The 284,940-nt window shown below is 45.2% G+C and overlaps 3 protein-coding genes, 2 long non-coding RNA genes, 2 other non-coding genes and 1 pseudogene across 14 annotated transcripts; 3 read left to right on the top strand and 5 right to left on the bottom strand.

Moving 5' to 3' along the window:
* The first annotated feature begins 97,080 nt into the window (after positions 1-97,080).
* Positions 97,081-191,040, top strand: Glra1 (glycine receptor, alpha 1 subunit). Of its 2 annotated transcripts, none has more exons than NM_020492.4 (9): positions 97,081-97,601; positions 130,870-130,997; positions 139,003-139,070; positions 168,775-168,998; positions 171,373-171,455; positions 172,858-172,995; positions 177,810-178,024; positions 184,211-184,357; positions 190,176-191,040. In NM_020492.4, exons 1-9 carry the CDS (start codon positions 97,546-97,548, stop codon positions 190,464-190,466), a joined length of 1,350 nt encoding a protein of 449 aa, NP_065238.2. In that variant the 5' UTR covers positions 97,081-97,545; the 3' UTR covers positions 190,467-191,040. The 2 variants fall into 2 exon arrangements, with proteins under 2 accessions (NP_065238.2, NP_001277750.1); NM_001290821.1 differs by having other exon boundaries at positions 190,152-191,040.
* Gm51862 lies at positions 99,039-102,329 on the bottom strand. Its single transcript, XR_003949554.1, has 3 exons — positions 102,255-102,329; positions 100,737-100,809; positions 99,039-99,943 (listed from the first exon to the last, which is right to left on the bottom strand). It is a non-coding gene; the product is annotated as a predicted gene, 51862 (long non-coding RNA).
* On the bottom strand, positions 168,986-190,356 carry Gm12236. 5 transcript variants are annotated; one of them, XR_001780212.2, is made up of 5 exons: positions 190,293-190,356; positions 177,514-177,672; positions 175,385-175,429; positions 169,923-170,065; positions 168,986-169,044 (listed from the first exon to the last, which is right to left on the bottom strand). It is a non-coding gene; the product is annotated as a predicted gene 12236 (long non-coding RNA). The 5 variants fall into 5 exon arrangements; XR_001780215.2 differs by lacking the exon at positions 190,293-190,356 and adding an exon at positions 185,941-186,289; XR_001780213.2 differs by having other exon boundaries at positions 168,992-169,044; positions 169,817-170,065.
* A 12,957-nt stretch (positions 191,041-203,997) lies between the features above and the next one.
* Positions 203,998-204,053, bottom strand: Mir7652 (microRNA 7652). Its single transcript, NR_106112.1, has one exon. It is a non-coding gene; the product is annotated as a microRNA 7652 (primary transcript).
* Positions 204,054-204,390: 337 nt separating this feature from the next.
* Positions 204,391-235,622, bottom strand: G3bp1 (GTPase activating protein (SH3 domain) binding protein 1). 3 transcript variants are annotated; one of them, XM_030246043.1, is made up of 12 exons: positions 235,478-235,621; positions 219,541-219,653; positions 217,719-218,161; positions 216,087-216,260; positions 213,225-213,315; positions 211,738-211,831; positions 209,828-210,026; positions 209,034-209,135; positions 207,517-207,628; positions 207,238-207,366; positions 206,612-206,721; positions 204,391-205,820 (listed from the first exon to the last, which is right to left on the bottom strand). In XM_030246043.1, the coding sequence occupies exons 4-12, from the start codon at positions 216,240-216,242 to the stop codon at positions 205,611-205,613; spliced, it is 1,203 nt and encodes a 400-aa protein (XP_030101903.1). In that variant the 5' UTR covers positions 216,243-216,260; positions 217,719-218,161; positions 219,541-219,653; positions 235,478-235,621; the 3' UTR covers positions 204,391-205,610. The 3 variants fall into 3 exon arrangements, with proteins under 3 accessions (XP_030101903.1, XP_030101902.1, NP_038744.1); NM_013716.2 differs by having other exon boundaries at positions 204,392-205,820; positions 217,719-217,800; positions 235,478-235,527; XM_030246042.1 differs by lacking the exon at positions 217,719-218,161 and having other exon boundaries at positions 235,478-235,622.
* On the bottom strand, positions 222,450-222,573 carry Gm12238 (predicted gene 12238). The gene has a single exon (NR_028480.1). It is a non-coding gene; the product is annotated as a predicted gene 12238 (small nucleolar RNA).
* Positions 235,623-241,269: 5,647 nt separating the features above from the next.
* Positions 241,270-241,531, top strand: Gm12235 (annotated as a pseudogene).
* A 2,539-nt stretch (positions 241,532-244,070) lies between these two features.
* On the top strand, positions 244,071-258,642 carry Atox1 (antioxidant 1 copper chaperone). The gene is made up of 4 exons (NM_009720.3): positions 244,071-244,191; positions 250,323-250,398; positions 254,654-254,822; positions 258,495-258,642. Exons 1-3 carry the CDS (start codon positions 244,186-244,188, stop codon positions 254,776-254,778), a joined length of 207 nt encoding a protein of 68 aa, NP_033850.1. The 5' UTR covers positions 244,071-244,185; the 3' UTR covers positions 254,779-254,822; positions 258,495-258,642.
* The last annotated feature ends 26,298 nt before the right edge of the window (positions 258,643-284,940 follow it).

Genomic DNA, 284,940 nt, shown 5'->3' with positions numbered 1-284,940 from the left:
CATAAGGCCGGAAGACCTTGACAGTATGGATTAAAAGAGTGATTAGAAGAGATTAAAAGAACTCCAGAGTGTGACATTTTTAAAGAATGTCTTGTATTGGGGACAGAATGAAGGACTGAAAGCAGAAGATAAGTAACAAAGTGTGTGACAGCCCAGAGTCCATGGGGCTTGGGCTGTGCAGACGTCACAGAGAGCCCTTCAAGGCTTTGAACTTGTCAGAAAGGATCAGTCCAGATATCTAACTTCTTTTTTAAGACAGTGTTTTTCTGTGGATTCCTGGCTATCCTGGAACTCACTAGGCTGGCCATGAACTCAGAAATCTACCTGCCTCTGCCTCTCAAGTGCTGGGATTAGAAGCATACATCACCACTACCTGGATGAATGGTGACTTCTTGTCACTGGAGCCTCAGCGATCTTAGGCGGGCTCCATGAAGAGAAATTCTGCATTGCAGTCTCTCCTAGGTCTACACCTTGGGATGTCTTCCTGTCTGTCTGATGTTATTTGCCCACCATCTACTGTCTATATTATTTATATATCTCCCTATCTTTCTCTCAATCATCTACCAACTATCTATCATCTCCTTATCCATGCATCTATCAAACATCTAGATATTTATAACCTACCAATTCAGCTGTCCTTCTAACAATAATCTATCATCAATATATCTACCATCTCTATTAGATTTATTGCTTTGTCATTTACCTTTCTATCAATTATCTAGCTATTCATCTATCATCTGTCTAACTATTATCTCACTATACATTATATCTGCCTTCCATTTATCTACCATCTTTCTATCTTTTGTGTTTAACAATAGGCAGAAATAATAGCACTCTGTTTCCTGAATACCCTGGACCTCAGTAACAGAATTCTCAGCACAAGAAATTCCTGAATCTTCCTAGAAAGGACTTTCAGAGACAGAGCACAGTGTCCTGAAGTTTAGATCAAGAAGAGGCTTAATCATGCCTTCCTTTCCACTTACAATTTTGTCATCTAGAACGGTGTTCAAAGAGAAGTCACATATATAAGCAGAACTCCTGGTATCCACAGCAACACTAATCTGTATCCACCAGTGCCCAGTCTCCCCATGCCCCCAAAGCAGCTCTCACCTCCATCTATACCAGTTACCTGATACCTTTCCCATATCCCCAGACTAAAAATCAATTTTCATTTGACAAATATATATTAAACCAACTCTCTAGTAGCTGATGGTCCACAAACAAAGCATACCAGCCTGCTCCTGACTGCTAATACATGAGTCAAAGACAGACCAAAAAAGGTGAACAAATAAATAAATGAACAAAATCATGTCCAGTGGGGTCAGGGGGCATAAAATTGATGAACTAAGGAAACATGATACAGAGTCAATGCTATCTGAAAGAGCTGCTGTCATTCAAATGAGCTGTGGACCCCTAGCCCCCGATTTTGATGGCATCCAATGAACACAGATTTCATGGTTCTCACACTAAAGCAATGTTCAATGCCTTGTTAGAAATCCCTGGTATCCTGATGATGCCTAGTCCTATTCCATTTCAGAGACCAAAACCCAACTTGTAAGTCCAGCTTTACTTGAGACATAGTTTGTCTCCAACTCTTATAAATCCCACTGTTCAGAGCATGGCATACATGAGACTGGGTCCACTCTGTAGGCCAGGCTGGCCTTGAACTCAGAAATCCGCCTGCCTCTGCCTCCCAAGTGCTGGGATTAAAGGCGTGTGCCACCACTGCCTGGCTGAATATCAAGATCTTAAACACAGTTGGAGCCTGTATTAGTTGCTTTCATGTGAATGTGGCACAATGCTGATGACAGCGATGTTGGTGATGATGGTGTTATTGATGGCAGTAGAGTGATGATGTCAGTGATAACCAGGAGATGGAGGAGGAGACTTACAGAGATGATAATGGTAACAGTGTTAGTTGTTTTGTTGCTGCTGCTTCTGTTGCTTTGATAAGAAAAAGTGGTTGAGGCTACCTATAGAAGAAAGAGCTTGTTTGGGCTTACAGTTTCAGAGGTATAGGAGTGGCAAGGAAGCATGTTAACAAGTGGCAGGCAAGGTTCTAGAACAGCAAAGTGAGCATTCACATCCTCAACCACAAACACAAAGCAGAGAAAGACAACTGGAAGTCAGGAGAGACTATAAACACTTAAGTCCTGCTCCCAGGGACATGCTTTTTCTAACAAGGTTCCACAACCTCTCTAGACGGCTCCACCAAATGAGAACCACGTCTTCAAGCACATGAGCCTATGCGGGACAATTTTCATTCAATCCAACTCCCATGGTGGGGATTATGCGGCAGCAATAGCAGATGGTGGTGGTGGTGATGATGATGATGGTGGTGATGATGATGATGACGACAACGACCATGAGGAGGATAATGATGAGGACAAGGAAGACAATGGTGATGGTAATTATAGTGATGATAACCATAATGAACTAGAAGGAGGAGATAGTGGTGATGCTGCTACTGATGATATTGGTGATGGTGGTGGTGGTGGTGGTGGTGATGATGATGACCACCATGTCCTCAGCTACTCCTCACCTGCTCACATCTTGACAAAACAAGAAACAGAAGGTAGACAGGAAGAGGTACCTGGCTATAAGACCTCAAAGCCCGCCCCAAGTCACCCACTTTCTCCAATGAGGCTCCACCATAAAGGCTCCACGACCTTTCAAAACAGTGTCACCAGCTAGGGGACAAGTGTTCAAAAACACATGGAACATCTTGCATTCAAACCACAACGCCTGCTTTCTTATGTTAACGTCATCTTCCTGCCATAGTGGCTTTTATCCCTGCCTTCTTCCTCTTTGAGGTAAATGAGTATGATCATAGGGGACAAGTATTTCCAACTCTAAATGTCAGTTATTGAGCAAGAAGTGATATGGACAAAAAGGTACAAAATTTGTCCATGAAGAAGGGATGACCTTCCCAACATCCTGACTATACCAAAGGCAGCTTCCTTTCCTGAACTCAGGTGGTGGAGCACCTAGGTCAGATAACATTTACCAAGAGTGGGTTGGCTTGTTGTCTCAAACTAAATATGACTTGCATTCCCTTAAATACTGATCTGCAGAGTTCGTTCCACTTCACTGCAGTGCTCTGTGGCTTACACCTTGGAAAACTGTCTGGAATGCAAGTCTAAGAACAGAGCATCCCTTCCTTATGCTGACTCCTTCCAATGGACTTTTGGGCCATCTCCAGGGTTTGCCTTTGTTAACAGTTCTGCTGTGAGCATCGTGTGACATCTCTGTCTGCTCATTTCCTATGGAAACATCCTAGCTATTGTTGGTGCTTTACTCTTTTGAAGAACCTTCAGAGTCATCTTAATCAAGATCTGTAGGGAAAATGAACCCTGCTTGGCTTTACTCTGGCAATTGTCTAAATTTACAGAACAAGTTTGCAGAATGGATTCTATAATATTAAGAATTCTTTTTTTATTATTAGGTATTTTCCTCATTTACATTTTCAATGCTATCCCAAAGGTCCCCCATACCCAACCCCCCAATCCCCTACCTACCCACTCCCCCTTTTTGGCCCTGGTGTTCCCCTGTACTGGGGCATATAAAGTTTGCAAGTCCAATGGGCCTCTCTTTGCAGTGATGGCCGACTAGGCCATCTTTTGATACATATGCAGCTAAAGACAAGAGCTCCCGGGTACTGGTTAGTTCATATTGTTGTTCCACCTATAGAGTTGCAGTTCCCTATAGCTCCTTGGGTAATTTCTCTAGCTCCTCCATTGAAGGCCGTGTGACCCATCCAATAGCTGACTGTGATCATCCACTTCTGTGTTTGCTAGGCCCCGGCATAGTCTCACAAGAGAGAGCTATAACTGGGTCCTTTCAGCGAAATCTTGCTAGTGTATGCAATGGTGTCAGCATTTGGAAGCTGATTATGGAATGGATCCCTGCATATGGCAGTCACTAGATGGTCCATCCTTTCGTCACAGCTCCAAATTTTGTCTCTGTAACTCCTTCTATGGGTGTTTTGTTCCCATTTCTAAGAAAGGGTAAAGTGTCCACACTTTGGTCTTCGTTCTTCTTGAATTTCATGCGTTTGGCAAGTTGTATCTTATATCTTGGGTATCCTAAGTTTCTGGGCTATTATCCACTTATCAGTGAGTACATATTGTGCGAGTTCCTTTGTGATTGGGTTACTTCACTCAGGATGATACCCTCCAGGTCCATCCATTTGCCTAGGAATTTCATAAATTCATTTTTTTAATAGCTGAGTAGTATTCCATTGTGTAAATGTACCACATTATCTGTATCCATTCCTCTGTTGAGGGGCATCTGGGTTCTTTCCAGCTTCTGGTTATTATAAACAAGGCTGCTATGAACATAGTGGAGCATGTGTTCTTCTTACCGGTTGGGACATCTTCTGGATATATGCCCAGGAGAGGTATTGCAGGATCCTCCGGTAGTACTATGTCCAATTTTCTGAGGAACCGCCAGACTAATTTCCAGAGTGGTTGTACAAGCTTGGATATTAAGAATTCTTATCCATGAATATAGTCTCTCTCTCTCTCTCTCTCTCTCTCTCTCTCTCTCTCTCTCTCTCTCTCTCTCTTTCTCTCTCTCTCTCTAATACCACTTTCAAAGGCTTTCTATTTCTCTCTAGATGTGTTTTAGATTTATTTCTAAGTTTCTGGCATTCTCTGATATACAAATATAATCATTTTATTTCTTCTTTTGTATCTAAGCACATGCCATGCATGATGTATTTTTCATACTGAAGCTTCCTCATCTATGCTCAGTATAGTAGAGTATTGACTTCAGTGTTAGGTGAGCAGCCCTAGGAATGAGACTTTCGTAGAAGGCAGACTACATTTGATTCTGGCCCAACCACTGTTAGCTGTGCAGCTTTGAGTCAATTCCTTGCCTTCCCTGGACTTAATGTTTCCTGTTGTGGTGTGTGTGTGTGTGTGTGTGTGTGTGTGTGTGTGTGTGTGTGTGTGTGTGTGTGTGTGTGTTTAAAGCTACTATCAGGATTCCTTCCTATATAGTAATTTCCCACTGAGAAGTGGAAGCTATCTTCTGTCCCTTTGTTCTATGATGTCTGTGACCAGCATAAGCAGTGGATGCTGGATGAATTGCATGAGCATAGAGTTTCTGTGCAGTCCCTTGAAGTGCTCACTCTGAGAGGAGCTAGCATCCATGTAAGAGAAGACTATCATGCTATAAGGAAGCTCAAGCTGGTTGTATGGTGATAGCTGGGCAGAGGGGTGATAACTGAATCAACCCTCAGTTCCTCTAACCACTTCACTCAGAAGATCTAAGGGTGAAAATATGCCCCATGACATCACAATAGAATGTCACAATAGACTGGAACAATCAGGCAGTGCACAAAATGACATGGAACAGTATCGTCTGAAGTCACCAGATGATGTGGGGGTTATTCAGAAACAGTCAGCAGCAGATAAAACCAGTGACTTTCAGGCTCAGAAGCCAGAGCCCTGGCCTGGGGATTCCTTGTCAGATACAAGACTGGTCCCCACTTCTTCTAACATTACGTTACTATGATGTCTTTAAATATCATCCAAAGAAAATTCAATCGAACGCCTGAAATGGTGACTTGTGCATAGAGTCTAAGCACTTGGGAGACTGAGAAATGAGGACCACCATGAGTGTGAGTTTGTCATCCTGGGCTCTCTGTAAATTCTGGGACAGCCTAACCTAACATACAAAGTGAGACCATCTTGACGAAAGAAACAAAGGAGTGGAAAGGAGATGACAAAGGGAGAGGCAAGAGGGATGAGGTAGTTTGAATGAGACGTGTCCACCATGGTCTCCAGTTGGTGGGGCTGTTTGGGGAGTTTAGGTGGTGTAGTCTTGCTGGAAAAAGTATGTCACTGGAGGTGGGCTTTGAGATTAAAAGTCTCATGTCACTTCCAGTTTTCTCTTTCTGCTTTCTGCTGTGGCTTAAGAGGCAAGCTCTCAGCATCTTGCTCCTGCTGCAGTGCTAGTCAAATGCTACCATGACTCCCCACAGCCACGATGGATTTTAACCCCAAATAAACCCTTCCTTCTGCAAGTTTCCTTGGTCCAGATGCCTTGTCACAGCAATAGAAAAGTAACTGACACAGGAGGGGGACCAGGAAAGCAATTGAAACAATGTTGAATAAGACTTGGATAGAACTGCGAATGACTGACAGGGAGAGAGAGGAGAGAGAACTCTGCTATGCAAACAAAGTCAACCCTAGAGGACCGTGAGGAAGTGACACCCATCCACCCACATGTCCTCCCTCTTGCATAGTATCCTTCTCTGTAGAACATGATTTTAGTCTAGGTCAGCTTTCTTACACATAATTTAAAATTACTTTCAAGTTTTTGCCAATAGTATTGTTTATTCAATATACCCCCTTACATTAGCCTAATTCGTTATGTAAATGAGTTTTAAGGTTAATTGTTTTTCTTCCAGTATACTCCCAAATACAAGTACAATTATTTAAATATCCAAACACGAAAAATGACCCCATTTGTTAAAATACCCCACTAGATGATCATCTGTGTGTGGGCACAGGGATTCACTCAGGTGTGTGTGTGCACATGCAAGAAAGGTGCATGTGTATGGAGACAGAGATCAACCTCCGGCCTCAGACTACATCCACCTTCTTTATTCGGAAGGGGTTCTCTCTGGCCAGGAATTCACACATAAGCTAGGCTGTCTGGTCATCAAGACCCACAGATTTGCATCTTTCTACTTCCCCCTGCTAGGAATAAAAGCATAAGCCACCACACCTGGCTGTTTTTAGTGGGTTCTGGGAGTGTCACACTCTGATCCTCACCAACTGAACTGACTCCCCAGGCATGACTCTTAAACCCTCAAGATCTACAATCCAATCTACTTCAAGATATACTGATTTGTTCAAAATTGTGTTCATTCTAGATGTCTATGTTGCTTTCTCCCTCCACACTGAGATCTTCTCTTCATCTTGAAAGCTTTCCCTTGTTCTCTATATTGATAAATCCCCATAGTTTAAATACTCAGATCCCTCTATGATTAAAAAAATAGAAAGAAACCAACTGGACATTATTACTAGACTCTAAATAGGGCACTAAAATCAGAATGTTTTGAAATCCAGGATGTGTTATGAACAAAACCCAAGGAACCCCTTCTTTTTTAAAAGATTTGTTTTATTCTTAATTATATGTATGTGTACCTGTCCCTGAATGTGTAAGCATGGTGCCCATGGAGACCAGAAAATGTCATCAGACCCCCTGGGGCTTGTAGTTACAGACACTTGTGAGCTGCCTGACATGAGCCCTGAGTCTTCTGCAAGAACAGCAAGTGCTCTTAGTCACTGAGCCACCTTCCTACCCCGCAGAAGTCCCTACTTTATACCCTAACTGCCCAGTTGCTTTCAGCTGTCAGTCATAGATTTATGAAGAATACTGTTTCATTACTTAATGAGACATCTGAAAGAGATGCCAGCAAAGAGCCCAATTTTGTAAGAGAACATCAACTCCATCCCACCACGTGCTAGCCACATAACTAGCTAACCATAAGAAAAGGAAAATGTGTCCTGATTTGCCTTTCCAGAATGAAATTAATTATGAGAATTTCAACTCTTTCTAAGTCTCTGAATGCTCCTGCCTTTTCCCCAGAGAGTTAGTTATAAATGAATTTGCACTTTCTGTGCTGGGTAATGCAGGCAGAAACTGATGGCCTGAAGAGGAGCTAGAACTCTGCAGTATGAGTCTCTCCATTCCTCCTCCAGCTCTGGGGCTCTCTGTGAAGACTCCCTGCCCTAATTCCTTCTCTTTCTCCTCTTTCTCCTCCTCTTCCTCTTCCTCCTTTTCCTCCTCCTCTTCCTCTTCCTCTTCCTCCTCCTCCTCCTCCTCTTCTTCCTCCTCCTCCTCATCCTGGAGGCCATAATATTTTTCTGTGCTTATCTGTTGCCAATCTTGGCCAATGGATCTCAACCTTCTTAATGTTATGACTCTTTGATACAGTCCCTTGTGTTATGGTGATGTCCAACCATAAAAAAATTTTTTCATTATTACTTCATAGCTGTAATTTTCTCCTATTATGGATTGTAGTGTAAATATCTGAGTTTTCTGAAGGTCTTAGGTGAAAGGGTCATTTGAATCCCAAAGGAAGTCACAACCCACAGGTTGAAAACCACTGAGCTTCACCACACACCTAAGCTCATCTTTGTTATCTTCGTCCTTCCATTATTGTGTAGTGTGTGTGTGCAGGTGCATGTGAAGAAGTCAGTGTCCTTGTCTACCAAGTGTCCTTCTCTATCACTCTCTACCATTTCCTCTCAGATAATGTCTCTCATTGAGCCTGGAAGCCCCAGCCATCCTTCTGCCTCTACCTCCAACAACAGTGGGCTTAAAGGAGCATGGATAGCTCAGCCTTGTGTAGGAGTTGTGGGTGGGAACTCAGGCCCTCATGCTTGCACAGCAAGCTCTCAGATCCACAGTCATCCCCCTAGCCCCAGCTTCATTATGCTTATGTATCTGTCCGCAGGGGCTCATAAAAATCATAAACGCAGCCTCTTCCCAGCCAGGCAGGCCTATGCTGCTTCTGCCTGGAGGCCAGGGCTGTCCCTCTCTGCTCCTCTCTGAGACACTGAATTCCTATTCTTAGATAATATAATATATGTGTTTTTATTCATTCACTCAGGAAACAAGTTTTGTGTGGGATGTTAAGAGTGAATGATACACCCCAATTTCAATAAGATACATGAACAACAACAGTTAAACTAGATGTTAATCTGATACACCCCCACCCTGCACCTATAGTCACTGCCACAGTGAAATCAGATAGACAGAAACCAGTCATACTCTGTGTGTTTCGTACCCAGCACCCACAGCCTACCATGGGTGTAAATACTATAAAGTTTATGCAACTGGGAAAACTGTGAAAATTCAGTGGATTTGGCCAGAGATAAGAGAGAAAGCAGCACTGAAGTAAACTTAAAAGCGTTTTGTTTATTCTGAAACTTCTGGACAGAGAAGTGTTATTTAACATGTAAATTATTCATAACAACCAAGAAGACAAGATGTGGAGGAAAAGAATTAATAGGCTGTCCCAAATACCTAATACTCCCTAATTATAAAAAATCAACAAAGACAGGAAAGGCTTCAATGGCATCCAGCCCTGTGACGTGGAAGGAAGGAAACAACGTAATCTGGAAGCAGAATGAGTATTACAGTAACAGGAAGCTGTATGTGTGTGCACACATGTATGTGTGTGCATGGGTGTGTATATGTGTGTACATGTATATGGGTGTGTATTGTGTTCATGGGTGTTAGTATTTGTACATGTGAATGTATGCATTTGCATGTGCATGCGTGTGCATGTTCATGAATGTGCTGGTCCACATGTAACTGCAAGAGTGTATCATGGTGCATGTGGAGGCCAGGGAACAACTTCTATAAGGAAGACACAGGAGGGCCACTGGGTCTCCAATTTAACCAGTGATTTATTTACAAAATAAAAGCAATGACAACATATCAGCATGGAGAACAAGGTGCCCTAAGATAACTGGTGATCTGCCCAGGTATTCCATGACACAAAGGCAGCATAAAGTAGAAATCACCCCCTACTGAAACATGAGCCTACTGTCTGCTGAAGAGTGCAGGCTTCCTTCCTGTCACTAAAACACTCTGGCCAAAAGCAACCTGGGGAGGAAGGGGGGTGTTTGTCTTATATCCATAATCCATCAAGAGGGAAGTCATGCCAGGAGGTCAGGAACCCAGTACTAAGGAAAATGTTGCTTACTGACTCATTCCTGACTCATGCTCAGCACTTGCCTGCCCCACAGACATGTCCAAAGGCCAACGTGTCCTGGGAAACTCCTCAATCAAGGCTCTCCTCTCAGAGGACTCTACTGTGTCAAGTTGACAAAGCCAACTAGAACACAATGAAGATGTATAAAAGGAAATATACACATAAGAATAAAAAACAAAGATGATATTTATCTTGGTCAGGGTTTCTATTCCTGCACAAACATCATGACCAAGAAGCAAGTTGGGAAGGAAAGGGTTTATTCGGCTTACACTTCCACGCTGCTGTTCATCACCAAGGAAGTTCAGGACTGGAACTCAAGCAGGTCAGAAAGCAGGAGTTGATGCAGAGACCATGGAGGGATGTTCTTTACTGGCTTGCTTCAGTGCCTGATCTGCACACTGGATGTGAACAAGCTGATCTCTAAGTTATGTCTGGTGTGTTTCTGTACAAATACAACAGCTGTAGGGAATTCTAGAGCCCAGTCTAAGCAGTGTCTTCCTTCTCTAGTCTTCAGAATCTTTTTGAGCTGCTTCTGGCTGACATCACTACTCACCAGTTAATATGGAAGATGGTAGCTAGCGATGGCATCTGTGTTTACGCACATTTGTCTTCTTACTTTCTTTAGCAGGATGCAGAATCATGCCCTAGGTACCTTGCTGCACCTACTGTATATGAATCTATATAAACTATTGCATAGCATGTATAATATGACATATACTTCTTCTTCAATGGGAAAATAATAAATCTAGAGCAAATGAGATGGCTCAGTAGACAATGGTGTTTGCTGCCAAGCTTAACCTGAGTTTAATATTAATGACCACATAGTTAGAAGGAGAAGGAGGAAGAGGAGGAGGAGGACTGATTCCTGAAAGCTGTCCTCTGACCTCTACATATGGACACACATCATGGTACATGGCTATATACATATTCACTCATGTACACACAATAAATAAATAAATAGATAGATAGATGTATAAAATCATTTTTCAATAAATCTAGTCTTCCAGTTCTCAGTGAGACCACTGCCAGTTCTCAGTGACAACACTGCCAGTCCTCAATGACATCACTTGCATCACCAAGGGATGCAAAAGGCCTTCAAGAAACAAAGTGTAAATCGAGAGGACTATATTCAACACAATGTCTTCAGATACAAAGGCAATTAATTCTCACATGAAAATCTAGAATATAAGTTCCAGGCCCTTCCTGGAAAAGAAGAACACTGAAGGTCCCATCTCTCATCCAACCAGCCAGCTCATGTGCGCATCCTAATCTGCCCACTTTGCCTTTTGTTTCTCTTGGTTTGGGGGTTCTATTTGCTGACCTAGAATTTGAAGGTGGTGACAGCATGCAGGAGAGTGCTGGGAGATTCTGTGAGAGAATCCATGATGTGCTCTGGGCTTTGCAAGCTGTGGATGTAAAATGCCAGTGTCACTTCTGTGCTGATGTGCCATTTGACTGTGGACAAATATCTACTCAAGGAGACTCTGTTGAGCACAGGAGAAGGGTGGCTGAAAGAACAGTGTACTTAGGTGTGAATGGGAAAAGAGAATACCTCAAGTTTACCAGATTTTTCTTTTAATGCATGTGAAGGTGATTAAACAATCACCTATACAGAAATTGGTCCATTAGAATGGGTCATGAAGAGGGGTTGAGGGTGTGACTCAACTGGTAGAGGGCATGTCTAATATAAGTGATTCCCTGGGTTTAGTTCCCAGCACTACACTAACCAGGACTTGGAAGGTAAAGGCAGGAGGATTAGAAATTCAAGGTTATTCTCAACTACATAATGAGTTGGAAGCCAACTTGGGATACAGCAGACTTTGTCCAAAAACTAAAATAAGATGAAAATAAAATAAAACAAAAAAACAAGGAAAGGAGCGAGGGAGGAGCTAACCCTCAATCAGCAGCAGCCAGTGACAAGTAGAAGAGAGAATCTGGGCTCAACACTTGGCCAGGTTCTGCAGCGAGATCCACAAAGTCTTGAGGGAACTGAATCTAAGACAACACCTACTGATTAAACTCATTCAGGTTAAAGCAAATGTATTAGTCAGCATCACAGAGCTGTGACAAAATACCAAAGAAACCTCACTTTAGAAGCAGCTAAGAGCTCTTTGGCCTTTGAAGAGCTCTTTGGCCTTTGGTTTCAAGGGCTTCATTCTACAGTGAGTTGACCCATTAATTGAAGACTGCATCGAGGCAGAACACTAGAGCAGAGTGCATTATGGGTCAAAGCTGCTCACCACACTGTGGCCAGGAAACAGCAAGAGAGAGGAAGGGATCAAAACCCCCAATGCCATTCACCGGTCAAAGACCTAACTAACTCCTACCACTAAGCCCAACTTCTGCAAGGTTTTATCATTTCCCAACTAAGTCATAGTGAAAAGTAAGCTTTCAACACATGAGCTTTGAGGAGATCTTTAAGATCCAAACTATCATAAGAAGCATGTAACCACAGACATCAAGGTACCATGTGAGGACTGTGGATGTAGCTCAGTGGTATGACATTTGCCTAGCAATCCCCTTCATTCAATCCCCAGTAATACACAGAGCTTGGAGAACATCATAGAACCTGCCTTTATAAATATGTGGCTTTATTCTGCTGGGAAGATTTTACACATCCCCCCACCAAAACGTAATTATGTGTGAGACTTAACCTCCAAGTAAACCCATTCTTTTCTACTCAAATGATATTGTTTGCTCAATTCATTTCTGCTCAGAAGGCTCCTAGAATATACAAAACCGGTATCTGTTAACTTATTAACAGACTGGTAACATATCTCTAAGACTTCAAACAGCTCCACATATTTTGGCCCAATAAATTGTCTCCCAAGAACTTGTCTTCAAGATAATTTGAAGTACTAGCAGTTACATATAATTATTACAGTAATTACAATACTAAAACTTCCGTGCAATATAAATCCCTCAAATAGACATGATTAAACTGGTATATAAAAGGAATATTAATGTCTATAGCCATACTCCCTCCAGCATGCCTAATCTTATCTTATAAAGCAATATTACAAGCCAGAAAGGTGGCTCAGGGCTAAAAGCAATTGCTGTTCTTGCAGAGGTCTCAGGTTTGGTTCCCAGAACCCACAGGCAGCTGATAATCACCTATAACTCCAGTTCCAGAAAATCCAAGATGCTCTTCTTGTCACCACATGTACCAGGCTCTTATATACATGCAGAAGGAACAAGTGCACAAATAAAATTTAAAATAAACAAAGGAATATTGATATTTCGCATTTATTATAGTAGAATCATTATGCTGAATGCAATAGAATAATACATGAAGCAGAAACAAGGGTGTACAAAGACAAAGTAAGATAAAATGTGTAAAAATAGGTTTATAAAGATAAAAATGTGGGGCTGAAGTTCAGTGGGTCTAGTATAGTCCAGGAACTCAGTTCCCAGCACCCATATGGAAGGCTCCATGCAGTATGTAACTCCAGTTCCAGGGGATCTGACACCCTCTTTTGACCTCCACAGCCAACTGCATATACATGCACATTCCCAGACACAGAAGCAAACACACACACAGAACTGAAAATAAAGTAAATCTTTTTAAATGTTTTTAAAGCAAAGTAATACATGCTCTGATTTATTCTAGGTTTTATCCATAAAAAATAATTGCATACTTTTAAAATTATGATGAAAATCCAGGATACAAAGAAAACAAACCAGTTGAGAAGCAACCACCTAAAATCTAGTGTTTTGGTATATTATTATATGGGCGAAATTCCAAAAATTTCTGTGATTAAAATGTTATACTTATGTATATATGTGCCTATAACCAAGTACAGATGATTATAACTCCTTTAAAACTAAATGTGGTACATATAATTATACTTTAATAAAAAAGTAAGTAAATAGAAGTAATATTTGAACTGTATAAAACAGGTTATTTTAATTCCAAAAAGTGTTCTCTCTCAAGAGGAAAAGTGTGATGTTATTAAGAAGCTAAGGTTGAATCCCCAATACAATTAATGAGACTCTGTTATACTTGCAGACAGGAACCTAGCATGACTGTCCTCTGAGAGGTTCCACTCAACAGTCAATGAAAGAGATGAAAAGACTTATACTCAGACATGTAGATGAATCTTGGGAAGTCTTATGGAAGAGTCGGGAGAAAGAGTGAGGAACCCAATGTGGATAGGGAGGCCACAGGAAGACCAACAGAGTCAACTAATCTGAACTGTTGGCAGCTCCCAGAAACTGACTGAATTGCCAACCAAAGAGTGACCGTGACCTGTATCTAGGCCCCCTGTACATCATATGTAGCTGATGTGCAGCTTGGTCTTCATGGGAGGGTCCCCCAAACAACTGGAGCAGGGCCTGTCTCTGAGCCTACTGCCTACCTGCCAGCCTGTGGATCCTGCACCCCTAAATGGGCAGCTTTATCTAACCTCAGCAGGAGAGGATGTGCCTAGTCCTGCAACAACTTGATGTGCAGAATGGGAGGGTAGAAGGGGGTTGGGAGGATAATACCGAGAGCGGGGCTTTCCCTTCTAAGGGGAATGGAGGAAGACTTATTTGAGGAGGTGCTGGAAGGAGAGGAACAGCAGATATTGAGATATAAAGTGAATAAATATTTTTTTAAAGCTAAGGCTGGACTGGAGAGATAGATCAATGTTAGGAGCCAGCACTGCTCTTGCAGAAGCTCAGGGTTCTGTTCTCACCACCCATGTTAGGTGACTCACAACCACCTGTAATCCCAGCTCCAGAGCATGTCTGATGACCTCTTCTGGCCTTTGCATACACATGTACAATCACACACAGAGAGAGAGACATGCACAGGCACGTAATTAAATATAAAACAAATCTTGTCTTTAAAAAGATGCTGTGTTTGTTGTTTTTGTACTACCAAGATTTCATTTTGGATGGCATCATTTGACTCTTGTAAAATTATCGGAATTCATATTCTTCTACTCTTTACCTTCCCCCATTCAGCATTCCTGTTTGTTCCATAACTTCCCCACTGTCAATGTATCTAACATCTCTATTCTAATTTATAGTCACAGTTACCAGTTACTTAGTCTTCATTCCATGTTTGCTCTCAACAGCTGTCTCTCGGCTCTGCAACAGCTGTTTTCTGGTTTTCACTTTATGAATAAATGTTTGGAAATTTTACCAATGGTGCTCACAAATGGGATTCTTTTCAGTCTTACATATGGGCATTAATGAGATTGTTTGGCCAACCTGGCTGGATTCGCAATTTGCTCAGAGTTGCACTGCATAACCACAAGCCTAAATTTTGCTTCCTAATTTCACAGATTGCCCATCTGGCCTCTACCCCACTGAACACATTGTCCAGCTCTTCAAACAGAGCTATCACTGAGATGATACCTGGGTAGAGCTGTGAACCAGCAAGGGTATGGTATGAGTATTAGACCTTGGAAAGAAAGAATGGCTTCTAGTCCTATGCCTATCTCAGTTACAACTCTGTGATTCAGTTCCTTCCAATCAGGGAGTCCTACTGCTTTTGGATTTTTATACAGAAGATCTCATTAATGGACAGAGTACTATACACCTTCAACCTCAACACTCAAGGGGTAGGATGGTCAGGAGCTCAAGGTTGTTCACTGCCTTATAGAGAGTTTGAGGACAGCCTGGGGTATGTGTAAATAAATAAATAGCTTCTAGAAGAGAGTCACTTTGGGCAGAATGGACAGTGATAGGTTCACCATGCTCCAGAAGATGACTCACATTCATGGGTGTATGGACAGTATCAACTGGATTCTGGGAGTTATTTTTTTAAGGACATGGAGTTGGGAAGGGAATGTGATCGGGTATCTAGGAGGATATGGAGGGGAAGGGAGAGATATAATAGTATGGTGTTTGTGTGTGAGAGAAGGGGGGAGAGGGAGAAAGAGGGAGAAGGAGGGAAGAGGAAGAAGGGGAAGGGGAGGAGAGAGAGAAAAAAAATTCTCAAAGAATAAATTTAATATATTTTTTAAAAACACTAGAACTAGCCAGGCGTGGTGGTGCATGCCTTTAATCCCAGCACTTGGGAGGCAGAGGCAGGCGAATTTCTGAGTTCGAGGCCAGCCTGGTCTACAGAGTGAGTTCCAGGACAGCCAGGGCTACACAGAGAAACCCTGTCTCAAAAAATCAAAAAAAAAAAAGAAAAAGAAAGAAAGAAAGAGAGAGAGAGAGAGAGAGAGAGAGAGAGAGAGAGAGAGAGAGAGAGAGAAGAGGGGAGGGGAGGGGAGGGGAGGGGAGGGGAGGAGAGGAGAGGAGAGGAGAGGAGAGGAGAGGAGAGGAGAGGAGAGGAGAGGAGAGGAGAGGAGAGGAGAGGAGAAAGAGAAGAGGAGAAGAGAAGAGAAGAGAAGAGAAGAGAAGAGAAGAGAAGAGAAGAGAAGAGAAGAGAAGAGAAGAGAAGAGAAGAGAAGAGAAGAGACGAGAAAAGAAAAAAAGAAAAGAAAAGAAAAGAAAAGAAAAGAAAAGAAAAGAAAAGAAAAGAAAAGAAAAGAAAAGAAGAGAGAAAAACCACTAGAACTACAAGACATCTAAATAGCTGGGAAGTGGTTAATCTACCTCTTCGTGACCCATGGAAATTCCCCATGCATTTAAGTTATGGCAAGTACTTTAAGACTGAAGACACAACATGTCCAAATGACAGGTTGTCACGAAGGCAATACTTAGAGGAAAATACGCAACACCAAATATCCATATCAGAAATAGAGACAAGTCTCATCTTGGCCTCCATCATTGGAACTAGAAAATAGAGACAAGAGCAGAAAACAATGGATAAAAATGAAGAAGTCTAGAGTTGGTGCCATAATAAGACCAATACAAATGATAACCCAACAGTCAGACCAATCAAAATAAAGAGCAGACACAAAATGCACTTGAGGTCACACACCTTTAGGTCTTAGACCATGGGAGATATAAATTCCACAGCCAGGACACTGTTCTACTTTCACTTCTGTGTCTGTGATAAAATATCCCAATGAAAAAGCCACTCAGAAGGGTCAGTCTTACCTCACAGGGACAGGTCACATTCCACCATAGCAGGGAAGTCAAGTCGAAAACTTAAAACAGCTGTGCTCATCACAGGCACAATCAAGAGCAGAGAAAAATGAGCACATGCACACTTAGTGCTCAGCTGTCCTCCACTCTTCAACATCTTGGGGCCCACACTCAGGAAATGGTAGAGCTGCTTTCAGGCCGGGCCATCCCACATCAACTAAGGCAACAAAGACAATCTCCATAGACAAGCCCAATGGCCAACCTGGCTAGACAGTCCCGCATGGAGACTCTTCTTGAAGTATTCTAGATTGTGTCAAGGTGACTGATGAAAGTCACCATCACAGCTACATAGAGAGTCTTTTCCCTCTCAGAATAAGTAAGCAGATAAATAAGAAGAGGGGAAAGAAATGGAAACTCTACTTCAAAGGAAGTTTCAAGTTTAGATGGCTTCAATAAAATACTCTGTGGGAGGCTTGATATATCAATTACATACAAAGTCTTGGAAGAGTGAAGAAGAGGGATATTCCTCTGTTATCTGTGAGGTCACCCTTACAGTCATGTCAATATCAAGACACACAGGATGGAAAGCCAATGGTATGCCTCATGAACAGGAACACAAAAGTTCTACAAACTCTGGCAAGTCTAAGTCAATGACATGTATATGATATAATATATCAACATGACTAAGCAGATGAACCCAACTTAATACTCTTCATGGCCTCTCATATGTGGTTCCTTAGTCTGTAGTGACCCACGCTACCGTCTCGCCAGCAAGAACGCACGCAGGACACTCGGATCCTTCTGCAGTAAAGCTTTAATACATCTCGAGAGATAGATGATCAGCTTCAGGAGAGGAGACCCAGAGAGCAGAAAACCCTTCCCTTATATAGGCTGCGAAGTACGGTTGGAGACGTGCACCACCCGGATTGGCTGCCCACCATTAGCCCAGATGACACTACGGGAGAGGCAGGGCTCAGGTAATGGAAAGCTACCCTGACGCCTGTGCACACTTCACCACGAGCAATGGATGTCAGCGCCATCTTGTAACGGCGACTGTGAGGGCGGCTCCTCACAGTGTGTGTATGTGCATGCATGTGCATGCATGTGTGTGAGATGGTGGTGGTGGTGGTGGTAATATAAGCCCTAGTAATAAAATACACCCCATATATGTAACATGAAAGCAAAAGGATAAAGTTGAGGGTATAGAGAGATAGCAGAGAGAGGGAGCAGAGGCACGGAACAGGTTAGGGTGGGGGAGGTGAATATGAGGAAAGAGTAAAAACAAGTAATGAGGAAGGATGGTGTGGGGGCTAAAGGGTACATGGTACATGACAGAGGAAAAGAAATTCCAGGGAGGACACAAGGGAAGATCAGGAGATGGAGGAGGAGAACCCACTAATGCACATCATTCAAATACCAGAATAATACCAACACCTTGGATGCTGATTTATAAACTACAATCGCAAGCACAGGACACACAAAGCTTGTGAGAATCACATCGAGCTGCACAGAGGCTGGGCTGAAAGTCAACTCCTCTGCACTGTGCTTGCAGGGTCTATTTGGCCTGGAGTTTGGTATTTGTCAAAGTCCCCTGGATGGCAGAAAGTTTTCTCAAAGGAAGTCCTGAGCAAACACTGATGTCTGCAGGGTTTAGTGAGCATGAAACACAGAAACACAGAAACAGACGTGTCCTGTGCTCAGGGGAGGACAGGACTCCAAACCAAACTGCTTTTCACTACAGAACTTTCTAGAACCTTTCACATGCAGTATATATTGTAACTCCATCAGACTAAGATGCAGATGGTGTCTCCCACAAGTGAGATTCTCCCAGATTCTGATTCTCAAGTCTTTTCCTGAGGAGTGGCCAGTATTCAAAACACTCTTGGGAAATGTCTAGACTATTCTAGCTATGTTCTAGTCAATGATAAAGGACAGAGGCTTAAGCTAGATACAAAATAAGAAGGCAGAGCTGAGGAGATGGCTCAGCAGTTAAAATGCTTGTCTTGCAAGGGCAAGGAGCTGAGTTTGAGCCTCAGAACATATGCCTTAAAAAGCCAGGCTTTGTGCTGTCTGCCTATCACTCTAGAACTGGGAACCAGTATGCATTTTTCTGTTGATGGTAAACTGGCTGATAACCCAAGATGGTGTACACAGGACATTTCCAACTCTCATCTCTGGAGGAGCCCTTGGAGAAGGACTTGGTGATTGGGGAGAGAAGGCTGAGCAACCGGGTTGGTGAGGCATTTCATCCTCTTCTTGAGTCTGAATCAACTCTGAGCTCAGATCTGGAAGTTGGTGACAAGAGGGTCCTAGGACTCACTGGACAGCCAGCCTAGCCTACGTGAAGGTTCCAGGCCAGTGACAGACCATGTCTCATAATCCAAGTTGGACAGTTCCTGAGGAACAATACCTGAGGCTGTCCTTTGGCACACATACACAGAAGGGGAGTGTATGTTCCATTCACCACACACATGACTACACACAGGCAACACACACACACACACACACACACACACACACACACACGCACATGTACACGCTACAGACTAGGGAACCCCATATGAGAGACCATGCAGAATATGATGTGGAGTTCATCTAATGAGTCATATTGCTATATTATCTCCTTTATATGTCATTGGCTTAGACCTGCCTGAGTTTGTAGGATTTTTTTGTATTCATGTTCATGAGGCATGCTGTTGGTTTCCAGGCTGGCTAAACAGCTTAGCAGGTGAAAACATCTGTAGCCGAGTGAGGACCTGAATGGGAGCCTAGAAGAAAACCAACTTTCACAAGTTGTGCTCAGACTTACACATACACACACATACATACATACACACACACACACACACACACACACACACACACACCAATGTAATAATTTTTAAGCCCCAAGCCCCAAATAAACTGCTTTTGCTTCTTCTATCGTTTATTTATCCAGAGCGTAAAGATGAACAAACTCCCCCAGCAGGTGACCCGCCCTGAATACAGATAATCAATCAATGGCTAACTGTGCTGGAAACAGAATGACAGACTGCTGAGGGACAAAGGGTATCCATCAAGGAGACAGAGAGTCATAGAAGGGAGCTTGGGAACCACCTCGGTTAGAAGAGGTGACTCCACCCCCAACAGCTCCATCTCCAGGGTCACTGTTCATTACCATAACCCCGACTTTGAATACAGAGTTCACAGTCTGGGCCTCTCCATCCATCTTTCTGTTGACATTTGGCATCACAAATCTTCCTTTCACCTCCCAAAAGGGTCTTGGTGGAAATGGAGTACCCATCCCCAGCCTCTCCCTGCCTCCGGCCTCTCCCACATTATTCTTCTCTAAGAGTCAACAATAGAAAGCTGTACCACATGACAGTAATGGGATCTGACCTCCTCCTGCAGAGGCTGGGGGCTCAGACCCTGGAGACAGGCCAGCTGGGAAGATGGGACAAAGCAGGGTAAAAGAAAGGGCATGAATATTCAAGCATGGTCAGGGGTTCTGGGAGTCTCTGGCCCTGAAGGGAAGTATAACCACTCCCTCCCACTCCATGGAGCAAAGAGAGGACCAGACAGATGGCACAGAGCCCTTGAAATTCCCACTATCAGCTAGAGAGAAGTTCAGAGTTCAGAGTTGACTCAGACTCAAGAAGAGGGTGAGATGCCCCACCAACCTGGCTGCTCAGCCTCCAAGTCTCCAAGTCCCTCTCTATTGGCTCCTCCGGAAATGAGAGTTGGAAATGTCCTGTGTAAACCATCTTGGGTTATCAGCCAGTTTGCCATCAACAAAAAAATGCATACCAAAAGAAGATATTTCTACCCAAATACCTCTAGTATGTTATTAGTAAAAAGTCAGAATTCATATCTAGCCCTCTGAGACTGTATTTACTACTTGTCCCAGTAAGTGGACAGGAGCTTCAGATAGGACATTGAGGAAATGCCGAGAAGATGACTCAAACTTGCAAAACAGGTTACCAGATTTTCATGACAAACTTAACAGAGAAAATGGGAGTATATATTTAAAAACAAAGCAAATCAAAACAACCCCTGCCTATGATGAGATAGATGCCAGTTCTCAAAGCAAAGGCAGGACAGACTTGGACACAAATGGTAGCCTTTACTTTCTTTTAGAGACAGAGACTGACAGATAAGATTTCTTAGGGACTGGGTGTTAGTACAGCTGCCCTGAGGAAGCTGTGAGCTGGGGCTTAGAGGGTGGGCCGCCATCCCATCTCCCAGGTTAGCTCCCTCAACCCTCACCCCTGCTTTAATCTTTCTTTGCCATTTCACACCCTCTCTTCACTTTAACACAACAATCAAAATCTCTCTGCACCATAGCCCATCCCTTGGGCTCGTCATTCCCTTTGATATGTAGTTCTCTCTCAAGTATGACTGACTTCCCAAGGCTCTCTTTACCATGAGTCTTCATGGCCTTTATTAAGTTCACAGTGATGGCTTTTCAGACGTGGCAGAAACCTATCTCAGATACAGAGCTGAGACTCAAAGTTGCAGAAGAGGGTGATCACAGTGCCTAATCAAAGCTGACTTTGAAAACTCAATCTCCCCTAAGTGCAGTATAGTTAAAGATGATCCTTCCTGTCAGCCCTGGCTGGCAGCCTGTGCAGAGAGCAGACTGTGTGTAGAAATTCAAGTTTTCACACACTGATGTTCACACACAGTGAGAGGATTGTTTCTGTTTATTCTGTGTTTCTTCATACTTACTCCTTTCACCTTGTTTGTGTCCCTCATGTTCCTGAGTCCCTAACACCCCTCCTCTCTGTCAGCTTTGACTGTGGCGTTATGCTTCTGTGATCATTACTATCCCAGAGATATGCCTGTCTTTAACAAGTAAGTTCAGGGCTAGGAAGATAACTCAGCCAGTAAAGTCTTTGCCTTCCAAGCCTGAGGAGCTGAATTCAATGCCCAGAACCCATCTAATAAAGCCAGGTGCAGTAGAATGCACTTGTAAATGCCAGTGCCAAGAGATGGAGATAGAAATGGAAAGATGGCTGGAGCTTACTGGACAGATACCCTATCAGTATTGGGAAGTCGCAGGCCAATGAAAAACCTTGTTCCAAAAAAAAAAAAACAAAAAAACAAAAAAAGCAAAAAAACAAAAAAATAGGTAGGTATGGGATGGCAGCCAAGTTGTCCTCTGGTTTCTCTCTCTCTCTCTCTCTCTCTCTCTCTCTCTCTCTCTCTCTCTCTCTCTCTCTCTCCCTCCCTCCCTCTCTCTCCTCCCCCCCAACCCCATCCCATTTGTTGTCTTGCTTAACTCTTCAGAGAACAATTCCACAATCTCTATCAATCAAGAGGTTCTTCAAGAAATAGGCTTAGAACTCCGGGCTTCCCTGGGCCCAGGAAACCTGAATTTTAAAAAGAGGGGGGATGGGCTCTGTGTGTACTAGGATGTGTGAGCCTGCACCCTACTTCTGCACTTGGCTCACAGGAAGCACAAGATGCACCTCCCCTCTCCCTGTGCAGGAGAGGAGCTTCACGAAACCCTCTGTTGCTCTCCATCCCTGCAGTACTGTGATCCTCCACACAACTTCCTTAGTAGCTTCACTGTCACAGCAGCAGCTTCCCCCACCTGGGCTCAGATCTGCCTTTAATATATGTGACACAGGCCTCGTTTGACCTCCCCAGGAAAGGCTCACAAAAGGTCCTCATCTCACAGAGGACATGAGGCAGTGATGAGCCAACGCCATGCTAACACAAGGGAGCTGAGTCATCAGACCCCCAGGCCCTCAGGCCTCCAGGTCCCCTGAACAACTCCCCCGAGTCTATTGTCAGCTTTATGGTCAATCCCATTTGTCATGTGAATGAGCATCAGGCGTCACTGAGAATCAGTCACTTGCTCAGACAGTGAATGTCACCATGTTCAGGCCTTTCATAACACTAGAGTCAGGCACACTGCTGTCCCAGGGCAGAAAACCATTCTATTGTCTGAGAGTGGGCAGCGTTAACAGTGGGCCGGCCCAACCCTACTACCAATAGCTGAGGATCCAGTGGCCTCTTGCCACTAATCACAGTCAGAACCTCGGACAGCTCACTATGGCCTCCGTGCCATTATCCACCAAAGAAGACCTTGCGCCTTACCTCATGACTGGCACAGATGAATGAGGGGACAAGTTTTGGGGAGAAGGGACATGTGTCTGACCTCAGCCTTCAAAATCAGACACTTTACGGAGCTCCACAAGGGTATACCATGCTGGTGACACCATGAACAGTCTCTACCCATGGACATTGCTGGATTTTTGTCAATTTCAAAAGGGGAACTGGCTAGAGGCCCATCAGGTGACAAAGAGACATGATGTGATTCATACAGGGCACAAATTGTTCAGGGATAAGAGGGGAAACCCCACAGTCTGAAGTCTACTTTGGTCCTAGGCTTTTCTTTCCCCAGCCCCTAAACATAAAGGATCCAGATGTCATCCCGAGCCTTCTGCCCAGAATACCTCAGAGTCTCTATGGTGACTGAAAAATACCATAATAATTGAGGATCCTGGAGGTCACCCATTGCGGACATCTACAGTCCTTGCCTAGCTCCCGACTATGCTCCCCTTCTAAATGTTCCCAACTCTATGGGCATAAAGGCTCCATCTATCTCGCTACCACCTGCCCCCTCCCAAATAGAAGAAACCGGGTTGAAAGGCTGCAGATGCGGTGGACCAGCTGTCCATCTCCCAACAGGTCACCCGCCCACTCTGTTCTTCTTTTCTCCGCCCCTGGCAGGAGCTGGAGCAGAGCCTCAGCCTCAGACGCATCTGCACTGCGCCTTGCTTTCTTCCCTCCCCCTCCCAACCCACGCATTAGCAATCCCACAGTTTTCCACCAGGGCGTCTTTACGAAGCACACTTCTTATGCTTGGTGCAGGGGACACAGAGACACCGGGTGAGGTTGAGAAAGCATCAGAGTGGGGGGTTCGACAAGCCGTTGGGTGTCTACCCACAGGGCAGCAACCTCTATTAGCTACGACCCTGCAGCCCCGCAGTCCACAGGATGTGTGCCCACCCTACAGCCCTGAGCAAAATGAGTTGAGACCCAGCACTCTACCCACCGCTACTAAATTCTCCCCAACAACACTGGGTTGGACAAGAATTAGTGTTGCAGGAAGCCCAGGGTTACAGAGAGAACATGATCTGATGCAGGGAAGATGTGCATAGCCCAGGACCAGTCGCCAGAGCAAATTGGCTCAGCTGGAGGTCTGACGTCAACTTCAGCCTCTCTGCTCTGCGCAAACTCTCAACAATCAATCATGCCTTCTCCTCCTGCTCTGGGACTTGATGTTCACATACTGCCGTCATCTTCCTGCAGCAAAGGGAGCTTTTGGAAAAGGCACTTTCACGGCTGTCCCTTAGCCCTGTCCAGCCACTCTTTTCTCTTCTGCAAAGAGGTACAGACTCATCTCGGTGTGGGCACTAAGCCAGTCATTCAGCGAAGTGATGGAATGAAGGATGGATAGTCTGGAGACGGGGGTTGGGAGATGGGGGTTGAGGGGAAAAATTACCCCAAAGGCCCATGGGAGACTGGAGAAGACATTCACTTCTCAGCCTCCTCCCCCAGTGGGTGTGGTAAGAGTTGACAGATTTCTCAGTGGGCTACTCTCTTAAAAGAGTTTGCACAAGACACATGACAAGAGAGCTGAACTTTAAATTACCCATAGCTGAGTTTAAATTCCATCTCTATGGCCTCAAGAAAGCTTTTGCTCCTCTCTAAGGCTCAGTCTGTTTATCAGTATTATGAGAGTAATTAAATTTTAAATACTTCACAGACTTGAAAGAATGAAAAAGGCTGAATTATGCTGTGATGGGCTTATGTGGGCTAAAGACAAGCTCTAATGGTTATAAGCTGTTGATCCGGGGAAAGTCACTTAACCTCTCTGAGCTTCCGTTTTTACCCTCTGTAGAATGCGGGCAGTAACAGGGCTTCCTGCGATTGACAGTAGTGAGGAGTCAGTCAGTTGCCACACATGGGAAGGATTTGCTACAGGAATGGATGTTAGCATACAGCCAACATTAGTCAGTATTGGCTCTGATTCACAGCACTCAGAATATCCTGACTCTCAAGGAAGTGCTCAATATACAATGGTCATTTTGATAACATCTATCTTCTAGTGTTGTTGACCTTCTAGATTGGTCTGCTTTTATTGCTGTTTGATACAGTGTCTCATGCATCCCAGTCTGGCTTCAAACTTGCTATGTAGCCAGTGATGACCTTGAACTTACTATTCTTCTGACTCCATCTCCCAAGTGCTGGAATTAAAGGTATGTGTCACCACATCTGACTTATGAAGTGTTGAGTTGGATCCGGAGCTCTGTGCGCGCTAAGCAAGTCCTCTTTCATTTACCCCTCCCCTTTCTGACAGTGCCTATGACCTTGTTGTGTGATAGAATAGGGAGCAACACATAGTTAGGATTGGCAGTGGACTATCATTGACTCGATGCTTAGGAAGAGGTAGGTGGGCTCAGTCACGTGCCCAATGTGCTTAGAGTCAAGAGGAGGAAACAGACTGAGAGAAAAGGATGGCTGTACTTGTGTGATGACTCTACACTTCCTCTCATCATGGTGGCACCTCCTTACCAACGTGACTAGCTCCCTAAGCTCTGCCCAAGCTGTTGGCTGAAAAACCCACTTCTCAACAATTATGAGAAGTCCCTCATGGCTTACGTCGAGAATTCTGTCCATTCCCTACCTCATCCTTTCTTCTCTATGTGTGAAACAAATGTGATCCAGAGAGAGAGGACATACAGCTGTTGATCCAGCCTGACAACCTGGATCAAATCCGCTAGAGAGTGACTTAGTTTCCAAACCAATCCCTGTCCTAAAGAAAAGCTCATGGCAGGAGTGCTTGGGATGGGCAGGTGCACACCATCGCTTCACCTGTGTGAGAGGCGTATGTGCACCACACCCTCTGTGCTGTAATTCCTAGCCTTCAACCCAGGCAGTTTAAAGCTATGCCCAGAAAAACTGGCCGGGGCATTGTTTGGTGTTCTGTTTACACTTGGGGTTCCTCGGGTGTCTTTGAAGGGATGGCTTACCCAAAACCACTGGAGTCCCAACTATTTAGGAGGCAGAGAGAAAGGCTACTCTGCATCTATCAAAAGATGACCGCAGCCATGGTTACAGAGACTGACTTGCTTGGCCCCTTCTTATTGGCCAGATGGTCTTAGCCTTAACCTGGGGGAAGCTGCTGGACTGGCCAGCCCTCACACAGGCCTGTCTGCAGCTGACACTGAGCAAGCAGTCAGAAATGTTCTGCAAATACAGCTTTTCCAATATCCATGACAGATCTACAGGCAACACAGCCGTACTCCCTGCAGCCCTCACACACGGAGCCAGACTACCACCCTCCTTCCAGACATGTATGTTACTCCCAGAGAGATGTATGCTAACTTTCTCAGGTCCTTTTAGGATGAATACAGACAAAAATCTCACTTGTTAACAAAGTGTTCCCAGATGTCCCCGTGTGCTGGTTCCAGGAGGATAACAGAAACAGAATATAATGGCACTTATCAAGGAACTTGGTGAAAGACACCCGTGGTGTATGTGTCAAAAATCAAGAGAAGAAGCCAAGCTGGCAGGCCAGGGGCAAGCATCTCTTTTGAGCTTCTCAACATCTCAGAAGTCAACCTGCCAGAAAATAGCATCACAGCAACGTGAGGGATGCAGGGATGCTCTATGCTCAGCCCTGGTGGCTGCACAGAGCAGTGGAGGGGAGAAGGAACAGGCAGAGAGAGATGTGCTATGAGCAAAACTGGCACAGAAACAAATGAGAACAGGAGGCAGGCTGGATTCAGCTGATGTGAAACTTCATGTTGGGTTGGGACTTGAGAACAGTTCTCTTTTGGTATAAATGTCTGGTACAATAACCATTAGGAGAAGGTTGCACCAGAGTTGGCTGTCTTCAAGACAAAAGTCCTTACATTTTCCTTTCCCTGGAACCTATGAATATTGCCAGGCTGCCCTGGACCAGGCCTTTCTCAAGATCCAGTGTAGTCCCAGTCAAAAGCTGCTCTAGAAAGCTCACTGAAAGTACATGCAGGAAACCTTAGGTTAGATGTGAGGAAGGCAGGGTGGGTGGCTTTGGGGTCAGCTGAAGGACGTCTACAGAGAGAGCCAGCAGGTGATCTTATACAAAGATACATCAGCAAACCTTAGTCATGGATGATGAGAATCACAAGGCCTGCTGTGGAAGCTCCACCCTCACCTGGGCTCCAGGGGGCCTGAGAAGCAAACACAGCATTAAGGCTGGCCAGTCATTCAAGGGTATCAAGATAAAGGAGGAGCTGGGGAGCAGAGAAGAAAGGAGGAGAGGGTAGAGGCTTTCCCTAAGACTTCATGCTCTTCAAGAGCACAGAGCAAAGATAACACAAAAAGAAGAGCCAGCCAGCTTTTTGGTGAACATGCACTATTGCCCACACAAACACAACAAAGGCAAGACTTGAATTTTTTTTTTGATCTGCTGATTGGTTGACTGAGCCATTTATGCACATGTGGGCATGTTCTGCTTTTCTTTTACTTGGATATTCCTTTTCAATGCTTCCTTTATTTATTTATTTATTTATTTATTTATTCTTTCTCTTTTCTAATGTTAAAGTTATCTTATTCTCTATATATATGTGTGAGCATGTGTGTGTATGCATGTGTGTGTGTGTGTGTATACATATACATGAAAGGGGATTGTTGTGTGTTTCCTTTTTGCTCTCTTTTCTTATTCTCCATTTCCCAATTTATTCTCTACCCTTCCCCCATTCTTTTCTCATCAATGTAACAGAGCAAAACTAGAAACCAGCAGGACAAACTACAAGTAGTACGCAAATATACAAAGATTGGATTGAAACTTCTATAAACAACTAGGAGTGTACTGAAATAATCAATGGGAAAATTTTAAGTTTCTTAGCATTAGATGAACATGGAAAATATATCAGAATTATATATGGAAATATATCGTGGGGTTGAGGCAGGAGGAGTATGAGCTCAGAGCAAATCTGGCTACATAATGACATTGGGGCCAGCCTGAACTACACAGTCAGATAATGACTCAAAAATAAAAGGAAAGAAAAACACTAATGTTTCAAAGGAGAATGCTGAAATTCAGAAGCTCATTAAGGATTATACTCAAGAGGAAATGAATAAATTTCTAATTACATATGACTGACCAAAATTATACCAAGAAACTATAAAAACCCAAATAAATGGATAATACATAATGAGATTGGCAGTAATAAAGTTCTCCTAACACAAAAAGCCCAACTAGGTGGATTCATGAACAAACTTTCCCGTGTGTGTGTGTGTGTGTGTGTGTGTGTGTGTGTGTGTGTGTGTGCGTGTGTATTGATGTACCTTACATTACTACATAACATAGGAAGGAGGTGCTTCCAGATTCACTCTGTGAAGCCAGAATTACCCTGCTATTAAAATCAGATTAAGGCATAATTGATAAAGAAATCTGCAGAGCAGTATCTTTGATGAATGTCGACACAAAAATCCTCAATAAAATACTTGCAACTTTAATTCAACGATGCATGAAGATATCATGTCATCATCAAAATAATATAAGAATGATTCAACACATGCAAATAAATGCAATGATCACTTAAGTACAGCAAAGGGGATGCTAGGTATGGTGGTGCAGACCTTTAATCCCAGCAATGGGAGGCAGGGACAGGTGGATCTCTGTGAATAGAGGTCATTCTGGTATACAAATCAAATCCTAGGCCAGCCAAAGATCCAAAATAATACCATGTCAGAGAAGAGAAGAGAAGAGAAGAGAAGAGAAGAGAAGAGAAGAGAAGAGAAGAGAAGAGAAGAGAAGAGAAGAGAAGAGAAGAGAAGAGAAGAGATGAAAGAAAAGGAGGAAGAAGAGGAGAAGCAAGAGGAGGAAGGAGAGAAGGAGGGGAGAAAGGGAAGGAGAAGGGGAAGGAGGAGGAGGAGGAGGAGAAAAGGAAAAAACAAGAGGGGAAATTTTGCATGATCATCTCAATAAATGTGGAAAGATTCTGTGACAAACTCCAACATCTCTTCATGATAAAAGCCCTGGATAAAGCATTAGGAAGCATTCTTCATAATAATAAAGACCACATACAACAAACCCACCATTATCACAGAATGGGGGAAAAGTTAAATTCCTTCTCTAAAATCAGATGAAAAAAGGTCCTCTAATCTCACCACTATGGACCTGAGTTACTCAATCAACAGGACAAGGAATGGCCATTAATTAGATGGCTCAGTTGTTGGTAGAAGAAGGAAAGTGACTCTCCTACTCTCCCAAGTTGCCCATTAACTTTTACTGGTGCTCTGTGGCAGAGAGAGAGAGAGAGAGAGAGAGAGAGAGAGAGAGAGAGAGAATAGATATGATACTTATATGATAGACAAGAAATGGAATACAAGGAGGAAAGGAAAAAATCAAATTTTCTCTATTGGGGGGCCTACAGCTTCAGAGGGTTAGAGTCTATCATCTGCTGTCTAATGGCAGCAGACAGACAGGCATGGTGCTGAAGCAGTACCTAAGAGCTCACATTCCAGCTCACAAACAGGAAAAAAAAAAAGAATTCACTGGGACTGGCAGGAAGCTTCTGAACTCTCAAAGTTCTCCCCCATGACCCAGCTCCTCCAACAAGATCACACCTCATAATCCTTCCCAAACAGTTCCATCAACTGACATACAGGCCTATGTCCATTTCTCATTCAAATCACCATAGATACGTAATTGAATAAGTAGATAGATGATAGATAATGGAGTCAAAAACAAGAATAAAACACCAGAGGTTTTTCAGGAAAGCAGATGGGACTGAACTCATTGGATGAAACCAAACAAGGAAGACTTACAAAGAAAAGTGTCACCTGTGTAATGTTTAATCCTGTATGTAGAATCTGAAGAAAAAGCAACATGAATGTAGACGGAAGACTACCAAGGAAGAGAGAAGGTCACTGTGATGGGTAAGGGAAGGGAGACACCTTACATGGGTAAGGTGGGGTGAAGTTAATCAGAATAGGTTACAATATTCTGAGTGCATATAAGAATAAGAATAAAACATGTTAACAACTGATACACTAATAAAAAATTTTATTCAAGTGTAGCTGCATGTCATCACACACACACACACACACACACACACACACATGCAAGTCCAGCACTTGGGAGGCAGAAACAAAACTATAAGCTTTAATATAGGAGGTTCAGTCAGGACAATGTGGTGAATTCCTACCTAAAAATACCAAAACAAAACAAAAACAAACAAACAAAAAACGTTGTTTAAAACATGAAGTGGAGCAGGGCATAGTGGCACAGGTCTTTAATCTTAACACTTGGGAGGTAGAGGCAGGTGATCTCTGAGAGTTCAAGGCCAGCCTGCTCTACAAGAGTTTCAGGAGAGCCAGGGCTTTTTCACAGAATACAATGTTTCAAAAAACAAAAACAAGACAAAGCTTTGGAGATGTATGTGTGTACCTGCCCCTTATGTCAACTTGCCACTAAACTAGTCAAAGTCAAAAGGAAACACACACATTTTTAAAACATTCATAATGAAGGAAAAGAAATGGATGCTCCCAGGAATATTTGCTCATCATGAAGCAGGTGGTGTGGTAGAGGAAATCTGCAGACCCTGTCCTAAGACACCTCAGGGCTTCTCAGAAATCCCTGCCGACTACCAGCTGTGCTCAGTCATGTCAGCAGGTCATGCAGCAGCCAGCTCTGCCAATCATGTCTCCTCCAGAGGGAACACAGAGCTGGGCACATGCTGTATGACACTTGATAAGTGGCTAAGCCAGTGGACAAACACTCGTCCACACACTCTCATACCCTAATTTCTGATGCCCTGTCACTGCATCCCTTGAGAGACAGTAACTCTGCACATGAAATAGAGGGCTGAAAATGTAGATGTGTTTCATGCAACATGTCCTCATGTATCAAAGTGTTCAACTGTATATACCAGTCATTTATCATTGACTTATCATGATAAGATAGATATCTATCATTTACTTATCATCTATCTACCTACCTATCATTATCTATTACTAGCTACCTATCACTTATTCATAATCTATCATTATCTGTCTACCTATCATCTATTTAAAATCTATCTATCCATCACCTCTCTCACAATACATTGTTATCTATATATGTAGGTATACATGTATGTATGTATCATCCATCTATCATGTATCCATCTACCTATCATCTATTTTCCATCGTCCACCTATCTCTCATCTCTCCATCACATATCTACCATGTATATGCATATTCATCTCTCTATTCACAATTTATCTATTCATCTATATTTCTCTCATCTATCTATCTATAATGCATCCATCCATTGTTGATCAGTCCATCCATTATATATCTATCCATCCATCTGACTACCATCTACCTACTTACCCACTTATGTATCCTCTATCTTCCCATCATCTATTTATCTCTACATGGTAATTTCCAACAAATATGTTTGAAATTGGGTCTCACATGTGTTCTATGAAATCAGAGTATGACACAGAAAAGCAACTGAGATAGAATGTGAGCTCAGCATCCTGTAACACACAAGCCAGAGTATCTCCACTTCAGCACTATTAGCCACCTTGCTAGAGAACATCCCATCCTCTGTGACCTGCTTTAACAATATCCCTGCCCACTAGATACCAGAGCCTTAATCCCACATATAAATAATAACAGAAATGTCTCCAGACATTCACAAAAGTTGCCTCAAGTGGGAAGCCATCTTCATCTGTGAACCATTGTCACACCCAAATACTTACAAACATAAAGATGATAGGGAGAACTATCTACACCACCCTGCCTTCCGGTTGTAAGTCTGACCCAGCACACACAACTTCAAGGGAAGCAGGCACATTCAAACATGGGGATTGACAGTTTGCAAGAACTGAAGTTTCTGCAGTATGTCTAGCTTAGGCTCTGGATGGGAGGTTCTGAGAAAGGGAAAAGGGGGGGGGGGAGGGCATCCTGTGAATATCCCAGATCTACCACGGCATGGAAAAGACATTTCAGAAAACCATTTGTCTCATCAACAAAGAGCTGTAACACATAACACCATGAAGAGAACAGGAGGCAGTAAGACTGGTGGCCAGTAAAAGACAAGCTAAGCAATACAACATGAGACAGACCGAAGAGAACCTACTTACAAAAGGAAACTAAACCAAGTAAGCTGCCCAATGTTGAAACAAACCTAAAAATGTAACAACAGAACCAAGACACACGAAAGTCAGAGAGTCAATGCAGAGATCACCATAACGTGAGGCTCTACCACACTCAGAAAGAAAGAAGGAAATTCGTGAAAGAAACGGGAAGAAGATGGGAAACTGAGTGAGAGATATTTAGCATTTCTGAAAACACGATTACTGAAAAAAAAGAGAGAGAGAGAGTCTGAAGAAATGCTCAGTCATCGAGAGATTACCACACACATAAGCTTGAGGACCTGAAACCAGATGCCATGCACCTACAATCCCTGTGCAGAGAGGTTGAACAAGATGCATAATAAGCACAGATGAGTCCCAAGAGCTCCATGTACAGCCAGTCAGGCCAAAACAGCAAGCCCAGGGTTCAAAGAAACATTGTCTCAAAAACTAACAGGCAATGGGGACAAACACCTGACATCAAATCCGGACCTCTACACATGCACAACCCCTTGTACCCACACAATCACACACACACACACACACACACACACACACACACATACACAATGACAATATGACAAAAGGAAAAAAAAAACACAAAAATCAGAGACAAAAGGAAAACCACAGAGGCAGGAGATTGATGGGATGAAAAGGTTGACAGCCAGCATGGAAACTGAGCAGAGAGATGAATCTCAAGAGTCAGAACTGTATAAAACACAAAAAGTATTGACGTAGATTACTAAAGTTATTTCCTTAATGTCAACTTAGATCCAACGCATGATCAGATTAACAACACCTGAGATGCCTGCTGATCATGAGAAGGCTACCACAACTGAATATTTAATGCTGAATGTAATTTTGCTCTTGACTGAAAATGGCACAGACATAGATAAGACATGTCTCTTTAAAACACTTAAAGTGTTCGCAGACAGAACATAACTTTTCAAAACACCAGGGCAAAATAGCATGTGCTTCATAAAACACAGAAAATAATAAAAGGAGGAAGCATGAAGTCATATAAAGTTTAAAAATACTAAATTGTAGACATTAAAAATAAGTACAAATGGGTTTAGCAATTGTTTTACATGAGCAGAAGGGATTTCAAAGTGAGTAACTGCTCCCCACACACATAAATTCCACTCCATTGAAAGGAAGTCTCTCTGAAATAAAGTAATATGCACCACAAGAAAGGCTTAAAAATTAATGGAAAATTACACAGCAACAGACAATTTTAACAGTGAGAAATCAGATTCACAATAGCAATTTGAAAAGACTATAACCCAAAGTTCATGACAAAGGGAAGAACAGTTGTGTTACAAAGTATTTGATACATCTTGTTACTGTGTCAACCAAGACATTTCTTTGAAATAAGTGACATTATCTAGATATTGAGAAAATCATGTAATAAAATAATGATACCTACAAACTTGATTAGAAATATTGAAAATCATATGAGGGGCCAGAGAGATGGCTCAGTAGTCAAGAGCACTTGTTGCTCCTGCAGAAGAGTGTGGTTCAAATGGCAGTGCTCACATCTGGAGACTCACTGCTGTTAACTCCAGCCCCAAGGGATCCCATGCCTTTGCTGGCAAGGCATCTATCTGTACATGCATGCACACACTCCAAGGCATCTATCTGTACACACACACATTCACACAGCACATGCACATAAATAAAAATAAACATGTTTTTAAACTAAGGTAAGAAGAAACTGGTTCTTTATAACACAAATATGGCTGTCTTCTAAGTCGCCATAGGAATCTTCAAAGCCAATCATCTATGAGGCCAAAGTGAATCTCTTGATAAGGTCTTAAGATAAGTATGGCAGTGCCATTTCAGGGCTGGAAGAAGTAACATTCAAAATTAGACTTGCAGGTTTTAAATTCCAGACTCTTAGAAATTAGTAACATTCTTTCAAGTCATTGTTGAGTAAAACTAGCAATCAAGCTTATTATCACAAATTCCTTAAAAGATAATATAATTTGAGGGCACTAGATATCAAAATCATAAAAGGTAATCGTAACTGTGAAATACTAAAAATTGTAACTTCCCACGTGTTCTTATCCAAGAATGCTGGGGAACATGGATCAAGCACTAAAGACAAGAGTTGGGGGGGGGGGGGAAGAAGAAAACCGAAGTAAGTCAGCCAGACTAACCAATCCAGAGGCAAAGCTTAGTGAGCATAATTAATAAAGAATCTAAGGTGGTCACTATTTTTATTTTAAGCTTATTTATTTTATGTGTATGGGTATTTTGCCTGCATGTATGTTTGTCTGTGAACCACATGTGTGCCTGGTGCCTATAGAGGTCATTCCCTGTAATTGGAGTTAGGGACCCACCATGTGGGTGCTGGGAACTGATCCTGGATCCTTTAAAAGAGCAACAAGTGCTATTAGCCATCTTTTAAACCCATAGGGATGCTGATTTTTTAATGTTTTAGGGGTTAGCAAGATGGCTCAGCTTATAAAGATGCTTGCTGCTGAGTATGAAGCCCTGAGCTTCATGGTAGAAGAAGAGAACTGACCTCTCCAAGTTGACCTGTGCCCTTTGAACATTCACTGTGGCACGTGCATGGGTGCACACACAGAGAAAATAGATAAATGTGAAAAAAAACTTGTTTTAACTTCTAAGACAGCTGAGAGAAAGCCATATCTAATAAAAGCTATTAGAAATGAAAGTCGAGACTCGAGCCCCGGGCTACCTTGCCAGCAGAGTCTTGCCCAACACCTGCAAGGGTCCACACGGGACTCCCCACGGGACCCTAAGACCTCTGGTGAGTGGATCACAGTGCCTGCCCCAATCCAATCGCGCGGAACTTGAGACTGCGGTACATAGGGAAGCAGGCTACCCGGGCCTGATCTGGGGCACAAGTCCCTTCCGCTCGACTCGAGACTCGAGCCCCGGGCTACCTTGCCAGCAGAGTCTTGCCCAACACCCGCAAGGGTCCACACGGGACTCCCCACGGGACCCTAAGACCTCTGGTGAGTGGATCACAGTGCCTGCCCCAATCCAATCGCGCGGAACTTGAGACTGCGGTACATAGGGAAGCAGGCTACCCGGGCCTGATCTGGGGCACAAGTCCCTTCCGCTCGACTCGTGACTCGAGCCCCGGGCTACCTTGCCAGCAGAGTCTTGCCCAACACCCGCAAGGGTCCACACGGGACTCCCCACGGGACCCTAAGACCTCTGGTGAGTGGATCACAGTGCCTGCCCCAATCCAATCGCGCGGAACTTGAGACTGCGGTACATAGGGAAGCAGGCTACCCGGGCCTGATCTGGGGCACAAGTCCCTTCCGCTCGACTCGAGACTCGAGCCCCTGGCTACCTTGACAGCAGAGTCTTGCCCAACACCCGCAAGGACCCACACGGGACTCCCCACGGGACCCTAAGACCTCTGATGAGTGGAACACAGCGCCTACCCCAATCCAATCGCGTGGAACTTGAGACTGCGGTACATAGGGAAGCAGGCTACCCGGGCTTGATCTGGGGCACAAACCCCTTCCACTCCACTCGAGCCCCGGCTACCTTGCCAGCTGAGTCGCCTGACACCCGCAAGGGCCCACACAGGATTCCACACGTGATCCTAAGACCTCTAGTGAGTGGAACACAACTTCTGCCAGGAGTCTGGTTCGAACACCAGATATCTGGGTACCTGCCTTGCAAGAAGAGAGCTTGCCTGCAGAGAATACTCTGCCCACTGAAACTAAGGAGAGTGCTACCCTCCAGGTCTGCTCATAGAGGCTAACAGAGTCACCTGAAGAACAAGCTCTTAACAGTGACAACTAAAACAGCTAGCTTCAGAGATTACCAGATGGCGAAAGGCAAACGTAAGAATCCTACTAACAGAAATCAAGACCACTCACCATCATCAGAACGCAGCACTCCCACCCCACCTAGTCCTGGGCACCCCAACACAACCGAAAATCTAGACCCAGATTTAAAAACATTTCTCATGATGATGATAGAGGACATCAAGAAGGACTTTCATAAGTCACTTAAAGATTTACAGGAGAGCACTGCTAAAGAGTTACAGGCTCTTAAAGAAAAGCAGGAAAACACAGCCAAACAGGTGATGGAAATGAACAAAACCATACTAGAACTAAAAGGGGAAGTAGACACAATAAAGAAAACCCAAAGCGAGGCAACGCTGGAGATAGAAACCCTAGGAAAGAGATCTGGAACCATAGATGCGAGCATCAGCAACAGAATACAAGAAATGGAAGAGAGAATCTCAGGTGCAGAAGATTCCATAGAGAACATCGACACAACAGTCAAAGAAAATACAAAATGCAAAAGGATCCTAACTCAAAACATCCAGGAAATCCAGGACAAAATGAGAAGACCAAACCTACGGATAATAGGAATTGATGAGAATGAAGATTTTCAACTTAAAGGGCCAGCTAATATCTTCAACAAAATAATAGAAGAAAACTTCCCAAACATAAAAAAAGAGATGCCCATGATCATACAAGAAGCATACAGAACTCCAAATAGACTGGACCAGAAAAGAAATTCCTCCCGACACATAATAATCAGAACAACAAATGCACTAAATAAAGATAGAATATTAAAAGCAGTAAGGGAGAAAGGTCAAGTAACATATAAAGGAAGGCCTATCAGAATTACACCAGACTTTTCACCAGAGACTATGAAAGCCAGAAGAGCCTGGACAGATGTTATACAGACACTAAGAGAACACAAATGCCAGCCCAGGCTACTATACCCAGCCAAACTCTCAATTACCATAGATGGAGAAACCAAAGTATTCCACGACAAAACCAAGTTCACACAATATCTTTCCACGAATCCAGCCCTTCAAAGGATAATAACAGAAAAGAAGCAATACAAGGACGGAAATCACGCCCTAGAACAACCAAGAAAGTAATCATTCAACAAACCAAAAAGAAGACAGCCACAAGAACAGAATGCCAACTCTAACAACAAAAATAAAAGGGAGCAACAATTACTTTTCCTTAATATCAATGGACTCAATTCCCCAATAAAAAGACATAGACTAACAGACTGGCTACACAAACAGGACCCAACATTCTGCTGCTTACAGGAAACCCATCTCAGGGAAAAAGACAGACACTACCTCAGAGTGAAAGGCTGGAAAACAATTTTCCAAGCAAATGGACTGAAGAAACAAGCTGGAGTAGCCATTTTAATATCGGATAAAATCGACTTCCAACCCAAAGTTATCAAAAAAGACAAGGAGGGACACTTCATACTCATCAAAGGTAAAATTCTCCAAGAGGAACTCTCAATACTGAATATCTACGCACCAAATGCAAGGGCAGCCACATTCATTAGAGACACTTTAGTAAAGCTCAAAGCATACATTGCACCTCACACAATAATAGTGGGAGACTTCAACACACCACTTTCTTCAAAGGACAGATCGTGGAAACAGAAACTAAACAGGGACACAGTGAAACTAACAGAAGTTATGAAACAAATGGACCTGACAGATATCTACAGAACATTTTATCCTAAAACAAAAGGATATACCTTCTTCTCAGCACCTCACGGGACCTTCTCCAAAATTGACCATATAATTGGTCACAAAACAGGCCTCAATAGATACAAAAATATTGAAATTGTCCCATGTATCCTATCAGACCACCATGGCCTAAGACTGATCTTCAATAACAACATAAATAATGGAAAGCCAACATTCACGTGGAAACTGAATAACACTCTTCTCAATGATACCTTGGTCAAGGAAGGAATAAAGAAAGAAATTAAAGACTTTTTAGAGTTTAATGAAAATGAAGCCACAACGTACCCAAACCTATGGGACACAATGAAAGCATTTCTAAGAGGGAAACTCATAGCGCTGAGTGCCTCCAAGAAGAAACGGGAGACAGCACATACTAGCAGCTTGACAACACATCTAAAAGCCCTAGAAAAAAAGGAAGCAAATTCACCCAAGAGGAGTAGACGGCAGGAAATAATCAAACTCAGGGGTGAAATCAACCAAGTGGAAACAAGAAGAACTATTCAAAGAATTAACCAAACGAGGAGTTGGTTCTTTGAGAAAATCAACAAGATAGATAAACCCTTAGCTAGACTCACTAAAGGGCACAGGGACAAAATCCTAATTAACAAAATCAGAAATGAAAAGGGAGACATAACAACAGATCCTGAAGAAATCCAAAACACCATCAGATCCTTCTACAAAAGGCTATACTCAACAAAACTGGAAAACCTGGACGAAATGGACAAATTTCTGGACAGATACCAGGTACCAAAGTTAAATCAGGATCAAGTTGACCATCTAAACAGTCCCATATCACCTAAAGAAATAGAAGCAGTTATTAATAGTCTCCCAACCAAAAAAAGCCCAGGACCAGATGGGTTTAGTGCAGAGTTCTATCAGACCTTCAAAGAAGATCTAATTCCAATTCTGCACAAACTATTTCACAAAATAGAAGTAGAAGGTACTCTACCCAACTCATTTTATGAAGCCACTATTACTCTGATACCTAAACCACAGAAAGATCCAACAAAGATAGAGAACTTCAGACCAATTTCTCTTATGAATATCGATGCAAAAATCCTCAATAAAATTCTCGCTAACCGAATCCAAGAACACATTAAAGCAATCATCCATCCTGACCAAGTAGGTTTTATTCCAGGGATGCAGGGATGGTTTAATATACGAAAATCCATCAATGTAATCCATTATATAAACAAACTCAAAGACAAAAACCACATGATCATCTCGTTAGATGCAGAAAAAGCATTTGACAAGATCCAACACCCATTCATGATAAAAGTTTTGGAAAGATCAGGAATTCAAGGCCCATACCTAAACATGATAAAAGCAATCTACAGCAAACCAGTAGCCAACATCAAAGTAAATGGAGAGAAGCTGGAAGCAATCCCACTAAAATCAGGGACTAGACAAGGCTGCCCACTTTCTCCCTACCTTTTCAACATAGTACTTGAAGTATTAGCCAGAGCAATTCGACAACAAAAGGAGATCAAGGGGATACAAATTGGAAAAGAGGAAGTCAAAATATCACTTTTTGCAGATGATATGATAGTATATATAAGTGACCCTAAAAATTCTACCAGAGAACTCCTAAACCTGATAAACAGCTTCGGTGAAGTAGCTGGATATAAAATAAACTCAAACAAGTCAATGGCCTTTCTCTATACAAAGAATAAACAGGCTGAGAAAGAAATTAGGGAAACAACACCCTTCTCAATAGTCACAAATAATATAAAATATCTTGGCGTGACTCTAACTAAGGAGGTGAAAGATCTGTATGATAAAAACTTCAAATCTCTGAAGAAAGAAATTAAAGAAGATCTCAGAAGATGGAAAGATCTCCCATGCTCATGGATTGGCAGGATCAACATTGTAAAAATGGCTATCTTGCCAAAAGCAATCTACAGATTCAATGCAATCCCCATCAAAATTCCAACTCAATTCTTCAACGAATTGGAAGGAGCAATTTGCAAATTTGTCTGGAATAACAAAAAACCTAGGATAGCAAAAAGTCTTCTCAAGGATAAAAGAACTTCTGGCGGAATCACCATGCCAGACCTAAAGCTTTACTACAGAGCAATTGTGATAAAAACTGCATGGTACTGGTATAGAGACAGACAAGTAGACCAATGGAATAGAATTGAAGATCCAGAAATGAACCCACACACCTATGGTCACTTGATCTTCGACAAGGGAGCTAAAACCATCCAGTGGAAGAAAGACAGCATTTTCAACAATTGGTGCTGGCACAACTGGTTGTTATCGTGTAGAAGAATGCGAACCGATCCATACTTATCTCCTTGTACTAAGGTCAAATCTAAGTGGATCAAGGAACTTCACATAAAACCAGAGACACTGAAACTTATAGAGGAGAAAGTGGGGAAAAGCCTTGAAGATATGGGCACAGGGGAAAAATTCCTGAACAGAACAGCAATGGCTTGTGCTGTAAGATCGAGAATCGACAAATGGGACCTAATGAAACTCCAAAGTTTCTGCAAGGCAAAAGACACCGTCAATAAGACAAAAAGACCACCAACAGATTGGGAAAGGATCTTTACCTATCCTAAATCAGATAGGGGACTAATATCCAACATATATAAAGAACTCAAGAAGGTGGACTTCAGAAAATCAAATAACCCCATTAAAAAATGGGGCTCAGAACTGAACAAAGAATTCTCACCTGAGGAATACCGAATGGCAGAGAAGCACTTGAAAAAATGTTCAACATCCTTAATCATCAGGGAAATGCAAATCAAAACAACCCTGAGATTCCACCTCACACCAGTCAGAATGGCTAAGATCAAAAATTCAGGTGACAGCAGATGCTGGCGAGGATGTGGAGAAAGAGGAACACTCCTCCATTGTTGGTGGGAGTGCAGGCTTGTACAACCACTCTGGAAATCAGTCTGGCGGTTCCTCAGAAAACTGGACATAGTACTACCGGAGGATCCAGCAATACCTCTCCTGGGCATATATCCAGAAGATGCCCCAACAGGTAAGAAGGACACATGCTCCACTATGTTCATAGCAGCCTTATTTATAATAGCCAGAAGCTGGAAAGAACCTAGATGCCCCTCAACAGAGGAATGGATACAGAAAATGTGGTACATCTACACAATGGAGTACTACTCAGCTATTAAAAAGAATGAATTTATGAAATTCCTAGCCAAATGGATGGACCTGGAGGGCATCATCCTGAGTGAGGTAACACATTCACAAAGAAACTCACACAATATGTATTCACTGATAAGTGGATATTAGCCCCAAACCTAGGATACCCAAGATATAAGATATAATTTGCTAAACACATGAAACTCAAGGAGAATGAAGACTGAAGTGTGGACACGATGCCCCTCCTTAGATTTGGGAACAAAACACCCATGGAAGGAGTTACAGAGACGGAGTTTGGAGCTGAGATGAAAGGATGGACCATGTAGAGACTGCCATAGCCAGGGATCCACCCCATAATCAGCATCCAAACGCTGACACCATTGCATACACTAGCAAGATTTTATTGAAAGGACGCAGATGTAGCTGTCTCTTGTGAGACTATGCCGGGGCCCAGCAAACACAGAAGTGGATGCTCACAGTCAGCTAATGGATGGATCATAGGGCTCCCAATGGAGGAGCTAGAGAAAGTAGCCAAGGAGCTAAAGGGATCTGCAACCCTATAGGTGGAACAACATTATGAGCTAACCAGTACCCCGGAGCTCTTGACTCTAGCTGCATATATATCAAAAGATGGCCTAGTCGGCCATCACTGGAAAGAGAGGCCCATTGGACTTGCAAACTTTATATGCCCCAGTACAGGGGAATACCAGGGCCAAAAAGGGGGAGTGGGTGGGCAGGGGAGTGGGGGTGGGTGGATATGGGGGACTTTTGGTATAGCATTGGAAATGTAAATGAGTTAAATACCTAATAAAAAATGGAAAAAAAAAAAAAGAAATGAAAGTCGAGTCTTTCTATTTTCGTATGAAGAACACTGTGTACAGCTCAAGGCAAATAGCATTTGAGAAATCCCATTGAAATCGATTATTTTCTAAGAAAAGATAAATTAACAAAGTTCCCTCATGCTGACATAGAACACTTGACTGTCTGAAGAACCCGAAGAGGTATTCATAGAAAAATCCCAGCCATCTTGTTCCATGTGCCACAACTTAATTTTCCATGTGTTAAAGAATTACCTTTTTAAATCGCAGTTATTAAAAGAAGTAAAATCAAATGTGTATACATGTTTAATTTGAGGCTTTAAAATCTCTCATACATAGAAACCAGTTGCAGAGTCTGCAAAATAAAAAATCTACAGATCTGAATATACTGAGGCACAAACCACTTCAATGAGATATTTTTAAATTGGAAAAGATGACTGCAAAACCCAAGACAGGAAAAGTTATAACCTCAACATAATGAATAAAAAGTAGTCATTGACACTATTACAGTTTGAATGAGAATTGTCCCCACAGTCTGAAGATTTGGTTCCCAGTTGGTGGTGGTATTTGGGGAGGTTATCAAACCATCGGGAAGTGGAGCCTTGCTGGAGGAAGTATATCGCTGGGGGCAGACACTGTGGGTTTACAGCCTCAGCTCACTTCCTGTTCTATCTTGCTGCCTTCTGTGTATGAATGCAAAGTCATCAACCAGCTTCCGGATGTTGTCATGCCTGCCTGGCCATTGTGGACTCTTCTGGCCCATAAGCCAAAACAGCTTTCCATCTTTTGTCAGGATACGCTATGGTTAACAGAAAATTAACTAATACAAATTCCAATGTACATGATCCATTAGGGAAAATAGCCCAACATGGTGAGATGCACCTGTGTTCATAGCACCTGGGAGGCACAATCATGGAATGCCGTCAGTTCAAGGCCAACCTGGCCTTCAGAGTGAGGCCCTACATAAGTAGATGCAAATGAAAATGGGATGCATCTGTTCCTTATGAAGTAGTCTTTTACATGAGAGTTCTCAGTTTCAACTCGAGAAAGGAAGAACCGATGCTGTCTGCAGAAGAGAAACTCGAAAGTTAGCTTTTGTTATGTGTGCATTTGCCTGTTTCTAATGATACCCAGTACTGAACCTAGGGCCTTACAAGGTCTTGTTCTACCACTAAGCCACATTCTCAGGCAGACAATTTACGTGTTTAGTGCCTTCTGGAAGACAATTTGGCCATTTACGTCAAGAACTTCAGAGTATACACTCTTTTTTTGACATTTATTTATTTATGGGGGGAAGGGCAGGTCAGAGAACAACTTGTTGGAGTCAGCCCTCCTTCCATCACGTAGGTTCCAGGGACAGATGTCATCAACCTTAGTGGCAAGCAGCTTCACACACTTAGCCATCTCACCGACTCCTCAAAGTGCTCATGTTCTTTAACCAGGTGTTTGTACTTGCAGGAATTTATCCTAATGAAATTAGGACATAGAACTCTCTAGATGACTGTTTGTTCCAGTACCTACTTCATAACTGTTTTTTATACATAGAGTCTTCAATGTCAGGGGAAAATATCATTAAATCCCAAGGGCTTAAGGTCCAGTTCTTAAAGAAAGAGTATCTCAAGCTGGCCCTGTCTCCTAGCACATTAACACACCTGTATTCCTGAGCCTTGCCTCACAGCTTCTAAGCCAATCTGAGAGTGGAACAGAAACTCGGGATGTGCTGTGCTGATGTATTCCACCCATGAAGTGGAAATGAAGACTGAAATCCTATGCCAAAAAAATACCAGGTCGCCAAAAGCCTTGTTCAGATTCAAAGCAATCTCCACCACAGTTTCAATTATATTCTTTATAGAAATAGAAAAGCAATCCTAAATATAGAAACACAAAGGAGCCTAGATTGCCAGAGCTATCCTAAGCCAGACATACATGCATTCACGTGCTCATGTATAGACACAATCAATCTATAAATGAGAATAATTTTTAAATTATTGTTAAGTCCCAAAAGTCAGGCTAACCTCCAGACCAATGATCTCAAGACAGTTTAATATTTTGAAACATGGTCTGATGTGTATCTCAGGCTGGTCTCAAAATCTAGATCCCCTGCCTTAGCCTCCAGCTGAGAGTACAGAATCGAGCCATCATGCCCAGTGCACCAGTGCTTGCCCAGATTCCCTGGAGCAGAGAATGAGAGTCCTGCTACTAGGGACAAAGGTCTGCATGTTATGGACAGTGGAATAAAAGACAGATACCTGATGTTATTAACCAAGAGTTTCAGCCAGATCCACAAAGAAGCTCTTTATTGCCTGCTGGCCTTGCACTGCAAGCACACTGATGTCTCTGAACCTCCGCATTGTCATCTGAAAAGGAAATAGATAGACCCCACTTGAGGAGATCTCAGCACAGATTAAATGGCAGGCTGCCTTACAGCTTTAGCACAGCACGGGGTTCACAGAGTCCTCTCTCCACAGAAGCAATTGTCAGTGTTACTAAGTGCCTCCCAAAGTTGATGGCATAAGGAGGAAGAAGGGGAGGACGAGAACTGGGTTCTTCAGATGTCTTTTTGTTTTGAGGGCTTGTTTGCTTGTTGATACAAGGCTTTGCTCTGTAACTCAGGCTAGTCTGGAACTCACTACATACCCCAGGCTGGCCTTGAACTCATGACAATTCTCTTGCCTCAGCCTCTGATATAGCCTTGCCTCTGAACTGTAACACTATCTGAAATGACCTCATGAGACTCGGGAGATAAACAGCTTTACACGTCCTGTAGGTTTGAAGCTTACGAGATTCTCCAGCAGTAACTTCCAGGCTGAGGCCACTCTAGCCAGCTGAGTTGCCCAGAGGAGAATGTCCCAACCTGTCCAGCTGTCTTCAAATCCTGCAGAGAACTTCGGAATTGTCATCTGTGTTGTGGTGGGCTTTTCAGTGACACAGCTGCTTTTGAGTCATCACTGTTCCTGCAAGTGACCCCTCATCCACACACCAATTAGAAACCCCAATAAAGTCATAGGCTCACCAAGTTAGACTTTGGTAGAATCAGACATCCGTTCCCTATTGAGGGTGTCTTATCTCTCCAGGTAAAATCTAGCTCAAAAAATCCCTCCTCATGCTGGGATTATAGCAACGGGCTCAATGACATGATGAGATTGCTGTAATTGTGGAACATGGTGGACCTCCCCGGCACATTTTCTTCTATGGCCTTGCTATGCAGGGGATGGAAATCATGTCTTTCCACACACTAGGCAAGCTTTCCAACACTGAACTACACTCCTTGCTTTAGACCCAGATATCAAGATGGTCTACTTTAAGTTATGTGCCCCTTGAAGAGAAACCATTAATTCACCATCTCAGAGGTGTTCCCTGGCTCCCCTCCCCTAGCCTGATGCTTTCCCTCCTGTGCCCATGCTCACTGTCACACTAAAAACAAGTTAATATGACAAAAGTTAACAGCGAAGACTCTTGAGATACCCATCTTGTGGCATAGCAGGAAGCACATAGCATTTAGGAGAACCCAGAAAGTCCCTATAGGGTTGGAGAGCTGGTTCTGGAGAGGTGGCTATGTGGTTTAGAGCACTTGTTGCTCTTGCAGAGGACCCAGTTATGTTTCCCGACCCTCCCATAGTGACTCACAGCCATCTGTAACTCCAGCACTGAGGAACCCAAAGGCTTCTTTTGGCTTCCATAGACACTGCACTCATTTGAACAAACACACACACACACACACACACACACACACACACACACACGCACACACACACACACATGCAGGCACACTCGCGCACCTCAGGCACAAAGGTCCCACCATTGACAGAAAGCAGTGTCCTCTTTCCTTCTGCTCCAGGCTATTTCTCCTCAGCTCAGACCTGAGCCTGGCAGGAGGGAGCCCCTGTGGTGGAGACCCTGATATTATGCTCATCTCTTTCACTTATTCCAGGATGCCACTGTTCTTCCAGAACTCTCTGTTAGAGAGTCATTCCATGCCTTCCAATTTACCTCCTAAGGACCCTATGAGGACCGTAGCTCAATGGGAGAAAACACAAGCAATCCCATGGCTGATGAGGTAGAGCAAGCAGCCCCTATGCCTTAGGAACAACGACGCTCAGTCTAACAGTGGGTTTTCATGCACACATGTATTTCAGCCAAGCCCTCAATGGTAGGATATTTGATATGCACACAGTGGCAGGGAAAGGAAGCTTGGGGGAGACAGTCTTTCTGAAGTCTGAGATTCCAACCTCATGATAATTTGTCACCTCCTCTAGAGTGACCCAGACTCACAAGAAGTTAATTACTCACTTTCAGGTCACAGCATCCTCCTGAAGACAGCCTGCACATTTCAAACTCCTTCTCAGCAGCATCTAACTTTAGAGATTACCAGTCACCCTACAGAAACATGGGGCAAGGACACCTGTCCCAATAGTGGCCTAAAATGAACTTCTGGGCCACTGAGTGGACACAGGGTTTGGGCTCTATGGGAGTCAGGGCAGCCTTAGGCACTGCCCAGCTCAGCCTATAGGAACACACACCCTGCTCTGAGCTATCAGCGGGATAGCAACACAATGTAAGTTTAACCCAAACCCTGAAAACAGCCTCTTACTCCATCCAGAGACTCATCCCAGGACCACCAGTGATCATGCCATCATTAAGTCTGCTCATGACACTCCATAGCCTTAATAATTTTTATCAGTCATGACCGTCCCTACCCAAGATCAAGTCCAAACTTAAATGAACTAACAGGTCATGCATGGTGATGGAATACCTGCTGTCCCTCACCTCAAATGTCCTCTCTACCAACTCTGTCCCATCCCCACCTGACCTCCACTCAGCAATCCCAGACAGTCACATCCCTTGAGTTCTAGGTCTTTGAAAAGACTGTACCCACCCTGGCTCTCCCTTCCCTTCACCCACTAGCCTCTGGCATTCACACTTTTTCATTTATCCTTAGCTCTCAAGGTCAATGTCCCTGTGCCAAAAAGCTTTTCCCAGTCCTAGATAAGGTCCGGTATCTGTTCTGAGTGTCCATGGTGAGTTCTTCTTGTCAGATCCATGATGTGCTGTCTCATTCATCTGTCTGCTCCATTAGACGGTAAAGTAAGTGTATCATGCAACAGTCTATCCTGAGCCCCTGCATGTGAAGAAGGAGAGAAGAAAGGAGGAGAGAGCAGGACAGGAGGAGGCCAGAAAGGACATCAGGAGGGACAGAAGGAAATGAAGTGCAGCTCCTGCCCCTGCTCCCTTGCACTGCTCCGTCCATCTTCATTCTTGGATGCATCCTCCATCTGACCTTTAGCAAGGGTGATAGATGGGGCACTATCACCACCAAATTGAAACAGAGAAACACTATTTAAAAGTAAAGTCAGAGCATGGAGATTTATTCTTTAGAAATCAATGTCTGTGACTGAGAAATTTACCCATGGAAATTAAGAAAAAGATCCAAATTAAGATTTCCACTGTCCTCTCTTCTGAGCCAAGAATTTCACCTGAGGAAGTATAGGGGTTAACAAACCCACCCCACCACCATGGATTGTTAGCAAACCATCTCAGGAATCAAATAATGGCACCCTTTTCTTTGTTTCAGGGTAACTGGAAAGGACACACACACACAGGTCTCATGCCTATCTCTTCCACTACATTGAATTGTGTATGTTGCCAAGATCCAGCACACTGCCTTGTTCCTCATAGGTTACCAGGAACATTTCCACATTAATAAATGAATGATAACATCCTCTCCTTGAGCAAGATTCGTCACTCATGTGTGATGGTGAATTTTTATTTGGCTACTTGACTGGATTTGAATCACAGTCTGTTGAACATCTGCACTTCTGAGGGCCCCTTCTGCTGCTGTACCAACACCGCCCTGAACAGAAGGCCCCAGGAGCTTCTTAGAAGTTATCTGAGACCCAAGAGAAAGTAAAAGATGAGAAAATGCCCTCTCAACCCAAAAAAGGAGAGTCTCAGGGCCATACTGAAGAGAATGGACCTGTCAGGGTGGCTGTTGTCAAAGAGATTTACCACAGCAAGAGGTGTTGGGGTTCACACCCTAATGTGTGGGCAGGAATGGAAATTGAACAGTTGTTACAGATGATGGCATTAAGGGTCTCTTAAAAATAAAGGTAGGACTATCATGGAATCCAGACACCCCACTTCTGGGTGTGTTTCTTAAGAAAATTAAATCTCAAAGCAATGTTTTCATTACTGTGTTCACAGCAGGGCTGGTCACAGTAGCCTTGGTATGTGCTCTAGCTTCATTCACTGTCACTGTGATAAAACACCCTGGTAAAAAGCAACTCAGGGGAGAAAGGACTTATTTTGGCTCACAGCTTCAGGTTACAGTCCATCATTGTGGGGAAGTCATGGTGGCAGGAGACTGAGATGGCTGTCATATCACATCCACCGTTACAGAGGGAATGAAAGCAGACATTCTTAATGCTCAGCTCGCTTGATCTACTCTTACATAATTCAGGACCCCATGAAATGCCAGCCACATTTATGGTGGATCTTCCCACCCTGATTAACCGAATCATGGAACTCCCTCAGAGACACGCCTGTGGGCCATCTAATGCAGATGATTCCTCATTGAGACTCTTGCCCCAGGGGAATCAAAGTTGAGTTGAGCTAACAACTATTAACATATGAATAGTTGTAATGCAACATTTGATGTAATATTGAAACTCCTCCAATATGGAATCCTAAATGTTTGCCCACAAACAACTGGATCTGTAAACTTCGACCTAGAAGAATCTAATGGCTCATGCCTGTAATCCTGGAACTTGAGAAGCTGAGACGGGGGATTGCCATGAGTTCAAGGCCATAATGAGCCATAAAGTGAGACCCTGTGTTAAAAACAAAACAAAACAAAACAAAACAAAACAAAACAAAACAACCTAATATGTATATAGAGGCAGAATGGAAGGAATAGTATTCAGCCCTAAGTAAAGAAAACTCCACGTATCATGGCATAGATGAGTGTGGATGTCCTGTTGTGAAATAAGCAAGGCGCAGGGTGACAAATATATGAGCAGAGGGTAGAAGTGTGGGTGTGGGGACCTGACAGGGTGCTGTGCAGGGAGAGGGTGGCAGAAGACTGGAAGCTTCAGTCATGAAAACAGGAATGAGTTCTGGATTCTAATGTAGTGTACTTAGCAGCCCTACTCAGTGTCCTTGAGATTTTCTCAGAGTGGAGGTCATGAGTATTCTTACCATGGAAGAGGTCCCCTGGTCAAGAAGATTGTGTACCAACTAGCCTGAGGGCTGCTGTCATCTCATGATGTGTATATAGATGTGTAAATGTACATAAATACCCCAAATCTATACTACTTGTGGGTCAAAATTCAACAAAGCTAGAAAAGCCACATACATGGGTATACAGGTAAACTGTGTCCATTATAACAGTGAGGTACTATTATAGGTGAAGTGTCCTGTGCATGTGGTTGGGGGATTGAGTGTGTGTATTTGAGTGTGTGCATGTGTGTGCACATGCACATTTCTTTGCATGAGTAATGTGGCTGTATATGTATACACACACACACACACACACACATAATCAATGAGAACAAGACTGATGGGCACAAAAATAGTTCCCGGGAGCTACACAGCATAATCCGGATTTAGAAGAAAATAAATTATTTGATCTGTCACTGTAATGTCAGCAGGTCACTCCCAGTCTGCCAACTCTCACCCTGTCATTTCAGTCTGTGCATAAAGAGAGGCAGAGAAGCAAACCATGGGGCAGGAGCCTCTGGAGGAAGAGGGGTCAGCCAACAAAGCTTACTTGGCTCAAGGGTCTTACTGATGCCTGTGTCTTAGATGGCTACAGCAGGAGAGCAGGCAGGTAGGACTGCCTTGGGATGTCTTGACTGTCCCTCCCCCTGCTTGAAGAACGCTCCCTCCCTGAGCAGTCCTGATCTACTCCACCCAACATGTTATTATGCCTGGCATTGTGCAACTGTAGTCTGTGTGCTCTTGTAATCAAACATTTTCCGGCCTAAAAGATTTTCATTCTTCTGTGTGGGATAATACTTTAAGCTTTCATTGGATAATTCCTTAGGGGACTTGGAGATCACTAAGTGGAAGCAGGGCCCTATGGGATGAGAATGTGGACTGTTGCGGTAAATCTCCAACCCAAATAAGCCCAGGCAATGAAAACACAACTCAATTAATATGAATACATGCTGTGCACCTAGATTGGACAGATCTACCGCTATACTACCATCTTCCCTATGTAAGAGACCCTTTATAACTTGTGGTTTCTTCAGACCGTGTGCTTCTACTCTACTTTCCTTCCTCCTCCTCCTCCTCCTCTGTCATTCTCTCTCCCTCTCCTACTCCTCCCCCCCCCCCTTCCCCTCTTTTTCCACCCAATCACTGGCTCTAGCCTTTATTTATGAATTAGGATGGGAAACAGGTTTACAGGAAATCACCTGAGTGCTGACTCATTCCTTGTTCGAAGCCCCTCACAAGAGAACAGAATTAATATAAAATACAATTAGCCCCAGGGATATCTGCAACAGTGGTCAGAAACTGTTGGTTTATTAAAACTACATGAAGAGCCAGGATGATCCTGGATGGTGCTGGTGAGGAAGTGGAAGAATTAAGAGAGGTGCTGGAGCTGAGGGCATAGCTCAGTGGAAAAGTTGCATGCTTTCTATCCACAAGGTCCTAGGTTCAATACCCAGAAATAACACAAGAAAAGATACAGTGATGTCATAGAATCTCACAGACACAGAAGCCATGAGTCAGACACAATGGTCCTACTCCTACCAATACCCTGTAGTGCCTGGACATTGCACTCAGAAGATCCAAGGCTCCTTCACATGACCTGTGAAGCCTTACACCAAACCAGCCCCTGGCTCCATGGCCCATCACTAGCTAAGTGTTAACCACTCTGGCTCCAGGCTAACCCCTGCCCAAAGCCTTCTACCGATGCTTTGCAGTCTGCCTTGACTACTCTCTTCCTTTTCAGCTGTGTCACCTGGCTGTCTCCCATTCACATTGTACACCTACTCCAGTGTTACTTTCTTAACTTTCTTTTTTCCCACATTTTTTAATTAGATATCTTCTTCATTTACATTTCAAATGCTATCCCAAAAGTCCCCTATACCCTTCCCCTGCCCTGCTCCCCTACCCACTCACTCCCACTTCTTGGCCATGGTGTTCCCCTGTACTGGGGCATATACAGTTTGCTAGACCAAGGGGCCTCTCTTCCCAATGATGGCTGACTAGGCCATCTTCTGCTACATATGCGGCTAGAGACATGAGCTCTGGGGGTACTGAGTAGTTCATATTGTTGTTCCACCTATAGGGTTGCAGACCCCTTCAGCTCTTGGGTACTTTTTCTAGCTCCTATATTGGGGGCTCTAGGTTTCATCCTATAGATGACTGTGAGCATCCACTTCTGTATTTGCCAGGCACTGGCAAAGCCTCAAACGAGACAGCTATATCAGGGTCCCTTCAGCAAAATCTTGCTAGCGTATGCAATAGTGTCTGCATTTGGTGGCTGATTATGGGATGGACCCCCGGGTGGGGCAGTCTCTGGATGGTCCATCCTTTCGTCTTAGCTCCAAACGTTGTCTCTGCAACTCCTCCCATGGATATTTTATTCCATATTCTAGGGAGGAATGAAGTATCCACGCATTGGTCTTCCTTCTTGATTTTCTTGTGTTTTGGAAGTTGTACCTAGGGTATTCTAGGTTTCTGGGCTAATATCCACTTAGCAGTGAGAGCATATCAAGTGAGTTCTTTTGTGATTGAGTTACCTCACTCAGGATGATATCCTCCAGATACATCCATTTGCCCACGAATTTCATAAATTCATTGTTTTTAATAGCTGAGTAGTACTCCATTGTGTAAATGTACCACATTTTCTGTATCCATTCCTCTGTTGTGGGGCATCTGGGTTCTTCTGACTATTAAATATAGGGCTGCTATAAACATAGTGGAGCATGTGTCCTTCTTACCAGTTGAAACATCTGGATATATGCCCAGGAGAGGTATTGCTGGATCTAGCGGTAGTACTATGTCCAGTTTTCAGAGGAACCGCCAGACTGATTTCCAGAGTGGTTGTACCAGCTTGAAATCCTACCAGCAATGGAGGAGTGTTCCTCTTTCTCCACATCCTCGCCAGCATCTGCTGTCACCTGAATTTTTGATCCTAGCCATTCAGACTGGTGTGAGGTGGAATCTCAGGGTTGTTTTGATTTGCATTTCCCTGATGATTAAGGATGCTGAACATTTTTTCAAGAGCTTCTCAGCCCTTTGGTATTCCTCAGTTGAGAATTCTTTGTTTTGCTCTGTAGCCCATTTTTAATGGGGTTATTTGAATTTCTGGAGTTCAGCTTTTTGAGCTCTTTGTATATATTGGATATTAGTCCCCTATCTGATTTAGGATTAGTAAAAATTATTTCCCAATCTGTTGGTGGCCTTTTTGTCTTATTAACAGTATCTTTTGCCCTACAGAAGCTTTGCAATTTTATAAGGCCCCATTTGTCGATTCGTGATCTTACAGCACAGGCCATTGCTGTTCTGTTTAGGAATTTTTCCCCTGTACCCATATCTTCAAGGATTTTCCCCACTTTCTCCTCTATAAATTCCAGTGCCTCTGGTTTTATGTGGAGTTCTTTAATCCACTTAGACTTGAGCTTTGTACAAGGAGATAAGAATGGATCAATTTGCATTCTTCTACATGATAACTGCCTGTTGTACCAGCACCATTCGTTGAAAATGCTGTCCTTTTTCCACTGGATGGATTTAGCTCCCTTGTCAAAGATCAAGTGACCATAGGTGTGTGGGTTCATTTCTGGGTCTTCAATTCTATTCCACTGATCTATTTGTCTGTCGAGCTGTATCAGTACCATGCAGTTTTTATCACAATTTCTCCGTACAGCTTGAGGTCAGGCATGGTGATTCCCCTAGAGGTTCTTTTATTGTTGAGAAGAGTGTTTGCTATCCTAGGTTTTTTGTTATTCCAGATGAATTTGCAAATTGCCCTTTCTAACTCAGTGAAGAATTGAGTTGGAATTTTGATGGGGATTGCATTGAGTCTGTAGATTGCTTTTGGAAAGATAGCCATTTTTACTATATTAATCCTGCCAATCCATGAGCATGGGGGATCTTTGGATCTTCTGATATCTTCAATTTCTTTCTTCAGAGACTTGAAGTTCTTGTCAAACAGATCTTTCACTTCCTTAGTTAGAGTCACACCAAGGTATTTTATATTATTTGTGACTATTGTGAAGAGTGTTGTTTCCCTAATTTCTTTCTCAGCCTGTTTATCCTTTGTGTAGAGAAAGGCCACTGATTTATTTGAGTTAATTTTATATCCAGCTACTGCGCTGAAGCTGTTTATCAGGTTTAGGAGTTCTCTGGTGGAATTTTTAGGGTCACTTATATATACTATCATATCATCTACAAATAGTGATATTTTGACTTCTTCCTTTCCAACTTGTATCCCCTTGATCTCCTTTTTGTTGTCAAATTGCTTTGGCTAGGACTTCAAGTACTATATTGAATAGGTAGGGAGAAAGTGGGCAGCCTTGTCTAGTCCCTGATTTTAGTGGGATTGCTTCGAGTTTCTCTCCATTTACTTTGATGTTGGCTACTGGTTTGCTGTGATTGCTTTTATCATGTTTAGGTATGGGCCTTGAATTCCTGATCTTTCCATAACTTTTATCATGAAGGGGTGTTGGATTTTGTCAAATGTTTTTTCAGCATCTAATGAGATAATCATGTGGTTTTTGTCTTTGAGTTTGTTTATATAGTGGATTATGTTGATGGGTTTCCATATATTACTTTCTTAACTTTCATGATTCCAAACATACACAGCCTGAGCACTGGCACACCGTTGCTGCTCACAGTTCCTCAATGCTAACAGTGTACAGATAGGTTAGATCTAAGAACCTGCCATTTGTTTATTAGTTACTAATAAACCTCGGTGATGCAACAAACTCCCCTCACCCCCAACCAATGCAACCAGAATAGGCTAACGGCTTGCTGGATGTTGCCTTCGGTGATAAAGCAGAAGTACAGTTCCCCTCGTCTCCAGGTCTCTCCGCCATTCCATTCCAACACCCACCACAATAACCAACACACAAATGACATTTAATAGCATTTTTAACTGGGGAAATCAGAATAAACCGAGGCTAGAGATCTTAGTTGAGAAGATCTGGAAATTACAGCATGAAGGAAGCATGTGTGAGGGGAGGAGCCACCGATCAGGCAGGGGATCATGGGAAGAAACTGTGCCCAATGGGGAAAAGGGAGACTGTGGCTAAATATGTCCCCCCCTTCTGCACCTCCTGTCCTCTGGTAGGAAAGCCTCTGAGCAGCCAGAGCGACCATTTCATAGGATCCAGAAAGAAATAACCAAGTTCCAAATGAAATCTAGATTAAACCATTTCTGGACGTCACTCCAAAGTCCTGAGAACATTGGTATTTGTTTCTCCCATCCTCACAGTCATGTCTCATCTCTGCTCCAAAGGAAAGACCACAACAGAACTCATAGCTTTGCTGAAAACCGACATACACACACATACACATGCACACACACATATATAATACATGTACCATAAACAATCATGGGAAACAAACTGTTCCATTTAATCTGCTTAAGTGTGAACCTTCAGTGACTCAATATCTTCTCCCAAAAGTTCTTGTCCATATCAGTAAAGACAAAGGTGTCCTTAATCCACTGACAGCAAGAACAAGCTTGGGACAAGCCTGAGTAACACAGAAGTACAATGAAGCCAGGAGCTAGAGGAACTAAGGACTCAGCAGAGTCAGGCAGGGACACTGGCTGAGGAACATGACAAGAACCACGACAGACGCTCCATTAACACTCACCACCAGTCTGTCATGAGCTCATTCCTCTGTCCTCCAAACCATCCTGAAACACAGCTTCCTGCCCTAAGAATGCAGCCAGTTCCACCTGTCTTGCCTACATAACTAGACAGTCTAGAAGTTTAATAAAAGACCAATGGCACATACACAGCAATATTATTCCTCCCCTAACAATGAATATGAATGTGTGGTGGTCACGCCATGCTAGTAGTTCCATTCCTTGTGGCAACCCAGAGAGATTTCTATCATATTCCCTGAATGGGCATGAGAACCGAGGCACAGAAAGATAATGTCGCTTTAGTGTTATGAGTGGAGGTGTCCTTTATCCAGTCTTTTCTTTCAGGTAAGCCTACAGTCTTCCATAGCCCCAACTATTCAAGTTAATGAAACCTGCTTTCCCTACTCAACAGCAACCACAGAAGAGGCCCCATTACACAATTAAATATTAGCTGTCTTCCTCCTCTTTCTCCTTTTGTTCCCTCTCTCCTCTTCCTCTACACTTTATGAAAACCAAAGACAAAACTACCAGGCAGGTGTGAAGCCAAGACAGGAAGCACTCCTGATGCCATGCAGTGTAGCTTAGTTGGGAGTGTCCTGCTTACTGTGTGGTGTGTGGCAGCATGCCTGGTCTCTACCAATGCCAGTAGCAGGCCCACCCGTCCCCTCAGCAATGACACCCTGAAATGTCTTCAGATATCATTACATTTCCCCCTGAGAACACCAAAAACACCAGTGTGAAGATACAGTTTGTCTAAATCTTCCCCTGTGGTCCACAGCAACCCATCTTTTCACCTTGACTCCTCACATCTCCCAAGCCCCACCTCATGCTGCACGTGTATCCAGCACGTGTATCTCTGCTTTCTGAAATAGCCCAGAATGCTCTGCTTCAAGGTTTTCAGTGTTAATTCCTGTAGGAAATTTGTGAAGCTGGGGAGACAAGAAATAAGACAGGAATGGGGAAATAAACATTATAGATGATGCTCTCAACCCCACAGGGCTGCAGGGCTCAGCACGTGCCCAGCATGGGAATGTGCTCAGAGAAATAAAACTCTCCGAAAAATAAAGCACTGGGGTTGCAGCTCAGAGACAGAGCACTTCCACGGAGTATGCAAGGCCCTGGGGTTCGTCTCCAGCACTGGCAAACAAGCACTTTCAACAGTAATATAAGCTATTTCTGTACCTACTAGGTGGGAGCTATTTAGTTATTGCCTTATATATATATATAATACACTGTGACTCCTCTAACCCTTGTGCGGAAAGAAAATTATCATCATGCAGGCAACATGTAGGTCTAGGCTTTGCTGAAGTTGAACATCTGTTCAGCTCAAGCTAGGCAGTGGGAGACAAGGGACCATTCACTGAAGTCATTGAACATGACAAGCAAGGAGCTGAGACAGTGAGAGGAGACATAGTCTATCAGCTTTCAGGTGTTCTTAAACAGCCTGGGACCCAGGACTCCCAGGACTAAATTCTTAGCTCTAAACCCCAGGCCAGTGAGAGTCCCTCTGGCTCTAAAATCCTATCATGATTCTCCCTTGTTGTTTCCCCTAAATCTTTGTCAGACCTAGATGAGAGGGAGTTGGCACTGAATCAAGAAACCAAGAAAGGGTTGCTTGAAAACACAAGGAAGAAGAACTCACAAGCAGGACTCGCCCTATCATCAGACCCCATCTTCTCACCCAGAACCAAATGAATATCATTCAGGTTGGTGACCGAAGTGAGTGGAGGAAGGAACAGTCAGGAACTTCTGCTTTAGCAAGCTAAAAGCGTTCATCAGTTTGAGGAGAGTAGCTAAGTTAATAAGGAAGAAACAATGACAATGTTCCTATTGACCACATGCTTTGAGATTACATCATCAGAGGATGTGCTGAAGCCAACGGGTTCATAGCAGAGAACAAAGTACAGACCATCACTAACATATAAAGTGGCCAGCCATCTCAAAGCCCTTGGCCCTAGTTTTATAAAAAATACTTTCACATCAACAATTTTTAAAATGCAATTTTGACCAGCAACTCTAATATCTACACCAGGCAAGCTCATTTTCTGAAATCTGTAACAATCCTGAAAGTTTTGGTTGTCATTTGTTTCCAGGTTAGGAAACTGAGACCCAGGGGAGTTTAGTGACCTGCCCAAGGTGTCACAAGTACCTTGACACTTCCCTGTAAGAGCCAGGGGTACATACCTCTAAGCTCAGCTATGAGGCTCTAAGTTCACATTTTCTCCCACCACAACACAACACCCGCCAAGCCCAAGGCACTCTTGTGTTGGCCTCATGAGCATTTGAGTTCCCTCCACTTCTCTGCTTCCTTGACTGATTATCACAGGTGGCCTAGAGTCTTGGCACAGGAGAGACAAGGACCACTCAATACCTGCCCATCCATGTTCTTTACAGCACTAATGATAGCCAACAATATAGAGAACCAGCCCAGATGACCATCAACAGATGAGAGGATAAAGAAAAGGTGGCATAGTGTATATACACAGTAGAGTCTTGCTCAGCCAAGGAGAGTTAGATTAGACTATTTGCAGAAAACTGGATAGAAATTGATATCATGGTAAGCAAAATTAACCAGAAAGACAAACACTGCATGCTTTCTCTCATATATAAAGTCTAGATTTCAGTATATATGAGCTATGTAGATACAGATAGACAAACAGACAAATAGGTGATAGATAGGTATGTTATATAGAGATATAGATATAATACAATACAATGGCACATATAAATCTATATAATTGTATGCAAAAAGTATGTGCTGGAAAGATGGCTCAGCAGCTAAGAACACTTACTTCTTTTACATAAGACCCATATTTGGTTCTCAGTACCTATGTCATAAAGCTCATAACTGCCTGTAACTTCTGCTTCGGGGAATCTGATGCCTTTTTCTGGACTCTGTCTGCTGTGTGTGTGTGTGTGTGTGTGTGTGTGTGTGTGTGTGTGTGTGTGGTATGTGTGTGTGTGTGTTTACACACACAATTTTTTCTAATCTTAAAAAGAAAATATAAAATCCAAAGAGCAGAAGAGGCTAGGCTGGAGTCTCAGTATGCATCGCCAGACCTCCTGCCTCCTAGCCTGTGGCTTGTTGCACTCCACTGCTTGGTGTGCATGGCCATTAGGGAGTGCATCTTATAAAAGGTGGCAGTCACAGGCCATAGGCCATGCAAATTCAATGTTCCTGCTAAGCCACCCATCTGAGGGTGAAATAAGTGTTTTAAAGTGAATGAGAAACAAGAGAGAATAATGGAGAGAGGAGAAAAACAGAGTACGGCACATTAACCTCAAACACCAAATCGAGATTTAGCTGTGTGGATGAGTGGGGCTGTGTGGGCATATGGGGGTGTCCTGTGGGTGGGGATGAGGGGTGGGAGATGAGTGGAAGGGCACGACATAAAAGCATAAAGGTAAGGAAGAAGTCTTGGGGAGAAAGCAGCAGGAAACAGGCATGAATACTGTATAATGGCAGACCTGTATGATGTCATAATGAGACCCATAATTTTGCATGCTGACTAGAATCATCATTTGTACACTAACTAAAATCCATGAAAATCAGAGCATGTAAGAGCCACAGATCATCAGGGGAGGCAACAGGACGGTCAGATGAAAACTAGACATCTCTCTGCTCTTCTCTTATGACAAAAGTGTCCAAGATGGGAGCATAGGGAGATGGTGATTTTTAAGATGGGTGGCTTAGCAAGAACATTGAATTCACCTGGCCTATGACTGTCCAGTTTTATAAAGTGCACCATCTAATGACCGTGCAGACCATGCAGTAAAGTACAATGAGCCACAGGCTAGGAGGCAGGGAATTTGATGACCCATAGTGAGACTCCAGCCAGCTGCTACTCTCTGGACTCAGTGCCTGAACCCCAGCTTCTGTCTCTGGACCCACTCCCTGAACCCAGCTGATTGTCTCTGGACTCAGTGCTTAAGAACTTGAGTCTGACTTTGTTCTTCTATTGAGATGGGGTGAACCACCTAGATCATGATTTGGCAATGAGACCAGCACAGCCCCTCACACTTGAAAAGATGGAATTGTGAGAACCTTAGAGAGCATCTAACAAAGCAGGTTACTAGTAGTGTCATCCTGCTCTCCTATAAGCTCCCAGAAAACAACAGTAGCCATCAAAGACTCCATTGCACAGGTAAAGAAACTGAGGCCTAAAGAAATGACACAGTGGTGAATCTCAAAGCAGGGTTAGGGCAGAGGCTAGTCCAGAATGCAAGACTCAGAACACCTTGTTTCTACCACCACCTTCTTATGTTTCCCATATATACTCAAATTCTGGACAAGAAACACTCAAACCACGTTTCACAGAGCCCTGGCATTTGGACAAACTGGCATACAATCATCAGATTGCCAAGTTTCTTCAAAGATCTGCACAATGATCATGTCCCACAGTCCCAACTATCACCTCTTTTCCCCTATTAGAAAGGCACTATGGACTGGAGGATGGAAGAGCAATGCCTTATGCCTGCCCTCCCTCCCTTCAGAGCTCTTTATTGTATGTCCTAATAGAGAACATCAAATAGAAGCTACCAAAGCTCTACACTCTGATAGCCTGGCACAGTGCCTTAGAGACCCCCTGGCTATCAGGTAGAACCACTGCCAAGGTCAGTCCCAGTTCTTCAGAATCCATGGTAGGTTTATAGTCCTCCCTCCCATGCATTCCATCTACAGCCACAGTAGCTCCTCTTCCCAGAAGCTGCTCTGGGGTCATATCAAGTCACAGCCGAGAACAATCCCAGCCTCCACTTTGGGATGACCCAGTCCAACCAACTCATTTCCGCAGCTTTTACCAGTCCATGGTCTTGTCTGCTTTGACGCCCAAAATTCCAACTGTACCTAATGCTACTGAGACAAAGACTATGTAAAAATGCCCTATCCCCCATCAAAGAACTCAGAAACTCCCTCCTGCCTAAAGGTCTCCCTCAGTCCTGAAAGCACGCCTGGGATCTGAGAGCCTATGTTCCTTTGGAAGTAGAGATACCTTGGAGATCCATTCTTGGTGCCTGCCCTACCAGTGCTCAGATCCTGCTACCAAGCCCGGGAATCAATGGAATGATCCCACACCCAGAAAACCCTACATAGACCTGAAAAGGATTTTTTTCCTTTCACTAATAACTCACAGAAAATACTTTGGCACTATCACAGCCACACCTACATTGGGACCCAGGTACATTCAGTACAACTGCCACTGAAGCACCTCCTTAGAGAATTTTTGCTGTGAGATCCAGGTCAGAGACACAGCTCAGCACAGCTTGCTTTCCCTTTCCTGGGAGCTTAGGCTGGCACTGTGGCTTGCCTGGTAGAGCACTTGCCTGGCATGCACAAAGCCTGGGCTCCATCTCTAACACCAAATACACAGTTTGTGCTAATGCAAGCCTGGACTCCCAGCATTCAAGAGGGAGAGGCGGAAAGATGAAGAGGTGACAGTCATTCTCTGCTATGGAATGAGTCTGAGGTCAACCTGAGCTACATACAACCCTGTCTCAAAACAAACAGAAACCTAACATCTTAGGGGTATGACTGGGGAAAAAAAGGGTAGAGTAAGCACAGGTGCAAGTAGAGAACTAGCCTTAGAGAGCCACAGTCCTGGGTAATACAAGGCCTGTAACCCCTCCAGCCAGCACAGCTTGCACCCTCATCTCCAGGTGAGCATCACCAGAGCCCCGGGGATCCTGACATATTGTTGAGCTAATGCCAGAGAAGCTTGAGTACACGGAGATAAATCTGTCTGAAATAAACACCAGTCAAGAGAATTTTGATTCTGTATGAGGAGAGAAATGAAGCTTTTCCAACCAACACCCGTCCCAGCTCCAGCCCCAGAGCACTCTCACTGACACACAGATGAATAACAACCATAAAAGGAAGGGATGGATATCACCTTTGCTTCTATCGCAAAATCAGAAAGGTGGGAGAGTGGGAAGAGATAGAAGGTGCGCACTTGCCCTCAGAACGGCCCCAGCAGATACAATGCATTCTTTTTCTTTCCTTATTTTTTTAGGTTACTTTTTTATTTTTATTTATGCGTTTGTGTCTACATGTTAGTATATGCACATGTGTGCAATGACTGCTGAGGCCAAAAGAGGGCATCAGATCCCATGTGGCTGGAGTTGCAGCTGGTTGTGTGCTGTCTGGCAGGGATGCTGAGAACTGAACTCTGCCCTCTGCAAGAGCAAAAAGTGCTCTGAGCATTGAACCATCTCTCAGTCCACTTCTTTCACATTTGAAGACTTTCCCTTTACATTTTCTAAGTGGCTCCTAATGCTTATATTCGTCTCTTGCTTTCTTCCTATCAGAGTTTTTTTCTTTTCATTATTCATTTTCCCTCTCTGTATGGTCTCCAGTGACCGCCAGTCCTTGTCTCCCCCACCCCCTTTCACTGTTCAGTATTCTAACTTATTTCCCATCATTCTTCACTCTTTAATTTTTATTTTACTCTTAAAAGGTTTTTTCTTTCTGTTATTTTTCTTCTGACCAATCTTGTACTAATGTTATTAGGCCTGTGCCTATCATGGTTTAGTATCTCTTTTTACTTAATTTCTGTGCCCAGCTTGTTATGTGACACGGTTACTGGCATGTGTTGTCTCCTTTCTACACAAAACCTGAGTGTGTGGTGTAGATAGGTTGTCTGCTGTTGAACGACACTCAGCCCAGCTTACACTCAGCCCACCTTTCTCAATATTCAACTCACTCCTGGTCAAACAGCAATGAACACTTTAACTCAAATAACAGAGAAGATAAAAATGCCCATCTGGCAATCAGCGGTTAAGAGCATCAACTGTTCTTCCAAGGGTCCTGAGTTCAATTCCCAGCAACCACATGGTGGCTCACAACCATCTGTAATGGGATCTGATGCCCTCTTCTAGTGTGTCTGAAGAGAGCAGTGGTGTACCCATATACATAAAATAAATAAAGAAATCTTTAAAAAAAGAAACGAAATAAAGAAAGAAAAAGAAAAGAAAATTGAATCCAAACACAGTAGTCATGCTCATGTAACAGACTTCAAGTCAAAATAAATGAGAATAGAGAATGATTATCACTACACTCAAAAAAAATACAAAAAAGTCATTCTGCACATATGTAAAATACAAATGTTATGGACATAAAGGGGCAGTTTGACCCAAGATAACAATGGCCAGAAGTGATTACACTATGCCAGCTCAACACATAGTAAATCATGTCAGGAAACAGAATCAATAAAAAACATCAAATTAAACTGCTTTATAGATCAAATGTGCTTAATGGGGATAAATTGAATATTTTATCCAACTGAGGGCTCTTTTCAACAGTACATAAAGTAGATCACATTCATAACACAAGTCAAATTTTAATATATAGGAAAAATCAGACAATGACAATATTTTGGCATTTCTTCAGACCATAACAGGTTAAAACTAGAAATTCACAGTAATAGAAACTACACAATTACATAGAGATTGAACAATACAATATTAAATAATTCCTAGGCAATTAAATAAATCAAAGTTAAATTTTCTAGGATCAAATGAAAACAGAATGTGTGAGATACATCAAGAATAATTATGGGAGAATTTTTATAGCTAAGTGCCTACATCATATATATATATAAATAACCTAATGATACCTTCTAAGGCTTTCAAAAAATAAGATTAAGCTTAATTCAAACCCACAAAAAGGAAAGAAATTATAGATACCAGTACTGGAAGTACAGAATTAGGGCATAAAAGGATACTACAAAGGATCAGTGAAACAAAGATTTGGACCTTTGGGGAAAAAATGAATGATAGTGACAATCCCTTATTCAAACTGACCAAAAGAGAGAAGAATCAAATAGTTAGACTTGAAAGAAGGATAGTACAGCAGATATCATTGAAAAACTGAAAGGGGATATTACAACAGAATATACCATAGAGTTACAGAAAATCATCAGTCAATGTTTTGAAACTTTATCCGTCAACAAATTTGAAATTTTTTTCCCAGAAGAAATGAGTAAACTTCAAATGTACATGACCCACCAAAACTGAACCAAGAAGGATAGAAAACAGCCTTAAAAGTATCCATAACAAGCAATGAGATCGGCTCATCAATTACACATCTCCCAACAACGATCAGAGGAGGGCATTATGTAAGCGCCAGAATTGAGAGGAGTGTTGTGAAATGCTCTCCTGAAGACATAAGTGACTAAAGCCCCCGTGAGCTCACAGCAGTCCTGCACAAGATCAAGCCAGTCGGCATTCCAGCAAGAATGGAGAGACCTGACTCTCCTGTTACTATAGTGCTATAGAATAACTGGAAATCAGATCTTGCGGTCCTTCCAACACTGCTCCTTTTATTCAAAGTTGTTTTGTCTACTTGAGGACTTTATGTTTTCCTGAGAATTTTAGAGTTATATTTTCTGTTTCTGTCAAGAATGTCATAAGTAATTTTAATGGGGGCTGAACTGAGTCTGGATTATTTTCAGTAATGTGGCCAGTGAGCCATATTAATTCTGCCAATCCACAAACATGGAGGGTTCCTCCATCTTTAGTGTTGTCTTCAGTTTCTCTGCTCAGTGTTCTATAGCTTGCACTGTAAATGCTTTCCCCTTTTTGATGTATGAGTATTTCTGGGTATTTTCTTCTTTGTGCGCTATTGTAAATGGCTTTATTTGTTCCTGCACCTTTCTAAGTGGGCTCATTGCTGAGGCATGTTGATGTACCTTGCTGAATTCTCAGATCTAAGTCCTTTGGTGGCTCTAGAAAAAAGTGACAGAGGAACTAGAGAAAGAATCCAAGGAGCTGAAGGAGTTTGCAGCCCCCTAGGAGGAACAACAATATGAACTACCCAGTACCCCTAGAGCTCCCAGGGACTAAACCACCAACCAAAGAGTACACATGGAGGGACCCATGGCTCCAGCCACATATGTAGCCGAGGATGGGCCTTGTCTGTCATCAATGAGAGGAGAGGCCCTTGGTCCTGTGAAGGCTCTATGCCCCAGTGTAGGGGAATGCCAGGTCCAGGAAGCAGGACTGGGTGGGTTGGGGAGCAGGGGGAGCAGAGAGGGGATAGGGGGTTTTGGAGAGGAAACCAGGAAAGGGGATAACACTTGAAATGTAAATAAAGAAAATATCTAATAACAAAAGGAAGAAAAAGAAAAAAGTGACATGAAAGTAGAAAGGGGATAGTTGAGGTGAGAAAGGAGGTTAGGGGTGGTGAGAAAAATGAGTTAATGTGGACAGATATAATCAAAGAACGTTACAGGAATAAAAGTCACAATGAAATCCAATGTCACATGCTATAAGTATATAATAGCAAAATTATAAAAACTGGGGCTGGAGAGACAGCTCATCAGCTAAGAGCACTGGCTGCTCTTTCAGAGAACCCAAGTTCAATTCTCCAGTACCCACATGGTGGCTCCCAACTGTGTGTGACCCCAGCTCCAGGGGTTCCAGTGAACTCTTTTGACCATCTGAGGCACTATACACAAAGAGCACATACATTTATACAGGCAAAACACTCGATGCCAAAGAAAAGTTTTTAAGTATATGTAATTTTAATCTATGTAGAAAAATAAAAATAGGAAATTAACCAAAACACTTGAAATAAGTTTTTAAGTATTTAAAAGGTAAAATGCCCTAGGATTTGCATAAGCCATTTGTATCCTCCCATATACTTAAATAGGCTCTAGGTGACTTATAATACCTGATGGAATGCAAATGCCTCCTAAATAGCTGATACACTGTTGGAAATAGTTACAAGAAACTACATTTCCAATTCAGACAGTGTTTTTTCTGCAAATTTTCTATGTGGAATTCAGAAAGCCCCAACTCCCATCACTCGACATTGAGATTAGATCTTCTGGAGGTGGGAGATGAGATGCTGCCAGAATTCTCAATCTCTGTCCTTTGAAAGTGACTCCTTGGGGTGTATAGGCCTATGTCTGAATGAGAATCCTCAAATTCAGAATTGCTGAGTGTTAGCGTGTGGAGACCCTCAACCACAACCAAGTCAAGTGGTTTCCAAATGATTCTACAAGAGCCAGCGAGCTGGCTCATCAGGTAAAGGTGTCTGCTGCCAAGCCTGATGACTTGAGTTCAATTCTGAATATCTACATGGTGGAAGGAGAGAACCTGACCCCATGTGCACAACACACCTGTGCCCTCATACACAAAATAATACTGATGCAGTTTTAACAGTCCTTAATGCTTTTACAGAGGTCTAAGGTTGTATGTAAATATAGGAAGCAGGAGTCCCCAAGTTTGGTTAGAGACACAAGCAGGGATGCTAAGTGAGCCAAACTGGCACCCCTGTTTCCACATGATCGCCCACCCCTCGTATAATTAATATAAATATTGAGGTTACAAATAATCTGAACCTACAATCTGAAATTTCAGGTCTCCTTCAAGCCCCACTTTCTGCTCAAGAAAAAAAAATAAGGCTTTGGAGGAATGTTCTCAGGGTCCTGACAGAACCAGTTTAGAATACACATGTGTGTGCAAGAGCACACACACACACAGTCTGCCTTTATACATGTGGAGAGAGGGGGGGAGGGAGGGAGGAAGGGAGAGAGAGAGAGAGAGAGAGAGAGAGAGAGAGAGAGAGAGAGAGAGAGAGAGAGAGAGAGAGACTCTAGCCCTGGCTGTCCTGGGACTCTATGTAGGCAGCTATATCAGGCTCCTGCCAGCAAGCACTTGTTGGCATCCACAATACTGTCTGGGTTTGGTGATTGTATATGGGATAGATCCCCAGGTGGGCAGCTTTCCCTGAGAGTTGTTTAAAATATTCACTCTGGGTTTCCAGCCCACAAGACCTAAATTCTGTCGCTGGGATCTCTTGAGTTTCTGTCTAACAAGCTGGCATAAAAGTTTAGACAGGTGACTCTATAGAGTCTGGGGAAACTGAGGCCCTCACAAACCCTTCCTGTAGAGCTTTCCCATCCCACTGGCTCTGCCAAGCTAACCCAGTGTTCTGGGAAGTGGGAACAGAATGGTATATGCTGAGCAAAATCCTCTTATCGAGCTGGAGCCCCCACAAATCATTGTAATTAGATGGCACTGAGAATTACCGCAAATGGAGCAGAGGCTACAGTATGAAGCTCTGGGTCTGCAGTCTATGTGGGAGAGCAGGACCAGCAAGAAACAGATTGAATCCCAAGTGAGGGCAGTGGGAAGAAAGCTCAGGTCCATGAACAACCCCAGCTCACTTCTGTTTCTCTCCCCGATATTCTTCCCAGTCTGCCATCCCATCCAGCAAGGACAGACAGCAATGCGAACTTCATCTCTTGCCCCATTAAGTGGCAGCGGCTTGAAAGACACTTTCTCCTTGAACTGGCTGTGCTTAGCAACTTGATTTAAAAATGAAAAGCTTCCTGATATTTTTCTGCAGACCTCTTGAATCAGAATTCACAGGAGTGGAACCCTGAAATCTATATTTTTATAAAGATCTCCATTGATTTTCATGCTGTCGGTACCACTCCAAACTGTTATAGCAACTAAATTTGGGAACCTCCACACGTGTCCAGATTGAAGGGTCCCGGTTCTGTTTTAAAACATTGAGGGAGGAGTAATAGGAGGTGAAGAGAAGGGTAGAGAGCCTATTTTTTTTTCCTGAAAAGAGGAGGCCTAAAAGGAGCAGAATTAGACAATTGGGCTGGGGTGAAAAATGGCTCAGTAGACAATGTCATGCAGACCTGAAGACTTAAATTCAGATTCTCCAGAACCAATGTAAAGCCAGGCATGATAGCATAGAGAATCCCTCAAAGCTCAAGGGCCAGCTAGCCTGGTGGGCACAGCAAAAAAAAAAAAAAAAAAAAAAAAAAACAACTGAATCCCTGTCTCCAAACAAGGCAGAAGGTGAGGACCAACACCTGAAGGTTTCCTCTGACCTTCAGATGGGAACTGCAACATGTATCACACACACATACACACACACACACACACTCACATGCATGCACCCATGTGCACTCACACAGAGAAAGGGAGGAGACAGAATAATTTGAAAATCACAGTTTTGCAACCAACAATGAAAATGAGAATCTGATAAGATGATCCACCCGTTCTGTGGAAGGCTGATAGAGAACCCAGTTACTGCACAACCAGGCCAATGACAAAGATGTTGGTACAACTTGCTGGTATATAAGCAAAATATGTTCAAAAAAGAAATCCAAATGATGGGTGAAAACCCATAATTCGAGAACTGGAGTGGTTGAGGCAGGGGGATAGCAAGCTCCAAGCTGCTCTCAGATAGCATGCAAACCTCCCATCAGCCCATCCATGTCATACTGAATGGTTTCTAGAAAGTGTAAGAAACACAATGCAATGCCCACAGTAGTGATTAGATAAAGATAGCAGCATTGAGCTACGGCTGCATGTTTAATTAATAATTAAATCTTACATGGAAGACTCGGAAGAAGGCTCTGTCCGTAAAAAGCTTGTTCTGCATGCGTGAGGGCTTGAATTCAATCCCTAGAACCCACATTTTTAAAACAGAAAGCCAGTCATGGCAGTGTGAACTTATAATTCCAGCAATGGGGAGGTAGGGACAGGAGAATCTATGAGGCTCCTGGGCCAGCCAGCCTGACCTATGTGGTAAACTCCAAGCTTCACAGTAAAGTCCAGAGATACTGTCTTTGAAAAGAAAGTAGATGGTGCCTGAGGAACAACATCTGACACTGACCTCTGGCCAAATCGACCAAGGCAGTGTGCACATGCACCTGCACGCACATGTATCCGTGCATGTACTCAGACAGTAAAAACAAAGCTATTCTTCTAAGACCTTATTCCACTCAAGGGGCAACCTGCATACTACTATCTTACTTAATCCCTATGGCACCCTTAAATGTGGCTGCTATCATCACCCCCATACACAAAGAAACTGAATCTAGAAGTGCCAAACACCTCACCTGAGCCATGCAGATAGTCAGTGGAGGAGCCTGCCTCCTCCGGTAGGTGTAGAGAAAGACCCTGGGAAGCAGAACCAGTTTTTGTTCCTCTTCCAGCAGCTGTTTAATGGTGGCGATGCCAGAATCCTTGCTTTGAACAGGGGGGCAATCTAGAGGGCCAGGGAGATTTGCATTGTGTGAGTTCTCCTTTCCTTTAACTTGAAGATAGGAGGTGGGGCTGGAAACATCTAGGTCCAGACCTTTGACAGTGATGTCCATCCCAAATCAATCTGTCTTTCTTGGCCCCCAGATCCAACTGAAACTCACCAGAACCACCTTGTCATTAAGAATTATGGAGACTGGGAAGGGGGACAACATTTGAAATGTAAATAAATGAAATAACCAATAATAAAAAGAAGACCCTGTGCTCAATGTTAGCCTTACCACTTGGGGATCCCTTAGGCTCTCTATGCCTGAGGCTGATCTGCAAAGTGAGGCCATGCTCAGGTCTCCTCCACAGGGGAAGACTGCTTCCCACTCCAAGCAGGCAATGAACAAATGTTAGATTCTAACCTTTGCACCCTGCCAAGATTTCCCCCATCTTCCAGGTTCAGAGCTCATTGGCCAGTGAACTGCAACCACGATCAGCCAATTCCTAAAGCCTACCAGGCACCTAAAGCACTTGTTGCTTGGATTAATGTGCTGTTTGGTGATGGCTCTCTCCCTGAGGATTACAACTCTGCTAGAATGCAGACGCAGAAGCCAAGAGCTTGCCCTCCTAGTCTGGATACTGAATAGCACACAATATAAATGTCTCATCCTGCAATCGCTCGTGGACATACCTAAACGAAAGCATGGTACCACTCTATGAGTCAGAGTAGCTAGCAGCCTGGGGACATCCACGACACCGAATCCACTGGAGTGTGACCTGTAGGAGACACTGCAAAGCCCAGCAGATCCAGGGGAAGAGATCCAAACCACAGATGAAACCATTTTCCTACCTCTCCTCTCTGCTTTGCCAGGCCAGGGACTGAACATGTCCTCTTTGTGATTTGTGATGTCTCTGTTGGCATAGGGGGAGTGAAGCAGCAGCAGCCAGAGCGGCAGCAACAGAGTCTGCAAATGCAGCAGGCTGGCCAGCCTGCTCGAGAGATGCAGGCTGATCAAGGAGCCAAGGGCCCGCTCCCCTGGGCACAGCCGGCTGCTGTGGCTGACCACAGTAATTCATCATGTTTAAAAACTCACCCATGGGAGGGACTCTGGAAGAGTCAGAGAAGCCAAGCAATGGGTTCTGAAGGGAAGGAAGAGGTGTGTGTGTGTGTGTGTGTGTGTGTGTGTGTGTGTGTGTGTGTGTGTGTGTGTTTATGTGTATCTTCCATCAATTGTAAAAAAGAAATGATAAGAAGCAGTCAATCTGTAGGTTACAACACAAACAAGATCTAGAAGGGAACTCCTCTAGAGTAAACAGTCAAAACAATCTAAAGAAAATTAACCTCCCTGTGAAACAAATTCCCCTTTTCCTCCTATAGGAATACCTACTTGTTCTGACGCTTTACGCCCTACTCCCTGTGTGAGGAGTGAGCTCAGGCTGGCGGGCATCCCAGCCATTGAATGACCTTGGAGAAGCCACTTATATTCTTTTCTCTCTCCTCTTCTTCCTCTCCCTCTTCTCTTCCTTCCCCGTCCCTCCCCCTCCCCTCTGTATAGAAGTGCATATATGTGTGTGCATGCATTTGGATACCAGAGGTTAATTTCAAAGCTCTCTCTCTTTCTCTCTTTCTCTCTTTCTCTCTCTCTCTCTCTCTCTCTCTCTCTCTCTCTCTCTCTCTCTCTCTCTCTCTCTGTGTGTATGTGTGTGCATGTGTGTGTATGTGTGTGTATGTGTGTATATGTGTGTGTGTGTGTGTGTGTGTGTGTAAACAAATAAAGACACCAGAGACCAACCTCAACTCTTGTTCCTCAGACACTCTGCTCCTTTTCTTTTTATTTCAGTTAGTTCATCTTATTTTATGTGTATGGGTGTTTTGCCTGAGTATATGTCTGTGTACCATGTGCATGCCTGGTGCCTCCTAGAGACAAGACTAGGGCATTGGGTCCCCCACAATTGGACTTACAGACAATTGTGAGCTGTCATGTGGGTGCTGGAAATCAAACCCAGGTCTTCTGGCAAAACATTAAGTGCCCTTATCTGCTGAGGCGTCTATCCAGACCCTCTGCACTTTGTTTTTTTGAGACAAGGATCTCTCACTGTTCTCAAACCAAGCTCACTGATTTGGCTAAGATGGCTGACCAGGGAACCCCAGAGAGCTGCCTGTCCCTGCCTCCCCTGCACCAAAAGTATAAATGCATTCTCCTACACCTGGCTTTTTTTATGTGGGTTCTGGGAGGCAGAGGCTCAAACTTGGGTCCTTGCAAAATAAGCACCTTACCAGTTGATCCAGCACCACAGCCCAGTTTCCACTCTCTTGCCATGCTGTCTCTAAGAAGCATGAGCTGGATTCGGTACCCAGGTGTGAATGGTATGGGAGGGAATCATGTCAGCAATCTACTCGGGTGTATATAGCTGGTGAGTGAGAGCGGAGGTGTTAAGCTGTTCACCAGGTCACCAGTGTGAAGCTGGGAGGGTTCAACAACAAGCATAGAGTGAGACTCTCACAAGCTACCTACTATCCCACCACAGAGCCACACAGGGCCCTTCCAGTTCTTTGAAATTCCCATTGCTTCATCAGCCCTATAAATGCTCCCCCATGGGACCAGCTCCTTGACATTGGCCCTAGCAACCAGCTGCATCGATGAGAGGTAGGTCTACAGCTCCAGACAGCCCTTATCCCAGATAACAACAGGAGAGGTAAGGATAAGAAAAGGGTGAAGAGGAAGGGAGAAAAGGAGAAGCAAGGGGATTTCTTCATTGACATAGTGGAAGCATTTCCCCCAAATGAGAAATTGAAACTTGATGTTAAATATTTCAGCCAGTGTAATATAAACCTTCAGTATATAACCAGTACTATCAGTTTCTCCTAGACAAAATGAGATGAAAACCTACACAGAAGAAAATCTTTATCAAGACTTCAAAGTACTATAAGGGGGTGCACAGGCTGCTGGGAGAGAAAAATGAGCAGTGGTCTCCCCTAGCTGAGAACTTGAATTGCAATACCAACATGCCTGGCAAGATGTGCCCATTGGTGCAATAATGACATGGTAGTTATGGGGGTAACCAACCACTTTCTGCTTGGGCTTGAATTCTGCTCCATTTGTATCTGATATTATAAACCTGCACAAAAGCCCATAGGCTGGGGAAGTCATAGGCCCTGGGAAGAGGGGGCTATGGACATGATGCCAAACTGTTCCCTAAATATTTTCATTTATACCCATATATTAGTGCTGCTGTCAACCTTGGTCAGAGAAGCTTCTCTTTATAGAAGATGACAGGTAGTGCAAGACTCATGACTGGCCAAAGTGCCAAGAACAAGGAATAGTTTAGTGCTCAGCCCTAATGAGACATCTCTTCTACTCCTTCAAGGTTCAAGGAACATCACAGAAAAGGGGACAGAAAGGATGTAAGAACAGAGTGATGGGAATCAGTGCCACTCCAAAACACTGTCTTCCAGACATGGCACGGCTGTTGCATCCACGAACTTAGAGTAGCAATGGCTATCTAAGACCTGCACAAGTTTGAGCCCATGGCATCATGGGCAGAGAAGGAGTTCATAAGTCCCTTTCAGATGATCTACAGACAGCTGCAGGGAGGAAGGTCTTCACATTCGTCACTGGTATATGTTAGTTCATGGCTGCCACTGAAGCGAATAACCCCACACCTATGCTCTTGCAGGCAACCCCTAATTAAATGCAATAGGTTACACAAAGGCCTCTCAAATAGGAGGGAGGCTTGGGGAGGAGAAATCAGATGGAATGGAAGAAGGAGGAGGGGAGGAGGGGGGAGGAGGAGAGGAGGGGATGAGAGGGGAGAGGGGAGAAGAGAAGAGAAGAGAAGAGAAGAGAAGAGAAGAGAAGAGAAGAGAAGAGAAGAGAAGAGAAGAGAAGAGAAGAGAAGAGAAGAGAAGAAGAAGAATTCTTTGGTCAAAATATTATAAAAATACACACACACACCCTAGCCTTAGCCTCTCTTTGTTGGAGGCATCTTCAGTAGCACCCAGCAGCTGCTGACAGGGAATCATTACTCACTGGACAGGCAGCCTGGGAAACCCCAGCCATCTGCTTCTGTCCCAGCATGTTTCCAACCCTGCAGACAAATGCATCACAGGCAGGGAAGGCAGGGCCACCATCTGCACACAGCCCTCAGTAAGGATATGCAATTTCTTGGGGTCTTGGTCAAGCTGTTCATCTATCCTGGGGAGGGAGCACTATTGGCCTGACCTACACAGGCCTTTGGCCCTGCCTGACCTGAATAAATCACCTTGGAGTTTTCTATAGACTCTAATGAATGGCTTCCTTGCTTGAGGGGGGAAAAACTCTTTAAATCCAGGAAAGCAGGAAAATGTGGGATATAGCTTCTAGGATAGAGGTTCTCAACCTGTGGGTCACGACCCCTTAGGGGTTCAAACATCCCTTTCACAGGGGTCAGCCAAGACCATCAGAAAACACAAGATATTTTCAATTCATAACAGTGGAAAATTTAGAATTAGGAAGTAACAACAAAGGTAACTTTATGGTTGGGGGGTCACTTTATTAAAGAGAAACTTTATTAAAGTGTCGCAGCATTGGAAAGGGTGAGAAGCATTGACAAGGGGCCAGGGCCTTATGAAGCCTTTGCCTGTTTATAATAGAATGCTTGTGGGCTCAGTCTTGTGCAGGTCTTGAGTGACCACTGCTGTTCTGAGTTCACAGATGTGAGTTCATGTCGCTGTGAGCCATGCCATGTCTAGAAGGTTCCACAGTGTTCTACAGCAGAGCTTACTCCTACCCCCCTGCTCCTGCAGTCTTTCTGCCCCCGCAACCCTTCACCTTCATGAAGTACCCTAAACCCTGACGGCCTGCAATAGATGTGCATTCAGGGCTGACCGTTAGACACTTGTTCATAGATGGAAGAGAAGCTACTTATCTTGTCTAGATTTGTGCAAAGGCAGGGGGATTGCTGCTTTTGTCCTTTCTTTGAACAGAAATGGAGAAAGGACCCTCCACTCCAAAGGTCTTTGATGGAAAATTACAGTTCTGAAGCAGCAACAAAAATAACTTTATGGCCAGGTGTGGTGGCACACACCTTTAATCCCAGCACTCAGGAAGCAGAGGCAGGCGGATTTCTGAGTTCAAGACCAGCCTGGTCTACAAAGTGAGTTCCAGGACAGCCAGTATACACAGAGAAACCCTGTCTCAAAAAAAACAAAAAACAACAACAATAATAATAACAACAACTTTATAAATTAATTTCCAAAGAGGTCATGAGGAAATAGAGACCATTTCTTGTTTGTTTTGTTTTGTTTTGGGGGTACACATGTGTGCCAGAGGTGAGCATCAGGCATCCTCCTCAATCCCCCTCCACCTTGTTTCTGGAGACAAGCTCTCACACTGAGCACGGAGCTCCCCAGTTCCACTCAGAGGACTGGCCAGACAGTTTCAGCACCAGGCATCTTCCTGTTTTCACCTCCATGTGCTCTGAGATGGCACATGCTATCTGCTCAGGCCAGCTCTGACATGAACAGTGGGGATCAGAGCTTGGGTTCTCATGCTTATGTCATCATAAATGTTTTTATTGCTTGAGCCATCTCCCCAGACCTAAGAGAGATCATTTGTGCTGTGGCACTCCACTAATGTCCTTCTATGGAATGGGTTGATTTCCCAAGACGATGAACCCAGAAGGAGACCCAATCTGCTGGGGACCCTATGGCAAGTCCTATAGTACCATGTAGACAGAGCATGAATTAGAGACCTCAGAGTCATTTCCAAACTTCCAGTCCTACAGGGGAGCCATAGATATAGCATAGTGTTAGCATCAGGGTGGTTCTGTCCAATCCTTCCCTCTGCTATTCGGGAGATGCCTGTGACCTTGGAAGTGTTTCTGACCTGTGAAGGAGGCTTATCGTCCTAGTGTCCTGTGTTATTGTGGGGATAACAGTGAGGGACCACAGGCCTACCCTGTCCCACCCTCTCTCCTGTCTGATTCCAAGTGCCTTCCCTTCCAGTTGCCTTTCCTCATGAGGGGAGCAACCAGAACCATAAAGTCTCCTGGTCCTAACAAACTGTCTGTGACTGCAACAGAAAGAGAGTGTAGGAAACTCGATGGGGAGTCTCTGTTCTCTCTCCCTCTCCCTCTCCCTCTCCCTCTCCCTCTCCCTCTCCCTCTCCCTCTCTCTCTCTCTCTCTCTCTCTCTTCTCAGCCTTTGTGGTGATACGCACATTAATTTTTATTTCCAGACTGCAAATTGGCAACGTGATGCAGGCTTTTTTTTCTCTTTTCTTCAAGAGATTTGAGCTTAGCTGTTACTCAAGCCAAAAAAAAAAAAAAAAGCCAACACCAAGCTGATGTCCACATCTAAGATAAATTATGTTAGTTTTTGCAGTGAGTGAATTGGGGCAGGAAAAAGATTTCACCAGAATAAAATGTTCTGAGCTGAAAAGGTGACTTCAAGTAGGTTTGCTTGTTTGCAGAGGTTCCTAGATGGACTCAGTTCACCTGCTCCTCTGGGAACAATGCTCATCTCAGGAGTCTCCAGCTTGGCCCAAGTTGAGCCCCCTAAGTCTCTGGGAGCAGAAGTAGCTTTAGACATCAGGGCCTGACCATGATGAGGCCACAAGGAAAGGCAGGAAGAAACAAAAGCATCCTGGATGTTTAGAAGGAAGATTGCTTTTACTAGTGTAAGATGTCACAGTGAAGGAGAGACAAGGCCCACACTCAAAGATGGAGTGCCTTCTAATCAATATAAGTCCAACTTAACAAGTGTGTGTGTGTGTGTGTGTGTGTGTGTGTGTGTGTGTGTGTGTGTGTGTGTGTGTTGCACATGTGTATAAAGTTACAAAAGAATACTCACACAAGCACACACACAATCTTCCTCCTCTCGCATGCTTATGTGTGTTTAGGAAGGTCTCAGACATGACACTACCAAGTAGAGTCATTTGTCAAGACCACTGGTTCCAAATGCCTCCAACTGTAAAGCAATGTGGAAGCAGTGTGCCTAACACAGGGGCCTTGGAACATGGCTCCCTTGGTAAAGTGTTTGCCTTGTAAGAACAAGAACCTCAGTCTAATCCCCAGAATCCACCTCTAAAAGCTAGACATGGTGGTATGCTCTGGTAATCCCAGCACTTGGGAGGCAGAGACAGGCAGACCCCTAAGGCTTACTGGTCAGCCTAGTATAACTTGGCCAGTAAGAAGTAGAAGAATGAGAACCCATGTGTCGAAATACAAAGTGGACAGGGCCTAAACAATGACTCACACAGTAGTTCTCTGGTCTCCACAGGCATGTGTGCACACAAGCACAGGTACCCCCACATATGTGCACACACCCACACACACAAACATACAAACCCATTGTTCTGCCACATTATAAAGACTTGTTTAGTCTTATCTATACATGTGTCTCCATGTGTGCATATATGTGTATGTGTGTGCAGGTGCCTTTGGAGGCAATAAGAGGTCATCAGAAGCCATAAGAAACTAGTTACTATGAATTGCTTGTTGTGGGTACTGGGAACCAAACTCAGGTACTATATAAACACAGTAAGAGCTTTTAAACACAGAGTCATTTCTCTGGCCCCCAAGTGCACATGAGTGCACATGCTTGCATGCACACATACATACACATACATATACACAAACACACACACACACACATACACAAACACATACATACATACATACATACATACACACATACACACATGCACAAACACATACATACATACATACATACACATACACACAAACACACACACAAACGCATGCATACATACATACATGCACAAACATATACACACATACACATACACACATACAAACAGACACATACACACACTGTTGTGTCACTTACTTCTTGGTTACCTTTCTTAGATAACAAAACTGGCCCTGACTCAAGTACTTTGGTGGCCCAATGGCAATCTTCTAAAGTGTAATTACGTTTATCCATTATTTCTCCACCCATTTTCATATCACCCACATATTTAAGCAAGTGATAACAGCTTCATGTTTATGATCGTGTTGTAAAGGTTCCTTTCACAATAAACACACACGTTTTGAAAGGCGGGCTTGTTTTTAAGGAAATATGAGGTAAATCACATCAGAGCTGGATCTCAAATGTGAGATCATTAAGATGAAGTATGAAAAGCTAAAACCGGAGGAACGCCGGATTAATTGGAAAGAAATACATGGCAGGCAACTTCTTTCCTACGTCTTTCTCAAATTAAATAATAAATCTTGCTGCCTTGGGTTTCCAACTTAGACGAATGCTCTGACTCTCCCACCTCCCCAGCCCTTTCTTTTCCCCAAGCTTTGCTTGTGGGAGAGGAATTTGTGGCTGCTGAGCAGTGCATCATTCTTCTCGCCTCTGGATTCCACGTGAGTGCCCCTAGGTACCTAAGCTCATTAAGCTCCGTCATTCATTACTCATAAAGCCTTACAGCCCGCTCTCAGTACCTGAGCAGGTACAGAATGGCAAAGACCAGAAAGACCGGGTCTCTGCCTTTCCTGAGCTCAGAGTCTACCTGAGGAGACAAAAGGCGAGCGTCACAAACATGGAACCACATGACCCTGGGAAGTTGAGGAAGATATCCCATGCAAGATTGACTCTACAGGATTATAGTTACACCTACCTGCTCCTGAAGAGCCATGGGTGGACACCAGCCTCATCACCATCACTTTCCTGCTGGGAGATTTTGGCCAAGTGGCTTCAACCTCAGCCTGCTCTCCAGCCTCTTGCATGGGGGATAGCTTCATCTCCCTCTTTCCTAATGCTTAAAGAACCAATAAGACCCAGTAATTTTTAGTGTAAACTTGCAAACAAACTTGATGGAACCTAGAGTCAGCTGGAAGATGGGCATCTGGACAGCCTGTTGGGGTTGCCTAGATTGTGGTCATCGACACAGGAAAAGCTTTCTTTTTTTTTTTTTTTTTTTTTTTTTGGTTTTTCGAGACAAGGTTTCTCTGTATAGCCCTGGCTGTCCTGGAACTCACTTTGTAGACCAGGCTGGCCTCGAACTCAGAAATCCGCCTGCCTCTGCCTCCCGAGTGCTAGGATTAAAGTCGTGCGCCACCACACCCGGCTTAGGAAAAACTTTCTTGACTGAGGTCAGGACTATTCCCTAGGCAAGGCGTTCCAGAATGCACAAAATGGAGAAAGCCAGCTGAGCTCTGGGAAGCACGAAAGTGTTTCTTGAGTGTGAGTATGGCGCAAACAGATACCTCGGGCCCCTGCTACCTTGACTTTCATGCATGGCTTGACTTTCATGAGCTCTGAAGAAGATGAACACTTTCGCTGTTAGGCTGCTTTTGTCGGGATATTTTATAGGGCGACAGGAACAAATGCTAAGAGACAAAGTGAACATAAAACACCTCCGCAGTGTTCCTATCTGATAAGTGCTCAATAAAAGGCCCGTGATTTCCCCCGCCCCTTTCATCCAAGGTCTCTGTCCACCATATATGATCTTTGATGCACACATCCCCTTCACAACTGTAGCTAATCCTACCTGGGAAAGGCACAAAAGGCAAAAAAAATATAAAAAATAAAATGGAAAAATAGAAGTGGTTTCCAGAGTCCATCAGAAAACATGAAGATGGGGCTGGAGAGATGGTTCAGGGGTTAGGAACACCCACTGCTCTTACAGAGGACCTGAGTTTAGCACCCACATGAGGTGACTCACAACCACTTATAATTCCAGTACCAGGGGTTCCAACCCCTTTTACTGGTCTAAACAGGCACCTGCACTCACATGTACACATCTGTACACACAAACAGGCACATACACATAATTGAAAATAAAATCATCTGTTTTTTGAGAAAAGAGGTTATGAAGAGTCAAGATCAGCATACATGAATGCACACCTGGTGTCTTTCAAAAACCACAAGTCAGAACTACTGAAAGTTACAAAAATCTCAAGCCAAACAATAATACTACACACCTTTAATCCCAGCACTCAGGAGGCAGAGGCAGGCATATCTCTGAGAGCGACAGACCAGCCTGGTCTACAGTTTGAGTTCAGGACAGTCAGAACTACACAGAGAAACCCTGTCTCAAAAACAACAAAAAATAAATAAGCAAATCAAAAAAGAACAAAAGGAAAAAAATGAAAGTTGCAAAAAATCTTGCTTTCATAATGGTTTCTTGTTTATAAAATGAGTTCATGAGCATTGGACCAGGGCTCTATGAGTAGATGCTAATGTCAGTTTTCAGAAAGAGTGTCCTACACCCAGTGACTTCACACACACACCATCATTTGGAAATCCATCCATACCTGTGTTCCTCAGCAGACTGCAGCAAATGCAGTGGAGAAGCAGCTGCCACTTGCAGGAGCTGCCTGCTTTCTGCAGTGCTTCCTGATGGGTCAATAGCTGATAACTATCAATATGCTTCCTCTATGAGCAGAGGAAGGCATCAGGGCTGCAATGCAGCTCTAGAGAGTGCCTTAAGGAGGCATCTCCCTGGTGCTTCTGGGAAATCTGGTCCTGACAGAACTACCTGAGAAATACAGCCCCTTCTTACACATCCTCAATGACTGGCACCCCCTAGTACACACAGACAGAGGCTCACAAAGGAGTCACCTTACCAATTTCATATTCCCAGCTTCCAGTAAAAGAAGAGAAATGAGACCTCTGAATGCCACTGTGCAACAGGAGACAGCTTTCAAAATCCCTGCCTCTTAATCTACTAACCATTTCTGAATTGTCAGGTTTCTCCCCTGGTCCAGAAGGTTGTTCCATGAGAAGCTAACATCACTGTAGGCTCATACAGTCTTCCCATGTCCCAGAATCACCTCCTGAGCCTCCCTTGTGGCTGACTATTTTACCTGCTTTATCACCACCTCCACAAGACTCTCTCTCACACTTTCCTTAGACTGTTCTACACTTTCTCTGTCTTCTTCATATCCTCTGCTAAGACCTTAAGACAATCCATCTTCCAGAAAGCTACACACACACCCTTTTTAACCTGGTTAAGTTTGCTCTCTAGAGTGTCTGTCTCTCTGTGAGCCACCTGTCTATCTCCAAAGTCAAGCTTCTATCCAATCCCCAGAAATTGTAGTTCTAGGTCATGGTAAGAGTGTCTTTCTCCCTTGCACGCTCCCTCATAGAAACACAGAGAAGGCAGAAATGTGTTTACAGTGCATCTGTCAAAGCCTCTGGAATGTATCTATGCCATCCTGCCCTCCACAGGAACCTTTGTGACACCCATCCTTTATTCCCCCCCACACACACACAAGCACACACAATAGGAATTGTTTCCAGGTCGGGTCCCCTATGAGCATAGCAATTTTGTCACACTATACCCCCAGCACTGACCAATGTCCCAGTTACTGTTATATTGCCGTCAAGAGACATCATGACCATATAAAGTTATAAAACAAAGCATTTAATTTGGAGCTTGCTTACAGTTTCAGAAGGTTAGTCCATGTCCATATTGGCTGGGAGTATAGTGACAGGCATGACTCTGGAGGAGTAGCTAAGAGCTTACATCCTGACTCGCAGGATCAGGCAGAAAGAGAGAATGGGTCTGGCAAGGGCTTTTGAAACTTAAAAGTCTACCTCAGAGTGACACACTTCCTCCAACAAGGCCACACCTCCTAATCCTTTCTAAACAATTCCACCAGCTGAGCACCACACAGCCAAATATATGAGCCTATGGGAGACATTCTCGTTCAAACCACCACACCCAGCCTCCTTCTATGGAGATGCTCAAAGGATGCTAAAGAAATGAGCAAGATTTTACTGGATAAGCAAGTCAATGCAGGTTTAGAGTGGGTTTTCAAGCCCCAGCTCTCTCTAGTCCTCCATAATCTAAGCAAAAGCTGAGTTACTTCAGCTCTCCTAACTTTAGCTTTGCCACATATGATGGCTTCAAGCAGGCTAGAACACCTCTTTTAGGAGATTTTAAGAGGATTCAATTACAAGGGCTTCGGTGAACTCTTAGCACATACCAGGAACAAGAAAAATATTCAGTAGATGACACGGATAGCTACAGATAGAGAACCTCACCTGTACCAGGTGCTAAAATAAACACCGAGAACCCTCGCCTCACCTTGGGGCCAGTGAAAGCACTCACTGGACAAAGGCATCTGCTGTCAAAGCTAGTAGAGCCACATGGTGGGAGGAGAGAAATAGACCTCACAAGTTATCCTCTGACCTAAACAAGCATGATGAGACATGTGTGTGCTTACACATTTGAACATGTGTGCATGTATGCACGCACACACACAATAAATAAAATGTAATTTAAAACTAAGTAAACAAATTAGGGATTAGGAAGGTGGCTCAGAGGTTAAAAGCATAATGCTCTTCTAGAGGATCTACATAGTTGTTTCTAGTGCCTATATTGCATGACTCACAACTACCTGCAACTCCAGCTTCTTGGAGATTTGATGTCCTCTTCCGGCTTCTGTGGGTACCTGCATTCATATACACATATCCATACACACACACACACACACACATGCATACACACATGCATGCACACATGCACACACACACACGTGCACACACATCATTTAAAATAAATCATCTTAAAAAGTGAAACAAAATATTGAACCTACTTGTTATTCCAATTAATACTCAAACGCCGAATGCATTCTGCTGAACACCTGGCTAACTGTCTCCCGGGATTCTCACAGCAACCCTACACGTTATGTAATTTAACTGATTAGGAAGCCAAAACCAAAAAGGAGTTCATGAACTTTCCCAAGATCACTTGGCTAACAAGAGACAAAGCAGACCCTTAAACACATACAGTCTGACCCCAAAGACTTCTGAACTGCCATGCCAGGCTCCTCTTGTCTCTGACAACCTGCCTTTGATCTTGTCCCATAAAAGGTAACACTTAAGGCTACCAGAAACATCTATAAGACAAAATTAGTTTGTGAGCTAGTGTGACTGAAGAGTGGCAGGGGCGCCAGGGGAGGGAGATGGGGGGTGGAATACAACAGGGTTCAGAGGGTGACTTTTTTCAGATGAATTCTTCCACCCCTGGCGATTATGGTGCCTGGCACACAGCAGGATAGCTGAGCTGAGAGCTGGGCTGATTGGCTTTAACTGTCAATTTGACACAGCCTACAGTCACCTAGATGGAGAACAGGTTGGCCTGTGGGCTGTCTTGATTGTTAATTGATGTAGGTGAGATCAACCCCTATATTGGGTGATCAGTCATTTCACAGGCTGCCCCCTGAACTGTGTCAGAGTGAAGAAAACTGATTGAATATGCAACCAAGCAAGTGAACAGGAACCAGTGTGTTTCTTCTGCCTCTGATGACTGTGAACATCGATGCTTCAAGTTCCTGTTCTGATTTCCTAGATTGATGAGAGATAACATGAAGGAAAACCACATCAACCTCTTCTTCCTTTGGTTGCTTTTTGTTGGGATATTTTATCACATCAATAGAAATGAAATTGGAACAATGGCCAAGAAGGGAAGACACGAGGGTGGAAACTGAGTAGCCATGGCAGCTTGAGGTCTCAGGAATTTGGAAAGATGACGTACAGACAGACAGACAGATGATAGATAGATAGATAGATAGATAGATAGATAGATAGATAGATAGATGATAGGTAGGTAGATAGATAGATAGATAGATAGATAGATAGATAGATGGTAGGTAGGTAGGTAGGTAGGTAGGTAGGTAGAGATAGATAGATAGATAGATAGATAGATAGATAGATAGATAGATAGATAGATAGATAGATAGATGATAGGTAGGTAGGTAGGTAGGTAGGTAGGTAGGTAGGTAGGTATAGATAGATAGGACAAAAGCCAAGATTGGGTTTCCCATGACTGAGACAAGCAGGCTCTGACTTGCTGTGTGTCTCACTGTGAGACATTAAGTGAACTTATCAAGCTGAAAGCAAAATTCAGAAGTCCACACTCCCAAGCTTTTATCACTGGAGGACTGCAAAAGGACTGCTGAAAAATGCTTTGAAAATACCTACAGAAGATGTGAGATAACGATGCCTTTTCTAAAGACTTATCTTTATTATTTTTGATGATGTATATGTGTGGGATGGGTTGTGCATATGAGTGCAGTTGCAGAAGCGGGGATTTGGGGGTATGTATCAAGAGACATGAAATCCATCAGTTTGAACACTACCTAAAATCGATGACAATATCTAACAATGTCTCCTTGGTGACTTTATGCAGAAGAGAGTTTCAGAGTAAACTTTATCACACTCTCATTAAATCTCAAAGCCTGTAGGACAGAGCATGGTTCTAGGTGCAACTCGGTTCTCAAGCCCAGGGTGTGCTGGAAGCGCTCTCTCTCTCTCTCTCTCTCTCTCTCTCTCTCTCTCTCTCTCTCTCTCTCTCTCTCTCTCCCTCTCTCTCCTTGATGTTTTCTAAATGACCAAAGGACAAGAATGGATTTTCTATCCCACGGGCACATGTTTTGTTGACACACTAATAACCCAGCTGCTGGAAATTCAGGTCAGAGATTTGGGGAAAAACTTAAGAAACTGCATCCAGCCCTTTGGGAGACCAGTGTTTGACTCCAAGCTTTTAAAACACTGTCTGAAATCTAGAGAAAACTGCCTTTAATGAATGCCAGCAACCAAGACCCCAGAAGAGACTAGAGAGAGAATACTGTGATTTTTATCTAATATTGTTGGCTTTGGGAAGTGTCTGGAGGCCCTCATGGCTCAGATCCCAAGTCTCAGTTAGCTGTCAATTCTGCTATAGGCTTTGAGGCTTCAGGGAGACCTACTCTGACCTCTCTAGCCTGAAGCTAGTGAAGCTACCAGGAAGGACTAACTAAGGCAGTCCCAAAGAAATGCAGGACACAGACTTGTACCATGTAGTTTTTGCTACCCCACTTTAAGCTCCAGGCAAACCATGCTACCAGCTCCACCCAGGTTCCCTCAGATCCATAGCTGAAAGACACATACATATATATTGGTTTATTTTTATATTTCTTTAGCTCAATGATCGGGCTCTTCTAAGCCTTCTTCTGTTACTGTACCCTTCTTTTCACTCCCAGACAGCACCCTAAATCTGCCCTCAGCTTCAGCTGCTCAGTTACCTTTAGACCCAGCTCAACACCCTAAATTTTCCCTCAGCTTAGTTATGTTTCTAACCTCCTGTCTGCCACACCAGGCCCAGTCGGGGAATTGGCAAATGGTCACTCCGCCTGGGATCTCACATGACTAGTGGCTTTTTCTCCCTCTGAAAAACAAATCTTTTCTCTTTCCCTTCCTGTGGAAAAACTGGAAGTCCCACGTATTCCACTCAGCTCACTGGTCACGAGCAACTTTATTGATTGATCAAGAACCAATTGGGGAATAGGACCTTTAGTGTTTATATGAAGATTTTTTATCAAAACATCAGAACCACCCATTACATATGCTGTGGTAAAACACCATGACCAAAGAAACATGGGGAGGGAAGGGTTTATTCAGCTTGCATTTCCATACCACAATTCATCATCAAAGGAAGTCAGGACAGGAGACCCAGAGGCAGGAGCTGATGCAGAAGCCATGGAGGGGTGTTGCTTACTAGCTTGCTCCTCATGACTTGCTCAGCCTGATTTCTTACAGAACCCAGGACCACCAGCCCAGGGATGGCATAAACCCACAATGGACTGGGCCCTCTTCCCATCAATCACTAATTAAGAAAATGTTCTACAGGCTGACCTGCAGCCTGGTTGTACAGAGTTGTTTTCTCAACTGAAGCTCACCCTCTCTGATGACTCTAGCTTGTATCAAATTGACATAAAAGTAGCCACCACACAGACCAAGGACTTCCGAATATGAAAAGGTGAGGTGGAGATACTGACAATATTCACATGCTTTCCTGTGGCTGTGCTAAGTGTTTTAAACTCCATAGCTTTAATGAGGTAGCTGTTCATGTCACCACCATTTTATACATGGGACAATAAAAAGTTCAGAGGTGGTAAGTAACTGCCAAGCAGGAAAGCCCAAATTTGACCTCAAAATCCCACACACAAACTTTGCCTCTACTGCCTTATGCATAGCAAATGAGTGGGGGCTTACCTCCCAAGTACAAAATTTGATTCCAAAAGCAGCAAAACACAGCTACACATGTTGTTTGTGAGTAGGGAGGGAGCCTGGATGCCTGTTTTGTCCTGAGAGACTTGAACCAGCCCTGACATCTTTTCCAAAGTCTCAGGTAACTCGATAATCTGCTTTCATACCATCAGTGACACCTTTCTGAGTTTCCCCAGAAGACACCACCTTCACCTTTCAGCTTGTATTGAAGGATGTCTCCCAGTGAGCCTCGCTTCTGCTAAGTTGACATCCAAACATCAGCAACCCTTCTTCTGGGCTCTTTCTCTCCACTGAGACCCCAGAGACAGAAAAGCACAGTGGAGAAGTTGTAGCAGGGAATGTCTTCCTCAAGGTCATTCAAAACAGTCTAGTCAGGCTTTATACTCCTAGGTCAGGCAAAAATCTACACCCACAGTCAATCAATCCCCAACCAGCCTTTATGAAACATGTATGAATCAGGACTCTTTACAATGTAACAGAAAGAAAAATCCAACTAAAGTTGGCTTGAGCACAAGATAAATTAGTTGGTCCATTTAACCAAAAAGGCCCGGGGAGATGATGCTTTGAGACTGGCTAGAAGCAGGCATTCAAAGAGTACAGTGAGGAATATGACCCTCTCCTGCTCTCAGTTTTCACTTCATTGGTATTGGCTTCTGTTTTATTTTATATATATATATATATATTTTTTTGGAGTTGTAGAGCAGGGTGTGTTGGGTTCTCCTGTGTATATGTTCTAAGAATTAATTACAAAGGAGCTGGGTGAGGTGATTCTTGCCTATAGTCTCAGCACCCATGAGCTGAAGCCAGTCTATTATCAAAAGAAAGAGAGATAGTTAAGAAAAAGAGAAACATTTTAGAATGTGTCTCTTTCCAATTAAAGTAGTGAATAGATTGGCATCATGAGTTTATTCCTGACTAAGCACCTGTTAGAAGCTGAAGTGTATTGATTGACAGCCTTGGGTCCTCCCATCCTGGAATCTCTGACTAACCCTATATGGATAGTTAATTTGTATTATAAATTTGATTTGATTTAAAACAAAAAAAACCTAGGGTATTAGTGAGGTACACCGTGTGTGTGTGTGTGTGTGTGTGTGTGTGTGTGTGTGTGTGTGTGTGTGTGTGCACATTTCCAGAAAGGCTTAACTCAGGACAGAGACACCCATCCAGGATAAAGATGGCATTGTCCCACAGACTAGAGTCCAAGAATTGAAAAGAAGAGGAAAATCTGAACGAGTAACACGATCCCCACTTTCTCTGCTCCCTGATCCCTCCATGTGTGAGCCAGCAGCCTCACAAGCTTGTCACCACATCTGTAGCCTCTGCCTGCAGGCGGTTTCTGTTATGATGGACCACACCCTTAAACTCTGATCCAAACCATTCCTCCCTCCCTTAAGTGGCTCCTTGTCACGTATTCAGTCATAGCCTTGAGCACTGTGACCGTTACACCACACAGACCACGTAGAGTGACAGTGGGTGAGGAAGAGGTGTCACTCAGGAAGAATCCCAGTGGGTGTCCCAGAAGAGTGACATGTATTCTGAGTAAGCAGAAAGGACAATTATCTTTTCCTCAAATCTCTTCCAGCCAGACTATAATTAAGGATATGGAGAAAGTCACATTTTGCTAACCAAGTAACCATTCTTCTGAGCAGGTCTTAGCATGTAGCCTAGGCTAGCATTAAATTCACAGCCTTCCTGATTTAGTACTCCTGAGTCACAATCAATACATTTTATATGAAGCCATCTTTGCATTGAAGGAAAAAAAGCCCCACAAAAATGTCAGAGAAAACCTAATTGATTATAACAAATAATTCACAAACCTGACATTAGAGGATGAAAATAGAGTTGAACCTTCAGAGCCAGCACTTACTTGCTATAACTGTAGGAAACTGGTCTCTCTGCACCTTCAACACTGTTCCTCTGTAAACAGGAGATAGTGAGGCTCTGTGCTATGGGGTCCTTTTGATCAGAGCCATGAAGCACAGCTCAGGCAACATAGAAAGCAAATCTTGTGAGGTTTCATTCATCCATTTAATGCTTGGTGTGTTTATGATCCCCTACAGCCACAATTTAATGCACAGATGTTTTGTTCATTTCACAACCTAGATCCAATGGAGAAAGGATCCCCAATGAGAGATTGTCTACATTAAGGTCAGCCTCTGAGAATGTCTGTGCAGGACCATCGTAAGTTAAAAAATCTAGGGAAAGACCCATCTTAACTGTGAGTAAGACCTCTCCCTGAGCAGAGAATCCTGAGCTGTGTAAAATAAAGGGGCAAGATGAAAACTAGTATGCATGCATGCATGTACTGTGCTCTGCTCTTGACTGTGGACTTAACATGACCATGTCTCTCAAGCTCCTGTTGATGTGGCTTTCCCACCATGATGGACTGTTACCTGGAATTGTGAGTCACATGAACTTGAAAGGAAGGAGAGAAGAAAAGAAGGAAGGAAGGAAGGAAGGAAGGAAGGAAGGAAGGAAGGACCAAGTGACTATGCTAGAGCTGAAAGCTAGAACAACAGAAATTAACTCAACAGATCTGTAAGTCAGATTAAACACAAAACATGGTACTGAAAAGAAGGAGCAATGGTTCTGACTGATACAGAAAGACAGAAAGAGAACACAGAACATGCAACTGAGCAGAGGGTAACAGGGTCTAACACACTTTCCCTAGAGTCCCAGACAGAGAGGCCAAAGTGAAGGAAAGGAGGTGAAAAAGAGCCATTGAGGAAATACACCAAGACCCATGTCCCCAAAGCTGGGCAAGTCTCAAGTAAGGTGCTTGTAATGCACACCCAGCCTGGCTACCTCACATAAAATTGACTATAGGTCAAAAACAGAAGAACCTTTTAAAAACAACCAGGAAAACTAAAGATTAATGACTTCCAAAGAGCAGATAAAACTTACTGAAATTTTTTTTCAAGTTAGGGTGTAAACCAGGAAACAATGGTGTGATGTCTTCAAACAGCATACACTTGAGCTTAGCCCAAAAGGCCAACAAATGATAAAACTGGATACCTAAAGGGGAAATAAAAACTCTGAAGAGGATTGGATTTATGACTGGCTTGGTGAAGTGCTTGTCCACATACAGGAAGATCCATTGAAGCACATAAACCAGGTGGATGGTGCACACCTGTCATCCCAGCAACTTAGGAGCTAGAAGCAAGAGGATCAAAAGTATGAGGCCATACTTGGTTACATTCTGTTCTCAAAAAAGAAAAAATTAACAAAGAAATAAGGTTTTGCAAAGTCAAATGGGTGATGCTGTGATCACCCCCCCAAAAAAAGAAAGGATAGATAGATAGATAGATAGATAGATAGATAGATAGATAGATAGATAGATAGATGATAGATGATAGATAGATAGATGATAGATCGATAGATAGATAGATAGATAGATAGATAGATAGATAGATAGATAGATAGATAGATAGATAGATAGATAAGACAGATAATCTCTGAAGCTCAAAGAATAAGGTACCACATAAACTAGCAGATATCTTGAACCAAATAACTAATAGAAAAGAGAGGACTATAGGACTGAATATGAGCAAACTATAGTCATCAACTAATAACATTAACTAACAAGGTGCTGAGGAAATAATACAATTGGTGAAATGACTGCCTCTGAGCATGAGGACCTGAGTTCAGGTCCCCAGAATCTACATCAAAGCTGAGTGTCAGGTCTATAACCCCAGTGCTGGGTCCTTGAATTTCATTGGCTGGCCAGTCTTGCCAATCAGTAAGCTCTAGAAGACTCAGTGTCTCAACAATTTTTGAAATATAACTTCCCATAACTCTGAGGATACAAAGTCCAGGGGAAATTCAAAGTCTTGAATATTCAATAATTAAATAGAAAATAAAAAAGCCTGAGTGTCAAATATGCAACTATTCATCTTAAGAATCCAGAAGATAAACAAATTGAACCCTCACAAAAATGAACAAGGTGAGAGCCCCCAAAATGTAACAGAAAACAAATTTATGACCCAGGAAGAATTAAAGTTTATTGTTTGAAGTGACTAATAAAATGGCTGCTCTCCTAGAACTATCTAGAAAAAGCAAGAGCACCCAGTGCCAGCATGACAAATAAGAAAGGTTTCACAAATCTACACACTACAAAATCAGAGGATTGTCAAACATTATGTAAATAAATTTAAGCATTTAAATGAAATGAATGGATGCCTAGAAATACACAGCTTTTTAAGACAATTATTAGAAACAACAAAATCAGAGGGATCACTTATCTTGTAACAAAAAAGAAAGAAATTAGCCTGAAAGTGAAAACTTCCACAGAGAAACATCCTAAGAATTTCACCAGTGGACACTTGTGAACACTTGAAGAAGAAATGTTACCAATCTTTATTATATGTGTGTGAGTGTGTGCCACATGCAAGAGGGTGTCTGAAAGGCCAACAAAGGGCATTGTATCCCCTAGAGCTGGAATTATGGTTGATTATGAGCTGCCAGACATGGCTGCTAGGAACTGAACTCGGGTCCTCTGGAAAACATCTCTTAGTGGTTAAGAGAGCAGCAGTTCTCTTAACCACTAAGGCATCTCTCCAATCTGTAATGCTAACCTTACACAGATGCTAATAAAGAACAGAAAGGCCAGAATGTAGTTCAGTGTAGCCTTGCGTGCATCAAACACCAAGTTCTAAACCCCAGTACCATAAAAAAACAAGATATTTGGGAACGGAAAGGCTTCCCAGTAGTAAGAGCATTTGCTGCTCACGTCTGCATCTCATGCCTGCATCTTATACCTGCATCTTACACCTGTGTACCTAGCAATTGAAAGGTACAGGAAAGCGATCTCTATGAGTCCAAGATCAACCTGGTCTGCATAGCAAGTTCCAGGTCATGCAGACCTATGTAATGAGACCCTATCACCCTATCTCAATGCTCAAGCACACACACACACACACACACACACACACACACACACACCAAGAAATGCCAATGACATTAATGAACTGCACTTTGGGTGTGTCTATGGGTGCGTTTCTTTTTTTTTTTTAGGTTTATTTATTATTATATCTAAGTACACTGTAGCTGTCTTCAGATGCACCAGAAGAGGACGTCAGATCTCATTATGGATGGTTGTGAGCCACCATGTGGTTGCTGGGATTTGAACTCAGGACCTTCGGAAGAACAGTCAGTGCTTTTAACCACTGAGCCATCTCTCCAACCCTGTGGGTACATTTCTAAAGAAGATTAGTTAAGGAGAGAAGACCTAGCCTGGATGTAGGCAACATCATCCATGGTTAGGAATGAAAAGACGAAGAGAGTGCCTACCCAGTACCAGCACCCGGCTTTCTCTGCTTCCTGCCCCACTGAGATGTGAGCAAGCAACTTCACAACCCTACTGCCCTGGAGCAGCCTGTGGTCACACCTTCCCTCCGTGAGGGACAATATCCCTTCACAAACTATATATCAGAAGAACCCCTTCCTCTCTTAAGTTGCTTCTTTTCAGGTACTTAGACAGAGTGACAAGACAAAGAACTAATACAATAATAGCCCAGGCTAGTCTTGAACTCACCGTCCTCCTGTGTCAATGTCCGCAGTTGCTGGAATTATGGTCAAGTGTTACCACGCTTGGCCTTCAAGTCATTTTAAAATATGAACTGCAAGTGTTTCTTTTTGACCCCTCCTGTTTTCAAGTGGATGAACACTTGAGAAAAGAAGAGCGTATATTGCTCTTCTGGTACCATTTCACACAGTTCCTGGCACGAACCAAAAAACCCTCAGTAAACACTAGTTGTAGAGGGAACAAACCTCAATACACACACACAGCTGAAGCTCAGTGTATACATGATTTTTTTAAATAAATGAATGAACTCAAGTAAAAGAACAGACTCGGGAAAAAAAATTGTATCCTCTGCCAAGACTCCATAATATGCAAAGTCCTTGTGGAAGCTCTAAGAGATAAGAAGCTAAGCAAGAAGAACTGACTGAATAAAGATGAAATAAGAGTTAAAGCCAGGCTGAGAAGAAAGGGGAGAGGTGGCTGAAAGGAAGCATGGAAATGAGGGCTCAGAAGATAATGCAGGGTCTCATGTGGATGTCAAGCTACTGGGGCAGGAAGCCGAGTCTGATCTGCATTGATAGCACACATTCATTTCCTCCTGCGGAGCCTCCCTTCTCTTCCTTCCCTCTAGGCCTGGGAGTGCAGGGTTCAGATACATCCCTGTAGGCTCAAGTTCTGAGATCTAGACAAGTCAGTCACTCTGCTCTCCTGGGCCTTGAGAAGCTAATCAGTACCCTGGGCAGAAAGGTCTATTAGAGCTGTAAGTGTCTGCTCCTCCCTACAAAGAGGTCTGGTGTCACTGATCCAAGGCATCCTAGGGTCCCTATTTTTTTTTTTATTTTTGGAGTCATAATCTCACTTTGAAGCCCTGGCTAGCATGGAACTCACTGTGTAGACCAGGTTAGCCTCAAACTCATAGAGACCCACCTACATCTACTTTCTAAGTGTTGCGATTAAAGTCATCTGCCACCATGCCTGTTTTATTTTTATGTGTATATAAATGCATATATGTGTGTGCTGGCTTGTCTGTAAGTGCCCTGGTTCATGTAGGTACCCTCAAAGGACAAAGAGGGCATCAGATCTTCTGGAACCAGAGTTATAGGTGGTTATGAGCCATTGAACATGGGTGCTTAGAACTGAACTCAGTTCCTCCGTAAGAGCAGTAAGTACTCTTAACCTCAGGACCAACTTTCAGGGCCTTTTTTGTCTCTTTTTTTTATTATTATTAACAGAACATAACTGATGTCTGTCAGAGTAGTGTGGAAATAGTCAGCCTCCCCCCACCCTCCCGCCCCGTTAATAGCAGGTGTCTCGTGAGGGTAAATCTCACCCTTCCTTATCTTCAAGCCCTTGTCAGCTGGAAACTGATTTTCTTTTATTTATTCACTCACTCCTTAAGAAGGATTTACTGAGCACTTCCTATGGTGTGTGTGTGTGTGTGTGTGTGTGTGTGTGTGTGTGTGTGTGTGTGTGTGTGTAGACAGACTATAATCAAATGAGCATTGTGCTTGATGCTTCAGCCCAACTTTAGTCAAATGTCTGAGCTCTGCACATGCTTAAGGTAAACCAGGCATAACCAAGCTACTTGCTACGGTAACGATATTAAGTGTACTTTCTAAATATGTGGTATTTATCTGTATATAATTAATAATCCAGATAAAAATCCCTTCCCTTCTAGATTGCCTTGATTCTCTATTGTAGCCTCCCACAAGCCTGAAGCAGGCTGAGCCAGAACTTGACCTTGCTGCCACTAAGGATATTGTCTAGGGTGGAGCCTTCCTCCCTAGATCACTCAATTGTTCAGCCACTGTCGCTGTTCCTCTTCAAGATACTGCTAGCTACCTCCTGAGAGCGCCCCTCCCCCCCAGAGTTATTCTGGAGACCACGCCCTATCCTGCACGTCATCACCTGCAGCTGGTTCCAGGCTCCAAGGATGAGTTGGCGGGAATGGACTTTCCCCCCTACTTTATAAAGCGTGTCCACCATTAAATATTTGAACCTTGAGCAGACTAGTTGTCTTGGTTCCATTATTTCTCAACCCGCTTAGGCTCGCTCTTCTCTTCCAGTTCCAAGATGCCTTCCAAGCTCGAACCCGGACATGAGAGCTGCAGGCCGGCCCCAACACTCTATCACCATGTTCTTCCCCTTGGTTGGGACAAAAAGCAGTGGAAAGACTTTTCAGCTATAAATAAGATCCCCGTGTTCTTCTGCCAATTGCTACTGGTCTAAGGGGAAGTTGATAAATCTCTCTGGATTAATTTTTCCCTCTGTACATAAACCCTTGAACAAAAGACTAGTCACCAAGAATATTTTCAGCAGCTCCTGATGAGTTCCTCCCGCTTCAGTTGACGCAAACAGGCACAAATCACACAAATACACAAAAAAACGAACTTGTGCACACACATCACAGTAGTCAGAAATCCCTCCAGTGGCTCCCTAGTGCACTTAAATAAAACCCAAAGTCCTTATGGTACCTTGGAGGTAATACTAAGCCCCAGTGACTGAAAGTAGTCCAGCCCCAAGGCCTTTCTGCCTTTCTACCTCTCTTTCCTTCAAGCATACTATACCAAGGGCTTGTACTCTCCAGTATATCCTTTCCCCCTCGGTCTTCCTGAAGATTTTCGTCCTTGCCTAGGAAACTCTTTGTCTCAATTCCCATTCCTTTCAACAGCTGTTTCTTTCAGAGCATCCCCTGATCTGGCACTCATATAAAGGCATATCTCCATGTCACTATGTACCCCTTAACTTTTTCTTTTAAAATTGTATTACATTGTTATTATTTTACTTTGTGCTGGGAGATGTGCATTTGAGGAAGTACACGTGTGGTATATAGCTCATACTTGGTGGCCAGTGAACAACTTTGGGGTGGTCAAACGACAGCTTTCAGAATTCAGCTCTCTCTCCCTCTCCCCTCTCCCCTCTCCCCTCTCCCCTCTCCCTTTTCCCCTCTCTCTCTTTCTCTCCCCCCGACTGGTCTGGGGATTGAACTTAGATTATCAGGTCTATTGGCAAAAACCTGCTGATCCATCTCACTAGCCCAGCTTTCTTCTGACTGCTCAGCCCACCCACCGTCTATTTCCCTCCACCAGAAGATGCACTATGCTAGAACAGATCTCTGCTCCCTCCCTGCTCTGTCCTTAGAGCCTTGAGTTACTTCCTGTCTAAAACATGTTAATCAATCATTTCTCATGACAAATTAAATATCACTGTGTGTCAAAATTTAGCCATACTTAGTAAGTTTCTAATCTGGCTCCTGGTGTCTGTAAGGGGCAAGTTAAGTCTTACCATTACAACTATGAGTATGTTCTGCAGTATAGCTATGGGCAGAAATGGACCACTCACTGAAGTCAACACACTCCATCCTATGCAGACTTTGGCTTTACAGCAGAGTGAGTTGCAGGAAGGTAAGAGTAATTACCATTACTTCTGTGCAATTCCCTGAGGTGTGGAAACTGGATCTTACAACCCTCCTTTGGCATAAGCCTAAAGAAGTTTAGTTATTTATCCAGAGTTAAAATAAAGACATAAATCCATGACCAAACCCTTGGTTGTTTGTCTTCATGAGTGAACTACAAAAGAACAGAAAGATCTTGACAAATGAGAAATATTTGGGTGTGCAGTTAAAACGTGTGAAGCTGGAGCTGGGGAGCTGGCTCAGCAGTTAAGAGCACTTGCTGTTCTTCCAGAGGGCCTGAGTTCAGTTCCCATCTTCTACAATAGGTGGGTGGCTCACAACGGTCTACAACTCCAGATCTGGGGAATCTGATATCCTCTTCTAATGTCCATAAGCATGTGAAATCAAGTGCACAAACCCACACGCAGACACATAATTGAAAGTAAAAATAAATCTGTTTTAAAGTGTAAAGTTACAACTATCAGGTACTTTTCTCATTAGTCTTTCACTGTGTTTAGTTTTATAAACTGTATTATTTTTAAAAATGAAAATAAATAAAAATATTACAAACCAAAATCTATAAACTTTATAAACTTATGTCTAGTTAGAATTAGCACTTGAAATGGAAACTCAGAAGCTTTATTTTTGATTAGGCACTGATCTACCCCCAAAAACAAAACAAAACTCTCCATAACACAGTTAGCGCTAAATAAACAATTAACTTTATATTCTCTTTCATAACTCATGCCCATTACCTACATTCATCAGGTTATTCTTCATTCCCTTACATTAGACCATTCTTACTCTCTCTCCCACATGTTTTACTGCACCTACACAGATATTTATTTACATATGCACATATATTATTGGCTAAATTCCGCATATGATATGATAAGGAACAGATTTTTTTTTCCTCAAAGTGTGTAACTTTGCTTAGTATTGTACATTCTGAGTCCATGTCCCTCTGTACCCCTTACTTTTCTTCTTTTTTTAAAAGATTTATTTATTTATTTTATGGATGTGAGTACACTGTAACTGTACAGATGGTTGTGAGCCTTCATGTGGTTGTTGGGAATTGAATTTTTAGGACCTCTGCTCGCTCCTGTTGGCCCCACCCGCTCAGTCCCTGCTAGCTCTGGCCCAAAGATTTATTTATTATTATACATAACATAAGTTCACCGTTGCTGACTTCAGAAGCACCAGAAGAGGGTGTCAGATCTCATTATGGGTGGTTGTGAGCCACTATGTGGTTGCTGGGATTTGAACTCAGGACATTTGGAAGAGCAGTCAGTACTCTTACCTGCTGAGCCATTTTGCCGCCCTCTTCTTTTTTTTTTTTTAATTGTATTACAATTTTTTCTTTTATTTTGTATGGGAGAGGTGCATGTGTGTGGGTACATACAAAGTATAGCTCCCACAGGAAAGTCAGTAAACAACTTTCAAAATATACATTATATATATACATTTTATATACACATTTGATATGTTATAAATATATAGTACATAAATATATTTATATATATATAATTTTCATTATCCATTCATTTGTTGTTTGGTAGATAGATTGATTCCAATTCTTTGCTATAGTAAATAAACAATCAATAAACACAGGGTACAAATGTCTTTATGACAGAGTATAAAATTATCTGGGTATATGTCCAAGAGTGAAATAGGTGAGTCATGTGATAGTTCTATTTTTAATTTTTGAGAAATCTGTAAAATAATTTCCACAGTAGCTGTATTAATTCACATCCCCCAGAAGTCACAAGAGTGAATAAGGGTCCTTTTCTCTCCTTTCCAACATTTCTTGTCAGGTTTGTTGATGATAGCCATTCTGACTGGGGTGAGTATACCAACGTGGTTTTAATTTCCCTTCCCCTGACAGTTAGGGCTACTCAATACTTTTAAAACCGTTATTGACTATTTGCGAGGGGGAAGGGGGTTGGTTTTTGTTTTGTTTCGTTTTTGTTTTTTTGAAGACTGCCTAGTCAATTATTCATTTATCTGTTGTTTGGTAGTTTTATTTCCTTGGGATTTATTTTCTGCAATTCTTTGTAAATTCTGGATAGTAGCCTCTTGTCTGGAGTGTAGATGGTAAAGATTTTCTACCGTTCTATAGATTGTCTGACACCTCTGCCGATTGTTTCCTCGGCTACACTGAAATTATTATTTTCATCTCATCACAGCAGTTGATGTTTGGGAAGAAATTAATGAAATTGAGTATAAAAAATAATAATACATAAAATCCACCAAAGAGTTGGTTCTTTGGAAAAAAGGAATGAGCTACGCAGCCCCTTAGTTACCTGGCTCACTTGTCTCAGAAGCAGCTGCACACCCCAGGAGTTCAGACCCACCATTTATCCCATGCCTGGGACTTAGTCAATTCGTGTGTGGACTGAATGAGAGTGTTGCCTCATAGCAAGCAGAACACAACTGTCTCTCTTTTGTGCCATAGTCACTCTCTTCTCTTGTATAGGCCACAAAGTGGAAAATATTCACACTCACCATCAGCAACACACACACATATACACACACACAGACACACACTTCCATCATGGAAAGAGTAACAGAAAATGCTAGACATTGTATTCATATCCAACTATGCAAGTGTTTCCTAGCCAGATGAAGCAAGAATACAGTTGCTGACTTCTTACTTGTTTTAATGTCTCTGGGGCACCACACACATTGACACATATTGATACATATATGTGACATAAACACGCATATATGAATAGCATAAATATATGTGGACAGAAATCAATTGCAAACAGAAATATATAAATACAAATAAACTCTTCCAAGTTCACTTAGAATAAATGTAGGAGACAAATCAAAAACAAATTATACACATGGGAGTATACACACTCATTAGGCTAGGCATGGTAGTGCATGGTTTTGGTCCCAGCATTCAGGGAGCAGAATCAGGTAGACCTCTGTGAGTTTAAGGCCAGGTTGGTCTACATATCTAGCTCCAATACTAAGTTCTACGCCAGACAAGACAACATAATGAGACAGAGAGAGAGGGAGAGAGGGGGTGGGGGGAGATCCCTGGTGTAGGAAAGCCATGAAAGAGTCCTTTCTGGCACCTGCTTCTGCAGTACAAGAGAGTGAAGTTCTGCTAGTCTCATCCTGAGCTGGGAAAGGAAGCTTTGCTTGGGAAAAGACCTGAACTTGCAGAGAACAGAGAACCATTGCCCCAAGTAAGGAATTCCTGAATATGCTGGGTAAATAGAAGGACTGTCTTCCCTAGGCAGCATTGGAACGGAGAGTCCCCAGAATCCCCAGTGAGTTCCAGCAGGCCAGAAAATCCTGCAGAGGCTATTAATCCACTAAAGTCCCCTAGCTGGGAGAAAATCTGATTAACTCTACCTCTCCAGATGGGCTCAACTGTGAAATGTATATCTCATTTCTGAAAGTCAGATAAGGTAGAGAAAAAGGCAGGTGAAGAAGAATTAGGGAAGGAGTGCCGTAGGAAAAAGATGCATGCATGCACTCCTTGGTTTCTCCATTAATTTGGAGCTCAGTTTTTCCAGCCTGTGTGATGTGAATCAAATGTCCTCTGTTCCAATGGAAGAGTGTATCTTCTATCTCTTTCAAAAGAGTCAGGCAGGTCAGCTCTCCCTTAACCCTAGAAACTTTAAAAAAAAAATCCTGAATTTCCCGACCACAGTAATCCTGGAAAGAGACTTACTCTATCTACCAGACCTTTTTTTTTTTTTTTAAGTCTTCTGGGCTCAAATATTATACCTTCAGTGCTTCAACAAAATTGAGGGACCTTGTTCCATTGACCCTTTTAAAATGGAAACAGGTGCAGCAGCTCTCCACGGTCAAACATTAGGCAGAGCTTGGGAAGTCCTGTGGAAGACTATAAGGAAATTTTGAGGGAGCCAGAGGAGTCAAGGACACCACAAGAAAACCTAGAGAGTCAACTCACCTGGGCCTGTGGAGGTTCACAAAGACTGAACCACCAACCAAAGAGCATGCATGGGCTGGTCCTAGGCCCTCAACACATGTAGCAGATGTGAAGCTTGGTTCCATGTGGATCCCTGAACAATTGGAGCAGCAGGAACTGTCTCTGACTCCATTCCCTGCCTTCCCCTAACTGGGCTGCCTTATCTGGCCTCAGTAGGAGAGGATGCTCTTAGTCCTGCTGTGACTTGATAGGTCAGGGCCAGCTGGTACCCACAAGGGGCATTCCTTTCTCTGAGGAGGGGGTGTGAGAGTGGGACTTGGAGGAGAGGAAGAAGAGGGGCTGCAATTGGGATGTAAAATGAATAAACGAATTAATGAAAAAAATGATAAACTGAGTCTGCCTGAGCACATCTGGACTGAGGCTCATGGTGTTTTACTTACATACAGCTATTTTTTAAAAAATCATGGTAAGGATTTTGAAAGACTTAAAAGATAAATTCCATGACCTCTCTGGAGCGACAGAAGACCTGAAAAGACCCTGAGGCCTGGGAAGTGCATGAGGCTGGTCTCTGCCAGCACTCCAAGGGTTAAACTCAAGCCAGAGCCTAACGTGCAATTGGCCGAACCTGGAGAGAAGATATGGTTTTCGCAGCTGCGGGCCAATGAACACTCCGAGTGGGAGGGTTTGAAGCTTCTAAGGAGTTTTTCCCCCCATTTTCCCCTCTCCACCCCCTCCCGTCGGTCCTCGCCCCCACCATCCTCTACGCCGCCAGTTTGTTAAATTAATGCAGTAAGAAAGTCTGAAGATCTGAGGGAGTCTGGCCAGAAGAAGATGGGCGAGCTTAGAAATTGGAGATGCCTGTGAAAGCTTGGGTTCTTGAGCCCTGCTGGGAAGCCATGGACCCCAGCAGCCCCTGAAAGTTGTGGTGGGCTCTCTTGCTCCTGCAGCCCCAAGCAATGGGACACCTTTCTTGCAGCGATCCCAACTTATTCGTCGGGGACCAGAGAACACGGACTGCAAGGCGGCAGCAGACAGGAACGGAGGCAGGGGAACGAGATTCCGGGACTCGGTCGCGATGCGCCAGCCTGGCACACTCTCCGACATCTAACTGAAGCCAGCACCGTCACCTGCTCCACCCCCCCCCCCAACCCCTAAAACCCCTCGGGCCAGCCCAGGGCCAGAAAGAAGATGCCAGCCGGGTCTAAGGGTCTGAGGCCAGGGCTCTGATCCCCACGGATTTCTTCCTTTCATGGAGCTGGCCATCTCGACAGGAAAATAAGGGTAAAAATAAAGAAGAAGAAGAGTAAAGAAAGAAAGAAAAGAAGAAAATATACCCACCCCCAAACGTGCCTCCCAGCGCCGCAGGGAGCCTCCAGCGAGTAGAGCTTCAGCCGCGCTCTTCCCGCCCGCAGCCGGGCTGGACGCTCTCCGTGGTGCTGAACCTGCACGACTGCCGCTGTCCGCGGTACCTTAGCTGCCTGGCTGCAATTCTCCCCCGGCTCTGACACCTCGTCCCTCTACTCCCTGCCCCCTTAAACATCTGGATTATTATCCCCAGTGGCGCTCTCTGGCTTCGTAAGTGCCCATCGAAAACATTTTTGCACCCCCATAACTCGTGGACTTTACAGCACTAGAATCTGGAAGATGTACAGCTTCAATACTCTGCGATTCTACCTTTGGGAGACCATTGTATTCTTCAGGTACGCGATTTTCTATACTGACCACTATCCTTATGGTGCAATAGGGGTTCAGGAGGAGTAGGGAGGCTGACTCTGCCGCGGCTTCATCAATTGGGGAGGGGGTGCTGTGTGCTGAAGGCCCTTCCATCCCTCTCCTTCCCCCACCCCCCACCCGCAGGGTGTCTGGCTGGTGCGTGTAGGTCCCAGACAGTGGCTGCTCCTGGTTGCTCCGGCAGCGGTTTGCCTGTTCTTTGCAGTCTGTCTGCTTACTGCACTCCCCGCAAAATTGGGGCCCCAGCCCCCTAGCCCCTCTGCTCGTTACCCTTCACTCGACTGAGGACTTAAGGGGAAGCTTTGTGAGTTTTTTAGTTTAATTGGGACCGCATTCTCTCAAACCGCAGTGCTGGAAACCCCGGGTCTCCCGTCTGGGAGCGAAGTGACAACTAGCGGTGACGCGGAAGGTTGCAGTTGGACTGGCTGGGCACAAAACAGCATTCTGTCTCTCTTTTTGTTGTTTTGCTTCGGGGTCAGGGGTTTCTGTAGTTTGGAGCTGGGAAAAAACGCAGTTATGACCGCAGCTTACAAAGCCCTAACTTAAATGCAGATCAGGCCTATTTAATAATAGATGCTAGAAAATATTTTCCTTTTATAACTTTGACTCCCTCCTCCCTGATACACGCTTCTTTCCAAACTCTGTTACAACAGACCCTCCGCTACTCCAAAGGGCAGTTCTTCTTTATGAATGGATGCCTATATCTGCTGCCATAACTAGGCTCCCCACGCCCACCCACTGACTCCTAATTCTCTGCTTACAGACTTGGCATTCTTGTCTTAGTCCAAGTGAAAAGTGAAAAATTACATCTTTAGGAAGTATTGAAACAGATAGGCCTTTCGAAAGTGGGCAAATCATGCCGTCTTCAGAGGAGATGATGATAAATTCCATCTATATGAATTGAGAAATATTCTTCCCAGCTCTGCAGAGATCGTTAATCTTCCTCATTCTAGCGCGTCTGCTTCTCATGTTTTACCACTGTGGTGAGTTAATAGGCATTTGGAAAAAAAAAACCCACTCCGCTTGTTCTAAAAGCTAAACGACCACCAAATAAGATCTTCTCTGATTGTAAAACAGAATGTAAACGTGATTTTATTGCACTGCAAAGAGTTGCTGGTTTGACTGATCCATTGGTTGGTGGTAGGAGTGAGGCCTTCTCTCCCAAGTGACAATTTCTGAAACTGAGCCTCTCTTTGCGTTTTTTCCCTCTAGAGATGATGAAGGTTCATCTTCCCAGGGTTACCCACTGCTAAAGCTTTTAATGCCCTCTTAAAATAATTTTTAGCATCTCATTGTCCCAACCACAGCTTAGACTGTAAATAGCCAAATATTTTTTTAAGTCCAACATTCCAAGGCCTTGTGAGATTTACCTACTTCGTAAGATGGATGAGGTGGGAGGACTAGAAGAGTCTTGTCCTCTACGCACCCCCCATTCCTTTTTTTCTTAATGCAATACTTGATTTTCTTCTCCCAGACATGAGCTTTCACCAAAAAAGGAGAATCGGTCTAAAAGGTCTGCATTGTAATCGCTCAGATAAGGGTGAGGCTCCACTGTCTTAATTCTGCAAGTGAACTGGTGGTGGCCCAGCAGAGTCTCCCTTCCCCTATATGGGTGAAGGCACCTATGAGCAGCAATGGGCATGATGGAGAACTCACTGTGCTTATGAAGAAATGAGAGGCATGACTAGAGAGATCCGGATCGTGCTGCTGCTGCTGTGGTGGCGGCGGCAGCACTATCGAAGCCAGAGAACTGGCTACTCCACTTCAGGAGTTAACGTTCAGACCCTTTGCAGTTTCCCAGAGAGATGAAGCCAAGGGGGTCACAAAGGAGTTAACCACGGAATATGTCCTTGTTCAAATGGCACTTGCGTCTCTAATCCTTTCATCTTTTACATTTTAGGTGAGACATACAAAGAGCCTTAGCATTGAGGGTAAACAGAGGCCAGCAGCTTCCTTGCAGGTTACATGAGAATAACTACTCCTTCTCACCAAGGGACAGGCTTAAGAGTTAGAGTGAGCCAGTGTGTATATTCCCAGGGCTCAGGCCCTTCTTAGATCAAGTGAGGCTTGCCACTCACCTGTTTGAGATTTCAGAAAAAAACGTGGGGGCCACCAGGGGGCTACCTAAGGTGCTGCATCGCATCTGTGAGCAACCAGCAAAGCAGCAACATCAACAGCAAAACAAACAAAAACAGCTGAAGTGAGTGGTGGGGGAGCCTCACGTGCTACCAATGCAGGAAGTGAATGGAGGCCTTGGAAAGGCAGCTGGGGTCCGAGGAAACAGCATCAATGCAGTGTTCATTAGCCGTGTCTGCACAAATACATGGAAGCAATTTGGCTGAAGTCCCTGCATTCAGGTTAAACAGCCTAATGTTTTAAATTTAATATGTAACACCCTGTGATCCAATAACATAAATCTCGTGTCACTCAGAGGTCAGGGCCTTATATCTACAGGGGCTAAAACTAATATTCAATTTTTGATTAATTACTTAATACTGCAAACACATTCCCTTTCCAACCCACCTTTAAACTAAAGGGAGTATGGCTTTGATTCCCGGAGTCTTGACAGAGGCTTATAGCAAGGATGAGACTAGTATAACCCCAACAGTCCCTCACCTTCTCAATAACTCAGACAGTCATAATCTGTAACAATGTTTCTCAGCCCCTGCACTTTCGGCATTTTGATCTTTGTAATTCTTTGTCATGACGTCTGCCCTGTGCGTTGTAGCAGTCTGTCTGCTGCCGGTAGCGTTTTTCTCCCTGATCACAACAATCAAAAACGTCTCCGGACACTGCAAACTACCCCAGGGTACAGTGTGAAGGGACAGGATTTTTTCCAAGTTTTGAATGACAATAGAAATAAATAAATTTTTAATCAGCTGCCCTGATGCACTAATCACAATAATGAAAAAGTCGAGATTGCTTGAGGTAACAACCCCTGGCAGGATACCCAGCATGTCCCACTGAAATAGAAAAGGATCTAGTTTAAGCTTCAGCAAGGGATAAATACAGGAAGGCGTGAAGCAAATCATGGGTGATTCTCCCAGGAGATCACCACGTTTTCCTTAAGTACCACTTCCATTTCCCATCCCGATAGACGATACCTTGTACTGAGATCCTGTGTGTCAGTCCCTTGCTAAGAAAGCTGATCAAAACCTCAAAATAAGGATGTCAATTCTAGGATGAGAAAAAACATGGTAAATACATTGTTTAATGTCTCTATCACTCTGGAAAGATAGATGACTATTTTCCTAAGATATGCCCTCTTGGAAAGGTCCCCAAGCTTATCAAGAAGGGCAGACAACCACCTGGATCTTTCTCCCTGGAAACATCTATGTTCTCCCCGAGTCCTTCCCACTGTATTTTGGGGTACTGCAGAACGCATCTAGAAGTTTCTGAAATGGCCCAAGGACTTTTTCCTAAGATAATAAGCCTTTAAGGCAAGTCTGCATCAGGGACAGCCAAACTGTCAATCAGTCCACCTGCCCTCTGGAGCTTAGGGAAGATGGGAAAGAAATGTCATATGTTCATTCCCAACCGGCAGTTTGAACAAGGCCAATACATGGAATTGTACGTCTGCACATAACGTCTGCAAACTTGAGAAATTGGGACGGACCCGCCAGGGGCATGTGGGAAATTTATCTTAGGAATGGTCTTATGAAAGACTGCAGCTAAATGGGGCAAAGGAGAGAGTGGAACAGCTACGGTCCATGGGTTCTGACTTCCAGAGTCAACTCTGCTCTCATCCTGCGACACAGTTGTAAGAAGGCTCTATTTTCGACTCAGATGGCTAAACCTAACGCTTGTAAGTTCCCTTCAGCCTTTGAGTAACCCATTATCAAAGACGGGGCTCCATTTTCACAAAGGTTTTGGATGAACTAACTGGCCCCAGTGGCTACCCTGCCTTCAACCCTTCACCAGGCATTAACTAATCATGCGATTGCGTGTCCCATTCAAAACCAGCTACTCTGCAGGGACACATACCATCCCTGCAGAGAGGGACCTTCTCTCCTAGAGCAGAGGGTCTCCAGTGCTTGCCTCCAAGTGCTCTGTGTACGGAGCCTGTGACAGCACCACACTGATGTGGTGCCATTAACGTTATTTCCTTCATCAGCTGGCAGAAGCCAATGTGATTTCTAAGATGGATGGTGCTGTCTCCTGTAAGCTGGGCTTGAAGGTTCTTCTGTAGGGTTTTCAGTGTGCTTTAGATAGTGCAGCCTCGGCCACAGCAGACTTGGGACCAGGAATTTAACTGTTTCCGCGTGACCTTGAGAAGACTCTGTGACCCTACTGAGTCTCACTCTGCTCACCTGTAAAATGAAAGGATGCCACCAATTACACTCTCAGAAACTTTTAGATGGTCCTGTTTGCAATGACCTTCTTCCAATCTTTCCCCATAATAGTACAGTTAGGGTTAAAGTCATTGCAGCATATCCCAGTTATCACCAAAATAATAATAATAATAATAATAATAATAATAATAATAATAATAAAATGGCTGTTGCCAGCTACTCCCGGTCTCAAAACTCAGAAAGAACTGAGGACCTCAGCCAGCTACTTTCCTCTATGAACCATTCCCCTAAAGTGGACGTGGTGAATGACAAAGACTATAAATGTCTTACCTTCCTAGGCCAAGAAATGTTGAGAGTGATAGGATGTCCCACCACTGCCGTATCTGAAAAATGATTTGAGAAAGTCAGGTTCTCTTCTTTCTTTCAGTGACTGTTTAACATTTATCTGCCCCCCTGACAACGTAAAGCCTAATTTTTTAGTTGTTTACTGAACTCATCCTTGACTTATTTGCCCATTGTCATAGCCAAGGGAATACACAACTGTCAGAAACTGACTATCACAGCACAAGCAATGCCTCTCACTGAGTTGATCTAAGATGACACACTACTAAGGACCCCTGGTGTTTCCTAGTCAGCTCATACGGTTTGGGCAGAGGTAAATTCAAACCTGGCTATAGTCTCTGAAACATTTTATATAGGTTCCAAGTCTTCCTTAAGATTGCATGTATCTCTGATGTACCCATGGCCTCCATATTGGGAAACATTAGATTTGATTTAGCCAATGCAGCTGCAAGAGCATAGATTTCTTTTTAATGCACACAGAAATTCTGGCTCGAGGGAACTAAGAACTTTCTGGAATCTCTGCTGAATGATACAGGAGCTACCACAATAGTTACGGAGGTCAGGAAAGGGAACTGGAGTCTACCTGCCAGGGGGATATAGAAATTCACACTTCTATAGATTATAAATTTGTGAGTGATTTCTTGCAAAAGAATAAATGAAATGCAGGTCAGAGACAACCCTGGCAATGCTTAGACCTCCTCTTGTCCTGACTCCTAAGTTGCCTCCTGAGATTTTGGGGCTCTAAATCAGGCCAAGAGCACATACTTGGTATTTTTCTCATTCTTCAAAATAGATCAGATAATAACTAAATTGGGCAATGAACCTACATGCACAATGTGGCAAAGGATTATTAAAAGGAAGCCACTTTAGTTATATAAAAAAACCTGCATTTAAGGAAGAAAACAGGCTTCAGAATGCACCAGAAGGACATAGCAGAAAATTTACCAATCCACAAATAAAGCCACAGGCACCATTATTGTTCCTGGCACTTACAGCCTCTCTGCCCCGAACTCCAGCTGTCTCCCACAAACCCTTTCCCAGTTAAGCCTAACACACAACCAAAGACACCACAGGGTGCCAGCAACTTCATTGAGAAAACAGTTAGAAGGGAACCATGGCTGGAGGGTAGGAGGGGGGGCTTAGCCACACAGTCCAGGCTCTGGAATGTGAGCCCTTAAGAGGGGTGCCTGCGGCACCAAAGCTTTTGAAATGGTGTCTAAAGATCCCTTTGTGGTTTTCTGAAGTTGATATTGTCTGAAGCTAATTCAGCACAATTAGATTACCACTCTTAGCCTTTGAATCCGGCCTGTTCTGTAGGATCTGTTACTAAATGAGTTTACCGTCTTAACCGGTGCTGTTGACAACTGTGAATCCCAGCCATGAAGCGGCGGTTCTCTCTCCCTCTTGCCTCGGGTGTGAAGGAAACCCACAAAACACAGTGCCCATCCTCGTGAGCTGCATCCTCGGAGCTCCCACCCATTCATTGCAGAGAGTCACACTGTCCCTCCTCGTTAAGGAGTCTGAGGCAGCATGAACTCTGAGCAGATCTCAAAACTGACCTCTCAAAACTAGTTGAGAAAGGTTTGTCAAAAAGACAAATCCCAAGAAATTGAGAGGTTTGAGCTTACATAAAGAATTCTTGTTACTAAAAATAATAATAATAATGCGTGAAGAGACAATAGCTAATGCTGGCAGTGATGGAGAGACTTAGGGTATTGATAATGTCACAAGTGCACTCAGATCTCCAAACACTTCAGGTTGTGTACCTATGTGGATAGCTTTGCATATGTCAATCAAACATAAAGGTAGTTTTAACATTTAAATATTTGGGGGTGGGAAATGGCTCAGTGGATAAAATGTTGAATTGAGTCCCTCGTGTCACTAAGTAGCAACATTTTAAAAGTAAAATACAGATTCCCCACCAGGATCTCGGATGACGGAACCAGAGACTGAATTGTTCACAGAACCCTTTTGTTGAAGCTTTTCAAACTTCTGGTGCACAGCAAGTGCCAAGAGCCTTGCTGGAGATGTCATGGGGGGGGGGGGGGGCGGGCTGAGAGTCAGTCTTTCTGCCAGCCCTCTCATGACCCAGAGGCTAACACAGAGAGAAGGTAAGGTTAGCAAGGCCCTGAGTCATCCTGACTGAGGCCACATGTGAAGAAGCTCTTTCACGTTGCAGATAAAAAAGAAAAGATAAAGAAGTTGTTTGCAGGGGGGCAGGCCTCCCTAACCCATCAGTCACACATCCTTTCCTCAGTTTATTCCCCGTGTGTTGTGTGCAAGACCTTTATGCCCTGATGATGCTATATGGCCTCCCTTCATTTCTTGCTGTTCTGTCTCCTTCTCTTAAACATAAGCACAACTCAAGGCAGAGCTCCTCTCCAGGGCAGCCAGCCCTACCCTGAGATGGCCATGCAGTCCCTGAGTCTTTGTGCACCTGCAGCTCTCAGTCACACACCACAGCCATGCAGTAAGAGAGAGGATGCAGAGAGAGAGAGAGAGAGAGAGAGAGAGAGAGAGAAAGAGAGGCAGCCAATGGATGAGAATGGCATTCTGACCCCAGAGGACTTAGGATACTGCAATGAGCATCTGTGGACTGAGGGAGGAGTGAATCTGATGTCAGAAGGGACTTGGGGGAATCAGGACACTCACCCATCTTCCTAGGCACCTGATCCAGCATTCACTAGAGGCTTGCTTGGGACTCCCAGAGGTGTGGAAGGCTCCGCACCATCCCACCATTGCTCTGACTCCAGAATCATGCCCTTCCTTCTGCATCCCTTTAACTTACCCACCTTTGCAGGGAGTCTGTTGCTACCTCGTACCCATGAGAGCGACTGCTCTGTTCTGTGTGTGTTTGTTGCTATGTGTTCCTTGCAGCAAAACCCTCCCTAGCTCCAGAGGACTGCGGCAAGCCACCTTGCTCTTGCAGTAGCTCCTCAGTTTGAAGCATAAGCTGCCCAATCACCCAATCCCCTTAAAAAGAAAAAGAAAACAGTTCCAGGACAGTGGTACCTACCCCACAGCAGAGCTCAGAGAACTGAGGCTTAGAGGGAAAACATGTTTAGCCTTTGGGTGATGTAAGAAACCCGCCTGATTATCACAGGGTAAAGCCAGGTGCTATGACCTGTGCCTGTAATCTCAGCACTGGGGGTTCCTCCATATTGCTATGCACTTACTGGGGTTTTTTCCACCAAAGCCAATCCTAAATTATGTGTCTTTGCAAACACACATGGCATTTTCCTGGGAGGGTGGGGAAGAAATTGGGAAAAGGGAGAGTCCTCTGGTGCTTGCAAAACACACATTTTATCCACATGGTTGACACTGCCATGTGAAAATCCTTCCTCAGCCTTCTCTCTACCCTTTTTCATGATGTCCCATCTCAGTCTGAATAGCAACAGCAAGTTAACAATAATGACTAGTATGTATGAGTCCTTCCTGAAGGCTGGGTATGGTACTGACATTGTGTTTTCAACCTTCATCCCTTCCACAGAAGGGACACTGATTACCCTCCAGCCCCACTGCACCTTGTCTCACAATTCTCTCAGGAATCCTAAGATGCAGGGACTATTTAACACAACCCCCCATTTTAGAGGTGACAAAACTGAGGCATAAAAATGATTATGTAACTCTCCTAAGTGACAGCTAGTACTCTAGAATGCACTTGGAGGGCTGGTGATGTGGCTCAGTTGGTAGAGTACTTGCCTCACACACAACACCCTGGGTTTTATCCCTTGCACCCAATAAAGCATGGTAATGATATACACCTGTAACTCCAAGACTTGGGAAGTAGAATCAGGAGAACCAGGAGTTCAAGACATCCTTAGCTACAGAGCAAGCTGGAAGCCAGGCGGGTTTACATGATACCTTATTTCAGAGAGAAACAAACAAACAAAAAGAGAAAGAAAGAAAGAAAGAAAGAAAGAAAGAAAGAAAGAAAGAAAGAAAGAAAGAAAGAAAGAAAGAAAGAAAGGAAGGAAGAAAGAGGGAGGGAAAGGAAGGAAGGAAGGAAGGAAGGAAGGAAGGAAGGAAGGAAGAAAGAAAGAAAGAAAGAAAGAAAGAAAGAAAGAAAGAAAGAAAGAAAGAAAGAAAGAAAGAAAGAAAGGAAAAGAAAGGGGAGGTAAGTGAGGGAAGGAGAGAGGATGGAGAGAAGGAGGAAAGGAAGGGAGACAACAGGAGTAGAGAAGAGAGGGGGAAGAGAGGGGAAAGAATAAAGGAAGGGGAGGGGAAGAAAGGAGAGGAGGAGGAGGAGGGAAGGAAAGGGGAGGAGAGACAGGGAAGGAAGGACACTACCTTTGATCCCACACTCACCAGGGTGGAGTCAGGAGACATTGAAGCAGATGAGGAAGATGGATGAGACAGGTTCTGTCTCTCAAAAGAACCAAGAGCCAATCCCTTGTCGGAGTGTATAAATAGTAATAGTGTCCTTGCCCTACACACGAAAGTGAGTTTCCAACCTTCATCCCTTCCACAGCAGGGACACTGGCTACCCTCCAGCCCCACAAGCAAGGCTAAGACTACAGTTCTTTCTGAGAGTATGGGTACTTTCTCCCACTGCACTTTTTCCTCTTTGTCCCCAAATCATCTGCGTGGAAGAGCTATCTAGATGATGGCAGCAGGTTCTTGATCGAGAGCCCAAGCAGGGCAGCAAAGCACTCTAGCCTAGAAAAGAATAGTAAGAACTATTGGTCCCCTGTTTGAAGACCAACAACCTGTGCAGCCACACAGTATAACTCCATCATGGAGGATCAAGTATCCCTAGTGTACCTTTAACTTCTTTATGGGTGAGAGTTTGAAGAGGAAACCCTGCCTCAGGTGCTGTCCACCTCACCCTAGACCTCCACATTTGGCTGCCAGAAAACAGAGCCAACAGTCTCTTCAAAACCTCTCTAGACCAGGAGACTGGGTGACCAGGTGCCATAGGTGGCTGTAACAATACACAGAGGGTGCGCAAGGATGAAGGTAGCCCTCCTGAGCCACCCTGGCTCTACCACCTGTTCTTAACATTTCTCCAAGCGACACAGAGACATCCCCCATGTGCCTCTAGCAGGCCAGATGTGGAAGGAAATAATCAATACACACCAAGTCTCTGCCAATCAACTTTTGAAGCAGACCTGCTGCTGTGTTCCTTCATCTTTTCCTGTTGTAAACATTATAATTTGTTTGCATTAAGCAACCTAAGAAAGAATGTTGAGGACCAAACTACACAGGAATCTTATTCCCTAGGATGAATCATGTAGCAGTTTGATATCCATTCTTTCAGATTGTTTTTATACCACAACAGTCACCACAATGTTAGTACATTTGTGCCTGGCTTTATTCTCAGTGTTGAATATGGGTAAACCTGTGGGTTCCTCAGAACTATGCTGTTAATCCAAACCTGTTACTCATCCAAATGTGCAGATGAGCTTCAAGAGTCTTCCTAGGGCCACCCAATCTGGACCAGATAGTCCTCAACTAGATTGCAAGGGATCTGCCTTCAGAAACCCTTTTTCTGCTATGGTGATACAGTTTGCATCATACAGTAATGGAATTAGTCTTAAACCTTCGGTCTGTAGCATGCAGGACCATCATGGTTCCAATAGCTGTACTGACTTTCCCTTGAGCTCACCAGGTCTTTATCTGACACTTACCTTCCAGCTTGTGCCATGGAGCTCCCACTTCTGTCCCTATGTCCTTTACATCACACAAACCAACAACCCAAGCCAAAGTTGTCCATGAATCCCTGCTATGGACCCAAGGTAACACCTGATCCCTCCATAAAACTGGAAAGGGCACCACCTTCAGAGGCACTCGAAACAGCTCCAAGTTGAGATGCTGCTCAGATCCTGCTTTCCTTGTCGAGGGATCTCGGCTGCTTCTCAGCCTTTCTGTATCTCAAGCTTCCTGTCTTTGAAGGGCTGGGGATGTAGCTCAGTTGGTCTACCTCATGTCAAGCTTGTCATCCCAGCACTAAGGAAGTGGAGGCACAAAGGCCAAGAGTTCAAAGTCATCCTGGGCTACATGATAAGTTCCAGGCTAGACTGAGATACATGAGTCTATCTCAAAAAAAAAACGATCTTATAGCTAGGAATAGTGACTCAAGTCCATTTTAAACACTTATCATTCTTTTACGTAGAAGAATATAAACCCTCGTGCAGTAACTCTCTCTCCACACCTGAAATCCTACCCATACCTCAAGATACAACTCTAGCTTCCCTTCCTTCGTGCGCATTCTCTGAGTAGATACCATCCCTACCACCAACTGAGCCTGAAATCACCTTTCAAACATCCCTGAAAACCTGGCTGGAGAAATGGCTTAGCCATTAAGAAGAACACACTCAAGCCTGGAGCTGGTGTCACATGCCTTTAATCCCTGCACTAGAAGGCAAAGGCGGGTGGGTCTCATTGAGTTCAAGGCCAGCCTGGTATATAGTGAGTTGTCCAGGTTAGCCAGGACTACACAGAGAAACCCTATCTTGAAAAACAAAACAAAACAAACAAAAACACAAAGAAGGTCACACACCACTCTTCCAAAGGACATGATTTCAAGTTCTAACACCCTCATCAAGGGTTCCCTAAGGAAACCCTATATAACTATAACTCCAGTTCCAAGGGGATCTGACACTTTGTCCTCTGTGGGCACCCTAACACAACACACACTGACACATACACTTGATCAAAAATAATGAAAGTCAAAAATAAAAATATGTTTTAAGTCCTTGAAAATGTAAGCATCACCCTCGCCCTTGGTTTTGGCAACGTGGCTTCTGGGCATATCAAGCTTTTCTAGCTTCATCACTGGAATAAAAACCCCTCGAGAACCAAGCTGTCTCCCTTGGTGCCTCCCAGAATTTCAACTGGCCCTTCTTGTCCCTCATGAGCTGTGCCATCCCTATGGCTTCGGGTACATCATACACAATGTTTGCTACTCTCCCCCTATATGTCTATTCACTGCCTCCTGTCATTGGGTGACAGAAGTCCAGGACCTGGAGGATTCCACCCAACCAACCCTAAAGCGCTGCTATATCTCACCATGACCCCTTTCTGCTCCAACAAATGAGTCATGGAGAGAGGATGAGTTAAAAGTGGTGGCTCCATCCTGGCCCTGACACAGCTGTAGGAAGTCCTTCAGGCTTTGTCTCACAGTCTGCCAGGGCTTGTCTGAGCTCTGGGCCTCCCCAAATATCTGAGTCATTGCAGATAAAATAAAGTTGCTTCCCACAGTGAACTCAGACTTGCAGAAAAACCACTTCCAAAGAACAAAACAAGCTTTCTAAGGTAGTATTCTCTATGGCCATACTATCCTGAAGGAATGTGATGTCATCAGAAATGGTTTCATTTGTAAAGAAGGCATGGACTTCATTGGAAGTAGCTTCCTCTCTGCGACCTAAAACAGCTACTAGAAAAGAAAATGTCTCCACATGAAAAGGGGCACAATGTTGTCTGGAAAGAGGGGCTTGAAGAGTTTGTTATTAACTTCAACACCTAAAAAGCTACACCTCCTGGAAGATAGGACCGAAGCTAAGTAAAAGATGAGATATCCCACACCCTCTCATGTTGGATCACCTGGAGGTCAGAGCTAGCCAGGTCTTCCTCCACTAGCAAGCTCTACTGTGCATGTGCATTGGGGGTACAGATAGCAACCATCTTCTTCTTTTGAGATAGGATCTCTCCCTGGCTAGGAACTCAGCAAGTACTTTACCCTGTGACTCACTGGCTGTCCAATGAGTCACAGGGACCCTCCTGTCTCCACCTCCTCAGTGCTAGGATTATATAAGTACAGGCCACCACACCTGGCTTTTTCTTAACGTAGATTCTGGGAATGAAGTGCAGGTCTTGATGCTCATGAGGCAAGCACTCTACCTACTGAGCCATCTCCTGAGCCTTCTGCTGTAACTGAGTCTTGGGTTTTCCACATCTAAGATGAGCTGAGACTACATTAAGATAATAGCCCTTCCAGCTGACCTGGCATAAGGCTTCATTTCAGCTGGTAGCAGGAGATCCTGGTAATGCCATGTGTTGAATGTGGAGCAAGATTGTTTGAAGGATTCCAAAGGCACCATTGTCCTCCTCTGTGGCATGAAACTAATAATCCCTATCTGACAGATCACCATTTATGTTGAACGGCAGTTAGCCAGCAGAGTATGGTTACTGCCTATGGTACCTGGATATTGTGCAAAGCAAGAAGGCCAGCACAATGGCCATTTAAAGAGGGCTGGGTGCCAAGGGTGGGCATAGCATAGAGGAGTCCAACTGGCTGGAGGCGGGGAGACAGTAGAAAGATGGAGACAGTTTCATGAACCTCAGGATGGTTAAACTGAGCCATGGGAAATGACTAATTCACAGGGAGCAATGAACGCCAAGAAAGAGAGGTTAATAGAAGAGAAAGAATTTCTCTGAGCCCAAGGACAAGAGTGGACAGTTCTAGGCTCCGTCACCCAGCTTCAGCCTGCTCACAATCTGCCTGTCCCCTCCCAGTGGCCTTCTATTCAGCTGAAAGTGGGTCACTTCTTCACTCTGGAAAAAAAAAAAAAACTTCCCCACTAGAAGCAGGCTATTGTCCTAAGTTATAAGGAGAGACACATGGACAAACAGTAGAGTTCTGGCCTCAGAACACTTCCTTCTAGAGGCACTTAAATACCAAGCTAAATGAACAACTGAGGAAATGAGTCTGTGGCTCAGTCAGTGATGTGTTTGCTGCACAGACATGAGGACCTGATTTTGACTCCCAGAATGGGCATAGAAAGCTGGGTACAGTGTAGATCCTGAAGAGGCAGACAAGAGGATACCCAGAGCTTTTGGACCAGCCAGTCAGACCAATTTGGTGACCTCTGAATTTAGTGAAAGACCCTGTCTCAAAAACTAATGTGGAAATGCACACACATACACACACACACCTGCACACACAACTACATACGTACACACCTGCACACACACACCTATACACACACACACATACCTGAACACATACACAGATACCTGCACATACACATATACTGGCACACACAAGAACATATATAACACACATATAATAATATCTGAGTCTGTTAGCATTACAAAACCAGTGAAACAGAAGACTGGGCCAGAGCTAACGAAGATTTGCCCCAAGGTACCTACTCTTTCACCCACTCTCCCCTTATCTCTGAACCCATAACACGGGGAGACGTGGAGAATGGAAGATAGGAGAAAGCTATATTTCCCTACAGATGAGGAGACTAAAAGACAGACAGGAGGCCAATGTCACATGACCAAAAAGAAGCTCAAGGTGATCCCAGAAAGTCAAAATGTCTAAGATAGGGGCTAATGAGATGGCTTTATGGGTAAAGATCCTTTTTACCAAGCCTGACCTGAGTTTGATCCCCAAAACCCACACGGTAGAAAGAGAAAACTGATTCCACAAGTTATCCTCTGACCTCCATACATGATCACACATAGACAGACAGACACACACACACACATACAGACATACATACATACATACATGCATACTTACATAAATGTAATAAAAATCTGTCTAATATCCAAGGTAAATGATGAGATTGAATGGGTTGGGGAAACTCAAGCATCAAAGAAGTATAATTGGGAAAAAAACCCACTTTTCATTTTTTGGTGTGGCTAAGTGTGCTCATGTGAGGGGGTAAAGTATGGCGATATGGAACCAAATTTGTTTATCGTCACCATCTCTTGAGAATGAGACTGAGGGAGACTCTTATTCCTGGGGTTAAATAGTTCTACAATGCTTGGGTGTTTCACTGTAATTCAAACTGTTTATTAAATGTGAAATTTTTTTTCAAGTCAGGATTTCTCTGTGTATAGGCCTGGCTGTACTGGAGCTTGCTTTGTAGATCAGGCTGGCCTTGAACTCACAGAGATGTACCTGACTCTGCCTCCTGAGAGCTGAGTGCTGAGTGGGGTTAAAAGCCTGCTCCACCACATCCAACTAAAATAAAATATTTTTGAAGGACGAGAATGTCAGAGAGTACAAGCTTGGGAGGGTGGGGCAGGGGGGGGGGGTGCAGGCAGAAACCCATCCTAAGAGGGAAAAGACAACCTGAGTCAGATATGGAAAAGGCAGATCCAAAACAGTGACAGCTTGCGCTAACTGCATTTCACCCTGGAGTAAATGAGCCTGAAGGCTGAGACCCTTCAGTGTGTTTGCAGAGATTTTCCAAGCAACTAAAAACTGCTTTCCTCGTTAAAGCCATGATGCTGGAAATACAAAGTCATTGGAAGGTGTTAAGCCATAGACTTGGGTTTTTAATTTATTTATTTTGTGTGTTGGTGTGTATGTATGCACATATGAGCTGGGGTTTGGTTGTACACGTGTCTGTGCATACATATGGAGTCCAGAGGACAACACTAGTTGTAGTTCATCATAGTCTACAAGCCTCGGGAATAGGCTTTCTCATCAGCCTTGGACTCACCAATTAGGTTAGGCTGGCCTGCTAGAGAGCCCCAGGGATCCTCCTGTCTCTGTTTCCCCCCAGGTTATAATGGCAATCACATGCTAGAATGTAATGAAAGCACATGATATCGGTAGGTTCTGGACTCCAGCTCAGGTCCTCACGTTTGCATGACAAGCATATTACCAAATGAGTCATCTCCTCAACACCAGGCTTGCTTGATATCTGATAATAAAGTGCTGGCCAAGACACATTCTTAACGAGGTACCTGGAGTCTTACCTAATATGAAAGGCTGTTTCATATAACCTTCAAAGTGAGGGGCAATGGGAGGTGGAACAAGAAGTAAGCTGAAGATGGGAAGACTTCTCCTACCTAGTGCTTCCCATTCCAAGGGAGGACTGAGGCCACAGGAAAAGGCCCTTCTCCAGATTAGTGTCCAAACCAGACTAGAGCCAAGGACTCCATGCCTCATTCCCATGACAACTTTCCCCAGCATCTAACAAGATTTCTGCTGGTGCTGTGCCGATGAATAGCAAAGGCACGGGACAATCTTGTTTACATCATCAAGAATTTTACTTTAGAATGACAGCTTTGCCTTATGGACAAGAATTCCCCTAAGTAAGACTTCTACAATTAGTAGCATTAGCAAGTAACATGTGCGGCATACAGCCTGCCATATGTCAGGAAGTTTTTGAATGTTCCATGTAATGAGACATGGGTGTATCTCCATGGTTGAGCGCCTATTCAGCAAGTGCAAAGCCCTAGGTTCAGTTCCTAGCACCCTAAGAAGATAATTAATCCAGGTATACAACTATTTAATTTAATATCAACCCCATGAGGTAGGACCCACTACCACCCCATTTTTGGATGAAGAGCCTAAAGCTGAGATCTTAACCAAAAAGGACTCCTTTAGTTCAGCTTGCTTATTCAAGTTCAAGGTTTTATATGAGAAAGTCATCCCCCACCTGAATATGCTGTTTTGACTATTCGAAGAGGTAGAATGAAAGAAAGAAAAGACCCCAAGGAGGAAAAGTGAGGGGCTCTGCCCAAATCACAGACTTGTCTAGTGAGAAAGGAAGGAGGTAATTTGGGACAGGCTTTCTCCAAACCCCAAGTCTGCCACAACAAACTCCGGGTTTCCTTTTGCTCTAGCACCACAAGATTGGGAACTCAAGTTTAGGTTCCTTCACCCTCAGAGCAGCTCTCTGTTACTCCAGCTCCAAGGAATCTAGCGCCCTCTTCTGGCCTACCTGGGCATCAGGCATGCACATGGTGCACAGACATCCAGGCAAGCAAACCACTCCTATGCATCAAATAAAATTTTATTTTCTTTAAAAAAAAAAATCACTGTTAAAAAAAAAAACCACACACACACAAAAGAAGGCTGAAGATGTAGCTCAGTTGGTAGAGTACTTATCCAGAATGCAGAGGACCCTGGGTTGGGTCCCCAGCACCACATAGACCAAGTACACAACTGTACTCCCTACACTGGGAAAATAGGGAGGACAAGATCAGGAGTTCAAGGTCATCCCCAGCTACATAGTATATCTGATGGGCTATCTGAGACTCAGCCTCAAAAACTATTTGTTCATTTATATTTTTAAAAGATTTTCTTCATTCTTAATCATGGACATTTAGGGGAGAGAGTATGAGCTCATGAGTGCTAGTTGCTGGGGCGGTCAGAGGTGTGTGATATTCTGGGACTAGAATTACAGGTTGGTAAAACACCATGTGGGGGCTGAGCAGTGGTGGCACATGATTTTAATCCCAGCACTTAGGAGGCAGAGGCAGGCAGATCTCTAAGTTTAAGACCAACCTGGTCTACAGAGTGAGTTCCAGGATAGCCAGGGTTACACAGAGAAACCGTGCCTTGGAAAAGAAAACAAAGAAGACACTGTGTGGGCGCTGAAAATTGAACTTAGGTTCTCTGGCAGAGCAGTAAGCACTCTTAAGCACTAAGCCCCTCAAAGAGTAATATTCAACCAATGCATTAGAAAAATACACAAGTGCGTAGTAGAGGCCTGGTCCCTGCACCCTCCATCTCTGCTGTCCTCTGTAGATCACAGGGCCAAGTAAAATTCCAGCTCCTACTTGAACACTGGCCAGAAACTCACCCAGCCTCAGGCAGCCTCTTCCATTACGGGAAAGCTGTGATGGTGAGACTATCCCATCCTCGGGTGCACGCAGCAGCCACAGTAAGAGAGTCCCACTCGTTTTGCCTGGTTGCTTGGAACAAGCCTACAAAACTACAGAAGCAGAACACTCTTGGGGCTGGGGAGATCGCTCAGTCGGTAATGTGCCTGTTGTATAAGCCCAAGGGCCTAGGGTAGGATCCAGACAACCCACATAAAACTCCTGCTATGATGGCACCCACTTGTAATCCCAGCACTGAAGATGCTGAGAGAAACGGAATTCCGAGGCTCACTGGCCTGCTAGTTTAACCTACTAGGAGAACCCCAAGCCAATGAGACCCTGTCTCGAAGAATCAAGTGCCTGAGGAATGATCACTAAGGTTAATCTCTCCCCGCCACATATACCCTACCCACACACAAACACATACATATAAAGAAATACACACCTGGAAGCACGCGGGCACACACACACACACACACACACACACACCTACCTACCTACCTATCTGGTCCTGCTCTTACCCTGCCACCTACAGGCCATGTAGCTTCCTGACACATCACTTCTGCCTCTTGCAGCTTAGTCACCTCCTCTCTACAACAGGAATACAAACACACACCTCACAGAGCATCTTGCAGAAGAAAAATAGCTAATATTTACAGACGGCTTAACTCAGCGCCTGGAAAAATAGAAAAAGACTTCCAGACCATTGTTTCATTAAGTCAGGTCCCTGCTTCCCCACAACGGTCCAGCACACTGGTCCCTTTTGCCCAAGTCTTCTTTCAGCCAAACATCCAGAGTCCTTAATTATTCCTCATAGGTCAATTTCAAGTTTGTTTACCAGCCCAGTTGTTCCTTTCTGGATCTCTTCCAGATGCTAATATCCCTCTTAAAATGCAGGGCCTACAACCGAACACAATAAATTAGCCAAGATTTGAAGTGCAGCCCACATCCAGCAGTCCCTGCCCTCCCTTCCTCTTACAGGCCTTAGATTCTCCTGGGGTTCTCAGAGTGAAGAGTCTTAATCTAGGCTGGAATCAAATTGCAATGAAGGCCACCTACACCTTCTGCGAGAGTCTGAACTCATGGTGATGGCTATCAGATAGACCAAGCTCTCTGTGACCAGCAGTACAGTTGGCACTGAAGACGTACTTTCTTATTTAACCCTAACAGTTCTGGAGGGCACTCTGCTAGCATCATTATTTTCCTGCTAATGAATGGTCCTGTGAGACTCGAGGGACTTGCCCAAGGTCACTGCGTGATAAAAGGCAGGATCTGTGTTGGGTTCTGTGTATGGTTCTCCTGTGTCTTAAGTGTTCAAGGACACGAGGACTATCAGGATGAAAAATGCTGGAAAACGAGACCAGAGTGATTCAGTAGAGAAAGCGACACAATGTACCACACCACGTGGGCATCCGGACCATCTGCCATAGAGGCCACCCCATTCCCGTGAGCACGCACCAGTGACTTTGGTTACCTGGGCAATAGGAGCAAGAGCCTGAGAAGACAAGATGGAGGGGTCACCTCCCTTCTTATCCAGCTGCACTATGGAAAATTAGAAAAAAATCTAATGTTCTGCTCATGATGGTGCTGAAGGTCAGACGGGGTGGGGGCTCCACCTCACCGTTACAGACGTCTACCTCAGAGACGTGCCCGGCTGTGGACTCACCAGCTTTGTTTCTACAATAAGAGCAGAGATTTGCCTCAGTTGGACTTTCAGCATGACTTGTAATGAACTTGAAAATACTACCAAAAGATTTTTGGTTTGCTGTTCAAGGGAGATCCTGAGGCAGGTGGCTATTTGGGTAACAGATTCATCAAAAGTCACTAATGCTGTAGATAGCCAGACAGTAGAAGCATGGTGGTGGCTCTGAGGTACATCCAGGTCCACATGACAGGGAAGGCCTCTTTCTGTATGGACACTTTAGAGGAATAGGTGGAGAGTCAATTGAACTCTTCCTTATTTAGCCCCAGTCAGCCATTGTGTAGTTACCCAATGAGTAGTCAGTTAAAGGATGTCAGATGACTGACAGACATTCTTCCTGGCTTACCATTACTGGGGTTCCACAGGCCGAAGGAGGGAAGAATCTAGAGAAGCAACTTCCTTTAGTTTGAAACTAAACAATTACTATAGCTACTGGAATTGCCTCGGCTTATTCCAAAATGGAAGTGTTTTCCAAAATGGTGTGGCCCTGGCAGCCATTGTCTGTGCCAATCCACAGAAGGACCAGGGAATAAAGAGAAAGAGAGAAACAGACGCATGCTGTCATTTAAGCACTCTAGAATCATTAGGCATGATTCTAAAGATTTGGTAATCGGGGTGGGAGGATGCTCATTCAGAATCTCCCGTGGGGAGGGGAGGGAAACAGAAACAAAACTATCTATAGAGAGGAGAGAAAAACTAGAAGAAATTTACCATTATGCCACCCAAAAAAATTCCTGATGGCAGGGTCCAAGGAATGGTATCCAGGTGGGTTCCATCTTTATTGCATTCTCATAGGACTTCTCCAACATGTGTCCACTGCCTCCATCATTGGAGGAAAACGCTGTGCTTTTAAAGCACTGCACAGCACTGAGCTGAAGGCCAGCAAGCCAGCTAATGGCTGGGCATTTTTGCCACTGAACTGCATCTGAACAGCATCCCACACTGAATGATGCAGGAGCTATGACTGCCCTCTCACCATCAGATCCCCAACCTTTTTATCAAAATGCTAACGCAAGACTAATAATTTACTACTCAGCAGAGAAACTATTAAGGGCACAGCAGAATAATCACCTGAATGATGCATGGTACTTCTAAATGGGAGGATGGGTTGCCCTGGGAGATTCCAGGGTAGAGCACAGAGAAGATTCCAGAAATTTCTAGAAGGCCCTCCATGTTTCACCATCACAGAACCCAGATCAGCCAACTCTGTTGGGGTCGAAGGCTGTTTAACACTGATGACACAGGAGCACTCTGATACTGATAATATTAATTGGAAAAAAAAAAGAACTTATTCTGTAAAACCCACCTCCACACCAGTTAAAAGAAAGTACTGTATCTCCATTTCACACGTGTAGAAGGAGCAAAACCTTAGCGTGATCAGCCACCCAGCTACCCCACAGCAGAGCAAGAGTCCAGTGCTTAACTTCTGCCCAAAAGTCATTCTTTTTATTTTTATGCAAGTTCTTTATTTTTTTCTGGTTTCTCAGTAAAGCAGATTTCAGTAGAGAGAGAAACCTGGGGAGGTATGCTGGAAGTCTAGGGAGAGGGAAGAAATGATCTTTCTAAAGCATGAGATTATCAGGGTCTTAGACATGCCCAAGCGCCTGATATTGCAGCTGTTTCTATAACCTGAAAAGAGGCCAGTGCTTGTCATGTGATGAACATGTGACCTTCTAAGTGAAAAGTATTTGCTATATGTTACTTCACAAGAACTATATTCCTAGACTCGGGGCACCGCTCCGTAAAGTGCTTGTCATGCATGCAGGAGGACCAGAGTTCACTTCCTGAATGAACAAGGTCACATGAGCTCTGAGTCCAGCACTGGGAAGGCAGAGACGGGGACAGGCCAATACCTGGAGCTCATGAGCCAGCTGGGCTACCCTAACCAATGAGCTCCAGGGCCAGAGAGACATTATTTCAAAAAACAAAAATGTAGGGCTGGAGAGATGGCTCACTGATTAAGAGCACTGACTGCTCTTCCTGAGATCCTGAGTTCAATCCCCAGCAACCACATGGTGGCTCACAGCCATCTGTAATGGGAGGGACCCGATGCCCTGTTTCAGTGTATCTAAAGAGATCAATAGTACACTCACATACATAAAATAAATAAATCTTTTAAAAAATAACAAAATAAAGAATAAAAATGTAGACATCACCTAGGGCCAACATCCAAGATTGTCCTCTGGCTTCCACACATGCATCAGTACACATACACACACACGCACAAATCATGATCTACGCTGTCTTAGTCACCTTGTACTGCTACAACAAAATATCCACCGTTCTGGAGAATGAGAGAGAGAAACGGCAGGAGAGAAAAAGTATGCTGTGCTCCAAAACTAGCTTTTATTTGTATAGTGTCCTACATTGTCTTCAACAAGTGTGTGTCTGTGTGTCTGTGTGTGTATGTGTGTCTGTGTGTGTGTGTCTGTGTATGTGTGTGTGTGTGCACAAGTTCTAGGAATTCGAACTCAGGTTCTCACACCAAGGCAGCCCTGAGTGAGCTTTGGGAGTTTATAGCCAGGTCACACTTCCTGTTTTCTCTCTGCTTCTGGAGAGTGGGTAAGAGTGGGACCAGCCTTGCCTGTTAACCCTCTTCCCCATCTCCATGGACTTTATCTAACCCTCTGGAATATTATATATATTTTCTTGTTTAAATTACTTCTCTTCAGGGTGTTCTATCACAGCACCAGAACAGGGACTAATACAAGTAATGAAGCTGTTCTCTAGCATGAAACTTGTGCAAGAAATCCAAGCTCCTGTGAGCTCACAAGTGCCACAGCCAGGGCAGCCCCAGAATTCGGACTTCTGCACAGCTCAGCCCCTCCTCCCACCCTTCCATTCTTTCCGATCACACTTCCACAGGGTTCCCCGAGGCTTGGAGGGCTTGTGACACGTCTTCCAGGTCTCATTTGTTACAGATAGATTTCTAACTACTAGTTTGAGAGTTCCTGGGATGTATTGACCATCACAAGTTGGTCACCAATACAAGAAGTAAGAGGGAAGACCTGAGGGGAACACTGAAACTCAAGGACCTCCAGCTTTCTCATCCTTAACTGTTAAAGAGAGGGAATACCACATACAATGCTAGTGTGTGCGTGTGTACGTGTGTACGTGTGTGTGTGTGTGTGTGTGTGTGTGTGTGTGTGTGTGTGTGTGTGTGTGATATGTGTGTATGTTCATTTGTGAGCTTGTTCTTGTGTGTGAGAGCAGCAGGCACACACTTGCCAGGTTGCATGTTTGAAGGTCAGAGGACAAATTCAGCTGTTGGTCTTTGCCTTCTGCCTTGTTCAAGACAATCTCCTGATTTGCTATGGCATGGACCAGTCCAACTGTCCCGCAAGCTTCCTGAGCATCTCCTGTCTCCATCTCCCATCTTGCAATAGGGATACTCATATTACAGATGAGCACAGCCATGCTTAGCTTAACGTGGGTTCTGGGAATTCAAACTCAGGTTCTTACACAAGAGCAACAGGTACTTCTACACCCTGAGCCATCTCCTCCAGCCATAATACAGTTAACTTCACATCTGGTACTCTATAGCCATCCAGCAAGGACTGGCAGGTATAGTTGTTTTTAAAACTCTGCTTCAACACGGACTATTCAGACATGTAATAAGCACTCTATAATTATTTTTAGTAAGTAAATAAATGAACTAATGAACTTAACACTATCTCAAATGCGATGGTTATTAACTTGAAGTGCCTAATAAAGAAAACCCTTGACTAATCTCAGAAATTAGCATTTGTTTCACAACATTGATTAAAAAAAAAAAAAGAAAAAGAAAAAGAAAAAGAAAACAACAACAACACTGGGACCTTTTGTCGTTCAAACAGCTGACATTGGTGAAGGCAGACCCTGCTTTAACAATGAGTGCACTGGGAAGAGGTACAAGGAAAGGCATGGGAGAAGCTGGCTTGATTTTTTTTTTATGTGTGCCAGGTAGGCACTCTACTGCTGGACCCCAGGCCCAGTCCTGAGCATTTCCACAGGCTCTCACTCTGTAGCTCCTGCTGCCCTCGAACTCACAGTCCTCTTGTCTCTATATCCCAAGTACTGGGGATTCAAGTCCCGCCTTCCTCCCTCCGACCACTGCTGATGTACTTGAGACAGGCTTTGGTAGAGATTATTTCATAATTTACTACCTTTTGAGAACGATCAAGTTCTCAAACAGACACCCCATGCCAGATCCATGGACCCTTCAGTGGCATTACAGCCCTACTATCTAGGACCCTGGGCAAGCCTCTTTGCCTGGTGATGCTGTTGTGGGGATGCTGTAGGGATCCGAGGCAGTCATGGGTCAAGAATGATGTCTGAGTTGTTCTGAAACCATGCATTTCAATCCTGAGTGCCCCAGGGTCTCACCTACGGTCCCAAAGAGTCACAGAAACAGTAACTGGAACAGAGCAGCTACTGACATCGTGACATCGGAAGCGGGGACAGTAGCAGAAGAGCTGTGGCAGAAGCATGTGGGCAGAAGAGACTGGTGGGCTCCTACGCTTGCTGTTTTACTAGATGCATAATTTTGGCTAAACGTCTGAAAGGGAATGCGTCAGCTTCTGCATCGGGGAAATGGGGTGATGATGTCATCTTTATGGGGTCATTAAGAAAACTGAATATGCTAATATATGCAAAGTGCCTGGTGAACAGGAACCACCATCATCACAAGCTCTCTGACACACATCTCCATTTTGGTCTTATTTGTCCTCTGTGTTTATATTTCTCCACCTGTGACCTCAAATGACCAACCTCTTCTCGTCTGTTCAATCTCTTTCCCCTAAACTTTCCATTCAGAGGCCCTGAGCTCTATTCTCTGCACACACACACATCTCTCCGGTGAGATTTATCTGATTAAACAGAAAGCCGCATTGAAGGTAATAAGAGCCGTCCGCTCTCCCGGCTGAGTCTGACTCGTGGTGTGAATGCTGATGATACCAGGCCTGCTAAGAGCTTGGATTCAGCCACAGCAACAACCCTGGCCTGTCCACTGGCCTCTGAAGAGGTCCCTGTCTCATCCAGGACCACTTAACACCCACCCCAGCCCAAACCATACCCCACCCCACCCTGTCCTGTCAGATACACAAGGGAGGTCAGAGCCAAGAGAAGTAGTTGATGTAGAATTTATTATTGTTATTATCATTATCATTATTATTATTATTATTATTATTATTATTATTGACATAAGGTCTCAAAAATATGGGACCTATCCACAGACATGGAGTTTGACCATGGCAAGCTGTCCTGTCCACAGAATGTTCACGAATATTCCAGAAATAAAAAGGAATGCCTTCTACTCCCTTGCCCTGGATTTTCCCAGAGAAGACTAAGAATTTGGGCTGCAGAGATGACGTGGATGGCAATGTACTTGCCACATAAGCATGAGAATCTAAATTTGACTCCGAGCAACCACAAGAAACACCCAGGTGCTATGGCACAAACTTGCCATCCCAATGACAGGGAGGCAGAGACAGGAGAATCCAGCCAGTCTAGCCAAAGTGATGAAACCATGTCTCAAAACTAAGGTGGAAAACAACTGAAGACACCCAAACATTGACCTCCAACCTCTATATGTGCACACACATACACAAGCACACAAACACACACACAAAGAATCTTCCTAAGGACCTTACTGAAGATATCAGGCCAGAATTTAGGGGGTCAGTGGGTCGTCTGGTTGGTTGGTTGGTTGGATGGTTAGTTGGCTGGTTTGAGACAAGATCTCACTCTGTCTCAGAGAAAGAGAGAGAGAGCAAGAAACTCCTTAAACTTTGCTTGCCCTCTCACTGGACTTATTCTGTGGCTGGCCTTGCTCTATGGGGACATTTAGAGAGAGTTGATGCATACCAGGCTGGGGAAGGCTATCGAGAACATCAGCTTAGAGTTGACAACAAGGAACATAACAATCTCTGGAGAATAAGATATTCCAAGGCACAGAAGTAGAAGAAATCCGAGATTCTTTGCAGCTCCCTGAACACATACTTTTATCTCGCTAGCAGAGGAGAATCACATTGAAATCGTGTGCTTCTTTCCCACATGCAGTCATGGAAAGCAGGGTGAGGCAAAGGCATCTTGTTCCCTAAGACCCTGGGGAGAGTAAACTTAGAGCAGGTGGCTGTGGCAGTCTGCTCCCTGAGACTGCTTAGCAGATCGCAAAGTGAGAGTAATAAAATGTCAGGCTCTCTCCCACTGACTTAAGCCCCTTACTGCAATCAAATAAAATCAGAACCGCACAGCTGGCTGGGGAAAGCCAGATGTTGTCCTGATGATGCAACTCAGGAGAAGCTGGGGATGACCAGCCATACCCTTGCTATGACAAACCTGCTAGAACCAAACCTAGGGACGGAAGTCAGTTCAATCCATCAAGCTAAGAACACCAGCCTGGCTGAGCCACCTCTTCCCAGAAGCTCAGATGATAGCACCTCCCCACCATCTGCCATACCCTTCATTCAAAAGCACGACTTGGGCAGTGGCAGATGTCTGTTGGGTCTTTCTAAAAGTTCACAGAGGCTTAAATGACTAAAAACTCAGACAATGTCTCTAATCAACCAAATATTGCCTTCCTCTTCCAGCCTACCACAGGGTCTGATGGTACCATCTAAGCCAGATGGCAACTTCCTCTCCTAAAAACTGCAGAGTCTTGCCAGTTCTGTCCCCTGAATAATCAATAGCCAGGGGACAAGCTGAAGAGTTGATTCAGTGGGTAAAGTGTTTGTGTTGCAAGCCTGAGGACCTGAGTTCAATCCCCAGAAGCCACATTAAGAAGCTGAGAGTGGCAATATACAAATGTAACCCCAGAACTGGGCAAGTGGGGACGGGAAGGCCCCTGGGTCTTGCTGGCCAGTCACCATGGCCTCATTAGTGAGTTCTAAAGAACAAGAGTTCAAAAGAACAAGTATATGCTAGGCTTCTGTCCATATAAACATGGACACATGTGCACATGTAGTTGCACAAGCACAAAGAATGAGAGGGGGGAGGGAGGGAGGGAGGGAGGGAGGGAGGGAGGGAGGGAGGGAGGGAGGGAGGGAGGGAGGGAGAGAGAGAGAGAGAGAGATTCAGAAGGCAAGAAGACTCTTTCATTTGATGACAATGGGTCATTGCTTTGTGCCAGGCACTAGAGACATTCATGTGGGAAATTATTCTGGTTAGTAATGACATTTTTATTTGCACATCCCACAAGCACACACCTGATGCATACAGTAGATATGTATTAATAAACCAGAAGGTAGACCAGGCTGGCTTGTAACTGAGATCCACCTGCCTGTTTCCCAAGTGCTGGGATCAAAGGTATATACCACAGTGCCTGGTTGTATGTCCTAATTTTCATGGATTCTAGAGATTCGAACTCAGGTCCTCACCCTTACATAGTAAGCACTTTGCCCTTAACTTTAGACCCACCATAAGGGCATAGCCTGTGTGTTCCATCCTTGCAACTTCAACCTGTGTGGTATTCCACCCTCATCTCTTACAAACACACACACACACACACACACACACACACACACACACACACACACACACTCTAAAATTCTCTCTGCTTGCCAAGATCTCACACCTCTAAACTAGATAAACTGTTCCTTCCACCCAACACTCTTCCTCCAGTGTCTTACGGAAACCCACACCAGCCTAGATGACTGAGCTCAAATGTTCTACACACAATCCCTCTTGCCTGCCCCCACTCCCACAACTGAATTGAGTGCCCAGCCTCTACATGCACCAGTCCCCTGACTGCAGCCATTAATCACCCTCAAACACTTCTGCCCTCGGGCTCTCCTTATCCTTGCACGCTTCCTGCTTCTTCCTCCTCCAGTTCCCAGAATCCTTCTCACAGTTACCTGGATCATCTTGATTTCGCTCCTCCACTACCCTAAATCCTGATCACTTTTCCTGCCCTTACCTCTAGACTTCCTCTGCATGGAGCACTGTGAGGATCCCCCCCCCCCCTCTGCTAATCCAGAGTGGTTCTTGGTAGCACCATGCTACATATAGTGAAGTGGAAGTTGCCATGTCCTAGCCAGCCCTAGCTTATTTAAAATTCTGATTCATACTCCTTATTCCCTGGAGAATGAGACTCTAGATGTCAATCTGGCCTTTCTTCTTCACCCCCCAAAAGTGTTGAGGAATGAGTTGGCACTAGGCAGACGTCTTGATATTAGATGGGAAAGAACCAAGACAAGTATGTGTACATCTCCCAAAGGAGGTGGGACCAGCTCCCACCCAGGACCAGTTGCATGACACTAAAAACTTACAAGACAATGCTTCCAGGCTTCAGACTCCTCTCAAGTTATGCCAAGCCTCATTCCACATCATAGGGACCCGAAAATCAGGAGGAAAAGTAACTCGCCCAAGGTCCCATGTCCCCATGTCCTTCCATTGTCCTGCCTTGCAGTTGAACACTGTTCCCAAGCCTTTCCATGGGGTCCTAGTTTTTTCTCTGCTGCTGTGATAAACACCTATCATCAAAATAAAGAGAAAACAAATTACTTATTTGGCTTCCAGATTACAGTATGTGGGCAAAGGAAGCCAGGGTAAGAATTCCAGCAGAAATCTGAAGGTAAGACTTGAAGCAGAGGCCATAGAGGAACACTGCTTACTGTCTTGCTCCCCCTGGCTTTCTCTGTTTGCTTTCTCATACAACCCAGAATCACCTGCCCAAGGGTAGCACTACCCACAGTAGGCTGGACTCTCCCATATCAATCATTAGTAAAGAAAACTCCCCACAGACTCATCTACAGGCCAATATGAGGGTGGAAATTCCTCAATCGAAATTCCTGTTTCTTTAGAACAACAATGGCTTGTGCTATAAGATAAAGAATTGGCAAATGGGACCTCACAAAATTGCAAAGCTTCTGTAAGGCAAAAGACACTGTCAATAAGACAGAAAGGCCACCAACAGATTGGGAAAGGATTTTTACCAATCCTAAGTCTGATAGGGGACTAATATCCAACATATACAAAGAGCTCAAGAAGCTGGACTCCAGAAATTCAAATAACCCCATTAAAAATGGGGTACAGAGCTAAACAAAGAATTATCAACTGAGGAATACTGAATGGCTGAGAAACACCTGAAAAAATGTTCAACATCCTTAATCATCAGGGAAATGCAAATCAAAATAACCCTGAGATTCCACCTCACACCAATCAGAATGGCTAAGATCAAAAATTCAGGTGACAGCAGATGCTGGCAAGGATGTGGAGAAAGAGGAATATTTCTCCATTGCTGGTGGGATTGCAAGTTTGTATAAACACTCTGGAAGTCAGTCTGGTGGTTCCTCAGAAAATTGGACATAGTACTACCAGAAGATCCAACAATACCTCTCCTGGGCATATACCCAGAAGAAGTTCCAACTGGTAATAAGAACACATGCTCCACTATTTCATAGCAGCCTTATTTATAATAGCCAGAAGCTGGAAAGAACCCAGATGTCCCTCAACAGTAGAATGGATACAGAAAATGTTGTACATTTACACAGTGGAGTACTACTCAACTATTAAAAACAATAAATTTATGAAATTCTTGGGCAAATGAATATATCTGAAGGATATCATCCTTAGTGAGGTAACCCAATCACAAAAGAAGTCATTAGATATGCACCCACTGATAAGTGGATATTAGCCCAGAAACTTAGAATAACCAAGATACAATTTGCAAAACACAAGAAAATCAAGAAGGAGGAAGACCGACCTGTGGATACATCATTCCTCCTTAGAATAGGGAACAAAATACCCATGAAAGGAGTTACAGAGACAAAGTTCGGAGCTAAGACGAAAGGATGGACTATCCAGAGACTATCCCACCTGGGGATCCATTCCATAATCAGCCACCAAGCCCAGACACTATTGCATATGCCAGCAAGATTTTGCTGAAGGGACCCTGATATAGCTGTCTCGTATGAGGCTATGCCAGTGCCTGGCAAATACAGAAGTGAATGCTCACAGTCATCTATAGGATGGAACACGGGGCCCCCAATGGAGAAGCTAGAGAAAGCACCCAAGGAGCTGAAGGGGTCTGCAACCCTATAGGTGGAACAACAATATGAACTAACCAGTACCCCCAGAGCTCGTGTCTCTAGCTGCATATGTAGTAGAAGATGGCCTAGTTGGCCATCATTGGGAAGAGAGGCCCCTTGGTATTGCAAACTTTATATGCCCCAGTACAGGGAACACCAGGGCCAAGAAGTGGGAGTGAGTGGGTAGGGGAGCAGGGCAGGGAAAGGGTATAGGGCACTTTCAGGATAGCGTTTGAAATGTAAATAAAGAAAATATCTTTTAAAAAAAGAAAGAAAGAAATTCCTGTTTCTCAGGTGACTCTAGGTTGTATCAAGTCGGGGAAAAAAAAACAACTGAACCAAACAGATAAACATGGTATTTGCCATGTTGGAAGTCACAACTGAGGTTCCTTAAGGCCCTGGTTGTTAGACACATCCCCTGAGCAGAAGATAACAGATTCCCCATGTTTTGTTTTATATATATATATATATATATATATATATATATATATGCATCTACTGCCAAAAATCTTCTGTCAATTAGTATTCCTCAAATTTATCTGGTGCTAGAGAGATGGCTCAGCAGTTAAGAACTCTTCCTGCTCTTGAAGAGGACCCTGGATCAGTTCCAAGCATCCATGTCAGACAGCTCACAAATGCCTATAACCCCAGCTCTCTGGGATGCAATGCCCTCTTCTGGATCCCATGGGCATCTGCACTCACACATGCACAAACACTCTCTCTCTCTCCCTCTCCCCCTCCCCCTCCCCCTCCCCCTCCTAAAATAAATCTTAGTACTTGTATGTGGTCAGTTGCCTCATTTTCAGACTCATTCAGTTCCTGTGTCCAGTAGGTCACGGACTCTAAGTAAGTACTTAAAGTCCCCAGAGGCAATGACTCCAAATGCCACATGTTTGCTGTCCACAGATACCCAGAGCACAGATCCACTGAACGTGGGGGAGAGGCTTAAAATAATCCTGTGCAAATTGCACTGCACAAACAGAGGCAGAAATGGATGAGGATTATCAGGCACAGGGAAATGGCCATGTTGGCATCAAGATGGGGCCTTTGTCTCTGGGAAAAATATTAGGAAACCTTGGAGATTTGGGGGTTGTGGTTGAACACACACAATAATGTTGAACGTAGGGTTTGCTGTGTTGTTTGCTTGTTTGCACCTTGTTTTGAGGGGAGGTTTACTTTTTTAAGATTTATTTTATTTGTAAGTGTGTGCATGTTCTGTTTGTCCACAGAGCCCAGTAGAGGATGTTAGATCTCACTCTGGTTTTTATCCAGGCAGTATCTCACTATGTTAAATTGGACTCATGACAACTGCCCACCCTCCCGTGCCTCACCCTCTCAAGCCCTGAGCTTGTACAGGTGTACCGCCATACCCAACCTGGACCATGATTGAATCAGCTCTCTCAGCTGCACTCACCATCTCAGAGACAGTCATCACTAAGTCTGTGTGAATCTGTAATGTTTCCAATACAGCCACAGCACCTGCCCTGTTGGTGAGGACATCCTCCAGCTGTGGACACTGGCAAGCAGCACAGGTGACACTAAACAAAGCTCACTCCTTTATGTTTAGGTGTCACTGTACCGGCTGGTATGGTCCCTATCCGTGACACAACTTAGAATCACCCAATAAGAGAGAATCTCAAATGAGCCATTGCCTCCCTCGGATTGGTCTGCAGGCAAGCCTATAAGGCATTTTCTTGATTAATGGTTGATGGGGGAGAGTCCAGCCCATGATGGACAGCGCCACCCTAGGCATGTGGCCTGGGAGTGTATAAGAAAGCAAGCCATGGAGAGCAAGCCACTAGGCAGTGTTCCTCCGTGGCTTTCCCTTTTGCTACTTGCTAGCCTCACTACTGGGACGAAGAAAGCAGAACTAACGGGAACCATTACCACGTTATATGTTACAATGCACAGAGAAACAAAACTGTAATATGTGCATCAACCACTGTTGGTATTCATTCATGCCTTGTGCACATTGTTCCCCCTATGACTACAAGTGACTAACCTGTCCCAGATACAGGTAACCCCATGTTTGCACACACCAAGCTCTGTGGCATTACTTGTTCCACACCCACACTCTAATCTCTGCTCACAGCTGTGACAAAGCCTCCACTGGCATACATGACCCTCGCATCAGTACATGCAGAAACAGATCCCATCCTGGGACTTGAGTTGCACCCCTAGCCACACACAAACAATAACAAAAGTATGCCTGTCCCTCACCCCTCACCACAGTCCTTGGAGACCTGAATAGGGCATGTCCAGAGCCTGAGCAAAGATGCTTGGGAAAATCCCAGCATACCTTGCAAATCTCCTAAGAAACGCCAGACTATGTCTGTGTTTTTATACTGTGTATAAGAGTCTAATTATTTTTTTTAAATTGTTAACCCATGTACCAATATTTACAAACATTTCCTATTAGTAGGAATATTTGATTAATTAATGGGTGTTTCGATCATCATTCAGTCATGAAATCACTGAGCGCCAATTAAGTTTGAGACATCATGGTAGACACCTGGGGGATTAGAGAACAAACAATGAATAAATAAAGAAAATCATGCGATCCCTGCTCTTGGATATAACCAGATATAACGAGCTTCAAAAATAAATAGTTGGGACTGGCAGGATTGCTCAGTGGGTAAAGGCAGTTGCCAACAAGTCTGATGGCCAGAGTTCTATACCCAGGGCCCACATGGTGAACAAGAAAAAATATTCCTTCACGTTGTCATCTGATTACCATGAGTGTGCAGGTACACACACATATACACTCTAATATACTCACACACTCACGTGCATGCATGAGCACAAGCTCAAGACTATCACACACCATCACACATATGCACATATATGACTATCACACACATACACTCTTAACACACACACATTTGCAGGCACACATGTACACACACAAACACACACACTCACACTCTACCTCTGTGGTTCCTCCATGTTTGAAGCCCCACAAGCCTCTCCCAGGGGACCACATGGATCCCTCCATCTGCTAACTCAGACCTCTTAGGGACCCAAAGCAACCCAAGTGGTCATCACTCTTCGACCCTGACTTATGCTTCCAACTGTGGCTCTATTGAAATCTGGGCAGCCTGGGGACCTGGCTTAGACATTACTAGCCTACCTCATTAGGGAAGAGAGACCTTGAGACATCACCAGACATTTGGTTTCCAACCTCCCAACTTCCGGTACTAAGGGGTACCGGGTACCTACCTGGCACTGATTAAATCTGGAACCTGGGTTGAAACCTCTTCTTGGACTCAGCTCTGTCAATTCACACACACACACTTTTTTCTTTAGCAGCAAAATGTGATTTATTAAAAACACCTTGGTATATACTTTAAGCACGAGGTTAAGAAAAGTACTCAGAAAGAACAACACACCCACAAATGTGGATGTGGACTTCTTTAAAAAGTCATCTCAGTTTTTTCTTTGTTTGGTTTTCTTTTGGGGGAGGGCAGAGTGTGGGGGTAGGTGTTGCTATGTGCCACAAGATAGCTTCAAATTTATGGCCACCCTTTTGCCTCAGCCTCTGGGGTGCTGAGGTCACAGGTGTGTAGCTCCTCCAGTTTCTGATAGTAGATTATTTTTTAAGGTTTGTTTATCTAATATGTATACCGTATTCTGCCTGCATGTATGCCTACACACCAGAAGAGGGCACCAGATCTCATTATAGAGATGGTGTTGAGCCACCATGTGGTTGTTGGGAATTGAACTCAGGACCTCTGGAAGAACGGCCAGCCCTCTTAACCTCTGAGCCATCTCTCCAGCTCTCTAATGGTGGATTTCTAAAATGTTTGTTTTGTTAATATAGACACCCATGTGTATAAGTGTGTAGGCCTGCTAAAGATGGGGGAGTGGGTGAATTTGTATTTCCAAATGCATTTTACTTTGGAAACTTTTATTTTATCTGTTTACTTATTTTTACAATAGCTGATTCTGAAGAGAACGTTAAAGGAAATGGCTGTGTTATCTCTAAGATCCTTTAATAGCCCACACCCCTGTGAGAAGGCAGGTACCCAAAGCACTACTGAGTGAGTCAGCCAGACCGACCCTCCAGTGTCCTCCTCAGGGAGACCCAGCCTCTCAGCCTCTTCTCCCAAGGAGACTCAGCAGTCACTGTGATGACTCATGATAGCAGACACTGTGAGGAGTTGGAGACTTCTCAGTTTCAGTCAGACACTGGCCATCTGCCAGGCCCCAGGCCTGCTTCCACTGAGGCTAAATAAACAGTGTGGCCCATGCCTTCTTCCTTAAAGACTCAGCTCAAGCTCAGAGTACTCCATGTTTTACATGGCTGAATAAGGCTGCGGTCTGATCAGGTCATGAAGAAGAGCCACCACAAACCTTGTGCTTCTCTCTCTCTTCTTAGCCTTGCTGCTTCCAAAGAGGCTGAAGCCGCCCGCTCCGCACCCAAGCCTATGTCACCCTCGGACTTCCTGGATAAGCTCATGGGGAGGACTTCTGGGTATGACGCCAGGATCAGGCCCAACTTTAAAGGTAGGAAAACATTCCTTTCAGATTCGCAGGAAACACTCTCCCACGACACAGAGTGCTGTGAACCCCACACATCCCGCGCCACCCAAGGCAGACATTACTAGTCGATGCAACATCTTTTCCCAACAAGTCCAGAGCCTCAGAGAATTCAACACAATAGTACTTCTGGTTTCCTGGTGTCCGTGAGTGAATTAAGATCTATGTTGCTATGTCTAGCGATTCTCGGGGTTTTACGATTCCACCAGGAATCCTGAGGAGATGCCTATGAGGAACAGGTCCACCTTGGCCTTGACCCAAGGAGCCACCACTTCTGTTTGTTCTGAAAGGGGCCTCCTACACAAACCCATCTGCACGAGACTCCCATGGACTAACAAATAATTCTGCAAGTTCTTCTTGTAAATGGGACTCACCATTTCACATGACTACTGATGCTAGGAAGAGCACTGAGTTCTCTTCTTGCTCTGACAAAAGCAGCTAGAGGAAGGAAGGGCTGCTTTGGCGCACAGTCGGAGGAGGTACAGTCCATCCGGTGGTGAAGACCTAGCAGTAGGACTGAATGAGGAAGTAGACAGTCTCTAGGGCTCATCTCCCTTTCTCCTCTTTGTACAGTCCGGGATGGCAGCCCACGTTCAGGATGGGTCTTCCCAGTCAGAGGTCAGATATCACCAGGTAGACACAATGGATAAGAAGACCCACTGGCTTCTGTGATTAGAGATCACTCCCCTTACCCCAAGCCTGTGAACCAACAACCAACCCTACAGACACCCTGTGGAATGTGAGCTCCCTGTGGTCATACAAGCCAGCAGCCCAAGAAAACCCAAAACTGAGCCCTGCAAGAAACTCCTGATTCCGGAGTCATGTAAATTCAAACAAAACATGTTCTGGGTCCATCGCTGCCAAATTACACATGCTGGTCCAGGCAGCTGGATCAACTTCTCGGCATTCACGGTCCCATTGGGACCTTAGTACCGGAACAAGAGGAGATAAGGGCTCTGTGTTCTCTGATAACTTTGAAGGCTGTGACTCGCAGCCCATAGGCATGGCTTTAAGGACCTCTTGGGACCCTGTGCACCCAGATCTTCCATATAGCACCCTGTAAAAATCTTATTCCAGGAACCAATAGCCATAGGATCAATTCTTGGCCCCGGGTTTTTCTCCTTATCACCCCTGTAGCTCAAGTCCAACAGCAAAGATGAATATGACAACAGTTATCTGATATCTGCTCATATTCCCTTAACCCACGCCCACCACTCCATCCCCCACACTCTCTTCTCTGACTGCCCTGTCCACAAGTCCCTGCAGACAGAAAGAGATCTGCGGGCTGCCTGAGGGTGGGGGTTGTACTCACGCTCACTTCCCAGCCTTCTTTCCCCACTGGCTCCTTCGTTGGCCTCTGTCCTGGTTGGGTTGGTGTGTCAACTTGACAGAAGCTGGAGTTAACACAGAAAGGAGCCTCCTTTGAGGAAATGCCTCCATGAGATCCAGCTGTAAGGCATTTTCTCAATTAGTGATCAAGGATGGGAGGGCCCACTGTGGGTGGTGCCATCCTGGGCCAGTAGTCATAGGTTCTATAAGAAAGCAAACTGAGCAAGCCAGGGGAAGCGAGCCAGTAAGTAACATCCTCCATGGCCTCTGCATCAATTAGCTCCTGCTTCCTGACCTGCTTGAGTTCCAGTCCCAACTTCCTTTGGCAATGAACAGCAGTGTGGAAGTGTAAGCTGAATAAACCCTTTCCTCCCCAACTTGCTTCTTGGTCATGATGTTTGTGCAGAAATAGAACTCCTGACTAAGACAGCCTCGAAATGCCATTCCATCATCATTAGCACAGCCTTGTTTCTTGGATTTCTGATGCTGTGATAAACACCATAACCAAAATCCACTTGGGGAAAAAGAGATTTGGTTTGGTTTCTGCTTCCAAATCACAGTCCATCACTGAGGGAAACTGGGCAGGAACTCCAGGAAGGAACCTGGAGGCAGACACTAATACAGAGACCTCCGGTCGATACTACTTACTGGCTTGCTCAGACTGCTTTCTTATACACCAAAGACTACTTTCCAAGGGGTGGCATCACCCACAGTGGGCTGAGCCCTCCTACATCAATGACTGATTAGATACACACCACAGGCCCATCTGATGGGGGCATTTTCTCAGTTGAGGTTACCAAATGTCTCTAGCTTGTGTCAAGTTAACATAAGACTAGCCAGCGTGCCTTGGTTCTCCCAAGGACAGGACACTTTGTAATACAGTGGGATGGAGCACTTCCCCAAGTTAGAAGCTCAAACACCTAGAAGAGGGCCAGGCAAATAAGATGCAAGGGTGGGATGGGATGAAGATAAGAAAACATAGAAGATTTGGGGGCTAGGGAGATGGTTCAGTGAGTTAAACCTACCTGCAGATCAGACCTCTGCAAAAGCCAGGCATAGCCACGTACCTATAACACTAACACTGGAAAGGTAGACAAAGGCAGAGAAAGATCTCTGGCCAGCCAATGCCTAGTGGTTGAGGTCTGGGTTCCTTGAGACACCCTGTCTCAAAGGATAAGGTTTAGAGAAATAGTCAGAGAGCCCCCACTTTCTTTCTTCCGTTTCTCCAGATAGATAGATAGATAGATAGATAGATAGATAGATAGATAGATGGATAGATAGATAGATAGATAGATAGATAGATAGACAGACAACCTTGCAAGGTCCACTCCTCCTTTGTACCTGGCCACGGCTGCCAAGAAGGAGTGAAAAAACTCTGTGGTTAGTCAGGTCCTCCAAGACAGGACTTAAGTCTGAGGTTTTATGTGAAATCTCTGAAACAGACACTAAATAATGCCACTTATGACCACCACTAGCTAAGCCAAATCCATTCTGGCATAGGAGGTTTTGGACTTTACCCATAGGCTGCACCAATTGCCCTCAGCTGGAATCTTTTAGGAATTCAGTCCACCACGCCCTCTGGTGGACTCTCTCAGAACTCCACCCTATCACTGTCCGGTTTCTCTGGGATTTGTTTTGTCAAGTGGTAGGGTCACCTAAACAGAGGCTTATTTCCAGCCTTCATTTTTAGCCCAAGATCTGAGTTTTTCTTTTTACTAGCCTCATACTATATAGATGCTCCAAACAGTTACCTTCAAGGTTCAAGGGCTATTCTTTCTATATGCCACCACACTTCACACACAGAAGGCCCTCAGTAGGCTTGAATATATACCCCAGGCTAACCTCAAACTCAAGATCCTCCTGCCTCAGCCTCCTGAGATTACAGCATACACTTCCATGCCCCTCTGAAAATCTTACTCAGAACGCTTGAGTCACAAATCTACAGGACTTGACCATCCTTTAGACTTCCGACTCCACACTGGCTCCCCCTTCCACCTATCCCTGGATAGAAGCAATGAGCATCTCAGGTTTGGCTCCCACACAGGAACTAGGAAAAGGACTCTGCTCCCTCCCTTAAGCTTAAAGCAGAAAGGTAACCCTGCGGTGCCCAGCCTCCGCTCCTTTCCCTCTTCAGACTCAAATAAGACTCCCCAAAGCCCACCATTCTTAAAATGACCATGGGGTTCAGACTCCCTACACACACACACACACATACAGTTTGGAACCTCAACATTTATTCTCTCAACAGCTTGCCTATACAAGAGGAGCAACGTGGTTCTAGCCATCCTGAAGGCTGAGGTGGCCAACAACTACAAGCACGTTGGTCCACAGAACACACAGTTCACACTCTAGTATAGAAGTAAACAGAGCTAAAACTGCTTATCCAGCCTGTAGTCCCCCAAGAGATTTCTTCCTGGGACAGAGCCTCTGTCTCAGCATCCAAAGGCAAACACAAGGGGAAGGACCAGCCCCTCTCAGCTCTGAAGCATTGCCTTGGCCAAGCCTTTGTGTGTTGCAGCGGCTTCCAGGTTCAGGGGCAGAGCCCAATGCAAACATACACAATAGCAAAATTAAACTTTAATATTTAATGAAATATATACATTATCCGGCTGCCAACGGCAACCGGGTTGTAATTTTCTCAAGATAATTTAATTTCAGATTTATATCCATGAACCACACCTCCCTATGGGGTCTTTTTGTCTGGAGCCCCCTCATGCTCGTTCATCAGCATCTTGTTTCTATGGGAATCACAGTGTCGGCTGCACGAAGCCCTCTGCACATTACCTCAAGGCATGAGTGTCTCTTTGGGGCATCTAAACGACAGGAAGTGAAATAAAAAGAAAACCGTGGTTCTGGGGCTGAACGAATGAGGGAGATAAGCCTCTGTTTAGGTGACCCTAACAAAGCAGTCATTCTCACCCAGCATAGACACACAATATGCACAGTTATCCAATGATGAGCACACTAGATTCTGAAAGGGGCTGTGAGCCTTCCCAGCAACTTCCAAATCTAGCTATGAATTTGAATCACCCATGTGGCCTGTTAAACAACAGACTTTGTGCTGAGAGTCATGGCTTAGGGCTGAGCCAAGGGCTCTGAAATTTTTGTTCTGTTTTGGTTTTGTTTTAGTTGGATTTTGTTGTTGCTGTTGTTGTTTTGTTGTTTTGTGAGACAGGAGTCTCACCCTCAAGCCCATGCTGACCGCAGACTTCTAGCCTCCCTGTGTCAGCTTCTTGGGTATCAAGATTACAAGTTTGAGCCACCACACCTCGTGTGCTCTGAGACCGAAATTTTTCAGATGGCTTCAGCCATACACAAGTCAGGAAAGCAAGGACCCAGCTTCGCTAGCCCATAGCTAAGCTATAAGCTAGCTTTCCAGAGAGGATTGCAAACCGTTAGAGCTAAGACAGACTGCCTGGCTTCCCTCACCTGTTTCTGACTCCACTCAGGCTGTCCCCTGACACTCTCTTTACTTTATCACCCTGCCCTTATCCTCCCAGTGCCCTTCCGTCACTCATAATAGTCTCTGGAAGACCACTCCCCTTTCCTCTTCTTATGAATCGGTTCATTTGAGAAGGAAATGCAGATGTCCCAGGAGGCCAGAGGCAGACTCACTTTCAAGAAGGGATGGGGGTGGCAGCTCAGTGGTGGAGTTCTTGCATAGCATAAGCTAGGTTGTGAGTTTGGTCCTCAGCAGTAGGTAGCAATGAAAAGGAGGAGGAGGAAAAGTCGGAGGAGAAGGGATGAGGCCCTTTAATGAGAAATACCTCACCCTTCCCTGGAATTTCCCACCCACTGTCTTATTGTAACACCATGTGTCCATAAAAGCTCTTGGCCCTCCCTGAGCCCTTGAAGGTGGATAGTTGAGATTTTCTTAATATTCCTCTAGACCAGCCTTGAATAAATTTGATTCCAAAAAAAATGAGAAAGAGGAGGAGGAGGGAGAGGAGGAGGAAGATATAATGTCCAGCCTTCCCTCCAAACTGCTGGGGGGAATCAGATTTCAGAAAATCTGAGCCCCATCAGCAGTTGAGGCTGAAGTTGAACATGTACCTCAGAGGCTGACACTCACTGCCTTGAGGGGGAAACCTGAATTCCTCCTATCCATCAAGCCTTCTAAGAGAAAGGAAATCTTAGCTAAGCTTACATGCAAGCTGTGGACTACTTTCTGAGGATGAACAAGATGGATTGGGTACCAGAGCACATAAAGTTATTCACTCTCTTCTTTCCACAGTCAGAAAGCATTGGTTCTGGTCCTGGCTGCTCCGCCTTCTGAGCCCAGATGAATGACTAAAACAAACTGTGCTCCCTTGAGAAGTGGGGACAACCACTCTTCCTGTCTTAGCAATTCCTGGGATCAACAAGAGATGGACCCTGAAGGCAGTTACAGATTTAAACCCTTTAAGTAAAAGTCTATAACTAATGCAAGTCCTAAGCACCTTCAAGGTCAGATCAAGGTCAGCTCCTCACCAAGGTCTTCCTGTCTTCATTTTCAGACCTTTTCTCAGCTGAGTTCTGTTCCTTTGGCCCTTCTTGCTCATGGCCCTGCCCTCCTCTCCATCTGTGTCACACTGGCTTATATGGAAACCCCGTGTTTAATTTTCTAAATTCTGCCAGGCATGATGGTATACTGGAAACCCCAGCCATCAGAAGGTTGAGGCAGAGAACCGCTATAGTGCGTTCCATATCAGCCTGGGCTCCATGGTATTAGAGGTTTCATAAAGGGGGTGGAGAGAGCTGGGCAGATAACTCAGTTTGTAAAGTACTTGCCTTGCAAGCATAAGGACCTGAGTTCAATCCCCAGCACCGAGGTAAAACCTATTCATGTAACTCTAGTGCTAGGAGGTGGAGACAAATGATCTTGGAACTTTCTGGACAGCTAATCTAGCCTACTGTGGTAGTTTGAGTAGAAATGCCCCCCATACATAGGCTTTAGCATACGTGGTGTAGCTGTTTGGGATTTGTAGGAGGTCTAGCCTCCCTGGAGGAAGTATGATGCACTCGGGGTTGTCTTTGAGAGTATATAGCCCGTCCCTACTTCTAGTTCTCCCTGTCTCTGTCTCTGTCTCTGTCTCTCTCTCTCTCTCTCTCTCTCTCTCTCTCTCTCTCTCTCTCTCTCCTTCATGCTTGAGGTTAAAGATGTGATCTCTTGGCTTCCTGCTCCTGTCTCCATGTTTACCATTTGACGTCATATCCTTCTGCCGTGATGAACTCTGACCCATCTGGAATCATAAGCCTAAATAAGCTCTTTCATGAGAGGCCCATTGGACACACAAACTTTATATGCCCCAGTACAGGGGAACGCCAGGGCCAAAATAATGGGAATGGGTGGGTAGGGAAGTGGGGGGAGGGTATGGGGGACTTTTGGGATAGCATTGGAAATGTAATTGAGGAAAATACGTAATAAAAAAAAATATTTAAAAAAATACCTAATTAAGAAAATAAATTTAAAAAAAGAAAATTGTGAAAAATGACTTAAAGACTAAGATGAACAATAAAATATAACAAAACAATTTATGACTAAAAAAAAATAAGCTCTTTCATACAAAAGTTGCTTTTGATCATGGTGTTTTATCAAAGTAACAGAAAAGTAACTGATAGAGTGAGGAACCCTGTCTCAAAAAGGAAGGTGGTTGGTACCTAAGAATAACAACAAAGCATATGTGAGTGCACACACACACACACACACACACACACACACACACATGCACACACATTCGTGAACTCACACGCAAACACACAATAATTTTGGATTCTTCCCCTGACTGCGTAACCCTGCTTCCTCCTCCCTCTCAGCCTGTTTCCTATGGTATAGCCATTAAGAGTCTGACAGGTCAGAACCGGAACCCTGGCCCCACCATTCTCTAGCAGCGGAGCCATCGACAAATAATTTGGTATCTCTGGCCCTCAGTTTCCTACTCTGCACAACTCGAGTGACAACCAGTCTTCTCACAGAGCTGTGGGAGGATATGGTGAGAGCATACCAGTCAAGGTCTCAGTGAAGCAGCTGCCATGGTAACTGCTGCCATTCACAGTGTGAAACGAAGGGTCACAGCTTCAGGCAGGCAGAGTGCCCCTCAGAAAGAAAGTGCCAAGGCAGTATTTCTTCCCTTCTTTCCTGGATGTATCAGGACTGTTAAAAAAAAAAAAACCCACTTGTCCACAAAGTATTTAACAAAGGCTTGCAGACTGTCCGTCGGGCTCCCCCTCCAGGTCCCACACCTGGTAATTCCCATCATCACCCCTTCATTCTCAGTTCATAAGTTCAAGGCAAAGAACTTGCTGTTCCTTGCAATCCCCGAGATGGCCTCCAAATGTTGTAGCCATAAATATATCTCAGACACAAATTAGAAGGCACCGGTGGGGCTTGGGGAAGGGATTTCAGCCAGATGGCAGAATGATGAATCACCCTGTGTTAATGAAGGTACAGCTTGGCTCAGCCTCCTGTGAGGTATACCTGCCCCTTACCTGGGAGCTGGGGAGTCTAGTCTGGCAGAGATGCTAAATGCAAGCTGGGGAACCCAGGCACTTAGGGGTGGGGCAGACAACAAGCAGGGGGCTCCTTCTCCCACTGGGGAGGTCTATCCTTGAGGTTACATTTTTTGCAGCCTGAGACTCAGTGGAAACTCTCTCTTAACGGCAGGTCCTCCTGTGAATGTAAGTTGCAACATCTTCATCAACAGTTTCGGTTCCATCGCTGAGACAACCATGGTGAGTACGTTACAGCAACTGCTGTTTCCACAGCAGGTGTCTCTGCCCTGGGAATGTTTCTCTTCTACACTGGGTATCCCCCAAGAAGGCACAGAATCAGGTATTTCAGTTTCTGTCCAAGTCAATATTTTGGATAAAGGTTTAACATCTAAAGAGGGTTTAGCTGCTAACAAGGTAAGCACAAGAGAAACCTTCAGAATTACGAGATAAAATTATAGACTGTAATAGGGGGAAGTGTGATTAAAGTCCATTATATCTGTGTGTATGAAGATGCCACAATAGGGACTGTATGTGGTGGCACATGACTTTAATCCCAGCCTCAGGAGGAAGAGGCAGGAGGATTTTTGTGAGTTTGAGGCCAGCCTGGTCTACATAGTTCTAAGCCGTCCAGATCTTGTCTCAAAACAAAAGCAACAAAGTCACAAAAAGTTTTGAAAATTAAACAATAAGGCTGAGGAGGTGGGTGGATTGGTCAGTTAGGTGGACACTCAAGCCTGAAGACCTGAGTTTAATCCCAGAATCCAAGTTTGAAAGAAAAAAAAAAAAGATGTTATGGTGGCACAAGCTTCTAATGCCAGGGCTGACAAGGGAGAAATGGAGACATGCAGATCTGCAGATCCCTGGGACTGGCTTTGCCAGCCACACTAGTCTAACAGGAGCCACAGTTTCCTGTGAGAGACTTTGTCTCAAGAACAAGGTAGATGGGGATGGAGAGATGGCTCAGTGCTTAAGAACACTGACGACTCTTCTAGAGGACCCGAGTTCAATTCCCAGCAACCACGTGGCAGTTCACAGCTGTTTGTAACTCCCAAGATCTGACCACACAGACATGCATACAAGCAAAACAACAATGCACATAAAATAAAAATAAATATTTAAAAAAATAAATAAAGTAGATGGCTCCTAAGGAACAACACCAGGGTTGACCCCCGGCCCCTCCACACATATCCATGTGAATACACACCCAAAGCGTGCTCTCTCTCTCACTCTCTCTCTCTCTCTCTCTCTCTCTCTCACACACACACACACACACACACACACACACACACACGTATGTCCACCTGAATACACACATGCACACATCCAGCAACAGGCTAAGCATTTGAAGTAAAAGGAAATGTGCTGCCGGGCATGGTGGCACACGCCTTTAATCCCAGCACTTGGGAGGCAGAGGCAGGCGAATTTCTGAGTTTGAGGCCAGTCTGGTCTACAGAGTGAGTTCCAGGACAGCCAGGGATACACAGAGAAACCCTTTCTCGGGGGAAAAAAAAAGGAAATGTGCCTAGCTGTGGGGATGCACACCTGTAATGATGAGAGCTGGGGGATGCACACCTGTAATGGCAGCTGTGAGGATGCACACCTGTAATGACAGCAGGTTGTAATTCTCAGGAAGCTGAGTCAGGAGGATAATGACTTAAAACCCAGTCTACGTGTCTTACTCTTTCTACGACTGTGAAGAGACATCGTGACCATAGCAACTCTTATAAAGGAAAATATTTCATTGGGGCTGGCTGCAGTTTCAGAGGCTCATCATGGCAGGAAGCATGGCAGCATCCAGGCAGACATGGTGATGGAGAATGAGCTGAGAGTTCTACATCCAGATCACCAGGCAGCAGAAAGAGAATGCTACACTGGGCCCACTTGAGCATCTGAGACTTCAAAGCCCGCCCCCAGTGACACACTTCCTCCAACGATGCCATGCCTCCTGATAGTGCCACTCCCTATGAGCCTATGGAGGCTATTTTCTTTCAAACCACCACACGGGGCTACATAGTAAGATCCTGTCTCAAAAATAAATCAAAAAAAAGTGAAAAGCTGCTGACGACTTTCAAATTGACCCACAAGTGGGGGAAGCACTGGTTGTAGATGCTGAAGTGATGGACTGGACCCGCCATGTTATTTGCTCTCTGTTTAATGTATTCTGGGGTGGGAGACCCAAGACAAAGATTGCTAAGTGTTCATAGTGATAGTCTCTGACCCACAGACTTATGGGTAACTTTGTATCTTATTCTGCCAGCATCGCTGTCTTCCACAGGATTTCCTCCAGGAGTAGATAGGACATTAGAAATTCCAAATGTATAAAATGAAAGTTTAAAAATGTTTCTCAATTACTCAAGACAAACCATAAATCAGTTGTACTCTTTTGGGGAGAGTTATCTAGCTTGTAAGGAAAAACTAAAAAATATAATAAATAATAATAATAATTAAAAATAGAACAGCTTGGAGTTGGCTTGTGAGTATACTGAGATTCACTCAGTCCCTTTCCCAAAACACGCATTGCCAGCTCATGTCCCCAGCTCATGGCCATCTACCTCTCATCTTCCCTGACAAAGCTTCTTACATTTTCTCTACTCAGAGCCTCTGTGCACAATAGACTTCTACATATCCCAAGTCTATAAGTATATAAGTACACATATTAAATATTTACCTATAATCATAAAGATATTTATCTTAAGACAATTCTGTAATATGTATCTAATTTTGCCATTTATTAAAGACAAAACCAAAATGTTTATACTAAAGCAATGGATATGCTTAGCTTGCTTTTAAATAAGTAAATTGTAAGGATGTGTGTGTGTGTGTGTGTGTGTGTATGTGTCTGTGTGCCTGTGTGCCTTGGGGGGGGTGCCTTGTGCCTGTGCGTGTGTGTGGCTGTATGTGTGTGTGTGTGTGTGTGTGTGTGTGTGTGTGTGTGTGTGTGTGGCTGTGTGGCTGTGCGTGTGTGTGCCTGTGTGTGTGTGTGTGCCTGCGTGAGTGGGTACCATCATGAGACCAGAGGAGAATATTGGATATCTTCCTCTAATTCTCTCATTTCTCTGTTTTCTCTGCCTTGAGATAGGGTCTCTATCTTGCCATTTAGGGAGGCTCCTCACATCTTTATGTCTCCGCCCATCAATGCTAGGAATCCAAATGCTCATAGCCTTGCTCAGCTTTAAAAGGGAGTGGGGGAGGGGGGGTCTTACTGTGCATCTCTGTCTGGCCTGGAACTTCTTATGCTAGACCTTCCTATGTAGTCCAGGCCACACTGACCTTGAACTCACAGGGATCTGCCCGCTTCTGCCCTTGAGTGCTGGGATCCAAGGTGTACACAACCACACAACCTTTCACGCTCAGTTTTTTATGTAGATATTGGGGATTCTGATTCATGCTCTCATGCGTGCAAAGGACTCTTCCCCAGCCCCAAGAATTTAATCCTGACCAGATACTCGACACTGTAGGACACAGAGCATTGTCAGCATTTGCCAGCGTTGGTCAATATTTTGATTCAGAATCATCAATGCCAAAAACCATCAATATGCATCACATCAATATAGTCAAAGATTGCAGATGTGTGTTTGAGACCTTTATAGAAACTGTTGGAAATTCTGCCCTAATCCCAAACCAAAACACACTCAATTTTTTTTATAAAACTCAAGTCAGCAGTCTAAACAGCAATTTGCAAAATCAAACATTCCAACAGAATGCAGCTCACAGATACCAATTTGAAATATGCACAACCAGAAATGACAGTAGGAAATCCTGTCTCTGTTTTCTACAATTACACCATGACTGTCTGTGTGAGCAGAAAACTTCGTCTGTGGGGCTGGGGAGATGATAAAATTGGTAGTGTCTACCTAACATGCAGGATGCCCTGAATTTGGTCCCCAATACCACATAAACTGTGTGCTAGTTCATGCCTCTAAACCCAGCACGCAGGAGATGGAGGCAGGAGGATCAGAAGTTCAAGGTCTACATAGCAAGTTCAAGCACAGCTGAGCACCTCCAGGAGCCCCTCATTGGCATCCGAGTTCTCTACTCTGGTACAGTTCCCACTGTCACACTTAGGGATGTACCAGTCTGTTTGCTTGTACCTCCCCAGACCATACCGGACATTTACGGCCAGCTGATGTCCTGTCTTGTTTACTGAAATGGTCCACCGCAACAGCCAACACGGCAACACAGCTGTGGAAAATCATTCTGTTAAATAAATAAGCCAAAGGAGATGCACTGTTTATCCAGTCCAGATGTTGCTTGGTCCTCAACATTTACGAACACTGGATCTGTCCTTCCCATTGTAGATGTGTAATATCACTGAGCTCTTCATAGGGCAAAGAGACAAAAATCTGTTCTTTTGCAAATAAATACGTCTTGACAGGGTCAAGAAGGTGTGGGTGTATGTGCCACAGACTACTGTGCAGAGGAGAATCTGGCTCGGTTGGTAAAAGTGTTTGCCACGCAGCATGAGGGCCAGAAATCAGACCCCAAAGCTCATTCTCAAAGCTGGGCATGTTAGCACACACTTATAATCTCAGTACAGGGAGTGGAGACAGGCAGGTCCCTGAAGCATACTGACAGCTAACAGACCCTAGTCAGTGAGCCCTGGGATATTAAAAAAAAAAAGAAAAGAAAAAAGTAGATAGCACCTGAAGAACAACACCTGAGGTAAACCCACTGCCTCTATATGTGCATGTCAATCAATTATTTATTTTAATTAATTGATTAATTTTAATTAATCAATTAATTAAACATACTAGGCCTGGACCACCTGCTTATGGAAATGAGCCAACTCTGTAAGAAAGAACATAAACACACACACACACAAGTATATATATATATATATATATATATATATATATATATATACATATATATATATATACATACACATATACATACATTACATACATTACATCCATATATACATACACAAATGGATGAATGAAAAGTGAAAACCCAACCATAGCACCCCAAACTCTAAGTAGAAAAACGAGATGATGACTCTGGGGACAACCCACAGGAGGAGCCCACGGAAATGTTAGTGTTGAGAGCAGAACAAAGAACAGGTCTATGCGCTTCCCTTGGGATGACCCACAGGACTCAGGCCCTGCCTATCAAGCAGGGGAGAGGCAGCCCCCTTCCAGTCCACACACTTCAGAATACTATGATATTTTTGTCATGATCTTCCTAATTATCTATATTTGCTTAATTTACTTTGCATATGACTCAGAAAGAAATCTAAAATCTCAGACCTAGAGAAAGACTTGTAGAAGTGCATGCCTTTAAGTCCCAGCACTTGGGAAGCAGAGGCTGGGGGATCTCTGTGAGTTCGAGGACACTTTTATGGAAGGCTGCACAGAACAAAACAGTGCTCCAAAAACCCAGGGGCGTTTCTGTGCACAGGCAGAGTGTCCTCTTCCCTAAGAGCTGTGGTTCTCTCAATACTGCAATCCTTTAATACAGTTTCTAGTGTTGTGATGACCCCCCAATCATAAAATTATTTCTGTTACTACTTTATAACCATAATTTTGCTACTACCCACGAAAGGGTAGTTCAACCCCTCAAAGGGGTCTCAACGCACAGGTTGAGAACTGCTGCCTTAGATTGTAGCAAACAAACTTCCCCATGCATATCTGCTCCCCAGCCTCTCACGTGCATTTGTAAAGCTAGCCTGAGCTCCTGTTAACAGCAAGAGCAGCAGCTTGTTCATGAGAAGCCTTGAGATGCTGCTGTGTGCCAAGCCGTGAGTAGAACATTCTGCTTCTATTATCTCAATTAGACTCCCAGTAACCCTGAGGGCAAGATCACTCCAAGTAAGAAGTGCATAAACTGAGGACTACAAACCTCAGGCTATTTACCTAAAGACACACAGCTAGTAAGTAGCCTAGTTAGAATTTGAACTCAGATCTCCCTCGCCTAAAAGCTCATGTTCTCCTGTACACTTGAGATCATCCAAATTTGCTTGTCCAATTTCATGACTGGCATCCAAGCTGAGAGGGGCTTTCTAAGTGACAGGGAATGGAATATTGCCTACCAGAAAGAGGATTTGTTGCAGGATATTTGATCACACTGTGAGCCCTGAGCTTGTGCTGTTCACTGGAAAAGCCTGTTTCTAGTTGTGGTGAGGCTCAGCTTTAGCACACACCACTAATCCCTCTGGCTGGAATACAGACTCATCCTCAGTACACACCTTTAATTCCAAACAATGAAGTTTGAAGTTGGTGTCTAATTGAGTGGCAGATAAAGTGACAAATCAGAGAAAGATTTAACAGAAGAGGATATGCCAATCTCATGAAAAGAGAGAGGAAAGGAAAGTTATAAGAGGAGGGGGGAGGGGGAGAGGGAGAGGGGGAGAGAGAGAGAGGGAGAGGGAGAGGGAGAGGGAGAGGGAGAGGGAGAGGGAGAGGGAGAGGGAGAGGGAGAGGGAGAGGGAGAGGGAGAGGGAGAGGGAGAGGGAGAGGGAGAGGGAGAGCAGTTTTACTGGGATAGTTGTACAGAGGCAGGTTGCAGAGAGAGAAACACTAGACACAGGCAAGGACAGAATGAGCCAGAGAACAAGAAGGAGCCAGAAGATTAGAACAGATTTCTGAAGTACGAAACCAAGCAGAGCAACTCAGGAGAAGCCAAGATAAGTTAGATTGAATCAGTCAGTGTGGAGAGGGGTTTGAGCCAGAACAGCTTAGATGAATAGCCAGCCAGAGTTCAAAAAGAGCTAGAAAGGGTGAGTTTATTCAGCAGCAAGTCTAATATGCTGAAAAGCATTCTAGGCCCAGATAAGACTTGTACAAAGGCTAGAAGCTTCCAGGACTAGACCTGGGTTAGCAGACTGAAGCAGTAAGCCTCCAAGATGGCAACCCCATCAGGTGAATGAAAGATACAATTTCAAGGATTGCTGTTGGGGACCACAGATCCCCAAGGCTCTACCTCTCCAGCCTCACAGAGAATTGCCTGAGCACCAAGGGGTTATAGTGGTGTAGATAAAGTCACCATGTCGAACCTTCCCAGGTACCATTGGTTCCCAGAACAGCAGGAGAATAGTTCATTCCTAGAAGCAACTGGAGAGTCCAGTCTAACCTTCCCTTCCCTCCCTCGCTCCCTCCTTCCTCCCACCTTTTCCCTCTCCTTCACACAGAGGACGTGACTTTATTCACCAGAATAGCAGACCCAAGAGCATGGAGGGGAAGAAAGACCCCAGTGGTCTCTACTCATCCCACCAAGAGGAGGAGAAGGACCACCTTAGCTCTCATCTAACCTTCCCAGAGCTGTCTCAGAAGGCAGCAGGAAAACCAGGGGAAAATAAAAAGAGCAAATGGGGAAGGACCCCTTCTACAGCAACTCTCTGTTTGCAAGAGAAATAAATATCTAGACCAGTAGTTCTCAACCTGTGGGTCACAACCCCTTTTGGGGGAGGTCACATATCAGATATCCTGTATATCAGGCATTTACATTATGATTCATAACAGTAGCAAAATTCCAGCTGTGAGGTGGCAACTTACCTAGATCTAGAATGCAGTAGAAAGCTTTCCGGTATGCATGTGCATATGAGGTTGCATTGTGTAGTGTAGCAACTATGTTCCTGTGCAGTATTTGTGTACTTATGTGAACTGTGGGATTGTGGGGCCATGTAGATGAACACACATGCATGTGTGTATGCCGATACCATTTTGAAAATAGACATGTAACATCAAAGAGAAGTGTCCATGTGTAGTGTGGCTGTGAACATATGTGCACTGAGCTCATATGTGTACACGGAGAGATGCGTACATGTGTTTTGATCTCAGTTAGCTTCGTCAACTTGTCATAGCTGAGAGTCTTCTGAGAAAAGGGCTTTGATGGAGAAATTGCCTATATCAGGCTGGTCTTTGGCCATGTCTGTGGGGAGGGGACTGTCTAGATTGATGTAAGAGGGCCCAGTCCACTATGGGCAGCATCAACCCTAGGCAATCCTAGTCTGTACAATAAAGTTAGCTAATCATGAGCTTATGAGCAAGTAAGCAAGCAGCATTTCCCATGGCATTCTGTTCAAGTTCCTGCCTAGAGTTCCTGTCATGACTTCCCTCAATGATGGGCTGTGACCTGGAAGTCTAAGCTGAAATAAACCCTTTCTTCCCCTAAGTTGATTATGGTCAGAGTGTTTTAGCACAGTACAGAAAAGAAACTAGGATACTCTGCCACAATGAAACACCTCTGAATGCGGTTCCCTCAGAGCACCTGTCTCTAAAAGTGGGGACACAGAGATATCTTTCTGCTTGTTTCTGTTTGCCATCCTGGCTTTATCCTTGTGTTCTTACCTCACCACTTACAGCCCTGTAGGTGCTAATTGTGATGTTGAGCTCTAGGGCTCTGATTCCATTTGACTTCTCTTAGGCTAGACTTTCCCAGGGTGAGGAATCCAACATGTATGTCTTCATTCAACAAAGGTTCATTTCTTCCTCATCCGGGGTCTACTGTGGACCAGAAGACTCTCTGGGGCTCTGGTCCTCAGATATCATCTCAGTACTCTGTTCCCATATCAACACATATAGTCAGGAAAGATATGATGTATTGCAAGGCTGCACATTGCTGTATTCCTCAGCAAAATGTCATAGAGTGGCCTGCCCAAACATTACTGATTGACATGATTTGTCAATTGTGACAGAATTTATCACAATTCTGGAGACTATAATCCAAGGGCAAGGTTCCATCAGGGTTAGTTTCTAGTGAGACAGAGCTTCTTCCCTCTGAAAAGTGAAGGGGCAGGAAATGAAAGAGAGATACAAAAGAGGAGAGAAAGGAAGAAGAGAAGATAGGACAGAGGGGAGGACAAGGAAAGGGGAAGATAAGAGAGGAGAGGGGGACCTGGTGTCTCTTCCACACTTTAAAAAACCTTATTATATTTGTTTGTTTGTTTGTTTGTTTGTTTGTTTGTTTGTTTGTTCATTCGTTTAATGAATATGTGTGCCTACACATATGTGCCACATTGCACATGGGGAAAGTCAGAGGACATTGTTTAAGAGTATATTCTCTTCTTCCACCTTTATATGGGCTCCAGGAATCAAACACAAGTCATTAGACTTAGGCAGCAAAGGATTTACCCAATGTGCCATCTTTTCAGCCCCTGCCTTATTTTTTTGAGACAGAATCTTTCACTGATCCTGAAGTTCACCAATTCTGCTAAACTGGCTGGCCAGCAAGCCCCAGGAATCGTCGTCTCCAAACCCTAGCACTTAGATTATAGATGCATACCACCACACCTGGCATCCTATGTGAGCGCTAGGGAATTAAACTTCAGTCCTTGTACTAATGCAGTAAGCACCTCCTCCACTGAGCTATTTCTGCAGCTCTGGGTGCACTTACTGAAAATATTCTGAGAGAAAATGTTGTCCAGCCCCCTTCTAATGAAGCCTCCATCACCTGCTTGCCTGCAATGGGGATCATTTCTCTTCATCCTTCACCCAGGATGTTATCAAGCATTTTATCATCACCAAATATGATTTTCAAAATAGTACTTCATTGTCACTTTTAATTTGCACTCTCAGTTATTGGCAAATGTAAGCCTCACTGTGTATATTGATTGAGCATTTTGAATAATATACAGGTTTCTCTCTGTGTGTCTCTCTCTGTATCTGTCTTTCTCTGTCTCTGTCTCTGTCTCTCTCTGTCTCTCTCTTTGTCTCTCTCTCTCTGTCTGTCTGTCTCTGTGTGTGTGTGTGTGTATGTGTGTGTGTGTGTGTGCATGTGTGTGTGCAAGTATGTTCATGCATACATACCCAGAGATCAGAGAATGACATGGGATGCCCTCAATCTATCACTTTTCTTATTCTTTTGAGACAAGTTCTCTCATTGAACCTAGAGTTGGCCATTTTCCAACAAGGCTGGCCAGTAAATTCCAGGGACTCTCCTGATCTCATCTGCAACTGGGCTGGGGTTACAGGCATCCATGGTCACACCTCAGTTCTCATGCATGTGTTGGGGACTGGAAAGTAGACCCTCACGCTCGTGCAGCATTGGATGTTCTTACTTGCAGAGCCTTAGATTTTTTTTTCTTTCTTTCATCTGTAACTTTCTAATCCACTTTGTCTATTTTTCTGTGAAGTATTTATTTCTTGGTTGCTTAACTCTTTCTTTCAAGTAGCAAGTACTTCAGCACCTTTGGTGTTTGATTTGTTCTGTGTTTTTTGAGACAGGGTCTCCTGTATCTTAGGCTGCCCTCTAACTCCTTATATAACTAAGATGGCCTTAAGCTCCTGATGCCCCTGCCTCCCTCTTCAAAGTGCCAGGATTACAAGCATAGGCCACCACAACTTGTTCCAACACCATTTTTTCCCCTAACACCATTCTTAAAGTAGCCACTGTTTGGTTTTGGTTTTGTCTTTGACACAGGGTTTCACTATGCAACCATGACTGGCCTAGAACATGCTATGTCGACCAGCCTGGCTTTGAACTAGCAGAGATCCTCCTGCCTCTGCCTTTCCCAATGGTGGGGTTAAAAGTATGTGTATCACCATGCCCAGCACAGGCTTTTTCCACTAGCTTGAAGTACTGTCTTTCTCATAAATTGAACTCTACCTATATAATTCCTAACCTCAAGTCTGTCCATCTCCTTCTTCTGTCTTGTCTCTACACAAATACCACACCTTACATCACTGTGAAACCCCATAGTCGTGTCTGGCAAACTCCTCTGTTGTTCTCTTGTGAAGTTTTCTTGACCCTACCAGCCATTTTTGTTTCTATATGCACTGTATTTTTTTTAATTAGTTCATTCTTTATGGTAATAGAAATGACCCAGAAACAAATATCTAGGAAAAGGAATTGAGGTGTGAGGAGGGGTTCAAGGTTCACAAGGTGTGATAAAAGAGAGCAAAGCATAAATTCAGGAGGAAACCACAAGTCGGATGTGAGATCTCGAGGGTGTTTCAGAGATTCTACAGACAGGATGGGTCTTCCAGTAACTTTGTGTCTGGGACACTTGGGCAATCAGTGAGAATTACATGGGAGAAAAAGGCTATATGGTTTCTAAGCATTCAGGTTCTTTAATATTGGAGGATGGGAGAGAGCAGTGAGTGGGGAGATGGCTCTGGGGAGTTCTGCCAGCCTTATAGTTCTCTATGTCCTCCTAGCACCTTGCAGATCTGGGCTTTGACATTCATGGAGTCCTTTGTGAGGCTGATCCTAAGCTCTGTGAGGAGAGAACTCTCTCATCCAATGAACTTGAGAGCTTTAGCCAGTGTCAACTCCGGGGAAAAGCCATATCCCAGAGACACATAGATATGTGAAATATCTGGGATCACTACCTCAACAAAAATGTTCCAGCCCAAATCCACCCACACATGTAACTCTGGGTGATTAGTTCCCTAGAGTGGTTCAATGACATTTCTCACCTGATGGTATAGAACAGCTGATCATTTACCTTGTCTCAATGGTCCAGCACCTTCCTCAAATCTTGCTGCAGTATATCACTGATGAAGGCCTCATACCACAGCACTTTCTCTCCTACAGTTCCCAAGGCCCATTGTGCGGGAGTCATCATCATGATGGGCTCCAGTACCCAAGCTCAATGAGATAGATAGATAGATAGATAGATAGATAGATAGATAGATAGATAGATAGATAGATAGATAGATAAATAGATAGATAGATATAACAATTATGTTAGCAACTATATCTATTGTATATATTATATGTTATAATATATACAATATATATTATAACATATAATATATGTAGTTATAGCTATATAACAATATATAATAACTATAGCAACAATATTGCTTCATGTTGGTCATATAAATTATTGGGTCTTGTTATATCATTCAACTCTCATATAGCATGCTTTCATGGAGTCTATCTTTCCTCCCAGTGAACTTCAAATCAACATTTTTAAGCATATAAAAATCCTTTCCAGGCCGGGCAGTGGTGGCACACGTCTTTAATCCCAGCACTTGGGAGGCAGAGACAGGCAGATTTCTGAGTTCGAGGCCAGCCTGATCTACAGAGTGAGTTCCAGGACAGCCAGCACTACACAGAGAAACCCTGTCTCGAAAAAAAAAATCCTTTCCAGATCTAACTAGGATGACATTGAGTTCATGAGAACTCACTTGGAAATAATCGACATCTTTTCAATATTTTCTAAGCATGGTGCATCCTTTGCATTTACAGAGGCATTCAACACTCCACCGATGACGAAGAGAAGACAGAGGCCATTAGATTCTGCAACAGGCAGAAAAAGAATCTATGGGCAGTCTTAGCAGCATTTTCTCATGGCTTGCTCTCAGTCAATGACTGAAGAGAAAGCCATAGCCAGGAGTTTGTGACAGCCCAGAGTATATAGCTCTCCATCAAACCGAATTCAAGGAGACTCCACTCAACCATATAATCTAAAATAGACTGAAGTGGAAAGACCAGACTGGCAAGTGATTCCAGTTTACAAGGGAGCTTGCTCATATGCTCACAAAGGCAATGGGGCTTGCTCACACGCTCACAAAGGAACTTTCTTGCCACTGCCCAAACACTAGGATGTTCAAGCAACCATTACTTTTTGGCAATTACAAAACCAGAATAATAAAAAGAAATGAACTATCTTAGAAATGTCATCCAGGTTAAAAGGGTATCTAAAATACAACTACCCTGACCACCCAGTAGCTCTTTTCCTGTGACAAGAAGAGATGGTTCTGTGGTTAAAAACACTGACCAATCTTCTAGAAGACCCAGGTTAAATTCCCAACACTCACATTGCAGCTCACAACAGCCTACAACTTCAGTTTTAGGAGGTTCTATTCCCTTTTCTGGCCTCTGTGGACACCAGGCACACATGTGACACACATTACATCATACAAAACACACACACATACACATGAAAAAAATTAAATACATTTAAAAACTAAAGACAGTAGGTAAGATACTTGCTGTGTAAGCATGGTGATTTTGAGTTCCAGTCCCCAGGACCTACATAAAAATAAAAAAAAAAAAAAAAAAAAAAAAACAAAAAAAAACGGGCAGGTCTCATCTATAGTCTCAGTGCTATGTAAAGGATGTGAGGATTCCTAGGACTCGACCAGCTTAATTGGGAAGCTCTGGGTCCCAGTAAGAAACTCTGTCTCAAAAATAAAAAATAAGGTGGTAGGATGATTTGCATATGCTTGGCCCAGAGAGTGGCACGATTGGGAGGTGTGGCCTTGTGGGCATGGGCTTTAAGACCCTTGTCATAGATGCCTGGAGGCCAGTAGTCCCATTGCAGCCTTCTGATGAAGATGTAGAACTCTCAGCTCCTCCTGCACCATTCCTTCCTGGATGCTGCCATGTTCTCACCTTGATGATAATGGACTGAATCTCTGAATCTGTAAACCAGCCCCAATTAAATATTGTCCTTTATAAGACTTGCTTTGGTCATGGTGTCTGTTCACAATAGTAAAACCCTAACTAAGACAAGAGGAGAACAACCAAGGAAGACACCAGATGCCAATCTCAGGCCTCCTCATGCATGAGCATACATGCATAAATGTACATGCATGCACACACATGAGCGTGTACACACATATATTCACTGTGAACATAGATCAGTCAATGCCCATCAGGACATGGAGACCCTGCTCCTCAAATGATACTACATTACTGTCAAATCCAGCCCCATGACCTTGTTTTTCTTGTACTACGAAATTATTCCAACTTGTCTACAAAATCATCCTGTAAATGAGATGCACTACAATACATCTGGGTTCTACTTATTAAATTAAAACACATGCCTAAGGGGCTTAGGGTGTAACTTGGTTGATAGAGTGCTTGTCTGGTGTGCATGAAGTCTTGAATTCAATCCCCTGTGCCACATAAAATCAGACACAGCAGCTCACGAATATAAGGCCAGCACTCTGGAGGTAGAGGCAGAACGATCAATAGTTCAAGGTCATCCTCAGCTACATAGTGAGTTTGAGACCAGCCTAGGCTACATGAGACCCTGTCTTATAGTCACAGATGACTATGGCTGAGTCTGGGTCTCACCGAGGCTATTCATGCTCATCTCACTTAGTAGTCTGACTTTCAGAGAGTGGCTTTCCTTTCTACACTGAACGTATGACCCCATTCACTCCCAAGCTGCAAAGAACTGTACATTTAGTCTAATGGGAATTTCCTTCTATGACACTTGATGCTTCTCTTTTACTGTTTATGGAATCCTTTGTCTGACTTTTTTTGAGACAGAGGGTCCCCAGGTAGGCAATAGAACTGTAATATATGCAGACCAGGTTGGCCTCACACTCACAGAGACCCACCTACCTCTGCCTCCCAAGTGCTGGGATTAAATGTGTGTGCAGCCACATCTGGTTCCATCTGACATGTTGACAGTCTTTCTATAGTAACCCAGCAAGGGCCTTTTAGGGTTGTGTCTATTTGGAGACTCTGATTTCATTGTCTTGTTTGTTTGATTGTTTGTGGGAGGGGCAGAGCACTATAGCATTTCTGTGATGGTCAGAGAACAACTTGCAGAAGTCAGTCTTTTCCTTCCACTGTGTGGTCCTGGAACCAGTCTTAGTCATCAGGCATGGGTGCAAGTAGCTTTACTCTTGGAGCCAACTCATATTTGGAGATTTTAAAAACATTTTTTTCACTTTATCTTCTGTGCATGGTGTTTTTGCCTGCATGTACATCTGTGTACCATGTGATTGCCTGACTCTCATAGAGCAGTGGTTCTCAACCTGGAGGTCATGACCCCTTTGGGAATTGAATGACCAAACAATCACAGGGGTTGCCTAAGACCATCGGGAAACACAGATAATAAATGAAAAACATTTTCATTTATAACATTAGCAATATTGTAATTATGAAGGAGCAATGAAAATAATTTTATGGTTGGGAGGTCCCACCAATATAAGGAACTGTGTTAAAGGATCAAAGCATTAAGTAGGTTGAGAACCACCTGTCGTAGAGACTAGAAGAAATTGTCAGATACCCTGTGACTGGAGTTACTAAAGGTTGTGAGCTGCCATTTTGGTGCTGGGAATCAAGCCCAAGTCCTCCAGAAGAGCAGCCAGTGCTCTTAACCTCTTAGCCATCTCTCCACCCCCAACACATACATGTACTTTTATTATTTTAGTTACATGCATGTGTGCCTGTTTGTGTGGGTCTGTGCACATGAGCATAAATATCTTCAGAGACGAGAGGCATTGGATCCCCTGGGTCTTGAGTTACAGTCAGTAGTGAGCTACCCGACATGGGGGCTGGAAACTGAACTCTGGTCCTCTGTGAGAGCAGTATATACTCTTAACTTCAGAGCCATACCTCCAGCCCCTTATTTAGAAACTTTTTTATTCTTTAATCCTTTTTTACAGTCCAGTCATTATCCCCCTCCCAATCCACCCCATTCCCCCTCCCCCATCTCCAAGAGAATATCCCCACCCCTACCCCCACCCCACCAGATCTCCCCCCCTCCCTGGGGCCTCAAGATTTTCCAGGGTTAGGTGCATCTTCTCTCACTGAGGCCAGACCAGGCAGGTCTCTGCTGTATATGAGTTGGGAGCCTCATGTCAGCTGGTGTGTGCTGCCTGGTTAGTGGCTCAGTGTCTGAGATCTCTGGGGTCCAGGTTAGTTGAGACTGACTGCTGGTCTTCCTATGGGGTCGCTCTCCTCCTCAGCTTCTTCCAGTCTTTCCCTAATTCAACTACAGAGGTCCCCAGCTTCTGTCTATTGGCTGGGTGTATATCTGCATCTGGCTCTTTCAGCTGCTTGTTGGGCTTCTTAGAAGGCCACCGTGCCAGACTCCTGTCAGTTAGCACACCATAGCATCAGTAATAGTGTCAGGCCTTGGAGCCTCCCCTTGAGATAGATCCCAAGATGTGCCAGTCACTCTACCTCCTTTCCCTCAGTCTCTTCTCCATTTTTGTCCCTGCAGTCCTTTTAGACAGGGGCAACTCTGGGTCAGAGTTTTGATTGTGGGATGGCAACCCTATTCCTCCACTTGATGCCCTGTTTTTCTACTGGAGGTGGACTCTACAAGTTCCCTCTCCCCATTGTTGGACGTTTCATCTAAGGTCCCTCCCTTCGAGTCCTGAGTATCTCTCACCTCCCAGGTCTCTGGTACATTGATTTACTTATTTTGATGTCTATGAGTACTCTATCTGCATGTATAGCTGCATGCCAGAAGAGGGCATCAGATCCTATTACAGGTGGTTGTGAGCCACCATATGTTTGTTGAGAACTAAACTCAGGACCTCTGGAAGAGCAGCCTGTATTCTTAACTGCTGAGCCACTCCCAGGCTCCTTCAGAGACTTTTGAGCTTCATGGATCTAGAAGTTCACACCTCTCCCAAGATCTGGAAAGCTTCAGCTGGTGTTACACTGAACAGCCTTCTTGTGCCTTTCCTCCATCCGCAATGCCCATGGTGCAAATTTCTGTTTATTTCTCATAAGTCCTGCCGTTCCTTCTTTCTCTTTTCCTCAGTTCTGTGCCGAGTTCTTTTTCCATGATCACACCTTCTCTTTGCTGGCTCTCTCATAACCATCTCCCCGATACTGAATTAGTTTCCTGAGTTGGTCACATGACCTATGTTCCCTCCTACAGCACTGTATTTCCCCAAGGTCATTATTTTGAATTCCTTTTCTTTTGTGGCAGTAACTAGAGCTTCACTGTGTTTGTGACAGCCGCTATTTCCTCGTTGCATAACTTTAGAACTGCCCTGTCCCCTTGCTCAGCATGTTCCTTCAGTCTTTGCATGAGTATCTGAGCATCTTGAGGAACAGCCATACCTGCCATCTCTATAAAGAAGTTTCTGTAGAAACTATCATAGGGGAGGTACTGAGGTGTCGGTTGGTTAGGGTACTCAGGCTTTGGTTGTGGGTCACCTCACTAATGTGATTCCCTCAAGAGTAAGTCAGCTGGAGCTCAGTTGATGGGGTGTCTGAAGCCCTGGCTCCCATCTCCAGCAGCACATAAACCAGCTATGGTGTACACACCTGCAATCCCAGAGCTCAGGAGTAGAGGCAGAAAGGCGGAAGTCCACAGTTATCCTCAGCTACACGGTCAGAGACAAGCCTGGACTACATGATTTTTGTCCCAAAACAACACTAAGAATAACTGAGATCAGCAAGTTCTACAAGGCCCTGGACTCCAAGTGATTAGGGGCATGGTTTTACACCTCTGCTGAGCATAGGATTGGTAGCTGAGCTGGATCTCTGAACCTGGATACACACACTGGCAGGTTCCACAGTCTTGGACTGGTGTTGGAAACCACAGCACCATGTAGGCTTAGGTTCCTAGGTCACAAGTATCCTCTTGGGCCTGGATGGCATCATCTATGTGGTGCCTTGGGAATGGAAAGGTGTTTTGCAATAGAGGACACACTGAAGAGGTGGCTCCATTTTTGAGGTGATGCTGGAACATAGCAGCTCAAGCCAAGGGACTGAGGCAGACACTGTAGAAGTTCCTTCCCTGAGGCCTTGCTACTACATGAACTCTAGCAGCTCCCTAAACCAGCCTCAAAGCTGAGGACTGTGCAAATCCTCTCTGACTAGGAGCCTCTTTTAGAACTCCACTGACCTTTACCCTGCATCCTGACCTCCTTCTGGCTCACAGCTAATCTTGGCTAGGAAACCTGGTGGCCTTGGTTGCCTCTCTGGACTGTCATCCTGAGTTTCTATGGTTCTCAAGACTAATATTTCTCCCCTGCTAAATTCTAGTGTACCCCTTACAAAAGCAAATATATATTTGGTCTTGGTCCTTCTTCGTAGAAGAGAAGAGTACTGAGCACTTCTGCCTTTAGGGAGTAGGCAGCATCATACACGGGCACACATGGAAGTGAGTGTGCTCACCAGTGTGAGGGCCTGTGAAATCCAGATGTGGTCAGCATCAGGTGTCTCCTCTATTCCTCCCACTTTTTTTTTGAGTCAGGGTCTCTCAGTGACGCTGGGGCTCTCCGTTTCAATTACGCTTGCTGGCCAGTGAGTCTCCAGGTTCTTTCTGTCTCCAGCCCTCCAGTCCTGAGGTTGTAGATGGATACCACAGTGCCAGGCTTTTCCATGGATGCCGGGGAATCCAAATTCAAGTCTTCATGCTCGTGAAACAAGCACCCTGCCTACTGAGCAACCTGCCTGGCCTCCCTTCAGCTTTCGTAGTGATTTCTGTTCCAAGTTCATGAGCAGCACCTCTCACTCCTGTGGGTCACAGACTCAAGGTTAACACCCACAAGTCAGTCTGCACCTTACAGACCCACCTATATCTCCTTTCTTCTTTTATCTTTCTTTGGTTTTTTGTTTTGTTTTGTTTTGTTGTTGTTGTTTCCAAGGTGTCTCTGTGTAGCCCTGGTTGTCCTGGAACTCACTCTGTAGACCAACCTGGCCTCAAACTCAGAGACCCACCTGCCTCCTGAGTGTTAGGTTAAAGGCATGCACCACTATGTCTGGCACTCCAAGCCTATTTTCAATCTCTCCCAAACAAGAGTCCTCTTGACCCTGATCATCAGACACTGACACAGCTCAGCAGGGTCCAGGAAGATTCTGCAGGCTCTATTCCTTCCTTCATTTCTGATATAGAGGTTTTTTTCAAAGTACATTCATTTTATATTGAGTAACATTTTAAAATATTGAACAGAATATTTAATAATTAAATAGCAAATAATTAATTTTGAAACACTTTAAAATGTTTTAATATAGTAATCAATATTGAAAATAGACTTAATATAAAGTTGATGGAACTAGGCTTTTAAAATGTTTTGGATAAAATAATTAAAATCTAAAAAAAAAAAAAAAAAAAACCTTTAAAAAAAGAGCGAGGGAGCCTGGAGAGATGGCTCAGTAGTTAAGACCACTGACTGCTCTTCCAGAGGTCATGGAGGTCATGAGCTCAATTCCCAGCAACCATATGGTGGCTCACAACCATCTGTAATGGGATCCAATGCCCTCTTCTGGTGTGTCTGAAGACAGCTACAGTATATTCATATACATAAAATAAAATCTTATTTGTATAGCCCAAGTACATTTAAAAGGACAGCATACCTGTCTCCTTTTTTTTTCTTTTATGAAAAAGAAATCAAAGTACATTACACAATTATCAGAATAGTGTGGAACTGAAAACCAAAAGTCTTGGATCCCATGTACACAGCCTGGTGCCTACCAGTTGTGTGGCTTCAGGTAAGAACCAACCTCAGGATGGTGGGAAGGCTCAGTAGGTCAAGGAGCCCACAGGCACCCACAGGCAAGCCTGGCAACCTGAGTTCAATTCTCCTGGAAAGAAAGAAATGACTCCCGAGTTGTCATCTGGCATACCCACGTGTGCTGTGGCACACATATGTTACACACATGTAGAAACATACACAAAAAGTAAATACTTAAAATATAGATAAGAATTTGATCTCTGCTTTGAGCCAGTGAATTTGTGTCCTCCCTGTGGAATGGGTATCATGGGGCCCCAAGTGCTTGGATGATAGTTAAAAGGTTTAAAGACTTAATTCATATAAAGTTCTAACAAATACTCAACATCCAATCAAAGCAGATGCTGTCAGGATATTTTTTATGATTTTGGAGTCATACTGGGATTTCTCGATCCCATAAAGACAAGAAAGGATCCTTAGCTCCACTTATCCCAACCACGCCCTTGGCTCCTGTCTGCAAAGCTCTTAGCGAGTAATAGCCAGCTGGGAAAGAGCCAGCAGCGTGGTGTCCTTGAGGAGGATAAAGTTCATATAGGGAGTCTGGACAGGGGACAGTACAGGAGTAACAGTAAGGTGTGTCTCTAATGCTCTTGACTGGAAACTATCAAGAAGGTTGAAGGGCTGGAGAGATGGCTCAGTGGTTAAGAGCACTGACTGCTCTTCCGAAGGTCCTAAGTTCAAATCCCAGCAACCACATGGTGGCTCACAACCATCCATAATGAGATCTGATGCCCTCTTCTGGTGCATCTGAAGACAGCTACAGTGTACTTAGATATAACAATAAATAAATAAATCTTAAAAAAAAAAAAAAAAAAGGTTGAAGGGACCCCAAGAAAGAATGGGGTTGACTCCACCAGCTCTGAACAGGGAGAAGGCACACGGTGGGCCATGTTCTTCAGCCAAATCAGAGTGTGCACTGAGAGAGCTGGGACAGGACTTCCTGTCCTTTGCCCTCTGCGACACTTCCATGCTATAACAGATGGCACTGAGGGGTCAGGAACTCAGAGAGAGCCAGGTTAAATGCTTGGACAGCACTAACTTACTGAGTTCAAATCTTAGCTTTGCCACTCACTGGAGCCAAGTTCTCCTGACCATGAGACAACTTCTAAAGTTACACAACACAGAGTAGGAAAAGAAGTGATGTGGAAGTCAAAATGACTATGTGTCTTAGTAAGTTTCATTGCTGTGGTTAAATACTCTGACAGAAATGACTTAAAGGAGCCAGGGTCTATTCTGTCTCATGACTCAAAAGGGCAGTCTACTATAGTGAGGAAATCAAGGCAATAAGAGCTTGATGTAGCTAGTCACAGCATAACCACAGTCAAGAAGCAGAAAGAGGGCTGCAGTTAAGAGAAATTAACTGATCTTACAGAAGACCCAGGATCAGTTCTCAGCACCATACAGCAGCTCACAACCTTAACTCCAGTTCCAAGGGATCTGGTGCCCTCTCCTGGCCTCTGTGGGCACTGCACATATGTGGTGCACATACAGATACACGGGCACATACACATAATTAAAAATAAATCATTTTAAACAGAAGAAGAAGCAGAGGCAGTGAAGGCAGGCTGGAGTTCAGCTCCTTTTCTCCACTTATACAGTCCAGGATTCCCTCCCCAGAGGATGGTACCACCCATGGTGGGCAATACCAACTCAACACAATCAAGATCCCCATAGGCTCATCTCTCAAATGATTCTAGATTCTGTCCAGTAGACAACACTAACATCACATCATATAAACCTCGTCTCAGGCATGGAGTTGTTTTGCATCCTGGGGAATCTGTTTAGCATTCCTGGACCATGTGTATGAAGTACGTAGTTGAGACTGAAGTCACCACAGCTCTTTCTAGCAGAAACACATGTGTGCAAATGATGGCAATTTTATTAATTAATTAATTTACTTTATATCCTGGCTGCAGTTTCCCCTCCTCTTCTCTTCCCAGTCCTCCCCTCTCCCATGTCCGGTCCCTCCCCAATCCACTCTTCCTCTGTTTCTCTTCAGAAAGGGGGAGACCTCCCATGGACATCAAACAGCCTTGGCATGCATATCAAGATGCAGTCACACTAGGTCCATCCTCTCCTACTGAGGCTGGATGAGGCAGCCCAGTAGCAGGAAAGGGTCCCAAAGGCAGGCCACAGTCAGTGACAGCTCCTGCTCCTGCCGTTGTGAGTTCTGACGATGATTTTTAAAGGTCTCCAGGAGCTAGATATGCTCCTTGGTGGTTAAGAGCACTTCCCAGACTGTGTGTTTCTTTATTCCGTGGACAGTTTCCTTTGCTGTGTAGAAGCCTTTTAATTTAGGTTTGTTGGTTCTTCCTTTTGTTTCCTGTGCTTTTGGAGTTGACCAGAAAACCACAGCCTATGCCACCATCTGAATGTATTTCCCCAACCTTTTCCTCTAGTAGTTTAAAGTCTTAGGATTTGCATTAAGGTCTCTTATCTATTTTGAGATAGTTTTCTGAACAGAGTAAAAGATAGGCAGTGAGATTTCCGTCTTCCATATCTGGATGTCCAGGCTTTCCCTTCACTATTTGTCTTTCCTCCGGTATCTGTTGTCGGCACCTTTACTAAGAAGCAGTAGGCTGAAGATACTGGACTTATTTCCCGGGGCTGTATCCCACCTCGTGGCTCTGAGCATCTGCTCTTGTACTGGTGTCCTAGCATCTTTAACTACTGCTCAGCAGGATGTCTTGAAACCAGGTTCCATTACCCTCCAGCTCTGTCCTTTCCACTCAAGATTGTTTGGGCCTCTGTGCTTCCCTGTAAATGTTAGGATTATTTCTTTTTAGTTCTGTGCAGCATGTCTCTGTTGTTCCTGTAAAGGTTACATCGCATGGGTGAATGCTTCCAGTGGTGGGAGTCTTTTAACAATGGGTCTTTCGATCTGTGAACACGGAAGCTCCTTCTGCCTTTCAGTATCATCTTTTCTTTTTAAGATCTGTTATTTTCATTGGAGAGGTCTTTCACATCCTGAGTGAAGTTTATTCCTAGAACTGGAATGGGGGCAGGAGTTGTATATGAGACAGAGTCTCATGTAACCCAGACTATCCTCAAACTCCATATGTAGCCAAAATGACCTTGAAATTCTTTGGGTTTTTTTTTAATATAATTTACTTATTTTATGTGTAGGAATGTGTCTATGTAGAGGTGTGTCTATGTACCACATGCATGCAGTGGTCCTAGGAGGTCAGAAGAGAGCATCAGATCCCCTGCAACTGGAGTTACAGACAGTTGCATCTCACCACGCAGGTTCTGGGAGTCCTCTACACTGGCAGCCAGTGCTCTGAACTGCTGAGACATCTCTCCAACCCCAACCTTGAACTTCTGATCCTCCTGCCCATGTTCCTTAGTGTTGAAGATACTGGTGTGCTCCCACACACCAGGTTTATATGGTGCTGAAAATGGAGTTCAGAGCTTGGTGTCTGCTGGGCAAGCAATCTGCTGAGTTACTTCCCAGCTTCTAGAGCTTTGGTTTTTTAGTTTTTGGTTTATCATTATTATTATTATTATTATTATTATTATTATTATTATTAATTTTGTAGCTGTGCTGGGTTTCTTTGTTTTCTCAGCAAATATCCTAGTACTTGACTGAGTTCATTTATCACTTCCAATAGTCTTTGTTGAAGTCTGGGATTTTCACATATAGAATCATATCAACTGCAAACTGGGACAATTGGACTCCTACTTCATATGCCTTAAATTTTTTTCTTATCTAATCATCAGACAAATCAGGTTAAAACTCCAGCCACTTTCACCCCCCTCAACCCTTCTTTATCAGCCCTCTGATTTGAGCATATTTATCTCCGTAAGCATTCTTTGTCTTTGAAATCTTGTACCAGTACAAGAGCAGATGCTCAGATCCACGAGGTGGAATACAGCACAGGGCTGAGAAGATGGCTCAGTCCACAGAATGCTTGTCTTACACACATGGACCTGAGTATGGTTCCCAGAATACACATTTTAAAAGCAGAGACAGGTGGATCCCTAGGACTCACTGGTAAGCCAGCCTAGTCCACGCGCCCGGTTCCAGATGAATGAGAAACCCCGTCTCAGAGATTGAAAGAGAAGCAGAGAAACAGAGAGTAGAGAGAAAAACAGAGAGAGAAGGGGGCGATGGGGGAGAGGAAGAAGGAGAGAGAGAGAAACAGAGAAAGGGGGAGAGAGAGGAAGAGGGAGAAGGAGAGACAAAGGGGGGGAGAAGGAGAGGGGGAGAGGGGAAGAGAGAGAAGGAGACCCAGAGAGAGCAAACAAACCGTGAAGGACTGGCTTCCACACACAGTCACACTTGCATACACACAATGTACTTGTTTCTTTTCTGTCACTATGATAAAATAACCTGACAAGAAGCAGCTTAGGAGAGAAAACTTTGTCTTGGCTCACAGTTCTAAAGATATGGAGTCCATCACAGCGGGGAAGTCAGGGTGGCAAGGGCAGGAAGCTGAATGGTAACACTACATCACACTCAGCAGAGAGAACAGGAAGTTGAAGCCAGGCTATAAAGCCTCATAGCCCAGCACTGCACTTCCTCCAGCAAGGCCCCGCTCCCTAAAGGTTCCATAATCTCCCCTGAGCGCATCACCAGCTGGGGGGCCTGTGAGGGACATTTGTCACTCAAAAGACCACACAAGTGCACCCATAAACACATACGCCAATACATACACATACTTTTTTTTAAATCATCAGGTTGAAAAATACTTATGCCACATAATTATTTTCAGAATCAAAAAAAAAAAAAAAAAAAAAAAACCTTAGACACAACACAATGCCTGGCTCACAGTAGGTCCTCAATAAGGGGAAGCTGTTGTTATGCTAAGTTGAGTAAACATGATTGTTGCCTACACAGCTCCGTCTATGCTGGGTTTTTTCACTGAGATTCCTTTTACCCCTGCCTCTCCTCATTCTAATCTTAAGCACCCGTTAGCTGTGGCCCCATCCCTCACGGCTGCTCTAAGAGTTCACCTCTGTCCTCACATACTGTTGGCTTCTTTCCCAGCTGAGCAGCTACTGTCCTTATCTCAGCACAAGGGCTGCTTTGAGATGCTAGCTTCAGGAGGAAAGACGAAAGGTCTCAGCTACCACCTTCTCATCTGTGATTTGAGGTCTGCATCTGATAACAGTTTGCTTGCACATCCTACGACCCCTTATATTCTGCACCTCCAATAGTGGATATCTAGATCCACGTTTGCCTTGTGTGCTGGATAACCTGAGTCTCCGAAGGCAGAAACCAAAACCTCTTCCTCTTCAGCTTCTGCTTCTGCCCACTTGCCTGCCTGTATCCCACTCAGCCCAATCAATGTTAACAGTCAGTTTGAGTTTCGCAAAGGAAAACTCCTTGTGAGCTGAAAGCTTAGGACTTCAAAATGTGCACTAGGGGCTTGCAAGATGGCTCTGATGGTAAAGACAAATGCCTCAAAGCCTCACAAACTGAGTTAAAGCCCCAGTACCTGCATCATAGATGAAGAGAATCAACTCCTGGAAGTTGTTATCTAACCTCAACACCCATGCCATAACATGTGCACACACATATAAACACATAAATAGCCAAAAAGTAATAAAGTATTGTGTGCTTTTTAAAGGTGCACGGCTCCAAATACAGTGTCATACACTTATAATCCAATATTCAAGAGGCTGGGGCAGAAGGATAGAGATTTGAGGACAGCCTGGGCTACACATAAAAAAAATAGGAACCTAAGTTTGCTTCTTCCATCCATTCCTTACTCCTGTGTCTCTTGCTTCTGACAACAGCAAGCGGCCCTCCTGCCTTCCACATCTCCTTTCCTATAACACACCCTCACAAGCTCTGGGGTCTTTCCTGTTCAAATATTTTGAGCTTCCTATTTCACCACTATTCTGAATTTAGAGGAGCTTATTAGGTGTTAGAATGTTAAATTAGGCACCATAAGGAAGGAAAGAGGGGAAAATCCAACTGTAAGTGACACATAGATTGATGGATGGATGATGGATACATGGATGGAGGGTAGATGGATGGATGGATGGATGGATGGATGGATGGATGGATGGTGAATGGATAGATTAATGATGGATGGATGGATGGATGGATGGATGGATGGATGGATGGATGGTGAATGGATAGATTAATGATGGATGGATGGATGGATGGATGGATGGATGATGGATAGATGGTAGATGGATGGGTGGATGGATAGATGGATGGATGGGTAAATGGATGGATGGGTGGGTGGATGGATGGATGGATAGATGGTGGATAGACATATGGATGGATGGGTAAATGGATGGATAGATGATGGATGATGAATGGGCAGATGGATGATGGATGGATAAATGGATAGATTAATGATGAATGGATGGATGTATGGATAGATGGATAGATGATGAATGGATGATGAATAGATAGATGGATGATGAATGAATGAATGAATGGATGCATGATGAATGAATTGATGGCAGATGGATGGTGGATATATGGGTGCACTAATGTCTTTCCTTGGTCCTATAAACAAAGCAACTGGATGTCCAAGAATCTCAAGTCTTGCAAGATGGCTGAGTTGATACTAAAGTCAGTTGGACCACACCTCTGAATGTTCCCACTTTGGGGACTTGAGCTGCCTTTGAGAAAGTAGGATCATAAGTCCTGGGTTAGAGAATTCCACTGTTGCCTCTCTAACCCCCTGAATTTGCACAGGCACTCCACATGTGTCAGACACCAAGCTAGCAAACTGTAAGGTTAAGAAACCAAAGTAGCACTTGCCTCTCAGCCCACTGCACCAGTCATCTCCAATCCCTTCTGAGCTGCAGTTCCCACAACTCTTTACCAACCCCAGGAGAAAAGCACCATGGTGGGAACCCTATTGAGAAGCAGAGAACAAGAGGAGTCAATGGTCATGGGGAAAATTCTCCCAACAGCCAGAGAAACTGTCAGGAGCTGGGGGCCACCAACCAGAAAAGATGTCAGGCATCAAGAGCCCTACAACACGCTGTCCCAGTCTCTTGCTCTGAGTCTCATTAGTCCTTTTATAATGAGATCCTCAGGGGCCTGTTTCCTTCTTTCAAACGATGCACCTTTCTCTTTGTTTACATGCACTACTACTGCAGTAAGAAAATAATAAGACATGAAAGTAGGTGAGGAGCACTAGAGGTGGCAGAGATGATGTAGGAAAAGCACAAGCTCACCATTATTCTTTCCAATTGCTGCCAATCATGCTTGGGTGAGGGAGGAGCCACTCTCAGAGAGGAATCACTCAGATCAGTGTTTCTCAGGATTCCATCCTTCTGGAAGTTCAGCAAGGAAGCTAGAGATACCTACTGCATCCAGCTCCTAAAGAGGGCAGGATTTAAGCTGAGTTCACAGATTTTTGCCAAGCAACAAGGACAGAGCATCCAAAGCAAGAACAGACTTTCTCCATCCTAGTCAAGTGTTCACCAGAGGGTTGGTCAATGCCATCCCAGCTCCATATTCCCCAACCCATGAGCCTTGTTTTTGGACACATGCCTCAGCCTTTTCAAGCCTAGTTCTCCCCAAGGGTGTGGGAATCTGGGTGTTTGCTTTCAGAGCATTTGTGAGAAGTAAATGTGTGTGACAGTATGGAAAACTTTTTAAGAAATGTCACTTCCTTTTCTTCCTCGAAGCTACATGAACAATCTTGACATGTCACTAGCAGGAACATCTAAAGTATGGCTGGGATTTAGGGGCTGGTAGCTTTTTCTGCACAACCATTCATAGCCTGTTCACTTCCAGATGACTTTCCCAGACCCCATTTTCTAACACAGTCTCTGAGTAAGCCCCAAAGGGGAAGGAGAGGAGGGGCCAACTTCAGAGACGCCACCACCAATGCAAGACAAACAAAACCCAACATCCAGGATCGGTGAGATGGCTCTTAAAGGAACTTGCCACCAAGCCTGACAACCGAACTTCGAGTCCAGAGTCCTACATAGTGAAACAAAAGAACTTACCTCTGCTCTCTACATCTTCACTCATATGCTTCACAACACACACACACACACACACACACACACACACACACACACACACACGGGGGGGGGACAAATGTTAATTTTAAATTTTTAATTTTTATTTGATACATATAGGTGTTTCACCTCATGTAGGTCCGTGCATGTGGACCTATGGAGGCTATAAGAGAGTGTTAGATGGAAGCTCACAACCATTGTTAACACTAGTTCCAAATTTGTTAACGATGGTTGTGAGCTTCCAGGTAAGTGCTCAGAATCAAACCAGAGTCCTCTGGAAGAATGGCCAGTGCTCTGAGCTGCTGAGCCATATCTTCAGCTCCACAACTAAAAAAAAAAAAAATTGTTGTTAAAAAAAAATTTAAACAACAATATCCAGGCCTAGCCTCCATCATGGGACTCATAAGGCCTGAGATTATGAGACTAAATGTCACCTTCTATGGGGCTTGAGGGACGGGCTGCAATTAAATTATAGGAAAATCCTATAAAATGCTTTGGAACGTTTTACAAAGCTATCGATATTTCCACCAGAATGAAGCACCTGGGAGGCCGCGGGCAGGGGTGGAGTGGCCACGGGAAGATGATTTGGTTTCATGCATCCTTGCCAGGAACTGATGGAGACTAATGAGGGCTCAGAAGTAGCACCCCAAGAGAAAATGCAGTGCGGTCTCCTTTATGGCACCCTCAGGGAAAGAGTGATCTCTAGAGTGTGTGCAGGGATGTTTGCCGGGGAGGGGTGCATGTGGCGTGGGTTCGTGGGTGTGGGTCTCCCTGTCCTCGTGCACCATTGGCTGATACAGCCCATGAGGATCTGTGAGTGCCTACAGTGAATGACCACGCCAGAACCACTTGTCAGCAGGCAGATCAGCTTTACTTAGGGTGAATGAAGATTTATAAAGTTTTGGGGGACTGAGGGTAGGACATCCAGGATGGGCATAGGTCATTGGCTGGGGTTTAGGGTAGCTGGCATACCTCATTAGCATGGGGAAGCATTTCAGGAACAAGTTTTGTCAGGAGAAAGGAAATTGGTTCCACAAAGTAGTTGATGCTGGGTGACATTCCTTAGGTTGGGGGTGGGAGTAGGAGAAAACCTACTAACAAGGGAGTCTCTCATTTTGCCCGGAGCTCAGAGGTTATCTGGGAGTGGGGACTTTGATCATAATTAGCAGTTTTCCCACACATATGTGTGTGAGTATAGCTATATGCATGGGTGTGTGTGTGTGTGTGTGTGTGTGTGTGTGTGTGTGTGTGTGTGTGTGTGTGTTACTTCTTAAAGGTTAGCATCAAAAGTCAGACTTGGGGTCATTAATCTTTGGGACAGTAAGCCCTTTGGGGACCCCAACCCTGATGCTCTGCCCTTGGTCTTGGAAAACAGAAACTACAAATTCTGTCTACAGTGCGGCTGCATTCATGGGCTACAGGTTTACGGTACCTCTCCATCACAACACTTTTCTTAAGTCTTACTTTGTTTTTATATGTGTGTGTTGGCGGAGTACAGCTGGTAGACGCCAGAAAAGGGTGTCATATTGTCCTGAACCTGGAGTTACAGGTGGTTGTGTGCTGCCAAGTGGGTAATAGGAATTGAACCTGGGTCCTCTGGAAGGGCAGGGAGTGCTCTTTCTTACCCACTGTGCCTCTCAAGCCCCTAAAAGACTTCTTCTTATGAAATCTTCCTTAGCCACATCTACCCAGTTTCCTGACAACTTTCCTAGATGTGAATGGAAATAAAACAGCCTCTCAGATTCTATGATCAGCAAGAGCAGTTTGAACAGGGTTTCAGCAGGACCTGCCCTGCCCCTGCAGAAGCTGCCAACATCCCAGCATGACCTCAAACTACATAGCTATAAATGACCTTGAAATTCTCTTTTCACGTTTTTATTTACAATGTGGAGGCAGGTAGATATCTGTGAGTTCAAGGCCTGCCTGGTCTACATAATAAGTCTCAGGCCAGCCAGAGCTACACAAAGAAATACAGTCTTTAAAAATAAAAGTGGGAGTTGAGGGGGGTAAAACGGTGTTCCTTCTTCTGGCCTTCTCAGATACTGAAAAACCTCCGTGTCAATACCAGGCATACATGTGGTACACATATATGTATGTGCATACAGATGTTCAAACAAATAAAATTAAAATCCCCTCACCTGAAAGTAACAAGTAAATTAAATCAAATGATAACAAACAGATAAAAACAGTGGGCCGGAGAGATGGCTCATTATGGAAAGATGCTTGCCATCAAGCCTCGATGACCTGTGCTCAATCCCCAGGGCCCACATGGTGAAAGGAGATGATTAACTTCCACAAGTTGTCCTCTGACTGCCACAAATGTGCTGCACACAGAAAGAAGGAAAGAAAAAAAGAAAGAGAGAGAGAGAGAGAGAGAGAGAGAGAGGGAGGGAGGGAGGGAGGGAGGGAGGGAGGAAGAAAGAAAGTTTTTAAATTTTAAAGAAAAACAAACAAAAAAGAAAAACAGATCTTTCACATTAGTCTTTGAAATGTATTTTTAATTTGTTTTTGGTTTGGTTTTGTTTGTTTCTTTGTTGTTTTAGGACAGGGTCATGCTTTGCAGTCCTCACCCAGTATGTGCCTGTGTAACCCAGGCTGGCCTCAAATTCATGATGGTGCTTCTGCCTCAACGACTGATGCTGGAACTACAGGCTTGAGCCACCATGCCCAGCTAAAATCCCTTCAAAATAAAACATTTCTTCTAAAGTTCAGATTTGCATATACTTAGCTGAGGATGGGGAGGGGTGATACTGGTCCCTGGTACCCAGACATGCAGCCACACTCAGCATCTTCCAGGATGGGCTTCACGACCCATGAGCCATAAGTATAGGGTCCTCTGAGAGTTGGTACCTAGAGCCTAACCCCACCCCCACTGCTGTCTTGGGCTGCAGGACTATAGGGTCAACATCTTCCTGAGGCAGCAGTGGAACGACCCCCGTCTGGCCTACAATGAATACCCTGATGACTCTCTGGACCTTGACCCATCTATGTTGGATTCCATCTGGAAGCCTGACTTGTTCTTTGCCAATGAGAAGGGGGCCCACTTCCACGAAATCACCACGGACAACAAACTGCTAAGAATCTCCCGGAATGGCAATGTCCTCTACAGCATCAGGTGAGTTCCAGAGCCAACGACGAGGCCAGGGAATCCTAGGAACAGGCTTCATCAAAAGCAAGGAGAGAGAGTAGGAAAGGCTTGTGAGAGAGGGTGGCATTTAAGTCTCGCTATATCTCAACAAAGACAACATAGACTTCTCAGCCACCATCAGTAGCAAGTGTTGAGGAATAAAGTTTGACAAGACACTGCAGCTTTGGTGGCAAATTTGAGCACAGTCCACAAGGCTAAGCCAGGGCTGCCACCTCCCTGCTTTGAATCCCACTTACCCGGTACCAAGCCTTGGGACTCAAGACCTCCCCAACTCCTGGTTGTATCTTGGTTAACTGCTAAGCTTTCAGAGTGTCCTGTGACTTCCACTCCCTGACACCCACACACCTAGTCCCCAATCTCCTTGCCCGGGCCACAGGGACAATGGATAATGAAAGTAGAGACATGGGCTCACACTCAACTCTGGCAGCTTGGAAAACAGATGGTGCAGAACACTTTTCATCTAATATATTATTATATAACTCATGAACTGAGTTTAATGATCCCCGTTGTGTACATCAGAGAAGTGGGGATGTGAAAATGTAGGAAACTTGGCCAACTGTCCACGGTTCCTGTCAGAGAGTAGGTACTGATGGGGTACTAGTGTAAGTCCCCTGCCCGCTGGAGCATCAAAAGAGCCACAGCTTTCCAGTTTGGGGTCCCGAGACTTCTGGAAAATCAGAATGGCCAGCGGCCACCACTTTCCATCTGCACATCAATACATGATAATGAATGGCTGTATTCTGATTTTAAAGAACTTCAGAATGCTAAATGGACGTATCTCTCACCTTCAGCTCCTCATTGAGGGAGAAGTCTTATCTCCCATTCAGATAGGAGCCTTAAATATCCAAGATGGGGCAGGGCAGAAAGTGAGAAGGCTGGGCTGATCCTGACCTTCAGAGACAACTGGGCTCAGGCCTCTACAGGCTGTCGGGAAGGGACGAGGAACCGTCACCACTGTACGGAAGGGACGTGGGACCCTCTCCTCTGAGGGGCAGCAGAAGCTCTGCTGATTGCGTCCATCCTACCAGCCACATCTAGAGGAAGAAGGACAAGGAGTCAGCCACCAAGGTCCTGGTGGGCTGCTGGAGGGAGGGTCACCTCTGCCTGGAATTCACTGCTGCCAGGACAGTTTCATGTCTCCCAGAAAACCAAGTCCCAGTGTAAGCTGACAGAAGGACAGGTCAGCAGAAAGTGATGGTCCCAAGGACACTCAGCATCTGGAAATTAACCCATCCTGACAGCTGCCCCACTTCAGAGCTTTTATCTTCAGAAATGGGCCAGCTGGTTTTCCTTTCACTCCCCCGTTCTCGCCCCTCCTCCTCCCATCCCCCTCCTGCTTCTGTCCTCTCCTTAGAGAGGAGTACACACACTGGAGGTATGAACTGGAAAGGGAAACTCCCAAGGGACCAGGTGTGCAGCTGAGGTGGCAGTAGCTATGTTCTATGGAAACATCCCCATCTGAGTACCTCAAGGAAGAGAGAGGGACTGGCCTCGGGACAGCAGGAACCGATAGCACATCACCCAACCCCAGAGCCAAAGGACTCAGCATGCAAAAGCTAGTTCTATGTGACTTTAGCACAATGGACTCAGCATGCAAAAGCTAGTTCCATGTGACTTTAGCACAGACCCAGCCCATCCTTTTCTACATATGTGTCCCTAACCTGTTGGAGAGAGAGCCTGATTGTCTAAGAGCCCTCCACTCCCCTCTGCTGCCAGAGCTCTGGTGTTAGCAAAGACTTTCAAGGTTGTTTTCACAGCCTGGGCTACCAGCCTGGGATGTCACAGAAGGGCTCCCTCTGGCTCTGGGGCTGTGGCCTTTATAAGGCTGAACACCCCCAAAATAAATAACTGGCCCACTACTTTCTTCCTGTCCCTACCTGAACTCATAGTCTTGAGTGAGTTGCATGGAAAAAGCCAGAGGTGGGGTGGGGGGACAGTTCTGGACTCACTTCTGACAGGCCTGGTGTATGAATGGAAGCAGCCAAGAGCCGTGTGCAGGACATACTGCAGAAGCCTGAGAGTTCCTGAGGCTGAGGACTCTGTGGAAAACCTGAGGGAGGGGTGTGGGGGCAGAACCTGGAGCCCTAGCAACCTGCTAAAAACGGGTCTGTAGCATTCAAGATGACTCCCAAAAAAACCCAGAAGTCCCTCTGACTGGTGACTTTGGGCCACCCCTTTTCCATCGACAAGCCTCCTCTTCCCACCCCAGGAGTTTGGAAATAAGCACAGGTCCCTGGTCGCTGGTCCCCACCCTGGAACAATGATTTCAACCAGCACAAGTATGGAGGCACAGACTCCCTGATTATAGTCCCAGCATCAGTCCCATCCCTTCTCTTCCCAGAATCACCCTGACGCTGGCCTGCCCCATGGACCTGAAGAATTTCCCGATGGATGTACAGACGTGTATCATGCAACTCGAAAGCTGTGAGTCCAAATCGTTTTTTTTAAGGAGCCAGGCTTCCTTTATCCATTGCCAGGCAGAAATCCCCTAATCGATAGACCCCAGGAGAGTACTTTTATAACTCAACGTGCCAAGTGAGGGGCTTGCATTGAGAAAATACATTAGAAGCATAACTCCCTCCCACCCCCACCCCCGTCTCTCTGGGGCCAGGCTTTGTCACCAGCTGCATCCTCCCAGGAGGAGGCACTGTGCCAAGTCCCTTGTGAATGTGCCTGCCAGGAATGAAGAGAGATGGCTGAGGGAAATCACTGAGAGTGTTCACTTCAACAGGAGAGGTAGGCAACTGACTGCATAGGTCACTCCAGCAAAGGAGAACTAGTGGAGCGTATTATTGAAAGCAGGAAACAGGGTCAGGGGGAGAAGGCTCTGCCAGTAAAATGCCTGCCATGCTGAGTTTGGGTCCCCCCGCACCATGTCAAAGCCAGGCACGGCTAGGGGTATAGAGATAGAAGGCACTTGCCACCCAAGCTAACAGAATCAACTAGCTCCATATTCAGTGCGATACCTTGTCTCAAAAACATAAAGCGGGCCCTGGAGAGATGGCTCAGCAGCTATAAGCACTAGCTGCTCTTCCAGAGGTCCTGTGTTTCCAGCAACAACCTCCTCCTGAAGATCCAGCTCCAGGAAGATCTAACACCTCTGGTCCCTGAAGCCATCTACGTGGTTGTGGCATGCACAGGCATACACACACACACACACACACACATACACACACACTCACACTCACACTCACAATTTAAAAATACAATAAAATCTTTTCTAAAATAAATAAGGTGGGGAACAACTGAGGAACACACCCGACATCAGCTCTCAGCTTCTGGCCTACACACACATGTTCATTTAACCGCGTGAATACATATTCACATTATATCACACACACAAGCTAGGAAAGAGCTAGGTGGTGTACACTACAGGAGGCTGAGACAGAAGGGTTTCAGTTTCAAGAGAGTCTGAACTACATAGTGAGTTTAGGCTAGCCTGGATTACCTGAGACCATGTCCCCCAAAATAAAAGAGAGTTGGTCCTGGGGTAAAAACTCTTGATTGTCTTGATTGAGCCACCTGCTCTTCTCATCAAGAGCATGCGTGACAGACTCACTCTCTAGAGGAAAATCTGTAGGGAGCAAAAAAGGGAAGCTTTGGTGTCAATCATTCTTTGCCATGGGGTGAGGAGCAGAACCCCAGGACAAACCTAGGTGGGAGGGCTGGGGAATTAATTTAAACAAGTTTCACCTCTTGTGGAGGTAAAGAAAAAAAGACAACGGGTCCCCTAACTTCCACCATGATCTGGGGCTCCACCCAGCCTCCAATCCTAAGTGTAACGCTGAGTTCTCGCTGACCGAGCCCCTCTTCTGGTCTCTCCCAGTTGGATATACCATGAACGACCTCATCTTTGAGTGGCAGGAGCAAGGAGCTGTGCAGGTGGCAGACGGACTGACCCTGCCTCAGTTTATTCTGAAGGAAGAGAAAGACCTGAGATACTGCACCAAGCACTACAACACAGGTGGGTGCAAGCGGCCATAATGCCCCCAGGTCTCCTGGGTCATCCAGCCACAGAATGGCATGGGTCTGTGTGTAATTACCATGATGGTTATGGAACAGGTTTGGAACAACAGAGACGTGCCACTGAGATGTTCTCTCTAAGTCCTGGGGATGTTGACTGAAGCTTAGACCACACCTAATTACAGGGGAAGCTAGTAACTACTATCTTTACTCTGGGTAGGGGTCCTACTGCTGAGGCAAGTAGAGGAACTGGCAGATAGAGGGTAGACTCTGCCACATAGAAGCTTGTGTTTCTGATAGTGAAGACGGAAAGTACTTGCCTCGGAGCCAAGCAAGAGGGGGCTGGGTGGGCGTGGTTCTGATTAGTAATTAATAACCATTAGAAATCAGCCCATTTGGGAGTAAAATACTCACAGGAGGAAACATGGAGACAAAGTGTGAAGCAGAGACTAAAGGAAAGGCCATCCAGAGACTGCCCCACCTGGGGATCCAACCCATATACAGTCTCCAAACCCGGATGCTATTGCAGATGCCGGGAAGTGCTTGCTGATGGGAGCCTGAAATGGCTGTCTCCTGAAAGGCTCTGCCAGAGCCTGACAAATACAGAGGTGGATGCTCACAGTCAACCACTGGACTAAGCACAGGGTCCCCGATGGGGGAGTTGGGGAAGGAACTGAAGAAGCTGAGGGGGTTTGCAGCCCCATGGAGGGAGCAACAGTGTCAACAGGCCAGACCCCCAGAGCTCCCGGAAACTGGACCACCAACCAAATAGTAAACATGGAGGGACCCATGCCTCCAGCCTCATATGTGGCAGGGGATGGCCTTGCTGGACATCAGTAGGAGGAGAGGCCCTTGGGCCTGAGGAGTTCAATGCCCCAGTGTAGGAGAATGCCAGGGCTGGAAGGCGGAAGTGGGTGGGTGGGTGAAGGAGCACTCTCATAGAGGCGGAGGAGGAGGGATGGGATAGGGAGGTTCCTGGAGGGAAGACCTGGAAAGGAGATAACATTTGAAATGTAAATAAAGAAAATATTCAATAAAAGAAAAAAGAAATGGTGGGTAGAGAAATAGGAGCCACAAAGACTTGGTCAGCTCTGTCATCTGTGCCTAGTCTAGCCTTTGCTGGGAGAGGCTGAATTCACGAAAGGAGCCGGAGTTAGACCAGGGAAAACTATACAAACCCCATCTCAGATGGGAAGGCAGCTCATGTGTGCACTGTGGGGAGGGGCCAAGCCGGCTGGCCTGCTGGCTGGCATACTGGTAAGAAGCCGTGTCTGACCCAGGCTGAGCAGAGGTGACACATGTCTGCTCTAGGATGATGGCAGGCCCAGGAAAGAGGAAGTGGAGAAGAGGGGCCAGGAGAAGTATGTTATCATGCTTGCACACACAGAGAGAGGCCAGGAGTAGATGCCAGGTACCTCCCTCTATCACTGCCCCACTTTATTTGTAAAACTGGAACTCACAATTGGGGTGGTCTGGCTGGCCACAAAGCTCCGGGTATCCATCTTCCCCGTCCCCGTCAGCACGGGGGTTACAGCTGCTCACCCGAGCAAGTCCTTTACCCACTAAGCTGTCTCCTCTGCCCAATTTTCTTATTCTGAGGGCTAATCCTCTGTCATTTTCTCCATTCGTCTATTGAAAACTATATTCAGATGCCGCAATCCGCTTCTATATATCCATCTGGAAAATGAAGCAAAGATTTCAGAGACACATCTGTTGCCCTGTGCCTGCAGCAGCGTTACTGACAGCCGCCAAGAGGAGGAAAGGGTCTGATGTGCAGGGAACCTTCCTGCTCACTACCTCCTCCACTCTTCACATTTACAGCCCCGAGTAAGGCCCTGTGGGGACAGAGGACAAAGATGAACAGGGCCCTGACTGTATAAGGCCCCAGGAAATCTCCTAGTCGCTTACTTCAGTAGACAAGACCTTTACCTTCCCTCGAACAAGAGTGTCCTAGTTCTGGTGATACATGGGTGCAAAGAGATAAGCTTCCCAATCCAGCACAAAAGAGAGAAAGAAGGCAGGTGGTGGAGCACACACCTTTAATCCCAGTACTCTGGAGGCAGAGACAGGTGGATCTCTGTGATTTAGAAGACAGCCTGATGTACATAGTGAGTTCCAGGACAGCCAGGGCTACATAGTGAGACCCTGTGTAAAAAGAGAGACAGAGACAGACAGAGACAGAGAAAGACAGAGAGAGACAGAGAGAGATGGAGGAGGTGAGGGGAGAGGCAAGGGGAGAGGTGAGGCGAGGCGAGGCGAGACGAGACGAGACGAGACGAGACGAGACGAGACGAGACGAGACGAGAAGAGAAGAGAAGAGAAGAGAAGAGAAGAGAAGAGAAGAGAAGAGAAGAGAAGAGAAGAGAAGAGAGAGACTGGCTGTCACTCACCTGCTGCTCTGTGGCTTAAAGGCTCAGGCAATCCCATGAGTAGAACTGAGAACACAGGAAGAAAAGGGATCTTTTGTCAGTTTGTGAAGAAACTGCCCAACAAGAAGAAAAGCATTTCCTGAGAAGGAAGAGGGACCTCCCAGTAAAGACAAGCTCAAAGAAAAGCAAGCTGGAAGCTCAGGAGGGTGAGGGCAAGGCAAGCTCCAGACAAAACAGGGGAGCAGGGAATAACCATTAGGGTAAGGAAGGAGAGAAGATGCTAGAAAAACAGGTCAGAGGTAAACTGGGCGGGACAGTGTAGACAGCTTGGACTTTGCTGTAGAGAATAGGAAATGTGTTATATAAGAAAAGAAGGAACAAACAAAAGGGAATCTGTCTTGGTCAGCTTTTCTACTGCTGGGACAAAACACCATGAGCAAAAAGCAGGTTGGTGAGGAAAGAGTTTGTTTGTCTTACACTTCCACATCACTGTTAATCCTCAAAGGAAGTCAGGATGGGAACTCAGACAGGCAGGAACCTGGATGCAGGAGCTGATGCAGGGGCCATGGAGGGGTGCTGCTCACTGACTTGTGCTCCATGGCTTGCTCAGCTGCTTTCTTGTAGAACCCAGGACCAACTCAGGAATGGTTCCGCTGGGCCTTCTCCCATTAATCACTTATTAAGAAAATGCTTTAAGCTGGGCAGTGGTGGTGCACGCCTTTAATCCCAGCACCTCAGGAGGCAGAGGCAGGCAGGTCTCTGTAAATTTGAGGCCAGCCTGATCTATAAAGAGAGTCCACGACAGCCAGGGCTGTTTACACTGAGAAACCCTGTCTTGAAAAACCAAAAGGGGGGCTGGTGAGATGGCTCAGTGGGTCCCAGCACCCAACTGCTCTTCCGAAGGTCCGGAGTTCAAATCCCAGCAACCACATGGTGGCTCACAACCATCCGTAACGAAATCTGACTCCCTCGTCTGGAGTGTCTGAAGACAGCGACAGTGTACTTACATATAATAAATAAATAAAATCTTTTTTAAAAAAAGAAAAGAAAACAAAACAAAAGAAAAGACAAGACAAGACAAAAGGGAGGGAAGGGAGGGAGGGAGGGAGGGAGGGAGGGAGGGAGGGAGGGAGGGAGGGAGGGAGGGAGGGAAATGTCTTACAGCCAGATCTTATAGAATTCCTCCTTTCAGATAACTCTAGTTTGTGCGTCAAGTTGACATCAGACTAGCCAGCACAGATTCTTATGCAGAGTTGGGGTTGATTCAGTTGTTTTTAGACCCAGGAGTTAAGAGAAAGAGAAATACTTAGGAAGAAAGATGCATCTAGAGTGTGGATATGGACATCTCAAAAAAAAAAAAGTCATCAAACAAAAGGTTTCCAAGAAGTAATAGAATCAAGTCACATCTGGGGACACCACAGCAGAAGAGTCTGGAAACTCCACTTAGCCGGTCTCTTAGCAAACAAATAGGATGATGGTGATGATGGTGGTGGTGATTGTGGTGATTATGGTGATGGTGATGGTGGTGGTGGTGATAATGAGCTGAAGATCATTAAAATGATGATGATGTTGATAGTGTTGTTAAATGATAATGGTGATGTAATGTTAACGAGGGTAGTCATGGTGATTATGATGACACTAGTGAATGATGGTGATGATGGTGGTCATAGCTCTTTGTAAACATCATCTCAGTTCACCCAACAAAAACCATTAGACTCACTATATGAGGGCTGTCAAGAGGGTAAAAGTACTTGCCACCAATCCTGACAACCACAGGTTCATCTTCAGAACCCAAATAGTAGAAGGATAAACTCACTCTCACAAGTTGTTCTCTGACCTCCACACAAAGGCCATTGTATACACATGCCCACTTGTGCATACACACACACATACCACAAATGAATAAGTAAATGTAATTTTTAGGAGTAACCATATTAAGAATGTATTTTTTTATTTCTGTCCTCCTTTAGTATTTTTCAAGAGATTTCCTCCAGAACCTCCTCAGATACCTAAATCCAAAGATGTTTAAGTTCCCTTGATAGTGTGGAGCAGTGTTTGTATGTGACCCGTGCACATCCTTCTGAATATGTTATCTCAGGATAACTGACAATGTCTAACTCGATGTAAATGCTGTGGAGACAGATGTTCACCTGTCGTCTGGGATGTGATGGCAGGAAGAGTCTGTCCATGTTCAGGGGAGACAAACTTCTTCTGAACGATTCTACTCGCACTTTGGATGAAACCACAGACATAGAACCAATAGATGTGGACGACCAACTGTGTTGACCTCTTCGCCCTAAAGGAAGAAACTGAAGCACAGAACAATTCGGTCGCTTGCCTGTGAACACAGAGAGTGTGGGGCTGGACGAGGACTCCAGCCAAGCTGACACTAACATTTCTGCTACTCCCTAGCCACGTCCCATGACTCTGCTGTCTTTCCTTGCAGGTAAATTCACCTGCATCGAGGCCCGATTCCACCTGGAGCGGCAGATGGGCTACTACCTGATCCAGATGTACATCCCCAGCCTGCTCATCGTCATCCTGTCCTGGATCTCCTTCTGGATCAACATGGATGCTGCACCAGCTCGTGTGGGGCTGGGCATCACCACAGTGCTCACCATGACCACACAGAGCTCTGGCTCCCGAGCCTCCCTACCCAAGGTGAGTGGCACCACTGGGGAATACTGTATCCCAGAACGGAGAAGACTCCATCACCTCTCATCTCTAGCTGAGACATGGGGAGCATACAGTGTGTCTCACCATACATATACATACTGCCTGTGGTATTGTTTCAGGAAGTTGCTATCTGGACCACAGTTTCTAGGTTCTTGGCATCTTATTCAAAGAATTGGAGGAGGAGAGAAGCTGCAAGTAGTTTGTAAAATAACAAGACAACTTTATTCATGTGCTGCTTCCAGTCAGGGCCACACATTACCTCCATTCTAATACAAGGACATTGGAACAGCATCTAACACATACCCCAAGATCGTCACCTACATTCTCCAATTGTTAATACTTTGCCATGTTTGTTTTGTTTATCTATATGCAAAGATAGATACATAAGTAGACACATAGCATAGTTAGATGATATATGTAGACAAAATAGACTAGATCATACATACATGTACACACACACACACTCCTAGCTAGCACTAACTGTCAACTTGATACAACCTAGAGTCACTTAAGGGATTCTCAATTGAAGGATTGCACAGATCAGATTGGCCTGTGAGGGATTGTCTTAATTGTTCATTGATGTAAGAGGGCCCAGCCCACTGTGGACAGTACCATCCCTCTGTAGTTTGTCCTGGGCTATATAAGAAAGTTAGCTCGGGGGAAAAAAAAAAAAAAGCCAGGCAGTGGTAGCACACGCCTTTAATCCCAGCACTCGGGAGGCAGAGGCAGGCGGATTTCTGAGTTCGAAGTCAGCTTGGTCTACAGAGTGAGTTCCAGGACAGCAAGAGATACACAGAGTAACCCTGTCTTGAAGAAAGAAAGAAAGAAAGAAAGAAAGAAAGAAAGAAAGAAAGAAAGAAAGAAAGAAAGAAAGAAAGAAAGAAAGAAAGAAAGAAAGAAAGAGGGAGGGAGGGAGGGAGGGAGGGAGGGAGGGAGGGAGGGAGGGAGGGGGAGGGGAGGGGAGGGAAGGGAAGGGAAGGGAGGGAGGGAAGGGGAGGGGAGGGAAGGGAAGGGAGGGAGGGAGGGAGGAAGAGAGGAAGAAAGGAAGAAAGGAAGCTCAGCACAAGTGAGCAGAGAACAAGGTAGCAGCACAGCATTCTTCTACGGTCTCTGCTTCAAGAACCTGAGTCCCTCCCTCTGATTTCCTTCAATAATGAAATGTGACCTGGGAGTGTCAGCCAAATAAATCTTTTCCTTCCCTAGTTGTGTTTGGTAGGAACATTTGTGCAAGCAACAAAAAAGAAATTAGAACAGATAGAAAGATGGTGGATGGATAGATAGATAGATAGATAGATAGATAGATAGATAGATAGATAGATAGATAGATAGATAGATAGACAGACAGACAGACGGATAGATAAATAGATGATAGATAGATCAGATAAGTAGATTATTGAGGTAAATAGGTGATAGATTAGATAAGTAGATAGATGATATGTGATAGTAGATCAGATAAGTGGATAGATTATAGATGATAAATAGGTGATAGATAGATAGATAGATAGATAGATAGATAGATAGATAGATAGATAGATAGATAGATAGATTATAAGATAAGTAGACATATGGAAGAAGTTATAGAACAATTATATAGAGTGATCATAGGTTATTGATAGATTAATAGATAATAGGTGATTAATAAATAGATGATAGGCTCAGGATAAGTGTACAGTCATATATTCTGACTGTTTTTGCCTCTTCTGAGGGTGTGGTCATCTTGTGTTAGCTTTGGTGGTTTCTCATGAGTCTCTGCCGCTCCACTTCTCCCTCACTCTGCCCTCAGACTCATGATCTCTAGGCTGCTGGTCCTTCCCCTCACTCACCAGTTCTGTCTTCTACCCCCTCGCATTCACTGTTGTCAATGAAATTCTCATCTCAACTATTTACTTTCAACTTCAGAGTTTGCATTTGGTTCCCTTATAATTTTCATCTTTTTATTAATGTGTTCTTCTTGGTGAGAGAATATTCTCAAATTTACTTTAGTTTCTCCTTGTTGTTTTCTTTTGTTTGAGACAGTGTCGGCTCTGTAGCTCAGGCTGGCCTTGAATGCAGGGTGCTCCTCCACCCACACTGTAGCTCAGGCTGGCCTTGAATGCCTTGTTCTCCTCCACCCACAGCCTCCTTAGTTCTGGGACTACAGGGGGGTGCCACCATATAGAAACTGCCTAGACATAGTTTCTTTCCTTAAGTGGCTTGAATATATTTAAGATAATTAATTTAACATCTTTATTTGCCCAGCTTGGTAGTGGCATGCATGCCCTTGGGAGACAGAGACAGACAGGAGCAGCAGGAGTTCAAGATCAACCTCAGCTACACACCAAGCTCAATGCCAGCTACATGATATCCTATTTTTTTTAAAGATAAAATAAAATAATGGGCTAGAGGGATGACTTAAGGATTAAAAGCACTCACTGCTCTTGCAGAGGACGTAGGTTCAATCCCCAGCTCCCACAACACACCTCCTATGAGGCCAGCCCTCCTATGCCAATGCCTCTGGATTCTTGTGCACAAACTCATACACAGGCATAATGCATATGGGCAACTAAAAATAAAATAATTCATTCTCTAGTAAGTCTGATATCTGGTTTCCTTGGGTGCCAGCTCATTGACTCACCTTTCTTTCTTTCTTTCCTTTCCTTTCTTTCTTTCTTTTTTTTTTTTTTTTTTTTTTTTACTATAACTGGGTCATAGTTTTTGTTTTGGAACTTTTTGGTTTGGGTTTTTTTTGTTTGTTTGTTTACTTGTTTGTTTTGTACTCCTTATAAATTGTGCATTTACATACATAAGACAAGAGGGCAACGTTTGGAACTCAGACTCCACCCCCTGAGGACTTATGATTATGGTTGATGCTTTGTCTGAACTGGTTCTGTGAACCCTGGATTTCTGTTATGTCAGCCGCTAAGGTCTGAGCTCGCTGAGCCTGGCAACCATGTGAAAACCGAACAGAGATGTTTTATGGACTGTGCAGACCCTGTGAGTGTCCCCCATCTCTGAGATGAGAGCGCCTGTTAGGATTTGTGATATGTGTATCTTCAGTATCAGCCAGACAGGTCTTTACGTCCTGCTGGGAGCTGGCTTAGCATGGGTGGATCAGGGAGTCCTGGGTTGCCCCTGGGCACTCACAGATTAGCCTGCCGTGACATTTCATGACACGGCTCACTTTTCTGAACTTTTCACTTAACCTTTGGAAGGCTAGAACCCAGGCCCTTGAGCATGCCAGGCGAGTGTCCCACTCCTGAGCTCTGTGCCCAGTGCCCTCTTGAGTTTTTTGATTAACCTGTTATTTTGCCTCAGTGCCTCTGATAGCGATCCCACTAATTGCTTTCGACAAATGTCCCCCAGATTTAAAAGATACAAATGAAAAGAGTTCCCACTGGACCCTTACCAAATCAGGTCAAATAAAGGCAGCTTGTGGTAGGAAGGAGCACTAATTGAACAGCTAGAGAGGGCAAAGGAAGAGGGCAGGGCCCTGGGAACCAGCTCGAATCGGCTCCAACTCCCCTGCCCTCTCCAGTGGATGCCTGATGGCTGGCTATTATTGTTTTTCTGGCTGTTGATTGTCAAGGCTACTGTGGTCTGGAGGGCTAGGATAGGAGCAGAGAAAATTAAAGTACCAAAACCCCCCCCAGGGGCAAACCCATACACACAGCCACACTACACAGTGGTTCACAGCATCATTCCATTCCACCAAAAGGCAGAAATGATTGATACTCACTATCCAATGGACAGAGAGTCACAGTGCTATGTCTCCATACAATGGAATATTATTAAGCCATAAAAATAGACTGCTGGAGCTAGGGAGACAGCTCACTGCTTAAGAGCACTTCTTCTCTTGCTAAGGATGGACACTGGGTTCCCAGCATCCATTGCAGGGCAGTGCACAGCCACCTGTGACTCCAGCTGTAGGGGGAACTTCTGGTCTCCACAGGCATGCACACATGTACATCTACACACACAAACACACGCACATATATACACATAAATATAAAATAAATCTTTAAATGCAAATAATCTGCTGCTGTTGCACACAGCAGTAAGATGTGCCTCAAAAATACTGCAAGTGGGAGAAGACCGTCAGGATATGTTGTATTCTTATTGCAGATTGAAATTCCAGAATGTTCAGGACACAGATGCCACAGAAACATGAAGTGGATTACTGGGTCTTCAGGGTTAGGAAAGTAGAAAAGTGATAATTAAAACACACCAGCAGCTTTCAATGGGTGTGGCTCCACATGACTTTAACCCCAGCAGCATTGGAGAGATAGATGCAGGATCTCTGAGCTCCAGGCCAACCTAGTCTATATAGCAAGATCCTTTTTAAGAAAGAAAAGAATTCTGTGAGTGCACACATGCACACTCACTATGCGTCTGTGTGTCTGGCACACTCACTATGCATCTGTGTGTCTGTGTCATGTAAGCAATGGGGCACATATTAGGTCAGAGACCCACTTAGGGAAGTTGGTTCTCTCCTTCCATCACATGGGTCCTGGGGTTTGATCTCAGGTCATCAGGCTTGCTGGCAAGTGCCCTTTCCCACTGAGTCACCTGAGTCATCTCTCAGCCATCCACTGCTTGTCTTGAATAAATTCTCACAGGACTGCTACAAGCCTTTGGCAGTTAATCAACAGGGTTCCAGATAATGGCAATTTCTGCCAGTGCACTCACTGGTTTTGTGAAGGGACAGCTTGCAAGGGCCCTGACAGAACTGTTTGCTAAGAGCCTTCTTTCACACTAATACTCTGTCCAACATCTTCTCAGACTTCAATACGATGCTCCGCTTCACACACTGAAGACGATGGGGATGTGGCCTCCCTCTCTCCCCATTTCTCCTGTAACCATCACATCTTCTCCCTGACACTCTGCCAGTGTGCTTCCTCTGTCCTCCTCTGCTCCTTCCATCCAGATATCCCAGGGAGAGCAGTGGGCAGTGGGGAAAGTTACTGAAGAGCGGGACATGCCCCATTCACACTCAGTACAACAATGTCCTCTTATCCTCCGGGATCAAGTTCTAGGGACCCTCCACTCTAACTCTGGCAATTGCATAAAATGACGAATGGTACCAAACCCTATATGTCATATACTTTTCCTATATATACCATAGTTTTGTAGAACATGTGTTCTGCTGTGGGGCTGGACAGATTGCTCATGGCTAAGAGTGCTTGCAGCTCTAGCAAAGGACCCAAGTTCAGTTCCCAGCACCACTCTGGGTAACTCCAGCTCCAGAAGATCTGATGAACTCATCTGGCCTCTGCGGATACTACTCACAAATGAATACACACAAAGATATAATTTAAATGTAAATCATTTTTTAAATTTTATTCTTAGACTAGAGAGATAGCTCAGTGGTTAAGAGCGCTGGTTGCTTTTCTATAGGACCCAGCTTTCATTCCCAACACCCACATGGTAGCGCATAACTATCTCTAACTCCAGTTCCACTGGATCTTGCCCCCTCTCCTTGATGCTTCAGGAATTGCATGCATGTAATACACATACATTTGAGCAAAATACTCATATATGTAATATAAAAAAATCAAATTTTTCTTTAAATAAAAATTTTTTAAATAAAAATTTTTTGTTATTGGGGCTATAGAGATGGCTCAGTGGTTAAGAGCACTGGCTGCTCTTCCAGAGGTCCTGAGTTCAATTCCCAGCAACCACATGGTGGCTCACAAACATCTGTAATGGGATCTGATGCTCTCTTCTGGCATGCAGGTGTACATGCTGAGAGAGCACTCATATACATTAAATAAGTAATAAAAAATAAATAAATAAGTTGTAGATCTTAGCAATGTCAGCAAAGAATTTTTTTTCTTTCTGTATTGAATTGAAAATTTCACAATTTGGCTTAAAAGAAGACTTTTGTAGCTTTTCTTGTCATATCCAAGTTACCAGCATCACTGGTTTTGTACTTTGAGGCCTTTATTAAGTAAACTGAGCTTTGGCCACAGTCCATCTGATAATGAACACGGCTAAGTGACTGGTAGAGGGTAGTGTGCACAGTATCTGCTTCGGGGAAGGATGGTTTATGTTATTAGCAGGATTATTAGAATCCACCACAGTGTTCAGAACAGTGCGCAGCCTAAAACTTACAAACTGCTCATTTCTGGAATCTTCCAGGCAACATTTCAGGAAACCTTCCTCTTCTCTCGCCTCCGTGCTTTCTCCCTGCAGGTGTCCTACGTGAAAGCTATTGACATTTGGATGGCTGTTTGCCTGCTCTTCGTGTTCTCTGCCCTGCTGGAGTACGCCGCCGTCAACTTTGTGTCTCGGCAACACAAGGAACTGCTTCGATTTAGGAGGAAGAGGCGACATCACAAGGTAGGCCTTTGGGGCGTGGCCTGGGGAGGGGCAGATGGTGGGGCAGAAGCAGAAGTGCCCTAAGCAATCGGTGACCTGTGTTTCACTGGACTGTCCCCACGGGTAGCAGAGCTGAGAACAGGATCGAATCCTGAAAAGCTTCGCTTTACCCTGTGTATAAAGACCTAGTTGGGGTACTAGGCTCCTTAAGAATTGTCTTAGGCGGTGCCTTAAGAATTGTCATGTGACACCAAGAAACAAATGCCTATGATGATAATTGGCTTCATCTCCTAGACACAGCAGGCTGGGGCAGGTCTGCTGCTTGTGTTCAGCAAACCTGGCCCAGCTCTGGGCTCAGTCTCTTCATCAGCTACCAAAAAGACTGGCTTGGTGGGATACTGTGCTGAAGACAGAGACAGAGATTCCAAGGAAGCTTTCAATTTTGTCCCTGCCACACCAGTGTCAGGGATCTCTCTCTCTCTCTCTCTCTCTCTCTCTCTCTCTCTCTCTCTCTCTCTCTCACACACACACACACACACACACACACACACACACACACAGGTCCCCATTGCACACACACACAGGTCCCCATTGCACACACACACAGGTCCCCATTGCTAGTATGTTATTTAAACACTGGCAACACGATTCAGTTAAGTCTTGGCAATCTACAGGCCAATCTTCTGAGACAAGGAGATGCCCTTGGGGGCTCCAGACTGCAAGGTCCTTCTATGTCTGCACTGGCACGGGTTTAACAGGCTAGACAGGACCTCTTAGAAGGCTTAGCCCTTCCTACTGTCCTTTAGACATCAAGACCCTCCTTCAAAGGTGTAATGATTATCTGCAGGCATTGTACACGCTTGCAATCCCAGTGATCGAGGGTGGTGAGCAGAAGCAGAAGGCTGGAGAGTTCAAGGTCAGCCTGGGCTACAGCGCAAGACCATGTCTCAAGAAGAAAAAAAAAGCAAAAACAGCGGGGCAGTGGTGGCACACTCCTTTAATCCTAGCTCTTGGGAGGCAGAGGCAGGCAAATTTCTAGTTCGAGACCAGCCTGGTCTACAGAGTGAGTTTCAGGACAGTCAGGGCTATACAGAGAAACCTTGTCTCAAAAAGGAAAAAAAAAAAAAAAACCAGGCCTGGGGAAGTAGCTCTGTTGGTGGAATGCCAACTTAGCATTCATGCTGCATAAATCCAGACATAAGCACACATCTATAATCACACTTGGAGGTAGAGGTTGGAGAATCAGAAGTTCGAGGTCAGCCTCTACTATATCAAGTTCAAGGGAAGTTTAAGCTACATAAGACCTTTCCTTTAAAAAAAAAAAAAAAGCCAAAAACCAATAATCTAGAATAAAATAAGTGCAATGATTTCCATTGTAATCCCACCTTCTGACACCATTCCCATGTGTATCTGTGCAATGGGACTGCCCTTAGGCAGAGCACACACACTCCAGATCACCACAGTCCCAGTTCACTTCATCACTCCCCTGTGCACAGCCTAATTAATGTGACCTCATTCACAAAGGCTCTGCAGAAACCAAGGGTAGTTGACTGGACCCATACTAAGTGTGGAAGACCTCCCCTTGGCATCTAGGTGTGACTTACACTGGAGACCTGCAGATCCGGGTTGCAGAAACCTCCCGAGAGTAAGAAGTCCAAACAGGCTTAGGAGCTCCTGTGTTTAGTTGGTGAGGAGCTAGCTCTGGCCTGGATTTCATTCAGCCAATCATCTGGGTCAGGCTCCTCAACTCCCACTGTTTTGCCATGTTTTCAAATATTGCCTCATTTGCTGGGCAGAAGACATCCAGACCTCCAAGTCCTGGCCCGCCTCATTAGAGGGATCATTAGGAAGCATCTGTGGGGCCCAGACTCAGCAGGAGCTCCAGATCCCTCGGGTGGGTTCCACAGTCTACGTCCCAATTTCCTGCCCCATCCCCAAGCGTCTTCCAGCAGATGAGCGTGCACATCCTGCCACCTTCTGGTTGCAATAGGAATAGCAGGCCTTTTCCAGTCATTGCTTAGGCGTTTCCTTTCTCCAGCATACAAGGAGTCGCTGTTCCAGCTAGATGGCACCAAACCTTCTTCCCTGCCAATGTGTTCCAGATAAGGAAGGAGAGCATAATTCTCCAAAAATGTCTAGGAAAGCTAATGTGGTGTTGTGGTGGTGTTACTGTTTGTCTATAGATGGATAATTATATACACGAGATACTACCCACTTATTGAAGTATTCATTCCTTTTATTTATTTGATTTTTTTTTTGAGACAGGGTTTCTTTGTATAGCCCTGGATGTCCCAAAACTCACTCTGTAAACCAGTCTGGCCTCAAACTCAGAAATCCACCTGCCTCCGCCTCCCGAGTGCTGGGATTAAAGGCATGCACCACCTCTGCCCGGCTTATTTAATTCTTTGAGACAGTCTCATGTATCCCAGGCTGGCCTTGAACATTGTGTGTGTGTGTACATATGTATGTGCATGTGTGTGTGAGTGTACATGCATATGTGCACACGTTCTCTAAGGAGGGCCCTGTCTGCATGTGCACAAATACAGAGGTCAGAGGACAACTTGCAAGAATCTGTCCTTTCCTTCTATTGTGTGGGTCGTGGAGATTGAACTCATGTTTTTAGACTTAGCGGCAGGCACCTTTACCCACTGAGCCATCTCACTAGCCTAAACCTACTTTATTCTTTTTTTTTAATGTTTTTAAAGTTTATTCTTTTTATTTTATGTCTATGAGTATTCTTCCTATGTTTGTGTGTATGCCTGGTGCCCAAGGAGACCAAAAAGGGGCTCCAAATGCTCTAGAACTGAAGTTAGAGACACTTGTGAGCCACTATGTAGGTGCTGGGAACCAAACCCAGGTCCTCTGCAAGGACAGCCAATGCTTTTAACTTCTGAAGAAGCCATCTCTCCAGGCTGGCTTCTCCTTGGAGCATTCAGTGTTGCTCGCAGTTTTCCGTGCTTTTTAGTTCTGAGTTAGAGCTGCAGATGTGTAGAGACCATTGACACTTCTGTGTCACACCATTATCATGCAGCCAGCATGGATGCTGTGTCATGCTGTGTGGTGATAAAGGCCATACAAAACGGAAAACAACTACTTCTATTCTCTAGCTCCTAACAGTAAGGGCACGTGTATGTTTAGCTGTCATAAAGTTTCAACTAGCTCCTAACAGTAAGGGCACGTGTATGTTTAGCTGTCATAAAGTTTCAAGGCCCCTTTTAGGTCCTGGGGCCTGGAAAGTCTTGGCTCCCCCATTCCTCTGCTTGGCCCTGGTCTAAAGCCTCCATCACCTTCCTGGCCACAGGCAGTGCCTACTCTGCCCACCAGCCCTCGTCATATGACCCGCATTCTCTTACTTCCACCATGAATGCTGGACCAGATGCAGTCATCGATCATAAATGTCCTGATCATTGGCCCTGTGCCTAATGCAGGATGCAAACCAACAGAATGAAAAGAAGAAAACTTTAAAAGAGGCTTGGGTGGACTGGAGAGCTGGCTCAGACATTGGGAGCCCTTGTAGAGGGCCCAGGACTTGTAGAGACCTAATCTTGCAGAGAGGGCAGGTTTGATTCTCAGCACCCACAATGGTAGACCACAACTGTCTGTATCCCCAGGCTCAGGATACCTGACACTCTTTTCTGGCCTCTGAAGGCACTGCATGCACTTACAACACAAACATGCATGCAAAGAAAACATCCATGCACAGAGAAATAAATTAATCTAAGAAGAAAAATGAAGGAGGCTGGGACTGGTGAATATTTCACTTATTGGAGAAATAATTTTACAAGGCTTTGTGCTTCTGCACCCAAAACTCTGCTTGTATGTTCAGTATTTGTTGCATTTAGGGGTTTGTGAGTTGGTTTCTTGCTGGGTTTGAGAAATAGGGCTTCCTATGCTTCAAACTGGCCTCCATCTGGAAGCTAAGCCCTCTGGGACTCTTGACCCTCTTGTTTCTACTTCCAAGCACTGGAATGTCAGGCTGAGCCATGGCTGCTCTCACAGAGCTTCCTCTCATCCTTCCTATGCTGCGGCCCCTTAATACACTTCCTCATGTTGTGATGCCCCCCTAAATGTAAACTTTTTTGTTGCCCCTTCATAACTGTACTTTTGCTACAATTATGAATTGTAATATAAATATCTGTGTCTTCTGACAGTCTTAGGCAACCCCCGAGAAAGCGTCATTCAACAACCCTCAGAGGGGGGTCTCGATCCACAGACTGAGAATTGTTGCTCTAATGGGAGAGGTAGCAGTCAGCAAAGGAATTAGACCCCAGTGGGATCAGAGCTCTTCCTCTGGGGCACTCCACACAGCAGCTACCCTGTCTTTGGGAACTCAAGGACGGCAGCTAAGTGGGAGGCTGGGGTTCAGGTTTGGAAGCAGAGGTAAAGCAGAGAGGATAACTTGAATTGAACCAAAGAAGAAAAGCCCAACATACTCAAACATAAGGAAATGTGTCAGAGTGACTGAAGAATAGTGTCACACCGAGAAAGGCAGGAAATAAGAGGGAGCAGGTGGACACACTCCAGGAAGTCTGAGGCCTTCTTTAGCAGCGGAAGAATTTAAGTGTCCTGAAGTCAGTGGCAGCTACTAGGAAGTTCTGATTAGAGCCAGGCACGGTCGCACACAGCCATAATCCCAGCATTTGGGATACTGAGGCAGAAAGACTGAGACGACGTCCAGCTTAGCCAGATGGTGGGAAGATTAAGGTATCCGCTCCTACACTTGGCCACTAAAGTGCTCATGGTTTAAGTGTTAGGATCAGAGTCCTAGCAACCTCATATGTGCCATAACCTGCCTGTGATCTCAACTCAAGGGAGGCAGATACCGGAGATACCTGGAGCAAGCTGGCCAGTCAAACTAGTCAAACAGCTGAGCTCTGGGTTCAACTGAGAGACCTTGTCTCAAGAAATAAAAATGAGGATCCAAAAAGATACTTAGCATCAACCTCTGACCTCTAAATGTATATACATACACCCACATGTGCATACGTGCACAGTATGAACACACACATACACACAAAACAAAACAAACCCACTGGCCCTTCAGTCCCATCATGGAATAACAGGTGAAGGGCAAGCTGGAGCTGACTGGGAGAGGGAAAAACCCCTAGAATTGGGGCTCAAGCGTTTTACAAAGGAGGAGTCCAGTAAAGCTGGCAGAGATGCAGATCACATGGGAAGTGGGCTGGGGCAGGAAAGGTAAGTTGGAGCCAAAGGACAAAGAGCCTTTAACGAGCCTATGGGAACCTGGAAGACTGTCGGAGGTGATGGTGTGGGAACGAGAGGCAGGAAGAAGCCGTGGCTTCCCTGACTTGTAGCATGGGAAAGCCAGAAGCTCTCTGTCCCTTCCCAGGCCATCAAGGGGTGGGGAAGATGGGAAGGATTCAACAGAGGCAAAGCAGGGGATGTCTCTAAATCATCCTCTGAAACTCTAACCAAAACCCAGGCCATCCTCGAGTCACCTACTCAATGAAACTTCCAAGGCTCAAAAAGCCTTGGAGAGAAACCTTAAAATAACTGTCAGGCATGAAGAAGGAACTTACCTATCTGACATCACAAGTCAGTAAATGACAAAGACCCACAACCTGGCACAGAGCTCATGCCTCAGACTCTGTAACCATCCCCATCCCCTGGCTTGCATCTGTTTCAGCATGTGAGTGGCGCCCCTCTATAAGGCCGACTCCCCAGCCAGCCAGACTGCCTCCACCGACTAGGGACACAAAGCCTAAGAGACAAGGGAGGATCAGATGGCTTGTCCTGGCCCCCCAGGGGAGTGCCTTGCAGGGAGGGTGCCCAGCCCTTGTCTTATTTTAAGTAGAGCCCCATGCTAAATCTGTTTCAGGATGATGAGGGTGGAGAAGGCCGCTTCAACTTCTCTGCCTATGGGATGGGCCCAGCCTGTCTGCAGGCCAAGGATGGCATCTCTGTCAAGGGTGCCAACAACAACAACACCACTAACCCGCCTCCTGCGCCATCCAAGTCCCCGGAGGAGATGCGGAAACTCTTCATCCAGAGAGCCAAGAAGATCGACAAGATATCTCGCATCGGTTTCCCCATGGCCTTCCTCATCTTCAACATGTTCTACTGGATCATCTATAAGATCGTCCGGAGAGAGGATGTCCACAACAAGTGAAGGCTCTGGGGCGGGGTGGGGGGCTGGGAGAGGGTGGTGGGAGGAGCACAGAGGCTGGGAGCCGGGGGAGGAGGGAGAAAGGAAGAGCACACACCCATCCCCCTCCACCAAGTGCAATAGAAACCACAGGGGTGGATACTTCCAGGGTATTGCAATATCCATCTAGCCTCCAAGGGCATGAGGTGGGAGGGCCTTTTTGAATACAGCAACTAGGGACCATGAGGGGTGGGGTGGGGATCAGGGAGGGGATTGGGAAATCACAGCTTTCAAAATTCAAGTCCATTGGGTTGAGAGGGGGGTGGGGTCCTGTTTGGAGGTCAGTGCTGCCTGCCCCAGAACAGGAAAGCAGTGTAATATATAACATTTAACCATGCTTAACATTAATGCAAAACCCACAAGAACAAAAGATACGTCTCTTAAATCAGCCTAGTAGCTGCTTAAACTCTTAAAGTCCCCAACGTGATGGACAATATTTCCCAGAGTAGAAATGGACACAACTAAGCTTGCTGTGGTATGTGCCCCCATCACACCCTTACAAATGCCATGTCTATCTTTAAACCGGACACACACATGCCAAAAAAAAAAAAAAAAAAAAAAAGCCATTCCGCCTCTGCTTCAAGAGGGTCACGTGACACAGACACGGGTCGCGGAGATGGATAATGGTGGACCGCCAGGAGGAAGTCACTAACGAAGAAGACCATTGCAGAAGCCCACGGATGGAGAATCCAGAAAACCCCAATGGGCACCAAGCTTGCTCCTCTTGCTTCTGCGCTTCAGCACTGGCCCAGCTCAGTGCCAGCCCTACGGCCATCGTGGTCTTCTCGTTGTATTACCAATATGCAATCTTTTTTATTTAAAAAAAAAAGTAATAATCTCAAGAAATTATATGGGGAGAGACTGAGTGTGAACCCATGAACTTTTTTCCAAATGTCTATTTTTTTGGAGAGCCTCTTTGGGACTGTAAGGAACTGTGTCATGGGAAAGGTGAGCAGCTAAAACCTGTCCCAATTGCCAGGCGGGAGTCAAGCTTGAAGATGTGAAAGGGTGAAAGTGACGGCGCGTGTGGGAAGAGACGGTGATATTTAGAAAGTCCACTCATTATATTTTGACATTTCATATATCATAACATGGGAAGTTTTGGGGAATGACCCCATTATATTTTTATAAGTCTTTTTTTTTTTAAGATGCTTTGCACAGCTTTAACGTGTAGGAAAGTTAGACAAATATTTCTCTTTACTTCTAACTTTGGAGTGCCAGAATGGTCCCAGACTAGCCAGGTGCAGTCCAGGGGGAAGCAACAGGGATGAGCTGAGTTGGGAGACGGGGTCCTGATGACAGGTCTGGATACACACAGAACCTGGAGCAAGGCATTGCTGTTGCCGCCCTGCGTGCCGTGGCTAGTACACTGGAGTACCACTTCTGTCCTAGCACTTTACTTGAGTCTTGGCCCTGAGTCAAGAGTTATAGGTAGGATGGGGATTGGTCAGTGACAATCAGTCTGGAGTTTTCTTTGTATCTTTTGAGCTAGGGAGCACAGGGGCAGGATGGAAGAGTGGAATGAAGAAATGATGCCTACCTGCCCCCTCATCCCTGCCCATATGCACTTTGCCTGGGGAGTTTTCCTCCCTTCCCAATGGCATCAAAGCTAATGCCTAGATGGGTCTAAAAGAGAAAGCCAAGACAAAGTCCAAGGGATTTGTGTAAAGAAAATGCACTCTGAAGCCAATGGGATGAGAGTGAACTGCTGGTGTTCTACCCAGTCCGAGGTCAGCTGACCCGTGCCTTCCCTTCTCTTGAACTGTACAAACCAAAAAGATGATGCATGTTCTGCCTCTGGGTGAGGCGCAGGACCTTTGTTTATGGGAAATTGTGGGCAGGGAGAGTCCTGTGAGAGGGTAACTCTCGTCTGAGGTGGTCTTTTCCTGCTACAGAGATATTCAAAAGCAGGAACAGTGAAGATGGCCTTGGAAAGCCAGGGCTCAGGATGAAGACGCCAATGTGTGCAGCTGCAAGCATCTTCCTCAGCACAAGAGCAGGAAATCTTGTCACTTCAGCTCTGTGTATCTTAGGAGAGGCCACAATCAGTCCTTTCCAGTGGCACTTTATTTAGGTAATAAATATTTGTAATAGAAAGTAATCAATGAAGACCTCTCCTTACTGTCCTTAGACTGAGTCAAGTCTAGGTGAATGGGCAACCACAGGAGGCACCTGGAGCCATCAGAGTCTGTGCTGAGTCATGACTCTCGCTCACACTAAACCATCCAGCACCTTCCAAAGTGGCCTCCGTGGAAAGCGTCTGGAATCACCCTGAGACAGATGAAATCGATGCAACATTTGCCCAATCTCATCCGGGCTCCTAGGCCCCCAGGTCACCATTTTGGAATGGCCCATTGTGAGCTGCCTGGCCAACAGTGACAAAAGCAGCAAGCAATGGATTCAAATCTTTGAGGAATGTCACTGAAGTCCTTCAGACTATACACAGAGAGAGACCCTAAATCAAGCCTGGAGTTAACACACAGAATGGTATTGGGTGAATGTCCAAGCTTTGGTCTCTCTGAAGACACTGTGGAGAGAATGGGACTGTATCTGATCTCTCCCCGGCTCTACCTGCTATGAATCTATGCTTACACTGAGGAACTTTGCACAACTGGAAGCTTACCATCCTTTCCATTTCTCAGGGCTCCGTGCAAGCATGTAGATTTGTGCACAGGTGCGCTGACCCACACAGTTCCTGCTGCTTCTCTTCCTTAGAGAAACTGCAAATTTGCTTTCCCTCTTGTACCACTTTTAATAAAGACCCCAATAGAGAGGGAGAAAGAGAAGAAGGTTGGAGGAGTAAGGAGGGAGAGAGGAAGGGAGGGAGGGAGAGAGAGAGGGAAAGAAGAGGAAGGAAGGAATTTGAACAATATAATTTAGGCCAAAGGTTCCGGGGGACCCCAATGAACAGGGGAAGGCTTTCTTGGTTTCCCCTTTAGGCTGAGCACAAGGGAATCTGTGCCTTGGGATTACAGATGTAAGATGGGGAGTTCAGTGTGTGGAAATATGTCATACGTCTATAACGAGAATGGCTTACTGGTTTTTGAGCCCCTCCCCAGTACAAACTGGTGCTCATGCATACTCTGAGACTTGGAAAGGGGCACAGAGTGGATGACGTCAACCTAAGTCCAAAGCTGAAGCTTGTCCCAGGAGCCAGGTGGGCACACCAACTGCTTCTCACCCTGTGGGCTCACAGGATCCCGCTGGTTTCAGAGAGAAAGGGCTCCATTCTGCCCTCTGCTGGAATTTCCTAGCACCTGCAAATCCCTTCTTGGCAAAGGCTCCAGCGGAGTGTGTGTGTGTGTGTGTGTGTGTGTGTGTGTTTCTGTATGTGTATCTGTGTGTGTATCTGTGTGTGTGTATCTGTGTGTGTATCTGTGTGTGTATCTCTGTGTGTGTATCTGTGTGTGTATCTCTGTGTGCGTATATGTGTGTGTGTGTGTGTGTGTGTGTAGGAGAGAGAGAGAAAAGTTAATCACTTTAGTCCAACTATTTCCTTTTTTAAACTATCAATAAATAGTGAAGTAACCCTTCCGACGTGCACCAATATTTCCCACAGTGTTTTTTCATACCTGGGAGACAAGTAAACAAGAGAGTTGGTTCATTTCCTCCAACATGTGCATCTTGACAAGCATCAGAAAAAGAAGTGGTGTCTTGCGAGGCACCATGATGTTAGATCGCAAGGCCGGATGGCATTCCAGTTAAGGCGATACTGCCACTGAGACTCGTCCCCTGTGCAAATTAGATTACTTACTTAATTGCAGCATGCTGAACCCAAAGTGGGTAATCACAACCCTCATAGCAACTGCATCCTCTGGAGAAGCTGACAAGCAGGATGTATCCTCTTCAGGGCTCTGAGAGTCACAGACATTTCCCAGCCAGGATGTAAACGCAGTCCAGGGCAATGAACATCACACTGGAAGCTATCGATAACTATTTCAGAAACATCTTCAGCTCTTTCTACCCACTCCCCACCATTAACTCCGCCCAGGCAGGTGACGCTTGGCTTTCTCGGGATTGATAAGTGGCCAATAAGTCTGTGAATGGGTGAATCCATTTCTACCCATTGAATCAACCAGACCAAAATGTGTCCACCCAAGCAACCAGGAAGCACAAGCTTTAAATAGGATATGGACTCTGTTTTCCTACTTTAGAAGTTTGAAGCAAGAGCCTTCTTATTTTCCTCTTCTTCTATGAAATCGGATAAGAGTCTATGACAAGAGAGGAATGTGTGTCCCTTGCTTTAATGGCTCAACTATGAGAACTCTTGTCTGCACAAGAAAAACATACATCCGGGCAAGAGTTTGGTTTGCTGAACTCTGGCATCCCAGTGACAGAGAGAACACCCTTATGTAGGTCAAAATCCCCAAGGGGGTGGGGGTGGGGACCTCGATTGGAAGAGTGCTTGCCTGGTGCAGGGTTAGTGAAAAGAAAGACAGACAACAGGATGCATGACTGACAACAGGGTAGGCTTTGAGTAAGGAGAAAAGCCTGTGAAGGGGGAGTCTAGTGTAGGAGGCTGGGTACTTACAGGGCAGAGAAAGAGAAGGGGTCCCACCCTCCACCCTAGGGAAGCTCTCTAAATCCATCCATGCTTTTCCTAAGCAGTGGAACACCAAAGCCAGAGTTCCTTTAACATGCAGTGAACATGAAGAGCCCAGAGCATACAATGAAAAGTCATGGGAGCCAAAAATAGCGCAGAGAGTATCCAGGCCCGGTCCCATGGAAAACGGGAAACTGAGGTTTGAGACTGGCCGGTGTCCATTTACCTCTTCCGTGTATATGGAGGGGTTTTTTTTAATGATTTATTTATTTTTATTTCGTGTGCATTGGTGTTTTGCCCGCATGCATGTCTGTGTGTGGGTGTCTGATCCTTTGGAACTGGAGTTGCAGACAGTTGTGAGCCACCATGTGGCTGCTGGGAATTGAACCTGGGTTCTCTGGAAGAGCAGCCAGTGCTCTTAACCACTGAGCACTCTAGCCTCAGGGGTGTGTGTGTGTGTGTGTGTGTGTGTGTGTGTGTGTGGTGGGTTTTTTTTAACATTCAGCAAATTATTTCACCTTCTGTGACCTTGCAGGAACCCTAATTTCTCAAATTGTTGAAGAACATAAATTTGAGGAAATAAAATAATGTTTTTGCTATTGAAAGCAGAATATAGATGAGATAATGCGCTAAAATGAATCTGTTACCTGCAGTTCAAAAGTGCAGATCTTTTTGTCTAAGTACACCCCAGTATGCAAATGTTCGACATCCAGGCTCTCAAATGCTGGTTAGCTCCATCTTTTTCAAGAGAACAAAGATCTTGATCAAAAGCTGATGTTCACCCTTTCTTGACTCAGAATATACAATGTTTAGTCCTAAACAATATACATCCACTAACCCATCTTCAGGTTAATAATCTACTAATACAGCTTGATGCAAAGGGGACGGGGGCTGAGAAGAGGTCACCGTGGGGCTTCTGAAGTCTGGAGACAAAGAGAAGAGCGTTGGAGGTCTAGTAAGAATCTCGGAATTGCGGCGTTTAGAGCCTACAGATGTGGAGGATTCCTTACTTGTGATCCTGAAGATCGGGGGAATCCTTGTGGCAGAAACCTTTGGCTGGAGTGAAGGGTTAGGATGGAACTACCTTTCCTGAGGCTTTTCAACGGCTAGACTTCCTTTTACATCCACTCAGGAGGAAGAACAACGAAAGGCGCCGGAGTCCGAGATACGCATCGTCTTCTCTAAGGGCTGAATTTGAAACTGAGCAGGGTGAGACGTGGTGCCCCTGTGAATAATTCAGGCGGAGATGCAGTGACAATAGGCAGCAATGGTGCTGAGAGCATCTCAGGGACAACTCAGGGGGGTCTGGGCACAGCACTGAGCTCAAATGCTGAAGACTAGGTCCTTGTCAACCATTTACTACTGATGGTCTCACCCACCGGTTAAGCAGTTAAATGGTTTATTCCCAGCTACTCAGCTACTTGTCCCAAGCAGGTGTTTGAGAGGGGAAGAAAAAGTCTTCCGATAAGAGCTGCCTGGGATTGAAATACTGACCAATGGTCCAGTAAAGAAGGGATGTCCAGTAACTCTTCACTTTCACCCCAGATTTAGAAAAGGAAGAGGGAAAGGGATTACAAAAGAAAGCATCTAGACAGCCTGCTCCCCCTTACCACAAAACAAAAACCCCCAAAACTGCACCCCAAAGCCAGGGTGTTGACAAAACAGGCCCACAAACCATAGATGTAGGAACATGTTAGCTTCTGTCCTGAGAGCCCCCAGACCACCCCTTCTGTGTAGGAAGGGCAGTTTCATTCTAACTGGATTCTAGTGAAGACCAAGCCTGGCTCAGTGGGCCTCCAAAGGAAAAATACATACTTGCCTTTGAACGTTTCGGTCTGGACAAAGCAACTTGGCCTTAGTGGGCCAGAGAATTCTCTAATATTATCGTACGCCACAGCCAAGACTAAATTATAGCTACATATGACATTATAAGCAGAAAGTATTCCCAATTTCCCTATGACTTTCTTTTAACCTCCCCTGCATGTGCTATGCTAAGCCTGGAAGTGGTATACTATGAAAGCTGAGCATCCAAATAAAACAACGTAGGAGACAGTGACTGAAGCTCTGAAGTGGTTCCTAGCATGGGAGATGGAGGATGCCACAGAGAGGGAAAGAAGTAGGCTGTGGTGTGTCGGAAACCCAAGCTGAGCAGTCACATAAGGAACAAGTGACGTTCTGATAGCCTGGACAGGGCAGTATCAGGCAGACTGAGCAAGAGCTGAGATCTGGAGATAAAGTGAAGGGACTCCTGTAAGCATTGCTTGTTCTCGCAGGTGAAGGGTAACATGTGGAAGACAGGTTAGGAGAGGTGGTCTGTGGTTACCGGAACCACTTATAGGACACGCCGCAGATCAGGTCTCACTAGACGTTTGGCAGAGTAAGACGCTTCCATCACCTTTCTGACTTCCGATGTCCCCAGTCTGCTCAGCACCTTCTGTACTTCTCATGGGAGAACCCACTTTTCCTTCATCTTAGACGCCTATAAAGCTTGGCAACTCACATCTTAAAGGGCATCAATTCATCCCATGAAGTGCCGAGAGCTTAAGAGCATGGGATTCGGGCTTCTTTACATGTGTTGTGGTGTGTGAGATGTAAGTGTGTGTGATGTATGTATGTGTGTGCATGTGTGTGCATAGAGGTGAGAGGTAGCTATATCCAGCTTTTACACGGGTCTGGGAATCCAAACTCGGGCCCTCAGGCTCCTGCAGCAAGCACTTTACTGACTGAGCCCTGAAAGTTGTGATTCTGCAAAGGGCAGGGCATGAACCATGACTGGGAAAGTTCTTCCTGGAGCAGTTAGCTGATGGAGTGTATGATGCATACAGTGAAGACCTGGGCTTCTTTCTGTTTTCCCCCTGTGATGCTGGAGATTAAAACTGTGACCCTTGGCATGCAAGGCTACCACCGAACCATATCCCTAGCAGTATAATGAAGGTGTTTCTATAGCCGAATTTGTTTCCAGACATCACCTTTTTGTTGATCTAACTGAAAGGCAGACCTGGAGGAAAAAAAGTCTAGGATGTTTTCTTCATTCTTAGCAAAACCACTCCCCAACCTAGAGACAATTTATTCCAACCACAAAATCAGAAGAAGAAAAAAAATAACATGGAGGAAAAGACACAGACAGGAGCCAGATGCTGCCACACCACACAGGTGCACATGTGCACGCCAAAGGCAGATTCCCTCCCCCTGCCCCGCCCCTCTGGAACTTGCCTTCCTTCCTGTGACAAATTTAGGAGGAGTATTTTGGCAGAGTGGTTCATAGTATCTCCCTTCATAAAAGATTGTTCCCGACCAAGTCTTAGCTTGAAAGTGCATCAGGGAGGAGGGCCTCACAAAAGCTGCTAGACACGTTAATGCTCTCTATGTTGGATGCATCTCTACCTCATGTTAAAAGACACCGTGCCCTCAGCACGCCAGTTTAGCCAGAAGAGCATCAATGAAGGGGGAATGTTGGATGAAATAAATTGCACAGCATTTCAGACCCATCCAATCTCATGAACTCATGATTTCATCATCCAATGCTGGAGCTATGATAATAATATCACCACTAACAAGTTAAAATGAGACAAATGAGCTGGACTCCGAGGTGGCTCATCTCGCTTCCTTCTCCTACTGAACCCACATACAATGCCTACTACATGCTGACACGAATACTCACAACAACAAAGGGGTAAGGGTCATGCCCTCTTCTCTTTTAAGTAAACAGAGTTCTGCTTATAAAAGATTGGCACAGCAGAGACCTCAGTGCCCTCAAAGAAAAATTTGAATAACTGCACAGAATATTTGTCTTCAGTTGCCATAGGCTTGGAATAGACAGAGTGAATCCCAAAGTGACCAGGACAGCCAGTTGTGTGGTGCATGCCTGTAACCCCAGCACATGGAGGCTGAGGCAGAAAGATCTAAGCCCAAGCTACAGAGTAAGTTCCAGACTAGCCTGAGCTGAATAGTGGGATCCTGTCTCAAAAACCAAGTGGTCAAAACAAAATACTTTGAGGCCCTCTTGTGGGTGTCAGGATAAACGTCATTATAGCCCTGTTGGGGTCCATGCAAGTAAGTACTTGACTGTGCTATCCAAAGAGGATAGCATTAATAAAAATGAAGTGACTCTTCAAACAAGACATGGGGCTTCCAAACCAGATCAGACTGGCTTTCAATATGCCCGGGTGGTCAAGAGCAATGCTGGGTTTACCTTGTTCATCTCAGACTTGGTCAGTTCCCGCTCCTCATCTGGACTACAGCTGCATTCACTAGCTTGAGATAGGCTAGTGTGGACCTGGGAGTCACCTCCAAAGGGCATATGCCCTTTGTTGTCTGTCACTAGTTCATCCAGCTAGGTATTTGCACAGAGCTAACCTGTCTTAAAAGTTCTCTGGCTTGGGATTTTAGACAGAATAAACTCCAGATGAATCTTTGGGTAACTTTACATTTCCTTTTTCCCTCCCCCAAAAAGCTAGGTTCCAACTGAAATGTGTCACAATACTCAAGGAAGAAAGGTCAGCCCCTTACAAGAGTCAGCGCTGACTCACCAGACATTGGAACCCTAGAACAGAAAGGCGTCATGCCATCCTTCTGATCACAGTGCCAGTGTGGGTGTGGGGTCCATTCGAGGTAAAATGCCTACCTTCACTGTCTAAGTCCAAAGCATACAAGAGCTGTGCTAGGCTAGGCACTGCAGGCTGAGCTGCAAAGGGCATGATCACCCATGATGGGAGAGGTTTCCACAAGCCACATAGACAAAGCAGATTGAAGAGTAGCGAGGGGGCAGGGGAGCAGCTCCAATTGACCTGGAAATTTGGGTCCAACTAACTCTCACGAAGTTCCTCATCCTTTCCCAGAAGAGAATGTGAGCGTGTGTTTTCTATGGAAACTTCTTTGTATATATGTATAAACTAGGTATGGCCTTAAAGCTGCAGTTAAGGATCTGTCTGGCTCCCACCTTAAGCAGCGTGCTAAGCAACCGCTTCCTTAAAGTAATATTTTTACCTCTCATTGGACATTCAACCTTGAAGAAGCAATTCCCTCTGGCCCCTTCTTCTTTTTTTGCATGAAGTCATTAAAGTTATGACAGGGTTTGTTTTGTTATTTTTGCTTTGTTTTGGTTTGGGCTTGTAAAAAAAATCTATTTCTGCAGTTTGAAGATGGAATGTAAAATTTCTGTGCTGTATATAGAAATATATTTATTGAGCCATCCATAGACATATATCCATGCCAATTCTAATGGAAAAAAATTAAAGTTTTTCTGAAATTTTCTGTGGTTAACTCCTAATTGTTAGACGTCGCCAATTTTGTGAGAACTTCTGAAATCTTTCAGGTACCCCCGAGAAAAATCTATGTGCAACGTGAGAAGCCCTTCACTTGAAGAACTTCACATTGAAAAAAGAGAATTCATTTGTTCAGCCATGAATATTTATTGGTAGGTACCATTGTAGGTTAACACAGGCGACTGACTCATTCATAGAACCTGCCACAGGGGGCTTACAGTCTATGGGACTGGTGAGAGAAAACAGTGTGGGAGATACAAGGCCAGAGTTGTTTCCAAAATATTAATCTAAAGATGAAGCAAAGACCAGCAAGATCCTGGAGGTGGGAGGAGTGAAGGGGGAAGTCTGTTGAGGTAGTATGATGATGGGATTTAACTGAACCCTGGATGCAGGGAGGGAGGAAACAGACCACTCTCTTCTAGCATGGTGAAGCTTGAATATTGAGCTTGTGAGAAATCAGTTGTTCTGTGAGGATAATGCCTAAAATGGACTAGGGACAAGCAGGAAGAAAGTCTTAGACCAGGGTCTTCCTCCTCACACATGCCCCCCCCTCTCAAGCCCCAGCCTCCCAAGAACTTCCTGTACTGAAACGTCACAGGATCTGAAACTGATGGACGGCTATCCCCAGTCACTGACTCAACCATCATGGGGACTTCAAAGTGTCATTTCTCAGTTCCTTAAGAAGTCACAACCTAGCCCGGTGGTAATTCCAACTCCAGGCTGAACCATGAGAGAGGCAGAGTCCTCTAGGAAGACCCTGCTTATGACAGGAATACGACAGAGCTACAAACGGACAAACAAAATGAAAGGGGGTGAATCTGTTCACTTACAGTGCTCAACGGGGACAGGTCTTGACAAAACCCAGCATGAGAGAGAGGTGGGGCACACAGGCACATGTGCAAGGAGGAGAAGGCACGTGAAGCTAAGGTCTCAGAACACCCGGGAGTATCATGGGGACTCGTCATTCCACAAGTGTGAGTCAAATGAAAAGGAACAGTGAGTTCGTAATACATACATGGCACATACATAGCCTGGCAACAGGGCATGTTTCCACCCAAAACACTGCCCCTGGGGCAAAAATACCAACGCACAGAATACAGAGTGCCAAAGGACCTCAGAGAAAGTGGCAGTTTTAGGTATTAAAACATCACATTAGCAGCCAAGAGGTGTTGGTGCATGCCTTTAATCCCACCAGGCAGAGACAGGTGGGCCTCTGAGAGTGAGGCCAGCCTTGTCTACAGAGCAAGTTCCAGGACACACAGAAACCTGGTCTCTGGAGAAACTGCTCTGTAAAGTGAGGACCCGAATTCAGTCTGTAGAACACACATGGTGTCACACGGAGGCAGATGGGTGGGTTTCTGGAGCTCACTGACTTAATCACAGCTTAATCAGAGTAACAGGTGAGAAGCCTTATTAAAAAAAAAAAAAATCAAGGTAGAGCCTGGTGTGGTGGCACACGCCTTAAATACCAGCATTTGGCAGGCAGAGGAAGGCAAACCTCTGTGAGTTAAAAAGAGGTTAAGCTACGCAGCAAGTTCCAGAACAGTTAGGAATACACAGTGAGACGTCTCAAAAAAAAAAAAGCAAAAAACCATGGTGGACAGCTCCTGCACACACACAGAACCACCTGTCCCCTTCCCCATAGCTCATAAAATGCAGCTTGCTAAGACAGTAAACTCATCCCCTGAGGGGGGGGGGGCAGCTCTGTAGAGGGCAACTAAGCTCACTAAGCAGGGGTGCTACTATGTTCTGAATGCCACCTGGGTCTTCGGGGGGGCAATTCCACCCTAGGCACTGGACAGGAAATGGGCTCCTTGGCTCAATACCGTAGGTATTGCCCGAGGCCCTGCCTGCTCCTGGAAGCCCTGATTGCTCAACTGCTTCTCACCATCTCTTCCCCTTATTACTGGGTCATAATTCAAGGCAGACATAAAACCTAACTAAGTGGGTTCACTTGTTTTGCTGTATTGTCCTTGAGCCAGGCTTTGTAATCGAGGCTGGTTTTGGATTCAGTCCTCTCACCTTGGTCTCCTGAGCACCAGGACTAAACATTCGCCACAGGCCCTTGTTTCAACTCTCCAGTCCCCACTGCTCCAAGGCGGCAGCTGAGCTGGCAAAGCACAGGAATGCCACCTCCCAGTGACAGCAAATCAAAGTCTTGGTTAAGATTTACTTACTTCCAACAGGTCTGACAACAGGGACTCCTGCCTAAGAGTATCTTGCTGCTCTTCCAGGACATAAGTTCGATTCCCAGCACCTGTGTAGGAGGGCTCACTCACCTGTAACTCCAGCTCCAAGGGGCCACAGGCATCCTCAGGCACCTACACACATGGCCAACATTCACCCAAACACGTACACATAAAACACGAAGACTCACTTGGCTAAAATACCCATCACAAGTCCTAGGTCTTAAGCTCATTAACAACCATCTACTGAGTCTTCCCTACAAATCAAATCTTAATTTAATATCTACTGAGTCTTCCCTACAAATCGCATCTTAATTTGACATGAGAAGGTTGAGGGTCAGGCACTTCTGGAAAAAGCCTGTGCTTTCTTGTGTGGCCACGAGTGCCTCTTAAGCTCTGAGGTTTAGGTTTCACATGGTGTCACTGACATCCAGATTTCCAGCAGTGCAAAATGTGCTGCCAAGTTCAGGCCTGTGCCCTTCCAAAGCACACTCCCACCCCAGTGCTGCTCGCTGCTGGGAAGCAGGGCTGAAGCAACTCCCTAACCAGTCACAAGCAATACTGCTACATCCCTATACATGCACACCCGAGCATGCACGAGCGCGAGAGCACACACACACACACACACAGAGCTGTACTGCTACACATTTATTTGAGGTAGAAGAGAATGGGCCTTTCATATCCCAACCCACCCACGGGTTGCTCTATTTCTCAGATCATTGTTACCCTTGTTCTCAAGAGAATGTGGGTCATTGCCATGCTCCCATGACACCCCCTCACCTTGCACTGCAAATATTAATCACCTCATCAGGTTAATACTCCTGACTAAGAAGAACTTCTTTTCTAAATGCACAACTTAGTACTCAGTTGTGAAAATCACTTTTAGACCTACCCGAGTTACTGAGACTTTTAGAGAATATTTTATGGGCCAGACTAGCCTAGAACTTGAAAGATCTTCCTGTGACTGAGGCCTCTAGCGTCTGAGACTATACAGGCCTCTGCCATTGGGTACCACTTGGACTTTTCTCAGAAGTAATGTGGGGTTTTGACAATCACACTATGCAACCTTGGTGGGACTGGAACTTGCTTCGCAGACCAGGTTAGCCCACAGAACCACACACAAGCTTTTGCCTCCTGAGTGCTGGGATTATTGTCATGAGCCACCAAGCCTGGCTCAGTTGTCTCTCTTGTCACCATAAGCTTTACTACAGAAGTACATGCTGCACACGTCTGTCTGCATTATCGATGCCTGAAACAAGTGGTTTAAACGGACCCCAAAGCAGTCATGTGACTTGGCTACCTCAGTTCACAAGCAGATGCTGCCAATATTCAGATCTGTGAGGTACCGAGACCAAACCTGACAACCTCACACCGTTTTCATCCCAACTACTCTTTCTAACAACAAAACCAGAACACATCTGTGACAGTTCCAAAGTCAGAGAGCTAGGGAGATGGCTGAGGCTAAAGCACTACGGGCAAGTATGAAGACCTGACTAATCGCCAGAAGCCACAGGAAAGCCAGACATGGTGGCACATGCCTGAAATCCCTGTGCCCTTACAGCGAGAGGCCATAGAAGACTCACTTGGAGACTCACAGGAGCCCATAGAAGTTTGTGGCTTATGGGCCCGTTTCAAACAGTGGAATATAAGGCCTGGCTCCCAAATTGTCCTGACTTTCACAAGCATGCTTGTGGTACGCCCATGTATGAAGACACACACACACACACACACACACACACACACACACACACACACACACACACACTCTCTGGTTGTCTACAGACTAATAGGGACTTGTCCACAGAGGCTCGTGTGAACAAAACCTTCACCCATGTCACACACAGCACTCAACACACAACACTGGGAAGTGAGTTTTAGCAGTCTACATTGCCAGATGAAGTTTTCTTCCAGAAATATTTTAATAAAAATTGGCCTTTTTCCAAGAAACACCCACTGCGTGTCCATCAGTAAAAGAGAACCGTAACAAAATAGAAAATTTACCATATGGCTATGATTTAAAGAAAAAAATGCAGACCCTAGAGCACGTTAGCCAAGTCCGATACTCAACCAAATTTCTCTTCTGGCCCAGCAGGAACCCTGACAGACAGCAGAGCAGAGCGTGGCGCACAGAGCCACTGAGGTCACCGGCCTCACAGAAGCACCTTCCTCAGCAGCATCCCAGTCTGGGGCGTGATTTTAGGATAAGGCAGAACAATGTTAACACGACACATACACGTGATCAAAAAAATTCTACAGTTCCCCCACATACTTTGAATCTGAAAACAAATCTAGAATCTTTATTACTTTTCTTTAAACAATTGCCAGGACCGACCGGAATCAAAGATAAATAGAAGGCACAGTTTTGCTTGGTTTTTGTTATCAGATTTGGGGGTTTGTTTTCTTGTGGGAATTTTTTGTCCTTTTTTCTTTTTTCTTTTTTTTTCTTTTTCTTTTTTTTACAAATACAAATAAAACATGAAAAACTCTACCTCAAAAAAAAAAAAATTTCTAACAGGTCAACAAAAGTCCTTAGCTGTGTTCTAGACATTGACAGGCTACATCACAATTTAAAATCCAATGGTAAAAATGGAGGCTTAGAGTTGTTTGGTAATCACATGTCAAAAGAACAAAGGTCTGCAACCACCTTTTATTCAGTTAGCCACACCAGCAGGGACCCAGCGCCAGGTGCCAAAAGGCAATTTTTCCACACCAGAAAGGAGTCGTGACTTGATTTTTCCTGCTTCCAAAATGTTTATCAAATCCTGTGTCTCCCAATAACGAAACCTCCGCTGTCAGTGAAGCCGAGACGCGCTCCTCTGGGGAATGGCCGTGAAAGTCCAGTCTGTATACGCAGCGTGAGCAGGAAGGTCAGTCTTCCCTCTTTACAATCTATTCCTCCTAAAGTATCATTCCGGAAAACTGGGAATGAAGGACTAAGGGGTCAGGGGAGGAAAGGGGGTTGGGAGCACACACCATGAACACAAGCGAAATGAAAATTGTACAAACTCAAGCAGTTTATAATAGACTATTCCGAGACACCAAACGCTGGTTAAAGGAATTCACCATTCTGCAGGAGCCGGGGCTGTGTGCTGTGTGGAGATCAGAGCCAAGCAATTCACTGCCTTGGAGTTGTAATCCCCCTGCCCACGCCAAAGCCTGGTTTCTGCACCATGCCTCCGCGGGGAGGGCCTCTCATCCCACCACTCGGCCCACCACGGGGGCCTCCAGGTCCCCGAAGGCGGTTATCCCTGCGGTCGCCTTCTCTGGCAGCTCGAGTCTTCTTCTCTTCCACATTCAGGCGGACCGCGCCTCGGAACATGATGGGCTGTGTGAGGACCAAGGAAAGCAGACACTCAGATCAGCGCCTGACCGTGACTATCAAACGTGAGCAAAGTCACCCTACTGAGCAAGCAGCTTTCCACCAACTAGTTCTCACAAAGTGCTGAGCTCAGAAAACATCTGTGTGACTGGTGCATGCAGATATGGTGAACCATGCAAGAAGCAGAAAAGTGCTGATGTAAACAGCCCTGAAGCATGAGTATCACTGGACTAATAACCAAAGCAAACTTCAGGAAACACCATGATACAGATGCCTCCACAGCGTTGAGAATAAAACCTTCTCACATACTTAGGCAAAATACTGGTACCTCTCAAGTAAAAACACCATGAAACTGACTTAAACAAAATTCCTAGAGTCCTGCAATTTAGGGGTGAGAAAGGAAGGCATGGCCTCCGAGCTGGAAAATGACACTCAACTACACTCGTGAGTACACTCACTACACACAGCAACACTCAGCAAGCCAGTGCTGAAACCCCAGCCCCAGCGCCCCCACAAACATAAACACACAGACTGAAGAGTGCAGCACAGTGAGATGGAAAGAGGGCAGAGGCACCTGAGCCATCGTCCCCAGCAAGCACAACTTCACAACTTCTGGGAGGTGGGCCTGAACAGCTTATCACAATAGGTAACTCCATGTCCAGGGCATGTTTCCCACTCTTCTCACCCCTAAGGCACTGCACACACCTGGCACACGCACACACACATACACACAAGCAAAAACCACAGATATAACACACACACACACACACACACACACAAAATGAAAATTTGCTTACCCTATTACTAAGGACCTTCTGAACAGGTTCAGAATCATCAAACACAACAAAACCGAAATTGGGTAACTTCCCACCACTGTTGATGCGCAGCTCCACCACATTGCCAAAATCTGCAAGAGCAAACCACTCATAACTTCTCTGCAGACACCCAGCTTACCCACATGCAGTTTAGATCAGACAGAGGTGAACTAGGAACTTAAATGCAGTTGATTGCTAAAATGTCATATTAAAATGCAAAATAGAGTTCAATGATAAGCTCCTTAGATGAATACTTAAAACTGAGATCATAAATTCTTAAAGCTGTGGGGTTTTTGAATATCAGAGCTTAAAAAAAATGATCCAAGTGGGCAAGGCATTGTGTCTCATGTGTTCCTTGTATAACACTGTAAAGGAATTTTATACAACAATAAATATAGCGTGCGTACAACTCATGACACTGGGGTCAAGTGGAATTTTCCACTTGGTGTCACAATCAAGGGAAGTACAAGTTATGACTGAGTGAACACTCAGCCCAAAACTCACTGTGCCCAGGACTAAACAGACCACTAAGACCTGACACTACACCTGTACCTCCACTAGGTGGCACTGCCTAAGAACTCATGGCCACACTGAGAAGCAGCACCTACTTTGGAAAAAATCCTTCAGTTCCGACTTGTCAACCTCATGTGGCAGGTTCCCAATGAAGAGCTGGTGACTGTCAGGGTGCCTCACCATCCTTCGAGGTTCCACATCTCCTGGTTCACCAGCCTCACGGACTTAAGAGACAAAACAGACTCAGGGACTCTTCACAAACAAGTTTCCCTCTGCCCAAAACCAAGTTGTTCCATTGCCCCAGCCAGGCCTTATCTTATCTCAAAGTTCTTATCTCAAAACCACCCCAAGCTAGAAGTCACCAGAGCTCTTACTTGGTCGGGGTCCTCTCTGAGGAGGGATATTGATTCGCTGCTCTCGAACTCTCTGATCTCTCTGAGGCCTTTGTGGTGGGATCTGAGAGTCAGGTTTAGATTCTGGACGGGGCTAAAAGGGGGTTACAGAACAACCTTTGTGAGAAGCCAAAGCAGTTTATCTGATCTTTTCTTTTTACATTTCGTATGTGTGTGTTGGAAGGGGGGGGGGGACGAGTTCGTGCATAACACACACATACACACACAAATGGGTCCCTCGTGTCCAGTTCAGGTGCCTTTGATGCCCTGAGCCACCTCACCAGCTCTGTCATTGGCTTTTCATTTCCCCTTTTTATCCAACATGTCTAAGTGTTTTGCTTTCATGCATCTGTATGTTTTGACAGAAGAAGCCAGAAGGCGGCATCGGATCTGCTGGAACTGGAGTTATAGATGGTTGTAAGCCACCATGTCGGTGCTGGCAATTAAACCCAGATCCTCTTCAAGAACAGGAAAGATCTTAACCATTGAGACATTAATCCAACCATGCTCCCTGCACACTTTAACTTAAAAATATATATATATATACATACATATATGTTTATGTATATATGTATATATATGTTTATCTGTGTGTATATACATATCTTATATGTTTATAACAATATACATATATAACTTAAAATAAATGTGTGTAGGGTAGGAGCACTGGTAGGTCTTCCTGAGGATCCAAGTTCAAGTCCCAGAACCCACCTGGTTTCTTACAACTATAACTGCAGTGCCATTTTCTGGCCTCCAAGGATAGAAGACAGACACGATGCAAACAAATTTGCAGGCAAATATCCATAACCATACAATCAAAGAGTAAATGTTTAAAAAGTATGTGATCCATGAGTCTCTGTGCACTCAAACTCATGCATCGTCTGAAGGCAGAAGAGGACATGAGATCCCTAGGACTGGAGTTTCAGACAGTCATAAGCCATCATATGACACTGGGAAATTGAACCCAGTCCTCTCTCTGCGAGGGCAGTAAATGCTCCTTCTAACAGCCGAGCTGTCTCTCCCACATCTTGTCAATTTTCTTAAACAAAACTATGAACCTAGAAAAACAGCAATTCTGGCTCCAAGGAGGTGAGACTACTAGGCAGCGCCAAGTTTTACAGGCCAGCCAACCTCCCCTAACCTGAGAGCTCCAGGTCAACAGAGACCTTGTCTCAAAAAAAAAAAAAAAACCACACCAAAGTACACAGCTCCCAAGGAAAACTGTCAGCAGTTGGCCTCTGGCTTATACCTGCATGCACACACTCATAGAAAGAAACCTTCACACACATCAGGAAGCCCCTGCTTTCTGTCAGGTGCTACTCTAACTACTACTGTGCAGTTCACCACAGCGCTGCCGTCCTCAATGAATCAACACACCCCAGGGAAACACCTCCTATCTGCTCCCTGTGTACCAGGCTCCCTCCCATTCTCTTAGCCTGTTAAGTCACGTGTCCAAAGCATAGTTAAATCTGCCCAAAGTCCTAGATTCAGACCCTTACCTGTGACGCTGGCACTTTGACCACATGAGGTGGTGTCCCCGTCACTGGAACAGCCCCACTGGGAGGAAGGTTCTTACTCGTCACAGATGCCCAAGAAAACGTCTAGAGAAGAACAGGACATGTCAGAGCGACAAAGAGCCATTAACTTCTGCTCCGCATCACCTCTACATCACTCACAGACAGGAGTCTACAAGCATCTGCCACCTCACAAACTGCCTTAGAAGCAGCCCTGCCTATCATTACACCCGATAATCCAGATACTTAGGGGACCAAGATAAGCCAGCCTGGGCTAAATAGCTAGATCATCGTAAAAGTCAACTAAGTAATTATAACGAAGAAAAAAATTAAAAATAAACTAGCAGGGGGGGCTGCCTTTAAGCCCAGCACTTGAAAGGCAGAGGTAAGTGGATTTCTGGATTTCTGAGTTCAAGGCCAGCCTGGCCTACAGAGCAAGTTCCAGAACAGCCAAGGCTACACAGAGAAATCATGTCTCAAATAAATAAACTAGCAGAGAGTAAATATATGGCTCAGTTAGCAACAGCTTTTTTGCACAAACTCCTGGGCTTAGTCCTGAGTGCCTTATAAATCAGGCAAGGCAACACAGAAATATAATCCCAACAAATAGGAAATAGGAGCCAGAGAATCAAATCAGCCTCAGCTGTGTCTGGAGTTTGAGGCCAGCCTGGGGCATGCCTGGCACATACTCTCCCACCCACAACCTGGGGCTGACCTTTAGCATAGCAACAACAAACAGGTAATAAGACAGCAATACAGTGCTAAGCCACAACCCATACCCTCAAGTCCTCCTGTGCCGGGGCCACATCAGCCGGGGCCGGGGAAGTGCTCTTCTGCACATCGTCGGGAGCAGCTTCTTCCAATGCAGCCTCAGGCTTGTCCTCTTGAATGTCGGACACAGGTTCCGGCTCCGGCTCCGGCTCTGGCTCCGGTTCTGGTTCCACTACAGGCTCCTCTAAATGCTCCTCCAAGTCATTGCTGTCATGGAATGGAAAATTTGACCTGTCTCTGGGACTCACCCAGATACTCTGAGCCATCTAATGACTCCAGAGAGTCTCAGGACAAGAGGTTGATGGCTAAATTCTGATAAATATAATGATCAAAACAGAATCAAGTGGTTTTCAGTTAATGTTAATTAGCTTATTAATATATGTATCACAAAACCCTTGTATTGAATGGGCTAGAGAAAGATCAAACTCTCTGAGGCCTAGCACAGGCCCAGCAAGCCAAGTAAGGCAAGTCAGTCTCAAAATATAGTAAATGTCATCATCTGTGGCTTTAACCACACACAAGCCCCATAGAAATACACAAGGGGACTGGAGAAGTGGCTTAGTGGCTAAGATCTTTCTTTCTGGGGTCCTGACTGCCTATGTGATCCAATGCCCTTTTCTGATGTGCAGAAGCACATGCACACAGAACACCCACATACATATAACACGTAGATAAATCAATCTTTAACAAACTCCATGCACCAGGAGTTCTGGAAGAGAAGACATCAGTTATGACCAAGAACAGTGGTTATATTCCCATACCAGCTGCCAAGGAACGCTGTCCCTGGCCTTGTTCTCCCTCCTGATACCTGACCTCAGTAAGTAGGTCTTCCGTAAAACACATCTTCACTCTCAGCCTAGCATGAACAGGTTTGACCACACCTTGATAAACACTTGATTGAACACTGAGCACTGACATCTGGAACAATCGTGGCTCAGTGGCCTATCAGGAACATAAAAAACTAAGACAACATCACACTCATTATTTGAGGTCATGAGAAAATTTTAAACAAGGGTTTTTGTCATGTAGGCCAAAACTGTCCTCTTAAAAATAGTATTTTTATATGTCTACATGTTTTTAAGTGTATACATGTTTTTAAGAGTATACAGTGCACCAAAAACATGATTCCTGCAACTCGAGTTAAAGAAGTACTAAGGTACCATGTGAGTGGTGAGAACTAAACTCAAATCTTCTGCAAAAGCAGCCAGTGCCTATCACAGCTGAGCAGTCTCTCCAGCCCTCAGGACAGCCTGAAATTCACGGCACACACGTGGAGGGCAGAAAAGATCCTCAAGGTCAATTCTCTCTTTCTAACACGGGGTTCCAGGAACCTAACTCAGGTCATCCTATGCCACGCCGCTTCCTCTGAGCTGCAGGGCTGGACTATAAATTCATTATTACTCAGCTTATGGCTTCGACATTTTATTACTCTAGTTAAATGAACTCTTCTGATATATGTGTGCGTGCCTACAATCCCAGCATCTCGAACACTCAGACAGATGTTCCAGGCTTAGCCTCAGCTACATGGTGAGCACCTGTCTTCAAAACAATTAGCAACCTAAACCATACACATTCAACACTTTCCATAGTATCTCCTATAAAATAAGTAAAAGTTGCATATTGCTAGTTATTAAGAAATAACACAATTAAAATATTTTCCCAGAAAACTACCATAGTTTTGTTGCTGAGCCCATGCAGGCAACGTTCAAACTCACAGCAATCCCCTTGCCTCAGCCTCTGGAACACTGGAATTACAGGCATGTCTCCACATCTGACTTAGCTGGCACATACTTGCCAATCTCTCTCCACGGATCCAGACTCTGCTCACCTCCTGAAATCAACCCTAGAAGACACGTCTGTCTCCAGCTAATCCACATTCTTATTGCGAGCCTGGGCAAGTGAAGAGAAGTTTCCTTACCTGACAGTCTGATCATAGAAAGTTCCAGAATCATCAGGCACCACCTCTGGTGTCTGCTGTCTTTCTTCAGGTTCTTCTACTTCTTCCTCGGATTCTAAGAAAGGAAGAGATGTAAAATAACTACAATCACTTTATAGTCACAAACTTAAAAGCACGGCAACCTGGTAAAGCCATGGCAGACTTTAAGGGAAAGATTAAGCATTTTAATTAAGAACACTGAATCTTTAAAAAAAAAAAAAGGTTCTTTAAATCTTTCCTGTCATCATGCCTCCCCAAGATACTTTATTCCCCCTTAAACTGTGAGGGGAAAAAAAAAATTCTTTCCAAAGTTTATTTATCACAGCAACAGAGAAAGTGAAATGCCTGCCACAGGCTTCAGAATTGCTCTGAGTCGGGGAGGTCATTCTGCACTGCACTCAGCAGCTTTACTTTTGCCTTGGCTGAATAAACCAAGTATACAGGAGTGAAGAGTGCAGAGGCCCCGTTTATTACAAAGGTCCACCTGGAAGGCACACATGCCCCAAGTAAACTGAGGCTAGAGAACAATGAGAATTCAGTCCTTGCTACCATGCTGTGGTCACATGGTTCTCATCAGGGTGGTAGGATGCTCTCCCCTGGGTCTATACCCCAGAGACAAACAATGGGTGTAGGGAGGGTGAAGTCAGCCTACAGAAGGAAGGACTGAACCTAACGGGTCTATATATTTAGAGCTCAGGACACACAGAGACTATATTCCCCCACAGGTCTGATGCTGCACCCTGGTCTGCCCTCTCTTCTAGGCACCTTCTACACTTTAAACAGCAAAAAGCTTGAGAACAGAATTGAAACTGGAGAGCCAAAGGCAGGTACTCCCACTACCCATTCTACAAGACTGGGGCTCCCTAATAAGATGGCATACTTTCACCACCACTCAGTGCAACACAGGTATATCAGGCCTTCTGCATGGTATTCTGCACTGAGCCATGCTAACTGGCTTGCTTTTGACCCAAGAGTAACTAACCATTCACATTAACTAGGTGTGGTGGTTTGAAGAGGTGTAGCCTCCAGTTTCAATGCTTGGCCATAGGGAGTGGCACTATTAGAAAGTATGGCCTAATTGGAATAGACATGACCTTGCTGAAGGAACAATGTCACTGTATAGACAGGCTCTGAGGTCTCCTATGTTCAAGCTCTCTACCAGTGTAGAATCAGCCTCTTCCAGGATGCCTTCTGATTCTAGATGCTGAACTCTGGGCTCTTCAGCATCATGTCTGTCTACATACTGCACACTTTCTGCCATGATGATAATGGAATGAACTTCTGAAACTAAGCCAGCCCCCCATGAATGTTTGCCTTTGTAAGACTTGCCTTGGTCATGGTGTCTCTTCCCAACAATAAAATCCCTGTAGACCCCTCACACTGCTGATTCATAAAATACAGTGTAACAAGAGACCTCTCAAGGCAGTCTGATGCCACACAAGTAACCATGAAAACAGACTCACACTTACCCTCTTGAGGCTCTGTGACAAAGCCACCGAAGACCTCATCTTGGTACCTGAAGATGTCGTTGTGAACATAGAATTTGTTGGCAACAGAGCCCTGCAATGTCAGCAACAAGTTTTCAGTTATTCAGACTTATAAAAAAACTGAACTGTGAGCATTCATCTGTTTCCAGCTTCAAATGCAATGTGGCCAGCCTCCTCATTTCCCACTATCTGCCATGAAAGACTGTACCCTCAAAAACAAAAACAAAAACAAAAATCACTATACCAGTGGTTCTCAGCTATGGGAGATTTTGCCCCCAGCAGACATCTGGCAAAGTCTAGAAACATTTCTGTTTCACAGCAGGAGTTGGCTTCTACTAACCACTGAGAAGATCAGAGACTGCTAAGTGCCAAAAGCATTCATGACAGCCAATATCATCTGTGATATCACCAACTGTTTGAAATCCTGATTGTACAGTTGTAAAGAACCTCGTAGACATTGTTAAAATATCCATCCTTACCACCAGACGGTCACCCACAGAAAGAAAGAGAGAGAAAAGGGAAGAAGGAAGGAAAAGTCTTTGATGCCAAAGACAGAACACTTCAACCATTTAGAGGCACAGTAGTTTCAACTGCAGTAGTATTTAAAATGTCATAACTCTTATGCAAGAATACTAATCCAAATCCTCATGATGATATAACTCAAAGATTTCTCTTGTGAATTCAGACACACGGGAACCAAAACCCAACCATCCTACTTAGTGGCTGTTCAAAATTTCTAAAGCTGTTCCCTCAACCATAAAAAGGGAAATATTGAGCTGGGCGTGGTGGCACATGCCTTTAATCCCAGCACTCGGGAGGCAGAGGCAGGCAGATTTCTGAGTTCGAGGCCAGCCTGGTCTACAAAGTGAGTTCCAGGACAGCCAGGGATACACAGAGAAACCCTGTCTCAAAAAAAAAAGTGAAATATCAAAACATACCACAGTGCTCTGTGTACTGAGGTGGATTACACAATAATACATTTTCTTAAGGGAGATAAATGTTTCCCTTGAAAGACAGAAGGAAACTGAGTCTGTAATTAACAATATAGGCTATAAAATCCTCTGCATATGAAGATGTCATCAAGTTGTCTTCTTCTCCTGCTCCTCCTCCTCCATCTTGGTTTACTGTGGGCTGCCTAAAGCTTGCAAACTTCCTAACTCAGCTTCTCAAAAGGTGGAATTACCAGGCTGGACAGATGGCCTAGTGGTTTAGAGCACTGGCTGTTTTTGCTGGGGACCGGCTCAATTCCAACACCCACACAGCGACTCACTACCATCTGTACGTCCAGGTCCAGGGAACCCACTGCCCTCTTGTAGACTCGGAGGGCACTACATGCATGCAGACAAAATACCCATACACATAGACAAAATATACACATACACATATTTTTTAAAGCTGGAATCTTACTCTAAATCCTGCCTACACCCTCAATGGTGAGGCTAGAATATTTGCAATTCCAGCACTAATGAGGATGACTGACACAGGACGTCACTGTGATGTCCAGGACAATCTGAGCTACATAATGCAGTTCTATGTCAAAACAGAAACATCCAAATGGGCTTGTTTTTTTTTTAAGACAGGGATAGTATTTTACTATCCTAAGGGCTTGGGGATTTAGCTCAGTGGTAGAGCACTTGCCTAGCAAGTGCAAGGCACTGGGTTCAGTCCTCAGCTCTGGAGGAAAAAAAAGACAAAATACTATCCTAAATAAAATTTTTCAGATGAAGCCCGTATGAGCTGATTCCGTATCTATGCAGCTTTCTTGCCCTTCTCTCTGGAGAAGGCACAGCAGATGCCATCCCTCATCATCCACCTGTGGTACCTTCAGAAACCCAACTACAGACAAGCATCATGAATGGAACCATCAGCTAGTGGGGCTTGATCAGGGCCAGGGTCAACACAAGGACATAAACCATGCATGCCATGCCCACACCAAAACAGGCCAGCATGAAGGGTTCCCACTAACAAGACCCAGGACATGAGGATATGTTAAACAATTATTAATGAATCATAACTCAGTAAATATACTAGAAATGAATGGTAGGGTAAGGGGATCCTTATAAGATAATGCCAATAAATGAACACAAGAGTGGTGGATAGTATCAGACATTCCCATCTGTCACCATTCAGCCAAGAACCTCAAATGAAAAAGAATTATGGTATGCAAAACTGATAAAGAGCAGCACGTTTATACAGGATCCCAAGATTAGTCACAATTTATAAACCAGATACAACAACTATGTGACTTTACAATGGCAAGACCTGAACATATCACCTAGGGGAACCAGAGACACTTCTAGTACCATGGTCACTAAGGATGAGTGAGGAAGGTATATGATGCGTGGACAATGACACAGGACTGCTCTTCAGAACTGTCGATGCCAAGCAAACCAGAGGAGGGAGGGACTACAATGACAGGGAACAAGACACACGGCCAGACAAACACAACAGAGAACTACATACAGAATCCCAGATCAAGAAAAACAAACTATGCAAGACAAGGCCAGCTACTTTCTGAAACTCAGGCATGGTTACCGCATGAGCTATATATATACCGAGCACTGTTCTCTAAATGTGGTGACAACAGGGTGATTAGGAAACAGATCCCTTGTCCTTAGGTGATGCCAGCCGAAGGGACACGAAGTCTCCTGCATTTCAACAGTTTAGGGGAGGCTCCTCCCAACAGTCATCTTCCTGAAGATTACAGTGAGGGCACCACAGCTTTAGGACAAGAGGACAGAGCAGCTCTACCCTGCAGCCATACCTATAACCCTGAGCTGCCAGGAATCTGGACTCCACACAGCTTTTAGTCTTTAAGTACTCCATCACTACAGAGCAACATACCTCAGGAGCAAGGACAAAGGTCTGCATGAACCTCCGCAGAGCCTGGTTGTTGTTGGACAGTAGCCCCATCACTTGGACCACCACCCCGTCATTCAGAGTTGCGTGAGCATCCACGTGGCGGATCTTGGTGTGGCAGTTGGTGAAGTTTTGTGACATCACTTTCCTGTGGATTTCCTGAGGAATGGAGGCAAGAGTCAATCCCCCAGGAACTCACCAGTTCAGAAACTAAAACAGCAGTTGCCAGCACCAAGAACAGACTGGCAGATCCTCCAAGCTCCGCCCTGTTTTCTCACAGATGTGTACTTGACACTCAGCCCTGCTTCCTCCTGCTCCTTCGCACAGTGGTTGAGCAGTCTCCAAGCAATCTGAAGAGCTATACAACAAGTACACTGAAGGGCAGAGACCTGCTACGCTCACACCAGCTCATCTCCACTCAGCGTGACAAGACCTAGAATCACCTAGGAAACACTCTGCTGGGACAGCAGCATTGCACAGGCGAGACCTTTGTGCTGTACAAAAGGGGACCTGAGCACCAGCATTCACCTTGTGTCCCTACTACCTCGCCTTTCTCACGTGGACTGTGAGCCTGAATGCCCTGCATCCTGCCTAAGTTGCTTCTGTCAGGTATTTGTCTCAACAATGAGACAATAAAGTAACACAAAAATCTAGTTAAAAAAATAAATCCCAGGTGGCTTAGCAGGTAAGGGCACCTGCTATAGGGCCTGATAATCCAGAATGTTATCTTTGGGGCCTATACGGTGGAAGCAAAGAACTCCTGACAAGGTATCCTCTGACCTCCACAAGCATACCACTCAGTCACACTCACCCACAAACCAATATATGTGAACACTTCAGAGCTGGAGAGGACCTAAGCTCAGTTCCCAGCATCCAGCTCCTAAGGATCCAAAGCTCTCTTCCGGCCTCCTCAGGGACTCAGCACACACATGGTGCAGACATGGATGCTAGCAAAACACTCACACACATAAATACATCTGTAAACAAATTTTAAAAAATAAAAATGTCCAACACAGCATATAGAGAATACATGTATTACTGTTATAATATAGTCCAGCTGTCAGTGGGTGTGTGCTGTAGTTCCAGTGATCACAGCTTAGCGCCTTAAAAACAACTGTCCTGCCACTTTTATATGTAATCTAAGCACTTGAGAAACTGAGTCAGGGGAATATCCAGACATACATAGCAAGTTCCAGAATAGCAAAAAACTTGAATCATGTCTCAAAAAATAAAATAATTAGCCGGGCACACGCCTTTAATCCCAGCACTCGGGAGGCAGAGGCAGGCTGATTTCTGAGTTTGAGGCCAGCCTGGTCTACAAAGTGAGTTCCAGGACAGCCAGAGCTATACAGAGAAACCCTGTCTCGAAAAACCAATAAAATAAAATAAAATAAAATAAAATAAAATAATCAAATAAGTGCCTTGAATACACACCTTTTAAGTTTAAACATGGCACTCTTCTGCTGAAGCCAGCAATCTAACACAGAATCAAAGTAACCTGACAACACACAGAGTGTTCAGCAAACCAAAGAATTAAACAGAAACCCACCCCTAGGTACCAGCTTCCCAGTAGGCAGGGAGCTGCCTTCTTTGCTGCTACTGGTCCACAGCACCCACCTTCTGCCCGTAGACTGCATCTGCTGGCTTCCCGTTGGAATCCAAGCCCCCGTGGGCATAGGAAGAGTTCTTTCCATAAAATCTGTACAAGAGAAGGCAATTTACTTCTCATCTTCAAGGACCCGGAGTGCAGGTACTTAGTGTTCAGGCTTGGTACCTATCCGCCTCACTGGCAGACTCACAGCGGGGACTGTTTATGTTTGTGCACGACAAGTCCATTGCACACGCCCGAGTGGGGACAGTCTCAGTCAATGAGGCATGAGGCATGTGTGTGGTTTTCAAGTCCCGACTTCCAAGTTTCAGGGTAGGTAGGATGATCATGTTGGGAAGGGCCTTGGAGTTTGTCAGCAAAGTCAGGCACTTAAAATCAAAGTCAAGTTCCTGTTTCCACTGAGGACAGACAGCTGCCCTGTCACGGACCTGAAGAGTCGGTGCCTTCCCACCTGAGAAGGCAGTGGGACAGTTGTCCTGTGCACAGGTGGTATAAATATTTATCCCTTTAGCCCTCTCTCATCTATGCACTCAATCACCATTTTCATTAAAAGAACATCAGAGAGATGTTCTTTAACAGCAAAATGCCAACCAAAGACCACTGAAGACATCTAAGGACAACTCCATAAACCCTTAAGAGAGCCCATGCTAGCGCTGTGGATCTGTATCCTGCTTCCATCTACCTTACCAAAGCACACTAACTTGCTACTTTTCTTTTTTTTCAAGACAGGTTTTCTGTGTAGCCCTGGTTGTCCTGGAACTCATTCTGTAGACCAGGCTGGCCTGGAACTCACAGAGATCCACCTACTTCTGGCTCCTGAGTGCAGGAATTAAAGGTGTGCACCAGTGCACACAGCACCTTATAATTTTCAAGCTATTAAAGGAACTCACTTCAGCAGCTTCTACTCTCTCCTCCAGGACCCTCTACAACTGCACCCTTGATGGACATGGAAATGGCAGAAGTCTTAGGCTATAACCGCATCAGTGAGACAGGCCTGTGTGCAGGGCCTTCCAGCTCCAGTTTAGACTTATGCTGATGCAGAGCCTGACACCACAACCTTAACTAACTTTCAATACGAGAAAGAAAACTGACACAAAACCCAGCAAGAAAAGGGAAAAGGAAGAGGTTAAAGACATGCAGACTGCTTCTGCTGCTCCAAAGTGAATCAAGATTTAAATCCTCTGAGCATCAGCAAGAGGAGACCAGCTTCTGAAATGTTTCACCAAAGGATTGTCAAGAGAAACAGAGACTGTTCTAGAAATGATAAACTTTAAAAAAAAAAATCCAGCCTGACTCAAGTAGAGAAACTATAGTGCAAATACGACTTGTGTAAAAAATTATCCTAAGTCCAGACAGTGTTATATAGTGCAACAGTGTAAGAATGCCAGATTCGGGGGCTGGTGAGATGGCTCAGCGATTAAGAGCATCAACTGCTCTTGCTAAGGTCCTGAGTTCAAGTCCCAGCAACCACATGGTGGCTCACAACCATCTAATGAGATCTGACGCCCTCTTCTGGTGTGTCTGAAGACAGCTACAGTGTACTTACATATAATAAATAAATAATTATTAAAAAAAAAAAAAAGAATGCCAGATTCGAGCCACCGCACTAGCAAACTAACACAGCTCTATAAAGTAAATCTGTCTTTACTGGGCGTGGTGGACACCTTTACCCCAGAACTCAGGAGGCAGAGGCGGGCAGGTCTCTCAATCCCAGGCTAGGCCAGGGCCGCAAAACATGGTGAGATCTTATGCTGTTTCTAAACCTCTATTTAGCGGTGCTTATTTGAAGAGCTATCCCACAACACCCCTCCTGGGCACTTGAGAGCACACCTGTGCAACATGTCCGGGGCCTGGTTCAGCAGAGTGTAGTACTGTCGCACAAACTCCCGCCCGACCAGCAGGGGACTAGGCTTCTCCATAACCATCGCTTTGGTGGGTTCAACCTGTAAAACAATACAAGTCAGTTAACCAATCACAAGAGCTTGAAAAGGACTGTGCTAAGCCAACTCAACACAGCATCAGCATTCCTAGGAATCTCAGATGCACCATGCCAGCTACCCTGGAACTCACTGTATAGACCAGGATGGCATGGGATTTGCCTACTTCAGCCTCCTAAATGTTTATCACACCCAGTTTAAAGTTTGAAAAGGAATAAGCATTATAAGAACAAACTCAGTCCAGTTTTTACGTCCCAATGTATTGTAATCAGATGAATACATGAGGAAAAAAAGTGTAAAAACTCACTATTCCAAATATTCGGTTTTCTTAATCTAGAGATAAAACCCCACCAGTACATATTTGCCAGCCCACAGTTATTAAGTTCCTAAGCAGCTCGCTTAAAGGCCTTCCAGTCCTTTTTTGTTCTGTTCCTCAAGAGACTGTTTCTATGTACAGCTCTGGCTGTCCTGAAACTTGCTTTGTAGATCAGGCTGGCCCTGACCTCAAGAGATCCACTGTACTGGGACTGAAGGCAGGCAGCACTCAGTCGTGCAGTGCTCCCACTACTCTGAGACCTCTCTTGTTTTCCCATCCTAGACTCAAAGACAACAACAACTCAGCTGGTACAGTCCATGCCCATGTACCAGTTACCATACTCTCTAGTCTACTTGAATCACAATAAAATGAAATAAAGTAACCAAAAGAGGCCATGGGGTAGTGAGTGGTACAGGCCTTTAACCCCAGCACTTGGGAGAGAGACAGGCAGATTTCTGAGTTCCAAGCCAGACTGGTCTCCAAGAGTGAGTTCTAAGACAGCCAGGGATATACATAGAAACTGTGGCATTGGGGCCCTGGGAGGGTAGAAGGGAGGGGCGTATGAAGAGTTACAGGGACTGGAGAGAAGGCTGAGCGGTTAACAGCACTGGCTGCTCTTCTAGAAGATGTGGGTTCAGTTCCCAGCAATCATCTGTAACTCCAGCATCCTCTTTAGGCACTGAGCAAAGACATGTTCCACAAAGACACAAAGAAGAGAAGTTAACTGGATATAGTGATGCATTCCTTTAATACCGGTTCTCGGAAACCAGAGGCAAGCAGGTCTTTGAGTTTAAGACTAGCCTAGTCTACAGCTCTACCTCCAGGCTAGCCAAGCCTATATAATAAGGCCCTACCTCAAAAGAAGACAAAGCCAAAATTTAAAAATATTTAACCCCAGAAATAAAAAATTCTTTCATTGATTTATTGTAAGATAAAGGAATATCAAAATCAAATATATAGCGTTAACAAGATTTTTTTATTTTTTTACTAAATCTAACAGCTTACAATATAATGGAAATGTGTAGACTTCTGTTTTACAAAGATACTTGTAAATCCTCAACATCCTCTGACATGACACGGTGCCTGCAGCAACCTCCTCCCTGTTCATTTTCTCAACTACAGTTCCTAGATGAGGTGCAGCATTCACAGCAGCGGCAGCTCTCCAGTCCCTAGACACTTCCTTACTACTACAGAGCTCAGTAACAAACTCAAGTCACAGTTCTCACTCAGGGACTCCCCAAAGCATACAGGACCCACAAGGCCGCCGCCACCTCCCCAAGGCTGTCCTTCCATCAGTGAGGACTGCTGCACAAGGGACTGCTCAGCCTGTAGAGGTCCATGCAGCCTTTGTAAGTCATCACCCAGGCTGGGATGAGCAACTGCCGAGGGAGCGACCAACAAGCTCATTGACTCACCAAGGCAGACATTTGCTTACATCGCCCCAAGAAAGCCACACAACACAGTCCATCTTATTTAAGAGATAAAATTACCCAACCATGCACGCAAAAGAAAGTGAATACAGTCTACTTACAGTATAAAAGGAGATCGGTTTCGTTACGGCTTTTGTTGTTTTGTTTTATAGTATAATGTATGGGCTTTGTCTGCATGTATGTCTATGTACTACATGAGTGCCTGGTGCCCTTGGAGGCCTCAGAACTAGTTATGAACAGTAGTGAGCTACCTACCCTGTGGGTGATGGAAATCAAATCCAAGTTCTGAGGAAAAGCAGATAGCACTCTTTTTTTTTTTAAAAGATTTATTTATTAATTATATGTAAGTACACTGTAGCTGTCTTCAGACACTCCAGAAGAGGGCGTCAGATCTTGTTACAGATGGTTGTGAGCCACCATGTGGTTGCTGGGATTTGAACTTCAGACCTTCGGAAGAGCAGTCGGGTGCTCTTACCCACTGAGCCATCTCACCAGCCCCCAGATAGCACTCTTAATCCAAGCCTTCTCTCCAACCCAATTTCAGTTTTAATCTATATACTTAACAGCAGCATAGCATTTACTACATATTAGGAAGAAATCATTTAACCCACTAATTTGGGAAGACATTGAGTATCTTAAAAGAATTATCAGACAACTTTTCCCAAGTACATCTCTGTTAACATTGGGTTTTCAAAGATAAAACACATTGCTTCCCTGTTTAAAATATGGGAGGGAGGCGGCGGCAGTGGTGCATAGTGAAGCATGCTTTTTTTTTAAAGATGTATTTATGTATTATATGTAAGTACACTGTAGCTCTCTTCAGACATCCCAGAAGAGGGCATCAGATGTCATTACGGATGGTCGTGAGCCATAGGTGCTGCCTTTAATTCTAGCACTCAGGAGGCAGAAGCAGGTGATCTCTGAGTACAAGGCCAGCCTGGTCTACAGAGTGAGTTTCAGGACAGCCAGGGCTACATATGGGAAGGGGAAATCCTTTCAAGTTCATTACTCAAACTTTGGGTTTACCACATGTGTCAGCTGTAATGAGCGGTGGTTTACTGTCCAGCCATTTCATATAGAGGGAGGACACTGCAAAGCCCTCTCTCTTCAGATCATGGCAACTTTAATCTATCCCATAAGCATAGCCACCAAAATCTATTATCAGTAGAAAATGTGGTAGTCAAATGGGACATCAAGGTTTTTGAGCAGGGCGAATGACATGGACCTAATAGCAGTCTGTACCCTTGCCTGGCTCATGTCGCTTATTTTCTCCTTTTTTCTTTTTTGAGCTAGAATCTTGGTGTGTTGCCTCCACTCACCTTCAAACTTCTTGGCTTGGGTGATCCCCATAATAGAATCATCATTGCTCAGCCTACTGTGCTTACACTACACATGGCTGCTGTGCGTGTGTGCGCGTGTGTGTGTGTGTGTTTGAGACAGTCTCACAATATGGGCCAAGCTGGCCTAGAACTCCCAATGCCCTGCCTCAGCCTCCATAGGGCTGAGTTGCAGCATGGTCCATTTCTTGCACTATTCTTGAATGTCTGACCCACTTACTTCATTTCACTAAGACCTGAATCCCAAGGGTTGTTCATTTTCCAACTACAGTTGTGAGATCAGGTATAGAATCCAGTCAGGGTAGTTCTCAATGAGACCCAAGGAAAAAAAGTCACAAATTTATTTAAAATATTTTTTAATGTATGTGAACCACATGTACACTTGGTACTTACAGAGTTACAAATACTTATAAGTCACCATGTGGGTGACAGGAACTGGTCTTCTGAAAGAATACCAGGTGTTCTTAACAACTAAACATCTCTCCAGTCCTGTTATTTTGTTTTTGTTAATTCAATTGTGTGGTTCTCCAACATGAACCTGGCAGATGACGTGACCAAAAAGGCCCTGCCTATGGAGCAGCTCCAGGAGGCACCAGGAGAGTGGTCTGCCTTCACAAAGACTGGGCTGTGCCGCAACCAGCAATAGAAACTCTGATCCCGAGTCAACAAAAATCATGAAGGTGAACTACCATAGACTGCACATTTGCCTGGCTGTCTACAATAACTGAGCTCAGAATCTGACTCCGGTCTTGAGATTTAAGGTAGCAACTGGAAAACTCTCCACCCCTCCTTAGAAAGTCTGCCGTCTGTGAACTCAGAGCACCGATGAAGTTACCGAGGTAACGACCTAGAGCGGCCTGCAACCTCAGCCATGATTCTCTTCTCCTTCAAAGACACCGGCAAACCTTGTATTACAAGAAAGAATACGCTGGCACCTCACTCCAAACCTGTGAGCAAGCACCTAGCTCCCCCTGAGTTCCCGCCCTGACTTACTCCAATGGTCTGTACCCTACAAGCAAGTAAGGCAAATAACACCCCCCCCCCAAAAGAACCCACAATAACTTGAACATCAGGAATTCTTAAACACCCTGGCTTGTGCTTGTCATCTCAGCTCGTAAGAGGCTGAGACAGGAGGATTGCCGAGTTTAAGGTAATCTACATTTTAAATTACTGTCCGACTAATTCACCTTCTTCTCTGAACCATGGATGACACAGCAGCCTTGAGAACGTGTTGACATTGCTCTCAAGCGAGTCAACTCTCAATTCTTCCAAGCAGACTGAGCCTATGTAAAACCCAGCCTGGCCCAGAATTCATTTTCCTCCAGATTTGGCCTCAACTACTGGATCAATAGGTTATCAGCACTCAATTCTGTCCAACCTAAAACAATTAAAAACCCCAAAACAATTCAGATTCTTTCCAGAAACAAACCTGCTCATGGTAACAAATGGAAACAATGCAAATCTGTGAAAATGGAGATGTTCTATTTAGGAGACCAAACCCCCCTGGAGCTGGAGGCCCCAAGGCTCCTTCCTTACTCAGCCAGAACTTCTAATTACACTGTGTCCTCTCCAAAGAGCTTTATAGAAATAGCTGCAGCTGGGCGCCTTTAATCCCAGCACTTGGGAGGCAGAGGCAGGCGGATTTCTGAGTTCGAGGCCAGCCTGGTCTACAAAGTGAGTTCCAGGACAGCCAGGGCTACAGAGAAACCCTGTCTCAAAAAACCAAAAAAGAAAGAAAAAAGTGAAAGATTAATAAGTAAGCCATTTTCACTTAACAAAGTGTAGCATTTCAATGTTTACAATTTGTTTTTTATGCGTGTGTGTGTGTGTGTGTGTGCGCGCGCGCATGTACGTACATACATACACCTTAGAGACCAAAATCCCCTGGAGCTGGGGTTACAGATGGTTGTGAATCACCTGATATGGGTGCTGGGAATCAAACTTCCACAATAACAGCAAATATTCTGAACCATTAAGCCATTTTGCCAACCCCTAACTTTACATTTTTATTAAGCAATCTGCAAGTCTCCAGTCCTTCAATAAACTTGGTCACTGGAATTAAGACCCATAGGATAGAATATCTGAGACTAGATAAGCCATTGACCTAGAGGAAAACCAAATACAACCTATCTGCTAAAGGAACATAGTGAAAAAATGACTCCTAATGGCCTTCTGCTATACTCATATATCAACCCTGCTCGGCCATTATCGGAAGCATCTTCCTACAGTAGATGGGGCCAAATACAGAGTCCCATAACTGGACAATGTACAGAGTGAGAGACCTTGGCACATTCAGTCCTAAATGGCTTGTCTCCATCAAATCCCTCCCTCTGGGCTAAGGGAACCCAACAGAGGAAGAAGCAGAAAGATTATATGAGCCAGTGGAGACAGGAGACACCAAGGAAACAGGGCTTCTAGACACAACAAAGCTGACACAAGAACCAGAGACTGTGGCAGCATACACAGGGCCAGAAAGAGTCCCAGTGTTAAGAGAGGACACAAGCCCCCACCCCTAACCAAGAAGCTCTCTCAGTAACTGATAACCACTCACAAAGGTAAAATAAGTTTTCGCTAACAGACCCTCACTTAAAAAGACACACTATGCCCAGCAGTCGATGGCTAGCACAAAATGAACTCAATGGTATTTTTGGAGGGTTTTTTGTTTCACAGTGCTTGCCTGGGCCTTTTTTTTTTTTTTAAACCTTCAACAGATCCTCTGGTTATATATGATGGTCTCCAATTTTGAATCTGAGCTTTCTGTGTGTCTGTGTTTCCCGTGCTTTTTCTTTGGCTGGTTTTTTTTCCAGTTTGTTTGTTGTTCTATTCTGGTCTTTGTTTTTATTTTACCTTATTTTACTTTACTACTACTAGATGCCTGTTTGTATTCTAATGAAAGAAAAAGAAGGGTTGTAGATTTGGATAGGTGGGAAAGTGAAGAAGATCTGGGAGGAGGTAGGGGATGGAAAAATGTAATCAAAATATACTGCATGAAAAAAATCCATTTGCCGGGCAGTGGTGGTGCACGCCTTTTGTTTGTTTGGTTGGTTTTGGTTTTTTCGAGACAGGGTTTCTCTGTATATCCCTGGCTGTCCTGGAACTCACTCTGTAGACCAGGCTAGCCTCCAACTCAAAAATCCACCTGCCTCTGCCTCCCAAGTGCTGGGATTAAAGGCGTGTGCCACCATGCCCAGCTAAAAAAAAAAAAAAATCCATTTTCAAAAAAGAAACTCAAATCATAAAACATACAGGACTGCAGGGGTGGGAGTCAGAAGTAGAGGGCTCACCTGCCAGATCTGGAGTCAGCCTCAGAGCCACAACAGAAAAAGCAGCAACATATTAACACACACACACACACACACACTTCCTATACTGGCTGGAATAGCTTGTACAGGCTTACAAGTTTGTACATACATTTTCAAAACTTCTCACTTGACCTCAGGTTGCTAGATCTCATAGCGTCTTTAATGAAATGGACAGAGCTGATTAAGGGTCCTCCCCCTAAGTCCGGACAGCCACCCCTGTCCACTCCAGTGCTGACACACGGGGAGCAGGACCGATGAAAGCCAGCCATCCCACCGCCAAAGTCTCAATAGCTCTGCTTACTCTTTCCAACAAAATCAAAACCTAGCATGTCAATGGCTCACTCTAAGTGGTAGTTCTAAAGTTTGAACAATAGAATATAAGAAGTTACTATCCACAGTGTACAGTGCTGCAAAACAAACATGTTTGGCATGAACAAGGCCCTAGGTGGGTTCAGTTCCCAGCACCAAAGACCAAAAACTACTAAAGAAACAATCCAGTTTGGGAATAGAGCACTTGCCTAGAATGCAAAGCAGGGCACATAATCAAAGCAGAACTAGCAATTCCCAGGAAGTACCAGACAGACAACAAACAAAACATTTAAAACCATCTCTTCTGGGCTGGTGAGATGGCTCAGTGGGTAAGAGAACTGACTGCTTTCCCGAAGGTCCTGAGTTCAATTCCCAGCAACCACATGGTGGCTCACAACCACCCGTAATGAGATCTGACGCCCTCTTCTGGTGTGTTTGAAGACAGCTACAGTGTACTTATAATAAATAAATCTTTAAAAATAAATAAATAAATAAATAAATAAATAAATCTTTTTAAAAAAAAAACTCTCTCTTCTTCGGGGCTGGAGATGGCTCAGTGGTTAAGACACACCGGCTACCTTTTCAGAGGTCCTGAGTTCAACTCCCAGCAACCACATGGTGGCTCACAACCATCTGTAGTGGGAATTAATGCCCTCTTCTGGGGTGTCTGAAGACAGAAACAGTGTACTCATACACATAAAATATATAAATAAATCTTTTTTAAAAACTATCTCTTCTCAGGCAATCAGTAAGTAACAAGCAAAGGTGGGTGCTGGACTATGAGGACAGAGTCTGGAAAGAATAATTCTCTCCTGGGCCCATCTACAAAGAACTCACCATAGCATAAGACAAAAAGAGACTTAACTGTTGCCTTCTATGTAAAATATAAGATTGGCAACATCAACGAGGAACTGGCTGAGCTTGCTTATACCACAGGACACTAAAGGAAAATAAAATAAAAATAAAATAAAAACCTTAAAAGCATCACTCCCAAAACTGAAAACCAACACTTACTACACCACAATAACAGGACTAAGGCCCGGTTTACCAGACTAACAGTCATACTCTGTATAATAATCAGGAAGTCAACACAGAAATCCAGGCGGAAGACGTTCACAATTGTAATCCCAGTTCTGAGTGAGCCCCAGCAGGAGGATCCTGAGTTCAAGGCCACCCTGGGTTGCAGAATGAATTTGAAACCACCCAGAAAAAGATCTAAAAAGCAATTTTAATAAAACAGGTCAACTGTTTTAAAAAGCACCATGTAGTACTGAGGAAAATGTCTCAACGCCATTTTCAATACCTGCAAAGTAAAGCCAGATAGATAGTTGTCCTTAGCTAAGAAAATAGCCAAAGGGATCCATGGAACTAACTTATCGCAACAGTGTTTGAACTGGGCTTGTGGCTCAGTGGCAGAGTGTCTAACCAGCATGAACAAGGCCCTGGGTTCAATTCTCCATACTGCAATAAACACACCTACATACTTATGACTAATTCCAAAGAACAGTACAAACACAAGTAAGCATACCTCATTCTTTAAGAAACAGTGATACAGTTTAATACACACACCCAAACAGCAAACTCAAGGGGCAGGTTGGGAGATGGCTCTGTGATCAAGAACACTTAGTGCTCACTCAGATCCCAGCACCAGCACAGGATAGCTCACAACTGCCTTTAACTCCAGCATCAAAGGTTCTAATGAGCCTAGTGGCCTCTGTGAGCACGCACAAGTTCACCTATCCCTTATTCTTGAAATGGGCCAAACCAAATCAGCAAACAGAAGCCAACCTTCCAAAGAAACTACATACATGGCAGTTAAGTTAACCAAGGACTCTTTTTTCCCCAGTGCTTGGTTGGAACTCAGTGAATGCTAGGCAGGCTTTTTCTCTAAGCAGGATCTCATTAAATTGTCCAGGCTAAACTGGAACCTGCTGGCTCAGTTTCCTTATCTAGGAGGGAACACACAGGGGTACTGGGAGTATTTTTGCAGGGATAAACAGTTTGCTATCTTGATTGTGCTGATAACTACATAAACATCAGATCACCCCTTTAAATGTATGTACTATCCCATTAGATCCTGATAAAGCCATCTTTAAATTTTCCCCTATACTAATAAAATCACCTGAAAAGACATTAAAATGGTTTCCCGAAAAGACAGAATGTAGCGGAAATCTACATGGGAAAATTAGTCTTTACACACCCCCAACCCTGGCTTTCTTAAAGGTAAGGTCTCACCCTTACCTTTACCACATAGAGCAGGCTGGTGTGGAACTGAAATATCTACCTGCCTGACTCCTGACTGCTAGGAATAAAGGTGTACACCACCATGCCAGGTTGATCATCTTTTAATATTTATTTACTATGCATGTATGTACACACACAAGCACCCATGCACATGAACACAGGAAATGAACTTGCTCAAGTCTTTTAAAAAGCAATGCAATAAATTATTCTCTACTTAGTGTCATTTTGACTATTTTACAAATGTATCAAGAGTAACAAAAAACAAATCTAAACATCTTAACAATGAGAATATAAAGGAGTTACCTGTGTTTGGAGGTATACATTGTATTTCAATGTTTGAAATAAGACTCAAACTGAAACAGTGACTTTCCAGAACCAGAACCAGAGTAACTTTGTTGCTTCTTTGTTGTCAATCTCTTCAGAAGCAAGTGTAGCCCAGTACTAGATGGGACAACCTGTCACCTAAGTCATCTAAATCCTTTGGACTCACTACCTGCCATAATCCCTCCAAAACTCTCTCTGGTGAAAGGCTAACTTTAAGTTGAGCTAGGCAAAACACCCCATTATTTAAAGCCAAGTAAGAAAATACTTAAGTAACAACAGAGAAACAGCCAGGCCTCAAGGAACATGAGCCCAGTTACTTGGGAGACTACAAGTTCAAAGCCTGTCTCGGCTCCAGAGTTCAAGACCAACCAAGGCAAGTGGCTCAAATCAAGAGGCCTGGGAACACAGCGTGCTCAGTGCTGGCCTATCATGTCCAAGGCCCTAGATTTACTGCCCAGTACCACAAAGAGAAAAGGAGGGGGCACAGTGATTATACCAACAAAACATTAACATACAAATCACCAAAAATTAGTTAATACTAGGCACAACTCAAAGAATCAAATACCATAAGGTCCCACTGATAAAATCAAATCACTGAATTATCAAGGGGAGCTGGGTCTACTGGAATCCCAGCATTTCAGGAGGTTGAGGCAGATCAAGGCTAGCCTGGGAGACAGAAAATCCTGTCTCAAAACAACAAAAATAAAGTAGTAGACAAAATAAATATAAATAAATAATGTAAATAATAATATAAATAGGGGGCTGGAGAGATGGCTCAGAGGTTAGGAGCACTGATTGCTCTTCCAGAGGTCCTGAGTTCAATTCCCAGCAACCACATGGTGGCTCACAACCATCTGTAATGACATCCAATGCCCTCTTCTGGTGTCTCTGAAGAGAGTAACAGTGTACTCATATAAAATAAATAAATCTTTAAAAAATATATATATATATATATATATAAATTGTAAAATTAAGTAGGAAAGCTTTAGGGAAATCAGACTACTAAAAAAAAAAATCATGAGGGGCTGGAGAGATGGCTAAGCTTTTAAGAGCACTAACTTCCAGAGGTCCTTAGTTCCATTCCCAGCAACCACATGGTGGTTGACAACCATCTGTAATGGGATCCAATGTCCTCTTCTGGTCTGTCTGAAGACAGCTACAGTGTGTTCATATAAATAAATAAAATCTTTAAAAAAAAAATTCATGGCTTCAAAACATGTGAGAGACACAGGCAGAAGAATCAAGCATTAGAAGCCAGATTAGGTTATAGGAGACCCTACATCAAAATAGATGGATAAATAAATCAATAAATAACCTAGCTGGGTGTAGTTACATAAGCCTTTGCCTTTTTTCTTTTTGGTTTTTCGAGACAGGGTTTCTCTGTGTAGTCCTGGCTGTCCTGGGACTCGCTCTGTAGACCAAGCTGGCCTTGAACTCAGAAATCCGCCTGCCTCTGCCTCCTAAGTCCTGGGATTAAAGTCATGCGCCACCAAGCCCGGCTGCCTTTGCCTTTAAAAGAGAACTAAGGAGGCAGAGGCAAGCAGATCTCAGAGTGCAAGAATAGCCTGGTCTACATAGTGAGAGTTTCTAACAAAACCCCATAAATGTTAGCAACTTTAATATACGTGCCTACAAACTCAGATTCTCTCTCCTAAAGGAAATAGTCCCACATCTCCCTTCCCTTGGGTATGAGCAGGACCTAACCAGAGTGGATAGGGAAACAGCCACTTCACTCTCCCCACACCATACAGGTACGATACAGTGCCATGGATGCCATAGGAGATTGTGGTATAGACCTCTGCAGTCCTCCCACAGAACCACTAACCCAATCCAGCCATAAGACAAACCCAAATACGACCCTAAGTGTCAAGGTCATGAAGGACAGAGAACAGAAACTCACAGATGAGAGGACACTAAGGAGACAAGAAGACTTTGGAATGGATCCTGAAACAGAGAAAGTACATTGCAGAAGCACCTGAGGAAACCAAAATAAAGCCTATGTCAACAGAGTTTACCAATTTGTTATAAGTACACATTGACTGCATAGGATGAGGTAGGCAGACCTATTACGATTCTTTTAAAAATCTAGAACTATATCAGATACTAACTTTTCCAGGAAGTATCATCAGTAAGCTGGATAATTTGGGTGTTTTTCTCCCTGAGTAGCCCTGCCATTCCAAAGTTAGCGGAAAACTACTTAACCCATGTGTGGTAGCCCACTCCTTAACCCCAGCCCCAGGAGCCCAGGTAGCCTGTGCTGGACAGCAACACCCCTAAATGTAGGCTGTAACTCAAGGGCAGAACACTAGCCCAGCATGCACAGGGTCCTGGTTCTGGGTCTGGTTTGATTCCAAGCACCACAAAAAGAAAAACTGACAAAGGAAAAGGCATCTTACACTCAATTCTGAGTAAGAATTCCAACTCCTCAGATCCCACAATGTACAGGTGGACGTGCCAGCATTTTCTTTTTAAGATGGAGTCTCACGTAATCCAGGCTGGCCTGAACCCCGTAGCCCAAGATAACCCTGAGACCATTTTTCAAACACCAGAAGTACCTGGGGTTGTGGTTCAGTAAGAGTCAATTCGAAATGGGGTCCTGGTTTTAGTCTGCCACAGCAAATAACGGCCTAGTGACCAGAGAAACGCATTGCTTGTTGCCTTTTACACCTAAAATGCAGCACCCGCTAAAGAACAGCATTGCAAAGCCTTCCTGGGCTGCAGCTTTCTTCCCACTCAGTAATGCAGTAATGCAAGTAATGCAAGTAATGCAAGTATTCACCTGGCTAGCAGCTCGGCTTTCCCAAATAAAGTTGCACATTTTAAAAAAATAAAAATAAATAAAAAATAAAAACAAGTAGAGAATAGTAAATATTTCTAGCTAAGTAGAGAATAGTGAGTATTTCTAGCTAACAGCCAGTAGTTACCAGCTCCAAGTGGGGTGACAGCTGCTGACTCTAAATTTAACTCCTGAGGTTGGACGAAGGTTCTCCCGAGCTTGGGCAAAGGTTCCCCACTAACTGTGACAACTACAGGGGAAAGGGGACATTATTTCTTTCTCTCAAGACAGGGTCTTACTGTGTAGCTCTGGCTGGCCTGGAACTCACTATATAGACAAGGCTGGTGCCTGGAACTCAAGAGCTCTCCCTGTCTCTGCCTCGGAGTCCTGGAGTTAAAAAAAGTGCACCGCCACACCTAGCTTGATCTGCCTACTTGACAATTACCCCTCTCTAGGTCAGCAATGTAATATAAACTCTACAGCACACAACTCTACTTCAGCACTAGAACTTAAACTTGGTTTGGGTTACAAATTCAGTTTTCTATTAAACCTGTTACCTTGGACTAATTCATTAAAAAACCATATGCTAGCCGGGCAGTGGTGGTGCACGCCTTTAATCCCAGCACTTGGGAGGCAGAGATGGGAGGATTTCTGAGTTCAAGGCTAGCCTGGTCTACAGAGTGAGTTCCAGGACAACCAGGGCTACACAGAAAGACCTATCTCCAAGTGGGGAAAAAAAAGAAAAACCATATGCAAGTGTAAACCTTATTTAAAAAACCTAAAGCCCGAAAACAAAAACAAAAAAGCTGGGTTTGGTGGTACACACCTTTAATCCCAGCACTCGGGAGGCAGAGACAGGCGGATTTCTGAGTTCAAGGCCAGCCTGGTCTACAAAGTGAGTTCCAAGACAGTCAGGGCTATACAGAGAAACCCTGTCTCGAAAAACCGAAAACAAAACAAAACAAAAAACTTAAAGCTAACCTATGCCTTGTGCTTTCCATCGAGTTCAGAAATACAGGGAAGCCGGGCGTGGTGTCACACACCTTTAATCCCAGCACTTGGGAGGCAGAGGCAGGCGGATTTCTGAGTGCGAGGCCAGCCTGGTCTACAGAGTGAGTTCCAGGACAACCAGGGCTACACAGAGAAACCCTGTCTCAAAAAAACAAAACAAACAAACCAACAACAGAAATACAGGGAAGGGCTAGAGAGATGGCTCAGTGGTTAAGAGCACTGACTGCTCTTCTGAAGGTCCTGAGTTCAAATCCCAGCAACCACATGGTAGCTCACAACCATCCATGAGATCTGATGCCCTCTTCAGGGGTGTCTGAAGACAGCTACAGTGAACTTAGATATAATAATAAAATCTTTTTAAAAAAATACAGGAAAATCTAGTATATAAAAGATGACAATTTTGAAAAAAAAAAAAAGCCAACCTGCTTTCAAGCAGGGTCAAGAACAGACATTTCTAAAAATCTAATGCTCAGGCACTATACTGACAGCTGATAACTAAAAACCAGAATGTGAATTAAAAGAAAAGAAACTAGCCAGATGTGGTGGCGCACGCCTGTAATCCCAGCACTTGGGAGGCAGAGGCAGGCGGATTTCTGAGTTCAAGACCAGCCTGGTCTACAAAGTGAGTTCCAGGACAGCCAGGACTATACAGAGAAACCCTGTCTCGAGACAAAAAAAAAAAAAAAAAGAAAAAAGAAAAGAAAAGAAAAAGAAACTGCGCAGTGTAGTACCTGTTAGAACCTTAGCTCAAAAGACACCTCCACCAGCAGTAACCTCTGACCTGCTCGGAAGGGAGCAGCCAAGGCGGTCAGTCACTGCTTCAATTCACTGCTTTCTGACACTGAGCTAAGGAGTCAGTTTCTATCTATCCCTATCCTACTAAGCACCTGCCTGAGGCCAAGAGTCTTTTGAATGTGTGGGGATGAGATTAATAGCCATCCCCTTCAATTCGATCATTTCCCCTTGATATATCTGACCTCAGTAACACTACCTGGACTCAAACTTCCCAAGTTAGAAAGCAGGTCACTGCCTTATTTTAAAAGGTGATGAATTACTAACATTCGCCTACCCCTCCGTGCAGGTTAAGTAGAACCCGTTCCAAGGAAACAATGTTATATTCAGAAGCAAGGCAGTTAAATTCAGCATGCATCCCCACAGCGTTTGGTTCTTCGTTGCCACTTTGTTAAATGTCAGTGGTCTTTAACTTTTTGCAAGGATGTGCCCCTCAAGAACTAGTCCTGAAACTTCTGTTGTAGTCTTCGATGTGAAACATCTGCCATTTAACGTGCTTTCTAGCCAGGGGTTAAAGGCAATCCTCAGCATAGAAAGATAGGCTGACCACAGATCCTTGAAAATAGCTTTGCAACCCGTAGAAGTCAAACCAAGTAAGTACTAAAATAAATTACTCGGTTGGGCTTAGTGGAGGCACCTTAACTCTTGGCACCGAGAAGATTCTGAGATCCTCTTGAATTCCAGGCCAGGAAGGGCTCCACAGTAAGAATTTTTAAAAAAGGCAGTTGATCATCGATGGTTCGGCAGGAGACCTAATGGCTGTGCTTGCCAACAAACCCAATCGGTGACTGTGACCCACTGCACAATAACTGGACACTGGACACCATCCTCTCCCCAGCAATTTCAGATGTGACTTATTTTTGTGGCTCTGGTGACTGAACCCGGGGCTTCCTGTATTCCATGCCAAGTGCTCCACCTCTGCACTGAAGCCCGGGCCGGTCCTATCCAATTTCAAACTTTAACTTCAACTCTTGTAAGAATTTAAACACTTTGTTTCCTTGGACTTACGACCTTCTCAAACAAAGGTTTTTTTAATCTAAGTTTGTTCTGATTCACAACTAAAACATTCTAAGTTAAAAAGGGGTCTTGAAGAGTCAAGATCTAATGTCAGAGTTTGACTTCCTGTTGGCGGGAATTTCCCGTTACCTCGAGGTGCGTTTCGGACCTGCTGAGAGGCACACTCGATTACATTACACTCACTGTATTTTTCTCTATTTTTCCCAGAAGCTAACTTGGAGGCGCATCTATCTATCTATGTAAGTGCGAAGAAAGCTAAGTCTTCCTTTGTCATTCAAAACCCCACTCCTAATCTCTTCTCTGGAGTCCCCCACTGGCTCGCAGATGCCACCACGGGACTTCTTATACTGGGGTTTGCACCTCAGATTCAAGAGCTCAGTGGCCGATGGTGTCCCACAGCCACGTAGCCTGCACAGATGCCTGTCCTTTCCCTACAGAGGGCCTTGATTCCACCTCGTTCTCCTGTTGACTGGACCTACCTGATTGCACCCAGGTGACCGGGAAGGGCGGGAAAAAAGGGAACTCTCGGCATAGTGCAGGGGGAAACAGTGGGGGGATTGGAGAGATCACGTCTTGGCGTGGCTGTCTCTGCACCACTGAGCCCTTGAACCCGGGGTCGCGCGCCTCCGTTCTGCAACCCTGGGAGGCGCGATCACGCTCTCAGCTTGGGCTCCCCCAACCCCCATCCCCATATCCGAAGGCTTCCTTAGGGTCCAGGCCCAGCTATACCATCCGGAAGAGCCGGCGCGCGCCAGAGAATGCGCGTGGAGCACGCAGGGCCGGCCAGACGCGTGACGCCCGCCGTTGGTGCGGTGGACCACGCGCGGGCCCTAAAGCGCAGGCAGGAGGCCGCGCCGGCCGTTGGTGGGGGTGGGGACGCGCCGCGCGGTCTCCCGGGGCGCCCCGCTCGCGGCCGCAGCTCGGCTCATGCCCGGCCCGCATCCGATCAGCCCCACCCGCGGGCCCAAGTACCTGCGCGGCTGAGCGGGAGGACAGGGCTGCTACGTGGGAGGAGGTGGCGGCGTCCCTCGCGCGATGCCGCGGCACGCGTGCCCGCCGCCCGCTATATAGCCGCGCTCAGCCGAACCTGCTGCTCCCGGTCGCATGCAGGGACCAATGGCCGCCTCGCCACCGCGCCCCTTGGCTATGATTGGACAGCGTCTTTGTCTAGAGGCCGAGCTCCTGAGTGGCTGCCGCATCTGCCTATAACTGAAGGAGCTAGAGCCCAGATGGACACGAAACCTCGCCAATACTCAGATGGTCTATAAAAATGAGGGCGGGATGCACTGAGAGCGACACTCAGACAAGCCAATAGTTGCATGCACCCGTTCTCATTGGCTTACATTTCTTTTTCTGGGCGGAAACCCACTGTCCAGGCAGGAGCGGTTGATCCACAAGGTGGGGCCCGTGTACTTTGGGGAAGTAAACCCCATGCAACTAGGAGGTAGGCGCGGGCGGGGAGCAAGGAAGCCCCCAGCCAATCGCAACACCGAATGGAGCTGATTGACAGGGAGGGATGGCCCTCTCCAAAGGCAGCCCCAGGGCCGCCGTGCCCTCTGGAGCGGTTAAGAGGATGGACTAGCTGCGTCTTCCGTTCCCTTTCCTTTCTCTTCCTCTTAGGTTGAATCCTGTCCTCGAGGACCGGTCTCCCGCCTTCCCAGGCGACTCTGGTACCCGGGATCTAAGTAACAGTTTCCCGGGTTTTGTTTTTTTGGTTTGGTTTTTTTCTCTTCGCATCAAAACTTTTTTTGCATGCATTTCGGAAGAGCAGGAGCTGCTGACCCTTAGCATTACTCAGCACGAATGCAGTGGCGACCGAGGACAGCGAAACTGGCTTGGTCGGCACCCCAGAGCATACCGCGAGGCAGCCTCCCTGGCGTTTGGGAATGCTCTTGTTCCCGGGTGGCTTCCAAGCTGGCGTGCCCGGGTGGCTCCTGGACGTTTTCAGGTTTTCCAATCTTGTGATTGCAGAGACAACATCCCATCTTTGATCACCCTCTGGCTGGCGAAAGTTATAGGATGCGTCACCACCAGCCATTGTCACATGCTTTTCAAACTGAAATGGGAACTTTACCCAACTCCTAGGCAGACACGCCTAAGGTTCCCCCATAAAGGCTCCAGGGTCCAAATAGTAGTACCTCAGTCTGCTGCTGACCCCAACTCGGGGGGGTTTTGTGAGCCTTCTGGCCACCATGAGCATTTTATATTAAGAGCTGTGATCCAAATGCTAAACACAAACTAGACTAGTCTGTGTTCCCTGGAGGCAGGGAGAATTCCAGGCCATCCTGAGCTACACGAGTCCAAGGCCATTCTGAGTGACATGAAATCCTGAAAGCAAGCTAAACTCGCATTAATTTGTTTTGTTTCAGGGCTTTTCGAGGCAAGGTCTCCCCTTGTAGCCTATGCTGAGCTGGATTTACCATACCCTAGGCTGATCTCGAACTCGCCATCCTCCTGCCCTAACCTCTTAAATACCGAAAATACAGGTGTTAAAGTGTTACAGCGAGTTTCCAAAAGGAACACGTGCACAGTTCCCACGTGCAAAGGGAAAGGGCTCGCCCAGCCCAGGCTGGAAGGAAAAGGCAGCCAGGCAGAACCTGGAATCCGGAAGCCAGGAACCAAGAGACAGTGCAGTGCTCCAGCACTGGGTCAGAGCCTATCAACAGGCAGCTAGCATTGAGCCTCCAGTGGGAACCTCCTTCTAGGAACGCTTGGTAGGATTGCTAGCCCAACCAAGGAATGTGGGCTTTAATTTGGAGCTGTAGAGGCTTTGTTGGTTGGGTTTGTTTGTTTGTTTTTTCGAGACAGGGTTTCTCTGTATAGCCCTGGATGTCCTAGAACTCACTTTGTAGACCAGGCTGGCCTCAAACTCAGAAATCTGCCTGCCTCTGCCTCCCGAGTGCAGGGATTAAAGACGTGCACCACCACGCCCGGCTTGTTTGTTTGTTTTTAAAAACAGCCCTGGCTATCCTGGAACTTCTCTGTGCAAACCAGATGTCCTCTAACTCTGAGATCCCCTGCCTCTGCCTCCCGAATGCTGGAATTAAAGGGATGAGACCCCACACCCATCTGGAAGGCTTTTTTGTTTTGTTTTGTTTTTTTGTTTTTGTTAATAAACCAGGAGATTTGAGATTCGTATTGGGTTTTGCAGGGGAAAAAAATTGTAATACCTTATTCAGAGAGCTTTGGCAGATTTTCACAAGAATTCTTTTCAATACAATACCAGTGTTCCCCGCTGGCTTTGCTCGCTGGCTCTCTCTCTCTCTCTCTCTCTCTCTCTCTCTCTCTCTCTCTCCATATTGTTTGTTTAAGTAATAACATAATCACAGCCTGGAACTCATAAACACCCTCCCCATTCTGCCTCAGCTGGAATTAAAGCAGTGCACCGCCAAAACTAGCTTTTAAAACACTATTTTAAAGATTTTTTTTTATTATTTATTTATTATATGTAAGTACACTGTAGCTGTCCTCAGACACTCCAGTCAGATCTCGTTACGGATGGTTGTAAGCCACCATGTGGTTGCTGGGATTTGAACTCCTGACCTTCGGAAGAGCAGTCGGGTGCTCTTACCCACTGAGCCATCTCACCAGCCCTAAAGATATATTTATAAGGGGGGGAAAATCTGTAAAGATACATATCTTTTTTTGTTGTTTGAGAATCGTATACATGCATGTGAAGTGTTTCATTCAAGGCCACCCTATTCCTTCTCCCCCTAATTCCATGGGGTTCCCACTGGGTTCATATAGTACTGCCACTATGTGCATGGACGTAGGACAATCTACTGGAGCAATGGGGGCCTATCTGGTGCCCTCCACCTGAGGAAACCTGACCTTCTCTCTCCTAGTAACCAGTTGCCAGTAGCTCCTCAGCTAAGGGTAAAACTGCTGAGCATCCTCTGGCTAGACTTCTCCCAGGTGCATGCTGTCACTGTCACTGTAGGTTCATATGGGCAGATGCCCTGTTGTGTCCTGAATCGTCCCACTGTCTCTGCCCCCATTCCACAAAGAGCCATAAAAGGTAATACTGGCATCCCATTTAGGGCTGAGAACTCCACAGTCTCTTATTCTAGCGTGCTGATCAAATCATGAGTCTCTGTGTTCACCACCGTCTACTGCAAAAAGAAGCCTCTCAATGAGAGGGAAAAAGTTTTTGTAAAGCCAATGATCGCACACAGGCCCTGAGGTCTTCCAATCGTGGGGTTGGAGTTAGGGCTGGGGGTGGAGGCGGGGGCAGTCCTCTATAGATTTCATGAAACTCTGTAAACAAAGGCTTACTATGGGCTGGTGAGATGGCTCAGTGGGTAAGAGCACTGACTGCTCTTCCAAAGTTCCTGAGTTCAAATCCCAGCAACCACATGGTAGCTCACAACCATCTGTAATGAGATCTAACGCCCTCTTCTGGTGTGTCTGAAGACAGCTACATTGTACTTACATAATATAATAATAAATAAATCTTAGAAAGAAAGAAAGAAAGAAAGAAAGAAAGAAAGAAAGAAAGAAAGAAAGAAAGAAAGAAAAGAAAAGAAGGGCTGGTGAGATGGCTCAGTGGGTAAGAGCACCCGACTGCTCTTCCGAAGGTCCAGAGTTCAAATCCCAGCAACCACATGGTGGCTTACAACCATCCGTAACAAGATCTGACTCCCTCTTCTGGTGTGTCTGAAGACAGCTACAGTGTACTTACATACAATAATAAATAAATTAAAAAAAAAAAAAGAAAAGAAAGAAAAGAAAAGAAAGAAAGAAAAGAAAGAAAGAAAAGAGAGAAAGAAAAGAGAGAAAGAAAAGAGAGAAAGAAAAGAGAGAAAGAAAAGAGAGAAAGAAAAGAGAGAAAGAAGAGAGAAAGAAAAGAGAGAAAGAAAAGAGAGAAAGAAAAGAGAGAAAGAAAAGAGAGAAAGAAAAGAGAGAAAGAAAAGAAAGAAAGAAAAGAAAGAAAGAAAAGAAAGAAAGAAGGAAAGAAAGAAAACTTACTACAGGGCAGCATCCTTTGTAACAGAGAGAAGTCAAAGCTAGGTATCTTGTTGCAGGCCCAGAGTACTACCACTGTGGAAGTAGGATTACCACTCTACGTGGGAGAAAGAAAGAAAGAAAGAAAGAAAGAAAGAAAGAAAGAAAGATAGTTGTCAGACATAATAACACTAACAAATACAATAACACAATCTCCACTTCCAAGGGGCAGCGGGGCAGCCACCAAATCATCCATCAGATGAGTCTACAGGTATCAGTACAGAGCTGTCCAAAAGACCTAGAGCAAAGAAGCAGGCAAAACAGATACATTATGCCAGGCATAAGACAGGTCAGCATGGCAGAAGCTCCCATGGAAACACTGAAGAGCCAGGGCTGTCCAGGCCCGCCTATGTCTGTGTCTTTGCACTGGCAAGGAAGAAGTTGAGTCACAAGAAACAGTTAATGATTACCGAGAGCGGGATGTACTTTGTCCCAGTGGAGAAAACAGGTTTAGATTCCATTCTGTACCCTTTGCCACTGTGATTTTTTTTTTCTGTTTAATTTTTTTGCTGTTTTATTTGAGTCAGGGTCAAACAGTCTGGCCATTAACTTCTGACTGTTGGCAGGACCTCCCAAACCTATGACATCATATAGGCGACAGCGCACCTGCAGCATATTCCCAGAATCCTCTTGGCTTACCTACCTTTACCTGCGTTATGTCATTTTCCATATAAATAAGGAGAACGCCCCCTCCCCTTTCTCTTCCCCCTCCTCCCCTCTTCTCTTTCTGCTGCCATCTTGTCTCCCTCCCAATAAAACCTCTTCCACGTGGTACTGTCTTGGCTTAGTCTCGACCGGCCATTCTAACACATCACTGACCCTCCTGTCTTCACCTTCCAACTGCTAGGATGACAGGCGCGGATCGCCGTGTTCCGCTCGTGAATATGCTCACATCATGGCCTGCCTGTAGAGGTCAGAGGACAACAAGACTGCACCTGTTCCCTCATCCTACCATATGGGGCCTGAGGATGAATCTCAGATTGTTGCAGTCACCTGGGCCCATACTATAAATATCTTTTTGTTGTTGTTTTGGGACAAGATCATACCATGTAGCCTTGATGGGCTTGGAACTTGATATGCAGACATACTGGTGTTGGATTCATAGGAGACCTCTGCCTCCTCAATGATGAGATTAAAGGTGTGTATCTTCACTTTAGGCCTGGGGTTAGGAGTTTGAGCCCATCTTGAGCTACATAGTAAGATCTTGTCTCAAAAATTAATTAACTAAGTGAAAGAAAAGAAAAAAAAATAGTAAAATAAACCAGGACAACAAGAGCTCTTTCCACAGTCTAAAGAGTTTGATTCCAGGCACCCATCACAGGAGAGAAGCCACTCATGCAAGCTGTCCCCTGACCTCCAGGCACACACCACCATGGCTAATCAGTGCGTAACACACACACAATAATATTTACAATTTTTTATGGCTTTTTTAAAAAGTTTATTTATTTTATGTATATGAGTACACTGTAGCTGTCTTCAGGCACACCAGAAGAGGGCATTGGATCCCATTACGGATGGTTGTGAGCCACCATGTGGTTGCTGGGATTTGAACTCAGGACCTCTGGAAGAACAGCCAGTGCTCTTACCCACTGAGCCATCTCTCCAGCCCCTACAATTTTTTAAAAATTATTTTTTAAGAGTCCCTGTGGCCTGTCAGTCGCGTGCAGGGAAGATTTGTCTTCTAGTCACACCGAGCTGGTCGCTGGGTTTGTCAAAGGACATCAGCTGCAGAGTTTGTGATTTGGGTGCAGATTAAAGTCATGGCTGGTCCAGAAAGTGATGGCCAATTCCAGTTCACCGGTATTAAAAGTATTTCAACTCTTTCACCCTCACAGGTAGAATAAATTGTGTCCCGGCCATATACGGAGGCATTGCTTTGTTGGTCTTATACTTCAAGTTAAGGCCTAAAACAACTCTAGCTGTGAAAGCAAGAGAAATGGACTTGGAAATGTCTGACCTCATCTGTTAAGTCCCGTGCCTGAAGGAGCTGATGTGAATCCACTATGTAAAACTCAATTTGTACAAGAAATTATGAACCTGGAAAAAATATTTTTTAAATTTAAAATTAAAACCTTACATGGGTGGAGGTGGTGGCTCACGCCTTTAATCCCATCACCCAGGAGGCAGAGGCAGGCAGATCTCTGAGCCCCAGGGCAGACTAGTCTAAAGACTGAATTCCAGAACAGCCAGAGTTATACAAAAGAAACCCTATGTCGAAGATGGATGGATGGATGGATAGATAGATAGATAGATAGATAGATAGATAGATAGAATAACCTTTTCCCTTGTTCTGAGAGGCAGTCAATCAATCTAGCAAAACTTTAAATGGCAGACAATTCCTCACATACCAATTTGTTCTATTTTTAATTTTAGGGAACTGTGTGTGGTGACATCGCAACACTAGGTGCATTAAGGCCAGAAGCAAGCTGTACATCATCAGGTGAGGACTCTCAGTGAGGCATGTCAAGGGCAAGTAAAGAAAGTTGACTTCAGGAGATGAAATAAAGATGGCTTCCCTTCCCCCAGAATAAGTCTGGGGCCATCAGTGCTCAGCACTAGCTCCGTGGCTCTTGCATCAGCCTCTGGGACATTTCTGTCATGGACAGCTAGACGGAAGGTCCTTGTTCTCTAGAAGTTATGTGGAGTTGGAGCAAGGAGGCAGAGAGTGGTATCAGTTCCCTTTGGGGATATAGATGCTTTCCCAGAAGCCTCCCAGCCAGAACGTTCTGCAGGGGGACCTGTTTCTCGGACACTTATGTCTTAACCTTCTGGACAGTTGAATCTTCTCACATCCATCACACTTTTGTATCAGGGTGAAGGGTTATTAGTGCTTGGGACATGGTGTTTTGTAGTGTAGACTGGCTTTGAACTTTCAGCAATCCCCCTGCTTCCAATTCTTTTTGTTGTTGTTTGTTTGTTTTTGTTTTTGTTTTGGGGGGGTTGAGACAGGGTTTCTCTGTGTAGCCCTAGCTGTCCTGGAACTCACTCTGTAGACCAGGCTGGCCTCAAACTCAGAAATCCGCTTGCCTCTGCCTCCCGAGTGCTGGGAGCAAGGCGTGCACCACCATCGCCCAGCCTATTATGTTCTTACATTTATTTTATTTTAGTTCATTTTATTTAAGACAGGTTCTCATGAGGCTCAGACTGGCCTCCAATTCATAAATCCCCTGCCTCAGCCTCTGGAGTGTAGGGGGAATGCTTGTTTTTTTTTTTTTTAAGATTTATTTATTTATTATATGTAAGTACACTGTAGCTGTCCTCAGACACCCCAGAAGAGGGCATCAGATTTCGTTACGGATGGTCGTGAGCCACCATGTGGTTGCTGGGATTTGAACTCGGGACCTTTGGAAGAGCAGTCGGCGCGCTCTTAATTACTGAGCCATCTCGCCAGCCCCGGGAATGCTTGTTTATAGACACATGTGTGCCACCCTTACCCCATCCAGCTAGTCTTAGATTCTTAGGCTTTCCCCTGTTAGCCAACTTCTTATAACTTTTATGTTCAAATTATAGCATGGTTTCAGACTGAACCCATCCTGACACACAAAATGGCAGATTGCCTACTTAGTTTAGGGATCTCCTCTCAGCCTCCAGCTCAAGGACACAAATGGCTGGTAGAGGAGATAGATCCAGTCGGTTGGTCCTTCTGGCACTCTTGAGGAAGCCAATCTTCTTCATGGGTGTCAGTTACCCATGCAGTAACTCGGTTTACTGGGGCTGCCATAATTGGGTGGGAAGGACGCAGTCTCATGGGTTTTTTGTTTTGTTTTGTTTGTTTGTTTGTTTGTTTGTTTTTTGCATAGCCCTGGAGCTTGCTCTGTAGACCAGGCTGGCTTTGAACTTAAGAGATCCACCTGCCTCTGCCTCCAGAGGGCCAGGATTGAAGGAAGGCATGACCACCACCTGGCCCAGCTCTGCCTCAACTTTTCAAGCACTGGGATTACAGTTGTGAATTTATCTACTATGTGCCTTAAATTTGGATTTCTTTTTTAATATGTTTTTTCAGGAAAGGGTCTCAAGAAGTCCAGGATGCCCTTGAACTTTGCAGCCGCAGTAAGCCTTGAACCCAGAAATCTTCTGCCTCAGCCACGTTAGTATCCGGGTCAACAGGCCTGGCGCCCTAGGTCAGGCCACTGTAGTTTAGGGACTGAGTTGAGTGGTAAGCAAGAGAGATGGTCCCTTTAGGGAGATGCCAGATCTTTTATTCCCAGAGCCTTGGCCTTGCATTCCCTAGCCCTGTTTCAGAAATGACCCAGCAGAAAACGCAGGTCTGGCCTCCACAAGATAGCCTTAGCTTGACCTCAAAAAAGCCTGGCCTTTCCGCGTCCGGAGGGGCGTGACCTAACCCAAAAGAGAGGCGGGACCTAGTGAAATATTCATATCGAAAGGCACGGTAAGCAAGAGGAGGCCAGCCCAAGGGAGGAACCTAGCTCTAACTGGACCGGAAGGGACAGGGAATTTAGCAGATCCTTCCTCAAAGGGCCGGGCCTTGACGAAGCTAGCCCCGGAAGAGGCGGGGCATAAGTGGAGCCCAGCCCTAGGGCGGGGCCTGGCCGAAGGATGGGTTGGCCTGAGGGCGGGGCTTTCAGGAGCGCTCTCCGGAAGCGCAGCTTTGGTGTCCGGGAGAGGAGTTCCAGTCGTCGTCGCCGCTGCCACTGCCCGTGTGTGCCGCGTCAGTCATGCCGGTAAGTGGCCGTTCGACCCGCGGGAACTTCTGTCTCCAGCCCGGATGCACTGTTTCCGAGCCCGACGCTGCTGTCAGGGCGCAGGCCGTGGCCAGAGCTGCAGTCGTTTCTCAGTTTACCTTCCGCACGGTCCTCCGGCTTCGGGACCCTCCGGAAAGCTGCAGAGAGCAGTGTAGTGCAGAACACAGGCCTCCGGATCGCCCTAGAGAGTCTTCGAGAGGCAGCCCCATCCTTTTCTGCATAATGGGGAAACTGAGGCAGGGAGGTAGGGCAGAGAACCCATATAGGAATGCGGGTACCTGGCCTTTCCACATGCATACCCTGCCGCCTGCAGGCTTTCCAGAGAAGCATGTCTCTGTTCATCTCTCCTGCCCACACTGCCCTGCTTCCACTTCAGCACTGGGCCGACAGGGTACTTTCTTCCCCAACCAGGAATCCCAAAGCTCAGAGCAGAGTTTAAGGAGCCGAGAGCAGCGCTTATCTTGCCTTTGAAATCACCCCACTCCTTTGCATGGCGGCTTCTAGTCTCATTGCTTAATTTAAAATGAAGGCCTTACATGAGGCCTTGGCACATTACACAAGAAGAGAAGAAAAACCCCAGTGCTTGCTGGAAAGCGTTTATTGTTGGGAGCTAGCTAGGTAGGTAGGATACAAGATGGAGCCAGACCACCTGGGAAGTGCTGGGCAAAACCAGTTGTACTTGTTTGGGGGCAAGCTCTAATCTCAACTGAGTTCCGGAGATGCTGGTCTAGAGTTGTGGAGTGGAGAGCATTTTCCTCCCAGTGCCTCTCAACCCAGAGGTCTCCCAGGAGTATTCTGTGTTTTAGCAGCTTATCTTCTGGGAATGAACCTGAGGCTTCTTCCTGGTACAAATCCTTAAACCTCTCAGGTGTCATTCTTGTGGTTCCTGCCCATTGTCTTCAGACCCTGTCTGCACAAAGCACAGACCAAAAAAAAAAAAAAAACTTGGTAAAGTCCATCCTGCCAGTCAAGCTAGTCCATGTGACAGACTCCTTGGTGACCTCAGGATTCCAGAGTGGAGGCTGCCCGGCTGCTCTTCAGAGGGCAGCAGTGAAGGAAAAAAATAGCTTGAGGGCCTCTCTGTTCTGTGTCTGCCTCTGGGGACACAGGATTTAATGGGAGATGAACAGGCACCTTATCAAGACAAATTGCTAAGTGCAGGGAGGTATTGGTCAAGTGCTACCTCCAATCTAGCCAGGGAAGTAAGTCTTACCCAAGATAGTTTGCAGACCAAAGCTTAACCCAGAAACCTGAAAGTTTGCCCTTGGCTTGCCAGCTGGGCAGCCTCAGGCAAGTTGTTCTGCCTCTCTGAGCCTTTGTCTCCTCATCTGTAAAATCAGGACTGAAAACAGACCTTTCAGGACTGAGGTTGGTATTAACTGGAGTTATATCATCATATTTAACACAGCTAGTGACCCATCTGTCCCCAAGGAGTAGTGACTCTTATGTTGATGTAGGTCGAGTGGGGTAGAACTGGGTAGGCAGGCTTCCACTCCAATTTAACATGGGTCTCACTGGTTAAAAGTTCAAGTCTTGTGTCCTCTCTCCAGCCTAGGCCTTCCTACTCATGAGCTGTGTCTCCTGGGGTCAGTATTTAACCCCGGAGCTTCAGCCTTCTGATCTCTCACAAGGTAGAGTTTCCTGGCTTTTTGAATCATTGTAGCGATTAAAGGAGACATAAAGGAGACAGTGTAACAAGGTGTGAGAGAGTCGGGCACATCAGAGATGTGCAGATACTAGTAAACAGGACTCTAAGACACCAGTGTTCAAAGACTCAGCGTCCTCTAGAGGAATAGTGTCCTCCTCTTCCTCTTTCTCCTCCCCCTCCTACTCCCCCTCTATTCTCACTCTTCCAGTTCTAGTGTCTATAAAAGAATCATACCACTTACTGGCTTTCTGAAGTAATTAATATATATAATATAGTAATACAACAATATGTAGTATAACAATATATATTATACTTATGAGGATTCATTTTGTTATTATCGTTACCAAACATCACCATAGCCCAGGTTGGCTGTAAGTGAATACCTAGCCCAGGATGACTCTTAAACTCATAGCAATCTTTCTGCCTTAGCTTCTCAAGGGTTGGGTTTGCAGAAGTGAGCTGCCACACCTGGCTTATGGTTTTGTTTTGTGGTGCTAGGTGTTGAATCCAGGGCCTGTGTATACAATGTATGTGCTCTGTCACTGAGCCTCAAACCCAAGACCTAAAGAAAGGATCCTGGGGTCTAGTGGCCCTGGCGAGACACCCAGAAGGTGGAGCAGTTTAGGGAATACCCTTGTGAAGACTGGATCACCCTGTCCCTTAAGCCAACTCTGTGTCATCATGTTTAGTTGCACAATGTGTAGGCAGAGGTAGGGAGCTCTGAGCTGGAACATCGGCCTCCTGGAGCGGACCCCTGACCTCTGACCTCTGTGCTGTGAAAGAAGTCCTTTCCTGCCGTGGTCCTCAGTTTGGAGCTCAGATAACTGTTGACTTTAGCTCCTTGAGCAGCAAAAAATTATCCTCTGAAACTCCATTTCAGAGCTTCTTCTGAGAGTAGCTTGTGGAGCTATGCTAAGATTTGCCTGGAGCAAAGAAAGCCTCTCTCCCCTAGGGCCTTCACACCCATGACCTCATCACCTTAGTGAATCCTGAGCAGAAGGAAATGAATGCTTCTCTTTTCAAGCTAGAAAAATACTGCAGAAAAGGGAACATGAGGGTTGCAGGATGGGTCAGGTTGATGGCCTCTGACATCCCTGGCACACACTCCCACATGCAAATAAGTGAATAATTGTAATTTACTTGCTACGTACTATCTTGTAGCTTTAATTTTATTTGTGTGTGTGTGTGTGTGTGTGTGTGTGTGTGTGTGCGCGCGCGCATGCCACTTGTGTACAGAGACCATAAGAGAGGGCTTCAGATTCCCTGAGAGTGGGAATTACAGTGGTAACTGTAACATCCAACATGGTTCGGGAAACTCAGGTCTCTGGAAGAGTACAAGCAGTCTTAACTACTGAGCCATCAGTCTAGCCCTATTTTTTTATTTTTTGCTTTGCTTCTGAGACAGGGTTTTCCTGTGTATCCTGGAACTCACTCTGTAGACTGGACTGGCCTCAAACTTGGAGATCTGCCTGCCACTGCCTCCAGCGTGCATGGATTAAAGACATGAGCCCACACCCCCCCAGTTTTTTTATTTTTTTAATTATATGCATATACCTGTGTCAATGTGTGGGTATGTGGGTATGAGTGTGGGTGCCTGTGGGGTCCATAAAAAGGCATCAGATCCCCCTGGAGTTATAGTTACAGGCTGTTGTGAGCCTGCTAATGGGGACACTGGGATCCAAACTTGGGTCCTTTGGAAGGACAGTATGAGTTCTTAACTGCTGATTCCTAATCTTCACAAAGGAACTACAGAGGGCCCATGTCTATATTCCTACCATCACATAGCAGCTCATAGCTAGCTTTAACTCCAGTTCCAGAGGATGCTATATCCTCCTTTGAGTTCTGTGAGGTCCTGCACATACCTGGTGTGCATAAACTCATGAAGGCACACACACATATACACATAGACATAATTAAAAAAAAAGTATGCTGGATATAGCGATGCATGACTTTAATCCCGCCTCTGCCTCCCAAGTGCTTGGATTAAATACTAAAGTAATCCTAGTACTGAGATGGCAGAGGCCTGCAGATCTCTGTGAGTCTGTGACCATAAACGCAGTTTCAGACTAGCCGGGGGCCTGATGCCACAAGGTGCCCAAACATGGTTCATTCACAACATTGCATGAAATTACCTTTCGTCTGTGTACATAAATATGATTCATGTTTAGACTCGTTCTATCCCCAAGACAGCTCATTATGTGTATGCGAATATTGCCTCATCAGGGACATTTCTGCTCCCAAGCACTCAGATGAGGCTCACTCAGCTTGTCCTAGAGATATTTTGATGAGCTTCATGGGGAAGGTGGGCGTTGAATTTGGATGTGTTGTTGGGTACCTATTTATGCAGTGCTTGGGTTTCTGAGGCGGGAAGGTAGAGTTTGAGGCTCAGTATGGACAGCATACTGAGTTCCAGGCTAGTCTGGGCTACATAATAAGACCCTGTTCTCAAAGTAGCAGCAACAACAGCAACAAAACAAGGATGGGGCTGGGGGGTGGGGAGCCACTGTTTTGTTCTTGTTATTTTTGTTTGTTTGTTTGTTGTTTGTTATTTTGTTACTGCAGTTATATTACTGGTGGTTGGGATCTTGGGCTGGCTGTTTCTAAGCTCTTGGCTTCTTATTCAGAGTTAAAATAAAGGGGCACGTAGATTACAAAGTAGCACGGAAACTATTCAAAGCAAAACAATGTACTGTCTCAGTATGGGAAGTAAACCCAGGGCTTTATACATGCCAGGCAAGCAATGTACCACTGAATTACAGTCCCAGGGTGGAGGACTTTGAAAAACCTTGTTTTTCAAAATGAAGGGAGAAATGGAAAAGAGTAATTATCAAAATCCAATAACTTTCATCTAGTAGCGCTTAGTCTCATAATCTAATCTTATTAACACATTAACCATCTATTGCCCTTCAATACTTATCCCCAAACCTAGAGTCAGGACCTGGGAATGGCTGAGCAGAGTGAGTAGTAGGCTTGGCTTAGGACCTAACAGAACAACAGTGCAGGCCAGAGGCTTGCCCAGGCTGGTGCAGTCCTTGGCTTTGACCTTGGAGACTCTGTTTCTCACCAGGTAGACCTCTGGATGCATACAAAGTGTCCTTTCACATAGCAACTGGCTTCCTCTAGAGCAGCAGTTCTCAACCTGTGGGTTGCACCCCCTTTGGTGGTTGTATATCATCCTTTGTATCATGTATTTACATTAAGATTCAAAACAGTAGCAAAATTACAGTTATGAAGTAGCAACACAATAATTTTTGGTTGGCTGTCACTACAACATGAGGAACTATATATATTAAAGGGTCGCAGCATTAGGAAGGCTCCCCAGAAGGGAGCAGGGGCAGAAGCCAGCATTGTGACCAGCTTAGTCACATAACAGTGGTGGTTTAGCCTTATGTTTAATACACACAGGCTTATCCTGAAATGTTATGGCATGAACTCTCGAGGGCATGAACATCAGGAGGCAGGGAAAGTAGAGATCATGGTGGGGGCTGGGTGCCACATGTCAGATTCTGTGTTTGTCCCATTCTTCAGCCCCAGGGAAGGGAGTGGTACCCTATGAGTTAAGCTCTTAGGGGATACAATTTGTGGGTATTGGACCCAGATGCTCTCATTTCCAGATTGTGAAGGAAGGGAGGATTGGCACAGTCCCTCTCTGAAAGCCAAAGACCAGAAATTGTCTCGCAGTGAGACTGACCATTGACTCACTCTAATGGGTTTAATGCCTCCTCTGTGCCTCATGCTGTTCTCAGTATTTTGGGTGCAGCACTGAATTGAAGCCCGGTCTCATAGGCACTTGCCTGCTTTGACTTGTAATAGCTCAGAGGTTGGAGGACCTCAGGAACCTGGGGTCCCTTCCCATCCCCTGCAGTGCAGGGAGCCCAGGAAGTCCCTCCCCTTCTTGGAACTCAGGTGCTGCCTTTGAGCACGAGGTGCTTGGATCAGAGCAGTGGTGGCCACATATATGAGTCACCTGCATGCTGACATAATCTATGTCCCTGTCCAGGTTGCTGAGCAGACCTGCAGCCTGTGGAGAGTCCCTCCCTGGTGACTCCAATGTTGAAAATAATGTTCTAGTAAAAAATCAGGTCCCAGATCTGATAAGAATGGAGCCTGCCTGTCACTAGTGGCTAGGTACTCTGGTTCTGAGGCAAAGTCCACAGCTCACAAAGCAGTAACCTCGAGGGAGAACTGGAAAAGAGCTTCCCACACAGCCCTGCAGGTGATCCTGTTCATCATGTGCCAGACTTTGCAAAAGACATCATGGAGATCATCTCTGTTGGGACTGCCTGTGATACATGGAAGCCCTGCGTTCCCCCTCCCCACTTACCTGTTGACTAGGTTGGACTCACAGACACTTCCAGTGAGATGTGTTCGCTCTCTCTGGCTCCCTGTCAACTCCTGACTAGCCCCTGCGACAGTGTATGGGTTCTTCAAGGGCCTAGCTCAGGAGCTCTCTTTCTTGCAGAAGCACGAGTTCTCCGTGGACATGACCTGTGAGGGCTGTGCTGAAGCCGTCTCCAGAGTCCTCAACAAGCTGGGAGGTGAGTGGCTGTCGCTGGAGATGGGATGGGGAGCCTGTCACATGGGAGTCGTGTTCAGATGCTTGAGGCCTGGAAGGATCTGCTGCGTTGCAGCTCAGCCGGGACTAACAGTGAAACGGAAATGTGTGTGCTTGTGTGCACTGGCTTACACGGGCATGGATGCCTTTGTTCTGCAAACCCCCCCCCCCCCCTCCCCAGCTTAGTCTTGTTTTTGAGACAGAGCTCTAGTTGTCCTAGAACGTACCACATAGACTGGTCCTAAATTTATGGTAATCCTCCTGCCTCTGCCTTCCAAATGCTGGGATTACAAACGTGGACCACCATGCCACCATATACAACTCCGTTTTGTTGATTCTTTCACCGCTCCCCTCCCGCACCCTTTTCTTCAGGGTCTCGATGCGTAGCTGGTGGTCATGGACTCCATCATCAGCCTCTGCTTGAATGCCAGGGACTCTTTCTTTTATGAAGGCAGGAAGTGTTTAGAGTTCAATGACTCTGCTGGATTCCCAGAGCCTGCAGGACAGAGCTGGTGTTTGGCCACACTGTCTAGCTCTGGAGCCTAGAGGTGCTAGGTAGTATGCTGGTGATCTCCAGTGTGACAACATACGCAGAGTGAAAACAACCAGGCCTGGTGGTACATGCCTGTAAACCCAGAAGGATCAAAAGTTCAAGGCTAGCCTGGGCAATTTAGGAAGACCTTGTCTCAAAATAAAAATGACGGAAGAAGCTAGAGATGCAGCTCCTTAAGAGAGTGCTTGCATGGCGTATATGACATTCTAGATCCAGCCCATAATACTGCAAGAAAATCAAATCATAAGTTTATAAAAGCAAAGCAAAGCTCGGTGTGGCCGCTCACAGCTGTAATCCTAGCTCCTGGGAGGCAGAGACAAACAAGGCATTGCCATGGATTTGAGGCCAGCCAGGGCTACAGAGTGAGACCCTACTTCTACAACTTATAAATAAACAAAACCTAGGGAGCAGTACCACTGAGGGGTGAAACAGCTCCCACATTGTCAGTCTACAGAGTGGGACTTTCCAAGGTGGATCGGGACAGATGACGTCAATGCCCAAGGGGAAGTGCCTTGCCCAAGTTCCACAGTGAGAGTGAGTCAGGAACTTGTTTCTGAGCCCTGCGAGTCTTTTTTTAGTTTTTTAAAACAGGGTTTCCCATTGTAGTTCTGGCTAGCCTGGATCTTACCATGGGTAGCTCAGGATAGACTTCAAACTTTCACCAGTCCTCCTGCCTCAGCTGCCTGAGTTCTGTGATGATAGCCATGAACCATCCTGCCCAGCTGCACTGTTCATAAGAATCGGAGACACTGGAGAGAACCTGGCTGCTCACTTCCCACAAAGCTATAGGCTTCCCTCCCTGGGGTTTGGCCCTCCCTAGATAAGATCTGAGAATGTCGGCATGTGCTGGAGACACTTCAGAAATGAAATGGAGGATGCTGAAGAAATGGCTCAGTGGTTAGGAGCACTGACTGCACTTCCAACCACCCTGGGTTCAATTCCCAGCACCCTCTTGGAAGTTGGAAACTGTAGCTTTTCCCTATGTGTGGATGAGACTGGCCTGTGGGCAAGCCTGTGGTGGATTTTCTTCATTGATGATTGATGTGGAGGGCCCAGCTCGCTGTGGGTGGTGCCACCCCGTCCTTATGGGTGCTGTAAGAAAGCAGGGTGAGTAAGCCATGAGGAGCAAGCCAGTAAACAGCATTGCTTCATGGCCTCTGTATCAGCTCCTGCCTCCAGGGAGGTCCAACCCTCACCTACCCTTCCTTCACGATGGATTGTGATGTGGAAGTTTAAGCAAAATAAAGCCATCCTCCCCAGGTTGTTTTGGGCCATGGTGTTTTTATCACAGCAATAGAAACCTTAACTAAGATACTCCCTTATGCCCCTACTGTTGAGGATGGTTGGTCCAAGGGTTTTTAAGTTGCTTAGGGCCTGGGTAGTCGGACTAAGGGCTGACTTAGGCAGGAAAGAGCATTGAGGCTAACCACAGCCCCTTTGTGACAGCCGGGGAAGCCAAGGCCTGTAATAGTCCTGACCATAGCTACCCAGGCCTTTTCATTGACACGCCATTTTAGAGGAGGGCATTGTGGGTTTTTGTTTCTTGGTGTGTGTAGGAGTTGGACAAGAAAGGCAGTTTGGCGGTGGCTGTAAACATCCCACACGTTCCAGGCTGGTGCCCCACAGTTCTATTCCAATTTACAATGTGGTAGCTTTGCACAGGTATGGCCAGGTGGGCTTTAGCGCACTGGCTATAGAATGGCAGGCAGACCCGATCCTCTGTCCCCAGAAGGATGGAGTCAGTGAGCAGATGTGGGGACACCTGGGAAGAATGGAGAGCTGTTGAAGAGCAAGGGACAGTTAGGCATGTTGGCACACACCTTTAATCCCAGCATTCTAGAGGCAGAGGCAGGTGGATCTCTGTGAGTTCAAGGCCAGCCAGCCTGGTCTAGAGTGAGTTCCAAGACAGGCAACATAGAGAAACCCTGTCATGAAAAACAAAAATCAAAAACAAAGACTAAAATAAACAAACTAGGCCTGTCATCACATCACACTAAATCGGGAAGCTGAGACAGGAAAATCACAAGCTCAGGCCTTCCTGAGTGAGTCTGAGACATTCTTTTTTTGTTTTGTTTTGTTTTTTTGTTTTTTTTAATTTTGGTTTTTCGAGACAGGGTTTCTCTGTATAGCCCCTGGCTGTCCTGGAACTCACTTTGTAGACCAGGCTGGCCTCGAACTCAGAAATCCACCTGCCTCTGCCTCCCGAGTGCTGGGATTAAAGGCTTGCGCCACCACTCCTGGCGAGTTTGAGAAATTCAAAGCTACTCTGGGTGACTTAGTGAGACCTCCTCAAATAAAAAGTATCAAGAGACCTGGGGATGAAGCTCAGTGACAGAGTGCTTGCTGGGTGTGTTTGATGCTCTAGGTAGCAGTAACACACACACACACACACACACACACACACACACACACACAGGCTGGGGAGCCCCAGGGCTTCAGTAGTAGAATACACATGTGAGACCCAGTACCACGTTGAGAGACACAGAGACAGAGACAGACAGACAGAGCACACAAGCATTAAGTACTCAGTGAGAAAGGGTGCTTGCTGCCAAACTTGAGTTTAATTCTAGGACCCACATAGAAGGAGATATCTGACTCTAAGTTGTCTTTGACTATCATACACGCTCTCACACACTCACACACATGCACACACACATGCACACACACACACATGCACACCCCCAACACATGTACCTCACTCATTTACCTCCCTCACATGCATGCTCATTATGCTCACTGACACACTGTCATACATTCCCTGACTCACACACATTTATTCTCCCACACACTCAGACTGACACACATACACGCTCGTATACAGATTCTTTTCACACACTTGTTCACTCATACTTGCTAACAGAGACTCACACTTAACACACACTCACCCGTGTTCTTATTAAAATTAATAAGATTTTTAAAGAAAGCGGTTGGAGAGAGAAGAGTACAGCTGCTCTTGCAAAGGTCTGGATCCCGTTCTCAGCACCATATGATGGTTCACAGCCAAGGAAACCAACGCTCTCTTCTGACCTCCATGGTCATTGCACAAACGTGGTACACAGATATACATGCAAGAAAAACACATACAAAAAATAAGTAAGTTCCCGCCTGAGAAAACGCCTTGATGGTTAAGAGTATGTACTTCTCTTGGAGAGGACCGAGCACCACATCTGTCAGCTCACAACCACTTACAACTCCAGACCCTACACCTCTGGCCTGCAGGGCACCTCTACTCATGTGAACATACCCACACACTGGCCCAAGCATAAACATAATTTTTAAATCTTTTAAATAAGATTATAAAGAAAGGGAAGGAAGGAGGGCTTGCTAAATTGGGAGGTTGATGTGGGCATGGGAAAGTGAGGTGGTAGTGATAGTAGGATTGGGGGGCGGGAAGACGGAAAGAGAGGAAGGAGAAAAGGAGAGAAGAGACTCACTCGCGGGGCTGAGGAAAGAGGTTAGAGTGGAGTGTGCACCTGGTACTTGAGGCCTTGGATTCAAGCCCCATCACCCAAACGCCTTACACATAGAGAAGAGCCTGCAGCAGAGCCTGCCGCGCTCACAGTACCTAAAACAGAAAGAGCTCGCCGGGTGTGACAGGAATATTAAGGAGGCCGACCTCTTTGTTCCAGTGAGTGGAAGGGTCCTGCTTCCCCCTCCTACATCCCAGTTTGCTTCTTCCCAACAGGAGTGGAGTTCAACATTGACCTGCCCAACAAGAAGGTCTGCATCGACTCTGAGCACAGCTCAGACACCCTGCTGGCAACCCTCAACAAAACAGGAAAGGCTGTTTCCTACCTTGGCCCCAAGTAGCCAGGACCTGGGCGAGTCCTTCCGGATATAAACTGAAGAGGCAGGTGGGTGAGGTCCCAGCCATTGTTGCACAAGCCTGTTGCTTCTCCTGGGGTCCCTCATCTGAAAGGCTTGAGCCCAGAAGCAGTTCAGATTGCAATTTCTTTGGGGTTTGGAATCTTTGCCTAAATCCACCCAGAGGGCATCCATAATAGAAAAACCCCAAACCTTCTCACCATCCAGCTGGCACTGTCTAGTTTTGGAGCACACTGCAACTGGGGTTCCTGGATTTGAGGTGCTCAGACTGGACTTGGGCTTCTCGAGAGAGAGGTAGGGGGTGCCCTGATATGTCCAGCCCGCTGCCCCTCTCTGGAAAGGTCACAAGCACGTCCTCATTGTCCAATACAAGCGAGAAGTTCGGGGGTCTTGAGGGCCTCCTGTGAGCAGACAGAGTGCTGTGTTATGTTCCCAGAGTCCCACGGGATTCGAGGGGCACCTTGCTTGGTCAGCGTGCTTTCAGTTTAGAGTATGTGACTCTTCTGAAATGGTGAGCCTCTTACTTTGGTGAAGTGGCTGTCCCTTCACAGTAGTGTCCCACACTGTGTCCCAAGCCTCTGTCATCCCTCTTCATGAGTTCTTGCTCACCCTGCCTTTCCTTCCACTTGGAGCCGGATGTGGCGCCAGCCCAGCCTGGTGCAGAGTCAGTGACCCATCTAAGCTATCTTCCTTCCATGTTACCGGTCCCAGGGAGGCAGGAAGTGGACCAGTGCCAGTGCCCTTCTGTCAGGAAGCAGGACAGTCGCCTGCCCACCCAGCAGTCCTCATTGTGTCCAACACCCTCGCTTCCTCTGCAGTGTGTCTGACCCATGAATTACTGCAGTCACTTTGGTGGTTTGTGTTCTCTTTGGAACTGAGAAACACGAGGCCTGGTGAATGTGAGTGAGCTGACCAGAGCCCCACGAAGGTGGGTGGCAGAGGAGGGAAGGAGCCAGGCAGTCTGTGCGAATGTGTAAATGATAGTTACGATAGTGCTGACTCTATCAGTGACCCATGAGGGCCCCTGGCAGAGGCCAGCTGTAATCAACTGGGGGTGAGAGGTTCCCCTTTGTGTAGAGTATCCTCCTTAATGTGAGCATTTGGAACCTAAGCCATGTGTTCTGTGTCTATGGGACATTCCAGCAAATTAAAAAGTGAAGACGATCCAGTTCACAGGAGGCTAAGGCAGGAGAGGAGAACCAGGAAGTCAAGGCTAACCCGGGTTAGAGAGAGAGACCCTGACTCAAAAAGTAAATTTAACAAGGACAATGACAGAAAATGAGGGTGCCTGCTACTGAGCCTGACAACTTGAGTTCAATCTCCCATGTGGTGGAAGGAGAGAACTGAGTCCCTCACATTGTCTTTTGCCCTTTACACGCGCACACGCAACACATGCACATCCACACACACTCAGAACACACACACACACACTAAATGTAGATAAGGAAGGAAATAGAAGTTAGTGCTCCCTGCCTTTCCTGGCCCTGGACTTGGTCCTCTCCCAGGAACGAGCCAGCGTGGAGTCTGGGGCTCAGCTCCGCTGTGGTTCGCACAGCCTGGACGTGCTTCCTGTACCTGAGATTTGATCTCTGGAGGACACAAACCCTCCATTCTGCCCCACTGCCTCTCCTGGTCCCTGTGCAGCCTCCTAAAGGCTCGTCCCCTACAGGATGACAACACCAGCAGCTTTTGCTGTGCTTCGGACCTGCGCATCCAGCATGGTCCAGAATCCCTGGGGTTTGTGGGTGGGGCCCTGGCCTCCATCTCTTCCAAACAATCTTATTGTGTTTTGGACCTCCTTGTAAAGGTTTTCTTTATTTTTTAAAATTTTTTATTAGGTATTTTCCTCATTTACATTTCCAATGCTATCCCAAAAGTCCCCCATATCCACCCCCCCAATCCCCTACCCACCGACTCCCCCTTTTTAGCCCTGGCGTCCCCCTGTACTGGGGCATATAAAGTTTGTGTGTCCAATGGGCCTCTCTTTCCACTGATGGCCGACTAGGCCATCTTTTGATACATATGCAGCTAGAGACAAGAGCTCCGGGGTACTGGTTAGTTCATAATGTTGTCCCACCTATAGGGTTGCAGTTCCCTTTAGCTCCATGGGTACTTTCTCTAGTTCCTCAATTGGGGGCCCTGTGATCCATCCAATAGCTGACTGTGAGCATCCACTTCTGTGTTTGCTAGGCCCCGGCATAGTCTCATTTATTTTTTAAAAGTCATTTTGAAGTAGAGCCTCCCTGTATAACCCAGGCCATCTGGAAGTGGCAACAATCCTTCTGTCCTAACCCTTCAAATGCTGTGATCACAGCTGTGAGCCCCTGGGTAATCGTCCAGGTAAGGTTGTATACGAGGTGCAGGAAAATGGCTCAGTGGGTAAAGGCACCTTGGGTGCAAGCCTGGAGACCTGCGTTTGATCTCTAGAATCCACCTAAAGGTGGAAGGCGAGAATAAACCTGTCCGCCGACCTTCACACACAGACGATGATATGCATACCAACACCATTCTAATGATTTTTTTTTTAGATTTATTTATTATTATACATAAGTACCCTGTAGCTGTCTTCAGATGCACCAGAAGAAGGTGTCATATCTCATTACGGGTGGTTGTAATCCACCATGTGGTTGCTGGGATTTGAACTCAGAACCTTTGGAAGAGCAGTCAGTGCTCTTACCCGCTGAGCCATCTCATCAGCCCCCGAAAATTTTTATTTAGCTGGGTGGTGGTGGCATACACCTTTAATCTCAGCCAAGAGGCAGGTGGATCTCTGAGTTCGAGGCCAGCCTGGTCTACATTGTTAGTCCCAGGACAGCTAGGGCTATACAGAGAAGCCCTGTCTCAAACAAACAAACAAACAAACCAAAAAGAACAAAGAAAGAAAAAGAAAACAAGAAGGGTTTGTTTACCTTTGAGAAAAGGGTTGTGTTTTTGATAAGCATGGTCTCTGGAGAAGGACTGAGAGGAAGGACGAACAGTCTCTGTAACTAAAGTGGCGCCTGCTTATGACGAGACCCTTCGAGCTTGTTCCTTGTGGCTTTCGTTATCAAGGTGAAAATGTAGTTGACATGATGTAGTTTTCTGTGTTCATGGGTTGCCATTCATAAGCACTGTATGCGTTCATGGTGGAACACAACCACATCGGTACCTACTTCAGAACAATTATCTGAGAAAAAAAACCTCATGTCCGTCAGCACTACTTCCTCTGATAATGCCAGTCTGCTAGTTCTAGAGCTCACTCTGTATGTAGACCTGAAACTCACAGAGCTTCCCCACCCCCAACCCCCTGCCTCCGGAGTACTGGGATTAAAGGAGTGCACCACCACCTCCTGGCTTTTTTTAAAAAAAAAAAGTTATTATTAACGATTTCATGTAGCTCAAGTTGGCCTTGAACTCCTGATCCTCCTGCTTCTTACTCCAGTGTTGGTATTACAGAAGTTGGCCAAGCCCAGTTTTCAGACTTTTTAGTCTGGGAGGTGTCAAACATGTTTAAGCTCTGTGTGGAAAGGTTGTTCCTGCCTTTCACCCAAAATTCCACATCTGGTTACTTTGTAACAGACTCTAACCATACAAAGTTTCACCTTTGCAGATACCAGTTACCATGGGCAGTTACAGAGAGGCTGTAGAACAGACTGAAATGCAATGTTTCCCACTCACAGTAGGTGGCGCCATTGATCTGTCTTATTTTCCCTTTCTCCTAGGCTGTTGATCTGGTCTCCCCGGCAGATCTGGAACACCAACTGCTCAGTCCAGTCCAGCCCAGCCATGGAGTTCCTGCCCAGACAGGCCTTCCCCGCTGGCTCCCTGCAAGCTTCCATGTAATAAAGTCAAGCTGAGTTTGTTGATGAAGTGTCTGGTGTATGTTCTCGGTACTGCTTGCACATCTTCAAGCTGCTGCTGTGCTTGCCTGTGCTGCTAGGACCTCCTACTCAAGGTCACAACGCCACTTCTCTGCTGAGTGATCTTGAGCAGCCCACTGCCCTCTCTGGCCCTCTCTGTAATGGGAATCATTGGGCCAGATCAGTGATTTTTCTCTCTTCTCACTATGTAGACTCTGTATTTGAAAAGCCACCAAGTGAGTTGAATGTAAGAGACGAGACTTTGAAGTAGTTAGAAAAATAAGAAGCCACTGTGAAGACAGGCTACTCCAGTGAGGTTTGGGTTCCAGCAACTCCCAGCTGGTTTACTTAGCCTCTCAGGGTTTAAGGCCTGAGAGAGAAAGTAAAGAGACCCCAGCATCCATTACTCACCAACGTTTCCATATGTCATGGATCACAGATGGAGGACCTCCCCTCAAAGATCACCACTGCCTTTACAGAACCGCTTGGCAAAGTAAGGCAGTGTTTAGTCTGTAGCTTTTTGTTTGTTTGTTTTGTCTTGTTTTTTAAAGACAGAGTTTCTTTCTGCAGCCCTGGCTGTCCTGGGATTGGCTCTGAAAACCAGGCTGACCTCAAACTCAGATCTTCCTGCCTCTGCTCCTGAGTTTTGAAGTTAGACGTGTGTCATCACTTTTTAAAAGTCTGTGTAGCTTTCAAAAAAAAAAAAAAAAAAAAAAAAACCAATGTGTGAGGCAATATGTTGCTGCCAAGCTGGGAACCCCAGAGATGGCCCAGTTGGACCCCAAGACCATGCTGGACACACTTGGTGTCTGAGACCTAGGCTGGGGTCAGGGAGCTGGAAAGAGGAAACTAGAGCCACCTCATAAATGATGTGGAGTGCTCTGCCCATTTACACTGAGAACCAGAATTGCATTTTCCCAAGCCAAGAGAAAGCCATGCAACTGTCTGCTGTGCATAGGAAGGTTATAAAGCGTCCATTGTTCTCTGTTTTTGTGAGGCAGGGCATCCCTATGTAGCTATCCTGGAACTCCTCAGAAGCGCCTGCTTCTACCTCCCAAGTGCTTGGGTTAGTGGCATGTGCCACCATGAGTAAGTATGTGTATCTGCAAGTGTATGCCATGTTTGTCTGGGTACCTGAAGAGACCAGAGGAGGACATTAGACCTCTCGGAGCTAGAGTTACAGACAGTGATAAAGGTGGGTGAAGGGAACTGAATGTGGACCCTTGGGCATTTTCCAGGCAATCAACCCTGCTGGGCCTAGGACGAGATCAGCTCTGCCCTTGGCCAGCCATGACCTGGGTCTGGGCAGCTCATCTCTCCCAGTGGATTTTCTTCATCTGGACCATCACAGATCCTTCACTCCAAGGAACCTGAGAACCGAAACATCCTTTCACTCTGAGGAGACGTGCTGGTGTAACATGGGAAAACACACCTATGGCGCAGCCCTCTCGCAGTGAAAACAAGAGAGATCCTTAGCTGGGTGGAGACTTTGAGGCTAACTTGAGCTGCCTAAGATCCCTCAGTCAATCAACTGCCAACAAAACGAGTCTAGAGCCAATTAATGCCTTTGTGGTCCCTTAGGAGCACAGGGCTTCTTCCTAAGTCTCCTGGTAGGTGTTTTTTGACCACTAGATGGCAGTGTTCTTTGGATTTGGTCCTTCTGAAGGAATTCTAAGGGCCTCAGCTGAATGCAATGATCCCAACCAACTGGGATAGTAGAAGAGGCAGCTGTTTGTCCCCTGAGAAGTCCCTAGCCCTAAAGACACCACTAACTCAAGCCTTGGGCAGTTCTAATGGAGTAGGCAGCCTGGATCAGCTCACCTCCTAAGAGAAGCCATCCCAAGCTTATGTCTGCTGTCTTCAAGTCTCTTGCTCCTCCTCATTTAAGACAAGGTATCTTACTGATCTTGGAGCTTGACGACTCCAGCTGGAGTGTCTAGCCACTGAATCCCAGTGAGCCCTCACCCCCAGCCCAAATCTTTGATTTGGTTTGGATTTTCTTTTTTCTTGACAGGGTGTTGCAATGCAGATGGTCTCAAATATCCTCAGTTGCTGCTATTTAAGATTTGTATTAATCCCAGCACTCAGGAGGCAGAGGCAGGCAGATCGCTAAGTTCAAGGCCAGCCTAGTCTATAGAGTGAGTTCCGGGACAGCCAGGGCTACACAGAGAAATCCTATCTTGAAACCTGCTCTCCACAAAAAAACATGTGTTGTTAAGTGTGTTGTCTGTGTCTGTATGTCTGTCTGTGGATATTGCTATAATTGCAGGTGTCCTTGGAAGCCAATCTGTCTGTCTATCTACTGATATGTTGCATTGGAAACTAGTGGCATTGAATCCCCTGGAGGTAGAGTTACAGTTGTGAGCCACCTGATGTAGGTACTGGAAATTGAACTCAAATCCTTTGAAAGAACAATTTGATCTCTTAACTAGAGAGCCATTTCTCCAGCCCCTGTTTATTTCATTTTTGGACTACTGAGTAGTCAAGGAAGGCCTTGAATTTTTCAGACCTTCTACCTTCACCTCCCGAGTACTAGTATTGCAAACATGCACCACCATGCCTGGTTTATGCAATGGTGGGGATCAAAGCTAGAACTTTGTGCATGCCAATCTAACCCCAGCCCAGTTTCTAGATTCTTCAAACTCTCCATGCTTCTACAAAGTTTCCCCAAGGGCGTAGGGAGGCTCATGTAGAACAGACCTTTCCAATCTGGTGCACCCACAACCCAACAACGGCAGCTTTACTTGTTTGTCTTGTTGGTCTTAACCACCACCCCAGGACCTTGAACATGCTAAACAAGCAAGCTTTCCATCACAGAGCCGCTTCCCCAGCCTTGTTTGTGTATGTGTGCACATACGTTGCCTCTGCGTTCAACTGTGAGTGCCTGAGGCCAGAAGAGAACAGCGGCAGGTGTCCTGCTTTCACCCTGTGCTTTATTCCCTTGAGACAGAGTCTCTCACTGATCCTCCAGCAAGCCTGCACTACTCTGTCTGCACCTCCCATAGCACTAACGTTACAGATGCATACAGGCACACCTGGCTTTTTGTTTTGTTTTGGTTTTTGTTTTTCAAGACAGGGTTTCTCTGTGTAGCCCTGGCTGTCCTGGAACTCACTCTGTAGACCAGGCTGACCTCGAACTCAGAAATCTGCCTGCTTCTGCCTCCCCAAGTGGTGGGATTAAAGGTATGCGCCACCACTGCCAGGCTTACACCTGGCTCTTTATGTGGGCACTGGGATCCGAACTTGGGTCCTCACACTTGCATAGCAAGCGCTCTTACCCATGGAACCATCACTCCAGTCCCGATTGTTTGCCTTTTTAAAAAAATATTTATTTTATATATGTGAGTACATTGTCATCAGCCACTGCAGAAGAAGGCATTGGATCCCATTACAGATGGTTATCGTGGTAACTCCTATGACAGTGATGATTACCCACAATTCTTCACGATGCCAGTTCTACAAAGGAGAATGTTGTCTTTCAGTTGGAAAACTGAAGGTGGCTAAGAGAGAGACTGTGAGAAGGGAACAGTGGAGCCTGGAGGGTTGTGCCCGTGCCTCATGGGAGGGGTCAGTTGCTTGGGCCACTGCCCTCTTTATGGCATCTCCTTTAATTAGTACCATCTCTTACACAGCCCCAGTCTGTTATTTCTTGGGAGTGTCCGTCAGGGCTAGTTTTAGAATTCTGTGTTTTTGGTGGCCCTGTGTCCACTTAGTTTATATAAATGAGTCAAGTTTCTTTATTCTGCTACTTTAAACTTTACCATTTGTGTGTGTGTGTGTGTGTGTGTGTGTGTGTGTGTGTGTGAGTATGTGTGTGTCTATATGAGTTCATTAAGGTTGCTTGCAGTAGCACTGGTAAGGGTTGCTTACAGGAGTGTGGGTGCCTTAGTAGTGGTTACACCACTGAAAAGAGTGCTACTCTCTCCCTCAATCACCATTAACCATTTGTTGTTCCTCACATATCAGTAAGGTCTTCACCAATGAGTTACATCCAGCCCTGTACTTCCTGAGTTGAGTAGAGTAGGCAGGGTGTCAGAAATGGGGACAGTAGAGGTGGTCGTGCATCCTTGCTTCTGTTGAGTGGTCCCCCAGCCTTGGCTGGTGTGATGCCCCTGAGAACCTAGGCTTGGGGTACTCACCCTGCTCTGGATACCGCTCAGGGAGTTTCCTGTGTGAAGCCCACCCTTGCCTTCAGCCTTCCTCATGCCCAGGGCTGGTAAGTTGTGACACGTGAGACATTAGCTTAGCTCTTCCCTGTAGTAATGCCAGAAAGAGAGCCTGTTCTTTCTCCTCTCTCCCACCCTCTCCAGCTTCTGTCCCCCATGGATATTGGGGAGCAGAATATCCAAATCAAATAATCTTGAATGACCAGGGGCCTCTCAGCAGTATCTTTTCTTGGTGCCTTTGTTTGTTTGTGTGTGTGTGTGTGACAGGATCTCAAGTACTCCAGGCTGACCTCGAATTCACTTTGTAATTGGGGATCACCTTGAACTTCTGACCCTCCCCTGAATGCTGGAATTACACTTGTGCACCACCGTGCTCAGCCTTCTGGATGCCTTTTTGATAAGGGAAGCTGAGGAAAGGTGGGAGAGCCCAAGGGGGACTGGGCTACACTGATCCGACCCCAGCTTATAAGGTCCTGATGTAGCTGGGTGGAATCGAGGGCCACGGTGGGGGTTCGATGTCTAGCCTCAGCCTGGCACTGGGGTCCCAGGGGAAGCAGATAACCCCACAGTCTTCAGCCTGGTAGGCATTCAAGCAGAACCAGCTTCTGGGCCTCACCCTTGAGAACACGTCACCCCATCTTTCCACTGTGCAAGATCACTGACACCCCACTCCGTGCCTGGCTTCTCCTCTACCCTCAGTGCAGGTTCATTTTGAAACAGTCCTCCCAGAGGCAGCTGCTCCCGTGGCTCCCGTGTTGCCTAAACAGAAGCTGTGGTCCCTGTGCATGCCCAGTAATTAGAGGGCCAGAGAGGCAGAGGTGGCTAAGGATGGCAGGAAGGAGGGGCATATTACCTCAGGACAAAGAGATGAGCGGCCTGGAACCCTCAGGGTGCCATATCCCTCGGTAGGACTGAGACCTTCCCAGTGCCACCTCAGCCTCGTCATCTGCTGCAGGTCAACCTCCTGTGACGGCAGGCGCCTCGGGCCTCCTGGACCTGGGCATGGCTGAACTGAACCCTGTAGCTTCCCCCATCTGCCTTCTTGCTCTCCTAGCTCCAATCGGGGTGTTTGACACGGGATCTTATGAAGCTCAGGCTAGCCTGGAATTTCCGATCCTCCTGCCTCCAGTGTTTTGGACATGCATCATCATATCCAGTTTATATGGGACTGGAGGTGAAACCCAGGGCTTCAGGCACGCTGGGCAAGCACTCTTCCAGCTGAGCCACACCCTGACACTCACTCCTCATATTTCCAGTTTTTTCCCCTTGCCCTGAAGCAGTGTCTCCTTAGGCAGCTCAGGTTGGATTTGAACTCCAAACCCTCCTGCCCTCACCATCCTAGTCTAGGGTCAGAGGTGCTCATGACAAAAGCAGCTCGCTTGTCAGTTTGTTTATTTTCCACTTTCGAAGAACACTGGCCAAGTATTTTATAAGCTGTCTGCAAACATGGTTGACTAACATTCTCCCTGGGTTATACTGGGGCTGGGGAAGGTCAAACACCCTCTTCATTTCTTCACTGTATTGTCGCAGAGGGGCCTGTGTCATGACTTGGCACTGGCCATATTACCTAAGGGCATTACGATTGACTGCACCAGTACCTTTCCCTGTAAAGTGATTGGTTTTCTTTTTTTTTTTTTTTTTTTTTTTTTTTCCCGAGACAGGATTTCTCTGTATAGCCCTGGCTGTCCTGGAACTCACTCTGTAGACCAGGCTGGCCTCGAACTCAGAAATCCACCTGTCTCTGCCTCCCAAGTGCTGGGATTAAAGGCGTGCGCCACCACACCGGGCTGGTTTTCTATTTTATTCTATTTTATTTATTGCTTCTCCCCCACCCCCAAAGACAGGTTTTCTCTGTGTATCTCTGGCCATCCTAGAATTTGCTCTGTAGACCAGGCTAACCTGAAACTCACAGAGATCCATTTGCCTGTGCCTCCCGTGTGTGTGTGCTGGGGTTAAAGGTTAGTTTTTCTCTTCCATCTTCAGTCACCTGCCCAGTTTCACTCAAGGGAAATTGAGAAATGAGTTCCCCTCCCCCAGGGTGGGGGCGGGAGTCCCAACACCTTACTTGAAGTACATTGTTTGAAGAGTTCAGATTTGTTCTCTCATGTCTGTCTGAATCGCTGGATGGCATTGAATTACGATTTGTCTCGCCAGTCAGCCGGCCTATCACAGTCAGTGAGCCTCAGTCGGTGTCAAAGAGAGACCAGGTCTCAAAAAACAAGTGGGATGCTGACCACAGTGGTGCACACCTTAATCCCAGCACTCAGGAAGTCGAAGCAGGGAGTCAAGAGTTGAGGCCAGCCTGGGCTATGTAGGGAGACCCCCAACTCAAAATAAATGAACGTGGAGCTGGAGAGATGACTCAGTAGCTGTGAATAGAAAGCTGCTTGTAGAGAATCTGTGTTCGGTTCCCAGCGTCCATGATGTGGGAGGCCTGTAATGGCCTGTAACCCCAACTCCAAAGGACTTGACACCTCTTGTCACCTCAGGCATCCAGCACACACGTGCATGAAAGGTCAGCTCAGGAACCTTGGGAAGGTCATGAAACACTTGCCCCCCAGAAGGGAAAGGCTAATTAACATTCCTCAGACCACAGGGCAGGACCGACCTGTGGGTGGGGACACATTCCGCAGGACAGACTGTTGCCCAAGTTGAGACAAGGGAAGTCCTTGTCACCTCATTCCCTAAAGACCAATCAGTTTAAAGGGTGCACTGTTCCACTGATCATTGTGCCTAGCTGCTGATCCTCTATTCTGCCTCTGGAAACCACATAATAACTGGGGGTCTCCACCTCTCCTTTGGGTCTGGGACAACCCAAGTGCACTGAAACAATAAAGTCCTCTTGCTTTTTGCATCAATTCCGGCTCCACTGAGTGGTTCACTCAGGGGGTCCCCAGTAAGCTAAGGCTCCCTGGAATTTTACCTGCACATACCTACACGCATACAGACAATTAAAATTAAAAATAAACTTTAAAAACAAATGCTCCCCTGCCCCCAAACATGCAACTGGATCACACATACTTGTGACTACACTGTCTTTTTTCTTTTTCTTTTTCTTTTTCTTCTTCTTCTTTTTTTTTTTTTTTTTTTTTTCGTTTTTTTTTTCGAGTCAGGGATTCTCTGGACCAGGCTGGCCTCGAACTCAGAAATCCACCTGCCTCTGCCACTCGAGTGCTGGGATTAAAGGCATGCACCACCACTGCCCGATGACTACACTGTTTTATTAATATGGGCCAAAATTAGCAGTCTTTGACCTATTCTCCAAAGCAAAGTGCCAGGCCAGGTATGTTGGAACTTGTCTTTAATCCCAGCACTTGGAAGCAGAAGCTGGAGGGTCTCTGTGAGTTTAAGGCCAGCCTGGTCTACCTAGTGAGTTCTAGGCCTGCTTGGAATACAGAGTGAGGCCCTGCCGCCGCAAAGGAACAAAATTAAGTTAAATTAAAACATGAAGTTCTGATTTCTGTTAAAGGTGGCACTTGTCTCTGTGCCTGGGATTTTCCCAGGTTTAACATTTAACGTCCCAAACCTTTATATCCCAAGAGCCCTTCGAGTTTGGAATAAAACAAGATCTTTGGTCGCCACATTTAATTATAAACACTCGAGGAGGTTAAGTAAAAGGAGGTTGGATGGAACAGAACGAGCAGTCATCCCGGCCTTTGCTCAAAAATGGAACTGTGAAGCGAACATTGTCCATAGAAAATGGAGATTTTTTCCCCCCAGAGCACTTGCTGTTATTGTTGGGTTATGACTTGGGTTTTTAGGTGCCTGGACAGTATTCAGCCCTGTTACTTCATCACGGCTTTATTTAAGCTGGTCCCTACAGATGGAAATTTACCTTCTCTTCAATATTTGGCCATAATTACCAAGTCTGCCATAAACATCCGTATTTATCTGTTCTGTAAACTAGCAAACTCTGGGTAATAATTTGTTTTGAAAACAAGGTTTTCCTGCTAAAAACAAAACTTCGGGGAGTCTCCTTTCCTTCAGGTGGACCAGGGATGAGTTAATGTGGGTTCCCAGCCAAGGACCTGGGAAGGTAGCCCAGGCAGGGGAGAGGGCAGTATCCTGGGGTGGAGGAGGGAGAAGACAGCCTCCTGCTGTGGTTCCCAGCAGGGAGACCGTTGTTTATCAAGGCAAGCGGGAGAGGAGCTGGCCAGACGTGGAGGGGTCCAGTCTTGGCTGGGGCAGAACAGAGAGACTGGGTCCATTCAGCCCAGCTCTAAAAGGAGCAGAAAAAGGCAGGAAAAACAAGTCCAGACACACACTGGGTGGCTGCTAGCTGGCTTGGCCTCTTGGTACACCAAGTCCACTGATGCCAGGCAATGGGACCCAGCCAGCTCTTCCCTGGGAATCCAGCCTAGACAGGGCAGGCCTCAGTCAGCTCCACAGTTGCTTCCCGAGGCTGTAAGGCATGGATTCTTACAGAGTTTGGGATAGTTCAGTATTTTTCCAGACAGATGGGCATCCTGGGCCAGGAAGGTGATTTTCCAGCCGTTTATGCGCTGTGCCTGTATGGATACATCCTTTCCTACTTCAGGAGTGGCAGGAACACTAGCCATTTGTTCTGTGCCCAGTGACGTTGGTATGACACAAGGCCTCAGTCTCAAAAAAGAAGAAAAGAAGTTTGAGAAATGTCAGATCTGTCAAATCAGGCTAAACTGTGACACTTCATAGGATGGCCCATCCCTATAACTCGGGAGGCAAAGGCAGGAGGATCAGAAGTTCAAATTTATCCTTAACTCTATAGTGATTTCAAGGCCAGATTGGGCCACATAAGATCCTCTGCCCCAACCCTCCCAAAAGGTCTAGAATTGTGGGAACTCCTTATAAGCTTGCTTGCTTTCTTTCATTTTTTCTTCTTCCCTTTCTTTCTTATTTTAGTTTTATGTGTATGGGTGTTTTGTCTGCATGTGTGTCTGTGTAGCATGTGCATGCAGTGCCTACAGAACACAGGAAAAGGCATCAGGTCCCCTGAAACTGGAGTTGCAGATGGTTGTGAGTTGCCATGAGGATGCTAGGAATCAAACCAGGGTCCTTTAAAAGAGTAAGCAGCACTTGGGAGGCAGAGGCAGGCGATTTCTGAGTTCGAGGCCAGCCTGGTCTACAGAGTGAGTTCCAGGACAGCCAGGGCTACACAGAGAAACCCTGTCTCGAAAAATCAAAAAAATAAAAAAAGAGTAAGCACTGCTCTTAACCACTGAGCTATCTCTCCAGTCCCCTTCATAAGTTTTCTAAATAGAAATTCAAAGGGAAACTGAGGCAGACTGAGATCAAATAATATTGGGAGAGTTGTTAACACCATAGGCAATATGATTGAGATTTGGAAGCAAGCCCACCAGAGTCTCATGCCATGCAGGTGATTAGAAGTACCTTGCAGTCAGGCTGTTTCCAACTCCTGGGCATCAAGAGATACTAGCGATTGAGCCCTTTATTAATGTCTGTCCTACAGGACGGATGGGACTGGTCACCTGTAGCCTTTGACCGAATAGCCAGGGTTATCTTCCTTTGTAACTGCACAGCCACAGTGGGGTGCCTGTGAGCAGCTGTGAGGGTCAGAAGAGGAAAGAGTCCCCAGTCACTCCTAACTCAAACCTAACAACCAAACACATCCAACAGCCAACTTCACCAAGTGTGGTGGCTCATGCCTGCAATCCCAGGACACAGGGCAGCATGCAGGGCAGCCCGGAGGACAGAAACACGAGAACAAAGGCAAGGTCAAGGCCAGAAGCCTAACCTGAGCTGCATGAGACCCAGTCTTAAAACAACAACTGCAACACACACACATTCACTCACACATAAGAAAAAAAAGAAGGGAGGGAGGGAAGGAGGGAGGGAGGGAGGGAGGGAGGGAGGGAAGAAGGAAGGAAAAGAAAATATCAAACAAAAATATTTACTGGCAGAATTCTTAGAATCTTCAATAAGCCACTTATACAAACTTCAGTATGTATTTGAGAATTAAAAAACAAAAACAAAACAAAACAGTGGGTTCCACTTGCCCAATTTTTAGTCCTTAGATCCTTTACAGAACTCACAGTAACTGGCCTGCCCTAACACAGAGCCCATGGAATACCACCATCAAGAGGTCTGAAGGCTGCTGCCTCCTGCACAAACACACCCACCCCATCTCCAGCAAGATAAAAAAACTGGCTTTCATGACTGTGAAGCACTCTCCTGAACTGAGTCAAGGCCAGCGGTGTAGCAACTGTGTCACGAGAGCCCAAGCTCTCCCACCTCGCCTGTGCAGTAGAACCCCTTACCAGAGTGATCTCTGCGGGCCCATGTGTGACAGGCTTGGTGTACATGACACGGGAGGAGGTATCTCCCCCCAATACCATGCTGTGGGTTTGTAGGGTCTGAAATGTTCTCTTCATCCATCAGTCCTCGCACCCCCCACCCCTCCACTACAGTTACTGTGTCTGACTGTTTGATGCAGTGCTACCTGGGAAGAACATGACCAGGGTCTTGACAAACAGCCTTTTTCCTCTGAGATCAGTGGGAGAAAAGGCACACTGGTGGTAGCTAAGGTCACAGTGTCCTGGGTTGGAGACTGGGTTTACAAGGTTTTCATGGAGTCACAGGCTATCTCCATTCCTTCTCTTGAGGAACACTGGAAAACCAAACCTTGAGGTCTCCGAGGAAACCTTTACCCAGGCCACTTGCCTCTGACTTATTGACTGGTCTTCAGAACGCATTCTTCTGTGGACATTTATACACCTATTTTTAGAGCGTGTATACATTTAATTTGTCAGGGTTTTTTTTTTAAGGCCTGGCCAAGAGTATAGGTTATTTGTAAAGCATTTGCCTAGCATATATGAGAAACTGGGTTTGACTCCTAGCAACACAGACGCGCACATGCACACATTGTTTTCTGGGGAAGGCAGCGCATGCCCATAAGCCCAGCACTCAGGAGGCTGTAGCAAGATGGCCAGATTGAGCTGCACAGTGAGAAGAGACAGGGAGGGCAGAGAGCAGAATAAAGCCTTGTCTTCCTGTGAGCTGCACATTCTTGGTCTGTGAAATGGGGGAGTCAGATTATTTTAGTTCTTTGTCACCTTTACAACCTGGGGAAGCTATGGTCAAAGACTTAAACAGCATCTCACATAAAGCACATAAAAGTGGCCTTTGGCCAAAGTGCTATTTCTTATTCTTGTATGTGCATTTATATACAAGTACATGTACAGGCCAAAAGTCAATATTAGGTGAAGTGTCTTCCTTAATCTCTCTCACTTTTTTTTTTTTTGTGCTTCAGCTGCTGTTTATGACATTCAGGTGGGCACTGTAGTAACAGACCTGGAGACTCTGCACAGTACACAGTGGAGAGTGGAGTGTCTGCAGTGACAGCAGTGGAATGCACAAGGAAGAGTTGGGAGGCCAAAGCTGTTGGGAAAGCAAGCCAGGGCCAAAAGTCATCTACCCTGGGCTCCTGGGCCCTATGTCCTCAGCCCCTACTCTTGCCAGCTCCTCTCTCAGTCTTATTTATTTTTATTTTTTTGAAATAGAATCTCACTATGTAGTCTTGGATGATGTGGAACTATGTAGACAAGGCTGGCCTTGAACTCACAGAGATGAATCCTGTGATCCTGATAGGATTAAAAGCAAACACCACCATGCCCAACTCTACCTTATTTTTGGGGACAGATTGTCTCTCTGATCCTAGCGCTTCTTTATCCAGCTAGACAAGCTGGTCATCAAACCCCAGGGGTCTTCTTGTCTTCACCTACCCACAGCTGGGATAACAGCTGAGCACTGCCTGGCTTTTTACATTGGCGCTGGGGATCTAGACTCAGGTCCTCATGTTTAAGTGGCAAGCTCTTTACCCACTGAGCCATCTCCCCAGGCCAAGCAAAATGTTCTTAAGAGAGAGTTATTTCATAGTAAAAAGGTAGTGTCTGTTAGCCAACCAGAGGTGGAGGCTGCCTCAGAGGAAGGAAGGAGAAGTGTGTCTGAAGAATTCTATTTTTCCTTTTGAAAGCGTTTCATTAGGGGCTGGGGTGATGGCTCAGTGGTTCCAAGCACTTACAGTTAAGTGCTCAAGAACTTGAGTTCAGTGCTCAGCACCCATATGGTGGCTTACGACAGCAAGGTGTCCTCTAATCTCGGTTCCTGTGTGATAGCACCTGCAATCTCCTCACGGGTATTAAATCAATGTACTGGAAGCATTAAAAGAGATCTAATTAATCATTCACAGAAGCTGATCTCCTTTCCCACCTCTGCATCTCTCAACTCTGCTCCTGGTTCCAGCTCCCAGGAAACGCTTCAAAACCTGGCTGAGTCTCTCCTCCCCTTATTGTTCACTTTTAAAAGCTTTTGTTGAGACTGTTTCGTTTTGAAACAATTATACATTTGCAAGAACTCTAAAAGATACTAGACCACGGGACCTTAGCTACCTTTCTCTAAAGGCAACATGCTATATATCTTTTTCATAAAAATATTTTTGTGAGTCTGGCTGGTTGCACACGCCTTTAATCCCAGCACTTGGGAGGCAGAGGCAGGCAGATTTCTGAGTTTGAGGCCAGCCTGATCTACAAAGTGAGTTCCAGGATAGCCAGGGCTATACAGAGAAACCCTGTCTCAAACCAAACCAAACAAACAAACAAGCAAAACAAAACAAAACAACAACAACAAAAAAATAAAAACAAAACAAAAACCAAGAAAACCCCAAAACTTTTGTGGGTTTTTTTTAATCTTCATTTATGGGGGTGCATTCATGTTATAGCATACACATGTCGGTCAGAGGATAACTTCCAAGAAACAGTTATCTTCTTCTCTCACGTGGAATGTGGATCCTAGGACTTGAACTTGGGTCTTAGACTTAGCTGCAAGCACCTATGCCTACTGAACATCTCTCTGGCTCTTTAAAGACAAATTCTCACTGAATAGTCCAGGCAGGTCTTAAATTTATAATTCACCTGCCTCAGCCTCCTGAGTGCTAGAATTATAGGCCTGCATGCAATGCCATACATAACTTTTTCTAGCAAAATTTAGTAGCTCCTGTAATTCATTATAACCCTACGAGTCCTATTATTGAACTTTTGTTTTGCAAGAAACTGGTGCAGAATCAAGACTGACATTCAGAGCTTGTGTACTCCCCTAACGCCTCCCTGGTCCTCTCCAGGAAAGAGGAAGGCTGGATAGGCTGAGCCCCAAAAGAATGCCATTCTTCACATGCCTGGGAAGAGGCAGCGCCAACCAGAGCTGTTATGATGTAGGACCACCTCCCCGGCACAGCTTGGCTGTGCAGCCAGTGAAACTATTTTTGCCACTCAGACAGCAGCCCCAGACACGGCCTTAGTTCTGTCAGGAACCAGATGAAGCTTTCTGGCTGACCAAACCTCCTCAGTGTCTCTTCTTACAGCTGTCTTCCTCTTTCCATTTCCTGGTCTGGGGTTCCTCTTCATCCATGGGGTAAATCTTCCCTCCACACACAAAGCTCATCTTCTTGTTACAGAGCCAGAAGGTAAAGATTTAGTTGGGTGTGCTCCTAGCACTTGGGAGCTGGAGGCAGGAAGATCGGGGGTTCAAAGTCATCGTTGAATACATGAGGCCCAGGAAGGGTCTTAACGTTAGGGAGAAGCAGAGAGAAGAGAGGCAGAGCCAAACACAGAAGTTAGTTGATTGAATATCTTCTACTGAAAACACAAACTCCTAGCTCCAGCCAGTATATGGTCCATCCTTAAGAAGAAAAAAAGATAAAAGTCCCTTTTTTTTTTTTTTGGTGGTGGTTTATCGAGACAGGGTTTCTTTGTGTAGCCCTGGCTGTCCTGGAACTCACTTTGTAGACCAGGCTGGCCTCGAACTCAGAAATCTGCCTGCCTCTGCCTCCCAAGTGCTGGGATTAAAGGCGTGCACCACCACGCACCAGCCAAGAGTCCCTTTTCAAGGGCAAATTGAAAACCAGGTCAAATTCTTAGTATATTTTAGGGTAACATTCTCATTTATTTATTTATTTATTTATTATATGTAAGTACAGTGTAGCTGTCTTCAGACACACCAGGAGAGGGAGTCAGATCTCATTATGGATGGTTGTAATGAGCTGTAATCTCTCCAGACCCGGTAATAAATATTCTTTTTAAAAAATGTAAAATGTTTATTTATTTTTGTTCTATGCGTGGGAGTGTTAGGCCTGCACATATGCACACCATATACATACAATGCCTTTTAGGTCAGAAGAGAGCATCAGCTCTCCTGAAACTGGAGCAACAGACAGTTAGGAGCTTCCATGTAGGAGCTGAGAAACCAACCTAGTCCTTTGCAAGAGCAGCAGGTGCTCTTAACTGCTGAGCCATCTTTTCAGTCCCATCAGGGATTGTTGTTGTTGTTGTTGTTGTTGTTGTTGTTGTTGTGGTTGGTTGGTTGGTTGGTTTTTGTTTTAAAAGAAGATTACCGGGACTGGAGAGATGGCTCAGTGGTTAAGAACACTGACTACCATTCCAGAGGTCCTGAGTTCAATTCTCAGCAACCACATGGTGGCTCACAACCATCTGTAATGGAATCTGATGCCCTCTTTTGGTGTGTCTGAAGAGTGACAGTACACACACACACACACACACACACACATTAAAAACAAAACAAAACAAAACAAAAAAAAAAAAACAGAATATTACCCTAAGGGGCTGGAGAGCTGCCTCAGACGTTAAGAGCACCAGCTTCTCTTTCAGAGGACCTACGTTTGATTCCCAGCCTCCACATGGCAACTAACAACTTTCTGTAACTATAGTTTTAGGGGAGTCATTTGCCCGCTTCTGGCCACTTCAAGCCCTGTTCACATGTGATGCACTTACATATGTTAGTTAGGCTAACCACTTATACACACGAAATAAAAATTAATATTAAAAACAATTGTGATAATATCTCTTAAACTTTCAGATTTTTTTTTAAAGATTTATTTATTATTCTCATTGCAGATGGTTGTGAGCTACCATGTGGTTGCTGGGATTTGAACTCGGGACCTTTGGAAGAACAGTCAGTGCTCTTAACCGCTGAGCCATCTCTCCAGCCCAACTTTCAGATCTTGCTACTTATACAAAAAAATTTTTTTTTGTTTTTTTGTTTTGTTTTTTGTTTTTCGAGACAGGGTTTCTCTGTATAGCCCTGGCTGTCCTGAAACTCACTTTGTAGGCCAGGCTGGCCTCGAACTCAGAAATCCGACTGCCTCTGCCTCCCAAGTGCTGGGATTAAAGGCGTGCGCCATCACCGCCTGGCACAAATCTTCTTATATGACAAAAGAAATACAATAAAAATTTCTTTCTGTTCTCACGCTCTCCAGGAACTTGCCATGTGGCTCAAGCTGGCCTGGAACTAGAGATACCTCCTCCATGCTGTACCTCTGCCCTCCCCCACCCCGCCAAGCACTGGATTTCAGTCACCTGGGAAGAAAAGAACATCACTTGAGGAATCACCTCCATTAGATTGGCCTGTGGGGTGTTTTCTTGATTAATGATCGATGTGGGAGGGCCTCGCTCTCTGTGTGTAGTGTCACACCTGTATAAGAAGACAGGCTAAGCAAGCCACAAGGAGCAAGTTGGTAAGCAGGATCCTCCATGGTCTCTGTTTTGGGTCCTGCCTCTAGGTTTTTGCCTTGCCATCCCTCCACGACAGATTCTTACTTGGAAGAAAAAGGTGAAATAAGTCCTTTTCTCCCAGGTTGCATTTGGCCAGTGTTCTATCACAGCGACAGAAAAACCAGAACAGTCGCCAGGCCCAGCCCCATAACCTAAATTCGTGATTAGAGAACAATCCCAGCCAAGAAAGATCACCCTGGTTACTAAGGCAGACAATGGTCCAGATTCTGAGAGGGAGTAACAGTCAATAAACGTAAGAGATAATTGTGTCTTTGTGATGGGTGCTACGAAGACAATAGCTCAGGGTAGGAGAATAGAAATGGTATGTCGGGGCTGGGGGCTGACTACCATGAGTCTTTCCAAGATTAGGAGGGTTGGAAGTTAGAGGGTACGTGGGCTACTTGTTGAAACCCTGTCTCAACATCAGCAAAGCTGGGTTGAGAAGAGGAAGGGCGACTTGTCTGTGAAGACCTAGTTAGAGTAACAGTAGAACCAAGCGGATGGGCCTTTGAGGTGTGTGGGCTGGGGCCAGGCTACACTGGGCTTTGAGGACCTGGAGAGAGAAGCTGAGTTTCTCTCTCTTGAAGAGAAACAGCTTGCCTCTGGCTAAGCCCTGGGTTACTCTGGAGGGTCTCCATCCTTACTCTCTTTGACTTTCTGTCTCCCTGGTCTCAAACATCAGTCCCAAAAGGTCAGAGGGTCTGTCCCTGTTGTGTGTCTGGATGGCCATCTCTGTCTTTGCCTCTTCTCTGTCCCCTCTAACTTCCTGCCTCTTACATAAATAAGCAGCACTTCTGGGTGTCAGGGTCAGATGCAGAGAGCACCAGAGGCTTAGATGTAGCAACCCTGTCCCTGCCCTCAAGACACTTCTCTGAGATTGGAGGTTTAACTCAATGGGAGCGTGCCTGCCTAGAAAAGGCAAGGTCCTGGGTTCGATCCTCAGCTCTGGAAAAGCAGGAGACCAATTTCCCAGCTAAGCTCATACTGTGTCACTGAGTTGTTCTCTCCAATCTCATTTATTGCTACTTTTAAGTTGTTATTACATTTTTAAATAAGTGCATGTGCATTTGTGCATAGGTGTGTGCGTATGTGTGTGCGTGTGCATGTGCGTGCATGTGTGTGTATGTGTGTGTGTGTCTCACAAGTTTTCTACTTAGGGTTGTCAAGGCCTCAATTCCTCTGCCTTTATTTATGTTGCGCTTCCAGTCTCCTGCCTCAGGCTTTCAAGTGTAGGCCACTGTAGGGTCCCCCAACAGACCACCACAGATGTAAGACTAGCTTAGTAGGAAGGGTTTTGCTTGTTTATTTGTTTGTTTGTTTGTTTGTTTTTTCAGCTTTGGGGGACACCGTCTCCTGTAGAGATGCTGGCCAGAGCAGAGCAGAGCAATTCACACCTTTACTTCTAGCACTTGGGAGGTAGAGGCAGGAGAATCAGGAAATCAAAATCATCCTGGGCTACAAAGAGAACTGAAAGCCAGATGTAGTGGCACACACCTTTGATATCAGCACTCGGGAGGCAGAGGCAGGCGGATCTCTGAGTTCGAGGCCAGCCTGGTCTACAGAGTGAGTTCCAGGACAGCCAAGGCTACACAGAGAAACCCTGTCTCGGAAAAAAAAAAAAGAGAGAGAACTGAAGACTGGCCTAGGCTACAACAGATTCTCTCTCAGAAAGTATTATTGTTATTATTGCTGTTGTTATTATTATTACTTCACAAAGAAGGAGGAGGAGGAGAAGGGGAGGAAGAGGGAAGGGGGAGGGGGAGGAGGAGAAACTACCAAATAATATATTTGGTTCCAAGGGAATTCTAGGAGAGCCTGTGTGCAGATAGGCAGTGAGTGAATGATCCAATGCTGGGAAAGCCGATGCTGTTAGGTCATATGAGATATTGGTTAGTGTCAAACAAAGAAGTCAGATTGTAATCTCCGGTGACTTTTGTATCACTGGACGGAAATCAATGGGTTAACAAGTAACTTTAGAATCGGGGCCATAATCAGTAGTGAACAACAAATTCAGCAAAGATAACCACTAAGCAAAGATAGTGCCTGAATAAGCCGGGAACCATTCTTCAGTCCAGTTTAGAGGTCACTGGATCGACCTTTGACCACTATCATGCTCTGCCTCTTTGTCTATGGTGTAGGTTAGGTCTTTCTGTCTCTCCACTTCGATGCATCTCTGCCTGTGTCTCTTCTCTTCACTTTCTGGGACTTTCACTCTGTCTCTGCCTTGATTTAACAAATTCTACTGATAGCCTCACTCAGGGGTGGACTATGCCCAGGGTCTGTAGCAGGAGCTATGGGTGAAATAAACAGGGCTCCACCCCGCTTGCTGTGGCCTCTCTGGGTTTCTCTGTAAAGCTGGAAGAAATCTAAGGGAAATTCTGAGGGCCTGGAGGAGAGGAGGGTGTGGGGACGTGGCAGTGGAAGGGAGGGCTTAGAGCCACTGCAGTGGGCAGCGGCTTGCTCCCGGCTTCAGCTAGCTGGAGCGGAGGTGATTTCACACTGAAAAAATGTCTGAATCAGGAGAATAACTCAACTGGGGATGGGGCTAGGGAGGCGGGCCCTCAGTGGGGGAGGGGAGGGGCTGGAGACAGCCTGGGACCAGATGGGATATCAGGCTAGAATCTGGCCAGCATCCAGGATCACTCACTGTTCTGGAATCTTAGGCCATGTGGCAAGCAAAAGGCCACTCCGGAGACGACGATCCAGATCTCTGAGAGTTTTGGGGCCGTGAGGTAAAGAATCTCAGAGCTCTGCCAGCGGAGACGCCCACTGAGCACTGACTGAGGGATTCAGGATGAGAGAGAGAGAGAGACAGACAGACAGACAAAAAGGAAGAAAGGCAAACATTGACTTTAAAAATCTGAAAGATGGCTGAGAGTATATCCTGGTGGAAGATCACTTGGCTAGCACGCTCAAAGCTCTGGGTTCAATCTTCAATCCTTTTATAGAAAGACATGGGGGCTGGAGAGATGGCTCAGTGGTTAAGAGCACTGACTGCTCCTCCGAAGGTCCTGAGTTCAAATTCCAGCAACCATATGGTGGCTCACAGCCATCCATAACGAGATCTGATGCCCTCTTCTGGGGTGTCTGAAGACAGCTACAGTGTACGTACATATAATAAATAAATAAATCTAAAAAAGAAAAGAAAGAAAGAAGGAAAGAAAGAGAGAGAGAGAAAGGAAGGAAGGAAGGAAGGAAGGAAGAAAGAAAGAAAGAAAGAAAGAAAGAAAGAAAGAAAGAAAGAAAGAAAGAAAGAAAGAAAAGAAAGAAAAGAAAAAGACACTTCTGAGATAAGTGTGGTGTCACAACCTTTGTCCCCAGAATTTGGGAGGCAGAGGAAGGCAGATCTCTAATGTTGAAGGTTGAAGCCAACCTTTTCTCCTTCTCCTTCTCCTTCTCCTTCTCCTTCTCCTTCTCCTTCTCCTTCTCCTTCTCCTTCTCCTTCTCCTTCTCCTTCTCCTTCTTCTTCTTCTTCTTCTTCTTCTTCTTCTTCTTCTTCTTCTTTTTCCATTTTTTTATTAGGTATTTACTTCATTTACATTTCAAATGCTATCCCGAAAGTCCCCTATACCCTCCCATCCACTGCTCCCCTACCCACCCACTCCCACTTCTTTGCCCTGGTGTTTCCCCTGTACTGGGGCATATAAAGTTTGCAAGACCAAGGGGCCTCTCTTCCCAATGATGACCAACTAGGCCATCTTCTGCTACATATGCAGCTAGAGGCACGAGCTCTGGGGGTACTGGTTAGGCCAACCTTTTTTATGTAGCAAGTTCCAGGTCAGTCAAGGCTACCTACATAGTGAAACCCTATCTAAAAGAACAGTACCTTCTAAGGGGTAAAGGCATTTCTAAAGGGTTTGATTGTTTTCAGACACCATATTGGCTGTAGACTCCCATTTACAATTAAAATAGCAAAGTGACAACCACCACTGGGGACACAAAGGAAAGACGGAGCTGGGGTTATTACCTTGGCCCTCGTTTCCTAGTGTTGACAAAGTCTGAATGAAACTGACACTCTCATCTTCAATATGAGAAAACTAAGGTCAGAGGCTGGAAGTGGCCTGCCCATGTTATTCTGACCAGTGAGGCGCTCGGGTCTCTCAGCTTCTCATCCAGCGCTCTTCCTAAAGGCTGAGAAAACAGTCAGATGGCAGAGCAAGTGAAGGTGCTTGCCACCAAGGCTGGCAACCTAAGTTTGATTCCTGGGACCTGAGTGGTAAAAAGAGAGCCAACTCACACTAGTTACCCTTGTACCTCTAAAAGAGCGCTATAGAACCCTGCCTCTAAAGAAATATAACGATAATAAATTAAAATGGTAAAAGCAAACAGAAATCAAAGACTAAGAAGGACAGGAAGGAGGAGGGACGAGTCTTGGAGTGAGAAGAAGGCGGCGGGCTGTTTTAACCCCAGGCTGCAGGGCGTGATCCCAGAACTCCACGCCGGTGGCTGCACAGGGAAGATGGCAAATTCCAGGCCAGTCAGAACTGCAGCATGAGAGTCTGGGTCCAGATCAAAAGAGCAAACCCCAGATATCCAGATTTGATGCTGTCTCTTCTTTCTGAAGACAATGAAAGGGGTGGCGGTGGAGTGGCGGCAGCGGGGTGGGGTGGGGGGTTGGGAGACTGGGCTCCCTTAGTGAAAGGAGACTCCGGTTTCTCAGTGTTGACCCCAAGGGAGCTTTCTCCTGCAAGTGGGTTTTGTTTGAAGAGAAAACCTTTTGAGAAGGGAGAAAGGACAAGTCTCTGGGTGAGGACACCGGGTTTCAGGGTTGATAGCACACACACTTCTTGTGACTACTCGACCCTGTACAGCCTGTGCTGATGGTACTGAAGGCATCCAGAGAAACTAGACTCTCACTCTGAAAACAGACAGACTCTCACTCTGAAAAAAAAATGCTTGGAATTATTATATAAACCAGGCTGTCGTCAAACTTGCAATCCTCCTGCTTCATCCTCCCGAGTGCTGGGATTATAGGCATAGTCTGTCATGCTTGGCCTCATTTTTTTTTCTTTTTTTATAATAGTAAGGTGTGTGTGTGTGTGTGTGTGTGTGTGTGTGTGTGTGTGCACTAAGCATGCATGCAGGTGCCCTCAGAGGCCAGAAGAGCTTTGGGTCTCTTGGAGCTAGAGTTACAGGTAGTTGTGAACCTCCTGATGTGAGTGCTAAGAACTGGATCCTCTGCTACAGGTGCAAGCGCTCTTAACTGCAGAGCCAGCTCTTCAGCCCCTCAAATTTTATTTTCAAGAAATAAGATCAGTTTCAGATGTGAAATCTTTAGCAAAAAAATTTGATTTGTCAACCAGGTCACAACGGTGCTCTGTGGAAGTGGGGGCGGGGGTGGGGGGTAGAGGCTGGAGTCCTGGAAACCTTCCCCCTCTACCCCCCCCCATTTCTAGGACTTCACAGACCCTGAGCAAGCCACTAATAGAGAATCTTAGAGCCTGTGAGGGGGTTCCAGGGACCGGGAGTGGGGGTGCAGCACAGCAGGGCACTGTCGGCAGACAGTTCCTTTCACTGGGGCTGCCTTCTCTAGGGAAGCAGAGCAGATCCTTCTTTGGGGCATGTGAGATCCTCAGGAGATGCATGGAGTCTCCAGGCTGCCTCTGGGCCAGGTAGCAGAGTCATGGGCTGGGTTGCCACGTCCCAGCCTGACTAGCCCTCCTCATTCCTGGCTTCCCACACAGCCACTAAAACTGACAAGAGGTTTGGTTTGTGGGCCACGTCAGGGGCCCTGTAAAGCTGCCACGTCTTAGGGCTGGGCTTCCCGGCTCTCCTCTTCCCTTTAGAAAGGAGTTCCAGGCCTGTGGGGTTCAGAAAATTGGTGCCTGCCTGTGAATGTTCCTGGCCTGCGACCAGCAGCTAGACTATTACAGAGCAGGATTGGGAAAGGCAGAACCAATCTACCACCTAGTTTCTCCATTTAGGCCCAGAGCACCAGAAGGCAAAGACAGTGCAGGCCAGAGCGGAGACTGGACCCCAAAGACATGGGTACAGGCTCTGAAGGAAGAAAGCTAAAAGTGCCACAGAGTTCTAACATGAACCCTAGCATTCACATCTTGAGCTTCTGTCTTTCATCTTCCCAAATGATGGAGTGACAGTCATGTACCACCAGGCCCGGCTTTACGCAGTGCTGGAGAGCTTGTGATTGCTAAGCCACCACTTGACCAAATGAGCTACAGCTCTGCCCCTATGAATCTCTAGCAAATAGAGTACTTGTCCATATCCACAGCAGGACCAGACTTGGTTCCCAATGCTCACATCAGGTATCTTGCCACCACTTATGACTCTAGCCCTGGGGGTGGGGGGGTGTCCAGCACCTCTTCTGGCCTCCAAGAGTTTATCATGTAAATGTAATTAAAAAGTAAATGAATCTAAAAGAAGATTATTAACATTTATGGAGTGCTCGTGGCATTTGGCAGTGAGCCAAACGCATCTCGTGTTTAATATTCACAAGAACTTCATAACAAGCGAGGGGTACAGTTTGCATTTGGGGAAAATGAGGCTGGAGGTTAAGTAACACGCCTCCTCTTATTCAGAATTAAATAACTCGTCCAGGCTCAAGCTGAAAGTTCTGACTGCAAAGCCAGCCCTGATATCATTCTCTTGCACTGCCTTCTGTCTGCCTCAGCCAAGCTAGTCCTAGAGAATCCCAGCTTCTCTACCTAGAGATCAAATCAATCCACCACTCAACCAGGCCAGAAGAGAAAAGTCCTTTATAGATTGCATAGCACTGAGGGAGAGTTCCCAGCTGCACGGGGGAGTGTGGTGAGAGGAAGGAAGGGTTGAAGTCAAATTGAAGTCAAATTTCATCCTCCGATGTGCTTGGCCTTGCCCTGATGAGTAGCCTATGTGCCCAGGGGACCAAGGACTGAATGACAATGAGATCTTTGTGTCCCCTGGCCAATGGGAAGATCTGACTGGAGAAAGATGCAGTAACAAAGCAATGGGCTGAGTCTGTCTGGTGTGTGCCTGGCCTTGTGAGCCTAGCAGCCTTGGCTCTGAGCCAAATACACAGAGGGCAAAGCCACGAAGGCTGTGATACATGATCCGGCCCCCTGTATCTGGAGCAGGCCGAGCTGGCACCAACTCAGTCTGGGCTAGGATATCAAGGCCCCAGGTTTTGTGATCCACATTGTCCAGTTGGCCTCAGAAGCCTCTATATCTTAGCCATTCAGTGAGATGGGGGCAGGGTTGAACTTTGTAGATTGGGAATTTTGAGGTGGAACCAAAAATAAATAAATAATTGAGGTGATGTAATGTCGCTATGCGTCCTTACAAGATGGAGGCAGGAAAATCAAAACCAAAGAACTGGAGGCAGAAGTAGAGGTGGGGCTGGGCAGTGGTGGTGCACGCCTTTAATCCCAGCACTTGGGAGGCAGAGGCAGACGAATTTTTGAGTTTGAGGCCAGCCTGGTCTACAAAGTGAGTTCCAGGACAGACAGGGCTACACAGAGAAATCCTGTCTCAAAAAACCAATAAAATAAAATAAAATAAAATAAAATAAAATAAAATAAAATAAAATAAAATAAAAAAAGAAGTAGAGGTGGGGAGTGAGGCACACAGAAGGCAGAGGGAAGCAGGTTGGGGATGTAGCTCACTAGGCAAGATGCTCATGTAGCTTGTAGGAAGCCCTGGTTTCAGTCCTCAGCATTGCATAAAATAGTCCCAGGGAGCTGGAAGCCATATGCAGGGACACACCCAAGGAGTGGGCTAGAAGGACACAGCTGGTGCAAGACAGAGGGAGCTGGAGGGGTGCGGCCCAAGAGCAAGGACCTCAGGACCATGACTTGCCATTTTGCAAGATGAAAACCAGGTCCAGAGGTTTGGAGAAGTGGCTGTGTAGTTAAGAGTCCTTGCTGATTTTGTAAAGGACCCAAGTTTGATTCCCAGGACCCATGTTGGGAAGCTCACAAGCACTGGTAAGTCCATCACTAGGGGAAATCGAACACCTTTTTCTGACCTCTTCGAGACACACACACACACACACACACACACACACACACAGAGAGAGAGAGAGAGAGTTCCCATTTTGTAAGGGTCATCAGAAAATCTATGTAAAACAACTTGGTTCATTGCTTGGTCCAAAGCATGTGTTTAAGAAATGCTATTCAACTGCTTCTTCCAGTTCTCCAATGAAAAATATATGTAGCTGAGACAGGGCTAGGAATGAGCACAGATTTACTTTGTAGATTAAAGGGTTTCGAGGTGTTCTAGTGTTGTTGGAGACTTAGTGGCAGATAGGGAGCTCAACCAGGCTTCCTTTGCCTCTTCCTTCCCTCCCTGGGAAGCCCCGAGTGAGGCAGGAGGCCCAGCCCTCTCTTCTGTCCCCTGTCATGATCAGGGTCAGTCTTTCTGCAGGACTTCTGCGCCTTGGCATGCTTTAATTCTAAATTCAAATCCTCTGGGGACTTCAATCATTCTCTTTTTTTCCTCTTATTTGTTTGTGTGTTTGTGGCAGGGGGTGGAGTGAGAACACCACAGTGGGTAAACCGGGGGAGGGGGGGGAGGAGAAAAAGAACAGCTTGCAGCAGCTGTAGGGTCTTCCCTTCCTCTGTGTGGGCTTCGGATTAGGACTCAGCTTCTCATGCTTGGTGACAAGCATCTTTACCTGCTGAGCCACCTGGCTGGCCGGTGAGATTCTGGATCTCTGTCCTCCCAGGAACCGTCAGTAGCATTCCCACAAACTGCATCCCCAGCCCCAAACAGGTTTCCAACTCTTGCACTCCAAGTGAACTTGTTCTATCTTTGGTCTAACTTTGGTATGACCCAAAGTCTGTACTAGGTATAGTTCTTTTTGCTTAGTTTGAAGCACGAGGCTTCAGTTAATTTAAGTCTCCTCAATGCCCAGAGCTGCAGTAAGCAATCCTGTGGAAATAGACATCGGTCCTATGGGCAGAGCAGATGCTTAGGGAGTCTATTGGAACCCCAAATTTGGTGGCCTAAAGCTCCCAGTTGTTGGATCAAGGAGAAGACTCAGGAGTCTTATGTAGGTGCAAAAGTCTCCTTAGGATTCTTCACAGGCCCTTTGGAGAGAGAACCTGAAGGAAGCCATAACTCTTCTCTGCAGAAAAATGTGCGGGTACTCAGGAGGTCTGAGGGTCTCTGTCCCAGACTGGAACCCTAAGAAAAGAGTCCCTTCTGTTTTCTTCAGGCGGGATAGTGGAAGGCCACTCACTGATTACAAACAAAGCAAAACTAACTAAAAACCTTTCGGACAGATGCATGAAAGCCCCCATTTTCCTGGGCTGCTTGTCAAGGGAAGGCAGCAGATGGTGCTATACGGTATGGGAGGGAGGGAGATGATGTTGAGGTGTCTACTTCCTGTGAGAGAGGCAAGGAGACTTATATGTTGAGTGGACAAGGAGGGCTTATCTAAGGAGGTGACATTAGAATAGAGTTCTGAAGGATGAGAAAGGTCCAGGCTCAGGAAAGGTCCAGTCCAAACTGCTTTGGCTGGAGAGCAGGAGGAGTGTGGTAGATGAGGGCGTGGCAGGGAAGGCAGGGATCCTGGTGTGTATAAGCTTATCTCTAGACTGTTCTTTTACCTTCTCCAGTCCCCTGTTATCCAAACTCAATGGCTGCTTCGATATCTACGCTTTCAGGAAGTTTCTGCTGATCTGACCCCCTGGGAGAAGCCTTGGGGTCTGCATCACTGAGGAAGTGGTTCTGCACATGAGGTGCATCCCTTTAGCCACACCCCAAACTCCTGCCACCACGTCTATTCTGGTACCTCCCCAGGTAGGCAGGCCCAAAATGTTCAGTCAAGAGCTGCTGCATAGATGAGGAGTGTCCATGTTCCCCAAAGAAGAGTGGGGCTGAAATGTAGACTCAGCGTTCTCAGACCACTTTTGGTCAGGTGTTACTGGGTAAGCTGTTTGCCCTGCGTGAGCCTGTGCCCCTGTTATTAAAATGGCCTCTTGGGACCGGAGAGATGGCTCAGCGGGTAAGAGCACTGACTGCTCTTCCAGAGGTCCTGAGTTCAATTCCCAGCGACCACATGGTGGCACACAACCATCTGTAATGGGGTCCGATGTCCTCTTCTGGTGTGTCTGTCTGGGCTGCAAATGCAGCTTCATTGGTAGCATGCTTGCTTAACAATCATTAACACCCCCCCCTGCCCCCCCCCCGGCCCCGAGGTCAATCCTCAGCACTAAATAAAATAGTCATGGTAGGTAGCACACACATGTAATCCTAGCACCCTGGAAGTAGATAGAAGTAGGAAGATCAATAGTTCAAGGTCATCCTCAGCTACATAGTGAGTGGTCAGCCCAGGCTACGTGCGACCTCTTCCAAAACCAAACAACACCTAAATGAAAGGCCTGTGGCTTCCCCACCAACCCTGCTATTGCTTCTGATCTGACTATCAGTATTATTGCTCTGAGTTTGTCAGGTACTGACAGCGCAAGTCTTCCAGCTTAGTTCTAATCCTTCACGTACCCGTGGTTGGTGCCACTAGACCTAGAGGGGACTTCGCCTCGTTATCAAGGATGATGCCACCAGTATCACCAGTGGCAGCTTGTTTTGTTGGCACTGAGAAAACTGGGTACTTTTGCTCCCCCACTGCCATGCCAGCGTGCACTC

This window comes from Mus musculus, chromosome 11 (genome assembly GCF_000001635.26).
Source record: "Mus musculus strain C57BL/6J chromosome 11, GRCm38.p6 C57BL/6J".
In the NCBI taxonomy this organism is placed as follows: Eukaryota; Metazoa; Chordata; class Mammalia; order Rodentia; family Muridae; genus Mus; species Mus musculus.
Note: the sequence above shows the minus strand (reverse complement) of the source record. Positions and strands in the feature narration are given on the sequence as shown.

Coding starts and splice junctions, on each gene's coding strand:
- G3bp1 (NM_013716.2), bottom strand. CDS start 219,635: ATGGTTATGGAGAAGCCTAGTCCCCTGCTGGTCGGGCGGGAGTTTGTG. Junction 217,801..219,540: donor GCCCCGGACATGTTGCACAG/GTGTGCTCTCAA, acceptor TCTCTTGTACAG/ATTTTATGGAAAGAACTCTT. Junction 205,821..206,611: donor AGAAGGTCCTTAGTAATAGG/GTAAGCAAATTT, acceptor GTCCTCACACAG/CCCATCATGTTCCGAGGCGC.
- Atox1 (NM_009720.3), top strand. Junction 250,399..254,653: donor AGTCCTCAACAAGCTGGGAG/GTGAGTGGCTGT, acceptor TCTTCCCAACAG/GAGTGGAGTTCAACATTGAC.
- Glra1 (NM_001290821.1), top strand. CDS start 97,546: ATGTACAGCTTCAATACTCTGCGATTCTACCTTTGGGAGACCATTGTA. Junction 97,602..130,869: donor GAGACCATTGTATTCTTCAG/GTACGCGATTTT, acceptor CTCTCTTCTTAG/CCTTGCTGCTTCCAAAGAGG. Junction 139,071..168,774: donor CCATCGCTGAGACAACCATG/GTGAGTACGTTA, acceptor CTTGGGCTGCAG/GACTATAGGGTCAACATCTT.